The sequence below is a fragment of the Euprymna scolopes genome, chromosome 4, assembly GCF_053919585.1.
Source record: "Euprymna scolopes isolate OS-2025 chromosome 4, ASM5391958v1, whole genome shotgun sequence".
In the NCBI taxonomy this organism is placed as follows: Eukaryota; Metazoa; Mollusca; class Cephalopoda; order Sepiida; family Sepiolidae; genus Euprymna; species Euprymna scolopes.
Window position 1 is genome coordinate 167,551,341 of NC_136485.1, and position 288,358 is coordinate 167,839,698.

General features: G+C 34.1%; 2 protein-coding genes across 4 annotated transcripts; one reads left to right on the forward strand and one right to left on the reverse strand.

Moving 5' to 3' along the window:
* Nucleotides 1–29,100: 29,100 nt before the first annotated feature.
* LOC145270085 (organic cation transporter protein-like) lies at nt 29,101–113,525 on the forward strand. 2 transcript variants are annotated; one of them, XM_080125687.1, is made up of 10 exons: nt 29,101–29,361; nt 86,755–86,981; nt 92,087–92,317; nt 94,544–94,746; nt 95,439–95,897; nt 105,517–105,651; nt 108,661–108,746; nt 109,619–109,739; nt 112,492–112,564; nt 113,056–113,525. In XM_080125687.1, exons 1-10 carry the CDS (start codon nt 29,202–29,204, stop codon nt 113,260–113,262), a joined length of 1,902 nt encoding a protein of 633 aa, XP_079981813.1. In that variant the 5' UTR covers nt 29,101–29,201; the 3' UTR covers nt 113,263–113,525. The 2 variants fall into 2 exon arrangements, with proteins under 2 accessions (XP_079981813.1, XP_079981815.1); XM_080125689.1 differs by lacking the exon at nt 29,101–29,361 and adding an exon at nt 59,951–60,172.
* A 19,638-nt stretch (nt 113,526–133,163) lies between these two features.
* Nucleotides 133,164–199,402, reverse strand: LOC145270092 (small cardioactive peptide-related peptide-like). Of its 2 annotated transcripts, XM_080125693.1 has the most exons (4): nt 198,970–199,197; nt 164,165–164,224; nt 137,260–137,446; nt 133,164–133,425 (listed from the first exon to the last, which is right to left on the reverse strand). In XM_080125693.1, the coding sequence occupies exons 1-4, from the start codon at nt 199,033–199,035 to the stop codon at nt 133,415–133,417; spliced, it is 324 nt and encodes a 107-aa protein (XP_079981819.1). In that variant the 5' UTR covers nt 199,036–199,197; the 3' UTR covers nt 133,164–133,414. The 2 variants fall into 2 exon arrangements, with proteins under 2 accessions (XP_079981819.1, XP_079981825.1); XM_080125699.1 differs by lacking the exon at nt 164,165–164,224 and having other exon boundaries at nt 198,970–199,402.
* Between the last annotated feature and the right edge of the window lie 88,956 nt (nt 199,403–288,358).

Consider the following 288,358-nt stretch of genomic DNA (forward strand, 5'->3'; position numbering starts at 1 on the left):
GCACGTGAGAAACATTTACCTTTGCTGTAGCTACGGGGAAAGCCCATTTGAATACTAATATATCGCCTAATTTTCGTATCCTTCTCTAAGAACAGAGCCATGAGAAGTTTCCTCAGAAAAACCCGAAGTCATTAAATCTTTTTTTATATATCCCATTCGTTGAGTTCCTAAATCAGATCTTGCTGTTTCTTTATTTCCCAATAATTAATTTTTTATAAAAAGAATTTAATTTTTTTTTTATTTCTATATTTATATTATGGACGTAGCAACCTTACAAAAATGTTACGGTTAATTTTAATTTCGTATTAGTGGAAAGTAATGTTTACATGTTATCGTTATATTAGTGCTTATAGTTAAGACCAAATTAGATTTAAAGTTTAATTTAATATGAGAATAAATAAAAAGGGTGTATTATATATATAAATCTTTGTACAACATTTCGGGTAAGGTATTTTATTCTATTTGTTATTATTTAATGTTTTAAAATTCATTGTCATTCTGCTTGAAAAAATGTTTTCATATCGTTACTAAAGACAATTATGAAGGGAGATAATCCAATTATGTTGTTAATTGTTACTAGTTAATTCTGCTGGAAACTGGGTCGTTTTATTTCCTATAACAGGCCGTTTGATTTTTTCGGTTCATTGATTACTAGAAGGCGTCTATGATTTAATGATTAATTTAATCAGACAGACCCTGAACGTGTTACGATGGCTTAATTTAACAAATTAAGGATATAAATTATTTTTTTAATCTTAAAGAATTGGTTTTTACCCATGGGTTTAACCCACATCTGTTATTAATCACTTATGCTGCTCATGTCTTATAATTCGTGAGTTGTATTCTTGGGTATCTAAATAAAATATTATATATCCTCTAATTATTATTCTGACAGCAAGACCACTCAATAGCTACAAATGTGTTTCACTCCGATGTGAAGATATCTACTCCCGCATTTATGGTTAAAAAACATTTAGACCAGGGAGTAAAGTAAGTGAATAAGTGAATCAGCATGGATTCTACCAACTTAAGATCTCAGATGACAAAATCAATTAAATTAATATTTAAATTAATTTTCAGCCCCCAAATTGTTAATTTAATTTTTAATAATAACTGGTTTAATTGTTAAGTTGTTTTATTGATTTGAAGAGGGTATCACTTATATCACCGTCAATACTGCTACAACTGAACACAAAAATGCTCACCTTTATGGAGAAAAAATTCCATTCTTAGATGAGTTTTATACTTTATTTATATTTCTTACCCGATTTAGAAAAATAGAAACTATATTCGCATGTTAGATTTGTATTCTTCATTTAGATTGTAACACTTCTAGCGATTTAACTCTACATTAAAATTTAATCCTAGCATCCGATGATCCTTATTGTTGTAAAAATTATATCTCAGTTACATTTAAGGCGTGATAGCAGAAATCTATTCCTGTGAAGACATCCCTGTATTGCATCTAGTCTTTTATTCAAAATTTCCTCTTTGGAATTCACTATCTAGAAGGCTTCCAATAAACATAGATTGCACCGTTTTGATTTCCCGGGGCTGTACTTCCTCCTCCTGTCCACTACTGACCATTTTAATTCAAAATTTTCATTATTTCTGTTACGTTCCCTAACCCAATCACCTAATGCAGTTGTATTCCTCTTTTTGTTTTCATTTTTAATGCTGATTTTGGTATTATTATACAAACACCGTGACAGCGTTAGGGTTAGGGTTAGGGTTTAGGGTTAGGGTTAGGGTTTAGGGTTAGGGTTAGGGTTAGGGTTAATTCGCTGTCACGGTGTTTGTATAAATTTACCCTGATTTTTGTACCCCCCCCTGCTGTCGTTTACTCCATCTCTATTAGTTTCTATCTCAGATTCCTTTTTTAAGGAAACTACGTAGTTTCTATATCTGTCCTTAAACACTGTTCCCGTGGCTCCCAGATATGTATTTTTAGTGTTGTCGGTTTTTATCTCGCATTTATACACTATTTCCGAGGTTAGACATTTCCCATCCAACGGACAATTTCCAGGTATTCTGAAATTACACGTTCTATTTAGGATACTTTCGCTTGGTGCTAGTTCGTTTTTGTTCCTTATTTTGCTGATTTTTCTATTGTTGGAACTGATTATAGTGTTAGTTAAGTTTATGGACGTTGAGAAAGATAATTTTACAGAGTTTCTATTTATTATTTTGCTTAATTTATTATCCGGGGGAAAGTTTTGGTTTATTATTCTATAGAATTCCTTAGGTATAATATTTTTGATATGCTCGCTGAATGGTGGATTGAACCAAACCTGTCTCTTGCGTCTATTTCTCTAATTAATGGTACCACCCTCATCCTTACCTGTTCTGCTGTTATTATTTCCCTCACCGTTCCTATTCTTTTGATCATTTTCAATGTTTTCCTTATTGATCTGTGTTTTTTTTTTCTAGCTCTCATTGCCATGTTATACGAGATTACGCAGCTAGGTTTGTAGTTACTATTATTGTTACTGTTATATTCAATTTTTCCGTTGTATCTGATCTCGTAAGGGCATCATTGTAGTATTCCTTGTTGTTTTTCAAAAAGACTCTCATTCTAAGACAGTTCTGAAACTCTTTTAGAAATGTTGGGGATCAGCGCTTTCTTCATGCATTTCGGATGGTTCGATCGATAATCTATGTAGAAAGTTTTCTGATTTGGTGTATGATAAGGTTCGTATGTGTTATTGTTTAAGTTGAGAGTAACGCCTAGAAAGTTAACTATCTTATAATTGCTGTCCATTGTTATCTCTAATCCAAATTCCTTAAAAAACATTTCTGATGTTTTTTCTTGATTTTTCCGTAATACGGTCGCTAGAATTAACTACGAAAAGTGCGTCATCCCTATAAAGTCCCCCATTATATATATATATATATATATATATATATATATATATATATATATATATATATATATATCTTCTTTCACTATAACATAATATCCAGTTTATATTAATTGTTGGTGTAGTTCATAGCAACGCTCAAACACACTATCGTTGTCCCAAAATAGGCCTGCTAAAGTCATGGACCACGCCACACTTCACTCAAATATGTTGTAGTTGTATATAAAGGGCTTCATTTTATTATAAGTCCCGCGAAAGGGGTATATTTGTTTTAAAAGAGCTGAATGGTCTTGGCTACTGTAATCGAATAAAAATCTAGTAAGTTCATATTATTGAGTGGGGGGGGTTATGGTCATGAACATGAGGATTTCGACATACCTTTCGATGTCTCTACTAAGCTGCGCTATGAGTCGGTATTTATAGCTTAACTAGCCAATTATATGTCTCACAAAAAAGATATAATTGTTTGAGGTAACTGAGTGGTGTTGGCTACAGTAATCGAATAATAATCTAAGTTGCTTTATTGAATAAGTGTTTGTGGTCATGAGCTGATATATTCTTAAGCGTGAGGCTTTCGACGTATCTTTCGAATCTCTCTCAAGCTGCTCTACCAGTCGGTATTTACAGCTTAACCAACCAATCATGTTCTTGTGAGGAGAAATCAGGATGTACTCGTATTCATTGCATCATTTTCTTTTTGTTTTGTTCTGTAAAATATCATAGGAGTTTGTTTTATTATCCATGCAAATATGGACTTCTTTACATTCAGATCGATACTTATTTCATAACGATATAAATCAGTCAGTTTTTTTGTGTAAAAAATCGACTTCATCGAAATAAACGTTTAGGAATCTTAATATTGAGTTCACTCAAACATTAAATAGAAAATTAAATATTGTTTATTCATGTCTCTGGCACGGTTGGTGGTATTTCAACATTGGCTTAGTGGTTAAGGACACAGCCTGGACATATGGGTGTGCTAGATTCAAATCCAGTTCGTTAGACGGCAAACTGTCATCAAACCCACACCTAACGTTGTGTCAACTTAATAGAGAGAAGATTGCTACGTGATCTCTGGCTTTGGTAAGCTCATTTTGCACGACGATAGCCAATGATATAAGATAGCCGTACCAAGAATTAATACGAATTGTGTATAAAAAGTTATGTTTTATTTAAGAAATAAAATGAAACTTTTTTGTTTCATTTTACCTCAGTTGAACTTCTTAGAAATCAAGGGCCACATTTTCTAGTATTAACGTTTGATCTCTTTATGAAATACACAGATATTCAAATATTCCAGTAAAGTTCTTTACCTTTTAAATATTGAGTTAGTAAAGAAGTTGAGAACATAATTTTCCTCTTTTTAATTGACCATTTAAATATGTTATAGTATATATTTCATGCGGGGGTCTTGATTTTACTGGATTCTAGGACGAGAATTCATTTGGTCTGGTGGAGTATCATCACTTGAGGAAGGTGTACCATTCCTCGTAAAATCCAATGTTGGTTAGACATATCGAAGAGATCTTATTTTGGGCCGTGAATACTATGTGGTTTCGAATATTTGGTCAGAGTTTATTTGTAGGGAAAATATCCTCATACCAGGTTGTGTATGTGTGTTGGTTTACCTTGTTCTTTATAGTGTGAGTAGCAATTCGTTTCTGTTCGTCTGGTGTGTAAAAATGTGTGCGTGAGATGAAGAAGGTTTATATATTAGTCAATGAAGATTATCCTTCGACCAAATGCATGGAGGTGGTGTCAAGCATACGTTCTTGGGTAGTTCGGTACGCCTAGTAAATCTCTAGTTTTTGGCTGATATTTTCTCGCTTTACGCCAGTGTATTGATTTGACATAGACTTATTACTTTTGTTGTTTGAAACGATTTTCATTGGTTGAAAATAATTTGAGTTAACACGTTCCTGTGACAACTAAGTTGCTTTATGATGTGAAGAGGGAAGCTAATCCAAACGAAGTGAAAAAGAAAGAGAGTAGCAATTTGAAACCATTTTATTCTTAGCCTTCGTTCGAATTGTTTCGCGATTCAGTCACTAGCAAGGTAAATAAATACGCTGAATAATAGACCCGTTTTTAATCATAGAAATATATAAACAATGACTGTACCTCTTGTGGTTGAAATTATGTAACAAGATAGAGAGAAAGAATGCTGCCATTACAAAGACGCAGGCGAAAACAAAAAATGCACAAACACATTCACCGAGTTCGCCGTATCAGTATAAGACTCAGATACGTACACAAAATAAAATAAATTAGAACAAACAGGCAACATACACAGTTTAGAATACAGAAAACAAAGACATATCGACGTAGGCGGCCAATTCATCAACAACATTAACTGAGCGGAACTATTGGAGCCACGAACGATTATCATAGTTAAAATGTATCAAAACAATGCCGGTACACATCGGTGTATTATCAGGCCACACAGAGTATGGTAAATAGAGACGGAGAGAGACGAAGAAAGCAAAGGTGGGTGGAGCCGGGGCGTCATGGGAGCAGTAACCTACAGATATTCGCACTAAGAAGAAACATTTAAGAAACTTATGAAGACGACCAACATGGATAAGAGGAATATTTAAAAAAAAAAAAAAACATGACACATGAAAAGAATACTTAACATAGGACAATTTGCCTGGACACACGCGGTGCCACATGATCACATCCTTTTTTTTATTGGATGACTATCTTTCTAACGAAACTAAAATAGAAGCCTACGATAAAACACGTGACAAGCTACACAGTAAAAAGCTAAGGATTCCAAATAGAATAGAAAGAGAGAGAGAGAGAGAGAGAGAGAGAGACAGAAAAAGTTCAGATAGAAGTCCTCGGCTTACGGAACAAGAGTATACTATCCTCATAGATTAAATAAAGGGTTCTGTTTGAAATTCCATGCAGATTCCAGAATTCGACAAAATACATCTGAAGAAGGTCGGAGTTACATCAGCCAAAACGTTGTGAAAATATCATTAAAGATGAGAACAGTAGTCCGAAGAATCCAAATGATACGAACTCCATTTCTTGTACACGATTTAGCATTCTTCTTAACAAGTGCAAAACGATTTGTGTTTAACTCATTTTTTTCTTGGATTGAAATAAAAATAACATCTTCGAGATGTTGAAACTTAAGGCGAACCAAAACGCCTTTTATTTGTCGCTAACTAATTGCTAATTGTAAGGCAGAAATAATTGATGTCTTGACGCGTTGGAACTTCACGATTTCTCGTCAAATCCATCAATCAATTTGTCTGATCTGCAACTCAATGATGTTTCTGAATGAATTATATCAGTACATTCTCGGCGATTGTCTTCGAAGTAATCGATCTTGTCAGAACTATTGATTGCGTAATTGCTTTTTAATTCATGAGTTACATCATCAGGTGTCGTTTGAAGAATGGCAGTTTTCGGATAATTTCGGCGAGGCGGTGCCTTTAGACTTTAATTTCAAATCCATTTTACATTTGGAATTTTTAAAACAAATTGGTTTATTTTTTTTTGTATGTACATTTTTTTTACAGCACTTATCAAGGTATGAACCCCTCTCGAGGATAAGGGTTAGGTGGTCGGTAAGACAATATCATAATGATAGGTAAGTAGTGGTGGAAATTGGGTAGTATTTGATTATTTTGTCTCGACAATAATTTTTTATGAAAATTGCTCGAGACAAGGCATGAAACCATTTGATGTAAGGAGCTAACAAGAACAAAAGCTGTTTATTGCAAAAACAAGAGATTCCTATTGACCTTAGTCTTGAAAAGACCAGGGCTGTAGGTAGAAGGAAAATAGTGAATAGTAAGAGAGTTCCACAACCTTGCACTCCTTGGAAAAAAGTTACTGGAATAGAAGCTGTGTTACAATGAAGCATTCAAACAACAAATTGATGAAGACCACTAGTGCCAACGAGTCAATTAAGCTGGAACAAATGAAGCAGGGAATAGATCAGACAATTCTGAGAAACACATACTATAATAGTATTTTTTAAAAGATCGAGACGAGCAACATCATGTCTGTGAAAGAGATTGCAGTGAAGAAGAAAGTATGGGGCCAATTACATTTCAGATACGTTCCTGCTATTTATCAAAAACCTTCAAAGGGGGCATAGATTTACCAGCTCAAATATGACAACAGTACTCCATATCGGTTTGAGAGTAGATTTGTAGCGATAGAGAACAGCTTCAGATGTGAGAAAGTGTTTAGAACGATAGAGAGAACCGGTTATGCGATAAGCAGAAAGATCAATGGATTTAATATATGGAATCCAAGAAAGATTTGGTACGGCACAATCACGTTGACACATCGGTTTTCGCCAGATCACCGAAGTTAAGCAACGTTGAGCCTGGCCAGTACCAGATGGGTGACCATTTGGGAAGGCTAGGCGCTGTATGTACTTTCTGGGAAGGTTGGGCATGGGGGCCTCACCCCGTAAAAAGAACTCAGTCGCTACAAAAGTATCTACAAAGTTGTAGATGGCCTATGCCTCTTAGGGGCTCAAGGCTATGGATAGAAGAAAAATTTGATGAGAAAAAAGACCAAGACGTTTAGAGTCGATTTCTCATCGAGAGCAAAGCCATCCATAAGAATTCCGGAAGAAAAGGGACACGCCTGCGATTAAAAGATAATAACTGAGTCTTAACAGGATTAAACGAAACAAGCCATTACTTATCACAATTCATAATAGAACCCAAATCAACTTCTAGATAAATTGCATATTTCAACTGATTTGAGAAAGATGGGCGAGAAGTAATATCAGAATAAAAGGGTGGTGTCAACAGCATAAATGTTAATTTTCTGAATAATATTTTCGGAAAGTCATTTATATAGAGAAGAAACAGTGTTGGACCTAGAATAAAGCCATAATGCACACCGGTATTGATAGGAAAAGAAAATGAAAACACTCCATCAAGAGTAACTCGCAGAAAGAAAAGACCCAATAATGTCAGGAACATAACCTTAAAGTTTATGTAGAAGGCCGGGATGCTACACTCTTTCAAACGTCTTTGAAGTGTCAAACGCAATGACCTTCGCCTGAATTATTCATAAAATAACAGACCCGTTCAGTTACAACAGTTAATAGATCGGCTGTTGAACGGGCAACACTAAAACCATGCTGAACATCATTAAAGTATGCATTGCTAATTCTTCTGTCTAAAATCCTCAGAACCATCCCGAGGATACTGATTAAAGTAATAATTGCGACGGGAAGTGGCGGAAGCACAAACAGATGAAACCAGGGAGAAGAATGAGGTTTGGTTTGAAACTGACGATGAAGAATAAAGATGTCAATTTCAACAAAAACCAGTCATTAACCTTCTTCTTAGCAGCAGTAGCAGCAGCATTCGGAGACATACCAAAAATAAGACGCCATGAATCTGTTATATAGCGCCAGGACCCCTAGGGTGGGAACGGTCGTAGTTAGTAAGTTCCCCGCTGCAACAAAACCAAGTAGCCGTCTCTTATTGATCGTCTATTTTGTTTAGTTTTCTGGTTGTTATGGTAACGGCCAAGACGGCAGAGTTATTTCCCCCTTGACTGTGCATTTTTCTCTCTCGGTGTTCTTCAGCTGTCATTCGCTTGTCATAATAATGATTCCGACTGAAAGAGAATTAACATGCACACAAAGATCAGACGTAACTCAGCATACCAATCAAGACGTAAGACACGCTGGCTTTTTATATAAAAATATATTTTGTTTTGAAATTATTTTTCTCGTTCTTGTACATCGAGATTTTTAATAGTTCAAAATTTAACGGTGTGGCTTACTGTCGTTTCAGTGATAGAGGGGGGGGTGAAAACGTTATGCTCTCGACAACGCACGTCTCCTATCGGCGTCTCTCTCTTCTCTACCTCCCTCCTTCTCTACCTCGTCTTCTTCTGCTTCTCCTGCTGTTGGACTCCAAAAATCATCTCTTATATTAGCATGTGTGTTTTTGCTTGGTTTTTTCCACGCCACGCCACCTGTTGATCACTCTGCTATCGATAATAGATCACGCGTTTCCTGGTCACGTTTTGACGATCTTTTGCCGCATCTGACCCAGAGACATCGTGACCCATTTCTCTTCAGCTGACCGACTATTGACTTTATTTATACACGTAAATCCATCTCTCATGCTAACTTCATATACATTCCATTCTTACAAGGAATGTCACGTTTCCTTGTTTTGTAAACAAAAAAAATCGTCGTCCGATTTCTCTGTTTACGACGTAATCATTTTTTCGTTTCGACTGGTGGACAATCGATTATTCGATGCCCACCTTTCCAATCTTTTATTATATTTTTTTTAAAGATGTTTTTCTTTGCAGTTATGTATCGGATGGTCCCAGCCATCCATTACATAACAAATCAATTGCAAACTTAACAGAAAAAAATCAATCTTAACATCAACAACAGCATGATTAGAAGAACCCAATGGAGGTATAGAGAAAATAGAATGTTATTCATAAAGAGAAGTGATAAAAAATAGTGTTAATGAAGGTCATTATCAGAAAAATACATATAGGAACGTTGACAATGTGGGACAAGTCATGAGACAGAGAAATGTTAAGGCAGATTTTACCAGCAAGATGTGTGCGATTAATTTAGAACAAACCTGTCAGAATGGTATGCATTAAAGTCACCGAAAACAAAGAGTTTGACGGATGAAGTTGTAATGCATTTTCAATACTGTTGGATGTAGCATCAAGAGCAGAGCAATCACTGTCAGAAGAAGAACGGTGTAAAAAGAACAAACATGAAGTTAAGTGCAGCAAAGACAACCTTAAACATATACAAGGACAATGAGATTCAAGACGGGACACGTGTCAATGAGAAGATCCTTGCAAAGAAAAATAGCAAACTATGCAAATGGGTGGAAGAGTTTAAACGGACAAGCGGCAGATAACCCTTCACATATGGATTATTGCTATCAATAGAAGAATTTAAATTTTGTCTAACAAAGATAAAAAATGTGAGGATATTTGTGCAAAAGAAAGAACTGAACACCAGGAAAGTTATACCTGAGACCTCTGATGCTACTATAAGAAATAGTATTGTTGTTTGGATCTGTTGAACGCATAATGAAATAAATAAGTAAATAAAAAGGAGATAAAGGTGGAATAACTTCAAGACAAATAAAGGCTGAAAAAGACCCCGCTATCAGCATGTAATCCTCTCGATTCCAAACACGCTAACTAAACAGATAAGCCCTCCAAAAGACGAATAGAAAAGGAAGGGTTTATTAGCTTGGCTAATACTCCTAAACTAGTTATGCGCCTAACCAGAAACCGGTGTTTTAATCATGACACCATCACTCTCCAACAAAGGCTAAAGTTAACCTTGTCCCCAACAGACAAAATACCAAAGCGGCATTTCAGAAGATTCAGTATCAAGAATGATCAAGAAATATATAATACAGGGAAAGAGAAGCATAGAAAATAAAGGCACGGTGTCAGGAACGAACAGGGACAATACTATACAGTTGCGGAGGGTAAGAAAATATAATTAAAAAACAAAAACAAAACAAAGTTGAGATAATACGAACGAGTTCTGATAATAAAATAAAAAAAATCAAACTTGCATAATCCAAGCAGTGAAGCCAAAATGATATTGACATCTTCAAAAATGGTGTTAAAGGTTTGAAAAATTCAATGAAAATGCTATTTTAAACTTAAGCATAACAAATTAATGAAGATTCTTTTTTCAAACTTAAGCATGAGAGACAAATGAAAATGCTGTTTTGTTTTGCAGCACAGGGCGATTGAAATGCTATTTCAAACCGAAACGTGACAGGCTAATGAAAATGCTATTTCAAATTTAAGCCTAACGGACCAATGCAAACATCACTTCAAACTGAAGCGTGTCAGATCAATGGAAATGCTATCTGAAAATTTAGTTTGATTGATATTTACCTCTATCCTACTGCGAGAGGATGTGTCATAAGGTCGCAAGGTGAGAAAATGAGTCAGTGCTACAAGAGCAGCATTTGCCCTGCAAAAATATGCCTGAGTTACCTTATCGACATTCCCCAGCAGCAACAACCGATGAATTTGCTCTTCCCGAAAGCCGGGAGGCAAGGCCTGGGATGGTGAACCTCCTAGGGCTATACAGAATATTCTGCATCAGTCTGACAGCCAAAAGGCGACTTAAATGGCTCAATTTCTGTCGGATTGAGAGTAGAAGTGAGAGAATCTCGACGAATGTAAACTGCAAAGTACACAGTTTAGTTTAGTTTGTACTGACCAATGAAAATGCTATTTGAATGTTAAACAACACAGATCAAAGGAAATGCTATTTCAAACTGAAGCGTGACAGACGCAAATTCTATTAAAAATCAAGCTTGCTAGAACAAAGAAAATGCTATATCAAAAAGCTATGAAGGACGTTCAATTATTAATGCCTCTGGCTCACATCCATTGTCATATATAGCCGACATTTGACATGTGTAATGATTTATATCTCTATGGGCTATGCGAACTGTATTGGTTAGGAGGAAACTTACAGGTCTGAAGTATTTATATCTGATTTACACATTTAAACTTAACTGTTTAATAGCGCGTGTTGAGTGTCGCACAGTGATCTGGTTTTTGTATTTGAAAAGGCACTCACTAAAGAAGATTTTGATAAAATGAAAGAAACGTGTGGTAATAATGCTTCATCATATGTTCTTGTAAAAAGATGACATCCTGAATCCAAACATGTCTGGAAATCTGTGAAAACATCTCCCAGACATAGTCGGCCCCTTCTGTCATAGATGCGGCATTTGTCAGTCAAGTTGAGGCTGCCATTTTAGAAGATCGACACGTGACTATTCGTTAAATAGCCCATGAGGTCAAGATCAGTACAAGGTCATTGGAAACTATTATTCATGAGCATCTGCATATGATTGTGTTTGCTAGATTAATGACATCTTTCTAGAAGCGAGACTGCACAGAGTGCTCAAGAATAAATTTAGACATGTGCTAAGAGGGTATGCCAATTTAAAAAAAAAAAAACTAATAACACATGGATGAAACCTGGGTCTATTACTATGATCCAGTGACCCAAAACCTAGTTAATGCAGTGAAAACACCATTTCCAAAGAAGGCAAGCGTACACAACTTCCAAAGAAGGGTACGCTTGTAAAGTTATGCTCACAGTCTTCTAGGACCAGGATGTGATGGCAGAATTCCTGGCAGGAGGGACCACAAGTATGGAAAACTTTTACTTTTGAAGAAATAGAAGCTATAAATTCAAGAGGCAGTATAAGATCAGAAAATGCATCCTTTTCTTGCAATACAATGCTCACGTTAGCAATGCGCATGTTGCCAGATCAAAATCACTAGCATGGAGTCATAAAAATCTCATAGAAAAAGGCGTAAAAATATAGTCGAAAATGCATAAGAATTAAATTAAGTGTCTAAAATATATAATAGATTAAGTGTCTAAAATATATAATAAATTAAGTGTCTAAAATGCACAAAGAATTAAGTATTTAAACTACATAAAAAATTAATTATGTGCCTAAAATACTGTTGAAGCTCGACTGACCACATGGAATAAATAACTAAAACACAACAGTAAACTAGAGCATCTATATTGAAAGCAAGAAATCCGTACCCAACAAGTTTTCTCCATTTTTCAGAATAAAACTTTTATTTTTCTAACGATCCCGTTTAGCTCCATGGTAAGTACAACCTCGCCGTCGAAGTTAATTTTCTTGCCAGTTACTGTACGAGCGAGTTTCGCTGACTTCATTATCGTAAAAAAATATCTTTAAAAATTTACATGTTTTATAGTTCATTATTGTCAGGTATAATTGATATATTGATCCTGAATCGAGCTGAAATTTGATATTTTTTCTAAATATTTCAGTCGCCACATATTTCCTCAAATCTTTGTCTTATTTGATATTTGAACTTGTTTGTTTAATTCAGCTATTGAATATCTTGTTTTACAACACAAACGTTTGTGTCGATTCTTGTTGCAAAACGAAACATTTATTTCTAAATGGGCAATTTACTTCCCAGTGTCTTTCGTTGCAACGTCTACAATTATATGATGCGACATTTTCTCATCCTCACTCTTTTTATTTAATTTTTCTTGTCTATTTTTATAATATGCCGATTTCTTACCCCAATTTCTGGCTAATTTTTTTTGACTGTTTTTGTTTTTAATTTTTTTTTAAATACAATTAATGCCAGCTCTTTCGATTTTTCGAGACTTTCTTTAAACTTATTGCCCGCTAGCAATCCTCTGCTAATTTCTGCAAGGTAATTTTCTGTTCAGTTTCGAGTTTAGACAAAACTCTACGTCGTATTTCGGAACACTTACTTGATACTAGTCCTTGAGCAAAAATTAAGCACTTGAAATCCTCCACCGTAATCTCTGCCAATCTGCAGTTGTCACAATGCCTATTTACTATTGATGCATATGTTAAGTAATCCTGATCATCGAATTTAGAGACATTCATGCATAACCATCGCTTATGCCAAAGCGCCATATTCGGGCCAAACAGTTCCTTTAGCAATGTAACTGTTTCCGAGAATTCCGACTCATTTGTTTTCTTCGGTAGAATAAAATCTATGAATTTGCTATATTCCGCTGTACCTAGTTTTCTTAGTAATAGACTGACTTTTCGTGAGTTCGACCAGCTTTTACAATCTGTAGAGAAAATATTCTCATAAAGTTTATAATACGTGCGCGAGCCTTTTCAAGTCTCACACAAAAACACACGTTCACATTTCAAGCTACATTACTTGTCATATACATACGCACACACAAACATACGCGCCCACGTCCACACACGTACATATATTCACGTTCGCGTACATAAACTCAAATTCACGTGTATATACACACACGCTAACGTACACACATGTACTCACACACGCGCACACGTACGCACACAGATGAACGACGTCACTTCCTTTCAAAGGAAGTACACACATGCGCAAAAGACCACCGGAAACAAGTATAAAAGGAAGAGACAGGCTGTTTCCAGTCCTTTTCCGACCTGCCTTCCGAGGTGATTGGTCGGCGCACCAACCACCGCCGTTTCGGCAGGCGCGCGCACACGCGTACCTCACACCACTTGCTACTATGTGGGGCAAAAGGCTAACAAACAGTATGTACACCATACACTCTTTCTCTCTCTATCTACTACTTGTCCCTGAGAACACCATCGCGTAGCTGACTGCTAACTGATGTCAACCCTCTATCCTTTTCTTTTTCTACACGATGGACTGCCATTTCTCGTTCCATTACATTACTCACTTCTCTTCTCACGCGCGAACAAACGATAGTGACCCGAACGCGAGATGAAAACACATATCCTTTTTCCTTCTACAATACCAGTCCTCTACAAACGATGGTTACACCCGCGCGGACATGAACACATGTTATATCTTAAACATTCATTCTTTCAACAGTAAATAAACGACGTTTATCTTATTAATCAATTGAGTTTTTGTTTCCTTTAATTCCATTCGTTTCATTATTTTCTTGTGGCGAGTTAGGGTATTATTATATCCTGGTCCGCAACATACGATTCAAACGTTTTCTCTTCGTCTGGTACGTAATTAAAAATTCCCAGCGAATTAAATATGCTGTTATTAGAATAAGTAGAATTTCTTTCATTTGCTTCGTTGTTGTTTAACTTCTCCAGGGTTAACCTTTGAATTTCTAAATGCTTTTTCTGTATTTCTTCGGACCTGGACATTGCTTCTTCATGTAATTCGGTTTGAAATTACCTTCCATCTTTTTGGAATTTTTTATGATATTTCTCGTTCTCTAATTGCAGGAGTGCGAAACGTTCTTCCCATTTTTCTAGTCATCTTATTTCATCTTATTCTTCTTGGAATTTTTGCTGTATTATCTGTTGTTCTATAATTAATATGGCCAACTGTTCATTTTGACGCTGTTGGCTTTCTTACTGTGATTTGAATAATTGGTTTATCACATTGGAGAATTCTTCCATGTTTAGATGATAATGTATATGCAACAATGAATATACTTTTAATTTGTGTAAGCCACAAATATAAGTTGAAAAAAATTGAATTAACTTACGTCTTTTTTTTTATTTCATGTCTTGCTTTTGACATCCGTACGTTCGTGATAATCAACTTTTAAAATTCTTTTATATTTTGTAAACAGAGTCAGTCGATGGATTATTTTTTACTCTCTGCAAGTCATCATTATCATCGGCAATCTCTCGTGACGAGTCGGTGAAATTAGGTCTGATCATTTGTGGGTACTCAGATGGCTGTGTAGGCCGATCTCGACTGAACACATGAAATAAATAAATACAACATAGAAGCAAAGTAGAACAGATATATTGAAAGCAAGAAAGTATATACAATATTTACATAGAGTCCATTGGTATAGTCATGAGGAGACCATCCCTGAAGAAGGTGGCAACTGGGTGGTCGTCGACTCTCGATCTCGTTGTCTCTCTGAGTCTCTCACTGGGTCTCTCGTTGGGTCTCTCCCTGTCTTTACAGTACCAACCATATTTATATAGTTGACACTCCACGTATATTAATTAGGTATACCCTTCCACAACAAATACATAAAGAATTAATTAATTGTCTAAAATGCATGAAGACTTTATTATGTGTCTAAAATACATAAAGAATTAATTAAGTTTATTTAAGACACCTAATTAATTCTTATGTATTTTCGAACTTTATTATGTACATAACACACATAAAAGTGAATTATGTGTAAAAAATACATAAAGATTAATAAAGTGTTTTAAACACATAAAAAATTTGGTAAGTGTTTAATATTACAAAAAATTAAAGTATTTAGTAAAATTTCTAAAATACATAAAAAATAAATTATGTGTCTAAAACACATAAAGAATTTGTTAAATGTCTTAAATACATACCGAATTAATTTAGTATAAAAATACATAATAAAAAAAATTAAGCGTTTAAAATGCATAAAGAATTAATTAAGTACTAATATAAACAAAAATCATTAAGTGCCACAATGCATAAGAAATTAATTTTATTCATTAAATACATATTAATTAATTAATTAATTAAATTATTAATTAATTATGGAATTCAGTTTTTAAAATACATAAGCCTTACATATAAAAACATTGGTAAACTAAGATGTTATATAATATTAGATAAAAAATAAACTTGCTTATTTGTAATCTTGATAGGTATTTCTAATCAGAATACAATTAAAAAATCATTTTTGTTCTTTTTTAAAAAAATCACCATTGTTTTAGTAATATCATTTAGTGTCTAAAATACATAAAGAATATATTAAATGTCTAAAATACATAAACAATAATTGAATGTTTGAAACACATTAAAAATTGATTAAGTGTTTAAAATACATAATGAATAAAGTTTATAAAAAAACATTACAAATTCAGTGCGTAAATTACATAAAACTTATTAACTGTATAAAATACAAAATAATTAATTACGTGTCAAAGTACATAAAGAATTAAGGAGTGTCTTAAATACATATTAAGTAAGTGTTTAAAAGCCATATAAAATTAATAAAGTAGCTAAAATATATTAGAAAATTAAGTGCTTAAAATACATAAAAATTCAGTTTCTAAAATATAAAAGAAAAATAAATTAAGTGTCTAAATTAATAAAGAATTAAGTGTTTAAAATGCGTAAACATTTATCATCTGCCTAAAATACATAAAGAATTAATTAAATGTTTAAAATACCTAAAATTTATTGCATATAGTGCGGAAAGAATAAATTAAGTGTTTAAAATACATAAACAATTAATTATGTGCTACAAATACATAAAGAGTTAATTGTCTAAAATACATAACGGATTAATTGTCTAAAATACATAAGGAATTTATAAAGTGTCTTAAATAAATTAAAGATTTAATTATATGTCTAATATTCGTCAAGAATAATTAAGTACCTATACACATGAAATTCGTTAAGTGTCAAAAATATATAAGAAATTAAATAAGCTCCTAAAATTCATTAATTAATCAATTAATGATTTCAGGAATTCATTACTTAAAAAATACAAGCCTTACATAACTAAACATTGATTAACTAAGATGTCATAGAGTATTAGATATAAAATAAACTTGTTTATTTTATATCTAATATATAATAACGAACAGCAATTTCTAATCAGAATACAAGCAAAAATTATTTTAGTTATTTTTAAATCAAATCCTAATTTGTATTTTACATATCAGTAAGTGTCTAATTTCATAAAGATATAATTAAATGTCTAAAATACATAAAGATTCATATAAATGTATAAAACACATAAAAATTACTGAAATACATAAAGAATAAATTAAGTGTCTAAAATACATAAAATATTAACTAACTGTACAAATACATAAATAATTAAGTAGTTAAAATACGTAAAGAATAATAAAGTGTCTAAAACACATAAACCCTTTATTATGTGCCTAAAATGCATAAAGACTTATATAAGTGTCTCAAATACATAAAAATTGATAAAGTGTCTAAAATACATAAAGACAAAATTAAGTATCGAAAATACATAAAAACTGAATCAAGTGTATACGATACATAAAACATTATAGGCCTAAAATACATGAAGAATAAATATAGTGTCTAAAATACATAAAAAATTAATTGAATGTTTAAAATACATAAAGAATTAATTATGTGCTTAAAATACATAAAGAATTAATTAAGTAGCTAAAATACACAAGGACGTCATCAAGCGTCTAACACACATGAGAAATTTATTTAATTTCTTAAGTACATTAATAATTTATTGCAGTCTGTCCTTAAAATACAGAACTCTTATATGATTAAACATTGGTTCAGTCAGGTGTAATAGAATACTAGTGAAACACTAAACTGGTTTATTTGTGATCCGGATAGCCATTTCTAATCAGAATACAATCGAAAAATCATTTTTGTTTGTTTGCACACAAACACCATTGTCTTCGTCATATCATCAAGTGTCCAAAATACATAAAGAATTAATTTAGTGTCTAAAATACACAAAATATTTATTAAGTGTCTAAAATACATATAAAACATAATTAAGTGTCAGAAATACATAAATTAATTAAGTGTTTAAAATACATAAAATATTAAATAAATGTATAAAATACATAAATAATTAAGTAGTTAAAATACACAAAGAATAATAAAGTGCCTAAAATACATAAACCCTTTATTATGTGCCTAAAATACACAAAGAATAAATTAATTATATTCAACCTATTTAATTAATTTTTTGTGTATTTTAGAACCTTATTATGTAAGAATTACTTATGGGCCGTTTTTTACATGGTAGTCACCACTTATCAAGGCCCGGAAACCACTTGGGGATAAGGGTTATTGCGTGTACAGTAATCAATGGGATAATATCGCAGTAATTGTTAGAATTGGAGATTTGATAAAGCGTCTTACTTAAGTGGGCGGTTCATCAGGAATTTGTTTATGTTGGACTTGAAGGCATCCAAGTTGTAGTCAGGTGGGAAATAGGCAAACGAAACAGAGTTCCACAGGCGTGCAGTTCTAAGAAAGAAGCTTTGTTTATGGAATCTACATTTTGGTTTAGGCACAGATAAAGAGTGTGGAAAATTTTTGACAATCGTTTCAGCCAGACGGGTGTTTATTGTGAAATATTGGCGAAGGGGGACCAGAGATTGGAGCTCAGACGAGCACTTGCCATGGAAATAACGATAAAACAAAGACAGGCTCGCAACGTCTCTTCTGTGGGAGAGAAGTTGCAGGAAAGAGAAAAGGGCATTCCCCACTAAGTCACGAAGTCTATTTTGTACTCTGTCAAGGCAGGATAGGCTGTTTTTAGCAGCTCCTATCCAGATGTGGCAGCAGTACTCTATCTTTGGACGTACTTGGCTTTTATATAGATAGAGAATTGCATCAGCAGTGGTATAACTTCTGGAGCGGTAGAAGGATCCTACCATTTTTCCAGCGACCTTGGCAACAGACTTGGTGTATGTATTCCATTTCAGATCTGGAGTAAAGGTCAATTCCAGAAGCCGTCAAAACATGGAACCTCCCCAAGACGAGACACATCCATTTCAACTGATGCCAGATGGGGATCAGAGCGTTGATTATGTAAAGATAGGAGCTTGGTTTTAGATGCATTAAAAGTAACCAGCCACCTCTTCCCCCACTGTACCACGCGCTCAAGATCAGAGGAGAGAGAATCAGAGAGAACATTGTCATTTACGGCCTTTGATGTGTTGCCATAGATGGTCATGTCATCAGCATAGATGTCAACAAATGATTTAAGTATGTGTTTTGGGAGATCATTGATGTAGATCAGGAAGAGCGTTTGGCCCAGGATGGACCCCTGAGGGACTCCAGCATTAATACTGTGGGCTTCTGAGTTCTGCCCATCAACCACTACTCTTATGGGCCTATCAGAGAGAAATGATTTAATAATTGAGAAAACATTTCCAGTTATACTGTAGCTGGAAATCTTGTGAAGTAGGCCTTTATGCCATACCTTATCGAAGGCCTTAGATATATCAAGAGCAATTTCCCTAGAAAGGAAGCCTTTGTCGAGAGATTCACTAATCCTATAAGATATAACCGTGAGCACATCTGCTGTAGATCTAGCAGAACGGAAACCATATTGCATGTCACTAAGAAGGTTATTTTAGATGAGGTGGTCGACTACTTCTTTATTTAATATGGATTCCAGCAACTTACTCATTACACACTGCAGACTTATTGGTCTGTACTGAGAGGGAGATGACTTATCACCTGAATTCTTAAATACAGGGCACTTTTGAGGTTTTCCAGGGTGTTGAGAAGTAGTTCTGGTTGAAGCTTTTTCAACACTATAATTGGAATGTCTTACTGGAATCAAGGTTCTTGATTAGCTTGGCGACCTCACGCACATCTATTTGTATGTTGCATAGCGCGTTGTCTGTTATAGGAGGAAATACGAGGAGTTGATGGGTAGAATTAGCTGCAAAGTTCTTAGCATATACTTTGGCCTTGTCTGATGCTGACGAGATGACCTCAGGTCCATTGATAATGGTTAGGATAGAATGTACACTTCTGTTCAGCATCCTGTTTGCTATTTGCCAAAACTGGTGGGAACCAAGCCTCTGCTATTTTGGATTTAACAGACTGAGCATATAGCTCTCTTGCATTTTTTATTACTCTTTTAAAATGGTTGCTGGCAGTCCTGAAGGCAGCTTTAGTCTCAGTACATCTATTACGTTGGTAGCTATGGAAAAAGTGATTTCTGTGCGCGATGGCAGCAACACATTCTGGGGAGAACCATGGCTGGCTGTTAGGTTTTTGTTGGAATTTTTTGGATGGTATGAATCGGTCTATGCCTACAATTAACCATTCGCTCTGGTCTGATATTATAGAGAACACACCCTTTTTAAACATGGAATGCAGAGGTAGATGAGATATAAATGTGCAGAAGCTATCCCAGTCGGTCATAGAGTATCGATATACAGTACGGTGGAGAGGTACATCTGAAGACTTATTACATTTCATTTTTATCTTAACTGATACAGCTGAGTGGTCGGAGATCACAGAGAAAGGAACATCAACATAGTTCAGCGGAAGTTGTGAGAAAAAGGTTTTGAAGGCTTGCATAGTGACCGGTAGTATCGGGCACACGGGTGGGTTCGTGAACAATCTGAGTGAGGTAATAGACAATGGCAAAATCATGACAGAGCCTCCTCTCGTCAAGATTTTTAAAAGTTTCTAATATACGAAAAAATTAAGTGCCTAAAATGCATAAAAATTTAATTAAATGTTTAAAATACATCACGAATTTATGATTAGACACTAATAATTCTTTATATATTTAAAATACATAAAGAATTATTAGTGTATACATAGTGAATTTATTAAGTGCCTAAAATACATAAGAATAAATCAAGTTTGTAAACTACATAAAGATCATGTAATTTAGACACTTAATTAAAAAATTTCAAAATACAAAAATAACTGTTTTATTTGTGATCTTGACAGCTATTTCTAATCAAAACACAATCAAAAAATCATTTTTGTTCTTTTCTGCAAAGAAATCACTATTGTTTGAGTAATATCATTAGGTGTCTACAATACTTCAAAAATTTATAAGTGTCCAAAATACACAAAAAATTAATTAATTGCATAGAATACATAAAAATTAAGTGTTTAAAACGGGTAAAAATAAAGTTGCTAAAATACATAAAAAATTATGTAAGTGTCTTAAATACATAAAAAATTTCTTAAGTGTATAGAATACATAAAAAATTATGTTCCTAATATACATAATGAATTAACTAAGTGTCTAAAATACATAAAGAACGAATGAAGTGTCTAAAATATATAGACACTTTTTAATGTGTCTTAAATATATAAAGAATTAATAAAGTGTCTAAAATATATAAATGAAAAATTAATTTTCAAAAATATATAATAATTAACTGTCTAAAATACACATGAAAAATTAATTTTCAAAAATATATAAACATTACATGTCTAAAATACATAAATGAAAAATTAATTTTCAAAAATATATAAAAATTAAATGTCTAAAACACATAAATGAAAAATTAATTTTCAAAAATATATAAAAATTAAATGTCTAAAATACACATATGAAACATTAATTTTACAAAATTATATAAAAATTAAATGTCTAAAATACATAAATGAAAAATTAATTTTCAAAAATATATGAAAATTTAATGTATAAAATACATAAATGAAAAATTAATTTTCAAAATTATATAAAAATTAAATGTCTAAAATACATAAATGAAAAATTAATTTTCAAAAATATATAAAAATTAAATGTCTAATATACATAAATGAAAAATTAATTTTCAAAAATATATAAAAATTAAATGTCTAAAATACATAAATGAAAAATTAATTTTCAAAAATATATAAAAATTAAATGTCTAAAATACATAAATGAAAAATTAATTTTCAAAAATATATAAAAATTAAATGTCTAAAATACACATATGAAACATTAATTTTCAAAAATATATAAAAATTAAATGTCTAAGATACATAAATGAACAATTAATTTTCAAAAATATATAATAATTAACTGTCTAAAATACACATGAAAAATTAATTTTCAAAAATATATAAACATTAAATGTCTAAAATACATAAATGAAAAATTAATTTTCAAAAATATTTATATATTAATTAAATGTCTAAAATCCATAAATGAAAAATTAATTTTACAAAAATGTATAAAAATTAAATGTCTAAAATACATAAATGAAAAATTAATTTTCAAATCTATATAAAAATTAAATGTCTAAAATACACATATGAAAAATTAATTTTCAAAAATATATAAAAATTAAATGTCTAAAATACATAAATGAAAAATTAATTATGAAAAATATATAAAAAATTAAATGTCTAAAATACATAAATGAAAAATTAATTTTCAAAAATATATAAAAATTAAATGTCTAAAATACATAAATGAAAAAATAATTTTCAAAAATATATAAAAATTAAATGTCTAAAATACATAAATAAAAAATTAATTATCAAAAATATATAAAAATTAAATGTCTAAAATACATAAATGAAAAATTAATTATCAAAAATATATAAAAATTAAATGTCTAAAATACATAAATGAAAAATTAATTTTCAAAAATATATCAAAATTAAATGTCTAAAATCCATAAATGAAAAATTAATTTTCAAAAATATATAAAAATTAAATGTCTAAAATACATAAATGGAAAATTAATTTTCAAAAATATATAATAATTAAATGTCTAAAATACATAAATGAAAAATTAATTTTCAAAAATATATAAAAATTAAATGTTTAAAATATATAAATGGAAAATTAATTTTCAAAAATTTATAAAAATTAAGTGTCTACAATACATAAATGAAAAATTAATTTTCAAAAATATATAAAAATTAAATGTCTAAAATACATAAATGAAAAATTAATTTTCAAAAATATATAAAAATTAAATGTCTAAATTACATTAATGAAAAATTAATTTTCAAAAATATATAAAGATTAAATGTCTAAAATACATAAGGACTTTATTTTATGCCTAATATACATAAAAACTTTTTTAAGTATCTAAAATACACAAACACTTAAGTAAGTGTCTAAAATACAGAACACATTAATTAAGTTCTTTAATACTTGAAAATTACATGCCTAAAATACATAATGACTTATGTAAGTGTCTAAAATAGATAAATATAAACACTAAGTGTCTAAAATCCATAAAATAATTGAAGTGTCTGATATGCATAAAGACTTAATTATGTGTCTACAATACATATGAATAAAGGTTCTAACATAGGTAAAGAATTAATTGTCTGAAATACATAAATAATTAATTATGTGCTTAAAATACACAAGGAATTAAGTACATAAATTACAAAATAAATTTATAAATTGCCTTAAATAAATAAATAATTTAATTAATTAATTAAGGAATTCAATCCTTGAAATACATAAGCATTACATTAATAAGCATTGGCTATCTCAGATGTAATAAAATACTAAACACTAAACTTATTTATTCGCGATCTTGGCAACCATTTCTAATCAGAATACACTTAAAAATCACGTTTATTCTATTTTGCAAACAAATTACGATTGACTTAATTGTATCGTCAAGTATCTTAAATACATAGAGAATTAATTTAATGTCTTAAAAACATAAAGAATTAATTTAATGTCTAAAATACATAAAGAATAAATTTAATTTCTAAAATGCATAAAACACTAATTAAGTGCTAATATATGTAAATAATCAATTAAGTGTCTAAAATGCATAAAGAAGTAATTAGTGTCTAAAGTACATAAAACATTAATTGAATATCTAAAACACATAAAAATTGATGTCTAAAATACATAACTAATTAATTAAGTGCATAAAATACATAAATAATTAATTTTCTAAAATACATAAATAATTAATTAAGTGTCTAAAAGACATAAATAATTAATTAAGTGCCTAAAATACATAAATAATTAATTGTCTGTTATGGTTCTGAATTAGCCACAAAAAACAAACCCAGAACAATCGTGTAAGTCAAGACGTGCATTAATAAAAGAGAAACAAACGGTTACTTAATGAAAAGAGTGTTTTGCATTCCACCGTCCAAACCAAGTTAACTCTGGAACGTTAAGAGTTCCGATATATATGGATGATAGTCGAGTCCATTCAGAGGGTGATTCCCCCACATCACCCACCTCCCAACCGGATTTCTCAACGTGTAAAATCAGTATTTTTTCTTTTTGAAGCAGACCAAAAATCGGTCTGTGCACTTTCTTTTTCTGCCGGAGCGTCTTGGTTCTGGCACGATGTTAGGAGGTTCTATGTCAAAAACGTCATAAACTGTGTCGATTGCCTCTATGCTTTTTTGTGGTGGCTCTGCTTGATCCTCGAGGGTGAGTTTCCTAATTTAGTTCAGATGCCTTTTATGTTCGAATTTTAGGCCCTGAATGATGTATGCGACATTGCCCATTCTTTGTGAGATCGTGCCCTGTTCCAAAAAGGAAACTTTGTTCTTGAAATGTTTAAAATAGACTTTATCGCCGAGGTTAAATCGTTTTGTTGGCATGGTAGAGGTTCTGTGGTGCGTTGCGTGTTTGGGCAGCAGTTTATCAAAAACTGATTTGATTTTTCGCCCAAACATGATTTTAGCTGGAGATCCGGCATCTGGTATGTTAGATTTATCGTGATTCTATAAACTTGGAGAAATTGTTAGAGAGCCTTTTCCGTTGGTGTGCCGTACGTCTTCTTTAACGCCTTTTTTAGCGTGTTGTCGAAGCGTTCGGCCTATCCGTTGCTCCTAGGATGATACTGAAGGGTCGTGGTATGTCTCGCAGAATTCCCTGAACTCTTCCAAGGTGAACTAGGTAGTGTTGTTGCTGACCAGACAGCCCATATCCGAAACGAATAAACAACTCTAAAAAAATTCGTAGTCGTTGCAGTGGTGGGCTTTCTCCATATCAGGACCTCTAGCCATATTGAGTAGATGTCTACTACTATCAGGTAGTAGAAGACCTCTATTGGTCCCGCGTAGTCAATGTTGATCCTATACCACGGTTGTTCAGCTTTATGCCAGAATCTATGCGTTATAGAGCGTTCCTTAGCCAAAGCACAGCCTTTGCACGTTTTCACCATGTTGGTAATGTCATGATCCATAGGTGGCCAGTAGACGAAACTTCTCATAAGGCTTTTCATCCAGTTTGTTCCTGGATGACCCATGTGATAATCCTTGAGTATCCTTTTTTGCAGGGTATTAGGAATGACACTCCTTTTACTGAATAGCAACACTTCGTCGCAAACAGAAAAATGTCTGAAACGGTATCCCCCCAGTATTAACTTCTGCTTAGTGGTGTGGATGAAATTGTCATTCACGGCATCTGCCTTAATTTATTGGAGTATTACTGGCAGTTCGCGAATAATATTATCAATCATGGTTTTAAATTCGCTATTAATATGTAGCGCCGCGATTACAAAGTCTTCGAGATGTTCCATCTGGGCAGAGATTAGTCTCGACAGACCGTCCGCATGTGTAAGTTGTTTCGATGGGAAAAATTCTAATGTAAAATCGTATTTTAGCAGAATCGTTCCCAATCTTAGCTGGTTCTCAGTGAATTTGAGAAGTCCCTTTTTTTATTAAAAAAAAAAAAATGGATACCAAAGGCTTATGATCGGTTTTCAAGAAAATTTTTTCTTCTGTACAGGAAACGGTGGAATTTCGGAACTGCGAAAATGATACCTAGTCCTTCTTTTTCGATCTAAGAATAATTTTCTCCGCCGGAAGTAGGGCCCGGGATGCGAAAGAAATTGGCTGTTTTGAGCCATTCGGCATCTTATGCACCAATACCATACTGGCTAGAGTCGCTAGCCACTATTGTATCCAAATCTGGGTTAAAATGAGTTAGGAACAGTTTTGAGGTAAGGATTTTTTTTTTTAATTTCTTGAAATGATGTCTGGGAATCCGATGTCCATTCCCAAGGTCTATTGGTCTTTAGTAATTGGTTAAGTGGTGCACGCAGTTTGTGCATGTTGAGGGATAAACTCTTGGTAATAATTTGCCAAGTCTAAGAAACTTTGTAGTTGTGCTATGTTTTTCTGTGCCGGAATCTCTTTAATAGCGATCGCTCTCTCCGGATCGAGGCGTCAGCCATCTTTATCAATGATATGTCCTAGGTACTTGATTTTTTGTAAGAAGAATTTACACTTGTCTCCTTTGACCTCAAACCCATAATTTTATATTCGACTGAATATCTTTTTGATATGATTTGCGTTCCCCCCCTGCCTTTGATCACTATAATGATGTCATCTAAATATGCGATGCTAGTGTCAATGCAGTTGGAATATAGCAAGTGCTACCTTGACCCTAAACGCGAGCCTTTCGTATCTGGTGGGTATTAATACAGAGAAGGTTAGCGTCTTTGTCTTTTACATGAATTTGTAAATAAGTGTCGCCCTGGGCTGGTTAATGGATAGTAGTAGTCTTCTAATGACCCGTTGAGTCCGGTTGAGAAGTCGGCGCAAACGCGGGTTTCCCCGGACCTTTTTTCTTTTTTTCGTAGACTGCTGGAGCAGCCCACTCACTATATTCAATTTTAGGCAGTGTTTTCCAATGTGTTTTCCAATGTGTTTTCCAATGTGTTCAGTTCCCGATTTATCTTGTTCAGAAATGCGAAAGATACGTTGCGTTTAAAAATACGGTTGTATACACGGTTTCAGCTTAAAATCAAGGGCCATTTATGTACATCTCCAAAGGTCAGAAGTGAATACATCTTGGAATACTTCCTGAACAATAGTTATTAGTTTCTTAGTTTTCACTGGGCAGGCTTTTACTTTTTTGCAAAATATGGAGAAAGGTACTCCCACAGGTTAAACTCGTCCATCCAATCAGAGCCGAACAGGTTTTCATTACTTTTTAATACATATATTTTCAGCTTTTTAGTTTTCCTAGCAAGGTGGCGCTGGTGATTAATTCACCCTCAAAATTAATTTTAGTGCCGTTGACGGCTTTTACTGTTCTATGAGTTCGTTTATGCGTTCTATGAGCATAGTAGGTTTTCGTAATTTCTTCCACGTTTTGAAGTTTAGTTTTATAAGGTCCAATCTAATTGGAATTTTTTTATCCATGCCGAGAATTTTAACCGTTACGTTTTTACGAAGGTTTTCTTATAAGGTGTCTCGGATTATGGGTTGGCGCACTCGCCTTTTTTTTCTGATTTTTCCTACAGTGAGAACTTTTATGTTCCATTTTATTGCATATATTTTTTTGTTAAGTATGAACATTATTTGACCAAGTGTTTACAACTACATCTGAAACAAGAGCTCCGTGATTTTGGTCTTTCAGTCGGTGGTTTTTTTCTTGGTTATTTTTCATATTCGCGATGCCCGCCACGATATTTCTCGCATATTTTTATTATTATTTCCAATTTTTGACAATCCTCAGTCAGTTTTTTGCAGTACCAAGTTCGGTTCGTTTTCTAACTTCGTTAGAACTCTGCGGTGCGCATTACTCTTCTTATCAGTAGTTCCTCTGTCCGGTCTTGGCGCTCGGACGATTGTTTTTGATGTTCCATTAATTGTTTCTGTAGTTCGACTTGTTGTTCATTTCCTATTTTCTTCCCATTTTCCCGATAAGTCTTTTTGAATTTTTTTTTTTTTTGTTCAATTTGCAGTTTCATTAACTGAGTGAAAGCTGACTTTAGCTTCTCCAGCTTGCCTGGGTGGTTATTTCAGAGAAAAAAAAAGTACAAATTTAGTCTTTTTTTCATCTTGTCCATCAGGAAAGAGAATTTTGTAGTTCGCCCCTTTTCTTTCATCTTTTCTAAATACCGAAGAGGAAATAATGATTATTTCCACATTATTTTAAACATATTATTTAATTAATTGGAATACTTATTGAGATGAGTAATTTGTATTATTTATTCATTTATTTATTGCGGACTATTATTCTCATCTTCCAGGTGTTATTTCATGACGTTTCGACCAACTATTCCTCTGGCCTTCGTCAGGCGACGGGAAAAGAACTCCGAATCTCCTAACCGCACCCCCAGCAATTACTGCCTTCCGTAGCTGTAATGGACTGATAGTTGCTATTTCTTCTGCTGAGTCGAAGGAAGAATAGATTCACTGAGTTATGTAACAATTAAATGAATGATTTTGCGCTACGAAACAGTTGCTGTTAAGAATTGTAAATATTAACGCGTGGAAATTCCACGATAGTTGAACATTTTTAACACACATAAATAAAATGAATGAAATTTTTTAGTGTCAAACTAGCAAACGGCATAAACATCTATCAAACTATATATTTGGTTGAAAGATTCTAAAAAATAACAAGTTCCACTATCAACCAATTTATATTTATAAAATGATTGAGTGAATTAGAAAGCAACCTATTGAGATTCAGAGTATTGCATTAAAAAATATCCATATCTTTGCATTATTCCCTGAAAATGTTTTATTTTCAATGGTGAAATTTGATGAACCCGAAATGGGAGAAAAAGGTATAAAAAAAGCATTTTGGCCATTAGGTAAGTTAATATTTATTCATAAAAAAACTTGTGCTAATTTATTGAAGCATTTTAAAGATTCTATCTGATTTTAAATATATTAGGCAGTACATTATTATAGGCAGTGCAGATTGTCTTTAAAAATTAAACTCACATTATGTTTTATAGTTTTTCTAGAAGAGAAAAGCCAGTCAAGAAAAATTCCAGTTTGACACTGGACAAATTTAATTGATTAGTCAGTAAATAGAGTTTGTGAGCCGCCATGTACAGTAGACATTTCTGACAAACAATTAAAAAAAATCATTATTATTCAGAAAAAAAAACAATGTGTTGTGCATTGAATTTTTATTTTAAAAAATCTAAATTTTTAAAATCAATTCTTTTTAGTTTTAAAAAGTTTTTTTTAATTGCTAAAAATTGTTTTAAATTCGTCATTGTTTGTTCTATTTACTTTTTCATTCATTTTATTTATGTGTGTTAAAAATGTTCAACTATCGTGGAATTTCCACGCGTTCTGCTAGTTTATATGAATCCAGTTTATAATAAAAATAGTTATTATAGTTGGATAAGCAAACCCAGAAGAATGTCACCTTGATTTAGTTTCATATCAAGTTTCAACAGCAAACATTCAAAACGAACAACATGTTAGTGAATGGCATACTTTTCAAACAATGATAAAGTGATAGTTTTACACATCGAAGGAGATAAGTCATGAATTTCACTGTTGAATTATTTCATTTCAGTTTTGAATTGAGGTGGTCTTTTTTAAAAGCTCGGTATATTGTATTTTAGTTACCCTTTCTTGCTGTCAGTGCTGAGATTGTAGAAAGAAAGATCGCTGTGCGCCGTCGCCAGTTCGGATACAAGCAAAACCATGGATGAGGATGACCGGGAAGTTGATGGAGAACATGTTGATGTGGATAAGGTGTTGCGATCATTGAAAGACATCGGTAAATTTCAAATTCAGCAAAAATGTATCATCATCTTAAACTGGATCTGTCAAGGGATGAATATCTTATCCATTGTTTTCATAGGTAATTCAATTTTTTTTAATTATCCCAACATATACATCTTTATTCATTTTAAAATCTTTTCATCGCCGAAATCGAACGAGTTTATCTTTTTAATGAAAATATATTTCCTAAAAATTATACACTGACCTCCGCAAGTTACATCTAATTCATGCATGCAGACGATAATAATGTTGGCATTTGTTTTGTCAATTACTTCGAAAATCAACCCTTCTTTTTCTGGCAAATTATCATATATTATTTATAGATTTGTTTAAGTATGTGATGTATAATATGCAACTGAATGCGTAGAATTGTTGTGTAAATGTATAACGGCATATCAACGCTTTTTGACAGATTATCATACATTATTTATTGACTATTTTAAGACGCAAATGTTTCGCTATTAAATTTAACTAAAATGTAGAATTGTCGTAAAAACGTACGACGGCATATCAAACTGATTTTGCAATTGATCATACATAATTTATAGAATCATTAAAGGAGATAATGTATTTCTGTATTAAATAAAACTAAAAGTGTGGAAATGTTTAGAAAACATATTACGGTGCATCAATCTTTTCGGTAAATAATCAATACATTAATCGCGTATGGAAGTAACTTGTGTTTCGTTATTGAATGTAATTAAAATCATCTCTCTTTTTTTGCAAAACATTATTTATTGAATCGTTTAAGGAAGCGATGTGTTTCTGTATGAAATGTAAAGAAAATGTTAGTAAAAATGTGGAATTATCGTAAAAGTTTATTGCGGCATATCATCCCTTTGTGGCAAAACATCATACGTTATTTATTGAAACGTTTAAGGAAACAATGTGTTTCGGTATTAAATGTAAATAAAAACTGAGAATTGTCGTAAAAACATATTTCAACTTTATTTTGCAAATTATCATAGATTATTCATGGACTCGTTTAAGGAGATTATGTGTTTCGATATAATATGAAACTTAAAACGTAGAATTGTAAAAACGCGTTACAGCATATCAACCCTTTTTGACAAATTATCATACCTTATTTGCAGCAGTTTTATTCGCATCTTCGGCGTTGCAATCCTAAATGGGGTTGCGACACGAATGACATGTGGTCATTAATTGATTTTGAACCGAATGGGATTACACAACATACAATAAAAACATTGATACGAACATGAGATTTTCATTTACTATTTAATGTCAAAAATATTTTTCGAGAGCAGAAATCACAAAAGTAGTTTCTGAATTTTTTAGATGAGGATTGGTTATTCGTATTATTTCGATTCATCGGACTATGGGTTTGATTTTCACAACGTTTCAGTCAATGAAGCCTCCGACCTTCTTCAGGTATATCTTGTCGAACGCGGGAATATTTCTGTCGAAACATTCCCGAATTTGGACGGAATTTACTTCATTTGTTCTGTTCTTGCTCTGTCAGTCACGACTGGATAGTTTTTTCTTCCAAAGTTTTGGTTTCGGTTTCGATTCAAGCTGATGCACCAAAGGCATATGGATATATATTTTTTTTATTTCACAGCTTTATAATATATAAGAATCGATAGAAAATTGACTCTATAATAAGATATACAAAATTTACATAAATTAAAACAACATATATAAGCATATTTTACGACCGAGCTACGCCGGATATCTCTACTAGTTTATATAAATAATTTTGCAGTTTTAACAAAAGAGCTACAATAATATTAGGGCGTCTCCATTGACGCTGAACATCTACAGAATACCAACATCAATATATTACATATGAAAGAGTTCACTGTGGAATTTCCATAGGTCACGCTAGTTACTAATTATTACTATATAATAACGTTTATATATATATATATATATATATATATATTTAATTGCACAGAAGTTCAGAAAAACATATCAAGCCCAACATAAAGGGGACTAGTTAACTGGTCCCCTTTATGTTTGGCTTTAAACCGGCGGTACCAATGTTTTTCTGAACTTCTGTAGAATTAAATAAATAAATATTAAGCTCTTCTATCGAAAAAGTTTTTCTTTGTAATCGAGCACTTTGTTGGAATTCTTTCCCATAAAAGCAGTAAAAATATATATATATATATATATATATGTATGTATATATATGTATATATATATATATATATATATATATATATATATATATATATATATATATATATATATATATCGCAGCAAATTCTCACAACAGCAGGAGAATTTTTCTGGAAAAATGTATTGAAGACAAAGTCATACCCGCATGCATACCTAAATCTTTTAAAATATCAGACCATATTTTCCCGGATTACATTGAAAAATACCTTCTGTCATCTGTAGTATATCTAAAGCACCAAAGCTGTCATCTTTTTCGAAAAGCCAGGACATTAATTACTGAATATCAACAAAATTATTACAAGAAGACACCCAGATCAATTAAGAACGTCAACAGATCTGCCAAAAAAGTTAACACGCGCCATACTTTTAAATTGGAAAACAAACTTGCTCAATTGGTAAAAAACAGCAAATGGAAAACTTTAGGACGTCCAGACCTTATTCTAAACCTTACTTCAAAACCACTCTCAGACATTGAACCTGAAGCTCTCAGTTTCGGGCTTAAATTCGCTACCGGTAAACATTCAAACATCACCACTAACACAAGCCTAAACAATTATAGACAAGATGACTCGGATATCACTAAGGGCCTCATACAAGGAATAATATCTTTAACAACTACCCAACCTCAAGAATTAGCATTACCAAAGAGATACATTGATGCCTTAAAACATTTAACAAAAAATAAAGACATCATCATTTCACAAGCCGATAAAAGAGGTGGAATAGTTATCATAGATAAAGATACATATCTAAAGAAAATGCACACACTATTAGCAGACGGAGATACATATACTCCGATAGACTTAAAATCTATACAAAAGGATTTCGAAACCTTCAATTAATCCATAAAAAAACTTATCAAAAATGATAAAAAATGGATAAATAACATAGAATACAACCCCACTATTCCTGTATTATACGTCCTCCCCAAAACACATAAAGAAAACATCCCTATGCGACCTATAGTATCTAATATCGGAAGCGTCACCCATAAATTAGCACGAGCTATTGCCCAAATTTTAACTCCATTAATGGGCCTATCAGCAATTCACATATTAAAAACACTGGTCCTTTTATTTACAAAAAGAACAGATTTCAAGACTGTCGCGCCCTCTAGTGGTAGTTCATTGAAGTGCAAGGGAGATAATCCTGTCCAATATATTACAGTGCCCTTCTAAATAAAATAATAAATATGGACATACAAAATAAAACCCTTCATAGTTTAGACATAATTTCCCTCTACACCAATATTCCTATAAAAAATGCCTTAATCTACTCCGCAGGCACCTAAACAAAATTAAAGCCGATCTACCTTTTTTCTCGGATACATTAATACAAATAATAAAACGTATCACCGATAGAACCTATTTCCAGTTTAATAATTCCTACTACAGACAAAAATTTGGACTCCCTATGGGTAACCCCCTTGGTGGTGTACTAGATTGCTTATTTTTAGAATTCCTAGAGGCCAACTCTTTTAAATACAGACTACCTAAAAACTCCACATACTTTAGATACATAGATGATATTCTTATTTTTCTCCCCATAAACGCACAAATAGAACAACTTAGAAATAAATTAAATTCAGTAGAACCATCGATAAAATTTACACACGAATCAAAACAAGACCACTCCCTAGCTTTTCTAGATATACTCCTCATCAGATCAGAAACCGATCTGAGTTTCAAAGTACAGCGAAAGACCACACACAAAAACGATTATATTCACTACTACTCGCACCATAATGATAAAATAAAGACCGGCATGATCATTGTTTTTCTTGCGTGCCTTTAGAATATGCAGCCCCCAATATCTTAATGATGAAATTCAATACATTACGGATGTTTAAAAAAAAAAACTACAGTACCCATCCTATTTCATTTCTTACGCAAAGAAAAAAAAGCTACGAAAATACACTATAATATAAACAGATAGAAAAATAAAACAAATACCTCACTATTAAACAGACATCTTTTCATTCCCACCCACACTAAAAATACAAAAATCTACGACACTCTTAATAAACTTGGTTTTCACTTGATACAAACAACTTCCACAACAATAAAACAGACATTAAAAACTACCAAGCACTCTCCCAAAACCCTCACATCCGACGCCGGTATATATTCTATCCCATGTAACAATTGTCAACAAGCATACATAGGTGAGACACAGCGTAAATTGAAACTAAGACTTTACGAACACAGAAGAGATATAAGGAATGGTAACGCCCTAAATGCACTCTTTTGTCATAGTGCTGAACACGATCATTCATTTAATTTTGATCATGCGAAAATTATAAAATACGTGATAGATAGAGCTAAAAGAATACTTTTAGAGTCAGCACTAATATTAAACACTAATACTATTACGCAAAGAAAGGGCTTCTGCCATTTAGCCCCTAGTATAGGGAAAACAATAATCAAAGAACAAAATATAAAAACAGATCCTGGTTAACCGTTTTTTCCTTAATCCTTAAATAATTTAAACAAAATGAATAAGTTTAGAGAAGAAAAAAATGTACATATTTAACGTATTTTTTAAAAGTGTATATATAGACATTGAACAACCCAACCTTCCCATACACATACATAGTTTCCTTCCCGATATGGGTAGGATTCTAACACAATTTCCTTTTCATTTTCGTATGGTCTTTGATCGTTTTCTTTTTTTTTTGGGGGGGGGATTTTTCCTTTTAATATCCTGAAGATGTCCTCTGCAATAGGGACGAAACGTTGATCATTTCATAAATCCATTCGGTTTTTCTTTTTTTCCAAATAACATATATATATATATATATATATATATATATATATATATATATATATATATATATAATAGAAAGAAAATTAAAACTGTAAGTTGAACTTTACAATCCAAATTTATTATTCGACTGAATACTCAAAAAAAAAAAACAATTTACAAAGTCCTTATTCCGCGGAGTTTCAAAAAATGCTATTCTTATTATTCTTCTCATCAGACGACATAAAGAAATCAGCAAATTATATTTGTAGCAATGCTAGAATTTGCTTGTTAAGGCATTAAGTGAAACCGCAATTTATTGTAGTTATAAATTGCCAAATAAAAAAATGAAAAATATTTGATATGTAAAAAACTAATATAAAAAAAACTGCGCATAAAATTTCAGCTTGAATGAAACTCCTCTAGAGTTGCTCCAAAATACAAAATAGTCCTTTAGATAGAATGTATTCCACAATAAGCCAGCGTGACGATGTATATAATCCAATTGGAAAGTTTTCAAAAATCCAGTTGGAAATTTTACAAAAAAGCTGAGATGATGAAAATTGTTTTTTTTTAATTTTCGGGCAGTGCAGTAGTCCAAAGAGAAGTCTGTCCCTAGTCAAATAGTAAGAAGAGAAAAATCCAAAAAAAGAACCTTCATCATCGGCTTAAAAAGAAAAAGTGATTTCAAACGGAAAAAAACCGTGAAAGCTCGTATTGCTGTGGCCGGACAGAATGAAACAGATTTTTCTATGAAGAAATTCGATGTCATTATTTAAAAAAGGTGTAGGGGTGATGACTATAATTTTTTAAGTGTTGCCGAATAATAGTTTATTAAGGCTGTCAAAAAGTCATGTTGATGATAAAGATGACAAAATAATAATAATAATAATAATAATAATAATAATGATAATAATAATGATAATAATAATGATAATAATGATAATAATAATAATGATAATAATGATAATAATAATGATAATAATAATAATAATGATAATAATAATAATAATGATGATGATAATAATAATAATAATAATGATGATAATAATAATAATGATAATAATAATAATAATGATAATAATAATGATGATAATAATAATAATAATGATAATAATGATAATAATAATAATAATAATAATAATAATGATGATAATAATAATAATAATAATGATAAAAATAATAATGATAATAATAATGATAATAATAATAATAATGATAATAATAATGATAATAATAATAATGATAATAATAATAATGATGATAATAATAATAATAATAATTTAGCAATTATAGTAACAAATTTAGTAATAAGTATAAAAAACTTTTAGTAAAAAAACAATAGAGATGTCGATAATAATAATATTTATAATAGAAGCAACAGAGATAGTGACACAAATGATTATGTCAATCATACAGCGATATTGATAAAAGTAAATATACGCATACATACACGTATACATACATATATATATACATACACATACACACACTCATACACGCATACATACTTATACATATACACATAACATATATACACATACTTACCCACATGTATACATACATAATTACACCCATAAATATACAAGTACATATATATACACACATATATAGACACATATATACATATGTATATACATATATATACATATATGCATATATATACAACGCATAAAACACGTCTACATAGACATAATAATAAAAATAGATAAAATAAAAAACCTTCACATATATATATATAACTATATATAGATACACATACATAGACACAAATAATGATATTTATATACACGTATACAAATTATAACAGATGCTAAAACTGCTACCACCCCTACACGCCCCCACTACCACTACTACTAATAATGATTAAAAGAATATATATATATAAATAAAAATGAATATAATATATATATATATATAATATATACATATATATATATAAATGAACATAAATATATAATATATATACATATATATATAATTAAATGATTATGGTTATATATATGCATACACACATACACATATATACATATACATATATATACATATATATATACACATACATACACATACATATACACACACGCATACATACATTACATACATATAAATATCCAAATAAATAAATAAATACATAAATATATAAATATAAAAATATACACATACAGAGAAATATGTATAATTTAGGAGTACTATTTATCTTAATATGTAAAAATATAAAATAATATAATAAATGTCGATATTAGTATTGATTATTTCTATAATTCTCAAGATAAATGCAATAAACTAGGTAAGACAAAATGATAAAGTCCGGTATAATGGGTGGAAAAACTACAATAATAAGAATGTATAGTAGTAAAAAAAAAATCCTAATGTATTTATATATTAAATTTTAACAGAGGAACTATGTAATTTCAAAATTGCAATACATCCTCACGCTGGACTTATTTTGGAATACATTTTATCTTAAGGGCTATTTTGCATTTTGGATCAACTCGAGAGGAATTTCATTCAAGCTGAAATATTATGCGCGGTTTGTTTTTATATTAGCTTTTTTCTTTTACATATCCAATATTTTTTTTCAGTTTTTTATTTGGCAATTTATAACTATAATAAATTGCGGTTTAACCTAATGCCTTAACTAGCAAATTCTAGCATTGCTACAAATATAATTTGCTGATTTCTTTATGTCCTCTGATGAGAAGAATAATAAGAATAGCATTCCTTGAAACTCCGCGGAATAAGGACTTTGTAAATTGTTTTTTTTTGGGGGGGGGTATTCAGTCGAATAATAAATTTTGATTGTAAAGTTCAACTTACAGTTTTATTTTCTTTCTCTTATAATAAGCTCTACTCTCTATTGCGTATTGAGCTTTTTTAATTCGGTTGGAATTACATTTTCTAGAAAAAATACTGTTATTTATATTAGTTTGAAGTTTACCCTTGCGTATATCAGGTAAACACTACACCCATTTGTTTTCATTAATATATATATATATATATATGTATATATATATATATATATATATATACTAGCAGAAGTACCCGTTTGTGACTGGGTTCAAAAACAGCCTACAGAAAATGGACTCTGATTTATGAAAGTATGATAGGTTATGAAAAGGAACGGTTGTAAAGAGATAGCTTCCAATTTGGGGGTATCAAAACCAAAGCAAAATATGATGAAAATAAAAATAAACTAGATAAATCCCATAATTTGTTATACCATACCTGTTCACACTGAAACATTTATCACAATATTCTGTGGATCTATATTAAAAAACCTTGTTAAACTTTGTGACATATTTCCATTCTATGGAGGTCAGGCGAGAACGAACACCCCATGATTTTATTATACCATATTTCTTCAAACTGAAACATAATTATCAAAGTATACTTACGCAGATAGATATGAGAAGTCTTTATTAAATTTTGTGCCTATTTCCATTCTATGGAGGCCAGGCCCGAACGCAGACCCCCACAATTTTATTATACCATCCCTATTTAAGTTAAAACATACTTATCAAAGTATTATTACGTACATCTATATCAAAAACACTTGTAAACGTTTTTTTCTTAATTTTTAAATTTTTTATTTCCATACTTTGTGGACCAGGCGCGTACGCAGACCCCACAATTTTAATGAACCACTGTTCTGCCAGATCAAACATACCCATTCCTGCGTCTCGATACATCTTCTATCATTATATCTGATCAGTTTTCTATAATAGTAAACCATATAGGAGCCTATTCGTGACCAGACACACACACAGACGGTCAGCTTTATATTATATACTAGCATGGGTGCCCGGCGTTGCCCGGGTGTTTGGAGGTGTATGCTGAGCAAAAAAAAGGGGGTAATTTTTTAAACTTTGACCCCTATTATGACCCCTGAAAATTTATTGTTTTGGGCTCAAATCAAGTTATTAAGTTAGATCCATGTCCACGGAAGCTATATCTAAAATTTCAAGTGTGTAGACCCAAAATTGCCGGAGAAGTTTGGTAGAGTTCTCAAAGCTCAAATCGTTGAACTTTGACCCCTTAATCGCCAAATTTCTGGCTAAAAACCGATCACATAGATTTTTCCAAATCTCAGTACCCTGTATATCAAATTTCGAGTCTGTAGACTAAAAATTGACAGAGTTATTTCGTAGGGAAATGTACACAGACACACACACACACACACACTTTTATAGATACATAGATTTAAAATTTGAGTCTGACAGAATGACAAAATTATATTGCAAACCGATATATTAAACAAACGAACTTCAAAGAGACAAATGGACACATAAGTAAAAACAATTTGTATTAGAAAACATTTAATATTCCACGTCTTTTTTTTACAGACCTGACGACTGAGGTTCGCTCTTAATAAAAATTGTTTTTTATAGTCTTAATTTTGACTTCCTTTTTCATAAAAAACTAAAAAAAAATCAAGAAAGAAAAGAAATTTAATTTTATTTTTTCATTAATTTCTTTCTGGGCAAAGCAATTCTTTCAAACTTACTCTGTTTCCAAAATGTTTTTATTTTATTCCCCTCCCCCTTCATTCATTTTCCTCCGCATCCTGGCAAGTATTAAAATAAACCATTTAGAATATTTATTTATGGATTTATTTACTTATCATTTCTTTTGTATCGGTAAATGAATTCCATTTAAAAAAAACTGTAAAAGTCACGTTAAAGGTGATTAAGTTGGAAAGTAAGTAAAAATTTACCCTTTTTACTTTTAAATTTCTGATCACTTTGAAAAAGGTGTGTGTGTGTTTTAAAAATGTTTTTTAACTGCTATAATCTCATTTATATATATATATATATATATATATATATATATATATATATATATATATATATATAACAACGTGAGTATTCATATCGTGGGTTTGTATTACTGTACACATAGATTCGAAAAAATAGTCAAAAACAAATATATAAATAAATGTTATCAAAGGCAAGATAAGTTACTTTTCTACCTAACTGGATATATTTTTTGTGTTTTTATTCAATGTAATATATTTATTCAGCTCGAAAACCATACAGTGTTTACCGATGTGCTGGAAAATTCAAGATGGCGTCTCACACCCTCTTTAACACCGTAAGTTTGGGAAAAGGTGTTATAAATAAAAAACTATACAAAATACTATTAAAAACCCGCCGAATATATGTCAACCTATGTCACGGTAACATATATTGAGCGAGTTTTTAACAGTATTTTAACAGGGCACATCGTAAAAACTGACCCATTAATTTTCCTGAAGTAAAAACTATATAGTTTTTAAACTTTTAAAACTGTACATTATAAAAAGAAAACTGTTCGAGTGATTTTCTTTTTTTTTTACATGGGTGTCACCACTTATCAAGGCCCAGAGGCCACTCAAGGATAAGGCTTAATAGGTATACATTAGTCATTGTTATTTTAGCATAGTAAACAGTGGGAATTTTGTAACTTGGATTACTTGAAAAAGAAAACTGTTCGAATGATTGCAAATGAAAACAAAATAACAATGTAAATATATTGATAAGAAAAAAACAAAAACAAACGAAGTTTCCGTTTCAGGAACCCGAGTTTAATTTTATGTCGTAATCATTCAACTCGTTAGCGGTTTTATTCAGCGATTAGGGATAACCATACGACATATCTAATTACCAAAGCGATTTTTTTTAATTTTTTTTTTTATTAAAACTAAACCTGTTTAGTTTTAATGAACCAATTTTTTTAAATCCAACACTTTAGTTATTTTGAGAGCGTGCAACTGCACCCGAAAGGTTGATTAGGAAACTCCAAATCCTTTTATGACTCTAAAAAAAAAAGGGGGGGGCTTTTTATCGGCTTAAATGATAAACTAATGTTAAATATTAGTATTTAATATAATGAGATATCAATCTACACAATTTGCCATCGATTCTGAAATAAAATGAAATCCTGACATTGTGATCATTTTTGCAGGTGTTATGTGCCAAATATTGAAATAAGAATGTTTAAATTCAATTATTGTAATTTAAGTCTTTAATTTTAAAGTCGATTTTATTTATAAAATATCTTTTTAGAAATCAATCTCAAAAACAATCTGAACAATAAATCTCTTTTGTTATGGCTAAGTTTTTGTCAAGGGTAGAAATTATAATAGACAAGTATTCGTCCATGATGACATTTTACCGATTTCCTGGTTTACAGGTATTCTTGCTAAATTTCTTCGAAAGAATAGTTTAACATTCTGTAAAAGTACCTTCCGTTTTTTTTTTTTTTTTTTTGTACTTCTGCAGAGAAGGTAAAAAACCGATAAAAACTGGATATATTTTTCGTGTTTTTATTCAATTTAACATGTTTATTCAGCTCGAAAAGAATATAGTGTTTACCGATGTGTTGGAAAATTCAAGATGGCGTCTCATACATTCTTTAACACCGTAAGTTTGGGAAAAGGTGTTATAAATAAAAAACTATACAAAATACTATTAAAAACCCGCCGAATATATGTCAACCTATGTCACGGTAACATATATTGAGCGAGTTTTTAACAGTATTTTAACCGGTTTTTTATTTATTACACCTTTTTCCAAACTTACCGTGTTAAAGAGAGAATCGGCCGCCATCTTGAATTTTTCAATACATCGGTAAACACTGTATGCTTTTCGAGCTGAATAAACATGTTAAATTGAATAAAAACACGAAAAATATATCCAGTTTGGTAGAAAAGTAATTTATCTTGCCTTTGATAACATTTATTTGTTATATATTTGTTTTTTGGCAACTTATTCGAATCTATGTGTACAGTAATACAAACCCGAAATGAATTTAAGACCACGAGTGAAATGAGAAAATGAAGAAAATCACATTTACTGTGTGTGTTTACTGTTTATGTAGTCAGCGGGTTTGGTTGCCATAACAACGTGACGGTAGTGAACGTGTGTGTGTGCGTGTGTGCGCGTTTCGTGTAGTTTAGTTTCGTATAATAGTTTCGTATTTTTTTAATTTGTAAATAACAAGTTATTAAAAAATTAAACCCTTCCAAGATGGACAATAAATAAAGCCATAATATTTTATGGTAAAGGTAAGAGCGTAGAAACGATTGTTTTTTAGGAGATGTGATTATTGGATTAACCAATCAGAAATCGTCTGTGGCACACACATCTCTGTTTTTATAGATATATATAGGTCGAGGTAATTAGTTAAAGAGATTCAATATAATGTGATATATAGATAGATAGATTAAATGTTAAATAGATTTTGTAAATAGTACAGTTGAAATGATTAGAATATTTCCAATATGTAATAAGGTCGAGGTAATTAGTTAAAGAGATTTAATATAATGTGATATGCAAATGAGCATAAGTCATTCGATATGGGGGTGGTTTGTAGAATAGTATATAAAGAAATTAGGCCAAGATTCTTATGTCTCCTATAACAGAAACATCCTAAAATGGGTTCTAATGTTTCTCTACCAGGAGAGATCTACCCTCTTACCTCCTTTATATTTCGTTGATGATGGAGAGCTGTACACACAGACAGAAACACACGAACCCTATTACTTTATAAAAATATATAGATATATATATGTATTAATGTTGTTTTTTTTTACTTATTACTTGTATATATTATCTATTGTTTATCATTAATGGTTCTCATATCGTATTAAATTCTATACTTGGTCTACATAGTAATTAGTAGGGCTATAACAACAGCATATTCTTTTTATTGTTTTGACTCTCGAGTATCTATCCGACACAGTTAGCCACAGTTAATCAACCGAGAACCGCATCACTCTATATAAAAGCATATAAGATATCAACCAATACACACTCGAGCGTTAAAACAATCCTAGTCCTAGTAATTAGTTATCTCCCAGTAGGATCCCTATCCAGTCATGGCTGACGGAACAAGAGGATGCTTCCACTGTGAAAGAAATAAAGGGGTTCGCTCGAAATTTCGTCCAAATTCCCGAGTTCCACAGAAACATTACTGAGTTCGACAAGATACATCTGAAGAAAGTCGGAAGTTACATCAACCGAAACATTGTGAAAATCACACTCAAGATGAGAACAGTAGTCCGATGAATCCAAATAATATGAAAAGTAGATTCATTCGTCTGTGTCATCGCCTTTTTCTTTCGTGATAGGTTATGTATTTTTCATAAATATTCAAGTTATCTATATATAAAAAATCAATCGGATATCTAAGTTTTAGATAATTTGTATCTGACAAATCGATATTTGATTTTGCCTAGCCAGTGAGATATGCTTGCTCCCCCCCCACCAGATGAAAAATAATAAAAATAAAGATATATCTGTAATGGAAAGAAAATATACACCAAAACTCGCATAAATTGATCAAGCAGTTTTATTGTTGAATTAAAATATCAAATTTTATGGTTAAACTGCAACTGTCGATCTCGCGACGCCATCGTGAAAACAGTTTGAAGAAACAAGGGAGATAACTTCAAACCAAGATTTTAGAAAACTAATCTTATCATGAAGGGCGTTGGAAAAACTCAAATGCATTTTAAAATGTTTTTTATATAAAGATAAAAATATTTGATCAATTGACATAGTTTTTGTTGCATGCTATTTCCTTTCCATCAAGGGCACGTGCATCATACAGATTTTTCTTGATTTGTCTTATTTTCAAATAGGAAGAATTCTAGAGAAGCGCAGAAAAAATTCTTAATGTGGTCTTTACAAGTACAACTTGTAATTCAGAACAACTTTATTAATTACACTATATAGGCGACCTATTTTCTTTACTACAGTGGTTCCCAACCTGCTGTCGCAACAGCAATGCCATACGGTCGCCAATTGATTATGAGTCGAATGTGAATCTATAAATATAAAAGCGAAAATGTATGTATGTATGTATGTATGTATGTATGTATGTATGTGTGTTCGCTTTTTCTGTGTGTCTACAAAAGGCTTCTTTCAGAGAAGCGGTCGGTCGGTTCACAACTTTTTAAAACTTTTTATATCACACATAAATGGTAATATCTCACAGTTAACAACGAAGCTCGCCTGTCTATTTAATTTGCTCGATTTCGGGAAGATAAATATTCAATATTTGTCGCTCGCCGCATGTGGGTTAGTCTTTTTTCCTATAACATCTCGGGGGCGAGGAAAAAAGCGTTCAGCAGTAAATGAAATCCCGCAGTCAAACCGACCTCATTAACGTCGCACGTTTTTTTTTTTTTTCACAACTTTGCCTCAACGGTCCGGGTTCGATCCTCATACTTACTTTTTTTTTAACCCACCCACCCCCAAACACCCGGGTACCCCTCGCTAGTATTATATAAAACAAGTTGAAAATCGTATTGATACTATAATGAGATTTCAGTTTACTATTTAATATATGAAACGTTTTCCGATGGCAGAAGATCGCAAAAAATAGATGTGCTCGTCAGTGTCATCGCCTTCTTCTTCTTCTTCTTCTTCTTCTTCTTCTTCTTCCGTAGCAGGGTGTGTATTTTTTCGTATGTAGAGAAAATTGAGTTAAATTTATTAACTGAAATGTGCCTATTTGAAATATTGCTGTAGTGTAAGTGTTATTATGTGCAAATATACTGAATCTCGATGACTTTTTCCTCCGTGACATATGTGGGAGAGAAGGAGAAAAGGAAGAGATGAATAAAGAGAGAGAAAGAGAGAGAGAAACAGAGAGGAAGAAGAAGAAGAAGAAGAAGAAGAAGAAGAAGAAGAGAAAGTGGAAGAGAATGATCACATAGGTGATGATAACAAGCAGCCACTCTCACCTTATGTCTACTCTCTTGTACTGTTGCCTTCCTGGGCCTACTCGTCTTTTGCCTCTCTGTATTTATTGAGGGTTTGGTTTGTTTTGGTTGCACCACCGGCGTCACTCCTCCGATTTACCTAGTGTGTTTGAGTGATTCTTAACCCCGTAAAAATGAGTGTCAGAAAAAAAGAAAGTACAGTGGTGATTTGTTGAAGTGGGAATTCACTGACATAATTATTGCAGGTGTGAAAAGACCACAATATGTAGTATGTTTCGAAGTTATTGCTCATTAGACTATGAAATAAAAGACATCTCTAAACTGACTTGAAAGATAAAAGTATTGACTTTTTTAAAGTGAAAGTTGTTGGTGTCAAAAGTCACCGGTTTGAGTGCATTAGCTCTTCTCTAGTCTCTTATTTCTCTTCTATATCTTTTATAATCTTTTTTCTTTCTTATAATATTCCATCTTCTATTCTTTTTTTTACATGGAGTTCACCACTTATCAAGGCCCAATGGCCACTCAGGGATAAGGGTTATTGTGTGTACAGTAATCAAAGGGATAGTGTAGCAATGGTATTGGAGAATAGGTAAGGTATCATTACTTAGGGGGAGGGCGGTTCATCAGGAATTTGTTTGTGTTGGACTTGAAGACATCCAGGTTGAAGTCGGGAGGGAAACAGGCAAGCGGAACAGTTCCACAGGCGTGCAGTTCTAAGAAAGAAGCTTTGTTCATGGTATCTACGTTTTGATTTAGGCACAGATAGGGAGTGGGGAAAATTATTGACGGTGGTTTCAGCTAGTCGGATGTTTTTTTGCGAAAGATTGGCGAGGGGGGACCAGAGAATGGAGCTCAGACGAGCAGCTGCCATGGAAATAACGATAGAACAATGACAGGCTCGCTACGTCTCTTCTGTGGGAAAGAGGTTGCAGGGTAAAGAAAAGGGCATCCCCCACCAAGCAACGGAGTCTATTTTGTACTCTGTCAAGGCAGGATAGGCTGTTTTTTGCAGCCCCCGCCCAGATGTGGCAGCAGTACTCTATCTTTGGACGTACTTGGCTTTTATATAGATAGAGAATTGCATCATTAGTGAGATATCTTCTGGAGCGTTAGAAGGATCCCACTATTTTCCCAGCGACCTTGGCCACAGACTTGATGTATGTGTTCCATTTAAGATCAGGTGTAAAGGTCAAACACAGGAGCTTATCAAATCCTGGGGCCTCCCTTAGACGAGAGCCATCCATTTCAATTGATGCCAGATGGGGATCAGAGCGTTTATGATGTAGAGATAGGAGCTTGGTCTTAGATGCATTAAAGGTAACCAGCCACCTCTTTCCCCACTGTACCACGCGCTCAAGATCAGAGGAGAGAGAATCAGAGAGAACATCATCATTTACAGCCTTTGATGTGTATCTATAGATAGTCGTGTCATCAGCATAGATGTCAATGAAAGATTTTAGTATGTGTTTTGGGAGATCATTGATGTAGATAAGGAAGAGAGTTGGGCCCAGTATGGACCCCTGAGGAACTCCAGCATTAATACGGTGGGCCTCTGATTTCTGCTCATCAACCACTACTCTTATGAGCCTATCAGATAGAAATGATTTAATGAAAACATTTTCAGTTATACCGTAGCTGGAAATCTTGTTTAGTATCGAAGGCCTTTGATATGTCGAGAGCAATTACCCTAGAAATGAAGCCTTTGTCGAGAGATTCGCTAATCCTATGATATATAACCGTTAGCACATCTGCTGTAGATCTAACAGAGCGGAAACCATATTGTGTGTCGCTAAGAAGGTTATTTCTGCTGAGGTGGTTGACTACTTCTCTGTTTATTGTGGATTCCAGTAACTTACTCATGACACACAGGAGACTTATTGGTCTGTACCGAGAGGGGGATGACTTATCACCTGAATTTTTAAATACAGGGCATACTGATGAGGTTTTGCAGGGTGTTGGAAAGCACTTCTCCTTAAGGCAACGCTTAAACAGTTTGGAAAGTATGGGGGCAAGTTCTGGTTGTAATTTTTTTAACACTATAATTGGAATACCGTCGGGACCAGTTGCTTTACTGGAGTCAAGGTTCTTGATTAGCTTGGCGACCTCACGCACAGATATTTGTATGTTGCATAGCGTGTTGTCTGTTATAGGAGCGAATATGGGGAGTTGGTGGCCTTCGTCACACAGGGTAGAATTTGCCGCAAAGTTTTTGGCAAATAGTTTGGCCTTGTCGGATGCTGTCGAGATGACTTCTGGTTCATTGATAATAGTTGGGATAGAGCGCACGTTTCTGTTCAAGATCCTATTTGCTATTTGCCAGAACTGGTGGGAACCAAGCCGCTGCTCAGCTACTTTGGACTTAACGGATTGCGTATATAGCTCTCTTGCATTTTTTATTACTCTTTTACAATGGTTACTGGCGGTTCTGAAAGCAGCTTTAGTTTCAGTGCATCTCTTACGTTGGTAGCTATGGAAAAAGTGATTTCTGTGTGCGATGGCAGCAGCACATTCGGGGGAGAACCATGGCTTGCTGTTAGGTTTTTGTTGGAATTTTTTGGATGGTATGAATTGGCCTATGCCTACAAGTAACCATTCGGTCGGATCTGATACTATAGAGGACACATCCTTTTTAAACATGGAATGGAGAGGGAAATCAGATATGAATGTACAGAAGCTATCCCAGTCCGCCATAGAGTATCGGTATACAGTACGGTGGAGAGGTACGTCTGTAGATTTATTATATTTCATTTTTATCTTAACTGATACGACGCAGTGGTCGGAGGATCCCAGAGGAGATAGAACGGAACATGAGCATAGCTCAGGGGAAGTAGATAGAAAAAGGTCTAGGAGGCTTGCTTCTAATATTCTATTTGTATTTTTTCTATCTTCTTCTTCTTCTTCTAATAATAATAATAATAATAATAATAATAATAATAATAATAATAATAATAATAATAAAATAACAACGATTTTTCCCGCGACTCTTCCGACACTATAGGAACGCGATGAAGCTATTTTTATGCAAAGCTTCCGTACTCATTCCAAACTGCAGCGTGTTTTCGTACAACAATTCCTCATCTTCCCGTAAAAGTTATATTTCTCCCCTTGACTTACTTTCTCACCAACATAATCTCATAATGGTAGTACAAATATAATACCCTTTTTAATTTTAGTCCTCCTACAAAACTGCAAATCATTGGTTCTTTTATTAAAAGTAATACTTAGCTAGAAGACACCGGGTAATTATTCCACTTACTAAATGCATTACTTTCATGCATATTACGTTGGCATAACCTTATAGAATACGGAACGCTCCCTTTCAATTTTAAGTCTAGCAGAATGATGGAATGTCTCTCGCGTAAGCAGCTCTTCAATTAAGAGAATACTATTTACGAACACGGAGAAGGCCTTTCTCAGTATCGCTATAAGACACATTACTCGATACAAAACCTTTATTCACAACATAAAATATAGTCATTACCGTTTTTCCTAATTGTTACAGCTATGTCTCACCTTAAATCCGCGTCCATCATCTGTGTCCACATGCCCCATGATTATTCCTTCCTTACGGCGAGTAAATAAACAAATACGTTCTTTATAACTGGCCGTAAGCAAATTGATGCTGCTAATCACTTAGTTGACATCTCTTACCTTCTTTTTTCAGTAAAACCTTCGCTTTCTTCTTTGTCTTCTTTTTCAGCATAATCTTCTTCCCATTACAATTTTCACCATATTCTTCGTCCTCTTCGCGTCCTCATGGTCATCATTTTTACGTGTATTCTCCTTCATTTTACACCGTCTTCGTTTTCTTCTTTGCCGTCTTCTTCATCTTTGACTTTGAATTCTTCTTTAATTTCTTCTTCATCGTATTCTTCTTCCTGTTCAGCGTCTTCAACTTCGTCTTTTTCTTTTTAAGCGATTCTTCTTCTTCTTCTTCTTCTTCTTCTTCTTCTTCTTCTTCTTCTAACCGTCTTTTTCGTCTGCTTTTCCAGCGTTTTTTCTTCTTTTTAAACATATTCTTTTTCCGCGTCGTCTTCATCTTCGACTTTGAATTTCCCTTTTTCTTTATTTTTCTTCTTTTTCTTTTTATTCTTTTGCTTTTTCTTTGCACACGTTTTATTCTCCCTGTTTTCGTTTTTCTTCTAATTCCTTTTATTATTTTTCTACTCAACAATTTCTTACGTGCAGCTTAAGCGGCACGTTATTGATTGATTATAATGTTTTTCAGAAATATATCTTTCGATTCTCCGGTTTCAGGCCTCAATATTCTGTTTAATTTTGCCTCTAAACATTACAGCAAAATGGATGCGTATTATAGAAAAATAATTATGATAAATTGTTTAATAGAAAGAATTGCTAGTTTTCATAACTAGCACAAACAAAAATGTTAGAACATAAACAAAATTATATAACGAGACAGCTTGGAAAACACGTCTCAGTTAGTCAATAGTTTGGAGCCAGACAGAGCAGACCAAGTAGTTAGTCAGAGGAAGAAAAATAGTCGTGGACAGTAATGGCTCCGAATAGGGGAAAATGTCGATCATGAAAGTCTAGGACCAGCGTTTGCAGCTTTGCAATGGGGGAAACATCTTAAATAAATCTACTGTAAATATCAGGAAGGCTTTGAATCGTACGAAACTTCATTTCAGCTTTTCCGAGGATGCGTCAAATTAAGACCCAAGGTGGACAAGCTATGTTGCTCCATTGATCGATATAAACCCCAGAGACTGTTATTTGTCACTGTTTGTTATAATTGTTATATATACTGCTTAAACAATCACTAGACGATCAATAAGCAAAAATATATCGACGCGTAAATATATCTATAAATATATAAATATATCAATAAATATACATCATATATACAACTCTCCATATTATACAGAACCCCACTATATTAGATTATGTCAATTTATTCAAGAATTAAAGGAAACTCCAACTGGGTTGATCAGCATCCAGATTGATGAAGTTATTGATGTGACAAACGTTTCACAACTTTTGTGTATGTTTGCTATTATTAAAACAAAAAAATTAAGATTTCTTGTTTTGTAAGCTACTGCAAATATCAACTACTGCTGCTGATATTTTTGGTTTAATTGATAATCTTTTCAACAAACATTCAATAACATATGAGAAATTATGCGGAGTTTGTACTGATGGAGTACCTGCAATGCCTGACTATAAGTCTGACTTATAATCGTTAGTTAAAAAAAATGTGAAGTAATTGGGACTCACTGCATGATTCATTCAAGATGTTACCTGAACCAAAGAAGTACTTAAGCGAGTGACTAAAGCAGTAAATGTTGTTAAATAAAGATCACTTGCAACACGGCCCGTCAAAGTTGTATGTGAAGATTTGAGTCCAACGCACGAAACACTACTGTTCCCATAGAGGTAAGGTGGGCCTCGAAAGGAAAAGCGTTGAAGAGATTTTTTTGACTTGAGAGGGAAGCTGCAAATATTTCTCTCTTCTCAAAATGCAAGCGTATATGAATCATTGTTTTCGGATGAATTTACGTTGTGCAAATTGGCATCCTTGGTCGACATTTTTTTTTAGATATTTAATAATATTAATACACGATTACAAGGTAAGGATAGTATGATAATATTTTTGTCTTTTTAAATGAAATTGGAACTCAGAATCACCAAAATTAATAATAAAAAAAGTTATGCATGTCCTCAACCATTGTCGAATTTGTTGCACAAATGGCAAATAAACATCGATGAATTATATGGTTTGATACAAATAAATTATATGGTTTGATACAATACCATTTGGAAAATATTATTGTTTAAAAAGAATATTTTCCAAATGAATGTTGCAAATCTTTCTCCCTTAAAATCAACCCTTTCAATGCCAATGTATATGATGTCCCTGAATCAGCAACAGAAGAGTTCATTGACTTAAAAATAATTTTGAACATAAATCATGGTTAGGTAATCTGTAACCACGAGAATTGTGACCAAAATGTTCCCCAAATTTCCAGAAATACCAGAAATCGCAATAAGGAATTTATTACGATTTCTCAACAACTTTTACGAATCAGCATTCTTCCAACTTCTCATCATTAAAAACAAATACCGAAATCAATTAAATATGGAAGACGAGTTGAGGTGTGTCATATCGACAACGGAGCAAAAATAGAATTACAAGCAAAAAAAAAACTGCAATGTCAGCTATCTCAAAAACATACTTTACATAATGGTGGGCATTTATGTGTTCGATTAATTTTAAATTGATTTGTACTTAGTTAATTTTGTAGAAGATTTGTTACTTTTTTATGATTAAAATTTGAAATTAATCATGAATTTATTGAATGTATAGTTACATCAGGAATAAATAATTCATATTTCAATAATCGCAATATATGGCAGTTTTTTTATACAATACATCAATATACGTTTAAGGTGCTACTGTGTTTCAGTATTAAATGTAACTAAAAAATTAGAATCGTTTCGAAAAAGCATGACGGCATATCAGCCCTTGTCTTGGCAAATAATCATAGATTATTTATAGACTCGCTTAAGGAGGTAATGTGTTTCAACATTACATGTAACTAAAAGCATAGATTTGTCATGAATGCATATAACGAAATGTGCAACTATAATGGAATAAAAAAATTGAACATTATTCATTGAATTGATTAAGGCTGTAACGTGCATTTCAGTATTAATTGCAAATAAAAATGTAGTTTTAAAAAATATGACGGCATACATAGTTTTTATTAATTTCTTTTTAATTTTTACAAATTATCGCACATTATTTATGGAATCGTTTAAGGAGGTACTGTATTTCGGTATTAAATGTAATTAAAATGTTAAATATTCGTTAAACATGCATTACGGCATATAAACCCTTTTTAGCAAATTATCATACATTATAAATTCGTTTAAGGCGGTAATGGGTTTCGGTTTTAAATGTTACTAAAAATTTAGAATTATTTTGAAAATGTATGACGGTATATCAACCCCTTTTGGCAAAACATCATGCATTAATTATTGAATCGTTAGAAAATTAAGATGTTTCGATATTAAATGTAACTAAAAATGTTAAATTTTTGTAAAAACGGCATATCAACCAAGACATAAGTAGCAATAATTTTTTTTTCATTTGATTTAATGCAGATTTTTACTTTTTCAGAGCTGGAAAGTATTTCATAATTAGGGCCGTGACAACAGCATATTCTTTTCATTGTTTTGACTCTCGAATATATATCCGACACAGTTAGACACCGTTAATCCACTGAGAACCACATCACTCTATATAAAAGCATATAAGATGTCAACGGATACACACTAGAGAGTCAAAACAATGAAAAGAATATGCTGTTGTCCTAGCCCTAGTCATAATAGTCCTATTTACAGCCTATCAAATGTGATCATCATTTCCACAAAAATCTTTAAAACTGCAGCAAATAGTTTTTGTATGCTTTTACTATGTTAATTGCTTTTCTACTAATATACACCAGAGTGTAATGCATGCAATTGTGTGTTAGTAATTTAGTCAAAAATATCTTGATCTTAAGAAAATAAGTTAATTCTTCATATCTGTATTTTTATACTTTACTCTTTCTTTTACATTGATGTGTTTCATTCTCGGAAGTTTTACTTGGGATAAGATGCGCTCCCTCCCCGCTTTAATTACTCAAAACTTTTTGACTAAAGAACCCATAATAATCAATATGATATTTTCTTTTTCTATCTGTCTGTCTGTTTGTCCCTCTATCTGTTCCATTTTTTCTTGAGAACTACTGGGCTGATCTGGCTGAGATTTTTCTGAACCTTTGTTATGATAAGGTGCAGCAAACTAAGTATTATGGTATCCGTTCGATGTACAATTAGGGATAAATACGGATTAATAGAGATTAGTATTCAATGCAAACGCAGGGGTTTATTAATTATTAATATTCAAACATCAATTTGGCATACAGCTCTCAATCTAAGTCAACAGCCTATAACTTCCGCCCGTTTTGAACAGGCTAAGAGTCTAGTAATTATATAATTGCCATTTATTTAATCAAACGTAAAATGACCCGTTCAATTATCGCTCTATCAGTCTCGTTCATCTTTTTTGTTAAAATCTTTGAGTCGTTAATCAACCAATCGTTTGTCTATCACCTCGTGAATGCTAAATTTGTTTGTAATCACGTTCATCCCAAATAAGGCACACACACCCTCGGACGTAAAGGGGCTACTATTTGGGATTATGTTTAAGGGAGGAGCAAGATGTTTTTTTTACGTTAAATTTATACTTCTGCATATCAGTACAGTCAGGGAAACAGGTAGCAGGGGTGTATTCTATATTTTCTCTACCGTTCCCCCTCAAGTTAGGAAGAACATATCAGAGATGCCCCATGGATTAATATCTATAAGTTCCCTGCTGAACAGTGTGCCAATGAGTCAACTGAATGGTGCAAAGCGGGCATTGAAGAACATGTTCGCGCATGGAAGTATTATAGCAAGCTCCACCCAACTCCATAGTTCACTACAGATTGTGTAGCTGCCATTGCACAAAGACAACATGCATTCCACTAGTTCGTACATCATAAGTCAAATACAAATATGCAAAAATTCATAGATGCTAGAAATCATTCTAAGAGAGTAATAGCCTCAGCCAAAAGAAGACATGCTGAAATAACCAAGGAACGCACAGAATCGCAAAAGATAGGAACTCGTGATTTCTTGAAAATTTTAAACAGTATGGTGAATAAATGACAATCGTTAATTCCCCTACTATCAAACAACCAGAATATTGCATGCACGGCAACCGAAAAGGCGGAACTGCTTGCCTGACGATTCGCCTCCGACTCTACCCTAGAGCAAACAAACAACTCCCTCCCAAATTTCCTTATGCGGACAGAAGCCACAATAGATGATCTGAAAATCACCCCTTCCCTTGTCTGAGATATCATAAAAAAACTTAGACACATCCAAGGAGTGTAGGCCTGATCGCATCCGTGCGATACTAATTAAGAAATACTTAGCTGAGCTATACCTCGTAATTTCTAAACTCTACAAATGCCTTGCTAAATTCTGCTTCCTTAATAGCTGGAAAATGGCCTCTGTTGTACGAGAATTCCGACGAAAGGACCGACCCTCTCAATCATCTGGCGAAAGAATTCTAACGAAAGAACCGACCCTCTCAGTTATCGTCCTATCTGTCTCCTCCAGCTCTTCGCTAAAATCTTTGACACGTTAATCAATCAAGCACTAGTCTACCACCTTCCAAAAGCTAATCTTCTTTCTGAAAAACAGTACGAATTTAGGAAATGTCGTTCTACTGCAGATATTTTAACAGCCATCTCTGAACGCATATACCATGCACTGGATAGGGCAGGTGAAGTCAGGGCTTTAGCCATCGATATGTCCAAGGCCTTTGACAAAGTCTGGCATAAAGGGCTGCTAATGAAAATTCAATCATACGGTATAACTGGACGAATACTAAATACAATTAGATCTTTATAGACAATAAGATTATCCAGGTTGTCATTGATGGACGTTCATCCAGGCAGTATAACATTAATGCGGAAGTACCTCAGGGGTCTATCATTGGGCTCTATTATTCCTGATATTTATCAATGACCTCCTCGATAGCATAGTGTCCGAGATGTGTATATTTGCTGATGATAAAACGCTCTATAACATGCACGAGGGAAGAAAAAATGTATACAAATCCAAGATAATGGCTGACTCCTTAGAAAATGACCTCTAGACTATAGTGGAATGGAACAGCAAATGGATGGTAACATTTAATGCTAGTAACACTAAGCTGCTTTCCTTTAACAATTACAAGAAGCCTTTCCAACCTCCGATATCCATGACAAATAACTCCTTACCTGAGAATTTTTCCTTCCAACTCCTCGGCTAAGCATTCACAAGAAATGAAATATGAACCTCAAACAAATACACTGAGGACATTGCGAAAACTGCTGCAAGGGCGGTGATAGAAAACTACTCATACCTGAATATACTGTACCTCTAGAAGGCCACCATTCGCCCATGCATGGAGTATTGTTGCCACATCTGAACTGATGTATCTACCATTAGTCTCCCCCTCTTGGATAGGGTCCCAAAAAGTGTTTCCAATCTTATATGTCCCACTTTGTCAACTAGGCTCTAACCCCTGTCCCATCGCTGAAATGTTGCATCCCTGTGCCTGTTTTACACGTTAATGGAATGTACTCTGATGAACTCATTGCACTTGTGTTACATCAATGTACATATCCCGACAGACCCGCTTAGCAACAAAATCACACCCCTTCACTGTTGAGGTCCCTAAATGTCAGAAAGTATTCTACTCAAATAGCTTCTTCCCTAGAACGGCTAGACTTTGGAATTCCCTTCCTGTTACCTGCTTCCCAAACTGTACTGTTATGCAGAAGTTCAAATGTAACGTAAACCAACATCTCAATCTTTCTTAGACATGCCCCCAATTAGTAGCCCTTTACGCCCAAGTGGCAACATGCCTTGTTTGAGGTGAAGGTAAGTAAAAAGAAAAGCTGTTCCAGGGAAGTAGAAAGCGGCATTTAGGGATCTCTACACTGGAGATGTTATTTTCATGATAACCGGATTTGTCGAAGGTATGTACGTCGAAGGGGAACAAGTGCAACGAGTTCATCAGAACACATTCCATTAAAATACTTGTAAAACAAGCACAGGAATGCAACATTGCGGCGATGGTACTAAGGTTGGTGCTTAATTGACAGTGCAAGACCAATTAGATTGGACATTCTTCTTTGAACCCTGTCCAAGAGACAGAGACAAGCGGCAGATGCATCAGCTCAGATGTGACAACAATACTTCACGCAGAGGCAAATAGTGGCTTCGTAGAAGTACAGGATATTCTCAGTTGTGAGCAATTTTGTAGCACAAGAAAGTTAACCAACTTTCTTTAAAGCAGTATTCGCAATGTAATCAATATGTTTGTTCTAGCTCATGCTACCCGTGAGTCGAAGAGTTTTAAGGAAGAATTCTTCGGTTTTCAGTTCATTTTTTATATTGCATTTCCACCCCAAACAAAGCACAGTGCCACTTAGATGTACGGGGGTTACTATCAGGGACATAATTTGCAGGGATACTATGTAGGGAGTTGAGCAGCAAGATGTCTGTTTACCTTATACTTGAACATCTGCATATCAGTACAGCCAGGGAAGCAGGGACTCAGAAGTGAATTCTAAAGTCTAGCAGTCTGAGTAGAGTAGAAGGCTTACGGGCATCTAGGGATCTCTACTGTATAGGGGTGGAATTTAGCTGCTTGTCGAGTTTATTCGGTGTATTTACGGGCACAAAGGCTTAAAGTTCTTTAAAAATTAAAATAAATGTAAAACAGTCAAAGGGATGCAACATTTCGTCGATGGGACAGAGGTTGAAGCCTAGCCGACAGTGTGGAACCTATTAAGTTAGCGACTCTCTTTTGAACCCTCTCTAAGTGTGAGAGATTAGCAGCAGATGCACCAGCCTAAATACGGCAACAATACTCCATACATGGTGAATGATGTCTTTGTAGAGGCACAACGTACACTCAGGTGTAAGTAACTTTCTAGCACCGTAAAAATAGTCCACCTTCTTTGCAGCAGCCGTGATTGGGAAGGCTTCTGGTAATTGTAAAAGGAAAGCAGCTTAGTCTTCGTAGCATTAAATGTTACCATCCATTTATGACCCCATTCTACTACCGCCTGGGGGTCATTTTCTAAGGATTCAGCCATTGTCTTGGATTTGTGTATATCCGTTCTTCCCTCGTGCATATTATAGAGCGTTGTATCATCAGCAAATATACTTATCTCGGGTACATTATTATCAGGGAAGTCGTTATTAAACATCAGGAATAATAGTGGTCCAAGGATCGACCCCTGAGGCACTTCCGCATTAATGTTATGCTGTTTGGATGTACGTCCATCAATGACACTCTTGACAAGCTGAATTGTCTTATTGTCTTAGAAGGGTTCAATTATAGTTAGTATTCGTCCAGTTATACCGCACGATTTAATTTTTATTAGTAGCCTTTCATGATAGCCTTTGTCAAAGGTCTTGGATATATCAACGGCTACAATCCCGGCTTCGCTCGCCTTATCTAGTGCATGGTATATCCGTTCAGAGATGACTGTTAAAATATCTGCAGTAGTACGCCATTGCCTAAACCCATACTGTTTGTCAGTGAGACGATAAGCTATTGATACGTGGTAGACTAATGCTTGACTGTTAGCTCTTATTTACGCAAACGGAACAACACGAAAAAATATGCAATTTCTATTTGTTAATTAAAATCATTAAAATAAAATATCTGTTATTATCAATTTATAAAAAACTAGCATTTCAACCCGGCGTTGCCCGGGTGTTTGGAAGTGTATGTGAAGCAAAAGAAAAAAGGAGTAGTAGAAAGGCAGGCTCGAACCCATACCGCGACGGAGGAAAAGAAAAGGAAAAAAACGTGACGTCTTTGCCGTTACGACCACCGCCAAACCGGAAGTGACGTAGGTTTAACTTAAGGCTAGACAATCGAAAAGAGGGGATGATTTTCGAAAATATCGTGAAAAAAAACGACCCCTTTCTGTAGAAAAATGTCCAGTTGAAGGTGAAGTAATTAATGTTTTAGCCAATTTTTCGATATTTATCATCTGAAAGGTCGATCTTAAAAACGATACTGATCTTGTGAAAATCCGTCGCCTCCGTTGAAAGTTTTAGGCAGACCTGCAAACATACATACATTTATATATTGGTAGCTCAAATTTTCGACCCAACCCGATTAAAAAAAAACTTCCCCCATCTCTGAATATCCTTTATGTAAAATTTCAAATGTTTAGACAAGAAATTGTCTAATTAATTTGGTAGAGACAGTAGTGGTCAATTTTTATTAACTTTGACCCCTATTATGACCCCTTAATATTTATTGTTTGGGGCTCAAATCGAGGTATTAAGTTAGATCCATGTCCAAGGAACCTATATCTAAAATTTCAAGCGTTTATACCTAAAATTGGCGGAGGAGTTTGGTAGAGTTCTCAAAGGTCAAATCGTTCAATTTTGACCCCTTACCAGACAAATTTCTGGCCGAAAACTAATTACAAAGATTTTCCCAAATGTCAGTACCCTGTATATCAAATTTCGAGTCTGTAGACTGAAAATTGACAGAGATATTGTGTAGGTAAATGTACACAGACAGACACAAAGACAGACAGACACAGAAACAGACAGACACTTTCACTTTTATAGATATATAGATTGTTTATTTAATATTTTCTTAAAAAAATATAATTGCAAAAAATATTTCACGTGATTTTAATGATAACAAACTTTGGGGAAATTTTAAAACGCGACTTCTAGTATTTCGCTTGTTCGCATAAACACGCAAACACCACTGTAAGAAATTTTCATAATTCTCAAAATATGAGAAATAAAAGAAGTGAAATTCCTGAAAACATAAAAACAATTAAAAGAATTTTTCTTCCAACGGTTAATTTGAAGAAGTATGGATGTACAGTATGGCAATATAAAGACGGGATTGGCACCCTACAATAAATCTTATTTTCAGGGAATCAATAACATTGACGCAGTAAGCGGTTGGTACTAAAATAAACAAAAAATATTTGAATAAAATTTTTAAAAAATTTACTTTAAGAATTTACAGAAAACAATAATAAACCGATGTCATCATTAATTTTAGAATTTAAATCTAATACCAAGTTGAATATACATGTTTCAGATAAAAAATCTAAAGTATATACATTAAAAATATTTTAATTAAATAAGCGTTTTCATTTTTATTATAATTAAATATGTTATTGAACATTTTTATAACCTTCAAAAATAAAGAAAGTAAAATGTATATTTCAATTAAAAAACATAATTATAAAATATTTCTTATTTATAAAGTTAAAATAATAATATGGAAATATTGTTAAATTTTTTTAATTCCATACAATTCTGAATATCGATAGTATACCGATAACGTTTTTTACTGAACTCTTAAGTTTTGTATAATTATGCAATTTTTGTAAAAATAAGTACATTTTAAAAAATTCAATGCATTACAAATTTTATTTACTTATAATCTTATAAATAGTTCTAGAAAAATAACATTTATTTTTCAAGGAATATTTACAATTAAGCTTTTTAAATTTTTAATTTAGCTACATATTTTTGGCACGATGACACCATTTTTAATTATGATTTTTTCAGCTGTACAAATACATTAGTGTCCTTTTTACTATCGTTATTAGGATTTTATCATTAAAACAGAGTCAAAATGTCGAAAACCACAACTATATATGATAAGCCTCCTTTTATAACCATAGTCCGTATAAAACAGAGTTATTTTTGCACTACATAAAAAACACAAGGAAATTGCCATAATTTACTAAAAACTAATAAAATATTAAAAATTCGATAGTTTTAAATTAAAAAAAAATCAAGCTAATTGTCAAAAGTTAGTCATTTTTGTTGTCAATCAAAACAATTGAAATAGTGTATAATTTAAGCGACGTCGAGGCTGGCTAGGTTCATACCCTAAAGTTGACCCCAGAGAGAATTGCCAACTAAGTGCTCCAATGGATCCCTGATGATAAAAAGGAAAGGAAAAATAAAGTGAACTGGAAACAAACAATCGAGAGACATTTGATTACAACGTGAAGAAATTGGAGAATCTCCCAAAACATATACTTAAATCATTCATTGACATCTATGCTGATGACACGACCATCTATGGCAACACATCAAAAGTTGTAAATGACAAAGTGGTCTCTGATTCTCCCTCCTCTGATCTTGAGCGCGTGGTACAGAGGGGGGAAGAGGTGACTGGTTACTTTTAATACATCTAAAACCAAGCTCCTATCTTTACATCATCAACGCTTTGTTCCCATCTGGCACCAAGTGAAATGGATGGCTCTCGTCTTGAGGAGGCTTCATGTTTTGACAAGCTCCTGGGTTTGACCTTTACCTCTCATCTAAAATGAAACACATACATCAAGTCTGTTGTCCGGGTCGCTTGGAAAATGGTGGGATCCTTCTAACGCTCCAGAAGATATCTCACTACTGATGCAATTCTCTATCTGTATAAAAGCCAAGTACGTCCAAAGATGGAGTACTGCTGCCACATCTGGGTTGGAGCTGCTAGAAACAGCCTATCCTGCCTTGACAGAGTACAAAATAGACTTCGTGACTTAGTGGGGGGTACCCTTTTCTCTTTCCTGCAACCTCTCTGCCACAGAAAAGACGTTGCGAGCCTGTCTTTGTTTTATCGTTGTTTCCACGGCAAGTGGCCTCTCCCTCGCCAATCTTTCATGATAAACACCCGTCTTGCTGAACCCACTGTCAGTAGTTTTCCCTACTCTTTATCTGTGGCTTAATCAAGGCGTAAATTACATGAACAAAGCTTTTTTCTTAGAAGTGCACACCTGTGGAATTCTCTTCCGTTTGCCTGTTTCCCACCTAACTACAACTTGGATGTCTTCAAAGTCAACATAAACAAATTCCTGGTGAATCGCCCCTTAAGTTTGTCAAATCTTCAATACTAACTATTACTACGATACTATCCCATTGATTACTGTACACGCACTAACCCATATCCCCGAGTGGCTTCCGGCCTTGATAAGTGGTTATTTCCATGTTAAAAAAAGGGCCGTGGATCTGGCTTCAAATCAGAAAATGATGGCACACTTTAACTGTCTCAAGCGTTAAAAAACAGTGAGATTTCCTGTCTAAAGATGTAATTTAAACGAATAAAACTACTTACAGTTATACGCGATTTTTATTTGTTAATTAAAATCATTAAAACAAAGCTTCGTGTAATTTACGCAGACGTCATTGGTTAGTAAAAGTCAATTAGGTTGTAACCTTCATTTGGTTCCATATTGAGTTGCAAATGCAAACAGATAAAACGAATAACCTGCAAACGAATTGCATATTAAAGAATGATAAAAATACATATTTACACATTGGATGAGATAAGTCACGTGCTTACATCTTATTAGCAACAAATTTCACAGTTGATTATTCTCGTTGCAGTCTTGAATTGGGCCGATCGCATTTAAAAAAAACTCGGCATCATCTGCTCAATTTTTCTTAGACGTCGTCAGCATCGAGATCTTCAAAGTGGAGGTCGTCGTGCCTAATCGGTAGCTGACACATTAACAAAAAAACATGGATAAAGATGATCAGAAAGTTGATGGACAACACGTTGATGTGGATCAGGTGTTGCGATCGTTGAAAGATGTCGGTAAATTTCAGATTTGGCAAAAATGCATCCTCATCTTGAATTCGGTCTGTCAAGGAGTGAACGTCTTGTCCATTGTATTCATAGGTAATTTTCGTTTATCCACATACTTCTCAGTTGCTTTTTCAAATCTTATCACTAAAATCGAACGAGACAATTGTTTTAATGCAAATTTCCGAGTATTGTATACCGACCGTTTAAATTTAAGTAAATTTTTACATTTTTTTTTAAATTACATTTTCACCCCAAACAAGGCGCATTGCCACTTTGGTGTAGGGTGCTACTATCAGGGGAAGCAACTACTGGGGCACTATGTTGGGATTTGGGCAGCAAGATGTCTGTTCACATTGCACTTGAACTTCTGCACGTCAGTACAGTTAGGGAAGCAGGAACCTGGAATGGAATTCCAGAGTCTAGCGGTTCTGGGGAAGAAACTACTGGAGTAGAAAGATCTTTTACATCTAGGGATCTCTACTGTGTTGGGTGGGATTTAGCTGCCTGTCGGGTTTGTCGAGGGTGTCTACGTCGTGGGGACACAAGTGTCTGCAGTTCATCAGAGCATTCACCATTAAAATACTTGTAGAACAGGCAGAGGGATGCAACGTTTCGTCGATGGGACAGAGGCTGAAGCTTAGATGCCAGTTCATGGCCTATCAGATTGGCGACTCTTTTTTTTTAACCTTGTCTAGGAGCGAGAGACTAGTAGCAGATGCATCAGCCCAAATGTGACAACAATACTCCATAGATGGGCGAATGATGGCCTTATAGAGGTACAGGATACTTTCAGTGTATGTAGTTTTCTAGCACGGTAGAGAGAGCCTACCTTTTTCGCAGCGGCCCTGGCAATGTTTTCAATATAATTGTTCCAACTCATACTTCCTGTGAACGTTAGGCCAAGCAGTTTGAAAGATGTACTCTCAGACAGGGAGTCACTGGCCATTGCTATTGGTGGCAGAGAAGGTTTCTTGTAATTATTGAAGGAAACCGGTTTAGTCTTGGCAGCATTGAATGTGACCATCCATTTATGTCCCCATTCCACTACAGATTGGAGGTCATCCTCTAGTGTTTTTGCCATTTCTTTAGATATGTGTTCATTTGTTTTCCTGTCATGCCTGGTATAGAGTGTAGTGTCATCAGCATATATACCCATCTCAGAGGCAATTTTGTCGGGGAGGTCATTAATAAATATTAGGAACAATAGAGGTCCAAGGATAGACCCCTGAGGCACTCTGGCATTTATATCACACTGTTTAGATGTACGACCGTCGAGGACAACCTGGATTTTGCTCTTATCTAAGAAGGATTTAATTATGTTAAGTATTCTACCAGTGATACCGTATGATTTAATTTTCCGGAGCCTTAGATATATCTAGAGCTACCGCTCTGCCCTCCCCCGCTTTGTCCAGTGAATGGTATATACGTATGAGAAAAATAATAATGTTTTTAGTCCTGTCGTTAAGAAGTATTACAGCATATCAACCCTTTTTTGGCAAATCATAATACATTTCTTATTGAATCGTTTAAGGAGGTAATGTTTTTCGGAATTAAATGTAACTTCAAGTGCAAAATTGTAAAAACAAAAAAAAAGTGTGACAGCACTTCAAAACTCATGTAGATCTATCCCAAAAACATCTTTATTTTACGAGATTCATTTATTTGTGAGAGGTTAGGGTGAGGGTTAGGGTTAGATTTGTCTTTTCACAGTAAATTAACTATTTTGTATCATTTACTACTGTAAAACATTTATATCTATTTTAAGTGATTCTTTCATATGAAAGTCCAAATCTGTTTGTGTCATTAGAAAATGATAAAAAGGTACTTGTACAGTTTATTTCATCAAGTGTTTTTTTTTTTTTTACAGCGAAAAAACAAATTGTTATGATACCGAGGAAACGGTTCGATTTTTAGCAAGAAAAGCTAGTCTTAGATAGGGGAGATTGTCGGCACTTTAAACGGAGTTATCTCCCCGTGGCGTGTTCAAAAAATTCAAAGATATCTAGCTTCAACGCACTGTCATAAAAACTACTCGATGAAATTAAGTGATTTTTTTTCGGAGATCTTCAGTCCAAAACGGATACGTACAATATAACCTTTTTTCTTCGATATTTTCATTTTTAATGTCTTGATTGAACTGTACAAGTACCGATAAAAATTATAAAAGTTCAGCTTGACATACATTAATTTCATTTGTTACATCAATTCATTGGCATAAAATAGTGCCTAATTTAATTACATCTGGCGAGATATGAACGTTTACGTAATTTTTATTCGTTAATTAAAATCATTGAAATAAAAAGCGGGTGCTCTTGCATTATACGGCCCGGAAGTTGGTAATTGTGTACATTTCGAACCGGATTTCTTGTAAATGTCCGCTCGGGCTCAACCGGCACCTTGCACCGACGCCGGAATTTTTTTTTTTAAATAGTATCTAAAGTTAACAGTTCACATTTTATGATTTTTTGTTTATTTGTTAGAAAACCGTACAGAATAGTTAAAAAAACAAAAAACATCCGTCTCCTCATGTAAAAAAAATGGCTAATCCACATGCTTAGTGCGAGAGCTGCAGTATGCTGATGACACCGCCACCCCAGGTCAGACTACACAGCAATTTCAATCACTAGCAGATGCATACAATGCAGCCTACGAACGTTTTGGGATACGGGTCAATACAGAAAAGAACAAAATACTATTTTAATTGGAATTCATTATTGAGAGGAGTATTATTTATATTAATTTATTTATTGCGGAATATTATTCTCATCTGTCTTAGATGTTCTTTCACGACGTTTCGGACAACTATTCCTCTGGCCTTCGTCAGGTGGTAACCGCGACGAATAGGAATTCTGAATCTCCTAACTGCATTCTCAGCAATTACTGCCATCCGTAGTTGTGGTCATCTGACTTCGTTTTTGGCCACGTAAGCCTCTGGCCGCTTTGGGTAGGATTGAAATCGCTATCTGCAGACAATTCGTGGGGCAGTTGATAGAGATGTTGAATCTCTACGGTTCCAGGTGAGAATTGTCTGAAGATAGCGGTTTCAATCCTACTCAAAGCCGACCAGCGGCTTACTTGGCCAAAAACGTGGTGAGACGACAACAACTACGGATGGCAGGATGCTGAGAATGCAGTTAGGAGATTCGGAGTTCCTATCCGTCGCGGTTATTACCTGACGAAGACCAGAGGAATAGTTGTCCGAAACGTCATGAAACAACATCTAAGACGGATGAGAATAATAATCCACAATAAATAAATTAATATAACGAAGATACTCGTCCAACGCCCACCTGTACTCCTGCTACCTAATACCAACACTATCACAAATGGCCAATTACCCGAGGAAGTTGACCATTTTCCTTACCTAGGAAGTATCATAACATCTACTCCCACATGTACGAAAGATATGGAAAACAGGATCAGAGCAGCCCACTCCGCCTTTGGTCGACTCAACAGCCGCATATTTAACAACCGTGCACTGAAATTGACCACTAAAATCATGGTCTTCGAGGCAGTAGTGCTCTCCACTCTTCTTTATGCTTGTGAAACATGGACATTCTACAGAAGCGATATAAAAAACCTGGGACGCTTCCAGCAACACAAACTCAGGCAAATTTTGCATATCACCTGGGAGAGTCACACCATGTACTTGGAAGTACTGGATAGGACTAAAATGACCAGCGTTGAAGCAACCATCATTCATCATCGCCTCCGCTGGGCACGCCACATCAGTAGGACGGATCCTTCCAGGCTGCCGAAAAAATACTTTATGACGAGCTCGCCAATGGGACTCGACCAGGAGGAGCACGTAAACGGCGCTATAAAGACCAGTTAAAGCGCACCATGGCAATGACTAACATAACTGAACCTGCTATACCACTTTGTTTAGTCATACGTAGAGAACATCACTAACATGACCTCCCACAAACCAAAGCCAGTCTGATCGCCGCCATCCGCCGAGTATTCGCCGTGGCAAAAGCATTTTCCAGTTCTGAACCCATATCGAGACGGTGATTGAGGTTGAAGGCGGCCACATTGAATAGTCATCTTTTCTATATAATCAAGTTACCTGAATTAATTTTTTCAATAAAAGTTTGAAAAAAAAGCCGTAGTCTTTTTTTCTTTAGAGCACTCTCAACTTTATCGTTCAACGCTCTATACGTGATTTTCATGTCGTTAAAATCATTCAGTTAAGTTCCTTCGTATCTTATATAAACGTCAATGGTTAACAAAAGTTAGGTGCGTGCATAATGAATGGCCGATACCTAAGGTGTATAAACATTTTTGACCCTTCTTCATTTAAACAGAGTTAAACAGAGTTAAATATAAACCCTTTTTTTTTTCAGATAAAAAAAATTCTTTTTTATTAAATAAGCTTTTCATGTTTTATTACAACAAAAATAAAATAATTAATCAAAATTATTATGCTTATCGTGATCTGTAATTTGGTGAAAATCCGCGCTATTCGGGTTTACATTTTCAACGAGAGGTTTTTGATACCATAAATCGCTTTTTGGGGTTATTATGTAAATTTTTGTTATAAAACACATGTATATTTTTTAATTCGGTATATTATGAGTTTAATTTACTAACTATCGTTGAAGTAGTATCAGAAAACTGATAATTAGTTTTCGACAAATTTTTAAAGTTGATTTATTCGGACTTGAAAATTCGAACAAAATGCTGTGTTTTCTTTTTATAGATTTTTCTCTGGAATTTTTTTGTAACACGGAAATATACATTTTATTTCCTTTTAAATAGTAACTTTTGTCTGTTATCTTTTCAGCAAAAGCAGAATTTAAACGTAAACTGAACAAATAATTATCATAAGCCTCTTTTAAGGAGCATACCGGTCCGTTTCCTTCCGCAATTTTTGCCTGTACTTAGTGAAAGTCACGTTGAATGTCACCTTGATTTTGTTTTCCTATTCCAAGTGCAAAACAAACAAAACGATAGACCGTGAATAAATTGCATACTTATTAAAAATACGAAAACGTTCAGCTTTACATATTGGAGGAGATAAGTCACGTGCTTACATCTTATTAGAAACGAATTTTACAGTTGATTATTCTCGTTGCAGTCGCGAATTGGGCCGATCGCATTTAAAAAAGCTCGGCATTTAATATTTTAATTTTCCTTTAACATGCTCAGCGCCGAGTCGAAGCAGAATTTGCTGAACGTTGTCGACAGCTGAGACATAACCAAAACTATGGATGAAGATGACCAGAAAGTTGACGGAGAAGATGTTGACGTAGATCAGGTACTGCGGTCGTTGAAAGATATCGGCAGATTCCAAATTTTTCAAGAATTCATCCTCTTCTTCAACTTCATCTGTCTTGGGATGAATGTCTTGTCTGTTGTCTTCATAGGTAATTTTTAAATAATGATTTATTTCTACATATCTTTGTTTTCTTTCTGTTAGCATCGCCAGGACCGAATGAGTCTATCTTTCTAATGAAAATATATTTCTAGAAATATATTATAGCGATCTCTAAACTTTAGATCCATTTCTATATATGCAAATAATATAGTGTTTTCTTTTTTTAGTTTATTAATTACTCGGCAGATGAAACCTTTTTATGTGTTATTAAATGGCAAATGATCATAAATTATTTATTGAATCGTTTAAGTAGTTAATGTGTTTCGGTATGAAATGGAACTAAATGCGTATAAATGTTTCGAAAACGTTTTACGACATATCGATCCTTTTGGGTCACTCATAATACAGTTATTATATAGAAGAAAATGCGTTCCGGTATTAAATGTAACTAAAAATATAGAAATGTCTTTAAAAACATATGACAGCATATCAATACTTTTAATCCAATCTTCATATATTTTATTTATTAAATTGTTTAAGAAGATAACGTGTTTAGCTATTAAATGTAACTAAAAGTGTATATTTGTCGTTAAAACGTATGGCAGCATATCAACCCTTTTTGGCTAATAATTATGCATTATTTATTGAATTGTTTAAGAAGGTAATGTGTTTCGGTATTTAATAAAACTAAAAGTGTAAGATTGTTGTAAAAAGATACGTGGGTGAATGGTGTCTTTGTAGAGGTACAGCGTACGCTCAGGTATAAGTAACTTTCTAGCACAGTAAAAAGAGTTCACCTTCTTTGCAGCAGCGGTGGTTGGGAAGGCTTCTGGTAATTATAAAGGGAAGGAGCTTAGTCTTAGTAGCATTAAATTTCACCATCCATTTACATCCTCATTCACCTACGGTCTGGAGGTCATTTTCTAAGGATTCAGCCATTGTCTTGGATTTGTGTACATTTGTTCTTCACTCTTGCATGTTATAGATCGTTGTATGATTATCAAACATACTCATCTCGGACACAGTATTATTAAAGAGGTCGTTATTGAATATCAGGAATAATAGTGGTCCAAGGATCGACCCCTGAGGCACTTCCGCATTAATGTTATGCTGTTTGGATGTACGCCCGTCAAGGACAATCTGGATGGTATTATTGTCTATGAAGGGTCTGATTATAGTTAGCATTCGTCTAGTTATACCGTACGATTTAATTTTCTTTAGTAGTCCTTCATGCTAGACTTTGTCAAAAGCCTTGGGTATATCAAGGGCTACAATCCTGGCTTCACTCGCCTTATCTCGTGCATGGTATATCCGTTCAGAGATGACTGTTAAAATATCTGCAGTAGAACAGCATTGTCTAAATCCATACTGTTTGTCAGAGAGAAGATTAGCTATTGCGAGGTGGTGGACTAGTGCTTGACTGGTTATCTTTAATTTACGCAAATGAAACAACACGTAAAAATGTGTAACTTCTATTTGTTGATAAAAATCATTAAAATAAAATATCTGTTATTATCATTTAATAAAACATAGTTTATTTAATATTTTCTACAAAAAATAATATAATTGCAAAAAAAATATTGCGTGTGATTTTAATGATAACAGTTCCTGAACAATTTAAGACGCGATGTTCTAGTATTTCGCTTGTGTGCATAAACACGCAATCGCCACTCTAAGATTTTTTTATAATCTTAAAATGAAGGAAGTGAGATTTTTGGTCGCATAAAAAAAAACAGTTAAAAGAATTTTTCTACTAACGATTAATCTGAAGAAGTATTGATGTACAATATGGCAATATACAGATGGGATTAGCACCCTACAATAAATCTTATTTTCAGAGAATCAATAAAATTTACGTAGCAAGCGGTTCATACTAAAATAAACAAAAATATTTGGACAAGATTTAACAAAAAATTTATTTTAAGCTCTAAGAGAAAACAATAATAAACCGATGTCATAAATAATTTCAAAGTTAAAAACTAATACCAAGTTGAATATACATGTTTTAGATTTTAAAAAAAAGTGTGTACATTAAAAAAATCTAAAGTGTGTACATTAAAAATATTTTAATAAAAAAAGCGTTTTCATTTTTAATATAACAAATATGTTATTGAACATTTTTATAACCTTCAAAAATAAAGAAATTAAAAAATATATTTCAATTAAAAACATTACGAGGGGCGTGCAGTAAGTAATGCCCCTGACCCACTTCCAGTTGTCTGATCTAGCTGAAATTTTGCATGTGTAATGATTTATATCTCTACGGGTGATGTAAAAAATTAGAGCTCTGAACTAATTGTGGTTTCTGTTTTACAGGTGTTTGAACTGAGTCAGGTGTGAAATGAAGTCTGTTGAATGTCGAGCAGTGTTCCGGTTTTTGTATTTGAAAGCACGCACACCACAGGAGACTTTTGATGAAATGAAAGAAACTTATGATGATAATGCCCCATCATATGCCCTTGTAAAACGCTGGCATCGTGAATTCAAACATGGCCGGAAGTCTGTGGAGACAGCTCCCAGACCTGGTCGCCCACCTTCTGCCATTGATGAGGCATCTGTCCGATGATGAGTTGAGGCTGCCATTTTGGAAGATCGGCGCATTACTATTCGCCAAATAGCCCAAGATGTCAAGATTAGTACAGGTTCTGTGGAAACTATCATTCATAACCATTTGCATATGCATAAGTTGTCTGCCAGATGGATTCCTAGGTTGCTCACGCCATTCCAGAAGCGAGAACGCATCGAGTGCTCGATGATGAATTTGGAGATGTGCCAAGAAGATGAGTCAAAGTTTTTCAAAAGACTGATTACACAGGATGAAACCTGGGTTCATCACTATGATCCAGAGACCAAAGCCCAGTCAATGCAGTGGAAGCACTTGGACTAATCACCTCCGAAGAAGGCAAGGGTGCAGCCCTCCGCTGGCAAAGTCATGCTCATAGTCTTCTGGGACCAGGACGGAGTAGTGATGACAGATTTCCTGGCAAAGGGTACCACAATTACAGGAATGCTTCACTTTTGAGGAAATTAAGGGAAGCTATCAAAATCAAGAGGCTGGGCAAGATCAGCAAAGGTACCCTCCTCCTGCAGGACAACGCTCTGGTCCACAACTCGCATGTCGGCAGATCAGGAGCACAGGCGTGTGGTTATGAAATCCTGCCCCATCCTCTCTACTCTCCTGATCTTGCACCCTCTGACTTTCACCTCTTCCCAGCCATGAAGTTGTTTTTGAAAGGAAAGCGTTTCCCAGCTGATGCAGCCTTGATTTCTGAAGTCACGTCGTAGTTGGAGGACCAACCTGGGGTGTTCTACAAAAACGGTATCCAGAGCTGCATCAAACGATGGGAGAAATGCATAACTCTGGGTGGTTCCTATGTAGAGAAAGACTAATAACTGTGCTGTTTCGTTGCTCTACTGCTATGGGAAGTGGGTCAGAGGAAATAATTATTGCACGCCCCTCGTATTATAAAACCATTCTCCTTTATGAAGTTAAAATAATAATATAGAAATATTGTTAAATTTTTTGAATTCCATACAATTCTGAATATCGACAGTTTCTTTGTTTACTGATTCGCTGTATACCCTTTTTTTACTGAACACTTAAGTTTTTTATACTTATGCAATTTTTAGTAAAAATAAGTACATTTTTTAAAATTCAGTGTATTGCAAATTTTATTTACTTATAAACTTATAAATAGTTCTAAATAATTAATATTTATCTTTCAAGGGATATTTACAATTAAGCTTTTAAAATTTTTAATTTAGCTAAATATTTTGGCACGGTGACACCATTTTTCATTATGATTTTTTCCCCTTGTTCAAATACATTATTTTTCCTTTTAAATATTAATATGATAAGCCCCCTTTTATAACCATAGTCCGTATAAGACAGAGTTCTTTTTGTACTACATAAGAAACACAAGGAAATTTCCATTAGTTACTAAAAACTAATGAAAGATAAAAAAAAATCAATAGTTTTAAATTTAAAAATTTAAGCTAATTTTCAAAAGTTAGTCATTTTTTATTGTTAATTAAAACAATATAAATAGTGTATAATTTAAGCGATGTCGAGGCTGGCTAGGTTCATACCCTAGACGCTGTAAATCTGGCTTCAAATCAGAAAATGGCACACTTTGAGTGTCTCAAGCGTCAAAAGCAGCGAGATTTCTTAAGTCTAAAGAATTAATTTAAACGGATCTAACTACTTACAATACGCGATTTTTATTTGTAAATTAAAATCATTAAAACAAAGCTTCGTGTAATTTACGCAGATGGCATTGGTTTGTAAAAGTCAATTAGGTTGTAACCTTCATTTGGTTCCATATTGAGTTGCAAATGCAAACAGATAAAACGAATAACCTGCAAACGAATTGCATATTAAAGAATGATAAAAATACATATTTACACATTAGATGAGATAAGTCACGTGCTTACATCTTATTAGCAACAAATTTCGCAGTTGATTATTCTCGTTGCAGTCTTGAATTGGGCCGATCGCATTTAAAAAAAAGCTCGGCATCATATGCTCAATTTTTCTTAGACGTCGTCAGCATCGAGATCTTCAAAGTGGAGGTCGTCGTGCGTAATCGGCAGCTGACATATAAACAAAACCATGGATAAAGATGATCAGAAAGTAGATGGACAACACGTTGATGTGGATCAGGTGTTGCGATCGTTGAAAGATTTCGGCAAATTTCAGATTTGGCAAAAATGCATCCTCTTCTTGAATGTGATCTGTAAAGGGATGAATGTCTTCTCTGTTGTCTTCATAGGTACTTTTCATTCATCCACATACTCCTCCGTTGCTTTTTCAAATCTTATCACTGAAATCGAACGAGACTATTGTTTTAATGCAAATATATCTCCGAGTGTTATATACTAACCTTTTAAATTTAAGTAAATAGTAATGTCTTTAGTTTCCGTTTACTTGCCTCCTCACGAGGGTAGAGTTGGACACAAGGTCGGTTTTTAATGTGAGGAAAAATCAGCTCACGAAAAAGGGACACTCTGGATAGGAACAAAATAAAAATTGTTTTTAGTTTTTCAGTTACTTGCCAAATTAAACTTTTTTTGTGTTATATGCCCGCTTGGGTTCCACCGGCACCTGACACCTGGCACCGCCGCCGGAATTTTGCTTTTTATAGTATTTTCAAGATAAATTCACATTTTGTGATATTTTTGTTTATTTATTTGTTAGATAAAAGTACAGAATAGTTAAAAAAAAAAAAAACATCCCCTCCCCATATTAAGAATGTCTTTATAAGTAATGACGGTAATTCAGCGCAGTAATATAGATGCACAATTATTCGCCATTCTTGGACCAGCCATACCGGACATTTAGAAGAAACCAGGTTCGTAATATGCAACAGTGACATCCGGTTCGTACAATACACCATTGCCAGAAAGTATGTAATTTAAGCAGATCTAAGTGCTTACAAGTACAGGGTGGAACAATAAAATTGGCGCCTTAGAAAAGACGATTATTCCATTTCCGCTTGATGAAAACCGATTTTCGATTTTATTGCAAACCATCTACTATTTGGCCAGTTGTGTAAAAATCCCAAGAGCAATAGGAGCCGTCTATCTTGTCTTAAAGTGACACAATGTACCATGAGCTAGATTGGAGATGCGTCGCTGTACAACTCATGCTCTAAACCGATTCAAGTTATGACAACTGGGCCATTGCCAGCACCCTCAAAATGTATCGCTTGAGTGCTACGGATAACAGGGTGATGAAAACGAAGTTTCCGGCCACGATTATGTTCTTTGGTTTCAAGTGAAGGCCTCATCATGCTACGTCACATGAAAGTCCGAGGTGTACCTGGACGTGCTGAAGAATGTGGTTATCTCCTAGCGCAATAAGGTGGCTGTTGGCAGACCCTGGATGTTGCAGCAGGAATCGGCGCCGACCCACAAGTCGAAAGAGACCCAGGCTTGGCTTCAGAAGGAGTGCTACGACTTTGTGCCCTTCTCACCCCCCCCCCGATCTGAACCCGCTAGACCACTTCGTTTGGTCATACGTAGAAAACATCACCAACATGACATCCTACAAACTAAAGCCAGTCTGATAGCCGCCATTCACTGATTATTCGCCGTGGCAAAAGCATGCTTCCAGTTCTAAACCCGATATCAAAGCGATGATTGAAGTTGAAGGCGGTTACATTAAATAGATGTCATCTCTCGTACATAATCAAGCTCTACTACATAATCAAGTTACCTGAATTGATTTCTTCAATAAAAGTTTGAAAAAAAAGCCGTAGCCTTGTTTTCTGTAGAGCACTCTCACCTTTATCGTTCAACGCTCTATACGCGATTTTCATGTCGGTAAAATCATTAAATTAAGTTACTGCGTATCTTATATAAACGTCAATGGTTAGTAAAAGTTAAGTGCGTGAATAATGAATGGCCGATACCTTAGGTGTATAAACATTTTGGACCCTCCTTCATGTAAAAAATCACCAACAATTCAGGAAATCAACTAATTTTACTGAAATTTTCAATAAGTATTAAGTAATGATCACGGGTTATAATGAATCCAGTATTATTTTTTAAGTCTTACTTGTAAACAAAAAATAACCTTTACAAAACTTATAGTTATAAATACTAAAAAATAACGCATGAATTTATTTCTGCCTTTTTTATGAAAATAAAGCATCGTAGATTGTAACAATGAAACAAAAATTTTATTTTTTCAATGACATTACAAAAAAGTCCCCGAAGTCAGTGTAAGTAATACCCTTATGACCCGAAGAAAAAATAATTTTCTCAAACTTACAGCATTATCATCGAATTACGCATTATTAATTCAATATTTTTACGCACAAAAAATAATTGCAAAAAATAATTATGTCATCAAGAAGGTAACATTTTTAACGTAAACTTTAAATTTTTTTACATGTAATTTACATGTAATATTTCAGCATTTTCCTTGCACAAATAAACGTGTAAACATCAGCATAAGAAATTAATACTATGTTTTTTTTTTCAAAAACATTATTGATATTAAATATCAGGAACATACAAACAAAATAATTTAAAAACAGGGAAAATTTAAGTAACGTTTCATTTAATTAGCTACGGATGCATAGCTTAAAAAAAGCAGACAGCTTTGGTCCTATCAGCCATCTCATCGCATCTCTAAACCCGCCGTCATTTTCAGATAAGTTTGCGACTGATTCAATCAATTTTTAAATGTTTGTTCAGACATTTGTAAAAAAAAAAAATTAAAAAAACACTTAAGTTTGTACACTTTTAGTTTGAGTGTGTATTTTTTCATTCATATTAATTAAGTATTTTCTTTCAATTTTGAATTCCAGTTAATTATTAATGAATAATAGTTTTAACTCTTTTTAATGAATAACCTGTCAGTGTATACCCAAACGTTATCAAGAATTTTATAATGTTATTGAATAAAAAAAAAACTAACACCGAGTTAAATATTAACATTTTTTTTCAGATAAAAATAAAGAAATTCTTACTTCTGTACATTCATAAATATTTTTATTAAATAAGTTTTTCATGTTTTATTACAACAAAAATAAAATAATTAAAGGACATTATTATGCTTATCGGGATTCGTAATTTGGTGAAAATCCGCGCTATCCGAGTTTACATTTTCAATGAGAGATTTTTGATACCATAAATCGCTTTTTTGGATTATTATGTATATTTTTGTTATAAAACGCATGTATATTTTTTTCATTCGGTATCTTCCGAGTTTAATTTACTTATTATCAGTATAGGAAAACCGATAATTATTTTCCCACAATTTTTTTAAGTTGATTTATTCGGATTTGGAATTCGAACAAAATGTTTTTTTTCTTTTTTTTTTTTTCAAGATTTTTCTCTGGAATTTTTTTTAACATAGAAATATACATTTTCTTTTTTTTTTTTTAGAGATAAACTTTATTCTGTTATCTTTTCAGCAAAAGCAGAATTTAGACGTAAACTAAAAAATAATTATGACAAGATTCTTTTAAGAAACATAGGGGTCTGTTTTCGTCCGCCATTTTTACCCGTACTTAGTAAAGTCACGCTGAATGTCACCTTGATTTTGTTTTCCTATTGAGTTCCAAGTGCAAAACAAACAAAACGATAGACTGTGAATAAATTGCATACTTATTAAAGAATACGAAAAAGTTCAGCTTTACATATTGGAGGAGATAAGTCACGTGCTTACATCTTATTAGAAACGAATTGTACAGTTGATTATTCTCGTTGCAGTCGCGAATTGGGCCGATCGCATTTAAAAAAGCTCGGCATCTTATATTTTAATTTTCCTTTAACGTGCTCAGCGCCGAGATTTTCGAAGTAGAATTCTCTGAACGTTGTCGACAGCTGAGACATAACCAAAACTATGGATGAAGATGACCAGAAAGTTGACGGAGAAGATGTTGACGTAGATCAGGTACTGCGGTCGTTGAAAGATATCGGCAGATTCCAAATTTTTCAAGAATGCCTCCTTTTCTTCAACTTGTTTCTAGGGATGAATGTCTTGTCTGTTGTCTTCATAGGTAATTTTTAAATAATGATTTATTTCTACATATCTTTGTTTTCTTTCTGTTAGCATCGCCAGGACCGAATGAGTCTATCTTTTTAATAAAATATATTTCTAAAAAATATTATAGTGATCTCTAAACTTTAGATCCATTTCCATATATGCGAAGAATATAGTGTTTTCTTTTTTTAGTTTATTAATTACTCGGCAGATGAAACCTTTTTATGTGTTATTAAATGGCAAATTATCATAAATTATTTATTGAATCGTTTAAGTAGTTAATGTGTTTCGGCATGAAATGGAACTAAATGTATATAAATGTTTCGAAAACGTTTTACGACATATCGATCCTTTCGTGCCACTCATCATACAGTTATTATATAGAAGAAAATGCGTTCCGGTATTAAATGTAATTAAAAATATAAAAATGTCGTAAAAAACATATGACGGCATATCAACACTTTTAGTCCAATCTTCATATATTTATTTATTAAATCGTTTAAGGAGATAACGTGTTTGTCTATTAAATGTAACTAAAAGTGTGTATTTGTCGTTAAAACGTATGGCGGCATATCAACACTTTTTGGCTAGTAACCATACATTATTTATTGAATTGCTTAAGAAGATAATGTGTTTCGGTATTTAATGAAACTAAAAATGTAAGATTGTTGTAAAAAGATACATGGGTGCATGTGTAACCTGTTTTGCAAATTATGAATGTCTTGGCCATTGTATTCATAGGTATTTAAAAGAATTTTCATCTATCCCAACATATACTTTTCTATTCCTTGTAAAATCTTTTCATCGTTAAAAATTGGACGAGCCTATCTTTTTAATAAAAACATATTTCCTAAAAATTATATACTGACTTCCGCAAGTTACATCTAATCCATGTATGCAGACGATAATAATGTTTGTATTTGTTTTGTCAATTACTCCGAAAACCAACCCTTTTTGGCAAATTATCATATATTATTTATAGATTTGTTTGAGTATATGATATGTGTAAAATGTAACTGAATGTGTAAAATTGTTGTGAAAACGTATAACGGCATATCAACCCTTTTGGGCAAAAGGGTTGATATGCCGTTATAAGTTTCCATAACAATTCTACACATTCATACCTTAATTACTTTTACTTTTTTATAATAATGAAGTTTGGTAGATGCTAACAAGTAAACTTGAAAATAATATTTCTTATCTTGTCTGTTTAAATGCATGTATGTATGTATGTATGTATGTATATATGCATGCATGAATGGATGGATGGATGGATGGATGTGTGTATATATGTATTTATATATGTATGTATCGAAAGATTGGCTAAAAACATTAATCCATTCATCCTCAACTCGAACTTTTCTACAAGGAGGTGTCGCTTTTTTCGCCGATATTTTCGAAAGTCATCCCCTCTTTTCCATTGACTAGACTTAAGTTAAACATCCGCCACTTCTGGTTTGGCGATGCACGCAACGGCAAAGACGTCACTTTTTTTCACGTTCTTTTCCTCCTTCGTGGTAAGGGTTCGAGCCTGCCTGCCTACTACCACTTTTTGATTTTTTTTGCTCAACACACACATCCAAATATCGAGGCAACGCCGGGCACCAAGGCTAATATTCTAATATTAATCTCTTCTGTGTATGGACGCATAACCATCGGTGTAAGAATTATTTTATAATCTAAAAAATAAACAAAATGGATGAATTGAGATTCTTGGAAGCTACAAAATTAATTTAAAAAACGAAATAATTTCTACTAACGATTATTCTGAGAAATAACGCTGGACAGTACGCCATTAAACACAAGAGATTTGCACCATATCAAGACCCACTATAATACAAATTTCATTCTCATAATATTGACACAGTAGGTAGTTCGTACTGCAAAAAAAGAAAAAAGGAAAAGTTCTGAACAAAATTTTACAAAGGTGTTATTTTAAATTCTAAGAGGAAAACATTTGCAAACAAACATCATCCATAATTTCAGAATTAAAAACTAAGTTAACTGTTTTGATGAAAATAAAGTCTCAAGTGTGTATATTCAAAACAATCTAAGCATGTTATATTTATTAGTATACTTAAATCATTGAAATTTTTCATAATCTTCAAAAATAAAGAAATATAATAGTTTTGAATTTCAATAAACTATTATAAAACAATTCTTCTGTAAAAAGTTAAAAACGATAAAACTAAATAATTGTTGCATTTCTTGTCTCCCATACAATTTTGCATATCGGTAGCTTGTTTAGTTACTTACTAGCAGTTCAGCCCGGCTTTGCTTGAATTGGCTGAGTAATTTGGTAGAGACCGCAGAGGTCGAATTTGTTAAAACTTTGACCTCAACATTTTTTAAGGGGTCAAAATTGGGGTCAAAGTTGTTTTGGGCTCAAATCAAGTTAAAAAGTTTCATCAATGTCCAAGTAACCTACATCTAAAATTCCAAGTGTTTACAACCCAAATTATTATAAACCTATTAAAAAGATTTTCCCAAATCTCAATACCCCTGATGTCAAATCTCGATTCTGTAGATCGAAAATTGACAGAGTAGTTTGGTAGGGAAATGTACACACACAGAGACACACTGACAGACAATTTCATTTTTATAGATAAAGTTGCAGTTCAGCCCGGCTTTGCTCGGGCCCTATATACTGTTCATATGTATACATATATTAAAAAGTTTGACTCATGTCTAGGAAATCTACATCTAAAATTTCAAGTGTTTAGACCTAAAATTGGTAGAGGAGTTTGGTAGAGTCTGAAAAGGTCAAATTTTTAAACTTTTACCCCTTGCCAGCCAAATTTTCGCCCAAACACTAATTAAAAAGACAATTTCACTCTTATAGATATGTAGATTGACAAAACACTTTTTTTTATTTTATAAAACTTTAAGTGTTTTTATAATTATGTAATTTTTAGTTAAAAGGTATATAGTACTTTTAATTTAATGTCTTACAATTTTAATTGACGAATAATATAATTTATAAAACTCATGTAGTCTGTCTGTTTGTCCGTGTGTCTCCACATATTTACACTCTATTTCTTCCGAAAATAAAAGTCGACAGGTGAAACATAAACAAAACCATAGATAAAGATTACCGCGATATAAATATATATATATATATATATATATATATATATATATATATATATATATATATATATATTCAAAATCTTATCATCACTAAAATCTTGTTTCGTCTCGGATATGACGTCTTGCTTCGTTGGTATTTTGTTTTGCGATTTTATCGGTCAACACATCTGTCTTTATTTTATTGTAAAATATTCCCATCGCTAAAATCGAACAAGTCTATCTTTTTAATGAAAATATATTTAAAAAAAAAACATTATATACTGACCTCAACAATTTAGATTCCTTTTTATTCAGTAAAGAGCTCGTACAATGTCTGTTTTTGGTTTGATAGTTACTCAGCAGATGAATTAGGGTTAAACTAGCAATTCACCATATATTTTTTTTTTTTTATAAAAACGTTAAAGGAGATAATGTGTTCCGGTTTTTAATTTGACTAAAATGTCGAACTGCTTTTAAGAATTTTGTTTATTTAATTATTTGAACTATATTCCTCATCTTTTAGTTGTTGTTTTCACAACGTTTCGGCACATTATTTCCAATTGTCGGGTCCGTACCGATTGTTATATTGAATTAATTACCAATTATTACTGAAAGCAGTCCCGATGTTCTATAATTATTGCTAAACGACATGGAAAAATGGCTTCACAAATGATAGATAAATTAAAATAGCGGTTTCAATTTTCGATTATCGGTAATTCTTGGAAGTATTCTGAGACAAAACTTAACTAAAATCATTCCCAAACTTATAAATTTTAAAGAAAATCTATTAAGCCGTTTCGGAGTCTATGAGAAATTCACTCACACAGACAACGTTGCATTTATATATATCTATATATCTATAAAAATGAACGTGTCTGTGTGTCTGTCTGTGTGTTTGTGTGTCTCTGTGTGTGTGTGTCTGTCTGTGTACATTTCCCTACGCAATAACTCTGTTAATTTTTAGTCTACAGACTCGAAATTTGATATACAGGGTATTGAGATTTGGGAAAATCTATGTGATCGGTTTTCGGGCAGAAATTTGCCTGTTAAGGGGTCAAAGGTTAACGATTTAACCTTTGAGAACTCTACCAAACGCCTCCGACAACTTTTTGTCTAAACACTTGAAATTTTAGATATACGTTCCTTAACATGATTTGAGCCTAAAACAATAAATGTTTAGGGGTTAATATATATATATATAATATAATATATATATATATATATATATATTAAAGTTATTTAACAATCAGCTGGTATGGAAACTGTGATTATAGGATTTACAAAATATTACTGGCATAACTGAGTAGATATCCGGGTCGGCATATTCATGGAGATGTGGATTACCCAATATACAGTTTGGATCTTATTACCTCACTGGTTTAAAGAACAGTCACCATGGATTTTACCGCGCAATTTGGATCTAAATTTTTATATCCTTTTCTTCAATTTCCCTTGCTATATGACTTCTGATTAATCAATTATTTTTGACTTTGATTTTCCATTCTCACGGACTTTAATAAATAAGGTTCATATTTGCTGATATTTTCTCCTCTGAAGAGATGGTAGACATCGAAAGCCTATAGGATAAGGAGATACAATTTCTAAAGTATTCTTTGTCTTGCTTAGAATAATAAAAATCTTTGATATGAAATTCAAATATTTCACTTCAAAAAAGGTTTTTAAATTCATTGAATCACTATAATTTAAGGCCCCTCTTCTAATCACAGTGCCTGTGACCGGATATTTCACACAGAAATAGTACTATGCCAACACCGAATGATAAAGTACGGAGGCCCCCATTAGTCATCGTCAAGACTGACGGACTGCATGATGATATATATATATATATATATATATATATATATATATATATATAAAATTTTAGTCATTCAATAAATTAAAAAAATATGACGTGAAATGGTTTCCATCCCAGTTGATTGTTTACTTTTATTCTGAAGTATATATATATATATATATATATATATATATATATATTATTATTATTATTATTATTATTATTATTATTATTACATTTTCACCCCAAACAAGGCACATTGCCACAATGGAATTCCAAAGTCTAGCGATTCTGGGGAAGAAACTACTGGAGTAGAAAGATCTTTTACATCTAGGGATCTCTACTGTGTGGGGGTGAGATTTAGCTGCCTGTCGGGTTTGTCGAGGGTGTTTACGTCGTGGGGACACAAGTGTTCGCGGTTCCTCAGAGCATTCTCCATTAAAATACTTGTAGAACAGGCAGAGGGATGCAACATTTCGTCGATGGAACAGAGGCTGAAGCTTAGATGCCAGTTCAGGGCATATCAGATTGGCGACTCTCTTTTAAACCTTGTCTAGGAGCGAGAGACTAGTAGCAGATGCATCAGCCCAAATATGACAGCAATACTCCATACATGGGCGAATGGTGGCCTAATAGAGGTACAGGATACTTTCGGGTGTTAGTAATTTTCTAGACGGAAACCACTAAAAAACGCATCGAAGCACAAAAACTAGGAACTTGAGACCTCTGGAAAATCTACAACAGTGTAGTAAATAATGGGCAATCAACAATTCCCCCACTACTGTCTGGTGTTGAACGGGCTTGTCTAAATCCATATTGTTGGTCAGTCAGAAGTTTAGCATCTGTAAGGTGATGGACTAGAGCATGGTTAATTAAGGTCTCAAATATTTTAGCGAAAAATGGGAGAACGCTAATAGGACGATAATTTAATGGGTCCGTTCTTTCGCTAGAATTCTTGAATACTGGTACCACAGAAGCATTTTTCCAACAGCTCGGAAAGCAAGATTCATTAAGGCATTTGTTGTAGAGTTTGGAGAGAACTGGAGCACTTTTTTAATAGCACAGCTCGGATGAGATCGGGTCCACATGCTTTGGAAGTGTCAAGGTTTTTTATGATAGCATGCACCTGAGGGGGTGATTTTCAGATCGTCTAGCGTGGCGTCTGTCCGCATAGGAGAGTCAGGTAGGGGTGGTTGAGAGGGTCCAGTGTGGAGTTTGAGGCAAACCGACTGGCAAGCATATTAGCCTTGTCGGTTGCTGAGCAAACAACCTCGTGATTGTTGGTTAGTGGGGGAATTGTTGATTGCCCATTATTTACTATATATATATATATATATATATATATATATATATATATATATATATGTGTGTGTGTGTGTGTGTGTGTGAATTGAAATGTATAAAAAAGAATACGAAAAGTATAAAAGCTTAACTTTTCTTTATTCGTTTTCAATTGGTGACGTGCAGGAATATAAAATAATATTATGAAAAAAAAAAAATTAAAAAATACTTCATATATATATATATATATATATATATATATGTGTGTGTGTGTGTGTGTGTGTGTGTATGTGTGTGTATGTGTGTGTGTATGTGTGTGTGTATGTTAGGTTGGTGCAAAAATAACGTCGTTTTTTAACGTTTAATTTTAAAATATCATAACTTCTTTTATAATATAGTTTATTCATCGGAATAAGAACTATTAGAATCGACACATTTTTGCCAACGAAAGACACGTTTATTTATCCTATTAGCATAGAAATGGTGAGTTCTGGAAGCGATGAAGTCATTGAAGGCCGATCCGTCATAATCTCAGCTGTCAAAGCATTTTTCCCCCAGGAAGTTGTCGAGATGCTTGAAAAAATGGCAATCGGTGGGCGAGAGGTCTGGTGAATATGGTGGACGAGGCAGTGTCTCGTAGCCCAATTCGTCTAGCTTCTGCAGGGTCAGTTAAACAATATGCGGGCGAGCGTTGTCATGGGGAGAATTGGTCCCTTCATATTGACCAATTTCGAGCACGTTGGAGCTTCTGATGCATTTGGTCAATTTGTCGGCAGTACTTCGCCGTAATCGTTTCGCCCGGATTCTGTGATAGATGAGACCGGCCGCAGACCACCAAACAGTCACCATAATTTTTTTTGGTGCAATTTCGGCTTCGGGAAGTGTTGTGGAGTTTCTCCATCATTCAACCATTGTGCTGAACGTTGCCGGTTTTTGTAAAAGGATCCTCTTCTCATCACAGGTCACAATCCGCTCAAGAAATGGGTCGTTTTTGTCGCGCAGAAAGAGCGCAGAAGACACCTGAAACAATGAGTTTTTCTTGATTAACGTTTAATTTATGCAACATCCATTTATCCAACTTTTTAACTTCCTTATTTGCTTTAAATGGCGAACAACTGTTGAGTGTTCGACCTCGAGTTCAATAGTAACTTCTCGTGTGGTTTTGCGAAAATCGGCTTAAATTAAGGCTTTCAAATATTCGTTATCAATCGCAGTCGGCCGGCCACGACCGTCTTCATGTTCAAATTTCTCGTTACCATTTCAAAATTTCTTGAACCACCGTTTTGCAACATGTTCGCTAGTGGTTCCTGGGCCAAACCCATCATTGATATCACGAGTTGTCTCGGTAGCTTTTTGGTCTAGTTTTAAATGGAACAAGAAAATCGTGCAGATTTGAATTTGTCCATGCTATTTGGTTAACCTGGAAATCCTTGCAGAAGCTTTTAAAATCTCCTGAAGTGAATTGTGTGACATTGTCTGACACTAGATAATCGACCACACCAAACCTAGCAATTCGTAAAGAGCACTGATTGTAAAATTCGTCGTTGGACACCGGAATGCCTCAGGCCATCTTAAAAAACTCTCTATCACTATTAAATAATAGTTTCCCTCCAGTGGACCTGAATCTACGTGTATCCTTGACCATGGGTGATCAGCTTTAGGCTAAATTGTATTGAGGCGCTTTTGCAGCCAATGCGCATCCCTAACACGATCTTACCGTGCCTTCTATATGTCAGTGTCTATGGTCTTCAAATAAACGTAGGACCTCACGAGGCTCTTCATTCGAGTAGCCTCATGGTACCCCGTATGGAAATCCTTTGGGATTTTCTTTTGTAGTGTAGTTGGGATTGCTACCGTTTCTCGGCAGAACAGTAGCTCATTGCACATAGAATAAACTTCAGCCGCCGATTCACCTGGTTGAATTTTTTGTTTCGTTTCTTTGATGAAACTACCTTCTTCAACCTCCCTTATCATATTTTCCAAAGGAACTGATAGTCCATTGATCGTATTACACAGTATTTGTGTATAGTTCTTTTCGCTTTGTAGTGACGCTATTACTGTGTTTTCCAGCGCTTCCCTTGATTTCGGGATTAATCACGACAATCCGTCTGCATGACCTAACTTCACAGATGTAAGAAATTCCATACTGAAATGGTAATTCAGTAGAATAGTCCCCCATCTTTGCAGTCTGTTGGCTGTGTAAGTTGACAAACCTTTTTTTACAACCAAAGATGGTTATAAGCTGCTTATGGTCAGTTTGTAATTTAAATTTACGACCGTGTAAAAATCGGTGGAATTTTGTAACCCCGAATATGAACCCAGTGCTTCCTTTTCGATTTGGGAGTAATTCTTTTCGGCAGGCAGTAAAGTTCTCGACGCAGGGGTGATCGGCTTAGTAGACCCATCCAGCATCTTGTGTAGAATTCATGTCCCATAAGAACTTGCGCAGGTTCCGGCAATAATCTCTTGTTCCGGGTTGAAGTGAGGCAGGGATAAATCTGACGTTAGTACATTTTTTAACTTCTTATAATAGTACATTCAATGGCGCGCGCAATTCATACATATCCTTGATGAATGTTTGATAATAGTTCGCGATCCCTTAAATACTCTGCAATGTAGTTACATTATGAGGCTCTGGCATGTCTTTTATAGCTGTGGACCTGTCTGGGTCGGGTTTCCTCTCGTCCTTATCTATTATATGACCCAGGAATTTAATTTGTTCCAAAAGAAATTCGAATTTTGCTTCCTTCAATATGAAGTTGTATTCTTTTATTCTGTCCAACATTTGAAATACATAATCTCTGTGTTGTTCAACACAATTTGACTACGCATAAGAATATCGTCAATTTGAGAAATCCAACCCTCTTAGTAAAGTATTGATTACCTGTTGGAAAATTGCAGGTGCTACTTTTATGTCAAATGCTAATCTATTGAATTTAAAAAGTCCTTTGTGCGTTGCGATACACAGAAGTTTCAAGCTATCTTCCTCTTCTGGTAGGTACGCCTCGCTTAAATCTATTTTGGAAAACATTTTTTCCGCCATTTAACTTAGCGAATACTTCGTCTGGATTTGGTAGCGGATAGTGATGGTACTTGAGCGCTGTATTCAATCCGGTAGAAAAATCCGCGCTTACACTATCTCTTTAGATTATTTTCACGTATACAGTGGCGGCTGCCAACTCACTATAGTTAATAGGGGTCAAAATCCCAGTGTTAACTAGTTTTTCCAATTCTTCTTCAATTTTTCTCTCAAAGCAAACGGTACGCTCCGTGGCTATTTTGAATATAGATTTTACTTCATCCAGCAATTCGAATCTTGTTTTTATTTTTGTGCAGCATCCAAGATTTTCAGAAAAAATACTTGGGAAAAATATTTTGAGATCTTTTTTTAGATTGCCGATTTTACCGTTAGGTTTTCGACCTTGTGACAAAAATCACTCATTGGCGAGTCACATAATTCAAATTCCTGAATCCAATCAGTCCCGAATAAATTTGTTGCGTTCCTTAGAACGAACACTTTTAGCTTTTTTGTCGTTCTTTTTAGTGACACATTAATAACTACCTAACCCTCCAAATTTATTTTTTCATCAGTTACCGATCTTGCGACTTTATTCGTCTTTGTCATCGTGGGCTTTCCTATTTTCTTCCACGTGTGAAAAATTATAATCGATAAATCCGACCTTGAATCGAGTTGCAGTTTCACTGCTCTATTTCTGATTCTCGCCGTATTTCCCTATGTTCTCTGTTGGTGAAAGGCGCATTTTTGCAGTTTTTACGTAGCTCTTTTTTGCTACTTCTTTTCTGCAATATGAACCCTTATGCCCTGCTCGCTTGCATAGGTCACATGTTATTTTCCTTTGGTACTGACATGCATTGTACCCATGAAGTCCTCCACATTTGCTACAAGGGGTCCTAGGATTTTGTCTATCCTGATAATTTTGTGAAGGGTTCTTTTTGCCTCTTCTTTGGTAATTGCTGGCGGGCGGGTGTTCTGTATTTTTGGAGCGTATCTTTTTAATGTGAGCGATATCTGTTTCCTCTATGTTTCGGGAATCTTGCTTCCTTGTCACGAACCGCTGACAATCTTCAGCCAGTTTCTAAAGCGTCAAATCAGGTTCTAATTCCAATTTATTTAGAGCACGAGGTCTTATGTCGGTGTCTTGTGTGGCTATCAAACCTTGTGCAAATATTAGGCATTTGAAATTGTCCGCACTAAATGACGATCACTTGAAATCGTCACAGTGCTTATTAACTATAAACGCAAAAGTCGTATAGTCCAGACTCTCCTTATGTATAAGATTAATGCACTTTCATCTTTTATAGAAAAGGCTTGTCTTTTGACAGTACAACTCCATTAAGAGTTTGACTGCGTCGTCAAACGACAATTTGTTGGTTCTTCCTGGTAAAATATAGTCCACGAATTTGTTATGCTCGGATGCACCTAACTTCCGTGGCAATAAACTAAACTTCTTTTGATCGGTCCATGAACCGCAAATCTCCAATCTTCTGAAATATGCCTCAAACGTTAGGTCATCCTCAGGAGCATAGTGGCATGTCTTAATAGCTAACCAGATCGCATTTTGGGTTAAAGGCTCTACAGGTGTCCTCTCCGTTGTCTTTATTTATTAAACGTGTTATCAAATCCATTTTTTTATCTGACTGGTTGAGTTGCTGTAAATGTAATATCTTCAATTCCGATATTTGTTTGTTCATTTCTTTCTTTTCTCTTTCCTGTTTTTCCTCGAAATATTTCACTAAATTTAACTGCTTCTCATCCATCTGTTTTTTATAGTCAGTTGCTTCTCGTCGTTTGGTTTCTGTATTGCCAATTGTTCTTCTCGGGACCTTCTTTCAAGTTCTAATTGTTGATTTTGTTGGAATTTTACCATTTCCAACATATGTTTTGCAAAATCGTCCATTTAGTTTTTTGGAAGATTTAGAATTACTTTTTTTTTTTCAGAAACAACACAATTCGTTGATTTACTTTTCAATGGTATCAACTGTAGAGAAAAAAAAACCTTTACAAAATTCGTACCCGGGTATTTAGCGAATATTTCTTTCATTTATTTATTTCCTCGTGTGGCAATTTTCTTGAGAAAATAATTCAGCGTTTGCCTTTATACGGATAATAGTAGATTTAGTTTGCCCTTTTTCCAATTTTTCTAACGTATAGGTACTGGGTTCAATTACTTGTTGATCCTACACATTTTTTCCTCTTTTTTTACTTTAAAAAATTAGTTATTTATCTGTGAAAGAGAGTTTATAGCATTTATTTAATATTGGCTATACTTTTCGATTTCTATGCGAAGAGAATATCATATTTTTTCATTAACACTTTATTTGTGTCGTGCTTAGCAAAATCGTGTTTTTTTTTTCTTTTTCGACGTGCAGTCCATCGACCAGAGAAATGTTTTAATTGTGGAATACTCGCTTTAACCAATAAAATAAAATATACTGTCATTTACTTGCTGTATTTGCGTGAATTTTTCCCCAATGCTAATACCTTTAAACCATAAGAAATATTAGCCAGGCATGCTTTTTAGAACGCCAATTTTTTTTTTCAACATTAGTTGCATTTATAGAGATGACAAAAAATTGTTTGTACTTACTTAAAACTTTGTATCATTGATTCACTAGTAGTAATTGTCAACGCAATTGTTTTATGAGTTCTGTTTTTACTCGAACTTACGCCTGTTGTAGCTTTTTTAACAGCAAGATAAGGCTTTTGACGACGTCTTTGTAAAATCCTTGTTCGGTAAAAATTGTTGTCCTTTTTCGAAGTCTTTTTTTTCGTGTTTGTACTTTTTACGATCAAATGTTAGTTTTTTCCCCCAAACGCTAACAAGTAGTTTTTCCCGTTCTTCACCGAACTTTTGAAAAAAAAATTTGAACTTTGGGATTTCCAAGAGTGTAGGAAAAAATTATTTCAAATTTCCTCGCGTGTTCTTTTTTCTCGAATGAGAAATGTTGTTTTCCAATGACTGTATTTTTTAGAGTGAGTTCTTGCCTGAATATTGGTCATCCAGTTGTTTTAGATTGATCCGGGAAGTTCTTGAATCATCCTCGTCAGCCAGTTGTTGTAGACCCGTGCTAAGGATCACAAATGAAAGAAACCACAAGCAGTGTAAAGTGTACAAATATAATATGTATTTATCGTAAATAATACAGAAGCCACTAAAGTGGTATGAGAGGGACGTGTTCGTCGCATATCGGTTAAACACAGTATGAATGTCTTCATCTAGTCTCTGAACCCTGTGGTATTTATACGACTGGTTGATTCCACTTAGTCATCAAATGGGGGGTGACTTACTTTCAACCTTCACCGGCAAATTATGAAAAAAATTATTTGTATATTTCATTATTAAAAATTAAAAAAAAAGTAAAACACTTAAGCGGAACAATTTTATTTATTTATAAAGTAAACCAATTTTTAAAAAATATGTTCAGTTTTATTTATTTATCTATGTTTGTTTTGTTTATTTTAGGAGTGTAGAAAATAAAATGTATAAATCTACTTAAAAATCAACAAAATAAGAAAACAATTCGTAAGTTGCCGATAAAAAATTGGCCTTTATGGCTTTGTTTTTATTATTTACGCACGCGCAGAATTTTTGAAACCGGAACTGGACGATTCCAATGCCCAAGCAAGACGATTTGAGTTTTATATTATAATAGATACAATGTAATTATTTTGTTTCGTTTTCTTTCACCAGGTTTCATTCCCGATTACCAATGTCGCCCGTACACCAACAACAGCGACGACAAATGGCCGAAGGATTTACACCAAATGATGCAATCAAACCAAAGCAACGTGACCTTGGAGTATGGTGAATGTCACGTGACTGTCCTGACGGACGGGCAACCTTTAACTAATAAAACCTTTCCTTGTCCTAATGGCTACTTGTACAGCCGACCGGCCGAGTTATCTTTTATCACAGAAGTGAGTAACCTTATTTTCATGGTTGTTTTATTTTACGGCACATCAACCTTTTTGATTTATTCAATTCCGAATCAAGTAATTTTTTGAAAGTGTTTTATGTTCTTTATATATTCAAGTATTTATTCATGGTGTTTCGTTTGACTGAGAAAAAATGCTGTTCTCGTTTTAGACACTGCAGGAAAGGATTGAGTTTTGCAAAGAAAAATAACCAAGCAATAAAATAAAGTGTTTTATACAAAGAGGTTATCTTATTATTGCAGCCACTCGAGTATAATGAGTGTGCGGTAGTCAATGGGACAATATCGTAGTAATCCTTAGTAGTGGAAATTTGGTAAATTGGATTAATTAAGGGGATTTGTTTATGTTGGACTTGAAAACGACCACATTATTATTAGATGGAAAGCAGGCAAACAGGACAGCTTTGTTCATAGAATCTACGTTTAGGTTTAGACACAGATAAAGAGTAAAGAAAATTATTGATTGTGGTTTCAACTAGACCAGTGTTTTTCGGCAAGCTCAAGTGAACACTTGCCATGAAAATAATGATAAAGCAGAGACAGGCTTGCAATATCTCTTCTGTGGGGAAGAAGTTGCATGGAAGAGAAATTTAATTTAATTCAAGGGCAGCCGGCTCAAAATGGTATGACAACACAATTTGGCTATTTCTTTTCTTTAATTATCTGCTAAAATACTTTATCGTAAAGAAGGGTAAATTTGATTTTCTTAAAAAAAAAATGCATTCCATAAGACAATGGTGGAAAATTCCGAATTCTTTAGATTGAACCCATTTGCGTCTGTGCAACCCATCGAATGTTATTTCTTCTCGGATTGCCTACCAATATCTAACAAAAATACTTAATTTCCTAGATCTAACTTTAAGCTTTGGGGTAAAAAATATGAGCTCAGCCATAGGCCTAATCAAATATTATACCGATAAGAATACAACCATCCTAGATCTATTTTTTACTGTATGCAGCTAGAAGATTTTTCAGTAACTCATCTAATAGTAACTCCCAATTCAATAACGATACTTTATGAAATTCGAGTTATGACGTTTCATTATTCATTTTTCATCTTCATATGTGTAATTTTTAAACGTACAATCGTTGATTAAAGACAAAAGGCTCCAATTCGCGTTGGAAAACTCCGTCAGTTTTGCCAGTATCTAAAAATATTCCCCGAAAAGACCCGCCTTAACCACTATTAACAATTTCACTTACTTTCTATCTGTGCCTAAAAGCAAACGACAATTCCATAAAATAAGTTTCTTTCCTTAATCTACTCCCTGTGGAACACATTACCACGAAGCTGCTTTCCAGCTTACTATAACATGTTCCCTTTCAAGTCAGACGTAAACAAGTTCTTGCTGAATCGTACTCTAAAATAAGCGTACTCCTTTCTAATTTCCACCGTCATCGATCCCCACGGTGCTATCTCACCTTGCACTCATTAACCCTTATCTTTGCGCGGATAAGCAGTGAATCGTCAAAAATAATGAAAAGGCGGATTACTCAATATGTGCAGAAGTATGTCAAGAGAAATTGGACTGAGAGACCAACTACGTATTACATAAATTGTATGAACAATAAGGAGAGTCTATAATGAATGTTGTATAAAGAAAGGAAGATAAAACGATTTAGCAAACTTGTTGCCATCTTGACAGCTCGGATAAGAAAATGAAAGGATCGCGTCACACTTTTATATGGGTGTATTATTACATGACTAAATTAACCAATGGTTGGTTGCTCAGATGTTGGTACCGTAAACTGCATTTTTCGCTTAAATATTTATCATTCCAACACTACTATGTACTGCTACGTAATCTTTTTTTTTTTTGCGTTTTTTTTTTCAGTGAAAGCTGGTATGAGACAAAGCAGTCTTAATAATCTGAATTTAAAAAAAGCCTCTAAATTAATCATGGTGATATGTTTTAGTAATAACAATATTTATAAAATAAATGAAAATGGTTTAAAATTCAACTTTTACAAATTGGTAAAATCTTTTTTTTTTTTTTACACAGTGATCACCACTTATCAAGGCCCGGAAGCCACTCAGGGATAAGGGTTATTGCAAGTACATTACGTTAGTGTGGAGATTTGATGAAGTATTTACTTAAGGGGCGGTTCATTAGGAATTTGTTAACGTTGGACTTGAAGACATCTAAGTTGTAGTCCGGAAGGAAGCAGGCAGACGGAACAGAGTTCCACAGGCGTGCAGTTCTAAGAAAGAAGCTTTGTTAATGGAATCCGCGTTTTGATTTAGGCACAGATATAGAGTGGGGGAAATTTTTCACAGTGGATTCAGCTAGACGGGTGTTTTTCGTGAAAGATTGGCGAGGGGGGACCAGGGATTGGAGTTCAGACGAGCACCTGCCATGAAAATAACGATAAAACAAGGATAGGCTCGCAACGTCTCTTCTGTGGGAGAGGGGTTGCAGGGTAGAGAAAAGGGCATCCCCCACTAACCACGAAGTCTATTTTGTACTCTGTCAAGGCATGATAGGCTGTTTTTGGCAGCTCCTGCCCAGATATGGCAACAGTACTCCATCCTTGGACGTACTTGGCTTTTATATAGATAGAGAATTGCATCAGTAGTGAGATATCTTCTCGAGCGGTAGAAGGGTCCCACCATCTTTCCAGCGACCTTGGCAACAGACTTGATGTACGTGTTCCATTTCAGATCAGGAGTAAAGGTCAAACCCAGAAGCTTGTCAAAACACGGGGCCTCACCCAGACGAGAGCCATCCATCACAATTGATGCCAGCTGGGGATCAGAGCGTTGATCATGTAAGGATAGGAGTTTGGTTTTGGATGCATTAAAGGTAACCAGCCACATCTTCCCCCACTGAACCACGCGATCGAGATCATAGGAGAGAGAATCAGAGAGAACTTTGTCATTTACAGCCTTTGATGTGTTGCCGTAGATGGTCGTGTCATCAGCATAGATGTCAACGAATGATTTAAGTATGTGTTTAGGGAGGTCATTGATGTAGATCAGGAAGAGAGTTGGGCCCAGGATTGACCCCTGAGGGACTCCAGCATTTATATTGCAGGCCTCCGATTTTTGTCCATCTACCACTACTCTTATGAGCCTATCGGAGAGAAATGATTTAATGATTGAGAAAACATTTCCAGTTATACCGTAGCTGGAAATCTTGTGAAGTAGACCCTTATGCCATACCTTGTCGAAGGCCTTTGATATGTCAAGAGCAATTGCCCTAGAAAGGAAGCCTTTGTCAAGAGATTCACTAATCCTGTGGGATATAACCGTCAGCACATCTGCGGTAGATCTTGCAGAGCGGAAACCATATTGTGTGTCACTAAGAAGGTTATTCCTGCTGAGGTCGGTGACTATTTCTCTATTTAATATGGATTCCAGCAACTTACTCATAACACACAGGAGACTTATTGGTCTGTACTGAGAGGAAGAGGACTTATCACTTGAATTCTTAAATACAGGGCATACTGATGAGGTCTTCCAGGGGGTCGGAAAGCACTTCTCCTTAAGGCAGCGCTTAAATAGTTTCGTAAGTATGGGAGCAAGTTCTGGTTGAAGCTTTTTTAACACTATAATTGGGATGCCATCAGGGCCAGTTGCTTTACTGGAATCTAGGTTTTTTATTAGCTTCGCGACCTCATGCACGGATATTTGTATGTTACCTAGCTGTTCTGTGTTATAGGAGGAAATATGGGGAGTTGATAGCCTTCGTCGCATAGGGTAGAATTAGCTGCAAAGTTCTTTGCAAATAGTTTGCACCAATCTGATATATGAGATGATTTAGATATTTTTGATACGTTATTTCTTAAGATTCATGAAATTCAGATGTGGGCTGAAATGAATGACGAATGAAGTGTGTTGGGCAGAGAGAGAGAGAGAGAGAATAATAGATAGATAGAGAGAGAGAGAGGGAGGGAGAGAGAAGAGAGGGAGGGAGAGAGAAGAGAGAGGGAGTGATAAACAGATAGATAGATAGATAGATAGATAGAGAGAGAGAGAGAGAGAGAGAGAGAGAGAGAGAGAGAAAGTGCTAAGTAAATGTTGTTATTCAATTTATTTTCAGTGGAATATCATGTGACAAATCAGCTTTAACAATCTGAAAGAAAAAGTTCTAAATGAATCATGGTGATATGTTTTAGTAATAACAATATTTATACATTTAATTAAAATGGTTTGAAATTCAACTTCTACAAATTGGCAAAAACTTTTGCACCAACCTTATATATAATATGAGATGATTTAAAGATGTCAGATACGTTATTATTTTATAAACTCCTGACGTGGACTGCGATTAAGGACTATTGAAGTGTGTTGGGCAGAGGGAGAAAGAAAGAGAACGAGAGAGAAAGAAAGTCTAGACTAGCTGAAAACATTATCAATAATTTTCCACACTCTTTATCTGTACCTAAACCTAAACATAGATTCCATGATCAAAACTTCTTTCTTAGAACTGCACGCATGTGGAATTGTCTCCCGTTTTCCTGCTTTCTAGCTTTCTATAATATGGTTGTCTTCAAGTCCAACGTGAACAAGTTTCTGATGAGCCGTTCCACTTAAGTTAACAAATTTACCGAACTTCCATTACTATCGATTACTATATTGTCCTTTTGACTACTCTACACTCTTTAACCCTTATCCTTGAGTGGCCTATCGGCCTTGATAAGTGGTGACGTCTATGTAAAAAAAAAAAAAGAACGAAAGGGAGGTAGATCATTCTTTACTCGTTTAATATGCCGAGATTTACACACCGAACCAGAACGTCTTCTCTTACCAACTCATAACGTCGACAATCACACGTAATCTTATTTTAATCTATCCAAGACACAAAAGAAAAATAATAGAAACGGTATAAATGAATTATGTCGTTTCAGTGGTAAAACCGAACAGAGGGAAGGTAAAACGATTTAGTAAACATGTTGCCATCTTGACAATCCGGACAAAAAAAGAGAAAGTGACTGAGTCACACTTTTATATGGGTGACCACGTGACTAAAGCGACCAGCAGTTGACTGTTCAGGTTTTACTACCTTCCACAGTATTTCCAGCCTAAATATGTATAATTTAAACATTACTATCAAGTGCTACGTAAACGTTCTCTTTTATTTTCAGTGGGATCTCGTATGTGACAAAGCAGCTCTTGGTGCTTTGTCACAAACCTTGCTGACCATAGGAATGGGAGCTGGTGCCGGCTTCGTTCCAAATTTTGCTGACAAATACGGACGCAAGCCCGTCTTAATAATTTGTTTGCTTGGCATTTGGGCTTCCTCGTTAGCCCTGGGATTCTCTCCATCCTATAACGTATTTATGGCGTTAAGATTCCTGATCGGATTTTTTCAGCAGGTAGGTCATTGTGAAAATTATCATATTGTCAACTTAAATACTGTTTCCTTATATGTTTGGAAAAGACAACAAATGATGCAAACCTTCGTATATATGTATCGTCACAGAAACGATCGTATGCCTAGAGTACTAGTACTACTATTTGACATTGAATTCTTAAAATTGATATAAATGAATATTTCATAAATTTGTTTGTTTCAAAACGATTATATATATATATATATATATATATATATATATATACACACACACAGAGAAAGAAAGAAAGAAAGAAAGAAAGAGAGGGAGGGAGGGAGAGAGGAGAGAAAGAAGAATACCAATTTGAGACTGTAAAATATGAATTTATTATTCGACAGGATACTCAAATAAAATATATGAAAAAGTCCTTAATCCGTGAAATTTCAAAGAAATGCGTTCTTCTCAGCAGAGGAAATATATTAGTAAATGAATATTATAGCGAAGTTGTGAATTTGCTTGTACTAGCATTAATTGAAGCAGCACAACATAAAAGTTATTCATAAATGCAAAGCAACTTTTTGTGCAAAGAGTTCATAAAATAGGAAAAATTATAAAGAAATAAAAGGGTAAATTAAAAATCAAGGATTAAAAATCCAGATAAAAATAAATGAAGAAGTCGAGTATTATCAAGACAAAAAGATGATAGGATACAATGTTCTCATAAGAAGAATCCGGAATTATACTCTTGACAAATAGATTCAAATTAAAATAAAAAATATATGCGTAATAATCCAAAATATTTGTAATAATCCAAATATGTGTATTGCAGGTAGAAAAGTCAGTTTGCAAAGTCGGTCGAGGAATAAAAATTACTTAAGTTCGCTAATTTTTTTATTTGCAGACAATTCATCTCACATGCCCGTAATTATGATTTTAAGTGAATGCGGAAAAACAAGATTTAAAACAAACAAACTAACAAAAAACACGGGAATAAATTATGACGGAAAAAGAAGTAAAAAAAAATAGAACAAAAAAAAAAGAAGAATAGAAAAAGATACTGAGCGTTCTCGACATAGGCAGGTTGACCTTGGAACAATTAGATTATGCGTCAAAAATCGCTTATTCAACAGGAATTTCTCATCATCTTCAACCTCACATTTCTACAAAAGTAACTTCAAATTAACAATGTTTCGAGAAGGAGTAAGAATTTTCGAAAGAAATTAAAGCGATATAAAATAACATGGTCCACTGAAGAAAAAGCATATAAAAATAAATATTTTTTTAATTTCGTGAAAAATATCCCACTTAGTATTTGAATGAAAGAGTACGTAACTATGATAAATGTGTTTATATATTGTTTTTTTTTGCTTGTTAAAAATACTAGAAATTAGTTTCTAAGTAAAAAAAATCGATTCGCTTTAAACTCATGTGGAATAGTTTCTGTTTTTACTGATTATCAAAATGTAATTTTATTTTTAAATAATACGCTATTCTTTTTTTATATTTTTAATTCATATTAATTTACATTTATAAAGCATGTGTCCAGTTTAAAACAATCCTTTTGACTTACGTGTGATTCGAACGCTGGTTTAACTTCGTAAGAATTACTGCCCTAGTATTGTTTATTCTGCCTATTCCTTTGCTGTTAACTAATCATAAGCGCACGAACAAAATATCAATGATGGCATCTTATTATCACATTGGATACTCTTTATATATTAGATGTTCTTTATATAAATGAGTCTCCACTTATCAAGGCCCGAAGGCAATTGAAGATAAGCGTTTGAATAAAGTCAGGCGTTGTTTGTACTCTTTATCAGTGCCCGGTGCAAACATCGACAATACAATATCATTGTATAAAACCATGTAGTTTCCAAGTCATATATGAATTAAATCTAGTAAAACGTTCATTCACTGTTTATGAGTGCCTGATGCGGATGAAGTCCCACAATAATATTGTATGAAAGCCTAGTACAAAATTATAACCACGATTGGTTTCATCTTAATATTGTATTCGAGTAAAGTAGTTTAATCTTGGTATAGGGCTTTGTTTTTAACACATATCAATCCACACAGTAATTATTCTCATCATTTCAGCCATATCAACAGAATGGAACATTATGCCAATATTTTTCAATTTTATTTTTATAGGAACTTGGAATTCAAAATATGACTCGATGATAACATTTGTTTCCATTTTGTTTTTATAGGGACTTGGCATTCCAAATATGACTTGATGCTAATATTAGTTTCCATTTTATTTTATAGGGCCTTGGCATTCCAAATATGACTTTATCATTGGAACTATTTCCGACGGAACACCGAGCATTTATTAACATGCTGTGCGGCAGTGGGTGGTGCCTTGGGTGCTTTTTGCTGACGCCTCTCGCTTACTACCTTCAGAACCACCGGTGGAGAACCTTAGCAATCGCAATCTCTTGTTCAGGAGCGATGGTTCTATTAGACATATTGTAAGAGAATCTATACATAAATAGCGGTAATCGCAACATCCATTATAAATGTAATAAGCGTGACAAAAGTGGTTTATATTTGTGCATATGTTTGTGTGTGTGTGACTCTTTTATTCGCTATCTATATCTTGCAGTGTGACTCTTTCTCTCCAGTGTCTGTTTTCTTTTGTAAGAGATACGTTCCAAAGTAATGCCTCCTATTTTTTATTCTGTTTGAATGGATCAGAGTTGATGTCAAATTGCATTGCTATGATGACTGAACTGATGGATTCGTAACCTAAAGCTTTCATTTGTCTGTTGGAGATATTGACGGTGTGAGACTCTAACAGAGCAACTCATGGCATGGGCGTACGTTAGAAGCAGATATGCATCCTTGAATTTCTGGCAAAAGTGCACTGAGAATAATGTAGAAAAATAAATTTTAGATTAGAAAAGGTCGCTTGTTTTAAGGGTACCACTCCCGTCTTCGTAACTCCTCAATGTTTTAATTTTTGGAGTTAAAAAATAGGAGGCCTTACTTTTGAAATGAACTTTGTGTATTTAAAACAATTCTTGGACAAATTATTTTTATTATCAGAAAAAGTTTTAAATAATAAAATCGAATATCTTTCCGATATTTTTATTGAAAAAATTGTTTAGATTATTGTATAAAATCTTCATTCAACTAAAACGTCCAGATTTTTTCTCCGCAGATTTCTGGAAGAATCTTTACGGTGGCTTTTTGCGAAAAACCGTTTGTCACACGCAAAGAAAATAGTCCGGCGAGCAGCCAAAATAAATGGAGTTGATTTCAATGAGATTTGGCAGAAATGTGTAACGAAGTCGAACACTGAACTTAAGACAATGTCAGATAAGAATCATCTAACAGCACCACCCTCACCTCCACTACAAACAAAGCAACAACTTGTAGATGAGGACACCGAAAAAAATGATTTCTTTCTCCCGCCACCGCCCCCGTCACTTTTGTCCACCATCGACAATCCTGATGATCAAAAAAACGATCTGAGTGCCAGTGAAAACCTGATTTCAACCCAGACTCACCCCATGAAGAAAGCGTCGATGTGTTTCGGGCCACAAAAGACAGAAAGTGCTCTGAATCTTATAACCAGTGCTATATTACGATTCATAATGTCCATTCAAATATTCACCTGGTAAGTATTTAACATCTCTATACACTCTTAAATGCTCTTGTTCTAAATAAACGTTTAGTGTTTGTTAATACAGAGTTTCTTGACTTAAAATAGAAGCAGGGTTGTAAAGGTTGATGTTTACAAATTCTACGATTCTGTACGCTTGTGTGCACGTTGTCCGCGTATACACCATCCTAAATAAAAACAAATAATTTTATTTTGATAATCAGTATTAATGCTGGAGTCCCTCAGGGATCCACCCTGGGCCAAACTCTATTCATGATCTACATCAATTATCGCCGAAATTACAGCCTAAAATCATTTGTAGACATTTATGCTGACACACTGCCATCTATGGCAACACTTTAAAGACCGTAAACGACCAAATTCTCTCTTATTTTCTCTTTTCTGATTTTGATCACGTGGTGCAATGGGGAAAGAGGTGACCGCTTAATTTTAATGCATCTAAAATCTAGCTTCTATCTTTACATCATCAACGCTCCGATCCCCGTCTGGCATCAATTGAAATGAATAGCTCCATGTTTTGACAAGCTTCTGAGTCTGACTTTTACTTCTGATCTGAGATAGAACACGTACTTCAAATCTGTTGCCTATGCTGCTGGAAAAATGGTGGGATCCTTCTACCGCTCCAGTAGATATTTCACTGCTGATGCAATTCTCTACCAGTATAAGAGCTAAGTATGTCCAACGATGAAGTACTTTTTCTACATTTAGGCAGGAGCTGCTGCATTGACAGAGTTCAAAATATACTTCGTAGCCTAGTGTGGGATGGGCTTTGTCTCTTCCCCGCAACATCTTTCCTACAGAAGATAGGTTGCGAGCCTCTCGCTGTTCTATCGTTATTTTTATGACAAGTGCTTGTCTGAGCTCCAATCTATGACCTCCTGGCTTGACTTTCACGAAGAACACTCGTCTAGCTCAAGCCACTATCAATAATTCCCTCCACTCTTTATCTATGCCTAAGACTAAACGTAGATTCCATGAACAAAGCTTCTTTCTTAAAACTGCACGCCTGTGGAACTCTGTTTCGATTTCCTGCTTTCTAACTGACTACAATATGGTCATCTTCAAGTCCAATGTGAACAAGTTCTTGCTGAGCCACCCCTTAAATAATCCAATTTACCAAATTTCCACTACTAACGATTACTACGATATTTTCCCATTAACTTCTGTACACTCATTAACCCTCATCCTCGATTGGCCTCTGGGCCTTGATAAGTGGTGACTTCTTTATAAAAAAAATCAGAAAACTCTTATCCTTTAAAAAGCCAATTTTTTTCTTCAAAAGACCAGTGGAACTCAGTCAACCCATGTCAACACTGAACGTCTCTCTACTAGGTATTTATCTCTATGATATCTATCTCCATTTTCTCAAACACAAACATTAACGAACGCACAGAAACACGCAATGACTGCTTGAATCCTTTAATGTCGTCTGCTGATTTAAAACAACTCATCAATTGAAGTATTCCCAACCTTTATCATTCGGCTATTTTACTAATAAGATAAACAAAGAACATTGCCTCTAACATACAGTTTTCAATGAATTATGATTTATTTAATTGAGCAGAGAAGTTTTGATAACGATTTTCCGACCCATATAACATATAACTATTAATTAATCGATTTAGACTTTTTCAATTTCTCAGCTAATGAATCCTCATTGTTTGTATAAGAACTCTAAAATTAACCACAAACATTCTATGATTTTCTTATTGCTGAATATTTTTTGTGAATATATGCCTTTTCATTTTTTTTTTTTGTTTACCGTATGACAATGTCTTCCGTTTTCTTATATTTGATTATAAAATCCCAATGGTATTATATTGTGAAATAAAAGATCTCTATGAATCCTATAACGATATGTAAGCAAAAGAAAGACACCCAAACACCAAGAGCAGCCACTGATATGACAGCAGCGATACATAAGCGACAATGGTACCGACCTGTACTTTATGATATTCGATTGATTATTAACGACGCATTAAGTTGTCAGAAATTATGCTTTTTGTACCCGTCGTTCCACTACGATACACAGTTCATTATAGTAAAAAATTATCGGACAAAACACATTGCCCATAGCCAAGGTCGTTTTTAATGTGGGGAAAAACCAGCTATTCCAAAAGGGAGCACTCTGGCAGTGTGCAAAAATAAAATTGCCTTAGTATAGAAAGGTTTCCCCCTCCATTGACTAATAAAAAATTTAACTTGGTTGCAGCATCAGAGCAAACACCACACCCCAGCCAACAGGTCGACCGAGAGTAGAGTTACGCGTGTGCTCTCTACTCAACGACAGAAATGTCTGGCTTACATAGTGTCAGAAAATCCAAACTATCATAGATATAGGGGTGTTAACTACCCCCAGAACACCTCTTCCGAAGAATCATTTCCCCGATATATAGTTTTCTTTCTCGGGTCAGTTTCCTTTTTCTGCCGGAACGACGTATTTTGGTACTAGTTTGAGGGGTTTCCATGTCAAATGCATCATATAATAGGTCCAATGTCTCCTCTTCTAGCTGAGTTTCACTTAACTCGTTCGAAGTGCGTTTGCGTATCTGGTTCAGGTATTTCTGATGCGTGGAATGTGGTTTCTCCACCATGTAGATCCTGTTCTTGATTGGTTCTTGCTTCCAGAAAGTATTATTATCTTTGTGCATCTGGAAGAATATTTTTCTCCCGGCACGTAAGTCTTGTTGGGAACAGTTGTCTCTGTGGGTTTTACCTGTTTTGGCAATAGTTTGTCGAAGATTGGCCGTATTTTTCTCACGAACATCACTTCCGGTGGAAACATCTGGAATGGTGTATTCTCGTTAGGCGTTATGAGGTACACCTGAAGAAATTGTTGCAACGCTTTACATGGAAGGGGACAGATCTCGTAATTAAAGAAACAACGTAAATAAGTTTGAAAATGATATTTGTTAAAAGCAGAAGCTTAGAATTGAACCCAGTAACAAAAATTTAAAATAATACATATCACAATCCTAGGAATTAAGAGCGATTGTCATTGTTCTTGGAAATAACTAGATATATTAATTATGTAAGAGTTAGGTTAATGAACAATGCAAGTAAGAAATAACGATAAACAAATAGGTTATATATCGAACAATGTGAAGTTAGGAATTTCTTTGTTTACCAAAAACGTGTTGGCATATGTGTATGTGAATCCACGTGAGGGAATCACATCGTTAGGCACATTTTTGATGAGACAAAGAAAGCGCTTACAAAAGAGAGGGTTTGAAGTTAGGAGAATCAGAGAGTCATAGAGAGTTGGAGAGTCAGACGGAGAGTAAAGACCGATTAGTCAGGATTGAGTCGAGAAGAGGAGAGTTAGCGGAATCCTCTTCAAATCGAAGACAATATAGCTTCTAAAAGGTTTTGAATTTCTCATCATATCATCCGGATAGAATAAAGTTCTTCATATATTCTGTAAACCTTGTCCTCGTTTGGCGTCTTTGAGACATGAAATGTAAAGTATGTTTCAGTTATTATATATCACGCAGTCCACCATCTTATAAATGAACTTTGTGTAACACCCTTCAAAAGTGTTAGCTGTCTGTTCCCATCATCATAAGTAATGAATCTGCCCTCTATGTTAAAAAGAACTTTCCCTGTCGTATCTCTCTCAGCTCTTGTAAAAAAATGAAGTCCCCAATAATTGTCATCATCGTCGCCGTGTGCGCAGATATGTTAATGTCCCATCCTTCCTATTATGTCGTCCCCGTTATTCATGCCGTCCCCGACATGTATCTGTCAAGAGACACCGAAATACACACAACCCTATTTAATACTATGAGGTAGCACTGCCCATTAGGTGGTCCCGCATAGTTCACGTGTATCCGTGACCATAGGTAGTCAGCTTTGGGCCATCGGCTAAATTGAATAAATGGTGGTGCTTTCATCTTTTCTTCAATACCCGTGTTCATGTTTTTCCAGTGCACGTATGAACGCATTAAATTTTCATTCTGGTGGCGCCAGGGTGTCCTGTATGACAATCTTTTAAAATGATGTAAAGATAGAAGCTGGAACAACTAATCTCTCTCCCGATATAATAATAATTGATCGCATGTTGAGAAAATCTCTGCTATTTGTTTATCAGTCTCCAGTTTTTCCTTGGTTTCTCTTATAAAATCGTCGCTTTCGGCTTCTTTCCTTATATTATCCAGACTAATGGGAAGTTCTTTCACAGTTTTGCATAAGATTGAACTAAAATCTCTGATCGTAGTGATGCGATCACCGAGTCTTCAAGTGGTTCACCATTCCTTGGTATTAATCGGGATAGCCCGTCTGCGCATCCTAACTTATTTAACAGAAGGAACTCCATATCAAAGTCGTAATTTAATAGGATTGTTCTCCATCTTTGGAGCCTGTTTACCGATTCTTTCTCTATCTGGGAATACTTTCTTTACGCAGATAGAAGGGTTCTCGACGCGTGTGCTATCGGCTTCGTAAAACCGTCGGGCATTTTATGCAGGATGCACGCGCCGATTCCATATGCGCTTGAATCACTCGTGACGATAATTTATAAATCTGGGTTGTAATGAGTCAGGAATAGTTCCGATGTGATCACCTCGTTTAGCCTTTCGAACGCTATTTTGCATTCCGTAGTAGTTCTAAACCTTGTCTTTCCTAAGTAGTTCATTCAAAGATGGCGCAATGTGTGCATATTAGGAATGAAGGCCTGGTAGTAATTAGCTAAAAAAAAAACTTTGCACTGTTGTTATGTCGTGTGACTCAATCATATATTTTTTATTGCTGTTGATCTTTCCGGATCGGGCAGTCTACCACACCAATCTATTATCTGCCCTCGGTAATTTCATTTGTCGAGGAAAAATTCACATTTTGTGTCTTTAAGTGTGAAGCCGTACTAATTTATCTTTTCTAGCACTTGAAAAACGTGATTTCTATGTTACTCTATAGATTCGCTTTTCATTAGAATATCCTTCAGATATCCGATGGAAAAATCAAAGCGCTCAACATCATGTCGATTATCTCATGAAAGATTGCTGGTGCAAATTTGATCTCGAAAACTAAACTATTGAAAGTAGTAATGCTCAAAAGTTTTGAGCTTCCTTCTTCAATAAGAATCTGTAGATGCGATTCACTCAGATCTATTTTTAAAAATATTTTAATTCCATTTAGCTTCGTAAAAACTTCCTCGGGGCTGTGTAGCGGGTAATGATGATCCTTAAGTACTGCATTTAACCCGATCGAGACTAAGACTCTGATCGCCTTCAAATTTTTCTTTACATACACGGTAGGGACAGTACATTCAGTGTAGTTGCCTGGGGTCAAAATTCCTGCTTTGACGAATCTGTCCAGTTCTATGTCAATCTTTTATATAAAGGCAAATGGTACGCTTGTCCTTTTGAAGACTGAGGTAGCATTGTCTTATAAGTTGAACTTCACTTCCATTTTTGTACAGCGGCCTAGTTTGTCAAAAAAAACCATTGGGGAAGGATTAATTCAGACCTTATTTAGTTTGTCAGTTTCACCTGTAAGATTGGATAGCAGGTAATGATGATCCTTGAGTGCTGCATTCAACCCGGTCGAGAAGTCTGTGCAAACTCTGATATCCTTCGATTTTTTCTTTACATGCACGCTGTAGTCGACTGGAGTTAAAATTCCTGCTTTGACGAGTCTGTCTAGTTCTACATTAATCTTTTGTATAAGGGCAAACGGTACGCTGCATTTCTTTTTGAAGACTGGGCTGGCATTATCTTGTAATTTGAACTTCGTTTCCAATTTTGTACAGTGGCCTAGTTTGTCAGAAAAACTATTGGAAAACGATTCTTTCAGGTCTTTCTTTAATTTGTTAGCCTCAGCTGTAAGGTTGTCCACATTTTGGCAAAAAAATCGCTAATGGGCGAGTCCCAAAGTTGAAATCTTTTAATCCAATCTGTTCCAAAAAGGTCATTAGAGTTTTTTTAATACAAACATTTTGAGATTTTTTTTTTTTTACATGGGGATTGCCACTTATCAAGGCCCAGAAGCCACTCGGGATAAGGGTTATTTTGTGTACAATAATCAATGGGATAATATCGTAGTAATAGTTGGTATTGGAGATTTGATAAAGCGTCTTACTTAAGGGGGCGATTAATCAGGAAGTTGTTTATGTTGGACTTGAAGACGTCCAAGTTGTAGTCAGGCGGGAAACAGGCAAACAGAAGAGAATTCCACAGGCGTGCACTTCTCAGAAAAAAACATGTTCATGGAATCTACGTTTTGATTTAGGCACAGATAAAGAGTGGGGGAAATTACTGACAGTGTTTTTAGCTAGACGGGTGTTTATCAAGAAGGATTGGCGAGGGGGGACCAGAGATTGGAGCTCGGACGAGCACTTGACATGGAAATAACGATAAAATAAAGACAGGCTCGCAACGTCTCTTCTGTAGGAGAGAGGTTGCAGGGAAGAGAAGAGAGCATCCCCCACTAAGCCTCGAAGTCTATTTTGTACTTTGTCAAGGCAGGATAGGCTGTTTTTTTTAAGCTTCAGCCCAGATGTGGCAGCAGTACTCCATCTTTGGACGTACTTGGCTTTTATAGAAATAGAGAATTACATCAGTAGTGAGATATCTTCTGGAGCGGTAGAAGGATCCTACCATTTCCCAGCGGCCTGGGCAACAGACTTTATATACGTGTTCTATTTCAGATCAGGAGTAAAGGTCAAACCCAGGAGCTTGTCAAAACATGAAGCCTCCCCAAGACGAGAGCCATCCATTTCAATTGATGCTAGATGAGGAACAGAGCGTTGATGATGTAAAGTGAGGAGCTTGGTTTTAGATGCATTAAAAGTAACCAGCCATCTCTTCCTCCCCTGAACGACGCGCTCAAGATCAGAGGAGAGGGAATCAGAGAGAGAGCTTTCTCATTTACGGCCTTTGATGTGTTGCCGTCGATGGTCGTGTCATCAGCATAGATGTCAACGAATGAATTTAGTATGTGTTTTGGGAGATCATTGAGAGTTACAATTTTTCGATTGTTAATTGTTTGCTCATTTTACCATTTTTCTAATGTTTGCGTTAGGTGTTAGGATCAGTTCCCTCTTCTACAGTTTAAAAAAAAGCGTAAGCCCATTCCCCTCCACTATTAAACATGTAATGTTTTTTTTTTGTTTTTTTTTATTTTGTTATTTATTCATTTCATATAGATCATTCGGGGATCAGTTTGGAATATAGATTTAACGTAAAATGCCCCCCCATTTCCGAGCCATTCTAAGGTTTTAGAGTAGTTAACCATGCTTTCTGATGTGAAACAAGTTATGTGTCTTGTGTTCTTTTTTGTTTGTTTTTTTTTTGTTTTTTGAAGGAGGGGCTCGGGTTCTACATTTTAAGGTGGTTTTACAATTTTGTTGGTCGGATTTAGGGCTAGCTTAAAATTATTTAAGTAACACCCGTAAAAACTTAGAACGCCATCTAAAATGGTGCGATCATTTTCCATTAAATGTATATGCACAATTAATACTCCACTATAAATGGTAAAATAAGTATTGTTTTTCTTTCAGATGTTCACACATAATCGCCCCCAAAAGTAGAATTGGGGACTCTTTTAAATATATTAGGCTAATTCCGAAAGTAAATTCTCCTATTTGATTTTAACTTAAAAAGTTGAGCATTTACGAAGACAGGAAAACGAACGACAATTTGTTCCCCAGAATTTATTGTTCTACATAGTCACCACCATTCTTAAGGCACTTTTGCCAGTAATTAAATAGAGTCTCATATCGTCAATATCTGCACAGAACGATGAAATATTCAGTTCATAAATGCATAAGTTCAGTCATCATAGTAATGCAATTTGTCATCTGATCAATCCTGGCAGAATAAAAAGTAGGCGGCATTACTTTTGGAACGCTCTTCGTAAATATAATTTTTTTCTTAATTTGATGAACTTCTTAAAGTGTTTTTTTTTATGTATTGCATTCAAGATGAATTTATTGTGAGATTTTCATCTAAACTTTTCCCTTGTTTCATGTTTATTATTAATCTACTTGCTTCATTTTAATCGTGCCATTTTTATCGGTGCCATTTTGAACGTATTTTTAAAAGAAAGTGAATGGACTATAACTTTTGTCTGTTTGTAACGTGCTTTGTAATGTTTTTGCAGTATTTTCATTTTTAAGTCTTTCACGAGTCTGTTAAAAAATTATGTTTTAAAAATGATTTTTTTAATTATTTTTTTAAAATTATTTTTAAAAGGTTATCCTAAAAAGTTTTTTTTTTTTAAATATAATTAAAATAAATAATACTAAATGAAAAAATAATATTAATTTTCCAATAATTATTTTTAAAGCTTTAAAAATAAATTTAAAGAAATTTAAAGAAAATATTTAAAAATATAATCAAAAAACTAAATGTTTTCTAATTATTACAAAATAAATTTAATAAAAATAATTTTTAAAATATTTTAAAATATAATTTTAAAAATTATTAAAAAATTATATTGAAAAATATAACTTAAAAAAATATATATATCTGAGATTATATTTAAAAATATAATTTCAAATATGCTTTAAAAAATATTTTTCAAATTATATTTAAAAATATAATTTCAAACATAATTTCAAAAAAATTAAAAATAAAACTGGTATTACTATCGAGAAATCGAGAATAAATGGGTATAGCAAAAATAGGAAGGGATTCGTAATGTTTTTTTTAAAGAAGCGCAGATTACTAGAAAGCCTGGGAGACTTCCTGGCACTCAGATTGAAGAAAACACTACTTCTTATTGCCAGTGAAAGATATTTAATAATCACTTCTATGAAAATTCCTAATAAATACGAAATACCTCAGCTGCTAATAATAATAATAATAATAATAATAATAATAATAATAATAATAATAATAAAAATAATAATGATAACAATAATAATAATAATAATAAAAATAATAATGATAATAACAATAATAATAATAATAATAATAATAATAATAATAATAATAATAATAACAACAATGAGGATAGACAACTGAGGAGAAAAAGCATTAACAAGACCTCCTTAGGATTAGTGCGAAGAAGACTGGATTATTGGAGAGGCTTATTTCCACCCAAATTCCAGTGAAGACCAATGGTAATTGCCAGGGAAACGTCAACAGCAAGCGGTTGTTGTGATAATACAAAAATCCATTGCAAAAGTTATCGAAAGAGGTGAAGAGTATTGGAAATCTGGGAAGACTTATTGTCACCTAGACTCCAGGGAACGCCACCAGTTTTTTTCAGTGAACAACCTCTGATGATGATCTGTGTGCAAACTTCTAGTGAAAAAAAAAATAAATAGGATGGAAGAACCGAGGGGGTCACAACCAGGCCTCTACTGAATGAATGCGAAGAGTACTAGGAACTTACTGGAACACACAAATGCAAGTGGCAACCAATGATTATTACCATCGAGAAATCAATGGTAAGCGACTGTTTCTATAACGTAAAATCATTCGCAATAGTTATTTAAAGTAGTGGAAAGTATAAGAAATCTATAGAGATTTGTTGTCACTACGACTCCAGGTAGCACCGTCGGTTATTGTCAGTGAGCAATCTTTGATGATGACCAGTGTGAGAACTCCTAGTGAGTACGAATAATAATACAAACTTTATTTAATGATTAAAAAAAATGTTTTTCTTTTAGGTTCATTAATGCTTTAACTTACTACGGCCTCTATTTGACGTCTTCGTCTCTCGCTGGTGACAGATTCTTCAACTTTTTCCTATCAGTATTAATGGAAACATTATCTGTGATATTCATGTGGAAAGCTTTTGTGTGGTAAGTAGAAATTGATCATCTCCCACTTTCGCAAAGTTATATACGATGTTTTCTTTTTTAGAGGCAGCGAACTTTAAATTCACAACCCTATTTTCTTTAATTGCACATTCTGCAATTATCGTTTATTTCGAGTTCAATTTAGTTTGGCAATTCATTTTTTTTACAAGGAAGTCATCACTTATCAAGGCCCGGAAGCCACTCGGGGATAAGGGTTATTGCGTGTACAGTAACCAATGGGATAATATCGTAGTAATCGCTAATAATGGAGATCTGATAAAGTGTCTTACTTAAGTGGGCGGTTCATCAGGAATTTGTTTATGTTGGACTTGAAGACATCCAAGTTGTAGTCAGGTGAGAAACAGGCAAACGGAAAAGAGTTCCACAGGCGTGCACTTCTAAGAAAGAAGCTTTATTCATGGAATCTACGTTTTGATTTAGGCACAGATAAAGAATGGGGAAAATTACTGACAGTGGTTTTAGCTAGACGGGTGTTTTTCGTGTTTCTCGTCCATCATGCGGTTTCAGCAGGACGGGGTACATACCACACAACACGCGATACGATCAATTTACCAAGAGAAATATTTGATGAACGAGTAATTTCACGAAATGTACCTATCAACTGGTCCCCTTGTTTGTACTCCATTAGATTATTTTCTTTGGGGAAATGTAAAGTATCATGTCTACGTAATAAACCAGACACAATACACCACTTGGAAGACAGCATTCGACACGTTATTGCTGAAATACAACCTAATTTAATGCGTATAGTTGTGAAAATTAATCCTCTAGATTACTTCATATATGCGCGTCGCGTGGCCATATGCCCTAAATTGTATTTAAATTATAAACACCAAAAATGAATTTTTGAAATAAACCAAATGTTTGTATATTAAATTATTTTCATGTGATTTATTTTAATTTAAAGTTCACAGCGTCTAAAAAAACAATCTTTATAAGTTGATTTAGAGAAAAAATTAAATCTGGCGACTAAATAACCGTTGGCAAAATGGCTGTCAGCGAGCCTCAAAGGTCAAAAGTGAAACGCTTAGGTAATTTAATTTGATAGTTCGCCGAACTGCTCTTTTTAATTATATTTTATCATTCTGAATTAATCTAATTGAACCTTACAATCACAAAAACGATAACGCAGTAGTAGTGATAGTGGCAGTATTTGTACTAGCGGTGATAGTGATCGTGGTAGTGATGATAGTAGCACTAATAGTAGTATCGGTACCGGTTACAGTTCAAAGTAATATTTTTACTACTACTGCTACTACTATTACTGCTACTACTTATAAGTAATATAGATATTTTATTGGTACGAGTTGAAAATTCACGTTTATTAAAACTAAGGAAGGCAAACAGAGAACCTTACATTAATGATACTAAGCATTAGGATCAAAACGAGATGCTATTACTGCTTTGTCCTGTTCTACCCCATATATACTTGTTCATAAGGCTTCCATGCCACAGGCTGCCGAGCTTATGTAGGTCAAATTGATGAATCTATTACCTGTATCTATCAGAATGTTAATTTTATACCATTTTTCGTCATGAACACGATTACAGCAGAATGATAAAACTTGATCCAAATCGATAAATTTCGAATATATACCACCTTGTATAGAGCTGCACTAAAAGATGCCAGACCTTGACACCAACAGGATACCACGTGACCTAGTGATCAGACTCTTTGCGAAAAAAGGCTTTTGTCCTTTCTCAGTTTTCTTTGGTATCTTGTTTTACCCCGGCTCATTTAAATGATAACTAACTTTAAATATTTTAGTTGTCTCTAGTATCTTGTTTTACAACGCTATCTTCATTAACCCATGGTTCTTGCTAAGTTTAAACCTTTCTATTATATTTATTAACTTTAATTTATAAGTTTTATTTATGACCGCTGATTGGTGTAAGCATTTCACATCCTCTCTTCAAAAACGCTATATGGAACATGATAGATACCTTTACCTACGTTTCTGGGCAAGACCAAACGTACAGCGCGTTCTTTAGAAAGTGTAAAGATTGCGTCGATTGCGAAGATTGGCATGATGCGAAAAAAGTTTTCTGCTTTTACGAAAGCTAGGAACTGCTGAACGCAATATGGTCATAGACTACGTTCTACTTAAAAAGACTACGGAACTAGAGTTCGCGGAAACCGTTAAGTTACTGTGAAAACGTTTTAACCTTAATACGTTTCATAAACGATAGAGATGTATTAATTTGACTACGAGGGACGACGAAGATAATTTAGCGTTGGCTTTGGTCGTAAGCAAGCACTGTAATGACTTTCGACTAGCGGAATTATCTGTAGATGATTTTAGATGTCTTATATTTGCTCAAGGGTTACTATCGGATAAAACTGCTGAGATTAGCCGGAGGGTACTAGCAAAACTCTAAAGTGAACCTAATTTCACACTACAGAAATTTGCGAAGGATTGCCAAAAGGTTATAAGCGTGAGAAGAAATTCTAAAGACATAGACGAATCGGATGTAGCATACATAAAGAAAATTAAAAAAAACACATCTAAAAATGACTTTTCTAAAAAAAAAAAAAAGAAATACGAATATGCCAAACCACAGTCTCAGTATAAAGCAACGAAAATGAACTGTATAAATATACATAGTTACCGATTCTTGGTGTGGCTTCTGTACTTTCGTAGTATGTTATTTTGGCGTTATGTGCTACGACTGTTGCTCGTTGCATATTCTGTTTTGTTTTAATATAAATTACCTTTTCTAAACCATATTCGTATCCGTGTTTTCCTTAGTAACCTTTCCGGGCACAAATAATAACAAAATATGATTTATAGTACATGAAAACGTTGCCTGATCTAAAAAAATGAAGTCAAATTTAGTATCAGGATTTTCTTTGCAGACAGGTATTATGTGCCATACACTTTTTTTTTTTACCTGAGATTGCTACATAGTATAATTTCCTTTTTTGTTTTTTATACTATTTTCTGAACCATTACGCAAGTTATTTTATTTACTGTTTGTCTTAATTCACAGGCTTGGCAGGAAAAAAACCTTAGTGATGTTCCTTTCAATTGCTGTTGTTTCCCTTCTTACTGCCACAGTCGTCAATATTGTATTCGGTAAGTCGAACGTATTCAATTAGTCAATGATATAGCTAGAACGTAATATAGCGGCATCTTCAGATTAATTTTCGGTGTTTTATAAAGCATAAGAACTGTGCTATCGTCGGAATCGTCCGGGCGGTTCACGGAAAACACCGAAAAATGATGAACAAAAGTTTACTGATGTTTTTTCATGCAAACGCTAGTTAATTTTTTTAATAGCAAATATATTATTCTTTTCGTACTCACTTGATGAAAAATTATTTGAAAATTAAAAAAAATTTCAATTAAAATGAAAACAATATTTTTGAATCAGGATTAGACAAATTTGATGAAACTTTAAGAAACTTAAAATTCAAATCAAATAAAAATTCATTATACGGTTCATGAATAAATACTTATTTTTAGGTAAGGAATAACCGATAGCAAGCAAATTAAATAATATACGACTTTTTCCGTCTTTTTTTTTATTTTGTTCAAAATAAATATTTAGATTTTTTTTTTTATAAAAAAGAATAAACAAATATTTCTACTAATTGTTTTTGTATTCAGATTAAGATGCCCAGCGTTTCGACACCTTCCGGAGGTTTCCGTAAACCGCCCAGATGATACCGACAATAGCACGGTTTTCGTACTGCATAAGTACGTTCAAAATATAAAGAAGAGCAAACATCAGCCTCCATACAAAATTCTGGAGAAAGCCGCCATAGATTCCTTGTAAGAATTATAAAGAAAGCGCACTAAAACCAGGCACTAAAAATCACAGCATTTTATTATAAAACATTTTTTTCTTGCTATACTATTAAAGTAAAGAATAAAAATTATTTGTGAGTGTTTCATAAAATAGATTCAATAGCAAACTTATTAATAAGTGTTGTTTTATACTGCAGATAAGAAAAGCAAATTCGCAATTATATCTACGGTTGCTTCGATGGTCGGCATGTTTGGCATTTCCGGCTCATTTAATGGCGTTTGGGGATACCTGCCCGAACTCATCCCAACAAAATATCGGTAAGTCATTTTGTAATAAGCAACTAATATTTGATGTTGTTTTTCTTTCATCGTTTTGGGAGGAGAGAGGAAACTGGTTGTAATACAATGGTTATGGACGCGAACTCCGGGCACCGTACAAGGAGCGTTCAATAAGTAATGCCTCTGACCACGGCCACCGAGAGTAAGAAGGCCTGTTAACTGAAAGATGATTTGTCAGACTGTCAGTACTATATGAGGGCCATTTGAAAAAAAGAGCAATAAAACATTTTTAAAAAGAAAAAGGAACACAGTTCGATTAATACTGAAACTAAACTTTATTCAATATAAAATATAAACATTATCTATGTAAAATTAAGTAATTTTAAAGCAATATACAATTTAATACTGATAAAACTGAATTATAAATTTAGAGAACAAACAATTAAAGAAACATTAAACAAATATTTTTTGGCCTTCGGAACAAGATCAGTGTAGTATCTGTTTTGATGCAACACTTTACCTTTTCTGTCTTCGGTCGGTGGAGGAGAAATCTTTCATGACTGAGATTATTTTTGTTCCTATCCAGAGTGCCCCTTATTGAGAAGCTGGATTTTCTCCACAAGATTATATGTTGAAATATTTAAATAACTATTACTTTAGATGCAGAAATTATATTTAAAGTTTTGATTTTCTGTTCTTCTATGTCCATTTTTCCCCATGTTTTTCATCAAAATGTGTAGCGTATTAGTTGTCTCACAAGCCATCATCAGTGATTGCTCACTGGCAGTAACCTGTGGTGTTCCCTGGAGACCAAGTGACAAGTCTCCCCAGATTTCCAGTGTTCTCCACCTTTTGACCACTTGTGCAGATGATTGCATGTTATCGCAACAGCCGTTGTCATGGATTTCTCGTTGGCATCGGCCATTGGTGTTTCCTGGGGTTTGGGTGACAAATGCCTCCCCAAGGTACCAGATTTGAACTGCACACTTCCAGTGGAGATTTGGTCAGTACTCTCTCACCTCGGTCTTTCCATCCTCCCTGACCCTTCACAACTAGTTGGTGTGGTTTGGCGCCAGTCGATGTCATCTACACCAGTTTTTTTTATTATTATTACTATTATTATGATGATAATAATAAAGGTGCTTGTGCAGTGTACACGTGTATTTTAAATATTATTTTCAAGTTAAATTAAATTTTAGGTTTGTATTACTGTACACATAGATTCGAAAAAGTTGTCAAAAAACAAATATATCACAAATAAATGTTATCAAAGGCAAGATAAGTTACTCTTCTACCTAACTGGGAAGGTTTTTAGTGGTTTTACTCACTTTAAAACGTGTAATCGCTTCGAAAATCATACAATATTTATCAATATATTTTAAAAAGAAAAATGTCAGCATGTTTGTAACGTATCTTGCCTTTGATAACATTTATTTGTTATATATTTGTTTTTTGACAACTTTTTCGAATCTATGTGTACAGTAATACAAACTCGTTATGTAAATTATTTACAGTTAAAATGTTATAAAAAACAAAAAATTGAAGTTTTAAATATATTTCAAAGAAATGAATTACGCCCCGAGCTAAAATATTGATAATTCACCAATCCTAAAAAAAAAACAAAAAAAAAAACACTGCCATGAAAAATGCTTACTTTAAAATATTGGAAAATACTCAGTGAAAACTTTTATTTATTATTAAAAGAACGGACTGAAAAATATTATATAAAAATTGGGATTTATATTACTGTACACATAGATTCGAAAAAGTTGTCAAAAAACAAATATATAACAAATAAATGTTATCAAAGACAAGATAAGTTACTTTTCTACTTAACTGGATATGTTTTCAGTGTTTTTATTTAATGTAACATGTTTATTCAGCTCGAAAAACATACATTGTTTACCGATGAAAATTCAAAATGGCGCCCGGCCGCACGACTCTCTCTTTAACACGGTAAGTTTAGGAAAAGGTGCTATAAATATAAAACTAGACAGAATACTCTTAGAAACTCGCTCAATATACATTACCATGACATAGGTTGACATATATTCGGTGGTTTTTTAATAGTATTTTGTGTAGTTTATTATTTATAACACCTTTTCCTGAACTTACTGTGTTAAAGAGAGAGTTGGGCGCCATTTTGAATTTTCCAATACATCGGTAAATAATGTATGTTTTTCGAACTGAATAATCATGTTACATTGAATAAAAACACGAAAAATATATCTAGTTTGGTAGAAAAGTAACTTATCTTGCTTTTGATAACATTTATTTGTTATATATTTGTTTTTTTGACAAATTTTTCGAATCTGTGTACAGTAATACAAACCCAAAAATTATTTGTTTTGCAGTAAAAAAAAATAAATAAATAAAATGAAATATTCGACTTTCTCCAATAAAAATAAAAGTTCAAACACGAATTCACTTACGATATTTTGATTAAAATTATCCCAAATGTGCAATTATAATAATTATTTTCCGAATGGAGAATTGTTCTTTTTCTTTAGAACATACATGGACAATCAGTAACACATATTAGTAGTCATATTTTTTTATGCCTGTTAGCATAACCACGTGGTTGAATACCGGAAGCTGTCTATACCTACAACTTAATTAGGAAGTGACGTTACGCTGTCATATGCATCGGCCTTCTTTCTCGGTAGCCACGCTCTGACCCACTTCCACTCGTCTGAATTAACGGAAACATTGTTATATTCCCCGTCAGTTCTAAATGTCAAATCCTTAATGTATAATATTTTTCTATTATTCTCTATTATTTCTCTCTTAGGAATGCTGCTCTTGGCATGGCGTCTTCTGCTGCTCGTGTTGGTAGCGCGTTATCACCTTTCTCGGCCTTCCTCGTAAGTACCTATTTATAGATCCTATTAATGGTCGGTTAGTGCTGTTTATTCGGTGTTTTTGTTTTATTACTATTAAATATTCCTTTATGGTCATAATATCTGGATATTTCATGGAAATGAAAAGTTATGTCTAAGATTATACGCATGGGTTAACATAAAATAACTAATTTTATTGTATGAACGCTAGTCGGGAAAGCGGGGGAAAGAGGGTAAGCCGTTCGGTCTTTTTTTTTTTTTTTTTTTTTTTTTTTTTTTTTTGGCGTCCATCAGGATCGTGTTTGAATCTCACCACAAACTTTCCATTTCAAGCTATTTAAATTCACTTTATCAGATTCTGAAACTAAAAATTCATTGTTCGGTGGTATATTCAAGTGTATAAGAAAAGTGTTTTTGTTTATGATTAATTTTACATGACACGTGCCAAGTTGAACAAAAACATTTTTATGGCTACAAACACCAGTTGAATATTCCTTCTTTTATTTTAATTTTAGATCCGTTATATCGCATGGGGTCCAGGTGTAATTTTCTCAGCCGGATGTCTACTGGCCAACTTCCTCATCATGATGCTGCCAGAAACCCGGGGTCGACAGCTTCCCCAAAATATTGATGACGTCAAAACCTGGATGAAGAAGTCTCCAAACACACCAGTCAAAGACTCCACTAATTATTCAAAGATTTCGCAAGGAAACGACGTGTAATTCCATCGTGTTTACCTTCCATTGATGAGTCCATTATTTGGATGACGAGAGGAGGAAAGAATGCAATTTTGACCCACAGATTAAACCGGATGAATTAAGAATGTTTCTTATATTTGTCCTTCTGTCATCGCTTAATTTGTCTCCTCAGATTTTCGATTGGTTTTTAAAAACGGCAATTTTGTCAGACGCAAAATGGTTGACTGAGATTGTCATCTTATTCCCTTAACCGGAAGAGGTTAATAAACAGAAAATAGACGAAACAATTTCGGCATTTATTTTCTTCATAAGTTTGCCATGAAAAAGAAAATTGGTTTCACTCACATCAATCAATTCTAATATTTAGTCCGGTTGATTATTTCATTTTTTTCCTATCTTATTAGAAGATGGTCCTTGGAGTTTTCACTCTTGTATATTACATTCCTGTATAATTAATTTATGTAGTATTATGAATAGGTCTACGCTGCTTTTTAACTTTACTGATGGACATTATAGTAATAAATTAATTTTTCGGGTAAAAATAGCACACATATCCTGCTGGTATATATATATATATATATATATATATATATATATATATATATTTTATTACATTTTCACCCCAAACAAGGCAAATTGTCACTTTGGTGTAGGGGGCTACTATCAGAGGCAACAACTACTGAGGTACTATGTAGGGATTTGGGCAGCAAGATGTCTTACACTTGAACTTCTGCACGTCAGTACTATTGGGGAAGCAGGGACCTGGAATGGAATTCACGAGTCTAGCGGTTCTGGGGAAGAAACTATTGGAGTAAAAAGATCTTTTACATCTAGGGATCTCTACGGTGTGGAGGTGGGATTTAGCAGCCTGTCGGGTTTGTCGAGGGTACTCACGTCGTGGGGGCACAAGTGATTGCAGTTCGTCAGAGATTCACCACTAAAATACTTGTAGAAAAGGCAGGCGGATGCAACATTTCGTCGATGGGAAAAAGGCTGAAGCTTAGATGCCAGTTCAGGGCCTATCAGGTTTGCGACTCTCTTTTGAACCTTGTCAAGGAGCAAGAGACTAGTAGCAGATGCAGCAGCCTAGATGTGACAGCAATACTCCATACATGGGCGAATGGTGGCCTTATAGAGGTACAGGATACTTTTGGGTGTTAGTAGTTGTCTAGCACGGTAGAGAGAGCCCACCTTTCTTGCAGCGGCCCTGGCAATGCCTTCAATGTAATTGTTCCAACTCATGTTTCCTGTGAACGTTAGGCCAAGGAGTTTAGAAGATGTACTCTTAGATAAAGAGTCATTGGCCATTGCTATAGGTGGTAGAGAGGGTTTCTTGTAATTATTGAATGAAACTAGTTTGGTCTTGGCGGCATTGAACGCGACCAACCACTTTTGTCCCCATTCCACTACAGATTGGAGGTCTTCCTCTAGTGTTTCTGCCATTTCTTTAGAAATGTGTCATTCGTCTTCCTGTCGTGCCTGCCATAGAGTGTAGTGTCATCAGCATATATACCCATCTCAGAGGCAATTTTGTCGGGGAGATCATTTATGAATATCAGGAACAATAGAGGTCCAAGGATAGAACCCTGGGGCACCCCCGCATTTATATCATATTGTTTAGATGTACGACCGTCGAGGACAACCTGGATTTTTCTCTTATCTAAGAAGGATTTAATTATGTTAAGTATTCTACCAGTGATACCGTATGATCTAATTTTCCTGAGGAGACCCTCATGCCACACCTTGTCAAAAGCCTTAGATATATCTAGAGCTAACGCTCTGCCCTCCCCCGCATGTATATTATATATGTGTGTAGTTCCAGCTGGCGTGTATATTATATATCTATATCTATATCTATCTATCTATCTATCTATCTATCTATCTATCTATCTATCTATCTCTCTCTCTCTCTATATATATATATATATATATGTATATATATATATATATATAAATACTTTATTTACTCACATAAAATTAATATACGAAAGTATAGATTTGTGCGTAAACTTTAAGTATTTACTTCAAATGTGCTCAATACGTAGGTAGAGCTAGTTAGTAATTTATAAAATATATATGGCGATTAAGCTACACTGAATATTCCGCGTTTCATCCACTCTAGGATTCCTCATTCCGCGTTTCATCCACTCTAGGATTCCTTAGGCTTAAGCCTGAGGAATGCTAGAGTGGATGAAACGCGGAATATTTAGTGTAGCTTAATCGCCATATATATTTTATAAATTACTATATATATATATATATATATATATATACTAGTTGGGTACCCGACGTTGCCAGGATGTGAAGAGGCGAGGGAGGGTGAATCAAGACAACAGTTCAGCCCGGGTGGAGAGAGGTGTTAAAAACTGATAGTAGCGGGGTGAGAATCAAAACAACAGTAGGAGCCCGGGGGGGGGGGGGGTTAAATTTAAGACCTTTTTTTAACTTTTTTCAATATAAAAACATGTTAAGTTGTGTTTGTACTATAATTGCTTAAGGAATTGTCTGTGGATTTTTTTATTAAATAAAAATCATTTTATACCAAACACTTAGTTTAAAGCAGACTTAGTTAAAAAAAAAAAAAAGGTTTTATCATTTTAAGTGACTCAAGTGAAATTCAAATGTATTTTTTTATTTCGACGAAGAAATCATTTCTGTTTAGTTTACGACTTTGTTTTTTCTATAATCAATTATAAAGTTTAATTAAAGTGCCGATATATTCCAGTTTTATATTGAAAAAAAAAAAGAAAGATTTTAAAAATATGCACACACAAGTAAATTTTCAAATCTTATAAATAAACTTCTTTCTAGTAAACGAAAGAAAACATTAAGAAATTTACGTGCGGGGTTTGAACCTACAGACAATGTCACGCAAAGAAAACAAACAAAAAAGAAAAACCCAAAAATCACGCTATCAACATACCTACAGTAGAGTTTTCACGTCCCCTTGTTCTATCATTGTTGCTAAACAACGACATGAAAAAAAAAGGCTTCACCAATAATAGATAAATTCAAATAACAGTTTCGATTATCGGTAATTATCGGGGGGGGTATTCTGAGACAAAACTTAATTAAGATCACTCCCAGACTTATACACTAAAGTCTTGTAAATTTTAACGAAAATCTATTCAGCCGTTTCGGAGCTTATGAGGAAAGAACTCACACACAGACAACGTTGCATTTATATATATATATATATATATATATATATATATATATATATATATATATGTGTGTGTGTGTGTGTGTGTGTGTGTGTGTGTGAGAGAGAGAGAGAGAGAAGAGGGGTGCGAGTGTGTGTTTATGCTCATATATGTAAACACGCACGAGTGCACCCCCCCATATATATATATATATATATATATATATCTTATCTCTCTATATATAAAATGAACAAATTTTTCCCCTCTGATTTTGACCCTTATAGGATTAAAAATCAAGACATTTCATGCAAATGTAATATGCACAAACTACAGCACAATATCTGAGATGTGGTATAGGTCTATTAACTCTCCACTTCCTCGATTATCGTAGATTCCTATATTTTTTCTGCTGAGTTCACTGCTAAAATCGGTTGAAATCAATGGAGGTAGTAAAATCTTTTCTCTCTAATAAATTCCTCGTTCCTCCGCCACCACTTTACATCATTGCGAGATCCTTCACAAGGAACAGTTACGAAAGAACACCGGTTTGGGTTTTCTTTACTTCGTAGTTGCTTAAAAACCTGGAATGGACTTAACCGAATCGAAAGGTTTTTATGCCATTTTTGTTTCGCTTTTCGCGGTGTTTTTTTTTTGTTTTAGTTTTTCCGATTTAAAGAAGTTTTTACGTTTGTTCGCTGTTTTTTTTGTTTTTTTTTGGGGGGGGGGTGTTAGTTTCGCCGATTCTGTAGAGAAGTTTACCATCGTTTTTTTTTTATTATTTAAACAGGGTTATTACTACGCTTATTCTTTACTTTAACCCCTCCCTTACACACACAGCTCCAAACAACCGGGCAACGCCGGGTACCCCGCTAGTATTCTATAAAAGTGATAAAGACAGGACACTTCTCAACCTATATACTCAACGAATTTTTATCTACAGACTTGAAATTCAGTATATAGGATATTCAGACATGTGGCAAACTTTTTAATCCATTGTTATCCAGAAAAAGGGCTTCTAAGAGGTCCAAATTAAAAATTGGTTCGTGCTAGTCGTCGGATATTTCTTTATTTGTAAACTGTTTCACGATTGCTCATGCGTTAATGGTTCACATTACAGAATTCTTATGTTAAATATAAGTTTGCTGAATGGTAACCGTACTTGACGCACTGTCTTTAGGTTTCCATCTCAGCTCGAATACTTTTTTGCTTACAAGAAGTTAATTGTTTAGAAAAAACATAATACTCGCATGCACGTGTCTCAGTTTTTTTTCCATTTTTTTAAATGAATTTAACGTTACGTTTAATACATAAGATATTTCTGTTTATAATAAATAAAAAATCTGCACTAATTAAAATATAATATTCATGCGTATTTCAGACTGGGCAACGCCAATCGGCTGACTAGTATATATACGTATATAAAGTGACGGTAATCGAAAATGAAGACCAATGCTGGATATATTTTTCATTTCAAAATTAAATTGTAAGCTAATACAATGTTTCATTAGAAGTTTAAGAATAGATATTTTTCTAGATAACATTTTATATGAAATTAATTCATGTTTGCTAAAAGTTGGAAATAAGACTTTATAGACACACACATACATATATAATTAACATTAATATATATATATATATATATATATTATGGCAGTAGAGTTTAGTTTCCTAGAAGTACGTCCAATAAAACAACATGTGTCTTCCAAAAAGTGCTCAATGAGTAAACAGAGCAGGTATATTAAATTCATTTATACTAACATTGATGGCTACATATGTGCATACATGTTTCTGTAATCATCTGTTACTGGGGAGATTACGTCTTCAGGCCAAGAATTACCCTTGAAAACAATAGGGTTTTCAAGGGTAATTCTTGGCCTGAAAACGTAATCTCCCCAGTAACGGGTGATTACAGAAACATGTATGCACATATGTAACCATCAATTATTGTATAAATAAATTATATATATATATATATATAATTAGCATTAATATATACATATATAATTAACATTGAGAAAGCAGACTAAAAACGGTAATAAAACACACACGCACATTGAAATCATATTTACACGTCTCAATAGGACAGCTAAACTGTTATACAAGGATTTAAAGACGTTGTGTTACAAGTTCTATAAATGTAAGTTTGAACCTGTTGGCACTTGAATCCATCCTGATAAGTTTCCAAAGCAATGTCACAGTTTATAATCAGGTCGGCAAACACATAATAAAAGGAAGAAAAAATAATTAATAAAAACAATTATCCAACTGTAAAATAGAAGCTAAGTGCTGATTGGGTGCAATGTCATTTGTGGCTTTTCTTGCTTTTTTCAATTTAGATTCGGATTTCCAGACTATAAAACAAATATGTTATCATGGACTCCGTCTGTATAAGAAGGAAATGTAAAATATCCCAACCAGTCTCGCTTAGAAAAGTGCTTTTTCATAGTCTCCGTCGGTTAAGAAGATAACCGACGTAAAACTTTCGTTTTGAAGAAAAGAATTGGAAAAGAAGCAAGATTTGTATGAATAAAGACGATAAAGTCTTTATAAGAAATAGTAAAAAAATAAATAAATAAATAAAAATAAATAAATAAATAAATAATTTAAAAAAAATAAATAAATAATAACGTCACTTTTTGACCAATTGGGAGTATGACGAAAAGAATGAAATGATCCATACACCAGCCTTCTGCTCGCACACACATTCTTACATACTAGCGAGAGTTAAATCAACAGAAACAAATTATTACTCACAGCTATACACACACTATCAAGAACAAGGTAAACATACACGGTGCCACGCTGCCAAATACTCACATACTCATATTATTCAAAATATGAGCATTTTGACTTGTGACTATTTATTCAACTTTCCTTAATCTAACACAACTGCACATTTTCTTCCTCTGCCCTATGACAACATTTATAAACAATTAGCAAGGAGACTCGACGTTGCCCGGAATTAAATGACGATACACGAATATTTTACACTCCTATGTTTTTATTGTCATCGAAACTGACGAAATCATCCATTTTACAGTCAAATCGATTCGAGTTCTAGTTAAAGACTCATCGCGGTGCAGCAAGAGAAAGCGTTACATGCCTCTTACGCAGTGCTTAATCTATAATACATTGTAGTTTATATTAAACTGACTGTACAGAACCTACTGTTAATTTCATAAATTATATATATACTAGCATGGGTGCCCGGCGTTGCCTGGGTGTTTGGAGGTGTATGCTGAGCAAAAAAGGGGTTAATTTTTTTTAACTTTGACCCCTATTATGACCTTTTAACATTTATTGTTTGGGGCTCGACTCAAGTTAGTTAGATCCATGTCCAAGGAACCCATATCTAAAATTTCAAGTGTTTAGACCCAAAATTGTCGGAGGAGTTTGGTAGAGTTCTCAAATGTCAAATCGTTGAACTTTGACCCCTTAATTGCCAAATTTCTGACCGAACCCCGATCACATCGATTTTTTCAAATCTCAGTATATCAAATTTCGAGTCTGTAGACTAAAATTTGACAGAGTTATTGCGTATGGAAATGTATACAGACAGATACTTTCACTTTTATAAATATAGTAGCATGGGTGCCCGGCGTTGCCCGGGTGTTTGAAGGTATATGCTTAGCAAAAAAAAGGTCAATTTTTTAAAACTTTGACCCTTATTATTACCCCCCTTAAAATTTATTGTTTTGGGCTCAAATCAAGTTATTAAGTTAGATCCATGTCCAAGGAACCTATATCTAAAATTTCAAGTGTTTAGACCCAAAATTGTCGGAGGAGTTTGGTAGAGTTCTCACATGTCAAATCGTTGAACTTTGACCCCTTAACAGCCAAATTTCTGGCCAAAAACCCATCAAATCGATTTTCCCAAATCTCAGTACCCTGTATATCAAATTTCGAGTCTGTAGACTTAAAATTGACAGAGTTATTGCGTAGGAAAAAGTACACACACACACACACACACGTTCACTTTTATAGATATACTAGCATTGGTTCCCGGCGTTGCCCGGGTATTTGGAGATGTATGCTGAGCAAAAGAAAAAGCGGTCAATTTTTTTTCACTTTGACCCTTATTATGACCCTTTAAAATTTATTGTTTTCGGCTCAACTCAAGTTATTAAGTTAGATCCATGTCCAATAAACCTATTTCTAAAATTTCAAGTGTGTAAACTCAAAATTGTCGGAGGAGTTTGGTAGAGTTCTCGCAGGTCAAATCGTTGAACTTTGACCCCTTAATCCCCAACTTTCTGGCCCAAAACCGATCAAATCGATTTTTCCAAATCTCAGTACCCTGTATATCAAATTTCGCGTCTCTAGACTTAAAATTGACAGAGTTATTGCGTAGGGAAATGTACACACACATACACACACATACGCACACAGACACTTTCACTTTTATATCTATACTAGCATTTCAGCCCGGCGTTGCCCGGGTGTTTGGATGTGTATGTTGAGCAAAAAAAAACAAAAGTTGTAGTAGCAAGGCAGGCTCGAACCCGTACCGCAAAGAAGGAAAAGAACTAGGTAAAACCTAACTTTTATGCTGTCACGACCACCGCCAAACCGGAAGCGGTTTTAAAGGAGATGATAACTTTAAAAATGTCGGCGAAAACAGTGCCCCCCCTGTAGAAAAGTGCCTGGTTGAAGGGGGAGATATTAATGTTTTTAGCCAATTTTTCGATATTTGTCGTATGAAAGGTCAAACTTTAAGACGATACTGATTTTGGTAAAATCCGCCGCTTCTACTGAAAGTTTAAGGCAGACATGCAAACAGACATACATACATACATTTATATATTGGTAACTAAAAATTTTCGACCTAAACTGATGAAAAAGCTTGCCCTATATCTGAATACCCTTTACGTAAAATTTCAAATATTTAGACCAGAAATTGTCTGAGTGATTTGGGATAGACCGCAGAGGTTCTTTTTTTTTTAACATTGGCCCGTATTATGACCCCTTAAAATTTATTGTTTTGGGTTCAAATCAAGTTATTAAGTTAGATCCATGTCCAAGGAACCTATATCTAAAATTTCAAGTGCATAGATCCAAAATTGTGGGAGGAGTAGAATTCTCGAGTCTAGACTAAAAATTGACAGAGTAGGGAAATGTACACAGACACACACACAGACATTTACACCATTACTATATATACTAGCAGTTCAGCCCGGCGTTGCCCAGGTGTTTGGATGTGTACGTTGAGCAAAAAAAAAAGTGGTAGAAGGAAGGCAGGCTCGAACCCGTACCTCAAAGGAGGAAAAAAACGGGGTAAAACCTAACGTTTATTCTGTTACGACCACCGCCAAACCGGAAGCGAAATTTTTTTAAAATTAAGGCTAGACAATCTAAAGGAGAGGATAACTCTTAAAAATATCGGCGAAAAAAGTTACCCCCCCCCCTGTAGAAAAGTGCCTAATTGAAGGGGAAGATATTAATGTTTTTAGCTAATTTTTCGATATTTGTCGTATTAAAGGTCGAACTTTAAAACGATACTGATCTTGGTAGCATCCGTTACCTCTATTTAAAGTTTAAGGCAGACATGCAAACAGACATACATACATACATTTATATATTGGTAACTAAAAATTTTCGACCCGAACTGATGAAGAAGCTTGCCCTATCTCTGAATACCCTTTATGTAAAATTTCAAATATTTAGACCAGAAATTGTCTGAGTAATTTGGAAGAGAACGCAGAGGTCAATTTTTTTTAAACTTTGACGCCTATTATGACCCCTTAAAATTTATTGTTTTCGGCTCAAATCAAATTATTAAGTTAGATCCAGGAACCTATATTTAAAATTTCAAGTGCGTAGACCCAAAATTGTCGGAGGAATTTGGTAGACTTCTCAAAGGTCAAATCGTTGAACTTTGGCCCCTTAATCGCCAAATTTCTTGCCAAAAACCGATCACATCGATTTTCCCAAATCTCAGTACCCTGTATATAAAATTTCGAGTCTGTAGACTAAAAATTGACAGAGTTATTGCGTAGGGAAATGTACACACACACACACACAAACACGTTCACTTATGTCAGGTATTTAAGCTTGTGTAGTAATAAAACTTGTCAAACGCCCTTGCTGTGTTAGGCTGTTTAAGGTTTCAACTTTGATCAAAATCGTCTGTTCCTTCTTTCAACGGATTATTTGATTATCGATACTTATCGAAGACATTCCGATACAAAACTTATCTAAGAACACTATCAGGTACATAAAGTACCTTCGTGTGAAATTTCATAAAACTCGGTCCGGCCGTTTTCGAATCTATAGGGAACGAACTCACAGACACACACGCGCGCAGAAAAGCCTTATATGATATAAATAGTAGAAATAGAGATAGAGGTTAATATCAAATGTTGATGTGATTCTTGGCAATACCCAAAGACGCTATCGTCGTTCGATAACCAGGGACCATGCCAAAGCTCTGCTAGTAATATATATTTAAACACTAACCCATCCTCTGAAGGCAGGCGATATTTTCGAATTAATCAACTAATAGTGAACTTCCTCCTACGAACTTTTAAAAAATAATCACTTTTAATCAGATTAAAGTTGAGATCGGATTTTCTGAACTCTTGGGACATTTGTACAAATTGCGCGGGGAAGTTGATTCTCAACAAAGAACAATAATCGACATTTGCTAATCTTTTCTGCTCTGAAAATCCTGATGAACTCAAGTATTTATGTTTTTGATCTCCTGTCATAAAATAATAGCTCAATATTTAGTCAGCATTTCCGTTTCGTTGATGGCGGAAAAAAAAGAAACGACTTCCCCTTTTCCTCTGGAGCGGCTTAGAAATTTTAAGTGAAAGACAAAAATATTTTTCTTTAATCTTAAATCCTGAAAAGCAGGCATCCTCTCTTTCAGATATCATTTTATATATTCAATGTAAATGTTATTTATAAGAAAACTCGTGATTAAACTTATTTGCCGAATACAAAGACCTTTAACCGAAATTTTAATGTAATTAACCTTACAAACATTTTATTAAGTGTGTCTAAAAAGCAACTCACTTTTAAGAACTTGATTTAAATTGCTTATCTATTTTATGAAGGAGAGATGTGTATGTGTTAGTGCGTGTGTTAGTGTGTGTGCTTGTGTGTTTGTATGTCTGCTAGAAATTTTTGTCAGCCGCACCCCGCTTTCGGATGCATAATATGTGAAAACTAAAAAAAATGATTAACTCTGTGGCAGTCAACTGGAACACTTTTTGGAAGTGGGGGTCAGTTTTTGCGTCGCTGTTTTCGCAAGTCACGCACGCGTAATTAACTAAAACTGTTTAAAAACCTTATTTTGTAACGTCATGACGTCATAAGTACTCGTGGCCGTGGCTACAAACGTGTGTGCCAATAACTTTTCCCCTTTATTTTCTCTTTCACATTTTAAGTTCGAGCCCGGCTGCTGTCGGTCAATTTTTTCGGTCGCATGGGCACTCGCTGCTATTTTGATTGAAAGAAAAGTTGTTTTGATTGACTTACTATTTTTAGGGGGGGCAGCGCACGGACAAGAAAAAGTGCTCAATATCCGGTGAATAGCCTCTCTTCGTATCCCTTCTGTCGAAATATCTGGTGGGGAGATTTATTGAACTTCTTATTTTGGGTGGCGATTCCGTTCTTTTTTGAAATTGTTGGTGGAGTATAGCAGCTGTGTCCAAACCGAACTTCATGTCGACCCGGGCAACGCCGGGTATGCATGCTAGTCTATTAAATAAATCTAAAATGTCTATGTGTGTTTGTATGTCTACTAAAAACGTTTGTATGCACATTGTACAGGCACCCACGTTGCATTATTAGAAAAAGCGATCGCTCGGATAAAAAAATATCGAAGAATTGGAAAAAAAAATCATACATTATTTCGTGTAGAAATATCGTTTTCTTAGAAGTCTTGCTTTTGACGCGTTTTGCAAACCGTGAATGTGCGAATTCCGTTACGTTCTTTCGTTATAAATAGCTAAATTTGCGACGTTCTGACATCTTTGTCATCGTAAGCCCATCAATAATGCTTTCACCTGCTAACTTAAGTTTATCAAGTTCGTTCCCGGCATGCGTCGTTTTTTTTTTCCTAATAAAATTTTGCTTCCGGTTTTGCTTCTGACTGATGTCACCAATTTCTATCTTTTTTTTACGGCCTGGCTACATTATCCTCACCGCCCCCCGCTGTCACATCCCCCCCCGTCAGAATTTTTTTGTTACGATCAGACAACGACGCCCCACCCGCCCTCGTTGTCACATTTTTTTTTACGATTGGGCAACGCCCCCGATTAATTTTACATATAATACTAACAATGCTAGCCGGCACTGCCCTCACAAAAATTTAAGATATTTTTGGTTGTTTAGTTCTCTCGCACTGAAAAAACTTAGACACCTGGTCGGAAAGTCGGATTAAGAAGACAACGTCCAAGAGGAGAGCAAAAAGTGTCTAGGCAACTTTGTCGACATTCCCCGGTAAAAACGCCTCAAGCGATTAGCAATAAACTAACCCCTTCGCAAAGATAGAAGGCAAGTGTGGACCTCCTAGAACTGCACAGAACTAAACTCCCACCACAAAATAAACAAGGATAGGATCATTACAGGAATGGCTTAATCTCTATCGATTTTAATGGCCCAGAACTTCTATTTATCCCTGTTTTACTCTTCCCTACCCCTTTGTCCGCTAAAACAACTATCATTTATACAACCGATTTCTGTAGGAATTCATTTTCTTTCCAAATTAATACATAATAACACCGAGAAACCGCAAAAAAAAAACTGGTGCAGTTGACTTTCAAAGAATGATAAACCTTTCTTAATTCTAGATATCATTCATCCGAGGCAACACCGATCAAGAAAATACCAACTTTGTGGATGTTTGTTTTACCGTTTTTTACTTTTAGCCAGACATACAAACATACACACATATCTGATGCCCTTTATATTATAGATTTCCATTCCACAAGGATCACTGAAAATTTGCTATAAAGGCAAACTGTAGCTCACGCTTGCCTTAACCATCAGAGATTCATCGTCTTAGGGATAAACCGCCAGGGACCGGGACACGTGAAGAAGAACCCGCCAAGACACCGCAAACTTTAAATAAAATAAAAGAAAGGGGTAAGACGAAAAAGAGAGCGGCGTGAATAACCTCGTCCTCCCCTTATCCATCATTATGAACACTGTCCGCGACTCCTCCAGCATTGATTAGACATTTGAACGAACGAAGAGAACAAAGAGAAAGCCGACGATAAAAGAGGCAACTGACTAGACAGTAACATGAGGAATAAACACTTACCGGATTTGATGAGCCCGCGGTGTTTTGCTTGTCGAGCGGCCATTTTTAAGACGGAAAAAGCGTATGGTCAGAGTTGGGGGTTGTTAATCATTTGGATGTGTGGACACCGGCTCGTTTAAAAGGTGATATAGTAAGCTAGTAACATAGGAGAAAAAACGGGAATAGACAATAAAGAGATTGGCGCAGACATGAAAGTGTTTTGTTAGCTTTATAAGTGTTGATCTCGTGTTGTTTGAACAAGAGTCCCTTCTTAGTTTTAGACCGTCGTTGACAGCTTAGTGTACCAGAAAGGTCTTCAGTTTGTTAAAAAATTTAGTATAGTTTATAGAGAAAAGTAAATATAAAATTCTTTCTGAAGTCTAAAAATTTATAGTAGGCATCTTTAACCCCAGTTTTATAGCAGAACCCATGACCTGAAACATTTTCGTGACAAGATGCTAATCTGTCGGCAGATTGCAAAATTAGCATTCATCCATACACCGGATGAAGTGTTTACTGTCAGCACTTCGTGGTATTTATCTCCCGTCCATGACGGGAAGATGTGACACAAGGGAGCATTAGAGGAGCATTTTGTCCTGCGAAAATGCTTGGGTAAGCCTCTTGTCGTTTCCCAGTAGAAGTGCATCAGGCGATTAGCAATAAACTAACGCCTTCTCAAAGAGAAAAAGCAATGCATAATAGGGTGGACCTCAGGACTGCAAAAGGCCTGCAACATACAGCAGTGCCTCTGTTCAGTCTTAAGGGACAATGGATACCCAATGTAAGGGTAGTTGTACGTGTAATTGTGAGGCAAGCGTTGCGCAATCCCAAACTACACCTTTCCTGAATTCAGTAGCAAGGATAAGTTCAGGATAACTGGAAAACAACTCCGAGATTAGCGGAAAGTACTACAGCCTTGGAATTCACAAATCGTCACGCATTTTAGTACTGACCCTACTTAACGTTGCTTAACTTCGGTGATGTAAGGAAATACGGTGTATGAACGTGATTATATAGTATTAACACACCGCAGTCAACAAGGAAAATGGCTTAGGCTATGCTGGCTTCCAATAGTCAGCGGCAACGCGCCTGCAGCACTTGGTATTACCAAATATTAACCTTAGCACTAACCTAAGACACAACTCGAGGAAAAAGTTAATAAGATGGATAATTTATCAGTTGACTAACGATGAATATTATGAGAGGATTGACAATAATGAATTGAATGAGTAAATATGATTAATTATGAGGACTATTTATGATTAGCGTTCGTTGAAAGTAGATTTTAAGATGATCATATTGTCACCTACAGAATAGCTGGGAAGTTCCTGGAAAGAAACTCAGTTCATGGAAACTCCGTTTGGTGTTACGCCTACAAAGAACAAAGAGAAAGTTCTTTGTGCTGATGGTAGAAGACGATTTCTTGCTGGGAAAGTTTTACAGGGAGCGACGATTGAAGTTCAGTCAAATAGAATAAAAAATAGATAAAACTTTCTGAACACCCATAAACTAATTCTTCCCCATATGAATTTAAAACAAAAACTATCTTTAATTACTGATTTTTCATTTTATTGGGTAATAAAATAGTTTCCCAATAAAAGACGACATAATTATGTTGACTCAGCAGCTCTCATAAACTCACCAAAGTTAAGTAACGGTGAACCTGGTTAGTACCAGATAGGTGATCATTTCAGAATACCAGGCCCTGTATGTAGGAAGATGTCGACACCTCTTAGCAAAAACTGCAAAAAGATAACGTCCTCATCTCCCTTGACCGGGATATACATTGTGAACTTGATATTCCCATTGAACTTTTTCTTACGAGGGAAACTGGTTCAACCCGCTTAGAATAACTGCCTTAAATATAATTTTTTTTTAATAATAATATACTAGGTTAGCAGGGAGAATCGACAGAATTGAATGAGGATCACCGAATGTTGCACATTTTCAATATTTTTATTGTCATCGAAACCAGTGAAATTGACCATTTTTCAATCAAATTGATTGATTGCGTGTTTTAGTCGAGGACCCACCACGGTGCACTGAAAAAAAGCTTCACGTGCATCTCCGCAGTGACTTAGTTCACAATACATTGTAATCTATATTGCCCTTAGGTAAACCTATAGTTGATTTTATGAAATTATTTTATATAATCGCTTGAATTAAAGTTTAAAATACAAATGTCATGGCCCAGTCGTGCTCTAAACAGAAATATTCATTGCGAATGCGGTCCTTTCTTATCAAAGAACCCAATGTTGATTTTGTACGTCAGGCCCTTCTACTTATGTGGTGATAAAACTTCTAAAATTCACTTATGATGTTAGGCTGTATGAAAGCGTTAACTTTGATCAAAATCGAACTGTTCCTTCTTTCATCGAATTTTTTTCGATTATACATTTTCGATATTTATCGGAGGCATTCCGATACAAAACCTATTTAAGAACACGCTCGGACACATAAAGTATATTTGTGTGAGATTTAAAAATAAATTTGATCTAGCCGTTTTAGAGCCCACGTGGAAAGAACTCACACAGACACAAAGTGCAGTTTAATAGTAAAGATTACAATTATTTTAATCTCAAGATGGCCGCTAATTTTGTAACAGCTGTCCACCATCGTATGTACTGCACATGCGTAGTACAATACATTTGGATGCTTCTATCACTTTTTACTAAAATTCCTGATCCAGAAAATGTCAATTGTTCCAATGTCCGAAAGTCTCATTTAAGTTTAAATCAGAAATAACAGAAAATAAAACGATTAAATATTTCTTTTAAATCTGTGCATATTTTATAACTATGAACTTACAAAAGTTGCACACCCGCACGGACAGCCCCAGTCAATGGAATGTGCGTACTCGGCGTCGGTTGCATGGGCAACCGCAATGACTTCTCGTAGTGACCGATCAATGAGTCTAAGAGAACCCAAAGTTGTCGATAATTACTATGGCTCAAATGATCAATCACCCACGTTGCGCTGTGCTGCGACTATATTGTAAAAAAGAACTCTTGTCCAAACGGTTTATGTTCCGTCTCTGTTATATCCAAGATCGCTGTAAAAGACCTTCGGCAAATGAACACAAAAGGAAAGAATCATTTATATATATATATATATATATATATAATTATTTACTATAATAACTATTTACTATAATAATTATTAAATTATTAAATACTTACAGACATTAGTGGTTCATCCTTTCGTGCATCTTCAGTGCAGGGTGTCACGATTAACACCAGTCAATAGATTCGAATCCGGCGACAGAAGCCATCTCTAGCTTCATTAGCAAAGACCGTATTCATTCGGCTACCATTAACCGCGTGAAATAAAGTTGAAATTTAAACATTTTTATTTTTAAATGTTTTTGGCGGCAGTCGGAGTGATCTAATCATTATATGATGATCCGCGCGTAAGAGCTAAATTAACCGACTTAATTCAACTGAAAGTGCTCAACGATAAGAAAGTTTCTTAAAGGGGCTGACATAATTATTTACTATAATAATTATTAAATACCTACAGACACTAGTGTTTAATCTTTTCGGGAATCTTCAGTGCAGGGTGTCACGATTAACACCAGTCGATAGATCCGGACCCAGCGACAGAATATATATATATATATATATATATATATATATATATATATATATATATATATATATATATATATATATATATATGATTAGTTTTTTTTTGGAAAAAGAATTCCAGCAGAGTGCTCAATTAAAAGGAAAATCCAAATTTTAAGAGCGTATTTATATTTTGTGTACAGAAAGTTGTTAGTTGAGACAGATCATTGGTACCGTCGGTTTCAAGCCCGATAATAAGGCCCGTTTAAGGTATCCTTATCCAGCTCTCTTCAGCCAATATTCGTGGTTCATCCTTTCGTACATCTTTAGTGCAGGGTGTCACGATTAACACCAGTCAATAGATTCGAATCCGGCGACAGAAACCATCTCTAGCTTCATTGTATTCTAGACGAATATCTCTAGCTTCAGTGTATTCTAGACGAATATTGGCTGAAGAGAGCTTGATAAGGATACCTTAAACGGGCCTTATTATCGGGCTTGAAACCGACGGTACCAATGATCTGTCTCAACTAACAACTTTCTGTACACAATATATATATATATATATATATATATATATATATATATATAACACGCACATCTACACAAGTAACCACAGATATATATATATATATATTTTTTTTTTTTTTTTTTTTTTTTGCAAGTTTTTAAGGGGAGATAATTGTCATGGCTTTATTTATTATTTGATTTACGAGTCTAAGGGCGGTAATTGGTTTAACTTAATTTATTAAAAAAAAAAAAAAAAAAAAAATCTATTTTTACTAATGAGTAATTTTTAATAATTAAGGTGGTTTATATTTATTAAATTTAAACCAACGTTTATGATTACACGATAGAAGCTCGTGTCTTGAATTTACTAGTTTGGTTGTGCTTTTTATATCTTCATATTTTAAAATTTTTAGGGTTTCTTTTGTACATAATGTACAAAATTTATCTCCTGGTTTATATGATTTGCAAGTCTCAATTATTTGCCATTTTAAGTTGAAAGAAATATTGCTATTTTTTAGTTGCCAAATATAGTTGGATAGAGTAGTTTGGTTTGATAGAGAGTTATTTTTAAAAGAATGTTTGTGCGTTGAAATTCTATGTTTTATTGGGCCAGATGTGGAACCAATATATATTACCTCTTGATTATTATGATTATTTTCCGTTAGGTCTATTGTTGGATTATAATGTGGTGGGTTGGTTAATAATTGATCGGTAGATTGATTTAAGTTGGTGTTATTATTTAATCTGGTAGTTGAGTTATGGCTGTTGATAGGTTCTTGTATATTTGGAGTTTTTTATACTGTGCAGCTATAGATAACATTTTTAATTTTACATGAGCCTTGTAGGGGACATTTATTTTTTCTTCTACAGTTACAGTCCGATGTATTTTGTATAGTTGCATTTTGTAGTTTATTAATTTTATTATTATTAGAGCTAATTATTTTCTGATGAAGGTTAGGCATAGTAGAGTAAGAGACTTTAATTGTGTTCTTATTGAAAATCTTATTATATCTATGGGGGGCTTTAAAGTTCTTATCTAATATTTTAAAAAATTCTCTAGCTATGTTTGTTTCTAGGTTTTTGGAATACGTATATAATTCACAAATTAAATTCATAAATGAAAATGATAGAAACATAAACTGCATTAAAAATAAACCTATTAAGAGCGTAATAACATATAATATGGCAATGTCTTCCCGTATACGAGTTAAGAAAAATAACCAGGAGACAAAAAAAGATAAAACCAAACTACAAATATTAGATAATAATATAAATAAACAACAAACTAAAACCCGCAAACGTAAGAATAGACACAAGGAGATCCTATGGTTCAACCCCCCGTATTCCATAAATACATATATAATAATTACGCTTTGCTTGCCATTGGGCACCTTTTTTTTTTTTTTAAATAAACAACAGAGTTTCAATAGATTTACCCCCAAAGAAATTATAGCAATACAATCGTTATAAAAGAACATTCTACAGAAATTGGTCGATGGTTATCCAAATCTATAAATTAAAAAGCAATCGATTACATAAAAAACAGTTTACGAAAACAAAACAAACACATAACGCAATTTATATTTTCTTGATTAGTGTTGCATTGAAAGTACTTAAACCCTTCGCCTAAAACTTTTAATATTCAGATCAATCTATTCTAGTGCAAGAATGTAGAACCTTAGTAAACATTTGAAAAGAAACCGCCGTATCAGTAACAGTTTTTATGTTAATTATTTATTATTATCAAGGCTAATAGCCACTTGAGGATATGCATTAATCGGATTGATAGAGTTTCAGTTGAATGCTGAAGAGTAGTATCAGACGGTTTAAAAAACTAATGAATAAGTAAAAACCTTTGATGATGTATGAGGACAAAATGATAAGCGCCCTTTTATGCTTGTCTTTTATAGTTTTCGTGGGAAACATGTATAATCAAAAAAGGTTTTATTAAAATATGGCGAAGACATCAATCAATCACTCAACTAAAGGTAACAACTTAACAAAAAGTGACGGCTGCCGGACCTAAGATTAGAGCAATGCTAACTGACACGTGCTTCGCTAAAAGTTAAAATCCGAACTGCTGGTTAACTTAATCTTATTTTTGTCTATTATTTCTTTTGCTGTGTCTATTATTCCTTTTAGTGTGTATACTTGTTTGATCGCCTTCTCTTGCGGTCCTTTCTTTATTTCTCTCTCTCTCTCTCTCTCTCTCACACACACACACACACACACACTGTTTTTCACTCTTTCGTTGTTCCTGAGAGAAAGAGAGAGAGAGAGAGAGAGAGAGAGAGAGAGAAAAAAAAATAGCATAGTTGAAACTTAGATTTTATGCACGATCGTCAAGCCACTCTTGAGTCATATGTGTTCCTTCAAAATGAGTAAACAGATTTTATATTTTTTATATATAAAATATGTGTTCTTTGCTCATTTTATACGAGCATTCAATTTCAGCACGACGATTCCTTCAAAAAAAGAATTAATTCACTGGAGAAAATTAATGACGTCAAAAACCCGACCAAAAACCCATCAGTAATCGACAGATAACCCCTTTCATTAAAGGGTATGTGCATATTGTTTACCAGCGTGGAGCCGATAGTGCCGTACGAAGACTAAAAGATACTTTCCAAGAGACATCATCACGGCATAGACATACTAATTTACATTCATCGAGCTGTGAATTCCGGCAACCGATAAAAGACAATGGTGTCTAAGACCTCAAATACGACCCAGGGAAAATTCATGGAGCAACAAAAGTGCACAACTAGACAATAGTGTCAAGGTTTATGACAAATGTCTGTTGGCATTGCCTTTAAAGTCTCCATGTTATAGTCTGCATGAAAGCATTTGCTTGGTAATGCATTACAGATAAATTTGTTTATACCATGAATTATTTTCAATCTTCTCATAATATTCTTTGTCATTAAACAATTCATCCATCCTATTGACCCTCATCCTTGAATTGATTTTGGTCTTAATAATTGGTGTACCATTAGTATCACAAGAAAAATGAAATTAGGTATTTCAGAGATTTAATATTTTAGATCATACTCATAACTAGGTCTATGACAACAGCATATTCTTTTCATTGTTTTTACTCTCGAGTGAATATCCGACACAGTTAGACACTATTAATCAATCGATAACCACATCACTCTACATAAAACATAAGATATCAATGGATATATACCTGAGAATCAAAACAAGGAAAAGAATATGCTGTTGTCATAGCCCTACTCATAACTTACCACCCTGCACTGACTGAGTGGTTAACGATACGAACTGATAACGTAGATGTTTCAAATTCGAATCCAGTTCGTTTCACCCGAATAATTTCACACACTCACATTTGACCTTGTGTCTTACATTCTGATGAGGAGGTAAATCATTCCACGCAGCTGTGTATTTCAGCTAGAGAGAAAATCATAAAAATAACGATTGAAGCAAAAACAAATATTGAAGCAATTGTTTTATTAGACGGTAGTAATAATACAAACATGTTTGAAGCTATGGATTTCGATCGATGTTTGTTTGGTCTGTTGATTTGTTTTAAAGAAATGTTTTCTTATGTCAAGTGAATCCTTTTCCAATTAAATTGACGATTTCAAGTGTCCTGAATGAATCCACTTTCTACTTGGTTGTTGTCTTTGCAGTAGAGATCGAAACCGACATCCTGGAATTTGGGACAGTGATCAGCCTCGGATCTTTCAGTAAAGGTCTAACAAAAAATAAAAATAAAAAAACAGACTATTACATATGTTGAAATGAATTCAAAAGATTTTTATTGTATAAATATTTACCTCACGCTCTTGCCCAGTGGTTCCCAACCAATGTGTCGCGGCACATTATTGTGCCTCAAAATGATTATTGGTCTGCTGTGAAGAGATAATACGTAGAAGCCATACATTTGTTCTCATTTTTAAAACATTTTTTAATAAAGGTATTTCATTTCGTAATCATGATGACATGACTACAGTTACCCGTTATCAACTGGGAGGGGGGGGGTTAGAAAGCTTTTCCACTAATCGTGGTCTCAAATTGAAGTATGCACAACTGCCATTGGATACATTTTAGATTTCTATTATGAAATAAAAAACCCATCAAAATCTGCAATTTTCAGCTTCGCACCTCTATTAACAGATTGTCTTACCTAAACAACATTAAAAATAAAAGCGCGAAAGATTTAAATATTAAAGAAGAGTCAGGAGTGGGTCTCTCGCTCATTCACTCACATATTGCAGAAACACCAGTCACAACTGTTCCACTGATATCCACCATTATTATTACTTATTATTATTATTATTATTATTATTATTATTATTATTATTATTATTATTATTATTATGATAACTACTATTATTTTCATTATTAAATACTATTATTATTATTATTATCATTATTATTATTATTATAACTATTATTATAAATTACTATTATTATTAATATTAATTACTATTATTATTCTTTTTCTTCTTATTTTTCCTCTTGTTCTTGTTCTTGTTCTTGTTGTTGTTGTTGTTATTGTTGTTGTTGTTCTTCTTCTTATTATTATTATTATTATTATTATTATTATTATTATTTTATTATTATTATTATTAATATTATTATTATATACAAGATATTTAACAAGGATATGTTGATTTCTCATTATATAATATTCTTTGTTTTTAGGCCCTGTCGGTGGGGCATTAGAATACGCTGGCTGCCTCCCTGCAGAGGGTAAAAGTCCCTCAATGGGGGTCCTGGATATGACCTTAAACTATATCCAGTGGTGAGGCTCCAGCTTGTGGGTTTTGGGGAGTATGGAGCCACCTTTTAATTACCATTGCTCCCAGGTCCACTCTGACCCGGAGTGGTAGTACCTGTTAGGGTCCCAACTATGGGTTGAATAGAAACCGACGTGAAAACAACAAATATATTCTATTAAAAAAAATTTTTCTTCAAAATCTTTTGATTCGGCATTAAATAACCCGAAAAGGGTTGATATGCCGTAAAACAAAAACAACCAACCAACCAACCAACCAACCAACTTTGTTTTTATTATTTTATTGCAAATGACTTTATGGGTAGAAAATATTCATTTTTTGTAATATGTGTGCCTCCAAAATAAATAAATAAATAAGCAAGCTCAATAGGTTGGGAGCCATTGCTCTAGGCGATTACTTATATCACGTGAAGTAATATATTTGCTTGTCTGGTTGCTTCGTTCTACTGCATATCAACTCTTTTCGGTCACTCTGGTAAAAAAAAAATATGCTTAAAGTTCTTTATATCTTCGAGTATTTATTTATGATGTTTAGTTTGGTTGTTTTGTAGGGAAAAAAGGTTTTTATTTTGACTTTGTAGAAATAATTTAGTTTTGTAAAGATCGAAGCAAAAACAATAACATCAATGTTTGGTGCTTTTTAGGTCAGAAAGTCCGTATCTTCAGACAGCCTGACCTGGTAGCACAAGAGTTGGTGTGCGTAAATTGTCAATCCTCTCATAGTATTCATCATCAAAAAGACGTTTAAATGAATTCAATACATTTTTTCAATAAGAAAATGAAACCGTTTATATCATGCTCTATGCGATTATTTATGCCACATTGAAAATTAACGACAATATAACGAGTTAATCTATTTATTACACAATTTCTAATATATCATGTTTTTTTAAATATCTATATGCATAAATATGTGCGTAACACCAGGGGAAGTAATTCAGTACATATTCAAGCGAAATCATTACTAACTAGTGGGTCCTCGTTGAAATTTCACGGTGCTCTCTAATTTTATCAATATATATTGCGCTATTTCTATTATAGTTAGACCAGATTGAGAACTGACATGCGCATTCTCATGACAGTTTTCTGAACCGTACTACTTCCATACTGACTCATGATGAATTGAAAGTGAGTGTTTTGTTAATGAGGCCACCAGTACAGCTTCCCTTATCGAGCTTGGTCTTTCAAGAGATTCTATGACTGGTGGACTTCCATCTAACCCCTGTATGATAGCCCTTTAGTATATCAGAGGGAGATTTACAGGGGGGTTAATTTAGTATATATTCAAGCGAAAGAGGTCCTAACTAGCGGGACTTCGTGGAAATTTCATGATGCTTTCAATATCAATTTGTATTATTTTTTGTTAATAATTTCTTTTTAAAATATTAAATGTCTGTCAGAAAAATGGTTCTTTATCTAAATAAAACCAAGGCGTTTCTTTATATATATATATATATATATATATATATATATATATATATATATATATATATATATATATATATATATATATATATATTACACAGTGGTCACCACTTATCAAGGCCCGGAAGCCACTCAGGGATAAGGGTTATTGCAAGTACATTACGTTAGTGTGGAGATTTGATGAAGTGTTTACTTAAGGGGACGGTTCATTAGGAATTTGTTAACCTTGGACTTGAACACATCCAAGTTGTAGTCAGGTGGAAAGCATGCAGACGGAACAGAGTTTGAACATTGTAATTATTTATTTATTAATTATTTTATTATTTATTTATTATTAATAAAAAATTTTATTATTAACTAGCGCTGGGGCAGCTCTTTGAACTTTAGTTTCGGAAGTGATAGAGTTTGAAAATATATAAAGGGAAAGACAGACTGACAGACATATAGCCTTTTATATATTAGACTAGGGGACATCCGGCTTTGTCCGGGCGTAAAATATGCTTAAATATATTTAAATATGCTTAAATATATTTAGATTTTGTGTGTGTATATATATATATATATATATATATATATATATATATATATAGAGAGAGAGAGAGAGAGAGAGAGAGAGAGCACTGTTTTTGTTTTGTTTTTTAATGATTACCGTATTATTTTAAATCGAATCCTGTCATCGCCAGAAACACTGGTGAACTGTAATGACGGCGAAACATGTGTCCGTAGATAACTATTTTTTCTATACATAATCAATCTGGAACCTAATAACTTAGTTCCATTCTATTCAAGTATTACTATTCTATTCGGATACCAAAATCTCGTATCCTTTTTTTGTTTCAACCCTTATTTTCTTTCTCTATATCCCTTAAAAGATTGATTTATATATTTCTATGTATATACTAAATAGCAAAATTATATCAGACCAGAATTAATATTTTGCTAATAACTATCCCCTGACTTTGAATGTTGTATTCTTTGTTTAAATAATAAATTTTTGTTTTGATAAATTATATTTTTCTGAATTAAATTTAAATATAAAAGTGTAATTATATATATATATATATATATATATATATATATATATATATATATAAAATATATACAGTACAATTTTGTTTTACACACACATTCTTGGCTACATATGTATATACATATTTCTATTGTGATTTCCTTAAAAATGTAACGTCACCAGGCCTAATCTTAAAATCTGAAGAAAGTGCCACTAAAACATGTATGCACATATGTAGCTAATAATGTTTGTATGAATAAAATATATGCCATAATAAAGCTCTACTTCTAATTCGGCACTTTTTCATAAACACTGGAGTTTCATTGGATTTATATCTAGAAAATTCAACTCACCCGCGACGCAAACAGAATAAACCGTCCTCTGGCCAGATTTTTGTAAGACTTTCTTCAGACCGGGGCAACATTCCATTCCGATTGGACAAATACCTGATGCCTTCATCAACGGCATTCCACAACACGATGGTTCGGCTCCGTCGTCAGATCGACCCTGGCGGGGCAACACCAGATAACCAGCATAACTCTGAAAAAAGAAAATTAAACACGTACACAATTAGAGACGAGCATCCACGCAACCCCGCCATCTTTCCGTAGATATTTTATTTTAAAACATACTGTACAAAGAAAATATGTAAAAAAAAATGTCTCTAACCTAATAGGCTCTGCCCTGTCTACCAAGCTTCATCCCCTGTCTCATCGCCGCATTATTGCATCCCTTGTTTCCCAAGAACATCCACGGAATGCATTTTGCTGGAATTACTTCTCTCAGCGCAAATAAACCCAACTAATACGACTACCAATACGTTACAGTTTCACAGATTTGGAAAACGTTATATCTTGATAGTTTTTGCAATTTTGTCTTTGAACTATTAGTCTTTGGAATCTCCTTCCTGTTCTGCTCTTTCGTCTCTACCAATACGTAGATATTTAAATGTATGTGAACAAACATCTTGCGTAAAAATTTTTTCACCTACGATTGCCGTATAAATGAGGCCCGTATAACATTAGCTCCTTACGCTTAAGTAGTAATATGTTTTGTTATAGGTTAATAAAAGTTTAAAAAAAAAAAGTGGACACAAGTATTCAGACACGTTTAAATATATATCTATGTTAGTCTGTCTATCTATCCATCTATCTATCTATTAATTTAAACCCATTTATATATCGTTTTATCTTTTAATTTCTCTATTTACTTAAGTATCTTTCTTTTTCTTTCTTTCTTTTTTCTTTCTTTCTTTGGGAGATTTTCATTCACACGAGATCACTTCCCAATATTTTATTTTAAGCATATTGTCGAGAGAAACTATTATGAAAACGTAAGCATAACTATAAAAAAGAATGTGTATCTATGTCAGTTTATATATATATATATATATATATATATATATATATATATATATATATATATAAGTGTTCAAATGGAATGAAACAGGGTGTGTCTTGGCCCCCATCTTGTTCAGCCTCATGTTCTCTGTGATGCTGACAGATGCCTTCGGAGACGTTGATGTGGGCGTTGGAATCATGTACAGATTTGACGGATCGGTTTTCAACCTCAGGAGGCTACAAGCAAAATCCAGGATTGCAACAGACACTGTAAATGACTTTCTGTTTTCTGACGATTGTGCCTTTAACGTTACCTCTGGGGCAAGCATGCAACACAGTGCAAAGATATTCTCGGAGGCTTGCGGTTGACAAGTTTACCTACCTTGGCAATGTAGTCACTGATGGTGAAACCAACATCAGACTCATTAAAGCAAGCGCTGCCTTTGGCAAACACCACAAGAATATATGGGACAGAAGAGGCATCACCTCCGTGACAAAGATTAAAGTTTATAAAGCTGTCAGACTCATCACCGTACTCTATGGATGTGACACGTGGACTCTCTACCAATGGCATGCTAGAAAATTAAATAATTTCCACATCACCAGACAGAGGAAACTACTTGGCATAGGCTGACAGGAAAGGATATCAGACACAGAAGTTCTCACTCGTGTTGGGCTCCTAAGCATCGCTGCTATCCTGATGAAGGTTCAACAACGCTGAGTTGGTCATGTAGCCCGCATGCCAACCTATAGTCTGCCAAAGAAGCTTCTGTTTGTCGAGCTCCAACAGGGCAAGCGCTTCCATGGCGGTCAGAGAAAACGATTTAAAGACACTTTGAATGCATCACTGAAGGCTTTCAACATTGATCCGCTATCATGGGAGCAGGCAGCTTTAGATAGAGACAAGTGGCGAGTCACTGTTCATGACGGTGCCCGCAAATATGAAAGTAACCGAAAAGTCGCTGCAGAGAAGCACAGAAAGAACAAGAAGGAAAATGTTTTGAAGCCATTGACATCTGCTACTATTCCCTGTTCTCATATTGCAGTAAGAAATTTTCAAGCAAAGATTAGCTTATCAGCCATTTCCGCACTTATCGCCGATGACTAACCCCACCCCACCCTACAGGATCATTAGATGGTTTTCGTTGTTCCGATGGACGAACAATATATATATATATATATATATATATATATATATATATATATATATATATATATATATTGTTCGACCATCGGAACAATATATATATATATATATATATATCCTATATATATATATATATATATATATATATATATATATATATATATATATATATATATATAGGATACTAGCGTTTACTATACTTTTAAATATATTTTAATTCATGCAAATCTCGTATTTATTATTATAGAGCCAATTCTCTACTGAATGTTATATTGTACATAGTATATAGTACTGATTTCAAAAGTAAAAAAGATGACTTGGATATCATCAGTTAGAATAGAAATCAAAATATTTAGCGTTCCAGCCGCATTCTCTACCGTTTTAACCTATCGACATATAGATAAGATTTTTTTTTAATTAAACTACTTCAAGCTATGAATGAATTTGCACATGCGCAAAAGTAATAGAAATATGTCGGCAAGTTGAAATGAACACGTCGCATTTCAACTTGCCGACATATTTCTGTAGGCGTTATTCATCCATCCAAACAAAGATTTTACTCGTTATAAACCATTCCTGGTGTATGATTACTGTTTCCTGTTAATTTCAGTGTCATGTGACCAGTATTTTAAGAGTTATATGTTAATTTTTTCACATAAGCACACACATAAATATTAGTATAGGGATGATTAATCGGAATCGGAATCGGGAATCGGAAAAATCGAAAGTTTTTGGGTATCGGAATCAGAAAAAAATTGCATTTATTTTCCGATGCCAAAACGATCCATTTAATTATCTCTTTTTTATTTAATTTCGTTTAAAACAAAGTTTTCTTCGGCTTATAGTTATTATATAGTTTAAACTAAATTTTTATTTAGTTTAAACTATATAATAACTATATAATACTAAATTTTTATTTAGTTTAAACTATATAATAACTATATAATACTAAATTTTTATTTAGTTTAAACTATATAATAACTATATAATACTAAATTTTTATTTAGTTTAAACTAAATTTTTATTTAGTTTAAACTAAATTTTTATTTAGTTTAAACTCCCAGTTAAACTAAAATCTACAGATTGCCCCCCCCCACAAGTGTATTCTCACATTTGAAAAAATACCTGCACACTTAACATGTGTTTTTACGGTAATCAGAAAAAATAACAACTTTATAGTAAATATTCAAAGATTTATAAAGAATCGGAATCGGTAATTGTATCGGAATCAGGAATTTAGTAAGGAATCCGTAATTGTATCGGAATCGGGAAAAATATTGGATTCGTCCCATCAATAATACATACATCTACTGTTTTATTTATCTTCTTCTTCTTCTTCTTCTTCTTCTTCTCTTCTCTTCTTTTATTCTTCTTCTTCTATATAAATAAAATGAACTCATTTTTCCCCTGCGAGTTTGACCTTAATAGGATTGAAAATCTAGAGATGTTATGCAGATGCACTGTACACAAACTACATCGCGCTATCTGAGGTGTGTTATAGGCATATTACCTATCCACTACCTCGCTTATCGGAGCTTCCTATATTTTATCTGGTGAGAGTTCACTGCCAAAACCGGTTACGATCAATGGAAGTAGTAAATTCTTCTCTCTCTAATAAATTCATACTTCCACCGCCACCCATTTATACCGTCCAGGATTGTTCACAGGATACAATTACGGACGAACACCGGGTTATGTTTCTATAAAAACTGGACTGCAATTTAGGTGAAACGCACCACGCTTACTTTTACGTTGGTTCAAAATAAAAACAAAGAACTTTAGATTTTCTTTCCTTCAAAAAAAATTATATTACTTCAATTTCGTTTTCTTTCGCGTTCTGTGCCATTTATAACATCGTTTCTTTTACTTTTTTATTGTATTTTATTCGTTTTTATGTTTCTTTTCTCTGTATTTCGTTTTCCCGATCTTTCCATTTTCAAATTTATTTCTTCTCTCTTTCCGTTTCTTCTCTTTTTCGCCAAGTTTACCATCGTTTTTTAATTTTTATTTATTTATTTTATTTCACTTTCCTCTGTTTCTGTTTCTGTTTTCACGATCTTTCCATTTTCTTTTGTTATTTCTTCTCTCTTTCCGTTTTTCCTCTTCCTTTGGCAAGTTTAACATCGTTTCTTTCTTTGAAAAACAGCCCGATTTTTACAACGAATCTTTCCTTTTTCTTCCATTTCTTTGCTCGTTGTTCGCTGTCTTTCCAATCTCTTTTTTTTTAAATAAGCATATCATAAATCATTTCCGTTACATTTCGCTTTGTTCGATGACTTTCTCTCTAATTTCATCGTTTATTTCTTTTTTTTTGTTTCTTTTTTAAGTATTTACCTTAGAGGCGGCAATAGGAAACCATTTTTTCTCATTCTTCTTCCTTTCTCTTCTTCTTTTGGGGGTTGGAAACGTCCGCCTCATGTTCGTATATAAAAAAAATATTTCTTTGGTAGATTTCGGAGTGCTAAAACCGCGGTGATGGGGATTTTTCCATTACACTAAATCGAGCCACAGCAAAGCGTGCCAGGGTACAGCTAGTATAGATAATAAAATAATGTTGCCCTTTCCCGACAGTTATAGGAAAATAATTGAACTTCTCCTATGCAAACTTTTTACACTAAACACTTACAACGCTTGCGGCAACTCTTAAAGCGTGTTTCACAAAAGTTTGATTACATTTAATCCCCGTTTAGGTTTTATTACATTTAATCAGTCTAAACTGATTTCCTCAAATACATGATCCAACAAGAAAGTTAGTATGGGCGCTATGAAATCCGCAGACACCGCGTGAAATCTTTCATAGGCATAATTTTCATTAAGCCACCGCTTATTATTTCAGTTCCTAACTAATGTAATTTCCTACATATTGCGATAATTTTAAAACTTAAATAATAAACGCTCCCTGACTTTCAATTACATTCTCCAAGTAATAAAAAAAAAGACTGAAATGCCAGAGAAATGTAAAAGAGAAATTTGGATCGATCCAAGAAACACAATTAATTAAGAAAATTAAAAAACAATGCCATTTCATAATCACCATGATAGCTGCTTCACAAAACTGATAAGGAGTAAGGGGGTCACATCAGTGTGGCTAGTAAAACGCGATACAACAATTATACCCAAAAGCTGACACAACAACATAATAAAGATCACTCTGCTGTCTCACTACAATCTACTGTGGCACAATGATAAAGAGCCCATCTCAGGGAGCTTTTGAGCTCCCCACATTTAAATACTTCCTTCTTGTACTTTTTTGTCCTCGGGATGGAGAGACATGGCAAAACAAGTCGATGGTATTTTCATCCCAGCCTGTTCAAAGCAATCGAGGTAGCCAAATAAAGTTAGCTGACAAGCAGACTGTGTAAATGTAATAACAAATCTTTGCATATATATTATTTAATTGGAATTCATTATTGAGATGAGTATTATTTATTAATTTATTTATTGCGGACTATTATTCGCATCTTTTTTAATTGTTGTTTCACGACCTTTCGGATAACTATTCCAAAACGTGGCGAGACGACAACTATGGATGGCAGTAATTGCTGAGAATGCAGGTAGGAGATTCTGAGTTCTTATCCCGTCGCGGTTACCAACTGACGAAGGACAGAGGAATAGCTGGCCGAAACGTCGTGAAATAACAACTAAGAAAAGATGAGGATAATAGTCCGCAAAGAATGAATTAATAAATCTTTGCATTTTGTTCACATTACGCGTATCTCTTTCTTTCTCTCTCTTTCTCTCTCTTTTTCTCTCATTTTCTCGCGTTCTATCTCTCTCATTTTCTCGCGTTCTATCTCTCTCTATCTCTCTTATGTTTTGCCACGAGGGAAAAAATTTAATTCAGTTAGCTTTTGGATGCCGCTTGTGGCGGGTCGGTACCCAGATAAGCCAACTCTCGAATTCTTAAAATGTTTCTTCAACATCTAAAATAGTTCTAATCTATTAAAAAACAAAAAAACAGATGCTTTTCACTTATTGTATACAACGTAGAATTCCAGTAATGATGGCAAGGTGTCAAAGAGAAGACCGACCACCAGACGTAGCTAACGATATATTAACTCTTTCATTTAAAGAAGATGTGACTATCGTTTTCATTGTGTTTTAACATTCGGAAAGCTTGTTGTCGTGCCAAGGACGTAACAGCCATTTAAGATACGTCACCAACCATGGTGCGAATGAATCACTCTCTCCGGTAAACGATCAGGTCACACTACATCTCTTCACTGGCTTGGTTGCAGATAACATCTATGAACACATCTCTTCTGCATGTACCTCGTAAAAATACATGCAGTAGATGAAAGAAGGCGTTTTCCTTTCTACGACTAGCTGTTAATTTACGAAATCATCATTGTTGATTGTAGGAAGAGACAGTGAAATTTAAGCATAGCTTGAATTTCTTATCAAAAGGTGATGATAATGTGCTGCATTTGTGGTTACTGTAGTGCATTGATTTATATATGACTCATCCGGCAATCAAGGAAACCATGGCAGTACACACAAAGATGTGTCAAATAACCATGTCATTAAAATATACCAATGAAATAATTCTTGATGTCAAGATCCGATGAGGAATCTTTCAAGGATATAGCTTATCTCCTTTACTTTGTTGCCTGGCGATAGATCCGTTAAGATAACTATTGAATAAATGCCGGAATGTCTAAGACTTAAGTCAGAGCCCACAACAAGACCAAAACAAAAGAACCAGGCACCTGCTTTTAATGATTGACCTCAAGCTGTTTGCAGTTCATAGACTGACTCAAATCAGCTCATCTGTGTTGTACTGAACTTCACCAATTGAACACGGGACACGGGAGTGGTACCATTAAAACGAGTGACCTTTTCTGCCCAAAATTTACTTTTCCATATAGTTATCATCATTCTCGATGCTATTCTGTCAGGAATTCAATTACACATCTCTGCGTCTGACACACGTTCATGACATGGTTTGCTTTCTTAGTCTCACACCATCAATATCTACAACAAACAGATGAAACTAATAAGTTCCATTATCATAACAATACAAGTTGAAATCCTCTTTAATTCATTCGGACAGGATAAAAAATAGGAGGCATTACTTTTCGAATGCCCCTCGTAGACACTTTGTGTTATGATGTTCGTATTTTTTTCCAGTGAAGAACGTGAACCAACGTTATTTCCTCTTGTTTTTCTAATCTCTTTCATTTTTCTACTCATCTTTCATTGATGCGTATTGAGACTGTGTGCACACACACACACTCACACACATGCAGGCGGTCGGCAAGGTAAAGTAACCGATCGCAGATCCGTCAAAACTGACGTCGCCGGCGGTGAATACGTAACGTAGTGACCTCACAGCTGCCAGGGTTAAATATCTGCAAGAGAACAGGTCGATATAAACAAGATGACAGAAAGAATCGAGTCAAAGAGCGATGGTGAGCCACGAGTCACATCGCTGCGCTGTCGTTGAATTCCCCAACCTCCTGCTTCCCCTCCAGTCTACCGACTGAAGCGTGCAACACAGAGCGGGAAATAAACGAGTGTTTTATATTTTCTAACAAACGATTTTTCTGTTGCGAGTTCTTTTGTTGGCTGACAAGAAACTTCTATTTGTTCAACCTGGCTACATCACATCGTCTTGTTGGTCCCTTTCTCGTACCCTTCCTTCTTGCTTGCTCTTATTTATATCAAGGTGCGACAAAAAACGAAACACTTATGTTATATAAAATAATGCATTACCTTTTTTTATAAAAGGTTACTTTCAGTTGTCCTCATTAAGACCGTCAAAATGACATCATATTGATTTATACAAATGAAAAAAGAAAGGTTTCCTTCTTTTTTATATTATGTATATTATCTCTTTTGTCCGTGACTTCGATAAGGCACCAGCACAGCAGGTCGACCGAACTGAAGAGTAAAATTATCTAATTGAGATGGCCGATGAATATGCATGTGATTTTGTTATCTCTCGTTTGACGCTTGGCTCGGCTAAATATCTGACACTGAATGCAAATTAGAACAGAAATACAGACTTGAAGTCGATAGTCACAAGAAAATCAACATCTCACACATTTTAGGTTTGTAAAAGTAAATAAATAAATAAGCGTGTCGTTTCAAAAGGAAAATTGCTATTTTTAACTTAGAAAGTTGAAGAGCTACAAAGATGGAAGTAGTACTATTAAAACGTCAGTCTGTATGCGAAGCGATCTCTGCCAAACTAATCTACCAATTTGTTTTATAACCGGTAAAGTAGCTGTTAAAGGGTCCAAATTTGAAAACCTAGGAGGAGTAAGTCGATAGAGCGTGTATCTTCCATGAATTTTTACTGTTCTGATATCCATCTGTCGTTAGCTCTAATGGTAACGAATAACGATGGCGCGCTAAATGATTTGGTTTCGATTTTAGATGATAGCACTCCAATCATATTTATTGTTTAACTTTTGAAATCACATCTATATATTGGGTACAATATAATAATCAATAAAGAATTAGCTATGTAGTAATAAATGCGAAATTTGCATTAAAAATATCATTAAAATTAAAGTATCATATTTATGCGTATTTTACGACCGGGCAACGCTGGACAACCTGCTAGTATATACACACATATTATCGGGATAATGCAAACCTCAACAAATTGGGTCCTGGATATGACCTAAAACTATATCCGATGGTGAGGCCCCACATTGCGGGCCTTGGAGAGTGTGGAGCCACCCTTTAATTGCCATTGCTCCCAGGTCCACTCTGACCCGGAATGGTAGTACCTGTTAGGGTCCCAACTATGGGTTAAATAGAATCCGACTTAAAAAATAAATATATTCCATTAAAATCGTTTCTCAAAATAACTAGATTCGGCATTAAATAACCTGAAAAAGGTTGATATGCCGTAAAACAAAAACAACCAACCAACCAATCAACAAATTGATTTTGAGCTTATGAATATTAAGAATAAAGGAACGACAATATAAAAATACATAACAATGCATACAGCATTAAACTTCGAAACACTATGGTATCCTACACCCCGAATTGATGTAACATCAATATTAAATAAACGATTAATAATAAACGTATTTCCCTCTGTGTCTGAAAACACGCTATGTGACATACATATATCTGTACGTAATGTTGCCAAGCTAATCAAAATGCTGAAAAAGCTTCAACCAGAACTAGCTCCTATACTTACAAAGCTGCTTAAGCGTTGTCTTAAGGAGAAATGCATCCCAATACCCTGGAAAACCTCACTAGTATTCCCCGAATTTAAAAATTCAAGTGATCGGTCATATCCCTCTCAGTACAGACCAATCAGTCTCCTGTGTGTCACGAGCAAGTTTCTGGAATCCGTGTTAAATAGAGAAGAAGTCATCCTCCTCAGCAAAAATGACCTGAAATATGGTTTCTCATAGGATTAGCAAATCTTTAGGAGGCTTCGTTTTTAAGGAACTGCTCTTCACATATCAAAAGCCTTTGATAGGGTTTATCATAAAAGTCTACTCCACAAGATCTCCAGCTACGATATAACTTGAAATGTATTCTTAAATATTAAATTATTTCTCTGATAGGTTCATAAGAGTGGTGGTTGATGAGCAAAAATCAGAAGCTTGCAGTATTAATGCTGGAATCGATAATCGAGAAAAAAAATCCGATTAAGAAAGAAATAGTCCAATTTTCACCAAAGTTAACCATTATACAACCTAACATCACAAACGTATTTTACAAGTTTTGTTACTGCACAAACAGAGGGGTTCGACGTATAAAATCAACGTAGGTTCTTTGATAAGATAGGGGCGCGTTCGAAATGAATGTTGCTATTTAGAGCACAGTTGAACTATTGATACGTAACTTTTGCATTTTAAGTTTTAATTCAAGGCATTATATAAAAAATATTTTATAAAATAAACAGTAGGTTCTTTATAACACAATGTAGACAACAATTTATTGTGGACTAAGTCACTGCGGGGGAGATATGTGAAGCTTCATCACGGTGCACCGCGATTGGTTCCGAATCGATCGATTTCACGATAGGTGATTTCACCGATTTCGCTGAAAATAAAAGTATCGGAAGTGTGGAACATTCGTTGATTGTCATCAAATCTCGGGCAATGCGGGATCTCCATTCTAGTGTATATATATATATATATATATATATATATATATATATATATATATATATATATATATATAATTATAAAACTCAAATGATCTTGTAACGATGTGCGTAACCTACTTTCCGGTTTACGACATCCGGTTGCGCATGCGCGCATGACCTGCGCACTGAAATATTAACGTTATTATTTCGAAATTATTATTTAACAGTGGAAGAGTGGAGTTTAAAATAACTTAAATGTAATACGAAAATGAACGTTGTAAAAAAAACAAAGCAGACAGTATTAAGAATTATTTTTTTGGATAAATTAAACGCGAAAAAAAACCAACAATTTGGACGCTGAAATATTAACGTTATTATTTCGAAATTATTATTTAACATAGGAAGAGTGGAGTTTAAAATAACTTAAACGTAATACAGAAATGAACGATGTAAAAAAAAAGCAGATATATTAAAATTTGAATTTAACTATAAGTATTATGGTTCAGTGTACATTTACTTATAAGTATGGCCAACCACTTATAATTCAGTAACTGTAAAAAAAAAATTTCCAAAATAATCAATTATAATAAAAAGAACGACTCATAGAAATCTATCTATATTCTTTTTTTTATTATTTTAATATACTTTCATAGAAATGTTTCTGTTATGTCAAAAAAAAAACAACCCTATTTTCTTTACGTCACAAGTGTCACGCTCACACATGAATTCCATAGCTAATATAACATACTGACCCAACGGCTCACGGGTAGTCTAGTCTAGTCTAGTCTATATATATATATATATATATATATATATATATATATATATATATATATATATATGAAGAATGTTTGAATAGAAAATAATTTTATTCTTTTAATCTCTCATACAGTTCGACTGTTATTACTTCAATAACCCATGAACGTAAGCTAGCATGTAGAGACGGACATCGTTTGAGCGGCTAACCACCCACGTAAACTATTAGAAGAATCGAAAGTGTTCGCCATTTTTTAAATGACTCTTCAAAGAGATTGATTGTAATCCTTTTGATTGTTTTAATACTTTAATGGATGATGGGCGTTGGGGTAAAAACGCATGCAAATATCTGGCTCTCAGATATAAGCGCTTGTTTTGTCTAATCAAATACATTCTCTGTGGATCGATAGATGCATCCTCGCCTCTTAAACAGACGATCTGTCCGTCTGTTGTCAACGCTATTAGGTTAAAAGTTGGCACAGAGTGCATGCATTGAATGGACGCATCTCAAAAATATTCATTCTTACCTTGGTCTCCCTCTCACACACATATACACATATACACACATATACACACACATATATTAATGATGGGACGATTTCAATATTTATTTTACTGATTCCGTACTTAATTCCTGATTCCGGTACATGTACCAATTACGATTCTTAATGAATCGCTAAATATTTAAATATAGATTGGTATTTTTCATTGATGACTTTAAAAACACGTGTCATATGTGCATCCATTTTCTCGAACGTGAAAATAGACTTGTTGGGCGGTTATCTTAAGTTTTACTGGAAGTTAAAAATCAGTAAATACCTATTATTTTATGATTACTTTAAACAATGAAAGATTTTGTTTTAAGCAAAATCAAATAAAAAAGGTTAATTAAAATAATCATTTTTGGCATCGGAAAATAGGCACAGATTTTTCCGATTCTGATACCCGGGAAAGTCTCAATTTTTTCTGTTTCTGATTCCGATTAATTGTCCCAACACTAATATCGAGTACTCTTTAATAAACACGGGAGTTCCAGTGAATCTACATCTAGGAAATCAAACTATACAACTATACATATATATATATATATATATATATATATATATATATATATAGAGAGAGAGAGAGAGAGAGAGAGAGAGAGAGAGTCAGAGAGATAGATAGATATAGGGGTGACAGTTAATATAATTTATCTGAACTCTATAATGTACCGCTGTTTTAGGAATAACAATCACTTTCATTTTAAGCGTCAAATACAAATGACACAAGTAAAGGAGGAATTTTTAATAACATGAATAGGTTAGCCAAATTCTTTTGAAGCAAGAAAGTAGATCCGATAAAGAAACGTTTTTGTTTTATTATGGGATGTTGTGTTTGGCCAACACTGCTAGGGTGGCATGATTTAATATACTGTTTCGTATTTAAGTTCCCGAAACAGTATTTCCTGGCAAACAACTGATGATTCTTGAAATAATATTAGAACTAGTGTAGATTTTTGATTTTGAAAGTAAACTTATACAATCATTGTAATTAACATAAAAACAAAATAGTTTTCCAACGAAGGACTTGAGATTAATTTTTTAAAGTATCGTTTTAACGGTTGAAAAACTTCAATTTCAAAACTGAATGTTACGTATTTCAGAGATCTATCATGATTCTATTGCATTAAAATGTAGTTAAAACGAATTCAAATCATCATGGATATTTAACGGCCTTTTAAATTGTAAAAAGTAAATCCACTCCAATGAAACCATGGTATGCGTTACGCGTAGTATTTAAATAAATAATCTGTATTTTTGCTTTCACATTTGCGATAAAGCACTTTATTGATTTCTTTCCAGAACATCTCGATGCCTTGTATATATATATATATATATATATATATATATATATATATATATATATATATATATATATATATAGTGTTAACGTATATATTATTCCACATATACTTCTAGAATAGTAATTTCCATGGTATGAGAGGCTTAGGAAGCATAAAAATCATGTCTTTTATATTTAAAGCTTTGTTTTTATATTACAAGCGGTCCTCCGCTCTTGATCAAACATTTAACAAAATAACACACCAATACACACACATACGTATATAATGCACTCTCATTGATATGAGACCCAATTTTCCATATAAAAAATAAAAGCAACCACCTCAGACCTGGATATGACAACGATTCTAAAAAGAACAACTAACTTGCATATTTTTTTTCAAAAATGATCCCTCATTAATCTACTATTCATTTTTCTGTTTTATTTTTAAGTGATTCGTTTATTTAATTATTCTACACAGTCATGTGTATGCATGGTTTCTATATTGTGCATAATTGCGTAACATCCAGGAAGAAAAAGTACACCATCAAAGTTTGGGCTTAAAAAGTTTTAATTTTAAATCTATATCATTTATGTTATTTATGAAAACAGAATTTACATCACTAAGTTATTTAGATGTTTCAAACTACTGCTATCTGCTCAACGTTTTGGTCGATGACCTTCTTGAGGTGTAGCTTGTCGAATTCGGACATCTCTCTTTTGAACATGAGAATCTGTACGAAATTTCGAACGGAACTCTTTATTTAATCCACGTGGGTAAGATGTTCTCGTTCCGTCACCCATGACTGAGTAGAATTGTAAGTAATTCGCAATTGCATTTTTATGGGTCGCTCGCATCGATGATTGAACTTTAAACCTCCAGGAATGTAACTTTTACAACTGAATTTCACTAAATACTCTATCCACTATTGACAAGCAACAAAATCCCACTCCTTCATAGTTACCTATGTTAATATTTGTACGCACAAAGTTAACTTTTAACTAATTAACCCATCCTTATGAATTGCGACACACGGTTGCTAAGCTAAAGGATTCCGAATGTGAGTTATATTTATTTTAATTTAGGTTTTTGCAAAAGGTTTAAGAAAAGAATGAAAGTCCCTCGTGAAAATTCAGATACCTCCGATTTATGTAAAATTTTATCAATAGTTATTAACCATCAATCAATAGTTATTAACCATCAATCAATAGTTATTAACCATCAATCAATAAGTATTCTCCAATTTTCTCTACCTTTCAGGTATTTTTGCTCCATATTTATTAGACACGAATTAAAGTTTCACTGTATTTCAATTTCTTCATAAAACATTTTGATCAAATTACATACCTTACAATTTTTTGGTCTGCATTTTCAGGAGGGGTAAAATTAATATTCCAAACAGTTTATTACAGTATAAAGGTTTCATGAAGATTTAAAAATAAGATATAATGATCCCAAACCTCGTGTCTAGAATCTTTATTCTAATTTTAATCAAATTCCATGAAATTGATTTGGATTGTAAAATATGTCCAAAATTTTAAACTTTATTTCATTAGAATTTTATTAAACACAACTGCCAGGTGTAAGTTTAAGTAATTTGGTAATTTGAATTTTATTCAGTTTAGTTTAAAGGAAAGTTGTCAAAAGACAAAACATTTTATTTTCATTTGAGTTTTAATAACGTTTTTATCCCCTTGCGTATTTTTTGTCTTTGTAATTGTAAGTCTGAATATATTGGAAAATCATGGTTTTGTATTAATTGTTATAAGAGGTTAATGTAGTTTGCCTAAAACACTAATATGTAATGAATATAGGTTTATAGAAGGCGGAAAATGCAGATATGTGGCAAATAGACTCAAACCGACCAACTTAAAATATAATAGTGCATCAAGCTATGCAGTTGCACCTTCATCGCTCCAATACGTGCGTGTGTATATATACAAGCATATGAATATATATGTATATATATATATATATATATATATATGCATGTATATATATATATATATATATATATATAAAAGTGAACGTGTCTGTGTGTCTGTGTGTCTATCTGTGTACATTTCCCTACACAATAACTCTGTCAAGTTTTAGTCTACAAGCTCAAAATTTGATATACAGGGTACTGGAATTTGGGAAAATCTATGTGATCGGTTTTCGGCCAGAAAGTTGGCTGTTAAGGGGTCAAAGTTCAACAATTTGACCTTTGAGAACTCTACCAAACTCCTCCGACAATTTTGGGTCTAAAAACTTGAAATTTTAGATATAGGTTTCTTGGACATGAATCTAACTTAATAAATCGATTTGACGCCAAAAAAATAAATGTTAAGGGGTCATAATAGGAGTCAAAGTTTTAAAAAATTGACCTTTTTTTTGCTCAGCATACACCTCCAAACACCCGGGCAACGCCGGGCAACGCCGGGCACCCATGCTAGTATATATATATATATATATATATATATATATATATATATATATATATATATATATATATAACTTTACTAAATATTTCAGATCACAGGAATTAATTTACATTCATATTGTTTAAATTACGTTTATAAATACTGTTATTATGTATATATATATATATATATATATATATATATATATATATATATAATTTTATTTTACATGTAATATGTTCTTGCTTGCGTCAGGTGGTCACGTTGCATATCCGTGTTGCAATATTTCCGGAAGTCCTTATTAGTGTGACTTCGCTTATGTGTGTTTGCATATTTTTATGACTATTTGATATAAATGGATCATTTATTGTTTAATCGAGTTGTTTAAATAATGAATATAAGTTAGTAAATAAAATGGAAGTGTCTTACAATCTAAATTCTTTAGTAAATACAGTAAATATGAATCAAATAAATATAATAAGCTACAACATAAATAAATATAATATAGATGTGTATTAAGGTCATTTTAATTGCATATATATATATATATGTGTATATATATATATATATATATATATATATATATATATATATATATATATATATATATACTAGTAGTAGTTGAGCCTGGCTTTGCTTGGGTCCTATGTACCGTTCATAACTTTATGTGCATAGGTATATATAAAATTAAAAGGTTGACTCATGTCCCGGTATCCTACATTTAAAATTTCAAGGGTTTTAACCCAAACTTGTGCGGAGGAGTTTGGTAAGGTCTGCAAAAGTCAACTTTGACTTCTTGGCAGCCAAATTTTCGCCTCAACACTCATTAAAATGCTGTCTGCATGTTTGAATACCCTTTATATAAAATTTCAAATATTTAGACCGAAAATTCTCTGAATAGTTTGCTAGAGACTGCAAAGGTCAAATCGTTTGAACTTTGACCCCTTGGCAGTCAACTTTTCGCTCAGAAATCTATTCGAAAGCTTGCCCTATGTCTGAGTACACTTTATGTAATATTTCAAATGTTTAGACCAAAAATTTGCTGAGTAATTTGTTAGAGACCACAGAAGTCAAAATATTTTTTTCACTTTGATCCCAATTTTGACCCCTTCACATTTATTGTTTTGAGGTCACATCAAATTAAAAAGTTTGATCCATGTCCAAGTAACCTACATCTAAAATCTCAAGTGTTTAGACCAAAAATTGACGGAGGAGTTTGGTAGAGTTTTCAAAGGTCAAATTGCTGAACTTTAACCCCTTGGAAGCTAAATTTCTGGCTGAAAACCGATTAAAAAGATTTACCCAAAACTTAATACCCCTTATGTCAAATCTCGAATCTGTAGACTGAAAATTGACAGAGTAGTTTATTATGGAAATGTACACACACAGAGACACACAGACAGACAATTTCACTTAATATATCTATATATATATATATATATATATATATATATATATATATATATAAACTAGCTGAAGTACTCGACATTGCCAGGTTGTATTTTATATATTTTAATATTCTGTCCTTATACATTATTATCAAATTGATTAAACGAAACATAAATTCACAATGTCTTCTTTTTCCACATCCCCCAGGAACAGTAGATGCGCCTTATTTATGTAGCCCTAAACCATCTGTTCTAGTTTAATCTTCTAGTCCTTCTTTTTTCCAAATATGATGTAAGAATTGCAATTATTATTTCATATCTTAGTGCATATCTGAAAATTTTTAAATGTCCTTTTATTTTTACTATTGTATGTACTGTATGTATAAATATGTCATTAGTAATCTGTTTTGTTAATGAAATGATTAAAATCTAGTTTTCAGCAGTGCATATTACATGTAATATTAATTTTGAAGAACCTCTATATAAACAACAGTCTGCGTATGACCTTTAACAGGTGTGTAAATGTAGAGGTTTTCAGGACTTCCAATGTATCAGCAACCAACATACAACAGGCCATGAGAAAAGCAAAGTGTCTGAAGATTAAGTCCAACAATTTTGAAGCTTTGTTTTTGGCCTTATTTATAGCCATGGCAAAACTAATTTTTATTGGGAAATGTAAACGCTTGAACTGAAATGGCATGTACGAAGAAATAAGGAGAATCCGAAGAATTTGCAGTTTCGCCCTTACAATTTCTAGTTATTATAATGACTTCCAGCACATTAGTTTTAAAAAATTTTATTACTAACCATGTGCCAGTAGACAGTTTAGTTAAATTAAGATTTCTTAATGATATAAATCCGGCATCTTCCTTCAATATCAACTTATGATGTGGCATTCCGGGTGATTGTAGTGAATTTTACAGGAAATCCTACATCGATAAAAAAAAAAAAATCAATGGATGCTCTAACCTATTAAAATTATGCTAGACTATAAATATTTGCAATTGTTACAAAATTATGCGTCATGATTCTTTGACCATAACTGCTTACAATGACAGCCACGACGTTTAATCGTAACTGTATATATTGTGTCTGGGTAAGTCCATTTATTCCTGAGATAGGTAAATCAGCTTACACCATTACGAGAGAGGGAGAGAGACTTTTTATGTTCTCTAAGTTAATTTTATTATTAACCAGTAAAATATCCATCCTATGGCAGGTAGTCCACTAGTCCACTAGTTTCTTATTAAAAAGATTCATACTAAACTATAAAGTCTAAACGGAAACACTTCTTATCTGTTTTATGTTAATGTCCTATAATATAAATCTCACCTGTCTGTTTAACTGTATGTATGTATGTATGTATGTATGTATGTATGTCTGCCTAACACTTTCGACAGAGGCGACGGATTTTCACGAGATCAGTATCGTTTGAAGCTCGACCATTTAGACTACAAATATCGAAAAGTTGACCAAAAACATTAATTCTTTCACCTTCTACTGGGCACTTTTCTACAAGGAGGGTCGCTTTTTCACCGATATTCTCTTTTCAATTGACTAATCTTAATTTAAACCTTCGGCACTTCCGGTTTGATGATGGACGCAACGGCAAAGACGTCACGTTTTTTTCACTTTCTTTTCCTCCTTCGCAGTACGCCTACCTGCATACTACCATTTTTTCCTCAATGCTGGGCACCCAGGCTATTCATAGCTAAATTACATTTAACAAATAAAGAATTTTTCAGATGTTACGAGCTTCTCTCTGCTCTATCGTTATTTTCATGCAAGTGCTCGTCTGAGCTCAAATCTATCCCCCCCTTTGTCAAACTTTCACCATAAACACTCGACTAGCTACAACCACTATCAATAGTTTACCCCACTCTCTATCTGTTCCTTAATCTAAACTGAGATTCCATGAACAAAGATTTGTCCCTAGAACTGCGCGTTTGTGAAACACTTTTCCACTGGCCTGCTTTCAAGCCGATTACAATATGTTAACCTTCAAGTCTAATGTAAGTTTTTGTTGAGCTGTCCTCTTAAATAATCCAAATTCTAACCAATCTGCACCATTAACGATTAATACACTACCACCTTACATTAATTAACCCTTATCCTTGAGTGGCCTTCGAGTCTTGGTAAATGGCGACTTCCAAGCAAAAGAAAATATAAAAACTGCATCTTATTTTCATTCTTATAAAACAAAAACCTTTCTACCGCATAATCATGTTGATGTATCTGGTATAATTCTGTTGGCAGACCGGTTTTCGTTAAATCAACTAAGTTACACAACATTGCGTCTGGTTACAACAAAATGGGCGACGATTTTGGAATACCAGGCGCTGTATGTAGGAATACGTAAACACTTATCTGCAAAACCCTTATATAATCTTTCCTGACGGGGATATGTAAGCGATTAGAGACAACTTGTAAATATAATATTCCTATGAGACTTCTTTTTTTTTCGGATGAAGTCTGTTCAAACCGCCAAGAATCAGTAGCGATTTAAACAAAATCTTTAAGGTCCCTTCAATGCGACCAAAATCAAAAGTGTTATAAGCGCGCGAGTTCTTTTTATTAATCTGATTTTATTTTGCTTTTTACTAAGATTATGTCATTTATTTCTACCAAAATATTATTATCATTATTTAAATAGAATTTTAAAAAATACGTCTACTAATTACGACATTCTTTCGTTATTATATTTGAATTCAGGAGCACAAATAACCGTAATTTGTCTTTAAATTTTAAATTAATAACTTACTTTCTATTCACAAATTGAAAGGATTTTTAATGGAAATCGCCCGAAACAAGGCGTGAAGTTACTTGATGTAAAGAAATCATAAGAACAAGAGATAATTATCGCAAAGACAGGAAATGCATATTGACCTCATCTTTAAAGAACCACGGCTATAAGTAGGAGGAAAACAGTCAGCAAGGAGAGAGTTTCAGAAGATGGCAGTTGTAGAAAGATGTTGCTTGAACAAGAAACTGTATTACAATGATGTATTAGAATAGCAAATTGATGCAGTCTACAAGAATAATGAGCTGGAACAAAGGCAACAATGACTAGATCAGACAAATGGGAAGAACACTTGTCATAATAGTATTATTAAAAGACTGAAACTAGCAACATCACGTCTGTGAAAGAGATTAAAAATCATTTTTGAATGCTGAAATAGTGTTTTCTCACACTGGTTAATAATGATACATTTTCTGTGACTGCCAATACGAAAGTAATTACTGCTTTGAATTAAAGTTCAAAGATCAAAAGTCAAGTATTATGGTTGATTTGTGTTCCGACATCACAGTAAAAGAGGATTTTCTCACGTGGTTATTATTGTATTAATTAATAAAAATTAGATACTTATTAAAGTTGTTATAAAAACAAAATAATTTAATTAAACAATTCATTTAATTAATTAAGTTTTCCATTAATTAATTGTGTATAAATTACAAGCATATTTTTAAGCAAAAAAAGAAAATTATATAAAAAAAGAATTCATTTATACAAAACGATAGTTTTCATGAAATAGATGTGACTGATTTTAATAATTGAAAGCAGTTGGAGAGAAAAATGATGTAAAAAGAAAATATTTTAAATCCTTAAGATAATTCATTTGTGTTTATTGATATTAAAAAACTAAAAGAATTTTTTTAATTAAAAAATTATATCCACTCTTCCTTACAAGAGATTATAAATGTTAATTAAATTGGAATATAAAACATTAAATATCACAAATGCAGGATTTAATTATTTAGATTTTCTAATAGAAAATTGTATTTGTATTAGACAATTGAACGCAAAAAAGAACATATTTTAAAACAACTAAAATTTCGAAATCATACCGTTTTGAAAAATAACGGGAAACTTTTTAGCAAAAATAATTTAGAGTAAAAACAAATTGATAAACAGATCGTGAATCTTCCATAGATCATTTGTAATGGTTTCCGTTTATTATTGATGGGATCCTATGAGAGAGTCCTCTTACCTTGTCTAAAAAGTGGAAATTTAGCCGATTAAAACTGATGCGTATAAAAATGCATATATCATAAAATAAAACCTTTTTTCTGAAAAACAATAGGGATACTACTGAGCGTGAGAGAAGAGCTTCTAATCACTTCTATAAAATACCACTAAGCAAAATGAAAATATTGATAGGATTAAACTTGATTGGAAATATATTTTTAAGAACACGGTCCGATATTTGCTATAAACAACTGGCAAAACAGCTTTAAACATGTATTTTGTAATTAAAAATCTATTAAAAGTTTACAATTTTGAGCTTTAGCTGGCTCTACATTCTATATAAAATCATTATCATACAGTTTTTCACTAGAGCAGTACGTTTTAATTGTTTTGATTTATTTTAATGTACGACAATTTGCACTTTCGAAAAGGTCCAAGAGTGTCTATTATAAAGCACTATGAAATAAGTACACGTGATGGCATATATATGTACATAAATACACATGTGTATGTGTGCGTACGTAGTTTAAATACTGTGTGTTTAATAAAAAAAAATATTTTTTTTTTCTTCAATTAATAAATTAAACCATTTTTAGATTAAATTTCATAGTTTCTGAATTTTTGAAAGATTCGATATTCAGTGTAGGCGACCGGAAAATACAATTGCGAATTACTTGGGGCCTCTGTCCAGTCATGGTTGATGGAACGAGCTACACCCGTGAAGTAAATAAATTCTGTGCGGATTCCCGAGTTCGACAGAAACATTCCCGAGTTCGACAAGTTACACCTGAAGAAGGTCGGAGGTTACATAGACCGAAAAGTTGTGAAAATGACAATCAAAATGAAAACAGTAGTTCGAATAATCCGAATGATACGAACCCTCTTCATAGCATCATGTATTATTCGATATACGAGATTAGTCTGAAAAGTAACGGGAGTGGATGTGTTGTGTCACGTATAGGCTAGAGAGACATTGTGAATATAGTATTACATAATGGGCGTAAGGCATAATCACGTCCACACACCGGTTAAGCAACGTTGAGCCTGGCCAGCACCAGATGGGTGACCATTTGGAACTTCCAGGTGCTGTGTGTGCTCTCCGCTTATTTCAGCATTGTTTCCAGTCGTCCTGAACTTCCACTTGCCACTGGTATTTAATCACACCGACTCAGGAGAGGTGTGGTTGGAGATTGCGCAACTCTTGCCAGAAAAAAATCCACGCGCAGTAGGTATCCATAATCTGTCAATCCTGAAGGAAGCTTATAATAATGTAATCTTAGTTTTCGGCAGTCATTAAAGTTGTTCTTGCCTGCTTTTACTAATATCGCATTGTTTTGTTTTTTGGTTTTTTTGTTTGTTTTTTTTTTCAGGTCGTTCAGATGAGAGAACTGAACAACGAAAAATGAATGCGAAACAATCAATAAAAATAACATCACAAAAACTGAAAACCCCACCTTATTCATCTAACCTTGCTTCGTTTGATTTTCTACATTCCCGCAAGCGAAACAAGGTTCATCTAAGTGAATGCGACGGAGGTTGAGTGGTAGTGACTAACAACCTGGGCGTGCCACAAAAACAATTTCACTTAGAAATGTTGAAAACCTTTACGTGGTCCCTCCCGTAAGTATCCGATGTCTTTCCAGAAAGAATTCTAATTAGAAACACACCGTAAAAACGAATGCCAGTAACAAGTATCTGATTCATACGAAATTAACGAATGCCACTCAACAGGTCATATACGGGTAGTTTTACATGCCGTAATAACGTACCCAGCTGAGGGGCATGCCATAATACTTCTCCAACGGAATGTGTATAATCCTGACGGAGAAGTATGAGTACGTTCATCGGAAATGCGAATGGGGAGGATTATTTGGGGGTGGAAACCATGCAATTTGTTGATTGACGTTTTTAATATTAATTTTAGTTTTAGACATAACAAGCAGGTCACATTATCACTGACACGTAAGAACCTGTTGTGATTAAGGGCCATATTTATAGGGGAAATCCTAAATTGGGAGTAGGGTAGTAAGATATTTGTTCACATTACATTTAAATCATTCCATGTTAGTACGGTCAGGGAAATAAGGAGAAAGGAATGAATTTCAATGACAAGCTATCAGAGGAAAAAACTTTGGGGTTAGAAAGATTTTCGGCATCATGTGACACCTAGAGTGAAGGAGTGGGATTTTGTTGTTGGTTGTTGTAGCAAGAACCCCGTTAGTTTTCTGAGAGACCTAGTACATTTGTGTATTAAATCAAGATTACATTACATAAAAGTTTTCCATATATATATATATATATATATATATATATATATATATATATATATATCAGAAATTCAAGTTTACGAACTGAAGAATTTTGGAAAGTTAAAGAGGGTATACAGATATTAATACTAATATCTAAAAGACAATCCTAACCAGATGAAAATGCTCAATGTTTGAGATAGAGCAGTGGAGTAAGAATGAAATTAAAAAAATTTGTAAATTCTGGTTGGCGAAATCTTAAGTTCCTTCTTATATAAACAATATTTTACGACTTTCCAAACATCAAGATTTCATTTACTTTATCAACATTTTTTTCAAAACCAGAAGTTCTCAATGGCTGCTTTTTTTCTGGGTAACGATTTCTAAAAAGTTGAAGATGTGAGTTGTTTGTTTTGAGGATTTTTATTTGTTGCATCAAATTTCTAATTTTCTGATGAGTCCATGGAAGAAATATCCTGGATATACATACAACTTGTATTTGTTGTTGAATGAAACGGTCCGTAATTATAACGAAGTTTTTTTTTGTCTTATTTTCAACAAAAAGATTGGTAACGTGAATAAAGTCGTAATCTTTGGAATGTAGCAATATATTGTTTACTTATATATATATGCTCTGTTGTTATATATAAACAGTTATTGATCTTTCACAGTAAAAATGCTGGCATATTTAAAGAATAAAATATATTTACAAAACATACATTTTCACACACCTATATTTACACGACACTGCAAAAATATCTCCCACATTTTAAACTTTTAACTATATGTTACTAATAAACTTATACAAGTGCCAATGATGTTTTCATTTAGCTAGTAACTTGCCATCTTTTTACAGCTAGTCTCATCGAGTAACATACTTTGGGCTGGTGTACATCGTGCTTTTACTGTAGAAAAGTTTTTGAAGAATGGTGAATCTGCAACTGTAACAGAGCTTTCCGAGTTCATTAAAAGTTAGGATGCCATGACGCTGTTTCAGATAGAAAATCAGTACAGCTATGGGTTGCAAATTTCAGAGCTACAAGTTCAACACTTAAAAGAAAGCCACCTGGAAGGCCTTGAAGCGCTTGAATGTCAGAGAGTATTTGAGCTGTGAGACTTTTTGTTACTCAGTCACGTTCAGCTCGTAAACATGCTTTGGCCTTGGGATCGAATGGTCAGAAAAATTTTACACACGGATATGCAGTTCCATCCATGCAAATAAGTGATTGCTCAGAAACTGCATGAGTCAACTGGGAAGATCGCATGTCAAAATATGAGAGATATTTCTGCCGCATCCTATATATATATATATATATATATATATATATATATATATATATATATAGAGAGAGAGAGAGAGAGAGAGAGAGAGAGAGAGAGAGATTCGTAAAAACGCGGATATCTATACAGAGTTAAATATATACTTTATATATAGAGAGAGATATATACGTATGCACAAATAATAATACAATTAAACAAACATGCACAATGGCGGGAAAAAAACTAATACTACCTACGCATCAAACCTTCTACAAGTCATGCAATTTTGCCACTAAATACCACAGGTTAAATACTGCCACAAGATGAAATCCATCTAACAAAAGAACAATTTAAATTGGATGTCGTTGAAAACTTTCCTTGACCGAACACACATTATATTTACTTTCTGTTTATTTGAATGCAACAATTCTGCATCTCGTTTTTGTTACAATAACGCGCGCTTTAATCGGCTCAAACAACCCTTAACCTAACCATACCCTGTGAAGTTAGTTTCTTTACTTGATTACTTATGCCATGTAAACCTATAATTACCACATTGGGAGGGACGGTGACTAAGTGACTGACGACACAGAATGAAAACCTGGGTGTGCCAAGTTCGAATCCAGCTCGTTCAACAGAATCACTTTCATCAAACCCATCCTTGTGTGTAATCTTCTAACGCGTATATAAATAAAAATATAATCACCACAAGGTTGTTATCATTTTCTTAAACTTATTTAGTTAGTTTTCAGATATACCTGATACATTTGTGTAAATTAAATCAAAATTAATTTACAGAAAACAGGAAATTTATATATGTATTTCTCTGGAAATATTCTTTGTTCACTTATATTTTCTTTTTTTATATATATCAATCCTTACTTAAGAAGCTCAATGGAATTACAGAGCATATAATGAATCAATGACAAAAGTCTATATTCTAAATTTCATGATATTCACCATCTTATAATTTATTCCTTTAATTCAGTTGACACATACAATTCTTGACAGTATCTGTTTCGTAGCACTAAATCATTCACTTAATTATTATATCAGTCAATGAATCTATTTTGCTCTTAACTCATCAGAAGAAATAGCAACCATCAATCCATCAAAAGAAAAGAAAATGCGGTTGGGCATGAGTACAAAATCCGAAAATTGGAAGAGAAGCTGTAATTATCTTATTATTTGCTTACATTACGCTATTTGGAACAAAATGTTAAAGATATCGAAAAAAGAAAATGATGATTTGTGAACGAAATATTCAATAAACAATTAAATGAAATCACTTTCACAATTTTATATGTTCTTCCATCATCAGTAATACGTTTTATTTTACAACATTTTAGAAAGAGAAAGAGAGTGGTTTTATATTTTATATAATACTAGCACGCCACCTGACATTGCCTGATCATAAAATAGACTTAAATATAATATTTTAATTTATGCAAATTTCGTATTTAAAAATACAGAGCCAATCTCTACTGATTACTACATTGTATACGACATAATATTATACATTGCGTACAATATAATAATTAATAGAGAATTTACTCTATATTAATAAATACGAAATCTGCATAAATTAAAATATCATATTTAAGCGTATGTGTGATTTCAAAATTTCAATCAAGCAAAATTGTCTCTCTCTGTGTCTGTCTGTGTGTACATTTCCCTGACAAATTTCCCTACCAAATTACTCTGTCAATTTTCAGTCCACATACTCGAGATTTGACATAATGATTATTGAAATTTGGGAGAATCTTTTTAATCGGTTTTCGGCCAGAAATTTAGCTGTCAAAGGGTCAAAGTACAACGATTTGACCTTTGAAAACTCCACAAAACTCCTCCGCTAATTTTGGGTTTAAACACTTGAAATTTTACATGTAAGTTACCTGGACATGAATCAAACTTTTTAATATATATATATATATATATATATATATATATATATATATATATATATATATATATATATATATATATGCACATAAAGTTATGAACAGTACATGAGGCCCGAGCAAAGCTGGGCTCAACTCACTAGTATAATATATATATATATATATATATATATATATATATATATATACAGAGAGAGAGAGAGAGAGAGAGAGAGAGAGAGAGAGATTGTAGCTACATACTTTAATATCGATAAGAACACGATTAAAAAGCTATTAAATTCAGCAATAATTGCTCTCTTTATTGAAACTCCAACACCGATGAAATATATAGTTCAGATGATAATTTTATTTCACTTCATTTTAATAAAAGTTCTAATAAAATAGTTTCATTTCATTTTAATAATTATTCAAATAAAATAGTTTTTTGCTTCTTTTACTCTAAATCATTTTCGTCTTTAAACGTTGGTTAATATTTTTCTTAGCTAAATATTCTCTAATTACATGAATTTGCAAGAAAATCAGTCGCCGTGTACCTTTTCTTCTTCGTATATACAAAAAAGCTGCTTTTAATACGACTACTACGACTACTGCGTCGATTTTAGATAAATTTCCTCGCTTTTGCTAACAAAGATAGTTAGAAGTGGAAGTATAATGAAGAAGTTAGACTTATTTCATAATTAACTTCTTCCCACACACCTTTCTATATGCTAGTCTATCCCAACCGAACAGATAATAAAGGCTAAAGAAGCGCTTAAACGTCAAATAAATTTTATTTTACAAAACATATTTTCTTTGCACTTTTTTTAATTCATTCTTTTGCGTGTTGGAAGGAAAGTTTCAACAGACTCGGCTATTCAACTTCAAAAACGATCTGGTTAATAGTTCGATGCAGGGGAAGAATTCTGCTGACGTCAGACACCACTTCCAGCAACCAGAACGTTTCCTGACCACACGCGCCACTTACTCTCATGTTCCTCCACGTCCGCGAATCAGATTTCGAATCCTGTTGTTCAACGTCATTTTCCTGAGAAAATAAGTGAACTCATTGTCATAAAAAACACGAGAGCCTGATAGAGCTTACGAAGCTTTATCCAGCTTCAATAACACGCACAAACATAGATAATTAAAGTAACTAAATTACAGCATCAGAAAAATTCTGCGTAATTATTAAAAATGTTTTTGTTAATATTATTACATGGGGAATCATTTCGAGTTAAAATCTATTGAGAAATACACATTTTGTATTGAGAAATATACACTTTAAATAAGTAAACGTTATGCAAAGTTACAAATTATCCAAATGAGACGACCATTTTGGATAACTTGTTATTCTTTACTTAATGTTTACATATTTGAAGTGAGTATTTCTCAATAGATTTTAACTCGAAATAACTGCCTGTGTAATTAAAAAAACATTTTAAATGCCTACACTGAAGTTTTTCTCGCAATCCATTAACACCCGTAATTTAGTGACTTTACTCTATTTACATATACATTAAACAGGTACGCAATCAAGGTAGATAATCTCAACCAAGGGAAATAACATAGCATTACTTATAACGCAAGCATTGTAAATATGTTAACATGAATTTGTATTGTTTCTTGTTTTAGTCTGCGTTAAAATAGATTCACAAGGCCATTGTCGGTGCTGGTTTAATCATGTGAATTAGCAGATATGAGTCATTAAAATAATTTCTCACACATAGATATATATATATATATATATATATATATATATATATATATAGAGAGAGAGAGAGAGAGAGAGAGAGAGAGAGAGAGAGACGGGGACTTGTAAAACTATGCAGGCACCTTTGAGAAAACACTTACCTTCATTTGTAGAATCCAGTATTGTGTCCTTGAAAAATGATGTGTCTTGTGTAGCTAAGTTGTTATTGGCTATCGAGTAAGTCATCGTTCATAACGAAGAGAATTCATAAAGGTACGGCAAAAGATCGACTAGTTTACATGAGGTTAATAGATTGCTCGCTAACGTAGTTACTGAATCAGTTTCATATCTTTTACTCCGCGTGCTCAAAATGTCGCCGAAAATTCCCTTAATGCCACTTCTATTTTACATGAACACGGAAGTAGGTGGAGAAAGGTGTCGTGTGCAAACTCACTGGTGCAATTGTTAACAGCATTTGAAGGCATGAAGAGAAAACTGTCTAACCATGTAGACTTAATACAGATTCAAACAGTTTGAAAATAACGAAAGTTTACTGTCAATGAGTTGAATTTATTTTTTTTTCATATTCACCGCTAACAAGGCACATTGATACTAAAATGTAACGAACTATTGTAAATTAGCGCTATCTCTGCAGAACACAAGTGGTGTGGTGTAGCAGCGAGATATCTGTTCACATTACATTTAAAATGTTACTGCAACCAGGAAAAAAGAAACAGGAAGGGAATTCCAAAGTTTAGCAGACCGAGAAAAGAAATTATTAGAGTAGAAAGCTTTCTAGAATCTAAGGACTTGAATAGTGAAAGGGTGATACATATATATATATATATATATATATATATATATATATATATATATATATATATATATTGTTACAGAGGCCCACCTCAACGTTATACATTTGCTCCCAATTCACCAGCAATAGGCTAAATATTAATGTTTGTTTTGAACTGAGCGAGAGTCCACTAATCTATTCTTCCCTTAAAACCTAAACCAAAGTTAGTCTGAGAGAACGAGAACGGATACTACATTGTGACCCGGTCCGGAAAACCTAGGGTTCAACGGGCAGATATTTCATCAGCTAGAGATATTTCATCAGCTAAGCAGCAAGGAAGAAGAGATTTCGTCAAATCTATTTTTAGACCGGAATGTGAAACAGAGAAGAGGAAAGGGGGCGGAAGTGATATGCCTTCCCCTTCCCACATTTCTTTAAGACCTGGATACTAGCTGACTTCAGTCTCTTTTGGCTTCAACCGCCGACCAGGCAAAAAGAAGTCACCCTCGTGAGAGGAGGGGGGGGCGACTTCTTCGATAAGAAAAGAAGACGTGAATTTATTATTAAAACTTTCTTTCCCCACATACGGATCCTCTCACTCCTGAATGCATCGCTAGCAAGTCGTGAAAACCTGTGAATTTACTATTCAAACTTTCTTTCCTCACCAAAAAGATTATCTCGAACCAAATACGCCGCTAGCAAGTTGTGAAAACAAAAAGAAAAAGAAACAAAAAAAGAAAAGACAAAAAAGAAAAGAAAAAGAACTGTGAGTGTAAAATCTTTGTTTTCCCGAATCCCAGGCTGAAAGTTTTATTTTCCCTCGTGGTATCGCGTAAATTCTAATTACGCCGTTAGACCCCTTTCCAACGACTTTTACTCAGTTCACACGTTTAGATATATCCCAAATCCCATAATTTTGAATACATTTTTTTCTTCATTGAACTTTCTCTTTTTATCTTTAATAAAACTACTTTATATCATTTGGAAAAGTGTCTGTGTTCGTTCTTTCTCGCATTTTTGTTGTGTTCGTCCTTGTGTCTCCTTCCTTTATTTTTACTCATGTCACATGTGCGATAAATATTTTGGTTTTTCTCGTAAAATCCCTTTTTATTCCCCCTTTAAGTAATGTATTACAATATATATGCACGAGTGTGTGTGTGTGTGTGTGTGTGTGTGTGTGTGTGTGTGTGTGTGTATTTGTGTGGACAGTTTTACATAAGACGTGACTATAAAAATTCATGTGCGTTGATTTCAAACAACTTAATCCTAGTATGAACCTCATACATCAAAATCGACAGGAGAATTCTTTTATATATATATATATATATATATATATATATATATATATATATATATATATATATATATATATATATACGTACACACTCACACAGGGTGATCGATAAAATTATCGCCCTGATGAAAACCTTTTTTGTCTGTTTGTTTGTTTGTTTGTTTGTTTGTTTTTTGCAGACCATCTACTAGTTGGCCAGTTGTGTACAAATCCCAAGAAAAATATGAGTCTTCTATTACTTCTGAAAGTGACACAATATTCAACGAGCGAGATCGGGGATGCGCCGCTGTAGAACTCTACCGATCCAAGTTATGACAAGGCCATTGTCAACACCCTCAAAAATGCAAATCCGGACGATGCGACGCTTGAGGACACAACCCAACGCATCAGACGACCCTTTCCGGCCACAGTTATGGCTTTTGGTGTGGTTTCAAGTGAGGGCCATATCATGCCACCTCACATCTTCGGAATCGGCTTGAAAGTCAATACTAAAGTGTACCTGGGTGTGCTGAAGAGTATAGTGATCCCCTGGTGCAATCAGGTGCCCGCTGACAGACCCTGGATCTGGCAACATGATTCGGCGCCGGCCCACAAGTCCAAAGAAATCCAGACTTGACCCGACCTGAACCTGATGGACTACTTCGTTTGGTCATACGTTCAGAACATAAACAACATGACCTCTCACAACACCAAAGCCAGTCTGATCGCTGCCATCCGCCGAGTATTCGCCGAGTTCCCGCCGGCGCTTGTGGAAAAGGCATGCTCCCAGTTCCGGGCCAGTATCATGGCGGTGATTTAGGCTGAAAGCAGCTACGTCAAATAGATATCAGCTCTACATCATAATAAAATTACCTGATGTTAGGAACGCGATAGCAACATTAGGAGCGAAATAATTGGGCGTGAAATGAAGGGGGTAATACATTGAAATTGTTGGGGAAGGGAAATAGGAGAACCGCAATGATCTATTAGATAGAGGAGCAATATAGCTGACATCGCATAGATAATTTCCTAGTTTTCCTATTCCCTTTCCCCAACAATTTCAATGTATTACCCCCTTCATTTCACGTTCAGTTATTTCGATCCTAATGTAGTTATCGCAAGACGTCGCATCTCTAATATGTTGCCTAACATCTCCTCTCATATTCTGTTAAAAAGCATTAGGCTTCGAAATACCAAGGTATTAAGAGTATACTTATACGACACTCCTAATTGATGTAACATTCACATTGAGAAGAATTTATCTTATTATTTTGACTTTCCCATATATATATATATATATATATATATATATTGTAACATTTTGAAAATCTACGTAAATAAGGAAGATATACAAATGCGTGCGTGCACATACAGACAGACATATATTTGTGTATGTATATACACATATAACCTACTTTATGCCTACTTGTCCTCATCAATATGCAATTAATTACCTGTTTTATGAGACCAGGTAGAAAAAACGGCAAAATGAATATTCTGTGCACGTCATAATCGGCGAGACAACAAGTAAAAGTCTGGGTTACATTTAACGTCACTTTCTTGATTCTAAACCGAGACAACCTGTCTCCAACCTCATTCTAAATAGGTCACATATTTAAAAAATATTTTTTCTTGGCATTAGTGCTGATAAACATGTATTCTAGCCTTGCATCTGATGCTCTTAAGATGTGTGTACATCGTTTATACCACGTGTGTTTCCCCCTTCGACAACAAACGCCGACTTTAACGTTGTTTTCGGGTTCTTATTCTCTTTCACTTTTTCTTCTGCCGTGTCGTCGTCTCTCACATTGGCGGCTACCGAGAAGGACGCAATGGCTCGCAAGCATAAAGAGAAAACAAAATGAAAACACAAACTCTGACACATTTTGTAGATACCGGTTGGGATCTGGATGCGTGTATGACACCAGCGTGGGAAACGACCCTCTAAGAGCTACGGTCCATATGTTTTGTTTTTGTTTGTTTTGTTTTTTGTCAAAGCCGTGTTCATCAGCTGTCGTCAGCTCATATCGATCTGCTTCAAGTCGCAACTTGCGTTCAACTGTCACGAAGCAAAGATGATCCGTAAACTATTCCTTACCATCGTAAACTGTCGTAAAACGCATTGTCACTTCTAAAAGTGACGGTAAGCTAACTCTAAATATATTGATCTTATTTGTCTTTATCACCGCCACACTTAAAATTAAAAATCGTATTTCAGCTTTCTTTTGTGTGAGGAACTGCATGTACATTTATTCTGCCGATAAACTTATTTCCTTTTTTCTTACTTGCTAACACAGGGGGGGGGCGTCGATAGTACCACATGTCAAATATGAGTAGATTATTGATGTTACAATGGTTTAATTTTTCTTTTCTTTTAAATAAAAAACTAATTAATAACGAAACAAGAAATAAAATGTATAAATATAAGAAAACATTCCATGCAGTTTGAATTGTTTTGTTTTTTTTAAGTTTTTTTTTATGAGTTGATCACGTGTTCAGCCTCAGAATTGAAATATTTTTCTTAGTCCGGTTTCAACAGCCGTAGTGGAAGGTTTTTGACTTGACGACATCTGGCTATTTATAGCTTTGGCCGAAATTACCTGCAAATGTGTAGCCAAATAATGTTTGGATGAATGAAAATTGTATACCATATCTATTTATCTCTCTCTCTCTCTCTCTCTCTCTCTCTCTCTATATATATATATATATATATATATATATATATATATATATATATATACTAATTTATAATTTGCGCAACGGATGAACTAGCACCGCAATGCCGAGACGCGGTCAATAAGGGTGATGTACAACTCGACTCGGGTCTGCCTCAGCCATTGGATGCGGCTGATTGCATGTGTGCAGACTGTCCTGGCCCGTCCTTGCCTCTGTACTTTTGCTTTCAGCGGAGAGGGTGCTAGCAGTACTGGGCAAGCTACTTATTCCTACTTTGCCTAGGCTGGGAGAGAGGTGAAAGTCCTGTGGCGATGGAGTGAGGGCGTACCGGCGGGTTTAATGGACTGGAAGCCGCAGCGTGATCTTAGCACTCAGGCGATTGGAGTATGATGGTCGTGCTCTTGCTGAAGCCGTCATCGTCGAAATCGCCGGACTACCCGAGAGAGGAAGCAAAAGAGCGCGACTACGGGCGCCACTGCCCGGATTTCCTGCAACCAGGTGTCACATCTGCGGCCGGGGTTTCAGAGCTCCGATCGGACTCACATCGCACCTTCGACACGGACACCAACCGACCTCCGCATCAGCATCAAAATCGACGGACTGCCCGAGAGAGATAATTTATATAACATTCAAATGTATAAGTAAATAGCACAAATTTCTTTTAGATAGCTCAATAGTTCAATACTAGAGCTATAAATATTTCCTAATTTTTACCACTTATCCTATAATAGATACACGTTTTAATTGTTCATTTTAAAATGCTGGATTTTATTTGCAAACAAATGTGTATTATTAATTAATTAAATTGAAAGAAAATGGCCATTTTTAAGAAGAACCAACAGAACAATAAAGGAGTTGAAAAATAAATATACAACAAATAAACGTTACCAAATGCAATGAAAAGTACTCGTCTACGTAACTGGATAAGTTTTTGTTTGTTATTTACTTTGAAACAAAAGTAATGTCAGATCTGTTAGAACGTAAGATATAGCAGTCTCCCTAAAGCTATGCTGAGCCCCGATAATCGCTGAAAAATGAAAATTAAACAAAATACTAGTTGAAACTGATTCAATATTACCAATTGTGCAGCAATTTAATCTTCTACCAGTATGTGTTTAAGTTTTTTTGGTTTATAATGCATAAGTTAAAAATAGCATTTTTAGTCTGTCATTCTTAAGTTTGAAATAACATTTTTAGGTCCATCATGCTTAAATTTTAAATAGAATTTTAGTTTCTTATGCTTAAGTTTTTACTGGCATTTTATGGTTTGTCATGCTTAAGTTCAAATAGAATTTCGCTGCCATCCTTAAGTTTGAAATATTATTTTTAGTCTGCTACATTTCCTTTTAAAATGTCGTTTTCATTGCTAACAATGCAGATTTGAGCGGTCTCATCTTAACTATTGATCAGTGTTACTCTCAAAATGGCGAGTAAAACAAAATTAGTCTAATCGTATTAGTTCTAGATTTAATCAGACATACTCACTCGTGAAGCCAAACGCAAATCCGACATGAAGAAATCGGACGCGAAATCAGATTGTGTGAAAGAGAGAAAAAAAGAATATTAAAAAAGTGGCGCGAATGCAAATGTATAACTTCTTTCCGGAAAGAGAGGCGTTAAAGTTGACAATGTCCGACGGCTCAAAAGCATTCAATGCGATAACAACAAAAACAGAATAGGATTTGTAATTAAAACATCAAATCTTAGAAAGTCCGGATCGAATTAACATTAATAATTATTCGGTATGAACCTAAGAAGCGACCCGTATAAATTTTATGCATTGACTTGAGATTATAATTTATTTAGATCACACACAGAGAGAGAGAGAGAGAGAGAGAGAGAGAGAGAGAGAGAGAGAGAGACAGAGAGAGGATACAGACAGACAAGCAGACTGACAGACAGACAGACGCATACGCACGCACACACACACACGCACGCACACACACACACACATACTATTATATAAAAGTCACTTTCTGTACGAGTTCCTTCCTCATATGTTCCAGAACAGTTGAGCCTATCTTTTGAAAATTTCACACAAAGCTATTTATATGTTTGGCAATGTTCTTAGATATATTTTATACAGAAATTTATCCGATAAATATTGAAAATCGAAACAATCCGATCTTAAAAATAGTTTTTCTCTTGTATAAATAAGAAAGAAGAATTCTTACAGGAGAATATTTTAAGTTACATCGGCCAAAGGAGATAATTACATTTCAGCAAATCATTTCCTCTTAAAAAAAGCAAAAAAAAAAAATTTATTATAATCAAGAGATATAGTTTAGTGGCAGAACATTCGACTACAGATCGAATGATTCCCCTCTTTAAGCTCGGGTGAACCTCACTATTTTATTTTACTTTGTTCTTATTAATGAGTTCAATTTACGATAAAAGTACAATTTAAAATCGCCGCAAATCATTTCTTCGTTTAGATATTTTAAAACTAAACATTAATCAGAAATTACTTTTCCAGAGCATTTATTGTCATACTCACATATTAGCTGACGTGATATTGTAAACAAACACAGACGGAATTTAATAAACGACATTATCATTTTTCGATTTTTAAATTTTTCCCCCCGAATTAGTTCACTGGGCAAATTATTCCTTGTAATATATAATCTATATCTATCTATATATCTATAAAAGCAAACATGTGTGTGGACACTAGGAACAGTTTTGATTGGCTAATCTAATAATCAAAACTCCCCATAAACGATGATTACAATCGTCTAAATTTCAGCATCAATGAAAGACAATAATTTATTGTTAATCTTGGGGGGGAGTATTAATTTTTTTCTAAGTGAACATTAACAAACATAAAATTATACGAAACTACCCCCAGAAGACATTGTATAGACGAAAATTGCCATTTACATCCAAATCTTACGTCTGGTTTCTATAGCAACACACACACACATATACGCGCATGCATGAAACCGCCATGTTGCTATGGCAACACGCACCAACACACACAAGAAATATTATTTTTAATTTTGAACTTATCTTTTATTTAATATTTTATAACATTTTTTAATTTTTTTTTTAAACGGACTTTTTTAATTAAACAATTACCGTAAAATTTAAAGCAATAACAAATTCTTTAAAAAAAAAACTCTTCACACGTCTGTTTCCGATTTAAAAAACAAAAATTGTTTGGTAAAATTTTACATTAAGGCCCGTCTCACGTTCGTATATGACAAAATATTTTTTTGTTTGTTTCGGTGTGCTAAAAACGAATCTGAAAACCGTTTCCATCGCAAAAAAAAAATAGTTTTCATGATATGCAGAAATTACTTTTTCGAAAAGTGGGTGATCACTTTTCCATGTAAATTTAACTTAAAATGAGTACCAACTTTCTGGCCACCTGAGAGGAGGCATTTTAGCGTTTATTGGCTAAAAGGGATTTTTCGATTTCTTTTTCTGTTTTCATCTTTCAATAAAGACACGAGCAAATTAAAGAATAAAGAAAAATCGGTATTTTACTTTAAGGTTCGTCTCACATTCATATAGAAAAAATAGTTTTTTGTAGTTTTCGGTGTGTTTTAAAAGAATATGGTTACCGTTTCCGTCGCAAATTTACCATTTGTATAGTATTAACCCCTTAACTCTGGGACTATTTTCCATTTCATAGCCCAACCTTCATTTACACTACGCGCAAGCATAAAAAGGCTGTTAAATGTGCACTCGCGTACCAAACTGCCTTGTCACAGTGTATAACTGGAGAAAATTTAAAATTAGACGAGTAGTTTTCCAAATATGAAACCATGTAATATAGAGTTCCCCAAAGAGACTTCTCGCTTTTAACAATTCTTTCTGCCGACACAAAGAATATTTAAGAATTGCGATAGAGACAGATTCTAAAATTTTAAATGATTTTTAGAGTCCGCTCTGTGAAGTATTTCAAACCACTCTATTTTATATACTGATTGGCACAACAAGGATTCTCAACCAGATGTTGGCCAATAGCGGAGTCCAAAACTGTAGAGGGATGGAGACTCACAGACCTCGCTCCGCCCTGTGTTTATATATACATATATAAAGGAAAAAGAAAGAAAGAACTGTGGGACACACTTGTCACGTTTTAATATATTTATGGGACTATATATAAGAGAGGTACGTCTATATACCTCTGTTTACCAAATGACTAATGGTTCATCAAACACTGAAATTGTCTTTTCCTTATGTAGTAGATCCTTTGAATAGTTTTCTCAGCAATTTCACTATTGGGATGTTAATGAATAGTTACAGTTTAAAGGTTTTCGAAAAGAAATTTGGTTTTGTTTTAAGGAGAAAGGCCGGTGAGGTGTGAAGAAAATGTTTGTTCTGTGTTCGCATGACATCTGGTCCTTCCTGAAAATTGACTAAAACCTAATTAGTAAGAAATGATGCTTCCATGATGTTTCACTTTTTAACTGGACACTTGCTTCTGTTTTGACGAACGGCGCGAAATAAGAGGAATAATTGACCGATAGAAGCTAATCCTTGGAGTGAAATGAAAGATGAGGAGACGATTGGTAATTCGATTAATTTATTGAAAGGTCATCAGTCATCACTCCGGCCATTAGCGCGGCAGTGGAGACAGTGGCGGCGGTGGCCGGTAGTGTTGTGGTCAAGGAAAATGTGATAGTGGAATTCTGACTGAGTTTTTTTTTGTTTTTTATTTGTTTGTTTTTTTCGCCGGGCGTTAAATGGTGTGAGGATTGCTGAGACACTATTGTCAGAATAAATGGCAACATCGAAACCTTTGGGAAGATCGGGTTGAATAATTTTGGTGTTTGTTGGAAAACGTAATGGAGAAATTGGTGGAATAATGGACGAAATGAAGGGGGTGGAAGAGAAGGCAAGAATGTAAAAACCGTCGGAAAAATGAAAAATAGAAAAAATGAAAGAAGGTATGAGTAAAACAAAAATAAATGAAACAAAACATGAATAAAAATGATGAATTGAAAACAAAGAATGAAAGGAATGAAAAAAAGAAAGAAAGTCTGAAAAATTCATTAAAGATTGAAAGAAATAATAAATTTAAGAAAATGAAAAGAAAGAATTGAATTATGAATGAATTAATAAAAAATGAATGAAAATAAAGAAAAAATGACCGGAAGGAGAAATGAATTGATGAATGAACAATAGAATGAATTTATAAAGAAAGATTGAAAGAATCAATGAATAATGAAAACATAGAATGGATGAAAGAAAGATAAAATGAAAGAAAGAAAGATAGCAGGAATAAAAGAATGAACAAATTAATAAAAAAATAAAAGAATGAAAAGAAGATAGAAAAATGAAACATAGAAAGAAGGGAGGCACGAAAGAAAAAGGAAAAGTAGATACAATGAAAGAAAGCAAAGAAAGAAAGAAAGAAAGAAAGAAAGAAAGAAAAATAGCACTGACTCAAGATTGAAAGAATAAACGATAAGGAAAACAAAAAGAATGGAAGAGTGGAAAAATGTAAGAAAAAAATCATGAGAAAAAATTGGAGGAAACAACTGGACAGATTGTCAGATTAATGAATGAACAAAAGAAAAGGAATAATAAAAAATAACGACAGAAAGAAGAACAAGATAGGGAAAAAGAAAATGAAGAATATGGAAATAAGAAATAAATAAAATAAATGAATGTAGATGGAAAACTTTAGTAAAGCCAAGAATGAAAAAAGATGAAAAGAACGTTTTAATAGCGTTCTTGTAAAAGAGTTTAAATGAAAGGAAAGCCAGGGATATGTAAAGCAGACTTATCGACAGGCGAAAAAGAAACATGGCGACAGATAGAGCATCAAAATATGCATTACGGCCACGGAAGAGATCACATGAGATAGTCAAATGTATGTATAGAAAGTGTATAAAACGACGAACGACAAAGTTCAATGGGCGGGATTTCTGTGCAGACGGACTGAAAGTAGGTTTTTTTTTGTTTTTTTTTGCTGAGATATAGAGAGAACACCTCTTAAATTTACAGACGAAAAGATGCATTGCATGTAGAGCCTTTAGGAAAAAAATTTTTTTTTTAATCACAAAACAAATACGACCGTACAATGCCTTGTAATAAACAATGGTTATTGTAGTTTTTTTTCTGGTCTATTTCAGTTAAAGCTAGGAATGCCGAGAAAACGACAGATTTTGAATCTTAGCCCGTAGCAGTTGTATATCGCGTCACAGATTGTAGGTGCTTTCTCTTATCGGCATCCTTTCCTCATTTTCTTCATATCCTGTCTTGTTTCATAGTATCACTTTTTATCTGCTATCTAAATGACAATTGTTTGTATGCGTATGTATAGTTAAAAGTAAAAAACTACAAAAGAAACACACACAAAGTTGGCATACTTTGTCAGCGTTGTCTTAGATTAATAACATAAAAAGTTTAGTGGATTTAATGGGCAAGTAGCATAAAGTTTAAAGCAAAATATTCAATCTTTGACTTTTACATGACGAAGATTTCGTCAGAATTGGGCCTGTTTTTTAACTACTAACTAAAAGGGAAATAATTTCGATTTATTTCACAGAGTCAAATTCCTTATTCTGGCCCATTACGCGAGTTGTATGCCTATGTGCAGAAAGAGAGATAGCGGAGGGGGAATGGGCTGAGCGGAAGAAAGCGATACTGGTGTGGAGACGGAGAGGGAAAACGGAGGAGAAAAAAGAGAAAGGGATAGAAACTATGTTACACATTTGCCCTGGGCTACGCCGGATAGCCTTGCTAGTATAATGTATAGCATACTTTATAGTTCTTGTTATAATCATTTGTCATCCATTTTATCGCACTGGGTTTTATTCTTGTTAATTTCACGTTATACTTCTTAGAGGTTCTAGATTGTTTCCTCTGCCCAATCGTTCTTAACTGACTATTACAATACACAGACAATTCTCGATCGCACTAGCCCCTTACAAATGCAAGACAAGATTAGCTTAAATGTATTACATTAAAAGTCAAATTCGTTGTTTTCTAATCTCTTCGAAGTGGAAAACACTTTAGTGTTGGAAAATGTCTCTGGTACCTCTGTGTGTGTTGATAAAGTTTATTCCTCTTTGCACGTAGTGTGAAAATTTATGAATGGGCCAGGGGTACGTGAAAGAGTACACACTAGTCACGTGTACCTATATCTCCATTCAATTGGTTCTAGGCTATTTCTTTGCTGGTACTTTATACTGCACACGAACATAGATTTATCTCATTACACTGAAGAAGGTCGCAGAAAAGTTATCGAAAATCGTCTAAGACCTTGTGTATGTGCTAACAAATAAGAAATAATGTATAGATGAACAAATACGTAGATAATTTTACATTAATTATACCTATATATTTAGAGAGAGAGAGAGAGTAAGAGAGAGTAAGAGAGAGAGAGAGTTTTGAAAATATATATGGCAATTAAGCTGCATAGAATCTTCCGCGTTTCATCTTCGTGAGGATTCGTTGAAGTAAATACTGAAAATATTTACATAAAATATTATATAATCCAATTGAAAATTTATGGAGAACATTAAAATTGAGGGTAATGCAAAGGAAGCCTAAGAATCTTATTCAATTGGAGGATTATTGTCAGGAAGAATGGGCTAAAATTACTACTGAAGAGTGCAACAACTTGGTTGTAAACTATGAAAAGCGACTGAGGAAGGTAATCAAGGCCAAAGGCTATACAATTGATTATTAAATAAATCGTGCCAATAATTTTGAACAAGGGTTTTTTGCAATTATGTTTGTTGTTCCTTTGTTATTTATTTTTTCTAAAATCCGATTGCTGCATCGGAAAGGCCAGTTAAAAATACATAATATACTTTGTTATTTTCTTTAATTTAATCCCTTTTTTAGAATTAATTAGACAAAATTTAACTTTTATTTTACCGTGCCAATAAATATGATCATGACTGTATATATATATATATATATATATATATATATATATATATATATATATATATATAAATTATATATACAAGAAAAAATGTAATTTCAATTTACAAATTGAATAATTTTGTAAACTTAAAGCAAGTATAAATTTGAGTATTAATATTTATATGACAATCTTAATCAGAATGAAAAAGCTCAGTATTCGAGATATAGAGCAATAATATACGAAAAATTGGATTTAACTTCTGTAAATTAAAATTTACAACAAGTTTATTTTTCGACAAGAAATACAAAAATAAAAATCTTATGCCATGGAGTTTCAATAAATGGCTCATATCCTCAGAGGAAACGTGGTTAACAAAATGATAGGCTACAAATGTTGCTTATTCGCTAATAAATTAAAAATTACAACGCCGTAAAGGGAGAGTTTATGGTGTTTCTCGTGTTAGAATATTACGGTCTTTCTCTTGTCGGGAGCCAGTAGTAACTTTTCTCAGTTTTTTTTTTCGGTGGATCTCTTCTTACATAAAATTCTAGAATACTACTTTTTTATATGGAAGTCACCACTTGTCAAGGCCCAGAAGCCACTCGGGGTAAGGGTTATTGCGTGTACAGTAATCAATGAGATAGTATCGTAGTAATCATTAATATTGGAGTTTTTTTTTGTTTGTTTCTTTTTTACACAGTGATCACCACTTATCAAGGCCCGGAAGCCACTCAGGGATAAGGGTTATTGCAAGTACATTACGTTAGTGAGGAGATTTGCTGAAATGTTTACTTAAGGGGGCGGTTCATTAGGAATTTGTTAACATTGGACTTAAAGACAACCAAGTTGTAGTCCAGAGGGAAGCAGGCAGACGGAACAGAATTCCACAGGCGTGCAGTTCTAAGAAAGAAGCTTTGTTCATGGAATCCGCGTTTTGATTTAGGCACAGATATAGAGTGGGGGAAATTTTTCACAGTGGATTAGCTAGACGGGTGTTTTTCGTGAAAGATTGGCGAGGGGGGACCAGAGATTGGAGTTCAGACGAGCATCTGCCATGGAAATTACGATAAAACAAGGACAGGCTCGCAACGTCTCTTCTGTGGGAGAGAGGTTGCAGGGTAGAGAAAAGGGCATCCCCCACTAAGCCACGAAGTCTATTTTGTACTCTGTCAAGGCAGGATAGGCTGTTTTTAGCAGCTCCTGCCCAGATATGGCAACAGTATTCCATCCTTGGACGTACTTGGCTTTTATATAGATAGAGAATTGCATCAGTAGTGAGATATCTTCTGGAGCAGTAGAATGATCCCACCATCTTTTGATAAAGTGTCTTACTTAAGGGGGCGGTTCATCAGGAATTTGTTTATGTTGGACTTGAAGACATCCAAGTTGTACTCAGGTGGGAAACAGGCAAACAGAAGAGAGTTCCACAGGCGTGCCCTTCTGAGAAAGAAACTTTGTTCATGGAATCTACGTTTTGATTTAGGCACAGATAAAGAATGGGGAAAATTATTGACAGTGGGTTCAGTTAGACGGGTGTTTATCGTGAAAGTTTGGCGAGGGGGGATCAGAGATTGGAGCTCAGACGAGCACTTGCCATCGAAATAAAGATAAAACAAAGACAGGCTCGTAACGTCTCTTCTGTGGGAGAGAGGTTGCAGGGAAGTGAAAAAGGGCACCCCCACCAAGTCACGAAGTCTATTTTGTACGCTGTCAAGGCACGGTAGGCTGTTTTTAGCAGCTCCTGCCCAGATATGGCAGCAGTACTCCATCCTTTCGCATTGGATTTTATCCCACAGCCGATTGAATGTTATTTTCTTTTGAACTATATCATATGGATACATGCATTGAAATATCTAACTTTTTGGATTATACCAATATTTTAAACTTTCTGTATCGAGTCTGGACTTGTTTTAATATATCCTTTTAATCTATTCCTTTCGGCAGCTTATCGTCCTTCAAACAAATATAATTTCTTTCAATATTTTAGTTTTCTAATTTATGCTCTGTCTCATTAACGAATAGAGCACTCCTTTACTACAAATAGTGTTTATATAAACAATCGCACTTCGTTTTCCTCGGTAGGATCAAAAACTTGAACTCGTCATAAAACGGCCGTGTTTCAAACTTGTCTTGTCAAATCATACTGAAGATCTGTGAATCTTGTCTGATGATTTTTTTTCTGAGAATGAAACATAAAAGTGTTTATGTAGCTTACTTTTCATATATTGTATGAAATTATATTTCCATGCTATGGATGACATAAAGAACATGGCAGCATCAGAGAGGATTCTCCTGCATGACAACCGGAAAGTTTAACACTCCAACTAACGGAGAAACTAAATACTAATAATAGCCGCGTGGAGCACGTAGGCATCATCAATAATGGAACGGTCCAAATGTCATTAAAATTGTTTTATATTCCTTTTTTTTTCCAAATATTAATAAACGAGAAATCATTTCGAGTTAAAATCAGTATAGTATTACGCATGTAAATTTGAGAAAAACACGCTCGAAGTGTGTCAACATTATGCAGAATAAACTAAATTAAAAGAAGATGGCGATCGAATTTGACCTGATGTTTTGTTCTTCGCTAACTGTACTAACATGCAGAAGTTGAAATATAAAGCGAACATAAATCTCGCTACTCAACTCCCCACATTGTCCCCTGTAGACATGATCCGGATTAGTAGTTCCTCACGTCCAAGAAGAAATACACCTCGTTTGGGGTGAAGAATAAAAAAGGATTAGTCATTGCTGTATTTACCAATCGTTCTAAACTGTAAAGGAATGCGGAAGAAATAAAACGATTTGGAATTTGCTTGACCGATACCATAGTCAGCTTAAGCATCCATTAGACCAAGTAACGACATCTTCAGCATCACTTGAACCCGGTCCGTCCGACTTTGTACGACTACTCGGACACCACTTGCAAGTCCTTCCCAAGGTGGGAATATAAATCATAAATCTGATCGTCGTGAGTAAAAAAGTGTTTCACGTGAAATAAATCCGACGTTTGAATGATCTCTTTTTGTCCTTTTCTCCACTCCTTCCGGGATTGAATGATGAGGGTTTTACGTTATGACAAACAACGTTGCCTTTTTCCTTCTAATATTTATGGATTATTTTACAGCCATCGGATTGGCTGTTTATTCAGATTGAGGCTTTATTGGCCACCGTTCTTGCATAGTCAATCGAGCAATTTTGCGAAAGTAGACCAACTGACACTTCACACCAAATGTAGACGATTTCTTTATTTCTTCCTTTTTATTTTAAGTTAAAAACCGGTATCTTTTTTTTTTTTTTTGTTTACAAGATACGTAGTAATATTGTTCAGGAATTCAGTTCGGCACTCAAATATTCAATGCTACTCGAAGCATCCATCTACGTCGGACTCACAAATTTTTCCCTACGTGGGTGACCGATCTAATGGATACCGTTGCATCGCCAATAACAAGATCAAATCATAACTTGTTTACTCTATTCTATTACGTACAAGAACTGTTGTGAAGGGAATGAACACATTTTCTACATCAAACCCGTCAATAAAAGAAAGAAATATATTTTAATTTATGCAAATTACATATTTATTACCACAGAGCCAATTCTTTATTGTTTATTATATTGTACCCAACATATAGTAGTGATTTTCCAAGTAATATATATATATATATATATATATATATATATATACATATATATGTGTATATATATATAGTAAGTTATAAAGTATATATGGCGATTAAGCTTAATCGCCATATATATTTTATAACTTACTAACTAGTTCTACCTATGTATTGATCACTTTTGAAGTAAATACTTAAAGTTTTACGCATAAATTTATACTTTCGTATACTAATTTTATGTGAGTAAATTAAGTAGTTATATATATATATATATATATATATATAAATAAATATATATATATATATATATATATATATATATATATAGAGAGAGAGAGAGAGAGAGAGAGAGAGATTTATGGGTACATAATTTTATAATACTTTTAAAGAACACCGAACGTATTGCCATAATTAACTACTGAGGGTTTTTTTTTTTTTGTAGTTTAAGCATAAACCATTAAAAAGAAACTTTCAAAAAGACCAAAATACACTTTTAAAGTATATATTTCTCCTAAGCCTACATTAGATAAAGAGGATAAATGAGGGATGGGGCAAGAAAAAAAAACTATCTAGACATCTTTCAGCCAACCCTTTTTCAAGATATACGTTGGCAGCGGGAGAGAAAACATCGTTTAAAAACGTGGTCAAAAGACCATAAATTAACAGTGAGAGTAAAAAAAAATTGTATAGGGAATAGGAGAAAAAAGACAATAACAATCTCAGCAAATACCCAAAAGTTTTAAATTATGGGTATACTCTCTTTGCTTACACAGAGATGGTTGGCGCAAATTAATGTATACAGCCTTGAGAATTTTTAAGTGAATTCTCGAGCGCGCTCTGTGTGAAACCGAGAAAGTTTTATCCGTGTATCCTTCAGAGCAAATTTGGCACTGTAATAAATGTTCACCAATGGCCGACCTGTGAGTTGGTAAACGCCCGGATGTTGGCCATTCAACGTTTGGAGGTTAGAATTTCCCAACATGTCCCTCCTTCGATATATATATATATATATATATATATATATATATATATATATATATATATATATATGGGGGCATTTAAAGGAAGAGAATAAGATCGATTCTTTAAGGGGAGATTTATCGCGATAATGCACAGCTCAACAAATTGTTTTGGAGCTTATATAGAAATCAATAAAAAAGAAAATGACGATATAAAACTACGTAGTAACATATAAAGATTTATTTATGTATTCAATAAATGTATGCATAAATTGGTGGTGTAAAAAAGAGAACGACATCCTGAAATTAATACCTGTTCCAAACCTTTTCTTCCGAAAAAGTGAGGTAATGTCAATTAATTATATTCTCGTTCCAGCTCTAATATCCTAAAAATTGCAAATTCTCCACCACCAACAGCAACACGTTTCCTTGAATCGTCATCTAAATGTGGACGGAGACTATTTCATACAGAAGAACTTTTATTTATTTTTTTTTTATAAAATATTTCGATACCGTTTTGCACTCAACAAGGACAAAAAAAAAACTTTGCAAAATATCTCCACTCCCAAGAATTTTCTCCTTTCTCTGTTGTAGTATTTTCATTTTTTTTTTCTTGGTGACACTTGGCTATTTAGGACTTTATATTTTTGTACGTAATTTTTATGTCCATTTTTTGCCTCCATTTTTATATCCATTCTACTCCATACTTTTATTCTCCTATATTTAATAACTTTGTATCTCTTATAACTTTTATCTATTATCACTCTATAATTCTTATTTTTTTATATCCATTCATCCCATACGCCATTGTATCTTTATCCCCTTATTCTATCATTTGTTTATCCTCTATATTATTTAAATAAAATCTTTCTATATTGTGTCCTTTATAATTTATCCCCTCACATTTATTATCCGACTATTATTTCTAATAATTTATATTTCTTTTAAGAACTGTTATAATCTCAGATACACACCTCTAAAATATACTGACTTACATAACCCCATATTTTATGTAAACCCTTTTCATAGTTATAACCCTTTAACACATATGATTAAATAAGCATTTTCCTTAAATTAACGTACTCTATATTCTCATCGAGAGTTCAATCACACATTTTGTCCCCATATATTAAACTCACTATGACAGATATGCCATATACCTACCTGCATTATATTATAAAAAGACTATACTCCTATATCATAGATCAATTTTGCTCCCTCAAAAAGTCTCAATATTTTATTTCGCTTCAAATGTAACTATCGATAGTCGTCGCACCCCATTATGTTACCTAGCATCTTCTGTCCTCATGTGATGAGAAGCATTAGGCTTCGAAATGCCATGATATAAAGGGCTCTCAGTTACCCTACACCCCAATTTCTGTATACTCTGTTGATTATATTGCTATATAGTTTTATATCGTCATTGATTATATATAAATATATGTATATATATATGTGTGTGTATATATATATATATATATATATATATATATATATATATATATATATATATATATATATAGTCATCTACATACAGTACTGTTTCGCTGTTTCACAGCTCATCAGTGCGGCTAGACAGGCAACTGCCTCAAGCCAGGATTGAAACCCGACCGCCCAAATGACAATCAAGGCTTCTGAGCATTACGCTATACGGCTGATGCTGTGTGATTAATGATTAACGATGTTTTGATATCGTCCAAATGCTTCCACTTGATTTGTTTACACAAAGAGCGTCGCTTAATACGCTAATGTCAGTTTGTATATCACTATATGCTCAACCCAATATAGGGAGCATTATAGTCATCCATATAGAGAACTGTTTCACTGTTACATAGCTCATCAGTGCGGCTACACAGGCAACTGCCTCAAGCCAGGATCGAAACTCTACCGCCTAAATGACAGTCAAGGCTTCTGACCATTACGCTATACGGCTGATGCTGTGTGGGTAATGAATTAACGATGTTTTGATATCGTCCAAATGCCAAATATATATATATATATATATATATATATATATATATATATATTTGAATTGATTACTATCAGCTAGAATCGAAACCAAAACGCTCTAGCCTTAGTCGCTATTGTTTGAGCTATCGTCAGATGGATAAAAACAACTAAAAATGAAACAACTTCAACGTATATATATATATATATATATATATATATGCGCATGTGTATAAGATCACTTCAAGTCTACTTACGCCTGACACATTCTTTTTTATCAATTTTGACCCTATATCAGCTATTTTTACTGGCTATATACACATAAAAGAACGGTCCACCAAAAAATGCAACCATTCTACGACTTTGTGTCTCGAAGGAGATGCATTTTGAAAAAATGGAGTCAAACAGATATACAGACAGACATAGCAAGTTTTGTATATTAATGATTCTAATAAAATGACGTAATCTTGAATCATAATTGAGAAATTGTGAGATGATAGCTAAAAACATGAAGTTTCTGAATCTTTGAGATGAGGCTTTGCTATTCGTATTATTTGGATTCATCGAACTACTGTTCTCATCTTCGGTGTTATTTTCACAGCGTTTTAGTCGATGTAACCTCAAGAACTCGTGGCGCAGTGGTTAGAGTACTTGGAAAAATATCAGCAGTAAAAGAGATATTATCCTGAAGGTTGAAGGTTCGATTCTCAGTGTAAGCGATCGAAAAATACAACGGCGAATTACTTAAGACCTCTATCCAGTCATGGCTGACGGAACAAGAGCATGCTACGCCCGTAAAGTTGATAATGGGTTCCGTCCGAAATTCCGTCCAAATTCCCGAGTTCGACAAATACACCTGAATAAGGTTGGAGGTTACATTGACCGAAAAGTTGTGAAAATCACACTCAATGTGAGAATAGTAGTTCGCTGAATACAAATAATGCGAACTAAAAACATAATTGATTAAACCCGGAAAAATGCGGATTTTTTTTTTAAACCAACCTAATAAAGATAAGTTCATCACGCTTAACTTAGACTTGCTTGTAAATTATAAGAAAATTTATATCGATGACACGCGAAATAAATGCTTACGCAGAGCTATGGTAAAACGGATGCTGCGATTTGAGTATACCTGTGTAAATAACATTAATGTGAAGGGAAAAACAACTTTAGCGTGATGGAAATTATTAAATGAAAATGCAATGAGATGTTGAAGTTACTGTTTTATTTATTATGCATTAAAAGTGGTTCATATAATATCCCCCATATATATATATATATATATATATATATATATATATATATATATATATATATATAGAGAGAGAGAGAGAGAGAGAGAGAGAGAGAGAGAGATAGTGCGTGTATTTACGCAGCATTTTCCATTTAAGCAAACGTAAAATAACGGAGAGGTTCTGTCTAATTATACCTTTATTTATTTCTTGATTTTCCTTATCTTTTCTTAAAGTAAAAATTTTTAAAAATAATGTAAGTTCTATAATGGTCACAAACGTGTTTGATTCTTCGTCAAAGCATCATCAGATGAAAAAAGCAAATGAACAAGATAGATGTATATAAAAGAAAACTGGATTAAAAAATGAATTTTAAAGGCAGATGCGAAACAAGCATTTGTAAACAGATGCCAGACTACTCAGAAGAAACGCTAACACCCTAAATTCTGTGTGTCAGAATTAAGATTACGTGATAAAAAATGGTGTTTAAAATATTACTGGTTTGATAGGTAATATTATCAATATTATTAATGTTATTAATCGTACGTTGCTGAGTTTTTATGTAGATAGCTTCGAGTATTACTTTTTAAGTTTGGGGTCTATATTTAATTAACATTTGGTGATATTTTAAAGTTAGTTACATTCCTTTCATATCACTAGTGCTTTCATTTGGCAACCCTAACACTCTCAACGTAAATGCGTACGATGTGCGTGAATGGCGGTTTAACTATTAGAATAATAGAGCAAACACAAACACCTGTTCATTCCTGATATTTCGTTGATTATCAGTTTTTCTTCATACTAACATCATTATGTGATGTTATACTGCGTTTAGATATTATCTAATATTTTTCGCTCTCATGATAGTTCATAGAATTGTAAGCCTGGTGCTTGCCTTCCAGTTTCCTTGTATATCACCAGGTTACCCTGCACGGTACTGATTGTTGTTAAGAAATATCATGGCTGATCTTTGTTACTTTGTTTAAACAATGCGAAGTTTTAGGCAATTGTGTTAAAACAAAAGCTGAGAAAAAATACAGCAACAAACTATTAGAGAGTAAAAAAGATTTGATGGTTTCTAGATACTTTATAGCAATCATGCGAAGTAGACATTTATACCAACCCCTATCAAAGATCTTTGATATGTCAAGAGATATTTATCTAGAGAAGAAACCGTTGTCAATAGATTCGATTCACTGATTCTGTGTAATATTACAGTCAGCACATTAGATGTTGATCTTGCAGGACGAAAACCATATTGCTTGTCACTGAGTAAACTATTTTTGCTGAGGGGACTTTCAATACAAATTGTATACATAATCAAAAGATTACAGACAATATGTAAATATAAAACGTAATTCATAACATAGCGTATAAATATCTAACATGGTGCTTAGACAAAACAGCGGTTCATTTATGGCGCGTTTCAGACAATACACTATGTGTAAAACATCCAACGCAATAGCTACCGGATTATGTTCTATACGTATGAAGAAGCCACATTTTTTGTGGGGTATGCATTATTTATGGTAATATATGTAATGCAAAGTAATTAAAAGTTGAGAAAAAGAGAATTTATATGCATAATATAGGTTTTTATATTGTCTTTATTAATTGTTTTTCTTTTCTCTCCCCCCTCTATAAAGATGATTTAGACCTGTATAACAAATCCGATCCGGTAAAAAATAGTTGCTAAAGGGGAAAAATTGAAAAAAAATAAACTTAGTAGGCGACAATCGACCAAATGTGTCTTTCTTACACATGCGCAAATATACATTTATACATTAAAGTCGGTACATTTTTAAAGATTTCTTATCCGTCTGTCGTAAACTACGAGGCGGGAGCGTTAAACGATTTCGTTTCGATTCTAGTTGATTGCACCCGAATCATATATTTTTGAACTTTTGAAATTATAACTATATATCGGGTACAAAATAATAACTATTATGGAATTGACTCTATAATAATGAATACGAAATCTGCATGAACTAAAATATCATATTTAGGTGTATTTTACAACCGGGCAATGCCGAACGTCCGCTTACTACTTCAAAAGCGCTCCCTTTCACTCTCTCTTTCTATCTCTCTTATATATATATATATATATATATATATATATATATATATGTGTGTGTGTGTGTGTGTGTTTGTGTGTGTGTGTGTGTGTGTGTGTACACTATATATATATATATATATATATATATATATATACATTAGTTAAATGTAATTGTTTATACTTACCAATTTTTATTGTTTATTAGCAGGCCACCTTTCGTTGCCCGGTCGTAAGATACTTTTAAACATGCCATTTTAATACATGCAGATTGCGCATTTATTATTATAGATAAAATTGTCGTCCTAGGAAAGACGATATGATTCCATTTCCGTTTGATGAAAACAGATTTTCTTTGGTTTGTTTGTTTGTTTATAAACCATCTACTAGTTGGCCAGTTGTGTACAAATCCTAAGAGCAATAGGAACCTTCTATCATGTCTGAAAGTGACACAATGTTCAACGAGCAAGATCGGAGATGTGCCGCTGTAGAACTCGTGCTCTCTATCGATCCAAGTTATGACAACAGAATCATTGTTAGCACATTCAAAATGCGTCGCTGGATTGCTACGAATAACAGGGACGTGCCCAGAGTGATGAACACAAAGTTTCCGGCTACGGTTATGGGTTATAGTCTTTGGTGTGGTTTCAAGTGAGGGCCACATCATGCCACCTCGCATCTTCAAAGTCGGCTTGAAAGTCAACACCAAAGTGCACCTGGATATGCTGCAGCGTGTGGTGATCCCCTGATACAATCAGATGGCCGTTGGCAGATTTTGGATATGGCAGCTGAACTCGGCGCCGGCCCACGAGTCCAAAGAGACCAACGCTTAGCTTCAGGAGAGCTACGATTTTGTGCCCTTCTCTCACTGCCCCGACCTAAACCCGCTGGACTACTTCGTTTGGTCATACGTCGAGAACATCACCAACATGACCTCCCACAACACCAAAGCAAGCCTGTTCACCGCCATCCGCCGAGTATACATCGAGCTCCCGCTGGCGCTTGTGGAAAAGGCATGCTTCCAGTTCCGGACCCGTACCGAGGCGGTCATTGAGTCTGAAGGCGGCTACATTGAACACATATTAGGTAGTGTTTTTTTCTATTGGGCGACAACTTTATCGTTCTACTCTATATATATATATATATATGTGTGTGTGTGTGTGTGTGTGTGTGTGTTGCATTATTGATTTAAATAACAGTGAGTCGTTTTGAGTAGAATATACAAATAGAGCATTGCCAAGGCAATTGCAATTACGTCTGATTAAATTGTTAGCAAAATGAAACACTTTCTCCACATTTAACAGAACAGATACGCGAGTTTAGAAAGAATTCAAAATCGAAATTGTCTAAAAATATGAAATGAAGATGTGGCAGAAATAGCAAAGTTAGTTGTTCGTAACAATTCCCTTATCAGGATATTAATCCTAGTCGAACTATTGAATGGAGGAAGTTTACAGGGAATATCAAATTTGAAAACGATCCCCAGTTACATGTATACCCCGGTCATGGGAAGATGGCTTACAGCGCTTAGCTTTCCCAAATGATGACCAATCTTATACTGGCCAGTCTCCGTGTTGTTTAACTCCGGTGATTTAACGAGAACCGGTATGTCAACGAGATTATTCCGCATGTCCCACTAGAAGACTACGCGTTTTGTAAATAAGCAAACCTCTTTCATTTTGTAATCAGAAAACATCAGATTTTAATATAAAATTTTATGAATAGGAAACATGAGTTGGAACAAATACATCGAGAGCATTGTCAGGACCGCTGCGAAGAATCTAGGCTCTCTCTACCGTGCTAGAAAGCTACTAACGCCCGAAAGTATCTTGTACCTCTATAAGGCCACCATTCGCCAATGTATGGAGCATTGTTGTCATATTTGGGCTGGTGCATCTGTTACTAGTCTCCCGCTCCTAGACAAGGTCCAAAAGAGAGTCTCCAACTTGATAGGTCCTGAACTGTCATCTAAGCTTCAGCCTCTGTCCCACCAACGAACTGTTGCATCCCGCTGCCTGTTCTACTAGTAAAAAAATATAATGAAATGTTCAGTTTTTATTAAATACTAACAGGGAGACCCTACGTTGCCCGGGATTGAATGAGGATCAACGAATGTTCTATACTCCCAATACTTTTTTATCGTCGAAATCAGTGAAATCGACTACTTATCAATAAAATCGATTGATTGCCTGCTTTAGTCGAGCGTCCAGCATAATCGATACACCGGAACGAAGCTTCACATGCCTTTCACAGTGAATTAGTTCATAATTACATTGTAGTCTACATTACACGGGAGAGAAACTACTGTTGATTTTAATAAATTAGTTTTATAAAATAACTTGAATTAAAGTTTAAAATGCAAAAGAAAAGTACCACGTTACTTGAAGTCAGTGACCCTTTGTGTCACCCGTTGAACTCGGGTTATATTATTTGAATCATGAAAATTTAGTTTACAAAATCAATTAAATGTAAATGAATAAAACGACCAAATCAAAAATACGTTGTTTTGGGTTTTTTGGCTTGTTTTTTTTTTTTTTTTTTTTTGGCTCTACGTTTTTGTTATATGCTATATTTGGAAAGTGTTGGCCGATGGCGGTGGTAGGAGTAAATGTTTAGAGGGAAAATAAGTCCTCCTTCCTCAAAAGATGTTGCGTATGTGATGGTGTTGCTCCTAGGATGTAATGTAGTATTTGATTGTCACGATTGAATGTATCTGCACAGAGTTCGAAATTATATGAGGTAGTTGCTAATAGCCTAGATGTATTGAATGTGTATGTGGCATCTGTTGTTGCAAACCTAGGACACTTTGGTCTAGAGGGGAATTTCTACAGTCATTTTGTTATATATGGTGATGTAATGATATTTCCTTTCGTTTATAATAGACTATTCTAATAGTTTTTTATTGACCTCTACTGCTAATAAATGAAGAAATGGTGACAGGATCGAGAATAATAGACAACGTAAAGAATTCGATCGGGAGTGAATATCAACATACATTGAGGGAGGGTGAAAGTGATAGAAGGTTATGAAGAAAGAAATGGATCTGATGAGTTGTTTGCAATTCGTGACTAATTAGAACTATTAAAATAGAAAGGTTTTCAAACGCAATCCAAAGTCGGACATACAGAAACTGCTACAGATGTAAAACACAAAGATAGAGGAAAATGAAACTATAATTGTGAGTTAACCTCCACCCACCCATTCACTCACATCCAAAAAAAAAAAAAAGGGGGATCGCCATCAACACAGACACCGTATCAAACAGATGAAGACCGTCGAAGAGGATTGAAAAACCGAGGAGAGAAAGCACTAATCAGACCTCCACTGGATGAGTGCGAAGAGGACTGGGGCCATGGAGAAGCTTATTGGCACCTAAATTCCAGTGAAAACAAATTATCGCTACCAACGAAAAATCAATCGACTGTTGCGATAACGCAAGTTCATCTGCAAAGGTTATCGAAAGGGGTAGAGAGTACTAGAAATCTGGGGAGACTTTTTCTCACTCAGATTCCCGAGAACACCACGGGCTGGTCCCAAATATATATATATATATATATATATGTATATATATATATATATATATATATGCAGGCCGCCCAGCATTACCCGATAGTAAAATACGCTTAATTATAATATTTTGATTAATGCATATTTCGTATTTATTATTATATTATATTGGACCCAATATATTATAATGATTTAAAAAATAAAAAATAAAAAATTAATCGTACGCCATCACCGAGATTCGAAACCAAAACGTTTAGCTTACAATTTACCTTTTCCTTTGGCCTCATTCCTGAGCTATGAAGACATGTTTGCTGCAACGTTAAAAATTAAAGCACAAACCTATAGCTATTACAATACACATGCATATTTGTAATGCCGTTGTTCGACCTGTTTGGTAAATGTCAGTTTTTTTTTTAATTTTCATACTTTTGCGTCAATTGTCCCCGGCTAAAACACAAATATAAAGTGACGCATAGGTTCAAATACCTTATAGATGAAGTTTCATGTCTGTAGACCAAAAACTGACAGAGACGTTTGGTGGGTAAATCTTTTTAAACAAATATATATATACATACATAAATATATATAGAAAGAGATTTGTGTTTACTATAACTTTTTTACGCAAATATTACGCCAGTATAAATCATGCAGAACATATGCATGGATATAATTACTGTAATAGTTAATTGAAGATGATTATGACATAAGAAAACCGAAACAAATTAATAGGGTATTAATAAAATAAAAAAAATAGTTGGATCTGTTGCAGATGAATGCAATTCCACGAACCATATATAACGAAGTTGTATTTTCATTATAAATAAATAAATAGAAAAAGGGGGGATTAATATGAATATCAATGCCCACAAAAAATATAAGAGTGTATATATATGTATATATATACACGGTGCTAGTAGTGTGTGTGTATATGTGTATTGGGGTGGAGAGGGCTCCCGTAAGCCGTGGTGAAGGCAACCTTTCTAGGAGAAGCAAATCTCTGATTTAAAAAAACCATGAAGCGGGAGACCAGTACCCGCATTAAGCTGGTCTGCAGTTTAATTTGTTGCTGGCTATCTTGCTCTTGCTTGTTGCTGGACCTCAACATTTTGAACCGAGAGAGAGACTTAGCTGTCGTACAAAGCTAAGACTCTGTAACATCATCTTTGTATAGATACTCCCTCAGGCATTTGGGCTCACGGATTTTAAATGTCTGAGGGAGTGGCACTCGTCTGACAAGACGTTGCAATCATCATATATATATATATATATATAATTGCTTTTGTGTGTATTATGATTATCAATACACACGAAAACAAATTTATAACAGTGTGTATATATATATATATATATATATATATATATATATATATATATATACACTCTTATAAATATTTTTGTGTGTACTGATATATATATAGACATATTGTGTGTATATATATATATATATATATATATATATATATATATATATATATATATTAGTGTTGGGACGACTAATCAGAATTAGAATCAGGACTTGGAAAAATCGTAATGTTTTAGGATATGGGAATTGGTATCGGAATCAGAAAAAAATGTGCATATTTTCCAATGCTCTAAAACGATTCCCTTAATTATCTTTTATTATTTTATTTTATTTAAAACAAAATCTTCCACTGCTGGCAATAATAATAAAATAAGAAATATTTAAAACCTATAGATCACTCCAAAAAATGAGTCTTTTTCAGGTTTGAGAAAATATATGCACATTTAACAGGTGGTTTTTTTTTTACGATAATCAGGAAAAAAAATAACAATTTCATAGTAAATATTTAGAGATTTATAAACAATTAGAATCTGGACTTGTAATTGTATTGGAATCAGGAATTTAGTATAGAATCATTCCATCACTTTATATATATATATATATATATATATATATATATATATATATATATATATATATATATATATATATATTAGAAATGATAAACAATAAAAACCTGAAGAAAGTGATCAATACTGTTGTAAAGCAAATATACGTTTTATTTTTTATTACCGTACTTTTCTGTTTAGTTACATTATTGTTTCAGCTACGCGACCGTTTTTTGGTCGTCATGTAGCCTCCTCAGACTTTTACAGAAATGTTCGTTTATGGTGGAAACGAACATTTCTGTAAAAGTCTGAGGAGGCTACACGGCGGCCAAAAAACGGTCGCGTAGCTGAAACAATAATGTAACTAAACAGAAAAATACGGTAATCAAAAATAAAACGTATATATATATATATATATATATATATATATATATATATATATATATATATATTAGAAATTTATATATATATTAGAAATCCCCTGGTTGGTATCCGGAGGCGCATTTAATCCACTGGGAAAGAACCCACCCCACCCCCACGAAGCCTTAGTTAAGACATGCATCTAGGAGATGAAAAACTGATTTATAAGCTGAGGTCTATTGTCTACTCTGTCTTGTGGCAATCATTTGCACCAATTAAATGTAGGAATAGTTTCAAATATGTGGTTCGTTCTACACAAGTCCGTCACCACCATAAACCAAACATCTTTGTGGATTTCTCCAGACTACTTAGTTGTTGTGGCAGACCTTGTACGTCGAAATCGACGGGAGTATAATCACATTATATATATATTTACTAGCTGGACGCCCGACGTTGCCCGGTCGTACTATACGCTTATACATGATAATTTATGCAGATTGCGGATGTATTACTATAGAATCAATACTATATTTAATATTATATATTGCGAGGAATTATTTTGTTGCTGGACTAATTCGCAAAAATAAATAATAATAATAATAATAATAATAATAATAATAATAATAATAATAATAATAATTAAATATTAATGATAATGTTGTTCATCAAATTCCATCCGTGTTTGTTGACAATATCACGTCAGCTGATGTTTTAGCTTGACGATCTTAAAAATGGTTTTTCTTCTCTCATAGATAAAAAGAAGAATTTTCCAGGGGAATATTTTACGTAAAACCGGACAAGTTTACACGGGTGCAACATAGAATTTTCTCCATGTAAAAATTCTTTTGAGCTATAAGAGAAGATTATTTAAGATCGGATTTTTTTCGATTTCTAATATTTATCGGATAGATTTCTGTACAAAACATATCTAAGAACACTGCCAGACATGTAAATTACTATTGTGTGAAATTTGCAAAAGATAGGCTCAGCCTTTTCGAAACCTATAAGCAAGGAACTCAAACACACATACACGGGTCCATGGCGCACTGGATAAAGACGTTGAATTTCTACTTTTCCAAGTGATCATTGTCTGAAAATAGCGGTTTAAAATCCTATCTAAAACAGGCAAGAGGATTTGCTGGCCAAAACGTGGTGGTGCAACAACAACTAGGAAAGGCAATAATTACTGAGGATGCAGTTAAGAGATTCGGCATTTTTATTCCGTCGCGGTTAACCACCTGAAGAAGGCTAGGAGAATAGTTGGTCGAAACATCGTAAAATAACAACTTTCAAGATGAGGATGACAGTCTGCAAATAAATAAATATGGAAAGGTCCTATTCGTGGGGTGGTAAATGTTAATATATTGTTTTTTTTTTTTTTGGAGGGGGGGGTTCTAGCGCGCTGATAAAGTCCAAGTTTGTGCAAATTATAATTTGATGAACAGCTATATTCTTATATGCTAACACTTCGGGACAAGATCAAAGTGTAGTATCTGTCCTTCAGATGCTGCACTTCAATTTCTTGTTCTCTGTCAGTGGAGGAGAAATCCTTCACGATTGAGACAATTTTAATTTTTGTTCCTTTTCTCCACGTTTAAAAAACGACCCTGGTGTCTCTGTCCCGTGGGGAGGCATTGTAAATAGGAACACTGTGGTCGGAAACAATTTAAGCAATGTTTGTGAACAATAAAAGAAACAATTTCTGAAACTGAGTAAATGATTGTGTTTATTATTCTTATGAACGAGGTATCTTTAAAATAAAATACTTATAACTCTGGTATTGAACTATTAAGCTATCTACATGAGAATTTTATATAATTCATTCACATGTAATCACTGCCCCAAGTAGTTAAATTACATATAAACACATTAACTATATATATATATATATATATATATATATATATATATATATATATATATATATATATATATATATATATACAGAGAGAGAGAAAGAGAGAGAGAAAGAGAGAGAGGGGGAGGAAGAGAGAGAGAGAAATAAAAAGGAACAAACCGAGTTATGTGTTCATCAACGTTTCGTCTTTATTTCGAGACCTTCTTTATTTCTCTATTTGTCGGAATACTATTTCCATTATTCTCATCATATATATATGTGTGTGTGTGTGTGTGTGTGTGTGTGTGTGTGGCATTTTTTTAACTACCCTCATGTATTACAAACTTGTACCTCACCAGCATCAATACTGCAAATCCACCCAACTAACAGCTAAATATCACCGTCCTGTGTAGAGGTACCTTGATGCCGGGGTATGTTCTACTCTGGTATATTTTTTTTTTTTTTACTTCTTCGAACCTCAAGTTTTTCGAATTCTGTCTTCGCACTCTTGACCGAAGAAACACGGAGGAACGTAAAATGAACAAACATGTTACTCCCAAGGCTGCCATCCTCCTTAATAAACCTGGCAACTATCACATTAGCCTCCTAAACGCTAGTGGTAATACAGTGTGACACAAAAAAACGGGCCCCTAACTCTAATTAGGCCTCGTTTCTTAGTGTTTTGTTCGAATTAAATAAAACTTTTGTCATAACTAGTTTATTATATTCAAAACATCACATCAAAACACTAGGGTCTTTAATCTTTTTTTTTCTCCGTTCTACAGCATATGTTCTAGATGGCCTCCATTTAGCTTTTGTTTTTTGTTTTTTTGTTATTCTGTATGCTTGGGTCGAATCAGAGTAAAAAGATACGTGTAGCGAAATAGAAAAGTAGCGCGTATTGGGGTAAATTGTGTATTGAATTTACGTATGAGTTTAAAAACGAATGTTTTATTAAATTACTAGCAAGCCACCAGACGTTACCCGGCCGTAAAATACGCTTAAATATGATATTTTAATTTATGCAGATTATGTATTTATTATTATTATTAGTTCTCACTAAGGTCATCGTCAGGGATTGCTCATTGACAACAACTCGCGGTGTTCCTTGGAATCTGGGTAACAACAAATCTCCGCAAATTTTCAGTACACTCCACCTTTTTTTCGATAACGTTTGCAAATGAATTTGCGTTATCGCAACAGTCGCTTGCCATTAACTTCACGCTGGAACTGGTCATTGGCTATCACTGGAATTTGGTGGCAGTAATTCTCCCCAAAAGTCCCAGTCCTTTTCGCACCCATCCAGTAGAGGTCTGATCAGTGCTTTCCTTCCTCAGTTTTTCCATCCTTCTTGAACCTTCGACCATTTGGTGCGGTGTCAATCGTGTTGACTACAATATAATTTAGCGAGGTAGAGTCAACTTATAATTTTCCGGTTCCCATTCTGCCTCTTCTTCTTCTTCTTCTTCTTATTATTATTATTATTATTATCATTATTATTATTATTATTATCATTATTATTATTATTATTATTATTATTATTATCATTATTATTATTATTATTATTATTATTATTATCATTATTATTATTATTATTATTATTATCATTATTATTATTATTATTATTATTATTATCATTATTATCATTATTATTATTATTATTATTATTATTATTTCAGTACTAATTTTCTATTGATTGTCATATTGTACCCAATACATTGTATAGCACTGCCGTCGCTTAAATAGATTTTAAGTCATGCAGATTTCGTTTTTATTATAATAGAGCCTATACTCTGGTCGATCGGTAGAACTGCTGACTGTAACACGATGGTTCTAGGTTCAATCCTCGGCTTGGGAGAGGTGCTAGTCTATTGGCACTGATGAGTTGTGATACAACGGAACAGGACTGTATGTCGATGACTATATATATATATATATATATATATATATATAAAGAGTTTTGTGTTTACTATAAGTTTTTTACACAAATATTACGCAATTATAAATCATGTACCATACCTGCATGAATATAATAACACGTAATAGTTAACTAAAGATGATCACCCCATAAGAAAACCGATAAAACTAATAGTGAATTAATTAAAATGAATGTTTAAAAGAATATGCGAATTAGCTAGATCTTTTGAAGATGAATGCAATTCCACGACCCATACATAACAAAGTTGTATCTTCTTTTTAAATAAATAGAAAAAAAGTTTTTTTTATATGAATATCAACACACAAAAACCTAGATTTATAAGAAGATAGATATGGATGTATCTATACTGGTAGCCAAAGTGAATATTGAAAGACATGTCTTTGGTTCTATGAGACGAAATTACATGAAAATTTGCAGGTTTGTTGAAGATTATGATACTATTCTATGATCAAAATCTTATGTCAATTCGTAAAAAAGAGCCTATATTTTAAACCAATAAACTTTGTCTACATATAGTGTCCTGACAAGCCAGCTTCAGTTTTGCTACTTTAGGATGAATTTTGCTGAGGGTATTATTATGCTTCCCTCTGGCCTTGTCAGACCACTAATATATATATATATATATATATATATATATATATATATATATATATATATATAAGAACAAACAGTTAATAAAACATGTTTAAAAAACACTTTAAAAAGAGTTAGAAAAATATTTAATCTGAAAAGGAAACACTTGATAAGTGGATAGTCCTAGTCTTTTTTAAAGTGTTTTTTAACATGTTTTATTAACTGTTTGTTCTTATTATAAGCTCTATCTCCTATTTGGTTTTATCGAGCTTTTACAGCTGGTTGAGATTACTTTATAAATATTAATTCTTTAATATTTATAATATACTTTAGTTTTACCATCTTTGATCATTTTGGTAAATTTAATTGTAATTTTTATTTTATATATATATTTATAAATAATTAGCTATGTAATAATAAATACTAAATTGCACGCATAAAAATATATTTAAACACAGTCTTAAAGGGAATGGCTGGCCTGACCATTCCTGTGTCAGGACGCTAGTCTGTCGCGTGTTACACTTGGAATCGATGCTAGTCCGCTTTTCAACACTTAGGTGGAGTGTTTCTCTTACAGCACTTGCCACAAATCAAGTTCCGAGAAAGTTCAATGTCGTAAAATGTTGGCGATCTAACTAGAATCAACGTCAGCGTCAGTTATTATACAAATATTGGAAAATCAGGCAAAAGTTGGCACTTGTGCAGAATACGGACTGCGTTATCGTCGGCATATTTTGGGCAGATTACGTAAATTGCAACAACGACCTGAACGAAAGTTCGCCGGTTATTTGTTGTTTTTTGTTTGTTTGTTTGTTTGTTTGTTTGTTTGTTTGTCTTTTTACCGAAAAGAATGACCAATGTTTAACTCGCTAATAAAGAGTTAAAAATTAGTGAAAACATTTAATTGTAATCGAAAACAGTCAACGTGTGGTGATTAAAATGGAAAACGATATTTCAGCAGGTTACGACCTATGCTGAAATAATAACGTAATTATTTAGAAAGACATTTTTTAAAATGAGCAGATTTTTTAAAAACTAGTCTGTACTTTTACTTTGGTTGTTGCAATTCCATTGGCTAAGCATATCTTACTAAATGAGAAAACATTTTCATTAAAATCCACTTAATATTATGCATCTAAAATTGAGAAAATCACACTGGAATAGTGTCAACGTTATGTGAAGGAAACCAAAACAAAACAATTTTATATGGTGTCTTTATTATTTAATAACGAAACTAAATTAAAACTTCTTTTCTCAATTTTAGATGCATAATACTAACTGGGGGTTTTCCCCTCTATATTCTGATATATAATAAAACCACAACATAAAACTACTTTTAATGTCTAAGCAGGTTTTTTAAGCATTTTTTTTTTTCTCGCGTTCTTTCATGCTTGCGATCTTTACAAATTGTTGGTAAATTTTCTTGCGTTTGGCAAGTTATTTTCTGTATATTTGTTTCCCGACCCGTTCTCTCTTGTTAAGTATATTGCACTTTAGCCAGAAATCGTTATTAATTTAAATTGTGTTATTAAACAACATGCAACAGTGGAAAAGATTACAGTTTAAAACAATTATGTACAGAATGGACTTTTAAGAGAAAACAGGAAAATATGAAGTAATTTAAAATAAAGCAGAATACTTACTGTATTGGCCATAACTAGAAGAATGCACACTGATAATGCAAGAACTGCGAGACTTCGTGAAAACATTGTGGCTGCTCTTTTTGTGTAGAATAGACGGCGTGTTTCGGGAGTTTTGGTTTCGTTTGACGCTGGCTTGATCTCCCTTTTGGCGGTTCTTCCAAATAACAATGCAGAACGCAAGTGAATAAAGGCCGCGATTTGACTTGACTTTTATACAAATTCGGAAGAAACACCCCTTCATCATATTTCGTTTTACTTTTGGATGATACTGGTGTGCAGGCGGGGTGATGGGTGTTGCCTTGCGACTCGCCCAGTGACGTCACAGTGCGGGGTGTGACCAATCTGTTATGCGTATTGATTAATTTTTCGCCGAGTTTTATCGCAGGAAGAAATACTGCTATCGTGAAGACGCCGTGTAAACATCCTTAACAGTGGCGGTAGCAACGGCGACGTGGTACGCTCCAATGACGAGGAGTTTCCCATCAACCCACGACCAAATACTTCGAAAATGACTCTCTCTCTCTCTCTCTCTCTCTCTCTCTCTCTCTCTCTCTCTCTCTCTCTCTTTCGCTCGTGCGCGCTCACCCTTACACTCCCAATTTACGGAAATCGATCGATTGATCTGTCTTATTGTTTTATTCTGTTTTATCTATCTTTTTTTATATACATCTGAATGTGTATATATATATATATATATATATATATATATATATATATATATATATATATGTACATATATATATGCGTGTGTATATATATATATGTACATAGATATATATGTGGATATGTAGTTATATATATATATGTGTGTGTGTGTGTGTGTGTGTGTGTGTGTGTGTGTGTGTGTGTGTGTGTGCGTCAGTATGGACTTATCATTTATATTTAAATATTTTACACATAATATATAGAATTATGTTCATACTGATATACACACGTGTGTGTATATATATATATGTATGTATATATATATATATATATATATATATATATATATATATATATATATATATATATACATTAGAAGAAAGGAAGAGGAAGGAAAATCAATTTGGCTCAATTAATTACATACTTTATAATTACGGTTTTGTATCTTTATTGACATTTACTTTTTAAAGTTAAGATACAGGAATAGACCAAAAGTGAATGTCCATGCAGATACAATAACGCAATCATAAAGAATCTAATTGACCCAGTCAAATTGATCCCCAAAAATAAACAAAATATTCTACAGCGAGTTAAAACATATCAAACAGGTCTTAATTAATAACCAATTCCCCAATTTCTTAGTCGATAAACAAATTAAACTAATTTAGAAACCTAGACCAAACTAATAATAACCAAGTTAGCAATCACCACCCGTCAATATATTCTACTGTAACCAGCTACAGCACAACTTTAAATCAGATGAAAAGGTAATAAGAAATATGATACATCGGTATATATATATATATATATATATATATATATATATATATATATATATATATATCCCCAGTCAATAATAATAAGATTTATAATCTACTACAGGAAATTAACAACTGCCACCCTAATAATTAAAAACAACACTTCCCGGACAACAAAATCAGTCGATGAAACCAATGTAGTCAACCAATTCAAATGCAACTCCAACAATAGGAATACCAATAGCTACATTGGACACATGACCAATACATTGTCCAGAAGATTAACTATACACCTTTAAGCTTCAATCTCGATTTGTCAACACCTAAAACAATATGGCTGCCCACATTCCCAATTAAGAAAAATCTCAGTTGAAAACACGAAAATCATTCATGTGGATTCAAACGTAAAAAAAGAAATAAATAAATAAAAATGCTGGAAACACTGTATATTGGCGCAAATCAGCCAAAAATTAGCAATGTAAACTTTGAAAACAGTAATAACATTTTAAAGTGCCTGGTACGTAACCATCCATTATATACATATATATATACATATATATATATATATATATATATATATATACATACATATATGTGTGTGTGTGTGTGTGTGTGTGTGTGTGTGTGTGTGTGTGTGTGTGTGTGTGTGTGTGTGGATGTGAGCTTGTTTGTGTACGTGCCAAACGTCTCTACCAAACTCCTCTCTGAATATTTGATCTACAAACTTGAAACTTGATGTATAGTGTATTTAGACAATGGGAACATTTTCGCATTCGTGCATATACATTTTTAGCTTGACGTCGCCAAATTTTTAGTCATTTCATAGATCTCACAATAGCTGGAACTGTAACGACAAAGACCGAAGCGCTAAATAACGACTAAGCCTGAAACGCTTAATGTTTTCGTTTCGATTCCGGCTGATGACACTGAATTCATTCCTTTTTACTTTTGAAATCATTACTATGTATATTAGGTATAATATAATAATCAATAGGGACTTTTCTCTTTTATAATACATACGAAATCTGCATGAATTAAAATATCATATTTAAGCTTGTTTCACGACCGGGCAACGGGCCGAGTAATTCGACTGGTTGATTCTTTCTCGAGAAAATAGTTAACCAAAAACAATATTGTTATATAACCATTTGTGATCACCTAAAAAGCCTCCTTGAGTTAGCATTGTCACTGTAATCACGCAGCCAAGCGCGTTTTGTTCGGCCATTCTCGTTTCACTGAATTAATTAGACTTTGGTTCGACTTGATTACATCTGTGCATACCATTTTTGCTGAAAATGACCTTTCAAATATTATACATTTAACTTATCTTCTTTTTGACAAACTATCATGGTTGTTGGGGTTTTTTTCCATGCAGGTGCGTAATGGCAGGTGCTTTATTTTATTCAAATAACTTTTTGCTACATTTGATAATTATTTTATTTTGCCATTTTGCATTTGTCACGAGATGCACACTTTTCTCAAAATGATTTCTTTGGTGCACACGGCCTAGTTATTTCACAACTCTAGACGACACGGTGGACTTCCGCCAACGGTTCTAACAATGTATTGCCAAGAACTGAACTCGCTGGATTTGCCGGTTTGTCATCGCCTCGAAAATTTACTACTTAAAATACTTGAAACATTTATTTAAAAAGAGTAAACATTTCATCTATAACATCGTTATAAATACGAAACAAAAACCTTTTGGTAATTTCCATGCAAATCTATTTATCTTTTAAATGTGGCCGTAAAAAATGAAAAGAAAGAAGAACTTAATTTGCCTTTTAACTTGCAATTTAGAAATAGATCGCAACTTGTTTAAAATTAAGCACTAACCAGACCGCCACTGGATGAGCGAGAAGAGAACTGAGACCTCGGGAAGGCTTATTGCCGCTCAAATTCCAGTGAAGATCGATGATCGCTACTAAAATGGTAAATTGTGGTCGCAATAACGCAAATTAATTTGCAAATGGAATCGAAAGAGGTGGAGAGTACTGGAAAATCTGGAGAGACTTGTTGTCACTCAGACTCCAAGTAACACCACAAGTTTTTATCAAAGAAATACTTTGATGATAGCTTGTGTGAAAATTCCTAGTAAGTTAATAATAATAATAATAATAATAATAATAATAATAATAATAATAATAATATAAATATATATATATGCATGTATATATATATATATATATATATATATATAAATTGGAATTTATGAAATATATAAAATTATATTATATAGAAAAACATTTGAATACAAATGTAAAATAAATATTTTTCAGAAAATAGAACATATTGCAAAACATAAATTGTTGTTATATAAAAAAAAACATCGAAACAGTCATTGGATTTAAAAAATAACAAATAATAGCTAATTAATAGCATGTCCTTTTTCAAAATTAATATGCAAATTAGCTAACCTTGCGATACATATCGCATATACATAAGCAGTTACGTTTTTGATTGACTATTTGTATTATTTGGATTATTTGAACTACTATTATAATCCTGAGAGTTATTTTAACAACGTTTCAGTCGATGTAACCTCCGGTCTTCTTCAGGTGTATCTTGTACTCGGAAATCTCTCTGTCGAACTCAGAAATCTACACGGAATTTCAAACGAAGCTTTTAATTTAACTGGGTAGAAATTCTAAGTAATTCGCAATTGTATTTTAGTGTCGCCCAACTGAGGATTGAACCTTCAACTTCCAGAAAAGTGTAACTTTACAACAGAATTTTACCAAGTACGTTATCCACTACGCCATAGTTCCTTGCAGACAAATACAAGAAGTTCAGAGGTTACATCGACTGAAACGTTGTGAAAACAACAATCAAAGTGGGAGCATAAGTCCGAAGAATCTAAATATATACGTACATAAGCAGTACATACAAGATGATGCGTATATTAGATAAAATTAAATTAACTTAAAATAGGATGTTTTCACTTTACTGTTAGTGCAAGTAACGGTCCCAACTTTCTTTTTTTATATATTCATTTGGATAAATCTGTTATTTATTTTTGAAAAATTTAACTACTTTTACTTTTGGCTGTTGTGTTGTTTTCCAATATGGATTCGGATCGATTATACCTGTGGTGTGATAATGCCACGTGTAACCTCACTCGACAACTAACACCAACACCAACGTTGTTTCTATGTGTCATCGTTTCTCACATTGGATGATGCCGAGAAAAGGAGCACGGACGGGTTCACATGTATAAAATATAAAATAAAACAAAGCACAAAACTCAAAGGATTTGTCAAGTTTTTTAGGTTGGCAGTATTTTTGCGCGAACAGTTGGCAGAGTTGGTGGAAATTTTCTGTTTCTATGTCTATCCTTGTAGCCATGTCACTAGTAAGGGTGCTGGAGGTAAACGTTTTGTCTGGGCTGACGTTATCCGCCTGATAGTCAGGGACCCGAACCTTGGATTAACCACTAAGGAGGCTGTCCTATCAGCAGGTGCAAAGTACTGGGGCTGCTGTATTGCCATTTGGTGAATGGAATCTGGACCATGCAGTAGCTTCTGGTGGGGCCTCTCGATGCCATACTAGTGGGTAATTGTTACGGCTTTACCTTATCATGTGGTACAAAAAAAAAAATCTTCGTTTCTTTTTCTCTCTTAGTTTCCCCTCTCTGTCCTGCTCTAAGTAAATCTGTCGACCTAGTCCACAAATTCCAAAATTTCATCATGACAAGTTTCAAGAAAAAATACACGATTAAACCCGGTTCTCCAACTTCCAACGTAGACCCCTACTACCATGTCTCCTTCTCCAACATCAGGGGTCTACGTTCTAACCTTCCAGAGGTTGAAACCCAATTACAGGAGACTAAACCAGACCTTTTATTTTTAAGTGAAACTGGCATTGGACAGGCTATTTCCCTAGATGAGTTTGCAATTACAGGATACTCTAACTTAACTTCTAAATCTGACCCCCAAGATCGCCATGGGCATGGAATATGTGCCTATATTAAAGATAGCTTTCCATGTGGGAGGGACATCTCCAGGGAAGATCCTAACTTACCCTATATGTGTTCCGGGTTGCTTTAGCTCACACTACTGCATTTATATTTACTCTCTATCGCCCCCACAACAGCGGAGTTACTATCTTTCAAAGCATATCTGAGAAAATTGACCAAGTCCTTTCTACTTATCCTTCAGCTAACATTCACGTATGTGGAGACTTCAATGTTCACAACGTCGAATGGTTGACCCACTCAAACAAGACCGATGATGAGGGGAGGTTCTGTCATGATTTCTCCATTGCCTATGACCTCACTCAGATTGTTCAGGAACCTACCCGTGTGCCCGATAATGACGGCCAGTATGCGAGCCTACTAGACCTTTTTCTCACAACTTGCCCTGAACTATGTTCAGTTTCTGTTCTGTCGGCTCTTGGATCTTCCGACCACTCTGTTGTATCAATTAAGATAAAAATGAAATGTAATAAGTCCCCAGACGTACCACTTCATCGTACAGTATATCGATACACTAAGGCTGACTGGGATAGCTTCCGTACATTTATATCTGATCTACCTCTGCATTCCATGTTTAAAAAGGATGTGTCCTCTATAGTATTAGACCTAACTGAATGGTTAATTGTAGGTATTGACCATTTCATACCCTCTAAAAAGTTTCAGCAAAAACCTAACAGCCAGCCATGGTTCTCTCCAGAATGTGCTGCTGCCATTGCGCACAGAAATCACTTTTTCCACTGCTTCAAACGTAATAGATGTATGGAAACTAAAGCCGTTTTCAGGACTGCCAGCAACCATTGTAAGAAAGTAATAAGGAACGCAAGAGAGTTGTATGCTCAATCTGTTAAGTCCAAAGTAGCTGAGCAGCGGCTTGGTTCCCACCAGTTTTGGCAAATAGCAAACAGAATCCTGAACAGAAGCGTGTGCTCCATCCCAACTATTATCAATGGACCTGAGGTAATCTCGTCAGCATCAGACAAAGCCAAACTCTTTGTCAAGAACTTTGCAGCTAATTTTACCCTTTGCGACCAAGACCGCCAACCCCCAATATTTCCTCCTGTATCAGAAAACACGCTATGTGATATACGTATATCTGTACGTGATGTTGCCAAGCTAATCAAAAACCTTGATTCCAGTAAAGCAACTGGCCCTGATGGTATTCCAATTATAGTACTCAAAAAACTTCAACCTGAACTAGCGCCCATACTTACAAAACTGTTTAAACGTTGTCTTAAGGAGAATAGTTTCCAATCTCCCTGGAAAATCTCATCAGTATGCCCTGTATTTAAGAATTCAGGTTATCGCTCATCCCCCTCTCAGTACAGGCCAATAAGTCTCCTGTGCGTCATGAGTAAGTTGCTAGAATCTGTGTTAAATACAGAAGTAATCAAACATCTCAACAAAAATAACCTTCTTAGTGACACTCAATATGGTTTCCGTTCTGCTAGATCTACAGCAGATGTCCTTACAGTTATATCGCATAGGATTAGCAAATCTCTCGACGGTGGCAATCTTTCTAGGGCAATTGCTCTTGACATATCTAAAGCCTTTGATAGGGTATGGCATAAAGGTTTACTTCATAAGATCGCTAGCTATGGTATAGCTGGAAAAGTCTTCTCAATTATTAAATCATTTCTTTCTGATAGGTTCATAAGAGTAGTAGTTGAGGGGCAAAAATCAGAAGCTCACAGTATTAATGCCGGTGTCCCTCAGGGATCCATCCTGGGCCCAACTCTTTTCCTGATCTACATTAATGATCTTCCAAATCATATCCTTACATCATTTGTAGACATTTATGCTGACGACACTACCATTTATGGTACCACATCTAAGACAGTAAACGAGCACGTACTCTCCAATTCTCTCTCCTCTGATCTTGAGCATGTAGTACAATGGGGAAAGGAGTGGCTGGTTACTTTTAATGCATCTAAAACCAAGCTTCTCTCTTTACATCATCAACATTTTAATCCACATTTGTCATCAATTGAAATGAATGGCTCTCGTCTTCAGGAGGCCTCAAGTTTTGACAAGCTTCTGGGCTTGACCATTACTCCTGATCTTAAATGGAACACGTATATCAAATCTGTTGCCAAGGCCGCTGGAAAAATGGTGGGATCTTTCTATCGATCCAGTAGATATCTCACTGCTGATGCTATTCTCTATCTATATAAGAGCCAGGTACGTCCAAGGATGGAATACTGTTGCCACATCTGGGCAGGAGCTGCTAGAAAGGACTTGTCCTGTCTTGATAGAGTTCAAAATAGACTTCGTAGCCTCGTAGGAGATGTCCTTTTCTCCTCCTTACAACCTCTATCTCACAGAAGAGATGTTGCGAGTTTGTCTCTGATGTATCGTTATTTTCATGGAAAGTGTTCAACTGAGCTTCAATCTATGGTCCCCCCTCGCCAAACTTTCACAAGAAACACTCGTCTAGCTGTAAACACTATCAATAATTTCCCCCACTCTTTATCTGTGCCTAAACCTAAACATAGATTCCATGAACAAAGCTTCTTTCTTAGAACTGCACGCCTGTGGAATTGTCTTCCGTTTTCCTGCTTTCCGGCTGACTACAATATGGTTGTGTTCAAGTCTAAGGTAAATAAGTTCTTGATGAGCCGTTCCATATAAGTTATTAAATTTACCAAATTTTCATTACTAATGATTACTATATTGACCAACTTCTACTGTACACTCTTTAACCCTTATCCTTGAGTGGCCTCTGGGCCTTGATAATGTGGTGATGCCTTTGTAAAAAAAAAAAAAAAAAAAAAAAAAAGTTCTCCAAATATCATGTGCACTCTGCTTGTGTGTCCGCGTGCGTGTGTGTGACGCCATCAACTCTCTACACGCTAAGGTCCACATCGACGGTCTTTCGAGGTTGTGTTTGTCAGTTGATATCTGTTCATCTTGATCTCCTAAAGCCCTTTGGATCTTGTCTAAATCACGACATGATGTAAAAATCCCAACCGTCATAAACTGTCGAAAACTGAAGACTGTCCGCAAGTTTCCCCAATTGTTACAAACTATCGCAAAACTCATAACCGCATCTTAATTAGCAATTGTATTCAAGTTACTTTGTGTACGTCGGTGAACAATGTATATATATATATATATATATATATGTATGTGTGTGTGTGTGTGTGTGTGCGCGCGCGAGCGTGAATGTGTGTGTATTTATAAATATGTATATATATACATATGCTGATAAAAATAGAACACTTCAAAAACACATCCGATCTAAACGGGGGGAAATGATCTGGCGATATATTAAAATAAATGTGAAAAAATAATGCAGCAGAATGAGAATTATTCTCAATAGTTTGTGCGACCTCCACATTCTTGTACGCATGTTTGACAAAATCGGGGCACTCTCTTAATAAAAAAAAAACGGATGGTGTCCTGGGAAATCTTCTTCCAGATCTGGACCAGTGCATCATGGAGCGCCTAGACAGTTTGAGATGCAACTTAGTGGTACTGGATGGATCTAAACATTATATACCAAAGATGTTTTTTTTTTTTTTATGGAGACCAGTCAATGGTATCATTTCCTTCATTCTACAGGAAGGCCTGGCTTACTTTAGCCATATGAGGTCGGATATTGTCGTGGACCACGAAGAATTCAGATATTACTGCACCAGTGTACGTTCTGACAGTTGGTCCAAGGATATTATCTAATCTGTAGAGGTTTGTGCGTCCATCTAGGGACATGCCTCCACAGACCATCACTAACCCACTGCAAACCGCTTATGCTGAATAATGTTGCAGGATGCATAACATTCTCCACGGCATCAGGCCCTTCTACGTCCGCCGCATTTTTTTTACGCAGTGGTCACCACTTATTAAGGCCCGGAAGCCACGCAGGGATAAGGGTTATTGCAAGTACATTACGTTAGTGTGAAAATTTGATGAAGTGTTTACTTAAGAGGGCGGTTAATTAGGAATTTGTTAACGTTGGACTTGAAGATATCCAAGTTGTAGTCAGGTGGGAAACAGGCAGACGGAACAGAGTTCCACAGGCGTGCAGTTCTAAGAAAGAAGCTTTGTTAATGAAATCCACGTTTTGATTTAGGCACAGATAAAGAGTGGGGGGAATTTTTCACAGTGGATTCAGCTAGACGGGTGTTTTTCGTGAAAGATTGGCGAGGGGGGGGGCAGAGATTGGAGTTCAGACGAGCACCTGCCATGGAAATAACGATAAAACAAGGATAGGCTCGCAACGTCTCTTGAACCTGTATTCAACACTGACGAGCACGGCATGCTAGTAACGTAGCTGCTAATTCTGATGAACTGTGGTAAATGCCAATCGAGATCTACGATGCTGTCAGTAAGCACAGGACTTTTTATGAGATGTCGTGCAATCAGGCCACCTGCATGGAGTTTGTTTCTGATTGCTTAGTCAGAAACATTAACACCAGTGGCCTGCTGGATGTCATTTTGTAGGCCATGGCAGTACTCATTCTGTTCCTCTTTGAACAAAGGCACAACTAACTGATAAACAAACCATTTTGCTATTTAACTGACCAGATCTCACTAAGAGTTTCACACAGGTCATCATCAGAGATTATTCAGTGATAATAACTGGTGGTATTCCCTGGGGTCTGAGTGTCAACAAATCTCCCCATGGTTTCCAATGCTATTCACCTCTTTCGATAACCTTTGTAAATGACTTTGCGTTATTGCAGCAGTCAGTTACCATTGATTTCTCGCTGGTAATGACCATTGGTTTTCATTTTAATTTGAGTAAGAATAAGCTTCCCAAGTTCCCAGTACGTTTCGTACTCATCCATCAGAGGTCTGGTTTGTGGTCTTCCTCGTTGGGTCTTCCATCTTCCTTGAACCTTTACGACTATTTTGCGTTGTATCAGCCATGGTTGATGCTGTTCACTATTATTATTTTTATTATTATTATTATTATTATTATTGTTGTTGTTGTTGTTGTTGTTGTTTTTTTTTTGTTTTGTTTTTTTTTTTTTTTTCATAGTCATTGTCTGCATCCTGTTATTTTATAGGAAGATATAATGTTCCCGGAAGTAGCGTATAAAAGCCAATAAGAAACCAATAAAATGAAACAAAGAAACAGAAATTAAAAATCATCCTCATATTAGAATTGACACAAATATATTTAGCAAGTTTGCAAGCAGGCAAATGAAAAAAATTATCTATATGAATAAAAATATTTGTACGGATATTGATCCGAAATATAGACTCCGAAATTGCATTATATATTTAAAGCAAGCTTAGTATCTGGATTGGATATGACAATGAGGGTATCACGTAAAGTTAACCCATGTTAGCCATGAAAAAAACGAAATGTCAAAAAATAAATTGACTATTTTTGCATTCTGATACACCAGCAATTAGTTTCCTCCTTTTGAACAAGGTGCAAAAACAGTTTTTAACCGAATAAGTCCCGCACTATCAGTAAAGTTTCAGTTCCTGTCGTATCTCTGCAACGTTGCATCTCTGTGCTTATTTTTCAAATACATAAGCAAAATATGCCCCAATGTACTTACTCCTTCATTATTCCCTTAATTAAAATACCCTCGAATAACAAGAAAATCATACATTCACCGCAGAGGTCCAAAGATGTCGGAAGAACATTACTAAATTTAGTACGTGTAAGATTTTTTTTTTTTATTTATATTTCTTGTAGTGTCGAAAGAAAGTACTGAATAGAGTTTTGTATCAACTCAAGAGTTTGCAAGTAATAACCACATTGATTGCAGCTGCTAATTATAATAACACTAATTTAAATTACTATTGTAATATACAGAAACTTAAATATAATGTGAACAAACATCCTGCTCCCTATGAATCTGATCTTCATCACATACATCTGAATAAAATACTAAATAAATACATTTCATAACAAGTGAAATGCCTCATTTTGAGTCATCTATCAATTTATGGTTAAACTTTTTTATGAGATGCCCCAAATCCATTCACAATTAGAAAACTAATATTTATCCTTCAGCGGATTTTTACACTTAACTATTTAACTTTCAAAATTAGCTGAATTTTCGAAATCGCCGTGAAAGCTTTCTCATCATAAATTTTTTTTTTTCACATGTAAAATGCATTTTTTATTTTTACTTTTAGAGATAAATATTTTAAGTACAATCAAAAAGTAATCAAAAAGAATAAAGAATCTATCTATCTATATATACATATATATATATGTGTGTGTGTGTGTGTGTGTGTGCGTGTGTGTGTGTGTGTGTGTGTGTGTGTGTGTGTGTGTGTGTGTGTGTGTGTGTGTGTGTGTGTGTGTGTGTGTGTGTGTTGTTTTTGCGATACGTTTTGAATTAATTCAATTATTAACGAAAGTGCATTTTTACCTAAATGCGAGTTGGGAATAATTTTCACTATAACAAATTTGGTACCCCCATATGGGGAGCGGTATATATATTGTTTATAAAATATGATACTATATGTATGTATATATATATATATATATATATATATATATATATATATATATATATATATATATTTGATTGTAAAGACCTCAAACGCATGTACCATTTGCTTAAAAGCTTTTGGTTCTCAAACACTATCTACATCTCCTTTACTCTCAAGTGAAGGAATTATCCTTATAAAGGATCCTAACAAGATTCTCCTTCGTTGGACCGAGCATTATTCTGATCTCTTTGACAACTCCTCTAATGTTGATGAGGACGTCATCAATGGATTTTTATCACAATAGAAGTTTATCCATGAAATGTTTGTGTTCCCATCTGAGAATGAAATTAGAGATGCAATCAAGGAAGTGAACGTTGGGAGAGATCCAGGGCTTGATGGTATTCCTGTAGAAGTCCTCTTACATGGAGGTGATGAACTTGTTCATGAAATTCTTCATCTTATCACTGATGTCTGGAAGGGTGTTCTCGTCCATCAGGATTGGGTTGATTCAATTCTTATATCACTGTACAAGGGAAAGGGGTCCAGGACAGACTGTGGAAGTTATCGTGGGATAAGTTTGTTGGAAGCAGTTGGCAAAGTATTTTCCAGTGTTCTACTCAATAGATTGTTAAAGTATATGTTTGTCCATCCGTCATTCCAGAAAGCCAAAGTGGCTTTCTTCCGGGCAGAGGAACCACGGACATGATCTTCTCTGCTCGGCAGTTGCAGGAGAAATGTACTGAACACCAGGTTCCGCTTTATCAGGTTTTTGTTGATTTGACTAAGGCTTTTGATACTATCGGCGTAAAAAGCAACCCCTCCCTGTAGAAAAGTGCCCAGTTGAGGGTGAGGAAATTAACGTTTTTATCCAATTTTGCGGTATTTGTCGTCTGAAGGGTCGAGCTTCAAAACGATACTGATCTTGCGAAAATCCTCATCTCTGTCGAAAGTTTTAGGCATACATGCAAACATACATACATATATTTATATATTTGTAGCTCAAATTTTCGACCCTAATTGATTAAAAAGCTTGCCCTATCTCTGAATACCCTTTTTATGTAATATTTCAAATGTTTACACCAGAAAGGACCTAGGTAATTTGGTAGAGACCGCAGAGATCAAAGTTTTTTTAAATTTGACTTCTATTATGACCCCTTAACATTTATTGTTTTGGGTTCAAATCAAGTTATTAAGTTAGATCCATGTCCAAGAAACCTGTATCTAAAATTATAAGTGTTTAAAATTGGCGGAGGAGTTTTGTAAAGTTCTCAAAGGTTACATCGTTGAACTTTTACTCCCTAAACAGCCAAATTTCTGGCCGAAAACTGATTACAAAAATTTTCCCAAATCTCACGACCCTGTATATCAAATTTCGAGTCTGTAGACTTAAAGTTGACGGAGTTATTGTATAGGGAAATGTACACAGACAGACAGACACTTTCACGTATATATATATATATATATATAATTGGAATTCAATCCTACGCAAAGGCGGTCAGAGGCTTACTTAGCCAAAAACGTGGTGAGACGACAACAACTACGGAAGGCAGTAATTGCAGTGGATGCAGTCAGTTCCTATGCCGTCGCGGTTACCACCTGACGAATGCCAGAGGAATAGTTGGCCGAAACGTCGTGAACCAACTAAGAAAAAAATGAGGATAATAGTCCGCAAGTAATAATATATATATATATATATATATATATATATATATATATATATATATATATATATATATATATATATATATATATATATATATATATAATATTATATGATATAAAGATTAAGGATTATAAATTATGAATCAGTTTCAACAGGAAAAACAAACAATATCAATCTGAGTGTACGATCATTTCGGAAACGATATTCATTTTACTTTACAACTGACAATAACCATTGAGAACAATTGTATTCGAATATTCATCCATTCATCAGCAACAAAAAAGGGGTGGAAGGCAATTTAAAACACCAAAGTAAAACTAGCATTTTGTTGGAAGTTAGGTGGATGATCATTATTGAGATTCATTAGGAAATTTGTTTTAAGAATGGGGTCCCTTTAAGACACAATCTTTCCATGATTGGCTCAACTCAACATTAATTAGCCAAATGGTAGTCTGAGATCCTTGAGCCCGTATTAAAAGAGTTTTTAGGTAATTGTATTGTGGATTCCTTCCGTTTCGCTGCTACGATTCGGGAACTGGATTTTAATTCACAAACTTCCTATGTTCTTTCAATGTTACCAACTTGTTCACAAATGTACCCCTTGACGAAACTATTCAAATATGTCAAATATGTGCTGACATGCTTTATCGGAACACACTAACCCTCCCAGTTTTCCTGAGAATATTTTCCTGGAACTCGTGGAACTAGCCACTGTCGGTTTGTTTCAGCTTTAATGACGTAATGTATCAGCAGGTCGATGGAGTGGCTATGGGTAGTCCTCTGGGTGCTATCCTAGCTAATATTTTCCTAGGCTTTCAGGAATCCTTACTCTTCACTCGGGTTTCTAGACCTTTCCGTTATTGGCATTGCGTGGATGACACATTTGTCATTTTCAAATCTCGCGACAATGTAAGTGACTTTTTCCTATATTTAAATAGTCTCCCCTCTGAACTCAAGTTCACTATGGAGGAAGAGCGAATGACTCTACCCTTTTTGTACGTTCTTGTAGAAAGGACAGAGAATCGGTTTAGTACAACTATATACAGGAAACCGACATTTACAGGCCTGTATATAAGTTGGGATTCTTTTGCCCCTATTAATAGAAAAATCAGTTTGATCAAGGTTTTTGTCCACCGTGCTCTCATGATTTGCTCGACTAGCAAACTTGATAAAGAATTGAAGAAGATAACTGATATCTTTGAGATAATATTTTTTACGAGATGAAGAAATGAAAAAGTAGCAAATCAAGTTATATATTCATCAATGCTTCGTCTTTATTTCAAGACTTACTTCGGGATAATTAAATTGAAGATAATAAAATACCGGTACAATATTTCAAAATGTACTTGTGAAAAGGGTGTTTTTGTTCTATTTCAGGACAAAAAAGCTGTTGGTATTTCAAAAAGTGCATCGCGTTGTAGAGTTTTTTTTTTATTAACGTTATATAGTTATTTAAAACAATACGATGATATTTATGTTTTTTTTTTTGGGGGGGGGATAAATATAATCATTATATATCAAATATGGATGTGTAATTGAAATGAAATGAGTGCATTCTTGTTTTCTTATTTATTGACTGACTTTATAAATAAAGGAAAAACGACGGCTTAAATTCTTAGTCATTTAAAAATAAAAGAAAAAGCACGCATTCGGAAATGTAAGATTTTTTTTTTAGAAATAAACCTGTAGTTTTAATTAAAAGTAATAAAATTCGGAAAAATTCGCAGTTTTTGTTAGTTATTAATTTTTTTTATCTATTCGATAAATGAATATAAAACATAAGAAATGAATATAAAAAATATATATCTATATAGGTATGTTTTTGTAAATGTAATGTGAAGTCTGAAAAAAGCGAAACGTTAGAATTTTTTGTACTCGTGCAGTTGACGAGTTATAATAAAAGAATAACGTCATTATTTAGAAAGTCATTCTTAACATGGGGAGGGAGGCATTTTAACTGTTCTGCACTTTCACCTAACAATTTAATAATAAAAAAAAGATGCCATATAAATTTAAATTATAAATTATAAAATTAAAAAACAAAAATTAAAAAGGTTCCAGACCTTTTCAAATTTGAAAAGGTCTGGAACTTTTTTTATTTTTGTTTTTTTAATTTTTATATTTTACTTTTTTTTTTTTGTCTGATAAAAATCAAATATAATTGAAACGGTCTGCACATCATAGCAAGATATGACTGTATTTACATAAAGAATAATATATATATATATATATATATATATATATATACATACATATATATATACATACATATATATACATACTATATATATATATTACATATATATATATATATATATATATATATATATATATATATATATATATATATATATATATACATGATGACAATTGTTTTGGAATAAGTCACTGCTTGGAGGCATGTAAGCTTACTCCTGATGCACCGTACTGGGCACTGAATAGAGCAGGCAGACCAGAAGACCACTTAAGGATAAGGTTTAATGAGTCTAAGGTGATTAATGAGAAAAACGCAGTGATCAGTAGTGGTGGAAATTGGTCAGAAACTGATTATTTAAAAGAACGGCTCAACAAGGACTTATTTGTATTGGACTTTAAGACGAGCATATGGTAGTCAGCTGGAGAGAGTTCCAAAGGCGAGCAGATCTAGGAAAGAAGCTTTGTTCATGGAATTTGCGTTTAGATTTAAGCACAATTATAGAGTAGAGGAAACATTGTTGATAGTGGTTGCAATTAGACGAGTATTTGCTGTGAATATTTTGCAGGAGGGGCGATAAAATGAAGCCCAGTCGAGCACTTGCCATTAAAATAAAACACAGAGCAGAGCTAGATTCACAACGTTTCTTCCGTGTGAAAGAGGCTGAGGGAGAAGAAAAGATATCATTTGCTAGATTTCTAAGCCGGTTTTGAACCCCATCAAAGCATGAAAAGCTGCTCCTCCCCAGATGTTACAACCGTACTCCATTGTAACGTTTCGGCTATTTTCTTTCATTTGTTTTATTTTGAGGAATAGTTTCACGTGACAACAACTAATAATCATCGCGTTCGCTCATTCCAGATACAAATGAACTAATTACAAGTCTAATAAACAAAATTAATAACCATAGAACGTCTGACGTTGTTTTGGCGCTTTTCAAATGAGGATTGATCATTTCGAGTATTTAGATTATTCAGACTATACTTCTTGCTTACGGTGCCATTATCCACAACGTTTTGGCCGATGTAACCTCCGAATTCTATTAGATGCATCTTATTGAACTCACGAATAATTATGTTGAACTCAGGAATCTGATGAAACGAGAGCATGCTACACTAAGACTAGACCAAAGACAGACAGGTAAAAAAAGATTTATTTCAAACTAATTAATTAAGTAATGGACAAAGTAATAAATTAACGTACAAAGTAATTAAGTAACGTACAAAGTAATTAAGTAACGTACAAAGTAAAAAAATGTAAAAAAAAAAAAAAGGTTTAAAAAAATGTAAAAAAAATGTAAAAAAAAGATTTATTTCAAGTTAATTAATAAATTCACGTACAAAGTAATTAATTAAGTAACATACAAAGTAATTAATTAAGTAACGTACAAAGTAAAAAAAATGTAAAAAAAAAAAGTAAAAAAATGTAAAAAAAAAAAAAGTTTAAAAATTTTTTTTTTTTTTCAAACTAATTAATTAAGTAACGTATAAAGTAATAAATTAAGTAACGTACAAAGTAAAAAAAAAATATGTTCGGTAAATAAAAAAAAATACCAAAGAAAAGAAAAAAAAACAGTTTTGTTATGCAGATGCCTCCATTTACCAGTACGTGATCTCCAGTTGTCTCTCTGTGTGATTACTAGGGCTGTGACAATAGCATATTCTTTTCATTGTTTTGACTATATATATATATATATATATATATATATATATATATTGATATATATATTAACTATATATATATATATATATATATATATATATATATATATTCCTCAAAAGTGAAGCATAATAGGCTCCTGTAATTGTGGTACCCTTTGCCAGGAAATCTGGCATCACTACTCCGTCCTGGTCCCAGAAGACTGTGAGCATGAACTTGCCAGCGGAGGGCTGCAACCTTGCCTTCTTTGGAGGTGGTGAGTCCAAGTACCTCCACTGCATTGACTGAGCTTTGGTCTCTGGATCATTGTGATGAACCCAAGTTACACTCTGTGTAATCAGTCTTTTGAAAAACTTTGACTCATCTTCTTGGAACATCTCTAAATTCATCCTCGAGCACTCGACCTGTCCTCGCTTCTGGAATGGTGTGAGCAACCTGGGAATCCATCTGGCAGACACCTTATGCATATGCAAATGGTCATGGGTGATAGTTTCCACAGATCCTGTACTAATCTTGACATCTTGGGCTATTTGGCGAATAGTAATGCGCCGATCTTCCAAAATGGCAGTCTCAACTTGACGGACATATGCTTCATCAATGGCAGAAGTGGGGCGACCAGGTTTAGGAACTGTTTCCACAGACTTCTGGCCATGTTTGAATTCACGATGCCAGTGTTTTACAAGGTCATATGATGGGGCATTATCACCATCAGTTTCTTTCATTTCATCAAAAGTCTCCTGTGGTGCATATATATATTAATTCTGCAAGTTCCAAATATCATGTTTTATCAGTGGGACATATATTACTTTTCAAAAGGTATACCTTACAATATTGTTTTGTATTACGACTACTAAGTCTGCAAAATTATGTCTTATGCTGCATTTTTAGTCATGTATTTATCAGTCATGTATTTACCTTAAAAAATCTGAGAAAAATACCATTTTGAAGAACTTACATGGTTCATGCAACCGACACACTCTGCCATTTTTTTCTCGTTAGGAAGATTATGGTTACTTTTTTATTTATTTTAACTAATTTCAATTATTTTCGTATTTTTGCGAATTACTATTGCTATATCCTTATTTTATTTAAATTTTTTATCCATTTTTTATCCATTTTGTTTTTTTTTTAATTTTTTACCATTCGTCGAGTCCTATTTTTAAGTTATATTAATTGTTATACTTATAATCTATTTTTTCAGTTAAAGTATTATTATTAAAGTCAAGTGATTTAACTTAAATTCGAAACAACATTTTTTTCTTTCGTTTGTTTATATTCTTCGGAAGTTTAGTTGATAGTTGATATTTTTTAACTTGAAGAATTATTATATTTGCGCTATATATGCTCAGGAACTCAATAAAAAGGCATTCATTGAGCTTGGAATTTTTTTTTAATCTATTGCGATTGGTATGTAAAAACAGTAACGTTTCAAATAAATGATTAACCTATATATAAATATATATATGTATATATATATATATATATTATGATTAGATCACTCTGACAGACGTTAAAAACATTTAAAAATAAGTTTTTTAATTCGAACGATGATCTAATGGATTTATATATATATATATATATATATATATATATATATATATATATATATATATATATATATATATATATATAGCTCAATCGACTCAATAGATTTATAAAGATGATCTCTATCTGCACCTTCCTCTTTCTTATTCTCATTTTCTTTCTCCACTGTTTTTGGGCTTCTTTATATCTTTCTTCCTCTTCTCTGCTTCTTTTCTCTTTTTCATTTGTCCCATCTTTTTCTTACCGCCCCGTTTTTCGATTTCAATTTCAATCTTTTATTGCTACTTTTTATCATCACTTCAATTGGCTTTATCCGTTACTTAAAAAAAACGTTTTATAAAAAACTGAAACTTCAATTCTCCGCGGTTTTTTCTGGCCATCTATGATTCCGCTTTCCTATTTATTATGGATTACCAATCGATTTTACCGTCTTTTTCCTTGGATTTTTACCATATCATTTTCTCCCTTTTTCCAATTTCTTGCTTTGTTAATCTCTTTGAATCCCTATATACCGCCACTAACTGTTTAATAACTTTTTGGATACAGTAATGATTTTTTTCATATTTGTAGTTTCTTTTAATGTATTAAGCTGCAAAATTTATTTTATATTTGTCAAATCTCTTCCCCTTCTGAGAAGAATTGCATCTATATATATATATGTATATACAGTGCTATGTCCTGAAAGAAACCAAATGCTATCTGTCAGCATTCATTTCTTCCATTTGCTTCAGAGTGTTGCAAATTTTGTGAGTGCATCAGAAAAGACAATGGCTATAAGGAAATAAGTTGTTATCGGAGAACATTTAGAACAAAACAGGATGAAACGATTCAAAAAGATAGGCCAGTGTATACTATGCTTCCAAAACCGGAACACACACACGCAGAACATGATTGAGTTTTGCGACGTGCGTCCGAAAATGTAGAGAGAATCTAAGTGAATGTTGCCTCGAGACTCTGTCGTACGTCGACGATCTTAAGATTAAGTCAGAAAAACAAGTAAAGATGTAATCTGAATATTGGTCTTTACTCCCATGAACAACCCTGTTCTAAATAAAACCTTTGAAAGCAAAAGAATATTCATTGTGCTTACATGCATGAATAGATTCGTCTTAAGGTTGAAAGAAGATCAAAAACCATCACACAGCAACGTTGGGAGATAAAAGACCAGCAACTCTGAAACGTATATATAATAGACTGTTTTGTTAATTTGTTTTCTTGGTCGCTCACAGGCAAAAAAACGCACATGTGCAAAAGTGCGCAATTACGTACAAAACGAATTGCGTCCTTTTGTATAACGTTGAAAATGCATATTAAAATAATGTACTTCTCAATGTAGTCGCAGTACTTTTGGTTCCGTTGTTCCAGAGTCTGTACTGTCTAAAATTGCAAAATATGAACACATCTGAACTAATAAACTGGAGTCAGATATTTAAAAAAAAAAAAAATGAATTCGTTTCTGAAGCATATCCCATAAGTTGAGTCATACAAGAAAATGAAGAATAACTGGCAATAATTGCTTTTATTATTCAGACTACAGTTCTCATCTTGAGTGTTATTCGCACAACGTTTCTGCCGATATAATCTCCGACCTTCTTGCAGTTTACTTTGTCGAAAGAACTCTTGGAGTAACGGATAAAGTATTTAGTAAAAATTCAGTTTTAAGTGACAATCTTCAGGAGGTTGAAGGTTCAGTCATCAATAAGAATGATACCAAGGATACAATTGCTAATAACTTAATACTTCTACCCGGTCATGGATGATGGAACGACATCAATCTACCTCCATCTATCAAATTTACAGTTCTGTTTGAAATCCCATGAAGATTGCCGAGTTCGACAGAAAGATTACCGAGTTTAACAAAATACATCTGAAAAAGACCGAGGTTTACATTGTGAGAATAACACTCGGAATGAGAACAATAGTCAAAATAATAACAGTAACACAAATTACCTATCCTCATCTAAAAAACTAAGAAACACAAACTATTAATCTATTTCAGTACTGATCACAAGCAAATTCGAAACAGTTAATTTCTCAACATCATGAACATTTAATTATTTGATGATATGGCATTTGTCGCTTGTTTTTTGTTTTTATGAGAGGGGAATTATGAATGGTTCCGTTGCAGGAAAATGGTTGACATAAAACAAACGATACGTATTTATTCTTTCCATAATAAGTGAACCAAGTTAAAACTTTCATTACGTGACAGCACAACAAAGCATCTCAGAAATGTTCACCTATTTATCAGTGTACTGATGACGTCACCTTAGAAAATTCTTGTCGCATCACTAATGAAAGACAAAGAAGTATTTAAGCTGAGAAGTATTGCGATAAGTAATGCCCCTGGCCCACTTCCAGTTGTTTGATCTAGCTAAAACTATGCATGTACAGTGATCTATATCTCCACGGGTTATGTGGCAAATTACAGCTCTGAACTAATTGTGGTTTCTGTTTTACAGGCGTTTGAACTGAGTCAGGTGTGAAATGGAGCCTGTTGAATGTTGAGCAGTGATCCGGTTTTGTATTTGAAATTTTGAAAGGATGCACACCACAGGAGACTTTTGATGAAATGAAAGAAACTGATGGTGATAATGCCCCATCATATGACCTTGTAAAACGCTGGCATCGTGAATTCAAACATGGCCAGAAGTCTGTGGAAACAGTTCCTAAACCTGGTTGCCCCCTTCTGCCATTGATGAGGCATCTGTTCGTCAAGTTGAGGCTGCCATTTTGGAAGATCGGCGCATTACTATTCGCCAAATAGCCCAAGATTAGTACCAGTTTCTGTGGAAACTATCATTCATGACCATTTGCATATGCATAAGGGGTTTGCCAGATGGATTCCCAGTTTGCTCACGCCATTCCAGAAGCGAGAACGCGTCAACTGCTCGAGGATGAATTTGGAGATGTTCCAAGAAGATGAGTCAAAGTTTTTCAAAAGATTGATTACACAGGGTGAAACTTTGGTTCATCACTATGATCCAGAGACCAAAGCTCAGTCAATGCGGTGGAAGTACTTGGACTCACCACCTCCAAAGAAGGCAAGGTTGCAGCCCTCCGCTGGCAAGGTCATGCTCACAGTCTTCTGGGACCAGGACGGAGTAGTGATGACAGATTTCCTGGCAAACGGTACCACGATTACAGGAGCCTATTATGCTTCACTTTTGAGGAATATATATATATAGTCAAAACAATGAAAAGAATATGCTATTGTCACAGTCCTAGTAATCACACAGAGAGACAACTGGAGATCACGTACTGGTAAATGGAGGCATCTGCATAACAATGTAGCGAAACTGTACCACAATTACAGGAGCTTATTATGCTTCACTTTTGAGGAAATTAAGGGAAGCTATCAAAATCAAGAAGCGGCGCAAGATCAGCAAAGGTACCCTCCTCCTGCAGGACAACGCTCCGGTCTACAACTCGCATGTCGCCAGATCAGAAGCACGGGCGTGTGGTTATGAAATCCTACCCCATCCTCCCTACTCTCCTGACCTTGCATCCTCTGACTTTCACCTCTTCCCGGCCATAAAGTTGTTTTGAAAGGAAATCGTTTCCCAGATTATGCAGCCTTGATTTCTGAAGTCACGTCGTGGTTGGAGGGCCAACCTGGAGTGTTCTACAAAAACTGTCTCCAGATCTGCATCAAACGATGGGAGAAATGCATAACTCTGGGTGGTTCCTATGGAGAAAAAGACTAATAACTGTGCCAAGTTTCGTTGCTCTACTTATATGAGAAGTGAGTCAGGGGCATTACTTTTTGCACGCCTCTCGTACATTTTGTGTTCTCCGCTTGTCTCGGCATTATTTCCAGCCATCTTGGACTTCTGGCCATTTGAATCAGAAAATATAGACTAAGAAGAAGAGTGGTTAAATATTGCGCAACATTCGATTCATAATTCAGCGTGATCATCTATTATTTCTTGATCATCTATTATTTCTTGATCATCTATTATTTGTTGATCATCTATTATTTCTTGATCATCTATTATTTCTTGATCATCTATTATTTCTTGATCATCTATTATTTGTTTGGGATGACTAGATGGTCCTCGTCGTTCTGACTAATAAACATCGATTATGAGATTATAAGCATAAAAAAATGCTCAACAAACATTTCAGTTTTGTGATCATGAAAATAAAACAGACAACACCGCATATAATGAGGTTTAGAATGCTGACCCTTATTTTTGTTACTACACAAAAACATTACTTCGTTGTGGCACATCACGTTGCTATAGTAAATGCAGTCTGAATAAAGAATCAGACGAGTAGGACAGGACGGAAAATCTTCAAGTAAGCATTGTGGTTGTCTTGTTACAAACTTGAGTACAAACATTATTAACTCCCTTTGAAAAACTCAATCATGTTCTGCAAATTCAAAAATAAAAACAACAATTTTCATCTTTTCAACCAAACAAAACTTCATGGTTAAATATTTGAAGATATAAATATAAATTATTGGATTCAACGAGTTGATATGCCGTAAGACATAACAACCAAACCAAACTCTATGGATAAATATGTGAAGATTTAAAGAACTTGCAACATAGAACCTCTTTTCAAAATTACTGGATACAACACTTAATAACCTTAAACAGGTTGATATGCCGTAAAACAAAACAACCAAACCAAACACCATGAATAAATATTTGAAAATGTAAAGAACTTGGAGCATAAAAACTTTTTTTAAAAATTACCTGATTCGGCATTAAATAACCCGACAAGGTTAAAATTCCGCAAAACAAAACAACCAAACCAAACACAATAAATAAATATTTGAAGCTATAAAGGAATTAAAGCATAAAAACTTTTCCCCAGAATGATCGGATTTGACATCAAACAACCTGAAAAGGGTTGATATGCTATAAACTGAAAGAACCTAGCAACACCAAACACGTTAATCCAAATACAATAACGTGCCATAAGTTCAAAAGTATCGATTTAAGTCGATCAAACAAATATTTCAACCCATGATATGTTTGGCATTGTTATCAAGTTTGTATTCAAATGCATAACCTGATACGGATTATTTTCACCTGTGCAAGTATTGATAATACAGAACAATGACTTTTTTGCCGATTAATTTCACTGTTTACAGATAAACATATTCATTTTTACTGAATTTGAACATCAGAGGTTTATGAATATTTATAAATCTTGATAGTCTGAAATAATCAATTTCAATGAAATTATAACCCAAACTATGCCTCTAGAGTCCGTAGATTCCCCACTGGTCTCCCCTGTTTTTATTTCATTTCTATTTTATTTCGGTGCAATTTTAAATGCTTTACTTTTTTAATGCAGAAACAAACGAACATAGGAAAAAAATAAAAATCCTAATTTTTTTTTTCAATGCAAATTAAATATATTTATTCGTGGTTCCTCAAAAACAACGCATTTCATTATAATTATAAAGTCTTTCGCACACACATGTGCTTTTCAAAAGTCTCTATCGCTGCCACCTCTCGCTGGCGCTAACCAGCGCTTTCTCGCCCTCGACTTCCACACGTCCATCTTGGTCAGACGATAGAAATGACATAAGTGATGAATAGAACAATGAAGAAGTAGACAATGAAATATCTGATGCTGCAACTTATGAAATGAATAATGACGCATGTTTTTCTTATCACATTTTCATTTCCTACACATGAATAAGAAAATTATTTTGAATACAGGAAAGCAATACTCTATCTGTATAAGAGCCAAGCACGTCCTAAAATGGAGTACTGTTGCCAGAGCTGGACAGGAGCTGCTCGGCGTGCCCTATCCTGCCTTGATAGTGTTCTAAACCGGCTTCGAAATCTAGTAGGTGATGCCTTTTAATCTTCCCTGTAACCTCTTTCACACAGAAGTTGCGAGCCTGTATCTGCTCTATCTTTATTTTCATGACAAGTGCTGGTCTGAGCTTCAATCTATGGTTCCCCTTGCTAAACTTTCACAAAAACACTCAACTAGCTACAACCACTACATATGATTTTCCCCACTCTCAATCTGTTTCTAAATCTAAATGTAGATTCCATGAACAGAGCTTCTTTTCCAGAAATGCCTGCCTGTGGAACATTGTTTCGTTGGTCTGCTTCCCACTTGAATACAACATGGTAGCTTTCTAATTCAATGTAAACAAGTTTTTTGTTGAGCCGTCCCAATAATAATAATAATAATAATAATAATAATAATAATAACAGATAATACCCAATTTACACCATTGACGATTACTACATTAAAGCCTTACATTTATTAACTGTAGTCCTCGCGTAGCCTTCAGACCTTGATAAGACATGAGTCCCAAGTAAAAATAAAGAGAAGTGATCAGAAAATGCCTAACTAAGGTTATTTCAAACTACTATGGCTAGTGTTATGATTTTGCAAATATAATTTGCTGATGTAGATTCATTTCGTATAAATCAGATGATTATTGCTGGCATTCGTTTCCCCGATATCTTTCTAGTTGGAATTCTCCTTAGAAAGACACCAGATATTTATTGGCGGGGTAACGTGATGATTGACAAAATCCCTAAGTGAAAGTGCTTCTGTGGAACGAACTGGATTCGAACTTAGCAAATCTAGGTTGTCACCCTCGTCGTTAACTATTAGCCACCGTCACATCCTTACTTATGCTCACAACTTAAGGCAATGTAACGTGCTTGCAGTTTCTTCATTCAATTTAATTGGCGAGAATATAACTTTTGTGAAGGCATCATACAAGACAAGGGCTATGTGGATAGTTGTTGGAAAACTTTATTTTGTTCTTTCTTTCTTTTAAAACACTTGTTCACCCCCACCCCACCCCCCAAAAAACCATAACCGGGTCAATTTTATGTAATTCTAGTTCTCCTAGAAAGGAGGGGATAAACATAGATGCAATCTATGCCTGGAAGAAGAAATTAGAATACTTAAGTATGAACTCTTCACTATTTCAAGTAATTTAAATGTAATTTGAACTGAAGCATATAAAAGCATCCAGATGTTAAACGAAACAGTAATACAAAACTGCCTGAAGACGACTGAAGAAAATCAGTTGAAAGTACTTGCAAAAACAAACAAAACAGATTAACAAAAAAAAACTACGGAACTTTCTTACACAAAATCGACCGAGACATAAGAATGACTATTCAGAAAATGGAAAAAATTACAAAAAATGCTCATTAAGCAAAAAGACTTCGTGCTATTTAACAATGCCTGTCTGAATGAAAACATGCTGCCTAAATACACAATATATGTGTGTGTGCGTGTGTGTTTACTAGACATTTTGCTCGTTTTTAAGTGCTTAGAAAGAGCGCTTTATGGTTAAATATTATTAAAATTTGCTAATTTTTGTATTAATTGCTGGCTTATTAATTCCATGTTCATCCTGACTGTGTATCGGTACCATTAGAGTTAGTTCCCATCATTTTTATCATTACAAAGGTCCATACAAAATTTCATTCAAAATTCCATTCAAAATTTCATTCAAAATTCCATACAAATATTCATTACAAAATTCTATACAAAATTTTATTACAACAGTCCATACAAAATTTCATCTAAATAGTCAATACAACATTTTATTACAACAGTTCATACAAAATTTCATTACAAAGGTCCATTAAAAATTTCATTACAAAAATCCATACAAAATTTCATTAAAAAATTCATACAAAATTTCATTACAAAAATCCATACAAAATTTCATTACAAAGATCCATACAAAATTTCATTACAAAGATTCATACAAAATATCATTACAAAAGTCCATTCAAAATTCCATACAAATTTTCATTACAAAATTCTATACAAAATTTTATTACAACAGTCCATACAAAATTTCATCAAAATAGTCATACAAAATTTCATTACAAAAATCCATACAAAATTTCATTACAAATATCCATACAAAATTTCATTACAAAGGTCCGTACAAAATTTCATTACAAAGCTCCATACAAAATTTCATTACAAAAATCCATACAAAATTTCATTACAAAGGTCCATACGAAAATTCATTACAAAGGTCTATACAAAATTTCATTACAAAGGTCCATTTAAAATTTCATTAACAAAATTCCATTCAAAATTTCATTGCAAAAATCAATACAAAATTTCATTACAAAAGTCCATACAAAATTTCATTACAAAGGTCCAAAAAAAATTTCATTACAAAGGTCCATATAAAATTTCATTACAAAGGTCCATACAAAATTTCATTATGAATCTCAGCCAGACCGTCCAGTAATTTCCGAAAAACCTCTGAAGTAAATGTGGCATTGGTGTTACGAATGCTTAATCACAGGTAATCCCTAGCTGTACATGGAGCGGATACTATAATAATATAATAATTAGTTCGCTGCACATTATCATATCTAAGTTCCATACAAAAATGTTTATCATGATCAGCGCAGTAGTTTAGAACGAGAGCCTCGCATGCAAGTAGCTTACTTTTCGAATCGTGAATTCCGATATGTCTCACTTATGAGCTCAAATGAGAGCGAAATTCGAGACTTGGACTTCGGGTTTGTTGACTGTCATAGCTTGTGAGTTGCGACGTTGTTTGGCTGTGAAATTAATTATATAATCTATCACATTGTGAAAATCCTATTACTAATTGCTCACTAGGTTAGCATATTTGATAGCATCTTCCTACTTGTGAGACACCAGCTTGGGTTATAGCTTGTTAGATGACCACATCCTTTGTTCAAGACCAAGTAGGTTCATCCCATAGTCGGATTGCGCCACGGTTTACTTGATCTGTGTTAGTTAATAGATTGTTTTTGTGTGTGTGTGTGTGTGTTGCGCGTTTTCTCATGTTGTAGAGTACTCGCATCGCATGTAAGAGTCTCGGTTTTCATATCCCGAGTTCAGATAAGTTCAACTGATGAGCGCAAATGAGAGCAAAACTCTTGTCTTAGATTTTCAGGTTTGTTGGTTGTCATGGCTCTTTCGTTGTTTGGCTGTGGAAATCATTATATAATCTCCCACATTCTGAATATATATATATATATATATATATATATATATATATATATATATGTACACGGAGTACTGTTGCCACATCTGGGCAAGAGCTGCTAGAAAAACTTTAGCCTGCCTTGACAGACTTCAAAAGTCTTCGTAGCCTAGTTGGGATGTCCTTTTCTATTCCTTGCAACCTCTCTCCCACAGAAGAGACGTTATGAGACTGTCACTGCTTTATCGTTATTTTCATGGCAAGTGCTCAACTGAGCTCAAATCCATGGTCCCCCTCGCCAAACTTTCACAAAAACACACGTGTAGCTCAGACCACTATCAATAATTTCCCCCATTCTTTATCCGTGTCTAAACATAAAGGTAGATTCCATGAGCAAAGCTTCTTTCTCAGAACTGCACACCTATGGAATTCTCTTCCGTTTCCTGGCTTATTAGCTGACTACAATATGGCCGTCTTCAAGTCCAACGACAACAAGTTCTTGATGAGCCGTCCCCTTAAGTAATTCAATTTACCAACTTCCACTACCAGCGATTATTACGATATCGTCCCACTCATTAACTCGATTGGATCCGGAGCTTAAGAAGCGGTGACTCCTTTTAAAAAAATGGGTGCGTGTGTGTGCAAATTTTCATTTTTACTTTTGATTTTAATTTTATTATATACTTTGATTGTATGTTTATTACATTTCATTGTGTCTTTATATTTGTTTTTCTCTGTTATTATGTGAGTATAGAACCACCCTTTAATTTCTATTGCTCCCAGGTCCACTCTGACCCGGAGTGGTAGTATCTGTTAGGGTCACCACTATGGGTTGAATAGAAACCGACTTGAAAAGAATAATATATTCTATAAAAAACGACGCAAAGGAAAAAGCCATACTTGTCTGAGGCCAACAAGAGAAAACGACTGGAATTTGAAAAAAAAAACAAAAAAAACCCTGATGATTGGGCCAAAATTGTTTGGTCTGACGAAAGTAACTTTCTATTTCAGAAACTTTTAAAAGAACAGTTGAAATTTTTAGCGAAATACACATCCATAGCATCTATTCAAAAATTGTGGCAAATTCTTATTTTTTTCATCAGATTTTTGCCACCCCTGGCGTGGTGTATGTTTGCCGTACGAAAAGAGATGCATTTCATTCTGATTTTGTGGTTTCTAACTGCCAAATTTGCAGAAGAAAGCGTAAGGGTTTAGGGCTGCATAGCGTGTTCAGGCACTGGACTGTTGTACACAGGAGGGCAGAATGAACTCTACAATTTATGCTAACATGCTGGACCAGGTTTACCAAACCTTTTTGACTAAAATATTTAATAACGTGATGTAATTTTCCAACAAGACAATGGACCATGCCATACATCAGAATTTTCAGTTGGGTTGGTTTGAGAAAAAAAGGGATTATAATGATGAAGTGGCCCCCTCAATCCCCAGACCAAAATCCCATCGAGACTTTGTGGTCCCATCTAGGGAAAATATGGCGAATGCACGAATGTTCATCAAAAAAAAATTAGAGGCACAACTTCATGAAGAATGGCAGAAAATAGATCCTACCACCTGAAACAAATTCACCAATAATATGAAAAAATGAATAAAAGCTGTTATAAAGGAAAAACAAGGACATGCCAAATATTGATTGTTGTTAAAATAGATTTATTAATGTTTATTCCACTATTCTAAACCTTCAAATATATGTTTGAATTATAATTTCGATTTTTCATTGGTGATCCATAATTTGAACCATGTGTGTGTGTGTGTGTGTGTGTGTGTGTGTGTGTGTGTGTGTGTGTGTGTGTGTGTGTGTGTGTGTGTGTAGTACATATATGAAGTAATTGATGCCAGTAACTCCTTCCACTGATGATTCCCGGAAGGATTAAACACTAGTGTCTATAGTTATTAAAAACAATTATATTAATAATATATATAAAACGCAAATGATCTTGTAACGATGTATGTAACCCACTTTCCGGTTTACGACATCCGCTTGCGCATGCGCGCATGACATGCGCATTGAAATATTAACGTTATTATTTCGAAATTATTATTTAACATGGGAAGAGTGGGGTTTAAAATAACTTAAACGTAATACAGAAATGAACGATGTAAAAAAAAAGTAGACAGCATTAACAATTGTTTATTTGGATAATTTAAACGCGAAAAAATAAAAGAACGATTGGGACGCTGAAATATTAACGTTACTATTTCGAAATTATTATTTAACATGGGAAGAGGGGGTTTAAAATAAACAAAAAAACAACAGAACAATTGGGACGCTGAAATATTAAAATTATTATTTCGAAATTATTATTTAACCTGGGACGAGTGGGGTTTAAAATAACTTAAACGTAATACAGAAATGAACGATGTAAAAAAGCAAAAAAAGAAGCAGATATATCAAAATTTGAATTTAACTATAATAAATATTATGGTATCTTGTCAGTGCATATTTACCTATAAGTATGGTCGACCACTTATAATTCAGTAAGTGTAATTTAAAAAAAAAAATAATCAATTATAATAAACAGAATGACTCATAGAAATCTATCTATATTCTTTTTTCATTTTAATATACTTTCAAAGAAATGTTTCTGTTATGTAAAAAAAAAAACAATTGTCTTTACGTCACTAGTGTCGGGCTCATACATGAATTCCATAGCTAATATAACATACTGACCCAACGAGTCACGGGTAGTTTAATATATATATATATATATATATATATATATATATATATATATATATATATATATATATATATATATATATATAATTGACTGGTGTTAATCGTGACACCCTACACTGAAGATTCCTGAAAGGATGAAATACTAGTGTCTGTAGGTATTTAATTATTATAGTATATATATATATATATATATATATATATATATGTGTGTGTGTGTGTGTGTGTGTATGTGTGTGTGTGTGTGTGTGTGTGTCAGCCCCTTTAAGAAACTCGTTTCTTATTGTTGAACACTTTCAGTTGAATTAAGTCGGTCAATTTAACTCTTATACATAGATCATCGTATAACGATTAGATCACTCTGGCTGAAGTAAAAATATTTAAAAATAAAATGTTTAAATTCAACGTTATTTCACGCGGTTAATTGTAGCCGAATGGATACAGTTCTTCGCTAATCAAGCCAGAGATGGCTTGTGTTGCCGGGTTCGAATCTATCGACTGGTGTTAATCGCGGCACCCTACACTGAAGATTCCCGAAAGGATGAAGCACTAGTGTCTGTAGGTATTTAATTATTATAGTATATATATATATATATATATATATATATATATATATATATATAGAGAGAGAGAGAGAGAGAGAGAGAGACGAGCAACCAACGCCAGTTAGTCTTACTAGTTTAAACTATGGATCATTTTCAATTTTAATTTATTACGGTTGCTTCATTTTATTATCAAAAACATTGATACAAAGAACGCGTGATTAATTCCGTCCGTCTTCGTTAAGTTTACTGTTTTTTCATTTCGCTTGTTGAATTACATTGACTCATCATCCGTGGGAATGAGAACGCCATTACTCGCGATGGACGGGCCTTGACAATGATGCACGCGCTGCTCGTGAGTCGGATTTAAATGTCTACCTCTCACTTCGTCGCAAAGCAGCGATTTATGGCATCTATTATTTTACCATTACAGATATTATGTTCTTAAGCGGAATATGTTTAATAGTGTTTGTTTGTTTTTTTTTGTTTTTTTTTGTGTTTTCAGCTTTGGATAATTTAAATATATATCTTTTTCCGGGTGTTTGCTCTGTCACCTTGCGTACATTTGATTATCTCCTATATTAGATTCGGCGATGGAGAAAAATATCGCATACATGTATATACATATATACACCTACACACGCACGCACGCTCACACATAGACAAACACACACATATAGGTGTGTGTATGTGTGTGAATGCGTGTGCAAATACATGTGTATGTATACACGTGTGTATTTAAGGTTTCACAGATGTGTATATATGCGAGTATGTATGCATATATGGGCGTGCGTTCACGCGTGTGTGTAGAAGCATTTCAGTGCGAGGATTAGTGTCCTGGTGAAGTTGGTCAGCTTGGTGACATAAACGACTTGGCATTTATAAAAGAATCCGTCAAGGAGAAATACAAACCTTAATGTAACACCTACTTTAAATACTCATCTGAACATCTCAAACCTGGATTATTTAATGTTGCTGCTAAGAGTCATCATAATGATAAACGATATATATATATATATATATATATATATATATATATATATATATATATATATAAGAGTAGGTAGTAGTTTGCTTGAAGCATTGTTGGTAAAGCAATATATGGAAGTTTTAAAAGCCAAAAACAATGCGAAGAAAGACCGGAATCATGAGAGTTTTTCTTTTCTTTACTCTCATGATTTCGGTCTTTCTTCGCATTGTTTTTGGCTTTTAAAACCTTCATATATATATATATATATATATATATATATATATATATATATATATATATATATATATATATGAAAGTTTTAAAAGCCAAAAACAATGCGAAGAAAGACCGGAATCATGAGAGTTTTTCTTTTCTTTACTCTCATGATTCCGGTCTTTCTTCGCATTGTTTTTGGCTTTTAAAACTTTCATATATATATATATATATATATATATATATATATATATATATATATATATATGGGGGGGTGTTCTTTTTTTATCCTGTTAAGCCAGGACGTTCTTCCCTCTATCCCTTTTTATGTTTGGAGTCTAAAATGTCATTTAACCTACCACCCTTCCCTTTTAAATTTAAAGTTTTATTTTTATTAAAAAAATATATATATTTCCTCAATTTTTCCATTTGAGAACCAGAAGCTTTCAGCGATACACAGACTTAATTACGTTGAATGAGTTCAGGGTAGCGACTATGTAATATTTGTCTATATAAATCAAAATTTTTTTTTTTTTAATTTATATATATATATTTCCCCGAAACCTCTGGCCTTGATCACGAGGAGACTAAAATTTGCTGCTATGGTTTCAAATTATCTGAAATAACAGCCAGGGGAGACTTGATTCCAAATATTTCTCATGTTTTATATCACCTCTCTTTTGGAAATAGGATAGAATTATGAATATCTCCAGTCTCAAATAATCTTTATATACTGTGACATTTACTTTATGTATGAAAACCAAAGAAGGGAGATATAACACATCAGAAATATTTTTGAACTATAATTTCTTCATATCTAAGAAACGACTCGTTTCCTAGAATTTTAAACAGTATTTTCGTTTTCGACACCCTCGAAAACCTATAAAAGTTATAATTTTAAAAGACTTTTTGCAACTTTACCGAAACATTTATGGCTGTAAAAAGTGCCGTAAATAGTTTTTGTATGATGAATGACCCCCTTAATGGCTTGTCAGGACATTGGTTTGGAAATATAAGTTCCTGTTTTACCAACTGCCATAAAATTTGAACCATAAAATTGTTTTATAATCTTCAAAAAGCCTAACCCCTACACATTAGAAATCACTAGATATCGGAATAGCTTCTTTCCCAGAACTTCCAGACTTTGGTAATTCTCTTCCGGTTTACAGCTTCCCCAGTGGTTGCAGAAGTTCAAGTGTAATGTAAACAAACATCTTGCTACTAAACTCCCTACATAGTATCCCTGCAACTTAGATCCCTGATAGTAGCCCCCTACATCAAAGTGGCAACGTGCCCTGTTTGGGGTAAAAATGTAATTTAAATAATGTAGTTTTCTCTTATAGAACCAAAGATAAGAGCATTTCAATATTCAATTTATTTACCCGCACACGCACACACACACACACACACACACACACACACACACATATATATATATATATATATATATATATATATATATATATGTGTTTGTGTGTGTGTGAATTCAGAATGTTACAGGATATATAATTATTTCCACAGGTCACAAGAACCATGAAGTCCAAGATTAGAGTTTAGCTCTCATTTTGGGCTCATTTAGAAACATCCGAACTCGAGATTCGAAACTCGAGCCTCTTGCATGCATTCTACCAACTGAGCAAACGCGCCACACGCAAAAAAATCTATTAACTAACACAGATCAAGCAAACCGCGGCGAAATCCGAGAGTGGGACGAACCTATTTCGTCTCGAACAAGGGACGTGATTATTGTGACAAGCTATAACCCAAGCCGATTTCGCAAAATGATAATTGGAACGCCAATTTTCAATTACAGTACATGCGATGGATTCCTTGGCAAATCTAGTGAATTCAAAAATTCTGTTGGATCATTCACTTCATTTGCTTCCACAACATTGTCGACGGACTTGCGTGTGATTGCCTTACTTTGAATTTTAAGCTGAATAATATCGGTAAGTTCATAGACGTCTTTGTTTTGAGCTTTTTTTTTACATGGAGGTCACCACTTATCAAGGCCCAGAAGCCACTCTGGGATAAGGGTTATTGTGTGTACAGTAATCAATGGGATAGTATCGTAGTAATAGTTAGTATTGCAGATTTGATAAAGTGTCATTACTTAAGGGGGCGGTTCATCAGGAATTTGTTTGTGTTGGACTTGAAGACATCCAGGTTAAAGTCGGGAGGGAAACAGGCAAGCGGCAGAGAGTTCCACAGGTGTGCAGATTTGTTCATGGAATCTACGTTTTGATTTAGGCACGGATAAAGAGTGGAGAAAATTATTGACAGTGGTTTCAGTTTGTCGGGTGTTTTTCGTGAAAGATTGGCGAGGGGAGGACCAGAGAATAGATCTCAGACGAGCACTTGCCATGGAAATAAGGATAAAACAGAGACAGTTTCGCAACGTCTCTTCTGTGGGAGAGAGGTTGCAGGGAAGAGAAAAGGTAATCCCCCACTAAGCCACGAAGTCTATTTTGTACTCTGTCAAGGCAGGATAGGCTGTTTTTTAGCAGCTCATGCCCAGATGCGGCAGCATTATTCCATCCTTTGACGTACTTGGCTTTTATATAGATAGAGAATTGCATCATTAGTGAGATATCTTCTGGAGCGGTAGAAGGATCCCACCATTTCCCCCAGCGTCCTTGGCAACAGACTTGATGTATGTGTTCCATTTCAGATCAGGAGTAAAGGTCAAACCCAGAAAATCATCAAAACATGGGGCGTCCCCTCGACGAGAGCCATCCATTTCAATTGATGCCACATGGAGATCAGAGCGTTGATGATGTAATGATAGGAGCTTGGTTTTAGATGCATTAAAGGTAACCAGCCACCTCTTCCCCCACTGTACCACGCGCTCAAGATCTGCGGAGAGAGAGAATCAGAGAGAACATTGTCATTTACGGCCTTTGATGTGTTGCCATAGATTATCGTGTCATCAGCATAGATGTCAACGAATGATTTTAGTATGTGTTTTGGAAGATCATTGATGTAGATCAAGAAGAGAGTTGGGCCCAGTATGGACCCCGGAGGGACTCCAGCATTAATACTGTGGACCTCTGATTTCTGCCCATCAACCACTACTCTTATGAGCCTATCAGAGAGAAATTATTTAATGATTGAGAAAACATTTCCATTATACCGTAACTGAAAATCTTGTGAAGTAGGCCTTTATGCCATAGCTTATCGAAGGCCGTTGATATGTCAAGAGCAATTGCCCTAGAAAGGAAGCCTTTGTTGAGAGATTCAGTAATCCTATGAGATATAACCGTTAGCACGTCTGCTGTAGATCTAGCAGAACGGAAACCATATTACATGTCACTAAGAAGGTTATTTCTGCTGAGGTGGTTGACCACTTCTCTATTTAATATGGATTCCAGCAAATTACTTATGACACACAGGAGACTCATTGGTCTGTACTGAGAGGGGGATGACTTATCACCTGAATTCTTAAATACAGGGCATGCTGATGAGTTTTTCCAGTGTGTTGGAAAGCACTTCTCCTTAAGGCAACGCTTAAACAGTTTCGTAAGTATGGGGGCAAACTCTGGTTGTAGCTGTTTTAACACTATAATTGGAATACCGTCAGGACCAGTTGCTTTACTGGAATCAAGGTTCTTCATTAGTTTGGCGACTTCACATACCGATATTTGTATGTTACCTAACGTGTTGTGTGGTATAGGAGGAAATATGGGGAGTTGATGGCCTTCGTCGCATAGGGTAGAATTTGCTGCAAAGTTCTTGGCAAATAGTGTGGCCTTGTCGGATGTTGACAAGATGGTTGGGATAGAATGCATGCTTCTGTTCAGGATCCTATTTGCTATTTGCCAAAACTGGTGGGAACCAAACCGCTGCTCAGCTACTTTGGACTAAATGTATTGAGCATATAGCTCTCTTGCATTTTTTATTACTCTTTTACAGTGGTTGCTGGCGATCCTGAAAACAGCTTTAGTCTCAGTGCATCTATTACGTTGGTAGCTATGGAAAAAGTGATTTCTGTGTGCGATGGCAGCAGCACATTCAGGGGAGAACCATGGCTGGCTGTTAGGTTTTTGTTGGAATTTTTTGGATGCTATGAATCGGTCTATGCCTACAAGTAATCATTCGGTCAGGTCTGATACTATAGAGGATAAATCCTTTTTAAACATGGAATGGAGCGGTAGATCAGATATGAATGTATGGAAGCTATCCCAGTCAGCCATAGAGTATCGGTATACAGTACGGTGGAGACGTACGTCTGTAAACTTATTATATTTCATTTTTATCATCATCAGTCTTATTTGAGTGAGTCAGCCATTCCACATTATGGACATTGAAATCAACGAGGGATGAGCAGACAGGATGTGGTCAATTTTCTCCGATATACTCTTAAAGATAGTAACTCCGCTGTTGTGGGGGCGATAGAGGGCAAATATAAATGCAGTGGTGTAAGCAAATGCAACCCGGAAGCACATATAAGGTAAATTAGGGTCTTCTCTGGAGATATCCCTGCCACATGGGAAGTCATCTTTAATGTAGGCACATATTCCATGTCCATGGCGATGTTGGGGGTCAGATTTAGATGTTAAGTAAGAGTATCCTTTAATTATGAACTCATCTAGGGAGGTGGTCGGCCCTATTCCAATTTCGCTTAGAAAGAATATGTCCGGTTTCGTCTTCTGTAATTAGGTTTCAACCTCTAGAAGGTTGGAACGTAGACCCCCTGATGTTTGAGAAGGAGACATGGTAGTAGGGGTCTACGTTGGAGGATGGGGTTCATGGTTTATTCGTGTTTTTTTTTTTTATAGATATTTCATGTTGAGGATTTTGGGATTTGTGGAACAGGTTAGCATACTTGGTTAGAGCAGGACAGAGAAGGAAAGTAAGAAAGAAAAGACGGGAATTTTTTTTTGTAGCACATGATAACAATTACCCACTAGTATGGCATCGAGAGGCCCCAATAGAGACTATTGCATGGTCCAGAATCCATTCACCAAATGGCAATACAGCAGCCCCAGTACTTTGCACCTGCTGATATGACAGCCTCCTTCATGGTTAATCCAAGGTTCGGGTCCCTGACTATCAGGCGGGTAACGTCAGCCTAGATGAAAACGTTTACCTCCAGCACCCTTACTAGTGACATGGCTGCAAGGATAGACATAGAGACAGAGAATTTCCGGCATTTCAGACTGCTGTTCACGAAGTACTACCGATCTGGGAAACAGCTTTTTCTTCACCCTTTATCAGAAACATCACTCATTGGAAATAAAGACTGAGGGACAAAAAAGGAGAAGCGAGAGTTACTTGAGCTGTCGATAACACATCTACTGCATTATCTACTCTCCATTAAAAAAAAATAAAGGGTAAGAGGGACTTATTAATATCTACTTAGTATAAGTCCTTTGCCCCATTCCTAGTTTAGGATAGTACTTGAAGATAGTTTCCCCCCCGTAGAAGTTTTTTTGTTTTGTTTTGTTTTGTTTTTTTTGTTTTATTTTTGCTTTAGATACCTCGAGGTAGAACCTTCGAGCTTCACCTTATAATTAAGTTCCAATAATGGAAATTGTGAAGTCGGCTTATGTTTTTAGATTGGAGAATCTCATTTAAGGACTGGTTTAGAGTAGTACCAGGCATATTTGACAAAAAAAGATTTAAAACAAGAGAAATAGCAAAACAGGATAAGTTAAGTTAAGATGTTTCGAGTTTTAAGTCAAAACTGCAATAAGAAAAAATAAGCAAACATATATATATATATATATATATATATATATATATATATATATATATATATATAATACACAAATGTACATTCAGCCAACTGGAATTCTTATAATTAATTTGAATATCTGGAAAAATCTTTTTATCAACTCTTCTTTTGATGTAACTAAATTACAGAAGCAACGAAATTCGCCCTTAATTCGGATCAGCCGGCACTTTTCTGTTCCCAATTACCAACAATTGATGAGAAAATTTCGCTTCGGATCGATCGTTTTGCAACTGGACACGCGGATTTTGGGTTAAATTTAATGTCTTCACATTATTAGAGGGAAGCATTTTATGTAGATTGTTATTGCTATTGTTGATTGAGTAATTACAGGTAACGTTTGTCTGAAATCTGCAAGCAATATTACTGCATTCCCAAATGGTCTGATATTGCCACGCAAACCTTGCAAGGACCGATCAAAAGCCTCAAATGTTTGTTTTTTTTGTGTGCTATTGCGCATTAATCCCAAACAATAATTTACATTTCTGCAATATTTTTTCCATGCTGGATGTTTTGGAGATATTGAATATGGGAGTTTTGAAAACTTGAATGCTTAATAGTAATTTCAGAGCAGAAGGAGCAGTTCTTCTACCTGGTAGTAAGGTCGCAGCTATTCTGCATGAAGCAAGAACTAAGGCTATGTCATTCTGTTGCCAAAATCAATATAATTAGAAAGGTTTTACCAGTTTCCCCTAGTGTTGTTCTAATTAGCCGTAAATTTCAAATAACTTTCTATTCTCACAGTAATTAAAGTGACTAAAACAGGATTTTTCCATTTTTTTTTATTGTTTTGACAATGCCTTATTCACTGTAAGTAAATCAGGTGACTAAAATAGGATTTATCCAATTTTTGACAATACCTTATCCACAGTAAGTAAATTAGGTGACTAAAACAGGATTTTTCCATTTTTTTTAATTGTTTTGACAATGCCTTATTCACTGTAAGTAAATCAGGTGACTAAAATAGGATTTATCCCATTTTTGACAATACCTTATCCACAGTAAGTAAATTAGGTGACTAAAATAGGATTTATCCAAGTTTTGACAATACCTTATTCACAGTAAGTAAATTAGGTGACTAAAATAGGATTTTTCCAAGTTTTGACAATACCTTTTCATTGTACGTAATTTAGGTGACTAAAATAGGATGAGGGATTAGAGAGGGATAGATAGAGATGAAGATAAAGAGATAGTAATAGAAAAAGAGAAAGAGAGAGGAAAATAAGGAAAAGGAGGAAATTGAGAGAGAGAGAGAGAGAGAGGGGGATTGAGAGAGAGATAGAGACAGGGACATACAGAAAAAGAGAGGGAATGTTAGAGACAGAGAGGGAAAGGGATAGAAGAAGGGAGAGAAGGAAAGAGAAAGGAGCTCAAAGAGAGATTGAGAGGATGATAGAAAAAGATATAGAGAGAGGGGGAAAAGAAGGATAGAGTTGGATGGAGAGAAAGATAGAGAGAGAAAAAAAGAGAGGGAGAGAAATAGAGGGGGAACTACATTTCACCGTTTTTGTCCTTGATCAATAAAGGAGAAATCCTTTAAGACTCAGGCGATTTTTATTCCTATCAGGAGTACGCCTTTTTTGGAAGCTGGATTTTCAACACAATAAGAAATCTGGCCTCGTGACTAAAACTGCCCTCGTGGGGAGGCAAATAAATAGGTACAAAGTGTGTGTGTGTGTGTGTGTGTGTGTGTGTGTGTGTGTGTGTGTGTGTGTGTGTGTGTGTGAGAGAGAGAAAGAGAAAGAGAGAGAGGGAACGTGTAAATGTAGAACTAAAAAATACACCGGCAATAACTGCTATTCGTTTATGCTTCTTGTACGGTTGTATTGTAGCAGTAAAAATGAATTTTTAAAATATAATTTATTTTTTTATGTTGCAATATAGGAAATATAAACGAATACATTTGTTGATTTAATGTTTAATATATATATATATATATATATATATATATATATATATATATATATATATACAACAATATATATATATATATATATATATATATATATATATATATATATATATATGATGGACTCCGTCGATTTTCGACGTATCAGACTCCGACAATTGACCTGAAGGTCTAGAACACAGCGTGTCGACATTCACTTAGACGTATGTGGCACTTTAGTTCTGCTAGAGACTTGCAATGGCGACCGCAGTGGTGACAGACATATAAATGCGAGAATTTAGCTCCACACTACTCAGTATTATTGTTTGACTTGACTCTCGCTTCTTTTAATTTTCGATTCAAAACGCCGAAAACTCCTTGATTTTTCTGTCACACATTTCTATCCACTTCCTTCTGTCTTTTCCAGTTAGCTCAATGTTGTTATATTCAATATTTAGAACCTGCAAATTAGACTTTATTTTGTCTTTGTAACGCAACCATGGTCGTCCCACGTTTCGACGGCCTCTGTCTAATTGGCCATACAGGAGTTGCTTCGGTATCCTATCATCATCCATTCGCATCACATGACCCGCCCATCGAAGCTGCGACTGGATTAAGAAGCTTTCGATGTTGCTGATTTTACAAAGTGTGAATAATTTCGCATTTGATATTTAGTCTTTCAAAGTAAAACCGCAAATGGCACGTAGACATCTCTTATGGAAGACGTCAAGTTGCGAAATTTGTTTTCGGTACGGGGTCCACGTCTCCGAGGCATACAAAAGTGTGGACACTACCACAGCCTTATATACATGAATTTTTGTCTTCAGGCTTAAACCCCGAACATTCCATAATCTTGTGTGCAGCTTGCCAAAGGCGCTGCTTGCTCGGGAGATACGGTTGATAACTTCATGGTCAAGAGATGCACTTGAATCAATCACACTTCAACCACACTTCATGTAAACTTGTTAACAGACTTCAGGTTTTTCCCATTTACCTGAATCGATATCTGAGGAAAATTGTGCACGGTTTGTTTCTGTTTAACACCCTGTACTTGTTTTGGTGTAGGTGGTGGCTGGTAGATGACTTCCGTTTTCTTTATACTGATTGTCAAGCCAAAGGCTTTACATGCAGTAGAAAACCGATTTACAAGATGTTGAGCCTCCTCCCGAGAAGTCGCGACAAGCGCAGCATCATCTGCAAACAGCAAATCTCTTATAATGGTTCTTCGGAGAAGTGTTTTTACTTTGAAGCGCTGTTGATTAAAAATCCCACCATCTGTACGGAATTGGAAATGAACGCCAGTGTCAACATCTGCAAATGCATATTTCAGCATAACAGAGAAGTAAAGGGCGAATAGTACTGGAGCCATTACACAACCTTGTTTTGTTCCATTGGTCACATTGAAAGGCTCAGAAGAGTCCCCATTGGACATCACTGAAGCCTTCATGCCATCATGGAAGGATGTTATAACTTTGAGCATATTGTCAGGTATACCAATTTTCTTAAGGATTTTCCATAGGGCAGTTCGGTTGACAGTGTCAAAGGCTTTAGTAAGATCAATGAACACTATGTATAGCTCTTGGTTCTTTTCTCGAACTTTCTCAGAGACCTGTCGCAGAGAAAAGCTCATATCTATTGTACCCCGAAGAGAGCGGAAACCACACTGCGATTCGGGATATATCTCATCTACAAGATGTCTGATTAATCTGTTGATTATTAGTCTGGCCATGATTTTTCCAGCAATTGAGAGCAGAGATATGCCACGATGATTGTCACAGGAATTCCTCAAGCCTTTATTTTTATAAAGATGGTAAATTGATGCATCTTTAAAGTCCTGTGGGACTTTTCCAGATGTCCAAATGGACACGAAAAGTGCATGTAGCTTTCTGGCCAGTTTATGGCCACCATATCTGTAGACTTCCGGTGGTATACCGTCATTTCCTGGTGCTTTATCCAATGATATCTGTTCAACTGCTGCAAGGACTTCTGGGAGAGTTGGTAACACGGATAGTTCTGATCTCTCGGGAACCTGCTCAATTGAGTTTATAATCTCATCGTCTGTTACCGAAGAAGAATTTAACACTGTTTCAAAATGTTCCTTCCAGCGTCTCAAGATACCGTCCTTGTCTGTCAGCAATGTCCCGTCTTCTGCTAAAATTGGCGAAACTCCTGATTCTTGAGGACCGAAAACCTTCCTTATACCTTCATAAAAGGCTTTTGTGTCCTTTCTGTTGAATGCTGACTGAACAGCTTCTGCATGTGCGGTCCACCATTTCTCTTTCATCTGTCGTAGTGTCCTCTGCACTTTCCCTTTGCAGGTTTTGTATGCCAATCTTTTTTCAGTAGAGTTTTGGTCGTCAATCCATGCTTTGTGAGCTTGATGCATTTTCTGAATTTGATCCTGGGCTTCTATATCCTGGTCATCAAACCAATCCTGGTGCTTCCGTATGGGTAAGCCCAGCACTTCCAGGGCAGTGGAATGGGTGATATTTCGTAGCGCTTCCCAGGACACTTCTATGTTGTCAGTTATTTCTACACCATCCAAATTTTCATCCAACTTGTCAGAAAGTATTGTTCGAGTTTCAGTATTCTTAAGCGACAATGCATTAATACGTTTTTGGAATAGATGACTTCTTTACCTGTCTGCGCCAAAGACTCAGAGACACCTTGCTACGTAGCAGGGCATGATCTGATAGGTAACAGCTTGTATGGAAGGAGCGCGTTATTTTGAAGTCACGAAAATCACGTTTCTTAGTGATGACATAGTCAATCATATGCCAGCTGTTTGAACGAGGGTGCATCCATGTGGTTTTGCGACAATTTTTCTGTTGAAAAACTGTGTTAGTGATGGTCATATTGAATTCTCTGCAGAGGGAGAGCAAATGAAGACCATTTTCATTCATTCTACCAACGCCATGATGCCCCAGAACCCCTTTCCATGATTGGAAGTCAGAACGACCCGAGCATTAAAGTCGCCCATCAAAATGAGTTTGTCCTTATGGCGAATACCACCGATTACTTCTCGTAGTTGTTGGTAGAATTCATCTCTCTCCTCATCCGGTCTGCTCATTGTTGGTGCATAGCAGCTTACAAGTGTAACCCGAGTTTCAAGTTCCAACTCAAGGGTCAAAGTCATAATGCGGTCCGATAGACCTTTGGGAAGAGATTTCAGTGATTTGGCTAGTTCTGATTTTACGGCAAATCCCACACCAGAGAGGCGAGACTCATCAGGCCCTCTACCCTTGGAGAAAAAGGCATAGCCACCCTTTTCCTCCTTAAATTGAGAGACACCAGCAAGGCGTGTTTCACTGAGTGCCGCAATATCGATCTTATATTTCTTAAGTTCACGAGATATCAACGCTGTTTTACGTTCTGGTGCATTAGGATTGTCCTGGAGGGTGCGAATATTCCACGATCCAATATTAAATTTCTTACTTAATTTATAATTATTTCGACTGCAAACTGGATACCCAGACAGCTGCAGTTCACTGTCAAGGTGAATGTGTACGAGCAATGTTTAGGGCTCCTTTTATCACCCCTTCCCCATACATGGAGAAAGCAGTGCTATCCCTAAATAGGGCTGCTTTGCCACCAATGGAGGACACGAGCTGCGCAATTGCACACATATTTGCACAGAACGGCCATCACCCATTGGTCGCCACAGTGAATACATTCGGCTAAGGACTTCCAGTGATACCCTTCACCTATCCCCGTCACCTTCAACCTTACACCCATGGACTTTGTTGGCGCAGGACCATGTAAAACCTAGACCCCATCAAAGTTGTCAGAGAACCCACACATAGGCCTTGATTATAGTGGTGAAAGCCCGTGTACAACTATCCACACTTTTTGGTGCTGTTGATAGCACTAAATCGGTACAAAGATTTGCCACGGAGGAAGCGAACAACAGACCTCAGGTTTTATATCAGAGTTTCCCTCTCCTAGATACATGTCTTAACAAAGACTAAGGGTGCATCTCTCCTTGTGGTCAGGTATAATCCCACCAGTTTTCTGGATCACTCTTCGTCTGGACTCTACCCTTTGACCTGTCCGGCTTGGGTGGCCCTACCAGGAGTACATGACTCCCGCCGGCATAGCTCTATGGGTCATAGAGACTCGCAAAATGCCCCACCACGGTAAGATGGTGATCCACGGGGCATATATATATATATATATATATATATATATATATATATATATATATATATATTGTTGCATAGTTTGATTTCTTAGATGTAGATCCACTGGAATCCCGTGTTTATTAAAGAGTACTCGACGGAGGACAGAGCAAGTAAATAGTATGTTTTTATAATGAACATACTATATATATATATATATATATATATATATATATATATATATATATATATATATATCCTAGCTTTAGTTTTTCTGCTTTGAGTTGATTTTGCTTCGAGTTTTTTGCCTGGTTATCTCCCCTTGGCCTTGCCAGGCCACTAATATATATAGATATATATCAATACTCATAGCTAAATTGAATATTGAAATGCTCATATCGTTGGTTCTATGGGACGTAACTACATTAAAATTCGCAGGTTTTTTGAAAACTAAAATACTATTTTATGGTTGTTAAAAAGAACTTATATTTTCAATTCAATAAAATATGACCAAATTTTCCTAAGTTTTGTATATATAGTGTCCGGGCAAGCCAGCTTCAGTTTTGTTGCTTTGGGATGAATTTTAAGTAGTTTTATTTTTACTTAGTTGTCTTCCCTGTGTCCTTGCCAGGCTATTAATATATATATATATATATATATATATATATATATATATATATATATATATATATATATAAATATATATATATTATGTGAGCCCCTTTAAGAAACTCGTTTCTTATCGTTGATCACTTTCAGTTGAATTAGGTCGATTAATTTAGCTTTTATGTAAAGACCATCCGATAATGATTAGATCACTATGACTGACGTTAAAAAAAACATCTTAAAAAAATCAAATGTTTTAATTTCAATGTTATTTCATGCGGTTAAGGATAGCCGAATGGATAGGTCTTTGCTAATGAAGCCAGAGATGGCTTCTGTCACTGGATTCAAATTTATCGACTGGTGTTAATCTTGACACCCTGCACTGAAGATTCCTGAAGGGATAAACACTAGTGTCTGTAGGTATTTAATAATTATTATAGTAAATAATTATATATATATATATATATATATATATATATATATATATATATATATATATATATATATATCACGCTCACTCTTATCAAGGCATATCGCCACTTGGATGTAAGGGGCTACTATTTGGGACCTAAGAAAGATTAACCAGATGTTGGTTTACGTTTAACTTCTGCATTTCAGTAGAGTCAGGGAAGCAGGTAGAAAGAAGAGAATTCCAAAGTCTAGCTATTAGAGTAGAACGCTTTCTTGCTTTAACGGAACTCAACAGTGAAGAGGTGTGTGGTTTTCTTGCTACCTTAATCCTTCTTTTATACAAAGTTTTTCCATTTGAACGAATTATAATAAATAAAAAAAAGAAAGAATAAAATAGTATTTAAAAGGGATTGAGCGGTAAGGAGAAGTGAGACAGGCTATTTAAAATCGGGGGGGGGTCGAACATCGATGTATTAAATTCCTTTACCATTTATTTTTTTCTTGTTATTACTCTATTTCGAGGGATTTATCTGTTTGTCCGTGGTGTCAATTTTTGGACGTAGCAAGAGTCAATTTTAACAATTTACCGGAACATTTGACTTCACTTCATAAACTCATCTTTTTTTTTTACATAGGCATAACTACTTATCAAAGCCCAAAGACCACTCGAGGATAAGGGTTAAGAGTTTACAGTAGTCAATTGGACAATATAGTAATCGTTAGTAATGGAAATTCGGTAAATTTGTTAACTTAAGTGGAACGACTCATCAAGAACTTTTTTACGTTGGACTTGGAGACAACCATATTGTAGTCAGCTGGAAAGCAGGAAAACGGAAGACAATTCCACATGCGTGCACTTCTAAGAAAGAAGCATTATTCATGGAATCTACGTTTAGGTTTAGGCACAGATAAAGAGTGAGGGGAATTATTGATAGTGTTTTCAGCTAGACGAGTGTTTCTTGTGAAAGTTTGGCGAGGTGGAACCATAGATTGAAGCTCAATCGAACACTTTCCATGAAAATAAAGATAAAGCAGAGACAAACTCGCAACATCTCTTCTGTAAGATAGAGGTTGCAGGGAAGAGAAAAGGACATCTCCTACAAGGCTACGAAGTCTATTTTGAACTCTACCAAGGCAAGACAAGTCCTTTCTGGCAGCTCCTGCCCAGATGTGGCAACAGTATTCCATCCTTGGACGTACCTGACTCTTATATAGATAGAAAATTTCATCAGCAGTGAGATATTTACTGGATCGATAGAAGGATTCCACCATTTTTCCAGCAGCCTTGGCAACAGATTTGATTTATTTGTTCCATTTAAGATCAGGAGTAAAGGTCAAGCCCAGAAGCTTGTCAAAACTTGAGGCCTCCCCAAGACGAGAGCCATTCATTTCAATTCATGCCAGATGAGGGTCAGAACGTTGATTATGTAAAGATAGAAGCTTGGTTTTAGATGCATTAAAAGTAACCAGTCACTCCTTTCCCCATTGTACTACATGCTCAAGATCAGAGGAGAGAGAATCGGAGAGAACTTGGTTGTTTACAGTCTTAGATGTGCTACCATAGATGGTAGTGTCATCAGCATAAATGTCTACAAATGATGTAAGGATGTGATTTGGAAGATCATTAATGTAGATCAGGAAAAGAGTTGGGCCGGGATAGACCCCTGAGGAACTCTAGCATTAATACTGTGAGCTTTTGGTTTTTGCCTATCAACTACTACCGTTATGAACCTATCAGAGAGAAATGATTTAATAATTAAGAAGACATTTCCAGCTATACCATAGCTGGAGATCTTGTGAAGTAAACCTTTATGCCATACCTTATCAAAGGCCTTTGATATGCCAAGAGCAATTGTCCTAGAAAGGTTGCCTCCGTCGAGAGATTAGCTAATCCTATGAGATATAACTGTAAGCACATCTGCTGTAGATCTAGCAGAACGGAAACCGTAATGTGTGTCACTAAGAAGGTTATTTTTGCTGAGATGGTTGATTACTTCTCTATTTAACACAGATTCCAGCAACTTACTCGTGACGCATAGGAGACTTATTGGCCTGTACTGAGAGGGGGATGAGTGATCAGCCAAATTCTTAAATATAGGGCATACTGATGAGATTTTCCAGGGTGATGGGAAGCAATTCTCCTTAAGGCAACGCTTAAACAGTTTTGTAAGTATGGGCGCTAGTTCTGATTGAATCTTTTTGAGTACTATAATTGGAATACCGTCAGGACCGGTTGCTTTACCGGAATCAAGGTTTTAGATTAGCTTGGCAACATCACTACAGATATTTGTATGTAACATAGCGTGTTTTCTGATACAGGAGGAAATATTGGGGGTTGGCGGCCTTGGTCGCAAAGGGTAGAATTAGCTGCAAAGAGTTTGGCTTTGTCTGATGCTGACGAGATTACCTCAGTTACATTGATGATAGTTGGGATAAAGCATACGCTTCTGTTCAGGATTCTGTTTGCTATTTGTCAAAACTGGTGGGAACCAAGCCGCTGCTCAGCTACTTTGGACTTGACGAACTGAGACTACAACTCTCTTGCGTTCTTTATTACATTCTTACAATGGTTGCTGCCAGTCCTGAAAGCGGCTTTAGTCTATTTCTTACTACGTATTCTGAACATTTTCCCTCTCTTTCTCTCATAAACTTATACACACATATATATATTTATATTTATTTAAAATGTTACACACACGCACACACACACACACACACACACACACACACATATATGTATATATATATATATATATATATATATATATATATATAATGCATTTATCTAAATAATTATCTTCACTACTTATATAAATTCGAATAAGAATTCTTCTTGGCACTAGACACGTGAAAGTATAAGGAAGACGAGTTCTTACTGTGAATGTCTTACGAGAAGAAACTAGGGGTTGGAACTCAGTCGAGCATCTTTCAATGAAAATCTCCACTGGTTTTACGGTTTTCTTGTTATGGAAGTCGCTCCAGACATGGCATGAAGCCACTGGATCCAAGGAGCTATAAATAATAACCCTTCAAGGTCAAACACCAACCAGTGATAAGTTTGAGATTGATACATTCGACCAAATAAACAGTAATTCTTCCCTTTATATAAAAAAAACATTGCTCATGGAATGTGAGGACTAAAGGATAAAATAAGAGAAGTGAGAGTGACGAAAGTAAACCTAAGATCCACTTTGGATGAATATATTTATGAGCAGGATAATAAGAAATAACTGATCAGATACCAAGATCTTTGTAAAAAATAAACTCAAATTAAACTTTCTACTCGGCTTTTTGTCGATTTTTTAATGGCATATCAACATTTTTTATTTAATTACTCCTGAAGCGCGTCAGTTTGATAAAACGCAATTATGTGTCGAGTTCTTAATGTCATAAACGATCTACTCATATAATACTACCACGAAGACTCGACGTTGCCTGGGATTGAATGATGATCAACGAATGTTTCACACCCCCATATTTTATTGTCATCGAAATCAGTGAAATCACTGATTTTTCAATTAAATCGATTAATTGCCTACTCTTGTCAAGGTGCACGAGAGAAAGTTTCACATGCCTCTCCGCAATGACTTCGTCCACAATACATTGTAATCTACAGTGCTTTATAGAGAACCTACTGTTGATTTCAAATAATTATTTTTTAAATATAATAACTTGAATTTTTAAATATAATAACTTAAATTTTTAAATATAATAACTTAAATTTTTAATGTAATAACTTAAATTTTTATATATAATAACTTAAATTTTTATATATAATAATTTAAATTTTTATATATAATAATTAAATTTTTATATAAAATAACTTAAATTTTTATATATAATAACTTAAATTTTTAAATATAATAACTTAAATTTTTAATATAATAACTTAAATTTTTATATATAATAACTTAAATTTTTATATATAATAACTTAAATTTTTAAATATAATAACTTAAATTTTTACATATGATAACTTAAATTTTTATATATAATGACTTAAATTTAAGTTTAAAATAAAAAACTCAAATATCAAACTTCAATTGTGCTCTAAACAAAAACATTTATTTTTAACGTGCCCATGTCTTATCAAATAACCTACTGTCGATTTTATATGTCGGGACTTTCTGCTTATGTGGTAATAAAACTTCTCAAATGCACTTGTGATGTTAGGCTGTCTAAGGTGTTAACTTTGGTCAAAGTCGCTTCTTCCTACCTCCATCGGATTTTTTCGATTATCAATACGTATGGAAAACATTCCGATACAAAGAACACTGCCAGGCACATAAAGTAACCTACTGTGAAAAATCGGCTTAGCCGTTTTCGAGTCCATAGGGAACGAATTCACACACACATACACACACAAATTTCCTTTGATATAATTGCAGAGATTAGTGTTATTTATGAACGGTCTGATTAGATGCTTTGGTTTTCTACCGAACTATGCAATTCTTATAAAAGCTATCATATTCAAGTTTTTTTGTTGTTTTTTTAATCTGAAAACAAATATTTGGCTTAAACAAGATATACTCCCATTGGAGCGTAAAAGTGTTGCCGTGTTAGAAGTCAGATTTATAGGAAGCAACCAGGATACGGGTGTGGATAGCAAAATGTTTATTGACATTAAATTTCTTCACGATGTTACTGTCGAGAAAACAGGGAGCAAGCAGAGAATTCCAAATGCAAGTGGTACGTTCGAAATTCCGTAAAGATACCTGAGTTCAAAAGATTTACCTTAAAGAGGGTTGGAAATTATATCAGCCGACAATAACACTCAAAATAAAAACAGTAATTCGAATATTCCAAAAGCTTTTTCCCCACAAGTTATATATTTCGTTTTGGTTGTCAATTCGTTTTGATGCATTGTTGCGGCATGTTTTTAGGAACAATAAAATGCAATTCAATTGATTTCCTTCCCGTAAATACTTTAACTTTCGTTTCATACGAACGCCATTTTCAAAAGAAGAGGCGTAACTCCATTCATCAATACAGCTTTATTCTTCTTTGTTTGGAACATTTTTAACAAACAAACCGCCAGCTAAACAATGTAGAGCAACACCTGGTAGGTATATGTATATGTTCAAATGTTTCTGCTTTTCATCGTCAGCGACGGCTTTTGCCATATCTGAAAACGCCTTAAACTACAAATACTCAATATCATTTACACGCGATCAAAAAGCTTCCAAAATGCAAGCGAAAAAAAGCTATCAAAGCAGAAAAATTCTAGCATCTAGCGACATCTACAGAGAAGAGGTGTGATTTTGCTACATAGTAGACTAGGTCGGAAGTACGTTGTGGCGATTACGTTGCAGCAAGCTCATCGGAAAACATTTCGATGAAGTACTTGTAAAAAAAGCCAAGGGATGCAACACTGCAGCAATGCGACTTTTGATAGAGAGTGGCAGACATTGTGGGACATTTGGTTGTTTTGTTTGATTTATTTTATTCAGCAAGTCGTACAGTTTAGACTTATTACCTAAATCGACTTAGTTTTCTTTTTCACAAGGGATGTGTTTATCTCTGCTCTCTGGTTACTTTTATGGTAGGTGCTCGACTGAGCTCCAATCTATGCTCCCTACCTGTAAAACATTCGTAACAAATACTCGTCTAGTTAGAAGAACCGGTAACAACTTCCCTCATTCTCTATCTGTGCATAAATCTAAAAGAATGTTCCATGTGTAGAGTTTCTTTTCTAGAAATGTCTGTTTGTGGAACACAATACCGTGTTGCTGCTTCCCGGTTGACTGTTGCTTAGACATTTTCACATCTAATGCAAATAAGTTCCTGTTGAGCCGTCCTCTTAAATAATCTATCCCCGCCCAAGTTCCACTGATCATGTTGTCTGACCATCTACCTATCACTTAGCATTTATCCTCGAGTGATCTACGGGCCTTGATATGCGGTGATTCCCCAAGTAAAAAAGAAAGTATATGCTGTTCTGGTACCAAATAGTAGCACTTCACGACTAAGTGTCTATGTGCCTTTTTTGAGGTGAAATGACAATAAAAAAATTGAGTCCAGAAAATGTGTGCTGTTTTTTTATTCAGTCTATTTCAGAATATGCCAACTTTTGTGAAAGAATAATGCAAACGAGTGGATTGTATTATTTCGACCATTCGAACTATTCTTCTTATGTTGAGTGTCATTCTCACTACGTTTCGTCCGATGTAACCTCCAAGCTATTTCAGGTGCATCTAGTAGAATACTTGAATCTTTGTGTCGAATGCGGGAATCTGAACGAAATATAATACTTAGCATCATATATGAACGTTGATTGGCCACATAAGCAATTGTTCGTTTTTATACTGAACCTGGTAGCTTGTAGTTCTGTATGTGTTATCACACAGACATTTCCATAGTGCTTATATGAATATGTTGATCAGTCACGTCAGTAGGGACGTGATGGTAGCTAAGTAGTTAGCGATACCGATTTACAACCTGGGGTACCAAGATCGAATCCAGTTCGTTCCACAGAAATATTTTCACTCGGGGATATTGGCAATATTTCTGTGTCCCTTCGCGTAACTACACGTTGTCTTTTTAGAAAAAAAAATCTAACTTGAAAGATATTGGAGAAATGAATGCCAACAATAATTATCTGCTTCATACGAAATGAATGAATGATGCTCAACAAAGCCACGTGAACAATTTTTCTTTGTAAAAATCATTATCTTGGTCATGGTGGATTGCACTTGACCGATCAGACAGATATTTTCTGATCAGTTTGAAGCGGCTATACTATTTAAATTAATCAACCAAAAGGCCATTGTATTGTACTGTCAATACTTTCATAATCGAAAGTAATCAGTAACAGATAACGCCTTTGTAGCACATACTGGATAACAAGGCACAAAACAATAAATTTTGTGTGGAATCGACTTCAAAGGAAAATGTTTTTTAACTTAGTAAACTTGATGGGTAACATTTACTGTGTGTTATAATTTGGATTAACATGTTAATACTGCTTTTGTTTAGGTTTATATCAAGAGATTATATATGTATAATTATTACTATGATTATATTTTAATACCTACAGACACTAGTGTTTCATCCTTTCGGAAATCATCATTTTGGCTCCATTAGCAAGGAACAAACCGCACGACCAACTATACGAATACAGTTAAAATTAACATGCATATAAAGCATAAATATCAAGACGACGAGAGTGATCTTATGATTATAACATCATGATCTGTGTATGTTTTAGTGACCGATTTTTATTTCAACTTGAACTGCTCAACAATAAGAATGAGTTCTTAAAGGATCCAACATAATTATGACTAAAATTATTATTTTGATACCTACAGACACTAGTGTTTCCTTCTTTTCGGGAATCATCAGTGCAAGAAGTTATGACTATAGCCGGTACACACACACACACACACACACACACACACACACACACATATATATATATATATATATATATATATATATATATATATATATATATATATAGTAAGTTATAAAATATATATGGCGATTAAGCTACACTGAATATTCCGCGTTTCATCCACTCTAGGACTCTTTAGGCTTATGCGTGGCTAACTAAAATCTCAATAGAAGATGCGCATATAAAAACGACAAACAACCACAGAATTCGCGCATAAGCCTGAAGAGTCCTAGAGTGGATGAAACGTGGAATATTCAGTGTAGCTTAATCGCCATATATATTTTATAACTTACTAACTAGCTCTACCTACGTATTGAGCACTTTTGAAGTAAGTTTACGCATAAATCTATACTTTCGTATATTAATTTTATGTGAGTAAATTAAGTAGTTATATATATATATATATATATATATATATATATATATATATATATATATATATATATATATAACGTTGACACATCGATTCCCGTCAGATCACCGAAGTTAAGCAACATTGAGCTTGAACAGTGCTAAAGGGAGGCGTGGTTGGAGATTGCGCACTCCTTACTTCGCAATTACTCTTGCAAGTAGTACCATTGTCTCTTGAGACTAAGCGGACGCATGGATAACAAGGCAGCCACAGCATTTACTAAGATGCTTTCCGTCTTGTTCTACTCGTTTGATCATTTATGCAGGCGTTATTTACTGTAGAAACGTGAAATGCCATAATGGGGTCCTATTTTGCAATTAATTGCATTTTATTAAAAATAAATGCCATGATTCTAAATCTTATTATTTACAGTTGTAACTGATTCATTTTATGACCACAAAAAACTGAAGTGATTGTTTGTCCAACATAATTATCGTGCCTATAATTCTCATCACAATATATGTCTGCTTAAATATTTCTTTGTCTTTCGTGATGCGGCAAAAATTATCTGAGGTGACGTCATTAACTACATTGATATATTGGTGAGCATTCTGAGGAGCTTTGTTGTGCTTTCGATGTAAAAAAAAAAAAAAACTTTGACTGGAGTCACTAAAACCACGTAAAAATTTGTTACAAGTGTTAAGCGACATAGCTAAGTAGTATGAACAAAATACATACATATTTTTTTTATATGTGAGCCATTTTTTTCTGTGATTGACTCATTCATAATGTCACCGCAGATCATCAAACTGCTGAAAATGAATGAAAAGCAAATAACTCTTTTCGAATTTATTCGTGATCAGTATTCAAAGATATGAACAGTTTATGCTTGTGAATTTTTAGTATGGAGATTGATAGTTTATATTATTAAATTATGTTTGCTGAACTCGGGAATCTGCACAAAATTTCGAACAAACTCTACATTTTTTCCACGGGCGTAGCATGCTTTCGTTCTGTCAACCATGACTGAGTAAAAGTCTTAAGAAGAATTGTATTTATAGTATAACGCGCATTGATGATTGAACTTTCAACCTCCAAAAGAGTGTCACTTGGGTCTGAATTTTTACATTGTACTTTATTCGTTACACCACTAGTCCTTGCGACGAGATACCCATGAAAAAAGTCGAAGGTTACATAGGCCGAAACGTTCTATAAATAAAAATCAAACTAAGAACAGCAAATAATCCAAACAATATAGAGTGGAACGATAAAATTGTCGCCCTAGAAAAGACATGATTCCATTTCTGTTTGATGAAAACAGGTTTTCTTTTTGTTTTATGCGGACCATCTACAAGTTGGCCAGTTGTATACAAGTCCCAAGAGCGATAAGGCCGTTCTATCATGTTTGAAAGTGATACAATGTTCAACAGGCGAGATTGGAGAGGCGCCGCTGTACAACTCATGCTCGCTACTGATTCAAGTTATGAGAACAGGATTATTGTCAGCACCCTCAAAATGCATCGCTAGATTGCCACGAGAAACAGAGACGTGCCCCCCCAGGGTGATGAAAACAAAGTTTCTGGCCATGGTTATGGTCTTTGTGTGGTTTCAAGTGAATGCCACACCATGCCATCTCACATCTTCGAAGTCAGCTTGAAAGTCAACACCAAAGTGGTGCAATCAGGTGGCCAGATTTCTTTTTCACTGTGATATTCTTAAATTAAAACAACTATAAATACCTGATATTGAAAAACATCAACACATAAAAGTTTATTTATATATATATATGTGTGTGTGTGTGTGTGTGTGTGTGTGTGTGTGTGTGTGTGTGTGTGTGTGTGTGTGTGTGTGTGTGTGGGTGTGTGTGTGTGTGTGTGCTTGTGTGTGTGTGTATAACTACTTCGTTTACTCACATAAAATTAATATACGAAAGTATAAATTTATGCGTACATTTTAAGTATTTACTTCAACAGTGCTCAATACGTAGGTAGAGCTAGTTTATATGTATGTATATATATATATGTATATAGCTAGCTAATTTGCATATTATTTTAAACATTCATTTTAATTAGTGTTTTTCGGTTTTCTTATGGGATGATCATCTTTAATTAACAATTACGTGTAATTATATCCATGCAGATATTGCACACGATTTATACTTGCGTAATATTTGTGCAAAAGGGTTACAGTAAACACATACCTCTTTCTATAAATATTTATGTATGCGTATATACATTAGTTTTTAAAATTTTGCCTACCAAACTCCTCTATCAGTTTTTGGTCTACAGACATGAAACTTAATATATAGGGTTTTCGAACCCATACGAAACGTTATATTTGGGTTTTAGCCGGGGTAAATCGGTGCAAAAGTGTGAAAATTAAAAAATAAAATTTGGTAGGTGAAGGTTGAATGACGGCATTATGAATATGCATGTGTAACATAATAGCTATTGGACCATGTTTTAATTTTTAGCGTTGCAGCAAACATGTCTTTATAGCTCAGGTATTAACGTCCAAGGAAAAAGTAAATCGTAAACTAAACGATTAGGTTTCGATTCTCGGTGGTGGCACACGAGTCATTATTTTTTAACTTTATGAATCATTACTATATATTGGGCCCAATATAATATGATGATAAATACGAAATCTGCATTAATAAAAATATCATATTTAAGCGTATTTTACGACCGGGAAACCCGGGTGGCCTGCTAGTACATATATATATATATATATATATATATATATATATATATATATATATATATATATATGTGTGTGTGTGTGTGTGTGTGTGTATGTGTGTGTGTGTATGTGTGTATGTATATATATTATAGGTTAAAGGTATTCAAAAAGTGATAACTAATGAATTTAAACGAGGTTATTAAGAGTGCTCATTAAAAAAAGCGCAAAATATATTTTATTATTATAAACAAATGTACATGGTCGCGATTCTGGACATGCTAATGTTTCGGATAAATGGTCGGTTAAAACCAGATGTCCTTATCAGGCGACTTAATAAATTGTTGCATTCCGCAGAAGAAACCAATCCTCAAATAAAGCAAAAACAAACCAATCCTTTATCTTTATTTGAGGACTGGTTTCTTTCTGTAGAAAGCCGCCATTTATTAAATCGCCTCATGAGAACTTCTTTTTTAATCAACAATTTGTCTGAAACATTAACATTTTAGTGTCGCGACCATACAAATGTGCTTATATCAATATATATAAATCCTTGAAACAGTGTTTCATTGTAAACAACTGATGGTCCTTTAAATTACATTAGTACTATAGTGAATTCGAGAGAGTAAGTTGATGCAGTGATTGCAGGCGATTAAATGACTTACTGAATAGTTTTCAAACGAATGACAAAAAATATTTATCATTTATATATCCTTTATACTAGCAAACTTACCAAGAAATGAAAAACTCAACATTGTTAAAAGGAGCAATTAAAAATTATTAACTGAAAAATGAGGAATAAAGGTTATATTATTATTATTATAACATCATATCAATAAGGAAAAATAAGTGAGAAAACTCTTTAGGCCATGATATTTTCAAGCCTAATACTTCTCTTCAAAAGAGGAGAAAGCCAGAATTATACAAAATATAATATGTAGATAAAACTGGTTATAGCATCCAGATTAGACATGAAATAAATAATTTAAGAAATATTTGAGAGGAAAAAATAATATTCAAAAACTTTAGAGTATAAGTAAGTGGAAAGAATTAAACGTACGTTGATATGAAGGCAAAATATTTAAGGAAATATAAAAAATAAAACTGTATAAGAAATATAAAGACGATGAAAAAATGTAGAGAAATATAAAAAAAAGGTATATAAGTACGAGAATTAACGATTGTTAAAGAAAATACTGAGGGTCACAAAAAATACATAATAGTAAAAGGAAAGAAAAGACAAGAAAAGAAGAACAAAATATATAAGAAAGGAAACTTTTACATTAATCTATAACATAAATCTCACCTGTCTTTTTAAATGTATGTATGTATGTATGCCTAAAACTTTCGACAGAGGCAGCGAATTTTCACAACATCAGTATCGTTTTTGAAGATCGACCCTTCGGATGACAAATATCGAAAAATTGGTTAAAACCATTAATTCCTTCGCCCTCAACTGGGCACTTTTCTACAGGGAGGGATCGCTTTTTTCGCCGATATTTTCTAAAGTCATCCCTCCCTTTTCGATTGACTAACCTTAATTTAAACTTACGTCACTTCCGGTTTGGCGATGGGTGCAATAGCAAAGACCGTATTTTTTTACGGTCTTTTCCTCCTTTACAGTACGGGTTCGAGCCTGCCTGCCTACTACCACTTTTTTTTTGCTCAACACACACCTCCAAACATCCGGACAACGCCGGGCACCCAGGCTAGTCTATAATATAAATCTCACCTGTCTGTTTAAATGTATGCATGTATATATTTTTGTATGTCTGCCTAAAACTTTCGACAGAGGCGACAGATTTTCACGAGATTGGTATAATTTTGAAGCTCGACCCTTCGGATGACAAATATCGAAAAATCCACCAAAAACATCAATTCCTTCACCATCAACTGGGCACTTTTTTACAGGGATGGGTATCAAAAACATCTTCCTTCATGACATTTTAGCCAAACACGCATTTCTTGAAATAGTTTAAATTAGACACCGCCAAAAATGGCCGAAAAATCAAGTTGTTGTTGTTTTTTAAAACAAAATTACATTTATTAAAATCCATTATTTCTGAGTAACTTTTTTTTTCCAGAAAGATAAAACCCTGAATGTTGTCATATAGAAAACAAAATAATGTAAAACTTTTTCTACTATTTTTAATTAAATTTTAAATGTTAAATTGTCCCAGAAAGTTAACAATTGACATTTTTTGTCTTGCACAAAAAACGTACATAAATATTTAAAAAACAAAAAGGTTTTTGAAATAATTAATTGATTTATTTGTTGTCTAACTAAGATTTAGGGTGATTTTCTATGAGAATATGCAAAAATATTATAATATAAGTACCTGGATTTCAAATAATTCAACTTATTCAAATAGGCAACCAGTTACTTCGCGTCGATCTAGACAATGTTTACGTTTGTGCTTGATAAAAGCAAACTATGGAAAACCAAACAGGCCAAAAAAAACTTATTTTTCAGTGACGAAAATTTCAATGTATTATTAACGCTGAGGCTGGCCAGTACCAGATGGGTGACCATTTGTATGAGTTTGGTTTTTTAATGTGTATGTGAGTGGGGGCCAGGCTCCCCAAAATGGGGGGGGGGCAATTTAAAGCAGAATAAAAAAAAAATTATTTCAGCGCGTTTGGTCCACCGTAGTCGAAAAGCGGCAAACGTTTTCAAACGGGATCGAAAAAATGATGCTATTTTTAACACAAAGGGCACAATATTTATCGAATTTTTTTTTTTGTATCGATTCTTCAAAGCATGCCCTGTTTAATAATGGTCATGCATTATTCGGCTCGCTAAAAAAATAAATTGTTAATTTATTTATCAAAGATTGTAAAATGGCTTTTTTCGTATAAATATTAAATTTTTTTTTTTTTACTTAACTTAAATTAATTATTTTACTTAACATATTCACCGAATTTCACACTTCAAAACTCAAAAGCGGGATAATTAAACACAATCGAAGTTCTGATATTCAGACGTCAAAATAAGGTATGCAAACAATTTTTTTTAATCTATAATCCTGTCCCTTACAACAACACAATATATTTTGTTCAGTTTCAGATGATTATTTTAAGCATACTTGGAACCCCCTCAAAACAAGGGGATGTTTTGTAAGCAAAAATATATATATATATATAAATATCGTTTATGAAAAATAAGTACACTGTTATAAAGTTCATTCTTCTCTTAATAATCGCTGAAAATTTCGTATTGATTGGATAATTACCTGATTTTTTGGTAGATTTTTAAAAAGACGGTCTGTCAAAAAGTACTTACCTGCCCCCCCCCCGTTTTGGCGGTGCCTAGTTTAAATATTAAAAAAAAAAACGACCTAAGTTCGCTCTAGCGATCATAGCTCAGTGACAGCGTCGTTATCTTAAGATTGCACGTTCGAGCCGAGATATCAGATACTACTTTTTTATTTTTAAAGTTTTAACATTGAAACAGGGTTATTTATGCCATTTTTTCGTTCGTTTTTTTTTTCCATCACGTTTACTTATTTTTGTTTTTGTTTTTCCATTTAAGTAGGGTTGTTTCTTTTCCGTTTTCTTTTTTGTTGTGGTTTTGTGTTTGTTTTTCCGATTTTAAAAAGTTATATTTAAACAAGGTTTTTACGTTCGCTTATTTTTTTATTTCCCATTTTGTTTTGATTTACCCCCCCACACACACAATTCTTGCTAATTCTCACAACCAGCAACAAATGACGATTCTTACGAATACAACGATGACCCTCATAAACCGGTAACAGATTTAAAGCTATAAAACCTTTATAATACGTTTTCTTATATCACGTTAACAAGACAGTCCTTGCGGTTTTTAACTTGTAAATTCACATGAATATATCTCGGCTCAAACAAAAATTTATGGATCGAAATAAGTACTATCGGAATCAACACGCCTTTGCGAACGCAAAACAGGTGTATTAATGCTAATAACGTAAAAATATTGCATGCTGGTAACGATTAAGTCTCTTAAGACGTTTTTGATATCGTTTAGGTTTTTAAAGCATTTCTCACGCAGAAAGTTGTCGAGATACTTGAAAAAGTGGTACGCGGTAGGCGAGAGGTCTGGAGAGTATTGCGGATGAGGCAGATTTTTGTAATCTAATTCGTTCGACTTTTGCAGGGTCGGTCAAGCAACGTGCGGTCGGACATTATGATGGAGGAGAATTTGGCCTTTTCTGTTGACTAATGCTGGGTGTTGTCGAAGTTTCTGATGCGTTTTATCCATTGTTGACAGTACTTCTCCGCCGTAATGGTTTCAACTGTATTCGAAAAACTGTCATGGATGAGACCGGTCACAGACCACCATGACCTTCTTTTGGTGCAACTCTGACTTCGGAAAGTGTCGTGGAGCTTCGTTGGCGTCTAACCACTGAGCTGAGCGTCGCCGGTTGTCGTAAAGAATCCACTTTTCATCGCAAGTCACAATCCGCTCAAGAAACGGGTCGTTCTTGTTGAATATGAGAAGAGAAGATGACACTTGATAACGGCGTTTCTTTTGTCATCATTCAATTCGTGAGGCACCGATTAATCAAGTGGTTGGAATTCGTCGTATACTTTACGTCTAATTCTGAAGCAAGTTCTCCAACAGTTGTGCGTAGATTGTCTTCGACTAAGGTTCTTAATTGATTGCTGTTAACATCCGATGGCCGACCACTACGTTCATCATCTTCAGGACTCTCGTCGCCGCCACAAAATTTCTTAAACCACCATTGTGCTGTGCGTTCAGTAGTAGTTCCTGGGCCAAACGCTTCGTTGATATCGCAATATGTTTCAGCAGATTCTAAGCTTGAATTGAAATAAGAAAAGTGTGCGAATTTGCTTTTTTTCTATCTTGTATTCTGAATTTTGTTCTACAAAACAGTTGTTTTAAAACGATTGTAATTTAAACTATTCGATAGAATGAACAACGCTCTTTAAAATGATATATAAAGCAAAGGTCTTATAGCGAAAATGTATTAGAAAATACATCATTTGAAATCAAAATTAAAAATTCTGCTAGAACTTTCCTCTCAACCTTATATTTATGTATTTGCGATAAAATATATATTTTAATTATACTCCATAATATTTAATAGGACATGTTCTGCATGAGCTACCTTGCCACTGGGCTCACTTTCCATTGGGCTAAGTTGAAACTTGGTTCTCTTGCTATTTGGCTCAGTTGCCATCGGGCTCAGTTGCCATTTGGATTGTTCACGGTATGGTGGATCTGTAAAGTACGGTGTAGTAAAAAAAAATATGTATAGATAAAAATATTGGATAAATATTGTGGCTAACAGTTGCGACTTTGTGATTTATATATTTTGTATTTGTATTTTATCTATTTTTGTATTGAGTTTAAATTGTACATAGGAAAAAATAATCTCGTGTAACTGTGACATCACGAATGAGAAGTAGATGTTTGAATGGACCCGATTTTCAGTTTGTATTCAGTGACCGTGAACATTTGTAATGGGATAAGACATACACACCCTGGCTTGATGAATTGGAAGTTTGCGCACATACTAATAACGATTCGTATCACGGTTCACGAAGATATTTTCCCTGATTAGGGTTTTATAAAGAACTATATTGTGAATTCTTGTTTTGCGTTGAATTTAAAACGATGGGGTATCAATTAAACATGTTTAACACGCAAATATGGAGGAATTGCAGATGATAATAACAGAAGAATCGAATAAATAGGTGATCAAGAAACACGTATATACGTGATACTAAATTATGAAATACATGATGCAATGAAAACAGTTTACAGTACAGCCACTCGTGTTAAATTTATATATAACTTGCAAAAGTACCCGTCGTTGACTGGGTTCAAAAGCAGCCTACAGAAAATGGACTCTGATTTATGAAAGTATGATAGGTTATGAAAAGGAAGGGTTGTAAATTTAGGTTGAATTTGGGGGTATCAAAACCAAAGCAAAATATGATGAAAGTAAAAATAAAATAGATAAACCCCATAATTTATTATACCATACCTGTTCACACTGAAACACTTATCACAATATTCTGTGGATTTATATTAAAAAAAAACTTGTTAAACTTTGTGACATATTTCCACTCTATGGAGGTCAGGTGCGAGCGAACACCCCATAATTTTATTATACCATATTTCTTCAAACAGAAACATAATTATCAAAGTATACTTATGCAGATAGATATGAAAAGTCTTTATTAAAGTTTTTGCTTATTTCAATTCTATGGAGATCAGGCACGAACGCAGACCCCACAATTTTATTATACTATCCCTATTTAAGTTAAAACATACTTATCAAAGTATTCTTCTGTACATCAAAATCAAAAACACTTGTAAACGTTTTTTTTTATTTTTTATTTCCATACTTTGTGGACCAGGCGCGAACGCAGACACCACAATTTTAATGAACCACTGTTCTGCCAGATCAAACATACCCATTCCTGTGTCTCGATACATCTTCTATCATTATATGCAATCAGTTTTTTAAAATAGTCAACCATATAGGAGCCTATTCGTGACCAGACACACATACACACACACATACACACACATACACACACATACACACACACACACATACACACACACATACACACACACATACACACACACATACACACACACATACACACACACACATACACACACACACACATACACACACACATACACACACACACACACACATACACACACACATACACACACATACATACACACACACATACATACACACACACATACACACACACATACACACACATACACACACATACACACACACACACATACACACACAGATACACACACACATTCAGCTTTATATTATAGATATAAAATGGGATATTTTCCTATTCAATTGACTGGAATAGTTTCCGTAACATACCATATATGTTTGTGTCGTTTGCAGGAATGTCCATGAATTATCTTAGAATGTGATTTAGGACATGAAGATCAAGAAAATGGCTGGACGTAGAATGGAGTATTGAGGCACGTCAGCATTAATACAATGGGAGAACAGATTGATGCTCAGTTGAGCACCTGCTATGAAAATAATGATAGAGTAGAGAAAGACTGTCAACGTATCTTCTGTGAGAAAGAGTCTGTAGAAGATGGAATTACTAACTAGATTTCGAAGTCAAGGCAGGAAAGGGTTCTCCGAGTGGCACCTGCTCAAGTATGGTGACAGTACTCCATTTTAGGATGTCTTTATTTTACTACAAGTAACTAATTATTCAACAGTGAGATACTTTTTGAAGCTATAGCTTCATCTAACCATTATTCTAGCAACCTTCATAATAAATTTAATGTAAATTTTCCATTTCAGGCTTGCTTCAAGGTGAGGGCCATTTATTTTAGTTGAGATAAAGTGAGTATCAAACTATTGGCGGTAGAAATGAGATAAGCTTGATCTTAGACATATTAAAAGTAATTATCCATCTCTTTCCCTACTGCGCCACATGCTCCAAGTTAAAAAAAAAAAGAAAATCCGGAAGATTTTGATCATTAATGTTCTTCGAAGTGTTGCCATAGATAGTTGTGCCGTCTGCATAAGTGTTGTAATGATTTGGGAGATCATTGATGAAGATCAAGAACAGAGTTGAACTCAAAATAATTTCTAGAGGGGCACCAATATTGATCCTATGGGCTTCAGACTTCTGCCCATTAGTGACTACTTTTATAAGAGAGAATGAATTTGATGGTTGTAATGGTCTGTTTTGCCAGGCTTATATGCCCAACATTGATTCGTGTTCTTAAAACAAAATATCTTCAATTGACTTCATCGATTTTAATATTTGATTCTGATCGATAATTTTATTGTTTATGAAAGAAGAAAGCAGAAGAATAATTACCCCCAAAATCACAATTATTACGACTGCCACCATAACGCCAGGAATAAATTTTACTAGGAAACGTTTTTTCCATGAGCACTTATTCGTTGGCTACTATTCTTTCTGCTCCCTTTTGACTATATTCGATTCTATAGAGGGAAAAGGGGAGAACGAAAGGTGTCGCTTATGTATTAAATAGTATCCAGATGTCGTACTTGCTACTGTGGGTTAATCAGTTAGCATGTCGTAATTAGTGACGAGGGTTGTTAATCTGATCCGCATCCGAGACACAATGATTTTACGATTTTTACTCAGATTTTCTCCGAAAGAAGAATATTACGCATTCTTTGCTGATGAAAACCGGTTTTCTTTCTTTGTTCCAGACCATCTACTAGTTGTCCAGTTGTGTACAAATCACAAGAGCGTTAGGAGCCGTCAATCATGTCTGAAAGTGATAATGTTCAACGAGCGAGATTGGAGATGCGCCGCTGTACAACTCATGTTCTCTACCGATCCAAGTTATGATAACAAGATCATTGCCAGCACCCTCAAAATGCATCACTAGATTTCCACGAATAACAGGGGCGTGCCCAGAGTAAGTTTCTGGCCACGGTTATGGTCTTTAGTGTGGTTTCAAGAGAGGGCCACATCATGCCACCTCACATCTTCGAAGTCGGCTCCATAGTCAACACCAATTTATACGTAGAAAACATCACCAACATAACCTCTTACAATACCAAAGCCAGATTGATCGCTGCCATCGGCCGAATATTCGCCGAACTCCCGCCGGCGCTTGTGGAAAAGACATACTCCCAGTTCCGGACCCGTATCATAACAATGATTGAGGTTGAAGACAGCTACATTGAATATATGTCAGCTCTACTACATAATCAAGTAACCTGAATTGATTTTTTCAATAAAAGTTTTAAAATAAAGCTGGAGTATTGTTGGGTTTTTAAGGCGACAAATTTATTCGATAGGATGGAGGAGGGCATACATAGCCACTTCTGGGAACCTGAGGTTTCGTAAAATAATTGTAAAGCACTGATTTTATAAATGGATTAATTTTATTAAGAAAATAGCCTGGCCGTGTGCAAACAAATTGCTAGCGACAAAGAAAATTAGATAAACAAATTAGAATGAAATACATGGTAGTATTAATTCCGTATACTTTATAATTGATAAGAACAATAAAACATCGACATCATTCATTTTATGAAATTTCACACGAAGGTACTTTATGTGCTTGTCAGTGTTCTTAGATAGGTTTTGCATCGGAATGTCTTCGATGTCATCATTATCATCATCAGCAGCAGCATCATACTCATGCAGTCCGTCAGTCTTGACGATGACTAGTTGAGACCTCAGTGCTTTATCCCTCGGTGTTGGAGTAGTCTAATTCCATCGCCACAGGACTTTCCACCTTGGCTCAAAACTTGCTTGCGCAGTTTAGGTACAGTATATGTTGCGCATCAGATAGACACACTCTGAACCTTCAATGCTCATGTCCAGTAGCGCGAACCCGCAACGACTGGCAGCAGAGGAGGCCGCAGCTTTTGGCTGAAAGTAATCTCAGTGACGTAAACAGTCGCCCTATCATGTTCGCTACTACGCCTTTTCTTTCTGGATGAGGTTCCATAACGTGCGAGGCAGCAGTAGAAGTCAGAGTTCCCATCTCTTAGCCTTTTGCTGTGATAAGGCCTACAAGGCAGTGGTGTTTGATTTGGGGGTTGATTCCACGAGCCAACCAAAGGTATCCACAAGACAGTGGGGTAGGGGTTGGTAGTGTGCCAGGGTATGTCCACACATCGCTGAGCCATAACGCACTACCTCTGGGGTTCCCTACTAGTCCAAGATCTCCTACAAGTTTAGCCTGGGGCAGCAAGGCACCCAGTTACCGTATCTGACCAACGTGGAGGCACTGTAGGAGTCTTGATGGAGAGGCTATGTACTGGCAGGAAAGACTTATGCATAGCTGCTCCCTTTTCACCGCGAGGTTAGCCAGCGGTGTTAGCTGGAAGCGAGAAGGTATGTATCCAACACACTAGACGCATCACACACTCCTGCTGGATTAAAACCCAAACGCACACATGATGTATCGATAATCGATAATCGAAATAATCCGATGAATGATGATGATGATGATGATGATGATGATGATAACAGTGATGATGATGATGATGATGATGATGATGATGATGATGATGATGATGATGATGACGACGACGACAACAGTGATGGTGATGACAACAGTGGTGGTGGTGGTGATGATGATGATGATGATGATGATGATGATGATGATGATGATGATGATGATTACAACGGCACAAAATTATACCCAGACGACAAGATCAACACTAACATGGGTTTACAACATTATATACTCAACGGTAAATCGTATGCAAGGTTATAAGTTGAATTGATCAACAAATGAACGCTATGAAATTATCATAACATTTGGAAAATTTCAATATTATTTTCAATATTATTTTCAATATTATTTTCAATATTATTTTCAAAAAGTTGTTTTTATCTCTTGTTTACATGTTTTACGTCAACGATGACCTTGACATTTTTCATTGCTACATAAAACATAAAATATAACAAACACGAAAGAAAATTATCATTTTTCGGATGGGATATCGTCTCACGAGAAATTCTCTATAAAATAATAGTTTTTTGTAAATTTCATATCGTCTCATATCTGACAAAATATCATTTTCAATCGTAAACAATACGTTTTTTTTTAATTATGAAACTTGGTGCGTAGTGCTTCTGGGTGCGTATGAGTTTCAGATTATAATATTTATCAGAAATATGAAATGTGCCAGATAGATATCTATTTTTGCGTCCATTCAATCTACGCGTTTTGCGATGGAGATACTATATAAATCTTGTGTGATAGATCGACAAAAGTGCTTTTTTAAAATTGAAGCATGATACATCAACGAACTGGATATCTCAAACTTGAACGTGACAGACTAGAATGCTGTTTCCAACTTTAATGGTGACAAACTTACGAAAATACGCTTAAAAATGATATGTGACGGACAGACTAGAATGCTGTTTTCAGACTTACGTATTACACACAGAGTCTTACATCAAACTGAAGCGATTTAGATTAAGAAAAAGGCTCCTTCAAACTTACGCGTGACTGACCAAATAAGATGCGATTTAAAACTAAAGTATGGCAGACCGAGGGAAAGGCATTTCAAAACAAGCTTAACAGACCGGTGAAAATGATGTTTCAAACTAAAACATGACAAACCAATACGTTGATGGGCAGTCTGTTTTCGAGATATGCGAACGCATATAAAAATACCAAGATAACAAAACACACTTGTAATCGACAAACGAAAGTTTCTTCCTAAGTTTATCTATATTGCCCAAGAAAAAAGATTAACCACTAAATGATATAATTCGTTTCTTACACAGTATGTCTAAAACAAATGATTGGTGGTATTTTTAACTCCAGTGAAAATATTATGACTTTTTGTCATTGGTGAGTGCTGTCTCATCAACGATATAAAAATCATAATCTCTTATCAAGGCCTAAGAAACATGCGAGGATATAGTTCAATGACATAAACAGATTGATACTTGAATGATGATGAATTAGGTATGTCAGAATTTATTGGGAATTTTTGACACCCCTAACACAAAACTGCGAATAAAATATTTTTAAAAAACTCGTAATTTCCCCTTTTAAAGTGGGTTGTTTACTTTCCTTATGGAATATACTTCCAAAATAAAGTTGTTTAAAAAATGATGGAAATACTATTTTTTATTTTTTAAAACACAGTGTTTACAAAGTGCCTGCGCGCGTTCATGCAGCCAGGTTTTTTACGTAATGAAATCAATTGAATTTTAAGAGTTGAATGTTTTTCAATTTTTAAACTTTAAAAATCAATTAAAATTTTTCGAATGGTTCAATTGTTACAATATTTTCAGGTTCAATGTGAAATTTTATGTGCTTTCCAATAAACTGAATATAATATTCTAGACAAGCGTTTTTTTTATTCACCCCCCACCCATTTTGAAATAGCTATTAAAATGAAAATAATTAATTTTCTCACCTCAAATTTATATATCACAAATTGTAGATAAAAGATCAATAAATAAAATAAGCTAATTTAAAACAAAAAAGAACAGTTATTTGCAAATTTACCTGTAAAGTCCTAAGTTTAAAACCCTTCTTTTTTTTTGTAAACCACGTTGAATTTTTTTTGTTTTTTTTTTAAGTGAAACCTTATAATCTTGTTATATTGTCCAGAAAATTTCGTAGAATTACGATAATTTTTTTCTATTTCATTCAATGTTTTTATTTTTTTAGATATTTAAAAAAAAAATCACTCCATAAAGAAGAAATAAAATATATTTAATCAAATCATGTATTTCTTTGAAAAAAGAAAAAAAATCAAAAATTCCTCGAGTGTTTTTTTAAGGCAAAAACTGATAAGTAGATGTGATTATTTTACACCTATGGTGACACATACTTCTTCACGCACAAGGCTAGACGGCTAACGCGTGTGTGTCGTTTTTACGTCCTTCTATCGATCCGTATTTCAAAACAGGAAGAAATACCGCTTCGACGCTTCGCTAAGACCGTAACAATGCTTACGTAGTGGCGGTCTTTTCAAATTATTGTTAAAAAGAATTCTTTTATTTAAAAATACATGGAATATCTATGAAATACAGCTGAACGTCTGTGTGTGTGTCTGGTCACGAATAGGCTCCTATATCGTTGACTATTATAGAAAACTGATCACATATAATGATAGAAGATGTATCGAGACACAGGAATGGGTATGTTTGATCTTGCATAATGATGATTCATTAAAATTGTGGGGTCTGCGTATGCGCCTGGTCTACAAAGTATGGAAATAAAAAATTTAAAAATAAAAAAAAAAACGTTTACAAGTGTTTTTGATTTTGATGTACAGAAGAATACTTTGATAAGTATGTTTTAACTTAAATAGGGATGATATAATAAAATTGTGGGGTCTGCGTTCGTGCCTGGTCTCCATAGAATGGAAATAGGCACAAACTTTAATAAAGACTTTTCATATCTATCTGCGTAAGTATACTTTGAAAATTATATTTCAGTTTGAAGAAATATGATATAATAAAATTATGGGGTGTTCGTTCGCGCCTGACCTTCATAGAATGGAAATATGTCACAAAGTTTAACAAGGTTTTTTTTTAATATAGATCCACAGAATATTGTGATAATTGTTTCAGTGTGAACAGGTATGGTATAATAAATTATGGGGTTTATTTATTTTATTTTTACTTTCATCATATTTTGCTTTGGTTTTGATACCCCCAAATTCGAAGCTATCTCTTTACAACCCTTCCTTTTCATAACCTATCATACTTTCATAAATCAGAGTCAATTTTATTTAGGCTGTTTTTGAACCCAGTCAACGACGGGTACTTTTTCTAGTAAAATATAAATATGGACAAATTATCATAAATGAAGAATGGAAGCATCCATTGATTAGTATTTTATATAGGTAAGTGATTTTTTTAATTTATATATATTTATTTTTTTTTAGATTAAGTTTAAATTCGTTGAGTTTCGTGAAATATTTCTGTTACATGATAAAAGGGCTGTCCCCTTTTCATGTAAGTAAAAAAATAGGGAATTAGTAAAATGTAAATATGAAATAGGATAGTCAAGAATTCGAACTTGCGAAGCTAGATTTGGAATTGAAAATTCCAATCGTAAATTAAAATAAATACAGAATGTTATTGAAATAAGGAATTGCAATTGTTTAGCTTACATATCTGTATATGGAAAAGGAATATAATAATGAAATTTGTTTCTGTGAAAATTAAAAAAAGGAATTTAATCGTCAATTGAAATTGTAAACATGTTATTTGAAAAATAGGTTACTGAACTCAGGGTCATGTCAAGTTTTGCAACGTGACGCATGTCACCAACGTGCTTTATGAGCACATGTTTAATCATGCGATGACGTGACGAATTCTCAATATAGGAAAGAGTTCGAAGTTAGTTAGGGGGGTTAGATCAGTCAGATCAGAGGAGCAGAGAGATTCAGACCGATTCTCGGCATCCTCTGGAAGCGAGGGATGTTTAAAGATAACCATGTAACAACTTTGAATCCCTGAAACACAAAATCATGTCCGACCGGTCGAAGAAAAAATAAGCGTATCATTATGTGGTTTTGTATCTGCGTCTTCTGTGTTCATCATTACAACGAGAAAGGTAACGTGTTTATATTATATGTACAACTGTTAAAACGTAAATGTCAAACGCACTATCTCTCGGTCTATCTATCAAGATATTCATAAATCTCCTCTCATTGAATTGGTTCACTTGTAGTAACATGTACACTGTCTATTATATATATACAGAACTATCTCTCTCTTTGTATATACCTGTTTATGCCTCCAATATGCTATCTCTTACAACATGAACATCTTAAGACATATGAACACTCAACACATGAACACTCCTAAGACTCTAATCTCTCACTAAGACTCTCACAAATATGAACAACAAATAACATCAGCCCTCCTCTAATAAGAACTACATAACATTTCTTAAAGAAACCCGATTTCACGTTTTGGCCAAGTAAGCCTCTGGCCTGCTTTGGGTAGGATTGAAACCGCTATGTTCAGACAATTCTCACCTGGAACCGTAGAGATTCAACGTCTCTATCAACTGCGCCACAGGACCCGAAGGGGCGATCAAGGTTGAATTTTTTGGTCTTATAAATTCATGTTTATTTATTATCTGGTCTTCCATGGTCCGGTTCGTACCGAATGGTATATATATTATTCAATTAGAATTCATTATTGAGATGAGTATTATTTATTAATTTATTTATTGCAGTATTATCCTCATCTTTTCTTAGTTGTTTCACGACGTTTCGGCCAACTATTAAGATAGCGGTTTCAATCCTACCCAAAGCCAGCCAGAGGCTTACTTGGCAAAAACGTGCTGAGACGACAACAACTACGGAAGGCAGTAATTGCAGTGAATGCAGTCAGGAGATTCAGAGTCGCGATTACCACCTGACGAAGCCCAGAGAAATAGTTGGCAAAGTGAAGCAACTAAGAAAAGATGATAATAAGTAATAATAAATAAAATTAAGTAGTTTCTTGTTTTGTCTTTTTTACAGTAAAAAAAATATATGTTGTGTGTGTGTGAGTTTTTGCTTTTTTTTTGTTTTTGTTTTTTTAAACGATTTGAACATGAAAATACAATCGAAATAATAGTGTTAAAAGTTTGGGACACTACAAACGTATATGGTTTTAGGAAAGATCTTTCCTCATATAATCAAAATCATAATATTGTTCGAAATTATAAAACTTCTATAATATATTGTTTAAAATTAAAAATAAAATAGGCTTATATTGTTTAAAATTTATAAAAACTTCTATTTATATTGTTTAAAATGTTTTTAAAAAGTTCTGTATACATTGTTTATTTTTTAAAAAAGAAGTTCTGCTTATTTAAAACTGTTAACTTCTGAAATACCGATGTTATTGTTTACATATCGTTTGTATAGTAATATAATGGTGATTAGGGGAATTTGGTTCCTTTTATGTGATATAGGGATCGAGAGTATTTTGTCACTCAATCTCCAATTTTGCCCGATTTTTTAAATTGGCAACACAAACCAATTAAAAAATATTTATAAAAAAGTTAGATGTTATTATGTGTAGATAGTTGTCTCTTTTTATTAACACGGTTTCAACGACTGGGCAAGCTACTTTGAGTATTTTTACCGTCTTTAAATTGTCGATTGCAGAATATATAAAAGACATAAAATCGTAATCATATTTGTTTTGTTTTTGTTTGAAAATGATTCATACTTACAATGAAAAATACAAATAAAATTCGTAAAATGCCCATGTAAAAAAAAGCAAAAAGGATTTACAGTTTTGCTTTTCCTATTGTAAACACGAAAAAATTGTTGATTAAAAAAAAGGTTGGCTTGCTTTCATTTACTTACGCATGCGTAGAATTTTTCAAACCCAAAGCTGTAGACTAGCGTAGATTCTTTGATATGACAGGGGCGCGTTCGAAAAATGTTTTTGTTTAGAGCACAATTGAAGTATAATATTTGGCTTTTGCATTTTAGATTCAACAGTAGGTTTTCTACAGTGCAACATAGACTACAATGTATTGTGAACTAAGCCACTGCGAGAGGCATGTGAGCTTCATGCCGCGATGAGTCCCCAACTAGAGTATGCAATCAATCGATTTGATTGAAAATGGGCGAGTTCACCGATTTCGATTACAATAAAAATCTGGGAATGTGAAATATTAATTGATCATCAGTCAATCTCGGGTAACGTCGGGTCATCCTGCTAGTATATATATATATATATATATATATATATATATATATATATATATATATATATATACAAATGTCTGAGCGTCATACTATGCTTCTCCCAGTCAAATCAACCCCACATACACGTCGTGATCACTGCCACGCAGACGGGGCTATGATAAACGGCGAGTATCCTGCGCCGTATAACTGGACCTTCACTACCTTGTGGGCCAAGGTTCTTTTAGCCAAAGGCTAAAGGTGAGTTAACCCTGAAAGAAACCGCCAGAGGAGCTTAGGCCCTGTAAGCTGCGGCATACATGACCCACCGGCGTGTGGAATATGCTCTGGTGCCCAGCAACCTAAGTCCCAGTCATGGATCAAATGGCATGATGGGTGGAGAGGGCTCCGTAAGCCGTGGTGAAGACAACCTATCTAGGAGAAGGAAAACTCTGATGTAAAACCAGCAGCAACTGTTGCATCCAATGATATTGACTTGCTCTTTTTTTTTGGTCCAATGTGACAGTCGTTCAGAGAGTGGGATTGTCTCGGTGCAAAGTCTTTCCTCACTATAAAAAGCTTCAAGCACAGGCATTACTTGATATGTAATGGAATACACATTTTACCATCAATGTGTATCCCGATAACAAAACGTCTGGCTGTAGCCTAAAACGGCAAACGGACACTCAATAAGGACTGATGCGGATATAGGTGTCAATGGAAATAAAGGCTCTGGACCATCCAAGGTCTGGTCCGGCAGGTGTTCAGGGCACCACAGCCTGGACCCGGTCATCAGCAGATGTGCAGGACCGTAGAAGGTTCATAGAAGTGACCGTCCGACACGTGCTGCTAGTGGCGCTCATATCTGCCTCATTTGAGCCAGAAATGTATTAAGTAATGGCAATACTCGAGAACTAGTTTGCTGCCATCATATATATATATATATATATATATATATATATATAAGTTTAGAAAAGGGCTGTTTCGCTGTATCCCAGTTTCGGTGTTTCTAATACCGCTTTATATTGACGCTTGTACGGGCAGTCCTTTTTTTTATTATTTATTTTAGTTTTCACCTCACCGTATTTTCTGCAACACACAACTTCCGGTTGAATTATAGTTAACGTAAGTTCGGCAGCAGCTTATTTTCTTGTTCTATTTCAAACCTAAATCCATCAATTATTTCTATCAATTAAATTCAAGTATTACTCGTATAATTTTAATTAATTTTAACCAACTTACATGTATTATTATTTCATTAGCAGGACCCGTCGAAATGCCGCAATATGTGAAATATATTGAATCAAAAATATGTTTACAGCAAATATTTTTATAAAAAAGTTTTAAATATAGAACTAATCAAAATGAGATAAATTAATAAGTATTAATAAATAAAATAAATAAATATAAAGTAATATTGTGCTACATAGTTTAGTACAAATAATAAAATCATATTGTCTGGGACATATCTCTCTGTCAGTCCAGCACCTTTTTGCAGAGAATGCTTTTGCCCAGTTTCTTTCGAATGTTCCCTTTTTATGTAACGTTTTCCTTTCTCACATCATTAGAACAATGATCATGCATTATTATAATGATATTCGAAAACGAGTCTACATCAAAAGGAGGTCACTCTCATATTCTTGTCCAGAGTTTCCAGATAGGCTTTGTTACAGCCAAATTCGCAAAGTTGGCATATTTAAGCAGTTTGGCTTTCAAAAATTGTATTTGATACTTTTTAAAGGATAATGTGCGGACTAAGGCAGGAACAAGCAGAATATTATAGAGAAGATAAAACCTAATAATTTCGAATATATATCTACGTCCGAACACAAAAGGTCTCTAATAAGAACAGCACGAAATCGACAAATGAGATTCATGGGTCATGTCTACAGAAAAAGCGGAATAGAACAGATTAGCGTGACAGGAAAGATCATGGGTAGAAGAAGCAGAGAACTATAGCGAGAAACATACGTTGATAGTCTGAACACCTGGGCAGCATCAAAAATTATGAGCAACAATGAATTCATGAATGCCTCGAGAGTAGGTGTGAGAGTGAGTGAGAGAGAGAGAGATGGATGGAGAGCCATAGTCGTTAATGCCTGTAGCAGGCAAGACACAATTGATGATGTTGATCTACATCCAAAATTAATGCTAATTGACATCAATATATATGACTAAATCCTTAACATACGCTTAAATCGGATAATTCCCACTATATATATATATATATATATATATATATATATATATATATATAGCATTACCTAATATGTAGATGAGGCTGTCAATCTCAAACGATAATATTTCCAGCACACAGATGGAGCACAGCCTATTAGAGCTGCGATAAGCGCCTGCTGATTTCTCATGCTCCGTTATTTGTTATATATTAACATGATTTTCGCCGCGACCACCCGTCCTCAAAAGTTGGCATTTTGATGCGCATAACTTCGTCCCACATGATTCTTTTGTTGATTTCAGCTCTCTAAGATCTTCGTCCTTTAACTAATTCCGTCCAGTTTTTGACTTTCACGCCCGGAGTTTTCAATTGCAATTATCATTTGAGCGACGGTTATTCCGACTCGACAGCGAGTTTTCCGTATAATAAAACCCTGGAGATATTTTCTCAGCGTGTTGAAAATAACTAATCCCACGCAAGAATCAGCGATATTATATATTATTATGGTATTAATAATTATATATATATACATATATATATATATATATATATACATATGTGTGTGTGTGTGTGTATATATATATATATATATATATATATATATATATATATATATGTATGTATGTATATATATGTGTGTGTGTGTGTGTTTTGTTAGACACAAAACTACTCATGGGACTTCAATATGTTTCATCGTTTTTTTATTGATTGCACTTATCACGCCAAACTTTTTATATGATGTCACCAGACCAATACCCGTCCCAGGACAGGTAAAATGAAATTCTCGTATAGAACAGTTTTGCACAACTGCTATGCTTTTTTACAAAGATTGAAATGACAAATCTACTAAGCCTTATGTCTAGTAACCTTATTCTTATTTTGATCAAAATTCATTATATGATTTTGATCTCAAAAATGCTGAAAAATAAAGAATTAAGCTTATCGTGGTCTTAAGAAGAAATCGAAATTCAATTATTTTTTTTAACTGGCGTCCAATAACTACTGATCAAATACACAAATCTAAAATATTTGGATTTTCAAATAAGAGATTGCGCACATTTAGTAACGTAGTTTGTCTTTGCTATTAAACGGCGGCTCACGTGCCGAGTAAGTATTTTAAAACATGATATGGGTCCGACGTCATGAAATGCAATGCATATATAGGCATCAGATCGGAAGAAAGAGTTAGGAGAAGAAAAGAGAAAAAAGGAAAAGACTTTTGGCGATTGCAAAGTTACACTCAACAAGCAGGCGAATCTCTTCCCCCTACCTCTTCAAACGCGAGCTGGCCAGCCAGTTAGCTGTGTCTGGTGCCGTGTATTGAGAGTCGGCGGACGTGGTGGTCAGTTAGAGTGAATAACAACAACATTACAATATTATGCTCTCTATCAACCTTTTTAAATACTTCAAAGAAATTTAAATTTGAGGAATATTTATTACTTGATGATCTTTAGTCAAATTTTCCTTACTCCATCATATTCAAAATGTCTTTTGTTTCACTAAAGCATAGTATTTTCACGTCCCCCCCAAAAAAAAATTTTTTTTACACGGTTGTCACCACTTATCAAGGCCCGGAAGTCATTCAGGGATAAGGATTATTGCGTGTACAGTACGTTAGTGTTGAGATTTGATAAAGTGTTTTACTTCAGGGGGGGGCGGTTCATCAGGAATTTGTTTATGTTGGACTTGAAGGGATCCAGGTTGTAGGCAGGTGGGAAACAGGTAGACGGAGCAGAGTTCCACAGGCGTGCACTTCTAAGAAAGAAGCTTTGTTCATGAAATCTACGTTTTGGTTTTGGCACAGATAAAGAGTGGGGAAAATTTTTGACAGTGGTTTGAGCTAGACGGGTGTTTTTCGTGAAAGATTGGCGAGGGGGATCAGAGATTGGAGCTCAGACGAGCACTTGCCATGGAAGTAACGATAAAACAAAGACAGGCTCGCAACGTCCCTTTTGTGGGAGAGAAGTTGCAGGGAAGAGAAAAGAGCAACCCCACTAAGCCACGAGCCTATTTTGTACTCTGTCAAGGTAAGATAGGCTGTTTTTAGTAGCTCCTGCCCAGATGTGGCAACAGTACTCCATCCTTGGACGTACTTGGCTTTCTCCGACAGAAGAGACGTTGCGAGCCTGTCTTTGTTTTATCGTTATTTCTATAGCAAGAGCTCGTCTGAGCTCCAATCTTTGCCCCCTCGCCAATCTTTCACGGTAAACATCCGTCTAGCTGAAACCACTCATTAATTTTCCCCCACTCTTTATCTGTGCCTAAATCAAAGCGTAGACTCCATGAACAAAGCTTCTTTCTTAGAAGTGCACGACTGTGGAACTCTTTTCCGTTTGCCTGTTTCACACCTGACTACAACTTGGATGTATTCAAGTCAAACATAAACAAATTCCTGATGAACCGACCCCTTTAGTAAGACACTTTATCAAATCTCCAATACTAACGATTACTACGATACTATCCCATTGATTACTGTACACGCAATAACCGTTATCCCTTAGTGGTTTCCGGGCCTTGATAAGTGGTGACCTCCATGTAAAAAGAAAATAATAAATAATAATAATAATAATTTATGAAAAGTGGCGTCTTTAAAATAGTTTCCATTTTCAGTAGGTTACGAACTTCTCCATGTGTGGGTATTTCAAATAAAAATTTTGCGTCAACAAACATAGAAACTCTACTGGAATTGAAGGCGATACCCAAAATAAAAAAATATATTCAGGTTTAAAACATCCCTTGACTCATCCCCCAGTGATTTCTTTGCCATCCTGTAATACATAAAAAATACTACGTGGATTCCGAAATAGAGGTAAATACGGTAAATAGCACTTGTAATTCAGGAATTTGGAATCTCACAGTTCAATATGCTTTTTTTTTATATTCTTTGGTAGAAAGCCTAGAACTGTCGAATCGTGCCACTCGAATTAAATGTATTGTAAAGACTAACTCGCAGCGATCATGTAATGATCAAATTAATATGATCCTCAAAACTTGTTGATAGAGCCTGTCTCAATAAGCTTTATCTCAATTAAGTAGATAAAACCTACGATGGAATAGAGTGAGATGGTTTAGCCATATCCAATGCATGGGTGGCCAAGAAAAAGCATTAACTTTGATGTTCCTGGGAACTGTCTAATAGGTCGACCTAGAAAGAGGTGGACTGATAACATCAAGCAAGACTTGAAACATGATAGGTTAACAGAAGCATTGGCAATGGATTGAATCAAGTAAAACAAAACAAAAAACTATTCACGCAAATCGACAACTCAACCATCTAACTCTCGGACTTCGGGGAACAAGCGACGATAAACGTACAGTAGTAGTGGTAGTAGTAGTAGTAGTAGTAGTAGTAGTATTTTGATTCGTCACTGTAGCTAACGTAAAGCAATATCACGCTTATCTCACATTTCGCATAACCTTTTCAACAATAGACTCGAACAAAAGAGAGTATATTTTACAAACTTTCATAAATTAAGTCTGTTTAAACAATTATCCAAAACCTTCGACCAGTTTTTTGTAGCAAAAAAAAAAAAGAAACTTAACGAATTTTTTTTTTTTTCGAGTAATTTAATACCTCTTTGATAAGGAGCAAAGATGTTGGTAGCCACGTTTAAAATCACGTTTAACGGAGAAAGTAAAATTAACCGTATCTATAACCGGAAGTCGAACGTCTACTTCCGGTAGCCATTAAAACAATCACACACGGCTTTAAATGGCATCTGTTTCCTCTTATAAGGCAACCCAAAACCTGGGAACAACTGCAATGATCAACAGTTTTCTTGTAACGTGTATTAGTTCGATATCTTACAAGACGCAAAACCATTTTGTTTTTCTATTATTCTTGGAACTGTGCTGATTGCATATTATCATAAGGTAGCAATTTAGCTGACTAAGCAGGTTTTAGCAATAGAAAGAACCCATAAACCGATTCGAATAATGACAAGCAACTGCGGAAAGCGGCGTATTATCAATATTCATGTTATAACAGTAAAGCTAGTTGGAGTTTTAGTAATTTTCCGAATAGCCGAATAAACGTCGGTAAAGGTTATATATATATATATATATATATATATATATATATATATATATATATATATATATATATAAATATATATATATATACTTACTTCATTTACTCACATAAAATTAATATACGAAAGTATAGATTTATGCATAAACTTTAAGTATTTACTTCAAAAGTACTCAATACGTAGGTAGAGCTAGTTAGTAATTTATAAAAATATATATGGCGATTAAGCTACACTGAATATTCGGCGTTTCATCCACTCTAGGATTCGTCAGGCTTATGCGCGAATTCTGTGGTTGTTTCTCGTTTTTATATGGTCCTCTTACTATATATATATATATATATATATATATATATATATATATATATATATATATATATATATATATAGAGTCTAAAGGGGCAAATCCTCAGTGAAATATATTTAAAGGTATATTGTAGATATATGATAAACTCGATAGGTGAAATTACCTAGAGCTATATTAATAAAAAGGTGAAAGATTAATAATTGTGAAATTATTAATCAAGTTTTCATAAGGGGAAACATAACAGAATCAAATTAATATGTACGATCGTTTCGGAAACGATATCATTTTATTCATTAAATATTTACAAATAAAACCATTTATAAATAAAAGAGTAATTTAGATTTAAAAATAAATGGTTACAAATACCAGCAATCTCTTTTTAGATTAAAAAAAATATCCTTATCAATGAAGCTTTGCGCGCCGGGAGGCCTCCTAATGGGTAAAAAAATAAATAAAAAACAATATGGAACCACTTCCTCACAAAGGTTCACTAACTATATTTACTTCAATAAGCTTATTAAAATTTGGTGTCTCCTCCTCTCCCCCTACTATTTATGCTAACGAGGAGAAGATATCCAGAAATATTTTACTTTATTTCTTGATGGTTTTATTTGAATATATTAAATGAATAAAGGGATATCGTTTCCGAAACGATCGTACATATAATTTGATTTTGTTATGTTTCCTCCTTGATTTATAATTTCATTTCACACTTATTAATTTTTCACCCTTTACACACACACACACACACAAACATATATATATATATATATATATATATATATATATATATATATATATATATATATATATATATATAGTATAATCACATGGACACATCGGTTCTCGTTAGATCATATAAGTTAGACGACGTTGAGCCTGGCCAGTTTCATATATGTGACTTACTGTATGTATTTATGTATGCGGATATGTATAATACCTCATGATATGGGGGGAATGAACGCCCATGCCTTGTACACTTCCATGTCACCCTTAGGCAAGGTGTAGCACTTGATAATCTTCCTCTAATATTCCAGAAAGTGACTATTAGTGATGAGAAGATGCCAATATTTCCCCGATTTCGATACAATTACCGATTCCGTACTAAATTCCCGATTCCGATTCATTTTCTTTATAAATCTCTAAACATTTAACTTTAAAGTTGTTATTTTTGATTGGTTACTGTATAAACACATGTTAAAATGTGCAGATATTTTATCAAACGATGCCAGAAACCATGGTTATCCTGCTGACGGCCTATCATGTTATGTTTGCGGCAGCCGTGTAACTCTCGATTTCTTTCTTTTATTCTTTAGTCCTATCATGTCATGAACGAAGTTTTTGACAAAGAGGGAAGATTTGCTGGTTTCTAGGTCAAAATCTATTCACTTATCGCAGGCAAGTTTTTGACCTCGAAGTAGTATGCTTTATCTTCTTAAATCAAGTGAATTCATGCTTTGTCTGGAGTGATTTCCATAAAACAAAACAGTTCAAGGCAACGGGTATATTATGGAAAGATAGATAAATCTTTCGAAGATTTTTTTTTACTTCATTGTTAAGTAGTCTCCACAGAACACAGCAATAGATGTACTATGAATTCTCTTGTCTTTGATAAAATACATCATTATTTGTCTGTATTTCTGCTCCATCGAAAAATTTATTAGTGGTAGTAACGATGTTGTAAAGACTAACTCATATCCAGATTTAAAGTGGTCTTGAACAAATGGTCAAACGGTATAGATGCAACATTTTCAGCAACAATAAAAAAAATGTGGATTTATACATACACGTGGATGTTTATACGTGCTGGTCTTTTACACTCTTGTCTGACGCTGTTTTCTTTGCTGTGTTGCATGATTGGCCGACGATCGTTTCATATTCTTAACTAAAACGAATGAAGCTCTTTTCTACGAAGGAAAGACACGAGGAGACGTTTACTGAGTTTTCCTCAATGTTTTATTTGGAGAGAATGTACTTAAAAGAGAGAGAAACTAATGTTACCATAGTTAATTGTTTACTTATTTACTTTAACTTTCTAACTTAACAAAATAAGTGAAGCAGACGGACAGACATCGAAGTAACATTCGTGTAGATTGAAATATTATATTATTGGCCATGACTAGTCCGCATAGCTTTTACTGAGAAACTGATTCGAACTCTTAATTTTCTCTCGCTCGAAAAACATGACGTTATTTCGTCATCGTTTGACTACTGTTTTTTCTCCAATGTTTGACCGTTGGCCTCTGCTTCAACTTTACCTCACCCATCTCTACGAACTATTCTGATAACAAACTTCACAATAACTAACTTTATCGTTATTTACGTATGGTCTCGAATATGTGACATACAGACGTGTACATAATCTAATTGTTTATTTAAATTGCTTATTGTGCTTTAGTGTATTTTGCCAATACACTTGACTAAAAGGTTGTATATATAAAAACATTAAGCCAACAGTTCAAAGCAAGTAAAACTTGATCAATTTTGTTGTACTGAAAGAAAATTTGGTTTACAAACAAAAGTTTTACACATATTATTGTATAATAAACGCAGATTGCATAATTAACATTTAAATTCTCTTGTCGGAGTAATAATCTGAAAAATCTATATTTAATTCTGAATAACCAATTTTTTTTTTTTTTTTTTTTGATAAAATGATACTTGGTTTCGGGTTTTTTAAGAAAGTCATTCCTATCCAAAAGATTTTTTAAATGGAAACATTCTTAAACATAAAAATTTGACCTACGTCATTAATACAAAATTATAGTTCACTATTTTCCAATATATTTTCCATATCAGATAATTACATTTCTTTTTGCATAAATATTAGAATATTTATTTAAAATTACTGATAGGTAAACTGTTTTTTTTATATAACAGCTATTTAAAGTATTGTGTCAATCTAAGACTATTAGTAGCCGTGATTACATATGACTGTGCGCTCATTAAGTAAATTATTTTTCAAATACTACGCAATAATTATTTTACTACATATAATCTAAATATTAATTTACTTGTCTTACGTCACAAAAAACGTCATCGCAAACATTTATTAATGAGAAATTAATTACCTCCCTTTGTAGTCGTTCTTTATCAGTTCAAAATCATTAAAACCATTTCCTCTCCAAAAATGTTCAAAACAAACAAAAAAACATAGTTGTCTGTTTATGGTTTCAAATTGGATATTTTATTTTATAATTTTTTAACAAAGTCACGTGAGAGGAGATTGTCAGTTTTTATTATAGATTTTTTTAAAAATTCAAAAAATGTACAAATAAATTGAAATCTGTTCCTCTATAATTTATAGTAAAAATTATTTTTAAAAAACAATATGTTGTGTGTTGAATGTTTATTAGAAAAAAAATGTAATTTTTTTAAATCAATTTTTTTTAGTTTTAAAAGATTACAAAAGAATTTACTAAAACATTGTTTTAAATTCGTCGTTATTTGATGATTTTATTTTTTATTCATTTTATTTATGTTTTTAAATTTTTTCAACTGCCGTGGAATTTCCACGGATTCTACTAGTCCATTATTAATTCATACGAAATTCTGGGATGATAAGTAATCAAGCCAGATTTCAAAAATTCGTCTTTAAAACATTTTAAGATCACAAATATTAATGTTAATGATAGAAAAATACACAAGGCAAGTTTACGTGTTTGTATACCTTGATTCTAAGTGAATTGCATAATTTTGTATGATTTACTATCAACCAGAAATCAAACAATTATACCGTAAAATAAAAAGTTATTAAAAACATTTTAAAACATAATTGAAAACATCAAAATACAGTTCAGTTTTTCATTAATAAGTGAACCATTTAAATATTGTGTTGATAATTAAAAATTATTTTACTGAAAAAAAAATTGCAAATTACTTAGTCGGTGTCAAATTACAACAACCCCCTTAAAGCAATCCAGGTATTTAAGGGGCTATCACTGGTGTTAAAGTGCTGATGTCAAATTCTGTCGCTATATACTTGTATGAAACTTCAAAATTGCTAAAAGACTATATTATTAAATTAAAAGTATTTTATAAATGCCAAGTGATTCGTTAGGTAGCTTTGACACATTAAGTCATCGACTGTCAATTGAACTTGGCATTTGTTTAAAAACGAAATTACAAAATACAATTTCCAATTCTTAAGTGAATAACTATAAGCTGAAGTTTTGCTTTCATTGGAGCATGCTGCGGTGGATACCTCTGCTCTGCACCTGCTGCTGTTCTACTTAATCTACTCACTGCCTGCTATCTCTGCTTTAATAGTCCCATAAGTATTTAAAGTTGAATACTCTTAAGTGATAATGTAGAAATATTAGAGTTTCTCCATTCTCAGGGCACAGCCTGTTTCCGTTTACTCAGCAGTGGTAAGGTCTCCTATGTCTCTTTTCGCCGCTGAAATGGATCGTCATCTCTTGCAAGTAGTGGTAAACCTACATAATGATCAAGTTCTTTTGCGCACTTATGAATAAAAGGGCTTTGTATTACGCTAAATAGCAGGCGATATCATAAACGACAATATTCAACCCGACAAGGGGAGCTATAGTAATTCACAGACGGCTTCGCTATATAACAGCTCTTCGGTGTAACTTGACATGCAAGCATTTCAAGACGCATCGAAATAGATTGTTTTAGTTTGTTTTTTTGTTTTTTTTTTCTTTTGGCAGTGAACGTTTTTAACCCAGGGTTACAATTGAAGCATAACAATAAATCTTGGCATATTTTAACATTACAGAACTGTTGTTTAGTCGTGCACATTAATCTTGTGAAAGAAGTTTACCGGAAGTAGAGCGTAGCTTATTTGACTACCAGTCGAGATTTTTTTTTTTTTTTTTTTTTTTTTTTTTGCCAACATAAAAATTGCAATAATCAGTATTGAAAAAACAAAAAGAGCGACTCGCGGGCAAACATAATATCGTTAGATGTCTTGGACATTTCCAAGCAAACTCCCAATTCTTTTGCATCACTAAAAAGGGAAAAATGGCCACCGGCCACGACAAGTTCCTTTGTTGATATAAAACTGATATGTTTCAATAACTACGACTCAGTTTTGCGCTATTCATAAAGTATGCTATTTCAAGTCTGACTCCTTCAAAACAAAAGTGGAAAACTTTTTTTCTATTAAATTTAGTAAGTCTAGTTTTTTGTTTTTTTGTTTTTTGTTTTTTTTTTTTTTTTTTTTTTGCTGATTGTTCTTATTAGCGAGAGTACCTTATAGAAAAGTGAAATAATAAGCTTAAATAACTTTTTTTAAATACGACCTCCGTCCCAAAAGTAAGGCCTCCTATTCGTTTAACTAAAAAATTAGAACGTTGAAAAGCTACGAAGACGAAAGTGGTATCATTAAAACGAGCGACCTTTTATGCTCCAGAATTTATTTTTCTACATAGTTACCATCATTCTCAATACACGGTTGCCAGCCTCTCTTGATGTCCAAGTCGTAAAATCTGGAGTGTGCTTTGTCAATCACATTAGTCGCTACTCTGAAATCAACAAATCCATCTGCTAACTGTGCTGATATCAACTGCATCGGCGTTGTAAACGTTCAACAGGCGCCGATGAATGTTGATCCGTTAAATTTTTCTGTACTGAGGAATTCAGTGATGCATCTCTGCTTCTTAGTCACATTACCAATATCTGCAACAGAGAGATGAAATTTTCAGGTCACGAACGCATAAGTTATGTCATAACAATGCAATTTGCAATATTCTGATCCATTCGGGCGGAATAAAAATAGGAGGAATTACATTTAAAAGCACAATCGCATATCCGCCAGTCATGTGGGCATCAAGTTAAAGTTTTTTGTTTAGGTGGGGTTCTTCTATTGTATTATCGTACTATTATAGGTAACTTTGCAGCGAATCAGAAAAACAGGCGTCTAGAAGTCCACAGCAAACAATGTTCGGTAAGAAGTTGCATTATCTTACTTTTTGCATGAAATAATAAAATGCTATTGTTTCACTGTTTTGAATTTGTTTTTAGTACTAGCTGGCAACCCGGCGTTGCCCGGTCATACAATACGCTTAAACATGATATTTTAATTTATGCAGATTGCGTATGAATTATTATAGAATCAAACCTCTATTGATTGTTATATACAGTGTGAGTCACGGGAAACCGATGGTTTTAAGGAAAACAAAACTCTGCAAATATTTAAACAAAAATTTAAGCATGTTTAAAGACTACCTTCATCACTCCATATCCCTTACTCAAGGAGAACAAGGGGCGTTCTAAAAACATCCGTTTCTTGTGATTCGCCCTGTATTACGAGGAATAATTTTTCCGGTGGACTAATTCGCAAAAAAGTTTTTAAAAAATAATAATAATGATAATGTCGTTCATCAAATTCCGTCTGTGTTTGTTTACAATATCACTTCAGTTAATATTTGGGCTTGACGATAAATGCTCTGGAAAAGTCACTTCTGGTTAATGTTTAGCCTTAAAACATGCAAACGAAGAAATAATTCGCGGCGATTTTAAATAGTACCTTTTTATCGTAACTTAAACTCATTAATAAGAAAAAATTCAGGCGATCATTGATCTGTAGTCGAATTCTTTATCACTAAGCTATATTTCCAGATTATAATATATCTGGGTTTTTTTAGAAATGATTTGCTAAGATTTCATTATCTCCCTTGCCGGTGTAACGTAAAATATTCTTCTGTAAAAATTATTCTTTTTCATCTCTAAGGGAGAAAAGCTATTTTTAAGATCGAATTCTTTCGATTTTCGGTACTCATCTGATGAATTTCTATAAGGAAAAAACTGTCTCTCTGTCTCACACACGCACAATGTGACTTATATAATAATAGAGATTATAAAAAATTACATTACGAAATATTTACTGATTTCTTAAAACGAAAAACAAGAAAAGAAAAATAGAATTTTATATCTGACACTTTTTGCTGCGGACGCCCGTTTTTTTTTGCTTTGTTGCCCGTTCTTCTGATTCAGCAACTTTGCCGATTATGAGTGCGAGGAGGGCGAGTACGAATCCTATCGGATGTAACGTGTTCAGTTACGTACTCATGAGATTCATTGTTGTGCGTCATTCGTTCATGTCGGATGAATCAGAGGATTGTTGACATTCATTTCTCCAATATCTTTTTAGGAAGACATCGAGTACCTACTGGATGGACTACGTGAAATCCCTAAATGAACTTTACTCGAACTTGGCACACCCAGGTTTCCAAGTCTTCGCCATTAAGCACTTAACCATCATCACTTTCCTTAATACTGTTGAGAAAAAAAAATACGTAAGACGTTTTCTTTAATTTAGTAAAGTTTTTGGCTCGGTGATAATAAAGGGTTGAGATGGGGGTGTTGAAATGTTATGTTGGAATTCAGCGAGACCATATGAAAACATTATGCCAGTTTCTTTAACTTTTGCTAATCTCCGGTGTTTGTTTGTTTGTTTGTCACTTTATATCAAAATTAAAATAAATATTTTGCAGGTTTAGGATTATTAGGGTTTTTTCTTTTACTTTCGGGTATATATCCGACACAGTTGGACACAGTTAATCAACCGAGAACCACATCCGTCTATATAAAAACATATAAGATATTAACGAATACATACTCAAGAGTCAAAACACTGAAAAGAATATGCTGTGGTCACATTCCTAATGATTATTATCGGGTGTTTACACAACGTGGTGGCAGATAAAAATCACATTCCAATTAAAAACTAGTTGATATACTTACTTATCATACAAGAGTAAGTATCCCCTACAAAATTTAAAAAAACATTTAGAGTAGAATTTTAATTATAGATTAAAGTCAATTTATGTATTATACCGAACCACCATTCATTATGAATGGGGTAAATTATTTCATCCATTATTACTTTGGGAAAGTAGAAAATTTATCTTGGATCTATTTTCGGCAGCTTCGTTCTTTTGCTTCCTTTATTTTCTCATTTAGTCCGAATATTGCACGAGTAGTATTTTAGCTCCTTACATAAATTAGCTTCATATCTTGTCTGGAGCGATTTCCATTTTTAAAATGACAGACCGAGTTATCTCCCATAATTTACGGGACTTCCGCTCTTCTTAATGGCAGATCGACAAAGTATGATTAAACTGATTTTCATTTTTAATTAAAATTCTAAATAATTTCTCATAAATTATGATGCAGATGCTTATTTTTTGTCCGATACGTAAAAATAGAATGTTTTATGGAAATCGCTCCAGACAAAGCATGAAGCCACTTTATGCAAGGAGCTAAAAAGAATATTCCTTTAAGATTAAAAACTTGCCAACGATAAGTGTTAGATGGAGGCTGATCTTCATAAGAATTCTTTCCATTGTTAGAAGCATCGTTCATTTTTTTTTAATTACATTTTCACCCCAAACAAGACACATTGCCACTTTGGTGTAGGGGGCTACTATCAGGGACATGAGCTACTGGGATACTATGTAGGGATTTGGACAGCAATATGTCGGTTCATGTTACACTTGAACTTCTGCATGTCAGTACAGTTGGGAAAGCAGGGACCCGGAAGGGAATTCCAAAGTCTAGCGGTTCTGGGAAAGGAGCTTCTGGAGTAGAAAGCTCTCTTACATCTAGGGATCTTTACTGTGTAGGGGTGGGATTTAGCTGCTTGTCAGGTTTGTCGAGGGTATTTACGTAGTGGGGGCAGAAGTGCTTTCAGTTCGTCAGAGCATTCACCATTAAAATACTTGTAGACAGGCAAAGAGATACATTTCGTCGATGGGACAGAGGCTGAAGCTTAGATGACAGTTCAGGACCTATCAGGTTGAAGACTCTCCTTTGAACCTACATCAAATGACCTCCCTAAACACATACTTAAATCATTCGTTGACATCTATGCTGATGACACGACCATCTACGGCAACACATCAAAGGCTGTAAATGAGTTCTCTCTGGTTCTGTCTCCTCTGATCTCGAGCGCGTGGTTCAGTGGGGGAAGACGTGGCTGGTTACCTTTAATACTTCTAAAACCAAACTCCTATCCTTACATCATCAACGCTCTTATCCCTATCTGGCATCAATTAAAATGGATGGCTCTCGTTTAGGAGAAGCCCCGTGTTTTGACAAGCTTCTGAGTTTGGCCTTTACTCCTGATCTGAAATGGAACACGTACATCAAGTCTGTTGCCAAGGTCGCTGGAAAGATGGTGGGATCCTTCTACAGCTCCAGAAGATATCTCACTAATGATGCGATTCTCTATCTATATAAAAGCCAAGTACGTCCAAGGATGGAATACTGCTGCCATATCTGGGCAGAAGCTGCTAAAAACAGCCTATCCTGCCTTGACAGAGTACAAAATAGACTTCGTGACTTAGTGGGAGATGCCCTTTTCTCTACCCTACAATCTCTCTACCGCAGAAGAGACGTTGCGAGCCTATCCTTGTTTTATCGTTATTTCCATGTCAGGTGCTCGTCTGAACTCCAATCTCTGGTCCCCCCCCCTCGCCAATCTTTCACGATAAACACCCGTCTAGCTGAATCCACTGTGAAAAATTTCCCCCACTCTTTATCTGTGCCTAAATCAAAACGTGGATTCCATGAACAAAGCTTCTTTCTTAGAACTGCACGCCTGTGGAACTCTGTTCCGTCTGCCTGCTTCCCACCTGACTACGACTTGGATATCTTCAAGTCCAACGTTAACAAATTCCTAATGAACCGCCCCCTTAAGTAAACACTTCATCAAATCTCAACACTAACGTACTGTACTTTCAATAACCCTTATCCCTGAGTGGCTTCCGGGCCTTGATAAGTGGTGACCTTGTCTAGGGGCGAGAGACTAATAGCAGATGCACCAGCCCAAATATGACAACAATACTCCATACATGGACAAATGGTGGCCTTATAGATGTACAGGATACTTTCGGGTGTTAGTAGCTTTCTAACACGGTAGAGAGAACCTACCTTCTTCGCAGCGGTCCTGGCAATGCTCTCAATGTAATTGTTCCAACTCACGTTTCCTGTGAACGGTAGGCCGATGAATTTAAAAGAAGTACTTTCCGTTAATGGATCTTTGACTATTGCTATTGGTGGCAGAGAAGGTTTCTTGTAATTAATGAAGGAAACAAGTTTAGTCTTGGCAGTATTGAATGTGACCATCCATTTTTGTCCCCATTCCACTATAGACTGAAGGTCATCCTCTAGTGTATCTGCCATTTCCCTAGGAATAAGTGTTCCCCAACTGTACTGACATGCAGAAGTTTAAGTGTAACGTGAACCGACATCTTGCTGTCCAACTCCCTACATAGTATCCCAGTAGCTCATGTCCCTACACCAAAGTGGCAATGTGCCTTGTTTTGTGTGAAAATGTAATTAAAAAAAATGAACAACGCCTCTAACAATGAAAAGAATTCTTATGAACATCAGACTATTCCATCTAACACTTATCGTGCAAGAACTAAGGGACAAAATAAGGAAGCGAGTGTAACGCAACTGCTGAAAGTAAACCAAAGATCCACTTTCTACTTTCCTTATTTCCGTGGTAATTTACTTGCAATTGTGATTTTCGCCATGTGTTATATTGTACAAGAGACGATTATTGATATCGGTTATGAAATAACCGGAAACCTACAACAAAGAAAAACAATTGTTTAGTGAGAGATTTGAACTCTGAAAGACGGCACAGCAAAACTGACGACGAAAACTAGATTCACACTTAACGAATGATTTTTTTTTTTTTGCCTTTTTAACCTACTTCGTGCTTATGAGTTTGGCGTAGGGATCTCTTAAAATAGATTTTAAAAAGCGGAAATAAGTTTCAATACGCATCATCTATTCTTGTTTATTATTCTATTCGTATTTAAAAAAAAAAAGATTGATTTTTTTTTTTCGGGAATCACGAGTTAGAGGCATGTGAGGATATCGTCATTATTACTAAAGTGTAAAAACCTTATCTATAAATATCTCAACATCATGACCTTTACTGATAACTACCCAGAGATGATAGATACTGAAGACTCAGAAAGTACTTGCATTAAAAGCGAGTAGGGCAGATACACGGTCTGTCCCCGCTAAAAATAGCGAAATACATTAGAAAATTCGAACGGATATAGACAAAAGTATACAGAAATTGTCTAACGTGTAATTATATTATATATATATAAACAAGTAAAAATTAAGTTTACAAGCCAAAGCTTCTGTAAACTTAAAGCGAATATAAATTTTGAAAGTCATCCCAACCAAATAAAAAAGCTCAATACAATCAAAATAGGAACGAGCTTGTCATAAAAGAACACAATTTAAGACTGTAAATAATGCATCATATAAATTGTATTGTTCAACAGGATACTCAAGTAAAATATATTAAGATTTCCTTAATTATCTTCCCAATTGATCATTTAAATATTTTATATTTCTTGTGCTCTTTCCATGACAAGAATT

Bases quoted from the DNA above. Each gene is read 5' to 3' on its own strand.
- LOC145270092 (XM_080125693.1), bottom strand. From the start codon at position 199,035: ATGTTTTCACGAAGTCTCGCAGTTCTTGCATTATCAGTGTGCATTCTT. The intron at 164,225-198,969 runs GTAAGTATTCTG...TTATTTTCTCAG, and splicing joins TTCTAGTTATGGCCAATACA to GAAAATGACGTTGAACAACA. The intron at 137,447-164,164 runs GTAAGTGGCGCG...TTCTTTTTTCAG, and splicing joins GGACGTGGAGGAACATGAGA to AGTTATGCTGGTTATCTGGT.
- LOC145270085 (XM_080125687.1), top strand. From the start codon at position 29,202: ATGGATGAGGATGACCGGGAAGTTGATGGAGAACATGTTGATGTGGAT. The intron at 94,747-95,438 runs GTAAGAGAATCT...TTTTCTCCGCAG, and splicing joins ATGGTTCTATTAGACATATT to ATTTCTGGAAGAATCTTTAC. The intron at 109,740-112,491 runs GTAAGTCATTTT...TTTCTCTCTTAG, and splicing joins CTCATCCCAACAAAATATCG to GAATGCTGCTCTTGGCATGG.